General features: G+C 44.6%; 2 protein-coding genes, 2 long non-coding RNA genes and 1 other non-coding gene across 13 annotated transcripts; all 5 read left to right on the forward strand.

Annotated features, from left to right (window-relative positions):
- The first annotated feature begins 32,815 nt into the window (after window positions 1-32,815).
- On the forward strand, window positions 32,816-229,900 carry FOXN3 (forkhead box N3). 8 transcript variants are annotated; one of them, XM_027459039.3, is made up of 8 exons: window positions 32,816-32,983; window positions 101,159-101,715; window positions 125,314-125,450; window positions 153,278-153,342; window positions 200,672-200,737; window positions 211,530-211,638; window positions 219,920-219,943; window positions 222,581-229,900. In XM_027459039.3, the coding sequence occupies exons 2-8, from the start codon at window positions 101,173-101,175 to the stop codon at window positions 223,128-223,130; spliced, it is 1,494 nt and encodes a 497-aa protein (XP_027314840.1). In that variant the 5' UTR covers window positions 32,816-32,983; window positions 101,159-101,172; the 3' UTR covers window positions 223,131-229,900. The 8 variants fall into 8 exon arrangements, with proteins under 8 accessions (XP_027314840.1, XP_038035053.1, XP_038035054.1 ...); XM_038179125.2 differs by lacking the exon at window positions 32,816-32,983 and adding an exon at window positions 99,091-99,314; XM_038179126.2 differs by lacking the exon at window positions 32,816-32,983 and adding an exon at window positions 99,091-99,314 and having other exon boundaries at window positions 200,672-200,734.
- Window positions 68,418-74,268, forward strand: LOC140002583 (uncharacterized). Of its 2 annotated transcripts, none has more exons than XR_011809536.1 (3): window positions 68,418-68,712; window positions 69,330-69,549; window positions 72,585-74,268. It is a non-coding gene; the product is annotated as an uncharacterized lncRNA (long non-coding RNA). The 2 variants fall into 2 exon arrangements; XR_011809537.1 differs by having other exon boundaries at window positions 72,588-74,268.
- On the forward strand, window positions 99,344-100,851 carry LOC140002584 (uncharacterized). The gene has a single exon (XM_072038371.1). It carries the CDS (start codon window positions 99,628-99,630, stop codon window positions 100,600-100,602), a length of 975 nt encoding a protein of 324 aa, XP_071894472.1. The 5' UTR covers window positions 99,344-99,627; the 3' UTR covers window positions 100,603-100,851.
- A 30,262-nt stretch (window positions 229,901-260,162) lies between the features above and the next one.
- LOC140002585 (uncharacterized) lies at window positions 260,163-269,979 on the forward strand. Its single transcript, XR_011809538.1, has 3 exons — window positions 260,163-262,923; window positions 266,239-267,017; window positions 267,183-269,979. It is a non-coding gene; the product is annotated as an uncharacterized lncRNA (long non-coding RNA).
- TRNAT-UGU (transfer RNA threonine (anticodon UGU)) lies at window positions 264,705-264,777 on the forward strand. The gene has a single exon. It is a non-coding gene; the product is annotated as a tRNA-Thr (tRNA).
- Window positions 269,980-288,358: the final 18,379 nt, after the last annotated feature.

Genomic DNA, 288,358 nt, shown 5'->3' on the forward strand with positions numbered 1-288,358 from the left:
CAGGGGGTCTTGTGTCTCACTTGTCATAGGATGAAAACCCATGTTTTTCTCAGTTTCTTTCTCCTAATCATTACTTTAAATAGACCCGACTTTATTTGGGTGTTTATTTGATCTTGTCACCAGAAACAGTAATATAGTAAAAGCAGTTCTGTTTATTAGCTGATGGAACTAAGCCCTAGGCAATACGAGCTCTAACAACAAAAGAGCTCACATACCTATTTAGCTTCATCCAATCCTCTGCTTTACTACAAATTAAAATAGATAGGTTTTCTTTGTGAGTTAAGCAGCAGATGCAATTCACATTCTTCTAGACAGAACAATCATTTTCTTTAGAAAACTTTTTGAAATGTCTTTTAAAAGGTTCTGACATTTTTGTTCTCATCTCTTCTAGGGGCATGTGAAAGAATTACAGAGATTCAGGTACAGGAAGAATAAAAGGATGAAGCTGAGGAGAAACAAATAAATGGGAAATGGAAAAAATCTAACCAACCTTTTCAGAGGAAGCTGAGCAAGTACATATTTTTTACTTCAAACTACCCATAGAAAGAGTAATGTAAATGAAAATACTTGCCTACCAATAAGCCTACCAATAAGCAGTCTTGCTGTAATTACTTTTCTCCATGTATAGTGCTATGGTATCATACATGGGGGTAAGTGCTCTAGAGATGCCAATAGACAGATAGGCTTTTGATAGTCAGTCATGTAGTGTTCAAGGTGAGAAACAGTACAGTGGATAGAGGATTGCCCTTATTTGGGAAATGGATGTACATCTCTATGGCCAAGTGGAGAGTGAAGCAGAGCGTGCTTTGCACAGCACTGTGTGTCCTTGCTCCACGCTATCCATGAGGAAAGTGACAAGCCTGACTGGGTGCTGCTGGCAGGCAGGGTGCTAGCCAGCAGTCATGGTGCCCCCGCCTTTGCAAATGTATTGACAACACATATTCTGTGCAGACAGTGCATTTTTGCTGTCTGATGCTTTCCAGGTATAATTACAATGGGACATCAATATCCAGTTCCAGCCACAGCTATCTTCACTATTTTTTAATTATCTAGTGACCTTGGTGACTCCATTTATTTATTTCATTATTTTACCTATCTATCAGAAAACTAAAATCTGAAAAATACATCTGAAGAGTCAGAAGATGTAGAAAAGAGATGTTTTCACAAAAGCCCAATTTGTAAAATGACTATAGATAATTATCCATCACAGCATTTACAAAACAAAGACTTAAAAGGATGAAAATTAATACTTAAAGAATGTGCAAGCCTCAGAGTGAATCTTGTAGGTTGATATACATAATACAGGTAAAAGCATTGTTGTGTCAGTAACTAATTCATTTTTCCACAGCACATAGAAAGACCTTGGATTTGAGCTGCCCCCTTAATAGTCTGACTTGTTCTTTGCTTGTTGTCCATTTAAAACCTGTACATCTTCACTCCTCTGCATAGTTTTGGCTTTTAGAATTACGGTTTCATATATATTTTTTTTAATTAATGATAGTAAGCAGAAAACATGGAGTTTAAATTAACAGATCTTGTTGTAGCTGACAATGAAGACATACATTTTTGAACACATGCATTTATGTATAAGTGTATTCCAAGATGCAGAATGTTTTTAGATCCAGAAGAATGTTCCCTATCTTAAGGCTAGTACAAGTAGTTGAACAGGCTGATCCCCAAAGAAACCTGAGTCACTTCAATGGTTTTACAGTAAAAATAAGCAATTTACAGTTTCTTCTAATCTGATGCATCCTCTAAAAGGCTGAGGAGATGAAAGACATGATTCACCAGACTATAGTAAGTGCTCCAAGGAATGTGAAACTCGAAAAATAATGTTTCTGTAGCAGAATGCTAAGTGCTTTGTATTTGCTTTATTAGTAATTGTAGCATAATTACTATATGGATTTCATTAGATATAATTATTAGATATAAAACTAGAACAATGAAGACATATCAGCATGCTTAATGTGCTCCATTCACAAAAGTAGGTGTAAGCTGTGCTTATGCATGTTTGATAACTTTCCCTGCCTCCTGTAATTACAGTATGTGGAAGATCCATGGTGCCATCACTAACACACGTGCCACTCCCCTTAAATTGCCTGGTCGTTGCACCATGTAATTGAGGGCAGAAATGGACCAAGATCATTGTCTACTTGGATATGTCAGCAAGGGATTATCTATAATGATTCTTTGCCCATTTATCTTTTGATAGAAGATTTTGTGTTACTTTCTTCAGCTCTCATGCGTGCCCACTCCACAGTCATGTTCACACTGTGTCTCACTGGCATGTGTTGAAAACAGTCATTAGCACACAATGAAGAGTATCAAACAGGATGTTCGCAGCTGTCATTTCGCTGGATTATCTTTTACTGTTCCCTCCCGTTCAGGCTAATTATATCTGTTGTCACCAGGCAGCTGGAGGACCGTGTAACGGGGGCCAAATGAAAGAATCTCCTCATCAGACAGTACTTAGGGGTAGGAAACCCAAGGGAAATTAATACTGAGGACATGAAATGAGCAAATAAGCACAGAGAAGGAATAACAGAACTTTTTTTTCACAGCTGAGTGATATTTGATAACTCTGTTGGAATTTGGCTTTTTGATGAAGCTAGTGCTTCATTCAGTGCAATTTCATTAAAAAAATATCTACAAATTCAAAATGATATTCTGACTGTGTCATCTGGTCTGCCTCTGACATAGCAAATACAGCTATGAGCAACTCCACATGGACATGGCGTTGCAGCCTGCAGGTGGGGAAGCCTGCAGCATTTCCTCAAGTTCCTGCTGAAATGGCCACGAGGTTTTCCTGAATGAGGGAAGTGGGGAGCCTGTGATCAGACTATGTTCCTGACAGCATGGAGACACGCTGGGGGAGATTCGCTGTATCTGAAGGCCTGTCAAAAATACAACCAACGGCACAACAGATTCACAGCTAAGAGCCAGAGGGATACTGAATACTCTTCAGCCAGTCATCTTTCTTCACCTTTGTTTTCTCTCAGCTGTTTAAGACAAAGACAAGAGTTCAATTAAATAACCACACACAGCTTGGGATGTGTATAGGATATTATACTTGGAGAGTAAAGATGCTCACAGACACTTGCTGCCCTGAGAACAGAGAACTAGTACAAGCTGCTGCTCCTAAAGTTCAGCCATATATTTTAGGAAAGCTACTGTGAAGTTTTAGTGTGTCAGTAGATAGTTAAGTGCCTGAGTATTTCATGGGGAAATGGGAGGTAAACATGCAAGAGGTTTTTATTCAAATATGAATTTGCCTTAACTCAGGCATTGAATTCTGTGGATGAAGGGTTCAATATTTGATGCAGAGTGTATGTATCGACATGAATTGATGCTTCTCAGTTAGACAGTGGGTGTTTCTTTATAATAAGTCCTCAATCTAACAAAGCTTAAATGAAGTCAGTGGCACACAGGATGTGCCACGGGTAGGAGAGCAGTAACACAAGTGTGGCTTTGCATAACACATGCATTTTTTATGTTATACTCTTCAGCTCTTCAGATTTTGTCTGCAAGAAGAGTTTGGTGCAATCAGTCACGGTTCTTACAGGAAAACAGGGATTTGTTAATACTAATAATCCCCTTTAAGACAGAGCTCTGTACCTTTCCTCTCTCATCTCCCTCTCCTTGCCTGCCAAAATGTGAGTGAGTGTCAGCGCAGAGACCTGTGGAGAGCCACTTTGGCGTGAGCCCGGCAGGCACAGATGGCCGACAAGCTGCAGCCCCCAGTCCTTGCTGGCTGCACAGCCGTGCTGGTCCTCTAACTGATCCTCAGCAGCCAGCAGGAGTGATGGTTTGCTCCAGACCTTGCCCCCCTCCCGGTTTCCTTGGGCTAAGACCAACAGGCACATTGCAGTCCTTCTCAGACAAATTCTCCGCTGCCCACTTTAGGCCCGCAGCCTCGCAGACACCGTCATGGCTTCCTCCTCTTCCTTTTCCATGAAAAGCCTCTCCCCCTTGTGCCCACTCCCCAGTTTACAGGTGTTTGCCCAATATACAAAACATGGTTTGCTAGGCTGACACTCTGGGACTCTGGCTGGTGACAGTGCGTGCTCCTAAGGAGCCTGTGGTCAAAACCAGCAGGGCAGGCCCGTGGTGTGGGCCATGCGGGTGCCCAGGCAGCGCAGACACCACCAGTCCAATGGTGTTTCCTCTGTAACACACATGGGTAGGTGAGGGAGGCTGGAAAGGAAAAGCAATGAGAGAAGGGACAGTAAAGGGGCTGTAAAATTAGGGGAGATGAGGGGAACGTGCACTGTGGTGAGGCTTTGAATACAGGCAATTGGTTGCTGGGAGGGGACCGGTTGGAGAGAAGGGCAGCAAGGATGGGGCAGCAAGGATAGGTCCATTCAGAGCACAGGGCACCGCTGCCATGGTGCCTGCAGCCACTCCTGGTGCCCCTCTGCTGCTGCCCCCATGGCCACACAGGCACACTGGGGTCCCAGGGCTGAGCCTGGGGCCAGGGGTGACCATAGCTTGGGCCTCCTCTGCATCCTTCCTCCTGGCACTATGTCCTGTCTCTGGCCTTTCCTGCAGACAGCCCCTGAACCCCACTGGGCCAAGCTGTTTTCCTTAATTAATTTCTAAAATCCCATTTGTTGTATGAGTCAAGCCTGGTTTACTCTCTCTTCCCCACAGAATGAGCAATGCTGTGTCCATCTTCCTCCTCACCATCTCTGGTTCCCTCTGGAGTGAGAACTTGTCTTTGGCTTATCCATCTCCCTTCTGTGTTCCCTGAAACTGTGGTGTTAGATCAGTATCTGGGTAGAGTGGCTTCCCATTGCCCTGCCCTGGTGAAAGTTGGTCTGAAGGTGCACCTATTCCAGGTAGGCACTTCAGTGTGCAGTGGGGCTCCTCTAAAATTCATGACAATCCTGAGTACTTGCACCTAGACTGTGGCTAACACTGCAGTTGCTTTGACTATTTCATTGCGTTTCTTTCTTTCCCTATATATATATTTTTTTTATTTTCCCTCTCTGCTTGGTACTTCTCTTCCCACATTATCCAGCCCTATGGTTTCCTTGCCTATCCTAGAGAAAGGAGGAATCCATGACAATTGTACAATAAGAGTGTCTCGTGAATATGACACAGTGGTAGACGGTTCAGACAGTACAATTATGTTGAAGACGGTGGAATTGAGCCTTTTTTATTCCGCAGCTGAGAACCTGACTTCTATTTTCAAAAGATTAATTCTTTTCAGGTTTACAGAAGTCATCCAATGTCTACTCCTTGCTGTTGCTTTTTCTTGTCAAAGCACTTTACATTTCTGTGCTTACAACAATCTTTTTATTGGGAACAGAGAAAGAGTTTTATAAGAATAATGGTCTTGTCTGTGATGCTCAATCAATCTAATTTTCAAATCTCTTCAAAGTTTGCCAAGCAGCATGGCTTAAAAATCCCCACTTCAGCTTCTCACAGCAAGTGCGAGATGTTGCCTGCGTTGCTGGGCAGTTGGAGCATTTGCTGTCCTCAGGCAACATCAATTTGTCTATTACCGCAATGAGCCCATATTGCTTTCTGTGGTTTGATTCAGTTCCAGTGGCAAATTGTAAGATTTAGGCACTACTGAGAAAATATAGGTGGGAATTTCAAAAGTTCCTCCAGCACATACCAGCTCGGCTCTCCTTAAACCTCACGAGCACTTGTGCTCTAGGTCAGTCAGTAACAATGTCTGGCCACATAACACTTTATTATACCTCTGCTAAGGTATGTTAGGAGAGCCCAGAAGGCATACTTCTTATTTCTGAAGTGACTGCAAGCTGGTGAATAGATGTGATTCCCTCTGCCCTACTGAAAAGCCATGTGGGTAATGTCACCTGCAGACATACAGATGAATATTTACTCAATGCTGGCGAACTACTTACATCTGCTGTATAATTTGTCTTGGTTATTTTTCTGACAGTGACAGGAAGGCCTTACAGTTCTTGGCCAAAGCACCTCAAACAATAATTCTGTGAATAAACTGAATATGGACAATGAACTCATCTGAGTGATTTGTGACCATACCTCCAGTCAGACTAATAGAAGTGCACATGCTGCTATGTGCCCATTGCTCATGCACATATGTATCCTTCAGAGGTATTACCTTTTGGTTTTGAATAGAAAAAAAAGAAATAGATATGTTTTTACTTAAAACATACCAAAAGAAGGAATTCATTAAAGTATATGCAATTAACTTTTTTTTTTTTAAGAAAAGATACTGAACAAGAAGTGTATATATTTTAAAAAGACAAAAAATGAGTTGCTACCATGAAGCAGAACTCTAGAGTACTGAATTTCTAACAGATGATTTCCAAAATAAAGATTTCTCTGCGTTTTTATACTATGAAATATATTGGTTACTGTGTTTTAGGAGCTTCTATTCTCTGTTTCTTGTCACACCACAGCAGAAAACTGAGACCGTATCTTAATTCCCTTTTACTTTGCCAGTGTGTTTCCTTTTTAGGTTTTAGCATTTAGTAACATAGCTCTTTGCTTTTTTTATTGGTTTCCTGTCAATGTTGCTTTTAGGCTTTCATGTTTGACTATTTCAGTGTTTAGTTAGTAAATACTGTCAGGACATACTTACTTGTATTTAAACACATTTCAATGGAAAGAATTAAAACAGAAAACACTTAAAAACATGCCTGTTGATTTGTGATTCTGTAAAACATCTTTTACCTCAATTGTGTGCCAGATTTCAAAACACATTAAAGAATAGGGTAAGAGCTGATATATTCACTTATTATTCAAGTGATGTCTTAAGCATAAAACAAAAGGTGAAGTGATTGAATATCTTGAAAAGCACGGAAAGATTTCTCTGTATGTTTTAAATGGTGTTGAGTTGAAGTGAAGTGAAAGTCCCAGATCTTTCCCATTTGTGAATATCAGACCAGAGCAGTTTAGCCTAAAAACCTAGATGTGAATTTGGTGGTTAAATACAGTCAGACACCTTTGGCAGCTCAGCAGTAAAGCAGTGAAGTTCAGCCAATGCACCAGAACCTGCCATGGGGGAGCAGCCCTAATTAATGCCTTGTGCCCTGTGCCTTTTCTTTCCCATGTTTGTGTGCCTGTCTTTTCCTTGGGAACAAGGCTGAGACTTGGTGCACTGGGTTCACTTCACCCTTGGCCAGCAGCACCACGGGTTGTGTGCCAGCAGCTGTGGGTCGCTGCGCCATGGGGTGAAATCAGAGGCCACCATGACCCCCAGAAAAGCTCCCTGACACCTTAGTGCCACAGTGCAGTTGGAGGTTTGTGCCACCCCTTCACATTTCTTCTCCAAGCCCTGGGAAAAAGTCCTCCTCCTTGCCCCAGGAAGGCTGTCCACAAACTCCTCTTTCTAATGCCACCCGTGAATGGGTGCCATAAGAAAAGGTACAGAAGAAAGATGGGGTCAAGGCATGGCCTGACAGCAATGGCACTGATACTGAGCACATGAAATACAAACTGGACACCCTGTAGAAGCTGTGCCCCTACCTTTAGGGCTCAACAGACTGAAATAACTGTGGAGCCTTGCATTGCAGTACCGGTGTGCTAGCCCTCGACAGAAAATGCTAATGCAAATACACTGCTGTCTCTCCATCATTCATCTGTAAAGTAGCCTTCTTCTTTATTTAGTTCCTTGGGCAAAAACATGATTTTATTTGCTCTGATACAGTCCAAAATATTACGTATGGGTAAATACAAGCCTGGAGTCCACACCGTGACAGGATCACTTGCTTTTGTAAGTAGCAGTTTTAGAGTGATCACAGTACACTTCTGTCAAGCATATAAATCAAGTTTTGAATACCAACGTATACAATCATGCATTAGACTGTTTCTGTTCAACTTTTCCTGTTGTTTCCGTAGCTCTGGAAATAGTCTGAGCCAAGATGTCAGCACCTCCTGCATCCCACGCTCCCCAGGCTAGTCCAGTGAGCTGGGAGAACCATGCGAGCCCCACGCCCAGGTACAAGCTGCAGATACACCACCTCCTCCTCCCTCACACAACTCTGTCCATAGAAAGAAAACTAGGCAAGCAGGAGGCCAGACAGGGTTGTGTGGAGTTTCCACCAGGTCCCTGAACCAGTAACCCAGGGACCAGATGGCAGGGCTCACTGTGAATTACCCATGCCCACAACATAAAGGTTACTTAGGCACTGAAGTGGCCTTAGGAGCCAACATTTGGAAACACATTTTTTTGCTTGCATAAATAGTGAGCTTCTCACACCATTACTGTATTTTGTTGAAAGACACATACGCTAAAATAACTTTGCAATAGCCCCCCATTTCTAAGGGAGGAGCTCTGGTCATTCCTCTCCTTGAATACCCTCTAACCCTCTTCTTCGTTCCTCGAACCTTCTACACAGTTTAAATTATTTCTCAAAAAATTGAGGAGTTATTTGCATGCAATATTATCCTGTGCTACTTCTTCATGTAAAGGGCCTAGCTGTGGACTCATGGAGAAGTTCACGTGTGAAGGAGTGTTGGACTAGGCAATGCCCTGGGAACACTACCCAGACTGCTTGTGCACATTGTTATGCCTTGATTTTTTTTTTATGTGGCTAAGATACTCAGGTTTGGAAAATAGCCACTGAGTGTGCAAAGTAGGTCACTTCGTTAATGCAGTGATGTGCACAAGCTGACTGCAATAAAAGGGATCTTCATACCTGGCAGGAATTTATAGGCCAAATGCTTGATCTTCAGAAAACTAAGCAGATGAATGGTCTCTCTGGCTACCTTTAGACTTTCTTATCAGCTTGCAGCTGAGCCCGTGCTTTCCCCACACCCCACTTCGTAATTTCTGCATGTTTGGTTGTTCATTGCAGTGTGTTTGGAAGCAGTTAAACCTGTGGTGCTGTGAAGAATCTGGCCAGCATACAGGTTCCCAGCCCTGAAAGTGATACAGGTGTCAGCAGAACCCAGCAGGCTTGACCCAGCTGATCCACACCTTCCAAATGTGCCTTTAGAGGCAACTAGAAACACCTGCCCTGCTTATGAGATGTTAAAAGTGTAAGGGTTCTCACTAAGGTAGTGCTCTAAGATTTAGGTAAGGTGACTGTGACTGTCTCTGTTATGAGGAGCTAGGCAGGCTGGTGCTCTGGTCTTGCTCGTGATGCTATATGCAGCAGAAATCAGAGCTGTCTTCTGGCAAAAAGGCCCAAAGGTACTGCCAATTAATGTCTTGGTTGTATTAGAATATACGAAATAGCCTGGATGTTCTCTAGACTTCTTGAACTGGGACAAAGCAAGATATTTATTTATTTATTGGGGTTTTCTGCATACATCTATCACTGGATACCTCTAGGACTGGAACAGGTCACTGCTATGTGTGTGCTGCTGCTTGAGTGGCTTGTAAAGCCATGCTAAGTGAAGGCACTATATATTTAGCAATTTGGAAAAGCTGGATGAGATAGTGTAACCAAGGCTTTCAACTATGTCTCTTGCAGGTGTGGTGGGCTGCTTTTCTCCATGCTGAGTTTTGCCAACCTGAGGATAGCTGAGCTGTTCAGGAGAAGGGGGCTAGCCTGCTGAAATACTGCATGCAGCAGCTGCCAGAGTATGCAGTGGGACTGCCATGAGCTTGGACCCTGTGGTCCTCTGAGTCTCAGTCTGAATTCTGATGACTTTTGTAACTAGGAGAGGTGCAACCTGTAGTGTTTCTGGGCAGAGCTGTGTGCAGATTTACCTTTGTAATCCTGGGTTCTAGTAACACCATATATTTAAGGCTAATGTAGTAAGTGTGAGCAGTGAAGATCTTTCAGGTGATGCTTGCATAATGATTCCACTTTAAAAATAATGTATGCATTAGAAAGAACACATTAGTTCAAACACTTTGCAGCTATTTGGGACTTGACATCATAATTTTTCTGGAATAACAAGGGCTGTCTGTAATATTCTGGCAAACCTTTCCTTCCCTGTTCCTTGTTTCTCAGCTCTATTGTACCTTGTCATGCTTTTAGTCTATGCTAAAAAGCTAATCAAAAGCCAGGTAAAATAGACTAAAAGATCTCCACTGATTTCAGAGGTCTCTGGAGCAGACTGTAATACTATTAATCTCTTAGAATAGGGACCCAATTTCAGAGACATGTATGCTGATAGAATAACTGTTTGCTCTGGGAAGCTATTCTGCATTTCCATCATTTAAGCTCTCCTCTTTCCATTCATGGATGCATCACAAGGCAAAGCTACTGTGCCTCATAACGAAGAGTGTGTAACAGGCAGTGACTGTCTCCTTGTGCCTTCTTATGAGGACTTCATTTTCTATTAAATTCTAAGCAGTTCTGGATAGCTAAATGCCTTGAGCTTCAGATTCACTTTTTTTTATACCACTTAAATTTTTCATCTATGTGAAGTCATTGTTCCTCTCTAGTCCTTCCCAGTCATCTCCTGTCCTACGCTGGTCCTTAGCATTTTTGTCAATGGGAGCTTCGTTGGTGCAAGCATGCTAGGAATTGGCCTGAGAGCAAGTATGCTATGAGAGTTTCCTATTATTTCCTGAGGGAAGATAATAGCATCTATCAGAAAATGGAGGGAAGAAGGAAACAGGCATATACTGAGCAAAACAAGGGAAAACAGATGAGTGTGGGAGAAAGGAGGGAGGATTTGTTAAACCTGCATTCAACTCAGTGGAAAGAGAACAGGGCCGAGACATGCAACATGTCTGCAATTAGCATACAGCGCTTTGGGACAGCGGTTGCCAATCTGCTATTTCCCATTTTGTTTAATTTTTAATTCAAATTGTGTACTAAAAATAGGGAGCATTTTAGAACTGAAAAGATGTGAGTGGCATAGGGAGAAAAAACAGAAATTGCGGGAGGAATGCTGCTGTAGCTGAAACAGCCCTGCTGGGATTGCTAGCTTCGGCTCAGTCAGTCACAGTTACAAAATGCACGCTTGCCTTATCTGGGCCATTGTAGCTGAGAGACCCCATGGTAGTCCCACTGCAAAATAAATGATAAGCCTTAGCTAGTGGTGCTCAGTCTAACTCTGGCCCAATGCATATGAAAATTGGATAGTTAAATTGATAGTTATATTTCTCTTTGAACAGTAGAAACATTGCTCAGCTGCGACTTCTATGAGTGCATGAGAACCTGAAAGCATAAGTAAATCACCACAGGTAGCATGGCATGTTTATGTGCTGCAGGAATGTTCCAAACATGCTTCTGCATGTTTATAAGTTGTTTTAACTGGAATCTGTTAACATTTTTTTTTTTAAATTTTTTTTTACAGCAACACTTCTTTTGACTATGGACACATATGAAAGCTTTGATTTATTACCTTGATTTTGGGTCAAATCAGATTTGACAGGTCATAATTAAGAATAAAATGTTGATTTTAAAAATATATATAAAAAAAAAATCAGTGTTGCACACTAAAAATAGGAAGGAGGAACCTGTGTGACAGAACTTTATCACCTTTGCGGTCATTCATGGGTGCTGCAGCAATGACTGCCCTGTCCTGCTGCAAGGTCAAGTTCCATGTGGAGCATTGTGAGGGTGAAAGGTGCCTGGGGCAGGTCTTCTCCTCCCACCCACAGCCAGAACATGGGCACTCTGGCCCCACTGCTTTCAAAATCAAAAACCCAGAGGCTTTTGACTTCTGGTGAAAGGCAAGAAGTTTCCCACCCTGTTCCTGCAAAAGTAATGTTTCTGTAGCCATGTGAAGATACTTGTGCAGCTATTTATTAATAGCAGGAAGGTTTTATTTCCGGGAAAGTTTTTACAAAACTGCAGGAGCCTCTGGTTTTCAGTTAGTATTGCTGCAGCATGCCTTGCTTTTCCAGAATGAGAAAGTCAAGAGACTCTTATCTGGATAAAAATATGAAACCTTATGCGTATGCATTAACCGCCTCTCCAGAGAAGACTGCAGAATATTTTGCCTGAAGTCCCAATTCAGCATCTTTTCTGAAGAGGTCCCTTAGAAAAAACATATCTCCTTTAGGCTAAGCAAGAAAATTGGCTGGAAAAAAGGCAGAAAACAGGCTTGTCTCATTTTTGAACAGATGTGCTTCACAAGTCTCAGAAGTCCTCCAGCATGAGTGTATGCATGTGGTCTAAGGAAATTACTGCTTTCAACAGCTATGTGAGGTGATGCTGCCACCTCTGACTTGGAACAGGCAGCACGTTGAGACCAGCACCTTTGGTTTTGTGTAAAACAGAAAATTCTGGGTGGCAGACACAAACCAGGAAACTTCCAAAAATTCAGGTTTTGTTTCAGGTCCAAGATGCACAGCATTGTGAGGATAAATCATGTGTGCCATCTCAGATCTACACCTAAACTTGTGTGAACCTTTGTCTGAAGGATGGAACACGTTTTCCTACATCACATTAAATTTTATGCTGTATCTTGAACTTTACAGAGCTCCACCCTTTTTTCCAGAGGATGGGAACTGAAAAGCTTCTTCTAAGGTTTTTCAATTATGTCCACCTGGAAGGATTGTAATACCCTAATGAACCGGCTTCTCCCTTAGAAAACACTCGCTCGTTCAACTAGAGCACAGGGTATTTTAGGAAAATGTTCCACGTGTTTCATTTTTCTGCCACTTCTAAATCTACTAATCAATTTGGTTCAGAGTAACCAAGGAAAACAAAAGGGATTTAGGTGCTTAAGTCAGGGCTGGACTATAGCTTTCTGATTTGTGATGACATTGATAGAAACCGAGTACCAGGAGACTTCCCAATACACCACCTGATGTCTGCTTTCAGATCCTGCTTAGCTTCTTAAAGTCTAGCCCCCTAAATGTTAAGACTAAGTGGAGTACTTGAAAGCCCTCCATTGCACTGTCAGTCAAGGAATTGACTTTCTTCTCCCAGAGAGCTTAGGAAAGCTTTTTCTTTCTTCATTTTTCCCTAATGTGCTTTGGAGCTGACAGTTATTTTGGAGTTACAACCAACTGTAAGCATCCAGCCTTGAATAAGGGTTTGCTCTTTCTAGGAGAAAGGGATTTCAGCTAAGAGGTGAGCCAAGTGAGGCTCCAGCAGGCAGTGAATTGTGTCCAGCCCCGGTGTGACAGACCGCTGGTGTCTGAGCTGCAGCTTGTGTTACAAACCTTTGTGATTATATGTGGCTAGGAAGGAGTACTGCAGATAGCTACCCTTATCGTGCTCTGAAATTCATATATGTCTTTATAGGAGAATTGGTTCCCAAACATGACAGTGTCTCTTGTCTTCTGTCACTGCTGGGGAAGAGATACCAGGGACAACTGAAAGCAAATTGCTGGTCTATCATGTGTGGCTGGAACTGAGCAGTCAGCTGTAAGCTGAGCTCCAGAGCTGTTCCAATTGCAACCCGGCTCCCCTGAAGCTGCTCTGTGGAGGTGTGTGTTTGGACCAATACAGCATGTTGGCACTGCGGAAGAGGATGGCAGGGCTAGGTGTGCTGCATCTGCTCTTCTTGGCATCCCAGCAGCAGGATTTCTCCTGCAGGAGAGTGTGTTGGAAAGCTTAAATAAACCTTTGAGGAGCATGGCACAGTCATGTCACAGTCAAGTTGCAGTGGGGACACAGCCCACATAACTGAGGGGAAGTGGAAAGAAGACTCTTGCATCTTTCATCAAAATAATTCCCCCATCAAGTTTTAAGTTTAGTGCAAGCAGTGGGGAAAAAAATAGCTTGCTTGTAGGATCACCTGAAGCAACTGCTCCTTAAAGAGCAAGGAATAATTTTGTGATATCCTCATGACACACTGGGACAGCAATCCTTTAACACTTACAGAGTGTTTTTTATCTTCAAAGCTTCATGAACATTAGCTAATTAATCCCCACAGAGCCTGAGGGAGTATGTATGTATTGTTATAAACCATGGGCCAACAAAGGACTTCAGTTGTCACCTTGCATCCTGCTGTGGCTACTGCTAGCATCAGCCAGGGCAGAGATTAAGGTCTTCTAAAATTAAAAAGCAATCTCCTTTCATCCCCTAGCAGTTGGTGGTTCAGGGAGACTGCACAGTGGTGCAGGACCTGGGATGTAAAGCCAAGCTAGGCTGCTTTTATCCAGCCTGGTGCAGTGCCACCAGCTGCAGCCAGTGTCTTTGAGCCTGGGGAATTGGGGCACCGAGCCTCCAGTGGGGCTCTACAGTCAAATTCCCAGAGACCCAGCTCCTGCACTGCTGGAGCCAGGCTACAGCATGGATGTCTCACCTGCACGTCTCAGTGAAACTCAGAAGTAGGACCATGGCAGTGACACAGACTGAGCAGTGTTGTGGTAGCTCTACAGAAGCTGCAGCCCTCTCCTGCCTCTCTTGCTTCATCTTCCAGAGCCATATTACCAGGGATGAAGCAGCAGCCTCGTGTGTCTTGCTGTTCTGATAGAAAGAAAATATGCTCCTCCTTAGCATAGATAAGGGCCATCTGTGCATGGCTGAAGTGAGATAACATTCAGGAACCTCCCAGGATATTAAGGCCGCACTTTCTTTGGTGTCTCATGCTGTTCAGGCTCATGATAGTGCTCCCTTTGAACTCGCTGTGGTTTGTAGTTCTCCCCACTTGCATGAAATGAAGCCGAATGCAATGGTTCATCTCACGTGGCTCAGGGAGAGCCTGTGTGGCAGTACATGCCCTGATGCGTGGGGTACCTAGAGGTTTGACATGCATTCTGTTAAATCCTTCAGTCAATAAAACCTGTGCTGCTTGCTTCTGGAGGGCAAATTCCATATGGAGATCTGTTTTCTCTGTGGGTGATAAATCCAAGTAAGGCACAGTGCTTTCTGGACTGGTTGCTCAGGCTGAGACAGCACTGGAAACATGGGGGCCTGCATGGGAGTTGTTCCAGGAGATGTGGCTTTGGGAGCAGAGCTAGAAGTGGCTGCAAGGCATCGTTTCTCTGCACCGCTGAAAGTCAGACTATGCATCCTAAAGGCCGTTTGTTTTAGCCTGATGTTAAAGACCTTCTGTAATGGTGGTTCCACTGTCGCCTCGGTGAATCTTCTCGAGTGTCTCTATCCCGTTTATGGTTTTCCTAATATCTGACCTAAATCTCTCAAATTGTCACTGTTGCAATTACATCCTCATCTGTTACTTCTCCGCAATTACTTCCTGCCCAATCCATCACAGACATGGAAATTACTTTTTTTTCCTCTTTGCAGCTGCCTGGTTCCACTTAAAGGATGGTGGTGTGCCCTCACTCAGACTTTCCTTTACTTTATGCAGCCCCAGATTGTTCAGCTATCACTTCTGGGTGCCTGATCTCTTGCTCATCCCATCTGCTATGTCCTGGGCTGTTCCGTGTCTACCTCGGGATGTACTGGAGATGTGACCTCACCATTGCTGAGCCAGCAAGCACAATTACCTCATGTTTTTACAATTACCCGCTGGGAGGTCTCTGCTTTTTGGGTGTGTCGGTACTTACTGGGGGCCTGGGACAGGCACAGACCCATGAGTCAAGGAGGGGGGCAGCATTTCCCAGTCTGCAGCAGGGATCCAGAAAATATTTCAATGGTGCTTTTACCATCCTACTTTGTGTTCTTACCTCTTTCATTATATCAACTGTAGTAGTAAAGGAGACTTACCTCGGTTAAGAAATCACTTCTCACTCATCTGTCTTCCTAGTTTAGTAATGCTAAAATGCAGCAGCACTAGGGATGATATCACAGCTGTATCAGAAAACTCATTCCAAAATTAATATACTCAGGACTCCACCAAGTGAAACAAACACTGTAATGGGTGAGTCATGATAAAATGTAGAAAAAGGGGAGTTCAGGATATTTAAGAGAAAGACCAGAGGTCACATGCAAGTCAGTAGGAGATGGAATTATGTTATCAGACATTAATTTTTGCTCTTTCAAAAAGTAAGTAATGCAATTCTAATTGAAAGCCAAGTAGTCTTTTTCAGAAAGACAAAACAAACTGATTAGTGAGACACAATATGCAGAAGTATGTCGTTTGTTACCAATACCCTGAGCCTAGCCAAGAGGGGTTACGCTGGTGGGCAGCTGGAATTTGACCAATCTTGATTTCCAAGTAAAAGTGAAGTACATTTTGACAAAGAAAATGCGGGGGAAAAGGTGTGGTGGATGGAGGGAAATCACTGTAAGGGAGAGGGCAGGCTGCTTAATTAAAAGTAAAATGATGGCTGTTGACCAGAAAACTTGGTGTTCGGGGAAAAGTAGAGGGAAGCGTGATGAGAGGGGAGTAACCTCAAAGTTTGAGGTGTTTATCCCACTTCCCCAGTGCTTTCCAAAGAGGCTCTGAAGAACACTCCTCCTTACATCATTTGTTGTTGTGTGTCACAGGAAATGAATGTATTCTTAACAGTGTAAGACCTTATGAAAGGATGGTGATTTTATTTTAAGCAAATCTCTTGCCCATCCCTCATGCTCAATCTCTGATTGCTCACGTATGCGTGCACAAACATTTCTCACGTGTGTTCACATCTGCTCAGGATCTTTCTTGTGTCTGCATCTGGGGAGGCAGACAAGAGATGCTGACAACTGAGCCCTCACTGTGGCTCTTGGCAGTGACAAACTCCTTTTGGATGGTCCTGTGTTCTCCAGGAATCAAACAACTATTGTGATATAATGCTTTGGCCCCAAATCTTGCTTGGTCCTTGTTCCAATAATATAAAGCCAAGTTGCTCCCCTTTGTCTTTGGATAAAAAGTTCAAAATGGGGAAACACTTTTGCCATCCTCACCTTCTTGTCCCAACAGGAAAGAGTTGTGGTATCCTATCTTCCTGTTATGAAAGTATCCTTGGTAATCAATGTGGGATATTCTTTTAAACCTTGCGTTCTTGTTTCCTGTGGTGCTGTGACACAGACACTTCCATTTGTATGTCAGCCAGGTTAATCTTAATGTTGCAAATGCCTACAGAGTTGGTGGCTGGCAGTCAGGCCCTTGAAGCTTGAGAGATGTTTCGTCAGACTCCCAGAAGCCCCTAACCCAGCAGAGGCTGCTGGATGGAGAGAGCAGCCTGATCCACCCCAAACACACCTCTCCTCCCAGGGCAGAGGACATCCGTGCTGCCATAGCGCTCGCTGTCAGCCTCGTAGCCAGATAAGGCTGGATAAGAAAGGCATATGTTTATTTTATACAGGCAAGACAAGGGCCAGAAATGTAGGTTGGCAACAATGAAAGCTGTTGCTAAAGAAAAGAGCTGTAAGAGGAAAAATGCCAGTCTGCATTATCAGTTAGGATCTTCCCAATCTGTTTCATCGTTCTCCAGCCTAGGAGACTGGCCTCAGCTCCCCCCGGCACTCAGCCAGAGGATGAGGGCATCCTAGGGCACTCATAAGGCTGCTCCCCCAGGGAGGGAGGTGAAGAGCTCACCCTCGCTGCTCTTCCTGCAAGCAGTGTAACTTTGCATATTTCTTCCTGACTGCCTAGCGTCGTATGTTAAAGATAGGGTGGTAAAACTTTATAAATTGCAACCCTTGGGGGGGGGGAGAAGATGTTTTACAGTCACTTCATTAGAGTTGCACTGTCCTTCCTGTGCTGAGCTTTTCTTAAAGGTCAGAAATGATGTGGCTGTTGGACTCAGCATCCATCTCTGTATACCTGCACAGTTAATTTAAGGGAGGCTCTTAGCCAGGTCCCATCAGGGGGAAAAGGATAATACACTATTAAAGTTGCAATTACTGTATTAGGTTCATAATGTAAATCCATATACCAGCTGTTACAATGCAGCAGAAGAGGAGGGGGAAGTCTGGCAAATAATTTTTGTGGACTTTTATATAGCTACTCATAACAGTGAAATTAAATGAATACATGTGTATGCGTGTACAGCTAGATTTATAGGCTCTCTTTAAAATGTGAGTATTTCAGGTCCCGCTGAAGGAGCAGAAAACAAGCTGGGATTGTTCCACCTGCATAGCTGGCCTTCAGCTTTCATGTAGCCACACACTCTCTGCAATACCAGGGGGACCCACCTGTGCCTCCAGCGCTGCCATGTCTTGGGACAGGTACGGAAATTCACGGGGCTGACCTCTGGAGTGCTGTGAAGCAGGAAGGAAGCTAAAATTGCAAAAAGCATTTCCTCTGGCAAGTGCAACCCCCTTCCCTGCACTGGGACCCCTCAGTGAACCTTCAGGGCACCAGCGCTAGCTATAGCACAAAGCCCCGCTTAAGATCTGTGATTCTTTTTCCCCCGTGTATTTTCTCTCCCTTAGATATTCTTGACTAGATCTCCAGCCAGGGCCAACCTACTGTAGCTCTGCTTGTTTCAGCAGAGCTTTTTAGTTTAGAGCTGAGGACTCTCATTCAACAGAAATGAAGTGCCTTGCTCAGCCACCAGTGTGGTGTTCAAGCTGGAGGACAATGCACGGTAAGAGTTCCTCGTTGTGTGTCCCACTGCCAGAACAGTGCAGAGACCCACAGGGGATGCCCTGAATGCAGCTTAGGAGTACGTATGATCACTTTCTAGAAGTACTCATCCTGCAGTTGAGTACTCATCGTGATTTTTATCTGTAGTCTTCAACTTTCCACCTTACTGCAACAATTCTGTTACCAGCCTTTGCTTTTTTTTTTTTTTTAATATAAATACAGCCTATGTCAGCTTTTCCAAGTTACTGAGGTCTTTCTGCATGATACTCCTACCCTTTGCCATACTAGTAATACTTCCTCAGTCTGTGACATAAGACAAATTTCTTAAATATTTAATATCATATTAATGTAACTTCCTTTTTGAAAATACCTCTAATGAAATTGTTGTACAAGAGCAGTTCACGGACAGTACCTGTGGCTCCTCCCTGCATAGGATACTCTGTTGGCATGGTCCCTCCTTTTCCTGTAAAGCCTCTATCCCATTGCACTGGCCTGATCACTGCCACATGTTTGTGCTGGGAATTGCGCATGCTGACTTAAGCAGTAATTTCCCAATTGACATGATTGTAAATGCTTTACCAAAGTCCAGATAATTATAATTTAGTCTTTTTTTTTCTTCAGAAAAGTGCGTTATCTCAGGCATAAATAGCAGATAAGCTTTGGTTAGCTCAGACTGTTTTTCCCCATTTACTTCCATGTTTTTGATATATATTCAAAAATTGTCCTAACAAATTGTGGAGAACTGGGCTCAGGCAACAGGACATGTAGTTGCCCAGATCACTTTCTGTTTTCCCTGTGCTGTTCTCTGGGGAGCCGGTGCCCCCTGAGAGCATTGCTTGGTGTCCTGGTCACCGGGAGGGAGCTCACCCCATCCTGTTCCTTCAATCCCCATCTGAACACACCACCTTGCATTTCCACTCCCTTCTTTCTCTCCTGTTATCCATCATGATATATATATATATGCTTTCCTCCATTAAATTCAGTGTCACTGTCATTATAGAAAACTGAAGTACTCATTTAGATTTGGAGCCATACTTGAATTATCTCTGATCTTTACATCATTCCCATTTCAGAGTGGTTCCATTTTTTCCTTGTTCTCCTTTTATTTATATAGCTGAGGAACCATTTGTTATTTTAATTTCCTTTGCAATGCTTCACTTTTAGCAGTCTCCACTGTATTTCTGCACGTTCTGACCTCCAAGTCAGTTTTCATTGCTGATCTGTCTCTCTTTCCATGTCTTCTAAGTGCTCTGATTACTCGGACTTAGAGTGATTAACTTTGCTTCATTTTAAAAGAGATGTGGGGTCCTGTGGTGAGAGGCATGTCCCATGTGTTGGGGTGTGTGACCGGGTGTGGAGCTGAAGCTGGCCCTGACCCTCCATCGTGGTGGAACTGGGAGCAGGCTCCTTGCTGCTTGGAGGAGGGACAGAGGGAACCCAGAGCTCAGCACTGCCTCAGAGATTGTTGCCAAGAGGTATGTAGGACAATCTGTATTTCAGGACTGCAGTGGCAACCTGCAATGTCTGATCTCCCTATGAGTAATAGCCATTTTGAAAGGATTATTCATCATGTTAGATCTGAAACATTTCACTAAAATTGTTGTTTTTCCCCCCCTCCCAGCTTATTTGAAGGTTTCTTTGATCTGAATGTCAAGCCCTTTCTGAATTGAAGTCCTTGAATTATTTGGTCAACTTATTTTCACTAGTTGTTTCCTGGTACTTCAATAAATAGTAACAGATCTATTTTTGTTTATTCTTTGATTTAATTTTAACTGAGCCAGCCCATGCCTGCTCACTGCAGGATTCTCGTCTATGATTAGCTCTTGCGTGATGTATTCCCTGCTCACCGAAACCAGGTCTTAACTGCAGCTCTACGTATTGACTCTGATGAAGAAATCTGACTTTCTCAGTGAGTATCTAGACCATAATATTGCTGGCAGTATTTGTTCTTCAATCTAGGCATTGGACATGAGATTTGTGAGAGCATTATGGAGAACTATAGCCTTTCCTGATGCTGTTCCTTAGGCTGTTGGAGATGCAGTAGAACCAACTTTTATTGTCCTTCTGCAGGATTATTCCAGCATGAACAGTCTTCTGCCCATGCTGTCTTGTCTTTCCTTTATAACCTACCACATCACAGCACTACAACATCAATTTGCCAAGATAATCTCGATTTCCATCTTTCCTGAACATCATGTACCTTTCAAGGATTTGTAGAACACAAGGAAATAGATTAGTTTTTATGACCGTGTTTTCCTTGTGACTTTCACATCCTTTATTCTGCCCTAGTAAAGTATAAGTAGCCCTTTTCTCTAACTTCTCTTAACCTTATCTTCTGCCTTAGCCTGACAGAAAACAGAGGCAAATATTTTCACCTGCATGTTAAATAGGGCATGATTGAAATTCCACATGATTTTCTTTTTTTTTTGTGCTGAATTTTACTGTGAGATCCCAACAATAATAACAGTACTATTTCTCTTTTTTAAAGGCTTGCTTTCCAGAGGCGCGTGCACGCACACACACACACACACAAAATACAGTAAAATCTTCCATTGGAAACATGTTTGCCTTGTTTGGGGAACAGGTATTTTGGGGTCTTTATTGGGAATATCTGAACTGTATAAATAATATGCTAAGTTCATAGCCCCTTTAGAGGAAGCCAGTGCTCTTAGCACGTTCCTCACATATCATCCCCGTCGGAGGCGTGACAGAAACATCAGCCTCCCTGATTTTTTTTCCCCATCCTTTATTGTGTATTCCACTATCCATCTGTTATGAATCACTCATAAACCTAGCCTAATCATGACAAATATGTGAAGAACTAATTTGCAGTTCACAAGATGAACTGAATTGGGTTGAATAATGAAGGCACTGATGCCAGACTTGATTTGATTTGTATATGTTTAGACACATTTTGAAGTCAACAGGGAAGTATATGCAACTTGCAGAGCTCAAGTGTTTCCTGGTTATTATCTTCCTTTTCTAATAATCAAATTCATTTCCAAGTAACCACAACCAAGCAACCCAATAACAAAAGATTTATACCATGTTGGCAGTTGAAATGGTCATTTGATTTCTAACGGGAGTCTGTTGTGAGGTGGATCCTCAACAGTGCTTCTCATCTTCAGATCTACCTATTTATGCAATCGTTATGGTTTACAGTGTCATATTACAGTTTCTGCAAGTGAGCGAGATGCTACATCCGATAACCAAGTTTCCTGGAGCTATTAGCCACGTATAGCCCAGATAAATTGTTTTCCTTGTGTTAGGAAGTCAAAGTAAACCTGTTAAAACAATAACAGTATACCAGTATCTTAAATTTCCTATTAAGCTCCATTTCCCTGCAGCTCCTCCAGCTGAGGTGAGAGTGAGTGGAACAGCTAAAGGAAGTACCGTTTTTAACATCTTAATTCAAGAGGGTGTAGGGCCATATTGTGAAAATATGAAGCTCGTGCTGTAAAGAAAGTGATGTTTTTACTGAATTGAGAACTTGATGTCAATAGTGCTTTTCAGTTGTGGAAGCCTGTTTATTGCAGCAGCACGTTTTGTGTGAGTTCCTTCCTGATTTACTATGATTCACATTGATAGACTTCTAGTCTGTGACACTGCCATCACAAATGATAATTTATAACAGCTTTAGCTCTGCTCTTTCAGCACTGGTTTTCAAGGACTAGAGCCAAGAGCTATTCACCAGAAGTAAATCTGGGAGGAAGTTCACTTACTATGAATATTAATTGATGTTTATATACTACTGTTTATTTTGTTATGCAGTGATTTAATTCAGAGTATTCAAAATAGTGTTGTATGGGTGAAGAGATTCAGTGGCCATGTGCTCAATTCATTTCAGAGATAAACCTGCTTCCATTCATTTTCTTTTATGATATAACCTGAAAACAAGCTTTAGTCAGTGCAGCAGAAAGGAGAGTGCACAAGCTGGTGACAAGTGGTGCTTCTCTGTTCTCTGTAATTATGCAATAAAGAGAAGATGTTCAGATTCACCTCCAAGCCCTTCCTCCGTGTTGCTCTTCCTATGTGCTAGAGTTAACCTCTTCACTTTGCTACTTTCTTTTTATTCAGGCTAATCGTCTCCTTGCGGAGGCACTAGTGGAAGTGATTGAGACGAAGGGGTGTCGCATCATCTTGATGCTGAAGAGCATTTGTGGAAGGTGAGTGCATGACTTCCTAGCAGAGTGAAAGAAGAATACACAGTTTAAAAAAAATCATCTGTGAGAAATACAGGAATGGCCAGGTCATTACAGATTGCTGGCATGCCTGAATTTTTCATGTTGTAATATGTAAAAGTATTGTCATTTTATACTTTGTAATCAAAAGCCTGCACTTTTGCTCATGATTCTTGCCAAACTTCAGTTTTATTAGGCTATATGCTCAAAAGGTGCTTCTCATCTCAAATCCACAAAACGAGTAACAACCCCACAGGAAGGCCCAGTAAGTCTCATTTTCTGGCATCAGCTCTTCCCTCCTTTAGGGTATAACCCCAAAGCCCAGAACTGCTCGTTGAAGGGGGCTGAGTATCAGAGCCAGTCAGGAGAGCCTGCTGGGTCCAAGCCCTCTTCGTAAGAGGGTGAGGTGGCCACGGTCCTCAGTCCCTTAGATGCCTCCTTCCCCCAGCCTGCCTGCAGAGCATAGCCCCTCCTCAGCCACCCCTCTGGCTTCTCAAAGGGCTGGTGCTGGTGGCTGTCCTCACCCTGTGGGCACACCAGCCTAGCAAGACCTTTCTGTACAATTTGCATGCATGGTATATGTCAGACAAGCCTTAAATAGTTTGCACCTACTTCAGTAAGTAGCTCAAAAGTGTAGCATACCACAGCAATGAAGAAAAACCCTTATTCCATTAAATTAGATGTTAGGCGTAATGTGAGCTGCATTCCTCCATTGTCTACACCCAAATTTCCTCAGTGAAGTCAGTAGGAGCTGGGCCTTTAGGGTTAAGAAAACAATTTGACCCATTTAGGTGGCACAGAACAGCCGCGGGTGGATTGCACAGACTTAGGAGCGAGCAGAGTGTTGCCCATTGTATTTACTATCATGTTTGTTGGGGGACCTAAATTATTCTTACTAATTCTGCTAGCAGTGTAATACACTGTCTCAGTAATGGAAAGCATATGAAAGCAAGCAGATGGTGAGAGCAGAAAAAAATCCGAGCGTGTCCTGATAATGTAGTAAGCAAGTTCATTTTTTTGGCATTAGGCTTTCATAACCGAGGCATGGTGATAACAAGTACAGACACATTTTTAGAGCACAGTTCATCAAAAATTATAGCCAGTTTCATTGCAGGGCAATGGGAGATTACTTTCTGAGACTTCTATATAGATAAAAACTAGATGTGAATGTTGTTGAATTAGGCCCATCATTTATTACTGCTAGCAGATGAGTGACAGAACAGATACTGGTCAGAGAGATTCCGTCACGGCTCCTGCGATTGCTCATATCGTTACAGAGTCTTTCATCCATTATTTTGCAAATATGTAGCCACCCTGCATTCCAGAGAAACCACAGATACTTCGATACAGGGTGTAATCACAGTGGGCAGTATTGAAAATTCAAAATATTTTACATTGCTTTAGAAGCATTCGGTCTCTGGTTTGGAGTTCAAGGTTATTTCTCCTTGGACACCTGTGTGTGTATCTGCAACACGTGAGGATCCCAGCCCGACTGGCAGCCCCTCGCTTCTCCTCCCCACATCCCTGTCATGTGGAAGGCAGAGCACGGCCCCAGCAGGAGACACCCCGACTCGTTGAGCGCATAAGGGAAAACAGAGCCAACCTTGACTCACTGCCTGAGCAAAGGGCCCTGAAACAGCTTCTGGGGAGGATGCAAACCAGCCAGATTACCACCAAATCACATTTGTTAAGTCTCTCAGGCCAAAACAAGGGCAGAAACAAGGCCAGATTTACCATTTTATCAATCTATCATTTTACAATCCTTCAGAGAAGGGGCACATTCATTTCTGTTATAACTTCCTTTTGAAGCAATGCAGTTGCACCTTTGTGTGACTTCAAACAGCTTCAGCCACTCATCGTGAGATGCGGCAGCAAGCAAGACCCTTCCTCCGGCTTCCAGGAGTTTGTTTCAGATGGAGTAAAGGAGGAGGAGCTGTGAAACGCACTGCTGCAGCGATGAGAGCAAATGCCAGTGTACAATCCAGGGAATAAACAGATCTGAGCAGGCTGATCTCTTCTGCAGGGAAGAGGGGTGAGGAGAGACAGCCCCATCTCTCATTAAAGCATGTAATTGGTTACAATGCTCTTTTTTCATCAGGCAGTAACACAGCATACTAAGTAATGCAAGTTTTTTTCAAATATTTCATATGCATCTGGTTCATTCCTGACTTCAAGAAACAAAGGCAAGAGAGCCTTTTTGATTGCTTGATCCCTCTGAGGACCCTGCTCTTGCTGCTTCCTGAGGAAAGTTGTCTCCCTTTATCTTTTTTTAGTAATGGCTTGCTGATTTAACCTCCCAGGAGATAATGTTTTTTTTTTCTTCCCTATTGCTTTTAGTGTCTCTGGCAAGTGGTAGGTGGTAGCATTCAGGAGATTTCTTTGATGGCCCCGTGTCCTCTTCGTTTCATTACCCAGGCAGGACTTGGAGGAGGGAGGAAAAAGGATCGATGTCGTTTCTTGGCTCCCTGGGCTGTGCCACCAACCTCACCAATGCCACCTGCCCTTGCAGGGGATGGGGGCAGGTGACCTAGGGCCACCCCTGCTGCCAGGGCAAAGCCTGAGCCTTTCTCCCGGCACAGCCTTGGGCACTGCCCCTCTGCAATCCACAGATCTCTCCTGCAGTGACACAAGACCTTTCTCCCAAATCATTTAGGCTAGGGCCAGCGAGCCTGTTTTCAAAGCGAAGTGTTGCTCTGCCTGTGCAAATCTTAGATAATTCCTCCAGCAAGGAGGTTTAAATGCAGTGTCTGCACGCAACTGTTCTTTTCAGTGGTTTTTCTGTAATGAGCCATAACGTGTTGTGTCTTTGCACACCTCTGAACAAGGCTATGAACACATCAGAGGATTTTTCTAACAACTGGTGAGTCTGCCACTCCTCACAGCCAACACAAACCCTCCTGACTGATCAGCCTGGCTGCCCAGGGATGCCATCTCTACTTCTAGGGACAGTGGAAAAACAAAAGGAAGGTGGGAGCTGCATCTGAATATTTTAAACAGCTAATTCTAGTGGCAACCAGTGGCACAACAGATGCTTCATGAACAGGTGAAGCATCTCAGAAGCATCTCAGGTGTGTTGGTGGAGACAGAACGGTGTGGAGAGGAGGGAGTTTGGGCAAGAAGATGGAAACTGGGCTCTCTGCTCCTCTGCATCTCTGGGCCCTGTGACGTGATTTGCTCAGTGTCTCACCATGCCAGCGTATCCATAGCGATGCTGAGAGACTTAATTCACAGTGAGCGAGTTACATCCACAGCAGCGCTGTGTGCCCCCCATACCTGTGTGTAGCTCGGTGCAGGAGCAGCTTTGTCCCCACGCTGTCCTGTACTCGAAAGGGGAGCACAGGGCAGTACCCTGTGGCCAAAGCCACAGCTGTGGCAGCACCTGGGGAAGTGTTGGGAGTGCTGCTGGCTCTTGCCAAGATGTGCTTGGGCAGACCAGGGTGCTCTTCTGGGATCTGACCACCTGTGTGCTCCTGAAACATCCCTGCTGGAAATGACACAGCCCTGCGGTTCAAAAAACCTTTGTGAAGAATAAGTTTTTAGCCTGGGTCTCCCACACCCAACGCTCATAACCTCACTGCTGGTTCACTTTCCAGTAGGGACAGACTATGTTACAGAGCCAGAATTTCATGGGCAAATAAGTCCCAGCACCTGCTGGGTCCACAGGCTGCAACCTCCCACCTCCTCCAGCATTTGTATTTTCTTCTGTGGGAAGTAGCAACATGGTGGAGAATTCCTTTTGCTTCAAATCTTTTATTATAGTGTTATCTTGCCTAGTCTAAATAATGGTCCTGCTTGCTCATCAGAGTTGTACTCTGCAGGTGAAAGTGCTGACAAATTTTGTTGTTCCCAGAGCATCCCCCCAGCACGGGGGGATATCTCTGTAACATGGAGTAGCTGTGTGGCTCTTGGTAGCATCAATCTGGATGGATATTAAATGAAAAGAAGAGGAAAAATTGGCCCTCCATGTCCCAAGCTGGCCCACCACAGAGAAGGATCCAGGCTGTGATGCTCCTGCCCTGGCTGTGCCAGTTCTTGCAGCAGGAAGTAGTTCACATCCCAGGCTCCATTTCAGTCCCAGCTGTGCCCAACTGTCACTGGAAGAACTCCCCATGCCTGCTCCACCATGTGCAGAACGTGGCAAGAATAAGATGAAAAGCAATAAATGTCTTAATAAATGGTCACTTAGTAATGGAAACCATTGGCCACGTCAATTATCACAAAGAGGCTAAATGACAACATGCTCTACGTCCTGTACAAATCAGCCAGGTTGCTTCAGAGCCCATGTCGGCTCCAGGTGGTTGGGCACAGCCAGCGTGGTTAGAGGGGCTGGCACGCAGCGGTTTGTCATCCTGGAACATCCCACCCTGACACCTCAAAGCGTTTCAGTCCTTCTCACTCAGTTACTCATTGCGCTGGGTAAGTCCTTTCCCTAGGAATTTGGTTTTGTTTTCCTTTTCCACCTGCAAATGGGGAAGAAGGCTACTTGGCCACCTCTGAGAAGGGCTTGGGGAGCTCTGCAAGAAGGGTGCTGTTACGGATCAGATGCCTGCAGCTGCAAGTGGCATCAAATTAGCTGGGGAAGGGCTGGCTCTGTCGCTGCAGCACTTGCTTGGGACCAGCTCCCAGGTGAATTGACACTCCACATGCAACTTGGTCCCTCTGTGCCTTCGTGCCTCTCCTGCACAATGGGGATGGTGGCGTTCCTCTGGTTACATGAGTGTTGAGAGGTAGCACGTTAGTGGTACTGAGGCAATCACCATGCAAATACCCTGAAATAGCTGCAGCCACGGTGGTTTTTTCGTTTGTGTTCACTGACCTATTGAAGGAACCGAACTACGAGCACCACGACGGTAGTGAGAAATGCCTGGAGAGCCAGGGCAGCCCCAGATGTCCCCAGGTATCACTGAATGTCACGGGGTGCTGAGCCCAAACCTGGGCTTGAATGCAGACTGCACAGCTAATCCCTGCTTAACTCATGGTAGCCAGAACCTAAACATAAAATCCAGCCACTGAGTAGCCAGAAAACTAAATCTGGATTCAGTTCCTCATTTTGTAACTTGGGCCTAGGTCTTGAAATTACCCAGTTGTCAGCTGCAATCTACTCTGAAGCTGGAGATTTATTTCTACAGGAGGCAGGGAAACATATTATGTTGCCAAACTACTTCCAGTCTTTTCCAGAATTACAAGTCAGGGGATGGTGGGTAAGTCTTGTGATTCCGTGCTACAATCTAAACCAGATGGGCTACTCTCCCAGCATAAATATTTAAGCAAAAAAGCAAAAAAACTGGCAGAAAAAGGTCTGCTTTCTGATTAATCGCATTATTATGGCTTACATTATTTAATGAGATGCACATAAAGCTCGTTCACAAGATAGTTTGATCACCGGCTTTGATTCATCCCAATAAAATTTGGAATTTTTGTTTTCTCGGGGATAATGAGGTAACCATAGAATAATAAAGTGGTCGTGCTTATTAGAAACAGAAAACAGCCTGCAGAAGTAAAGCCCCTCCTGGTAAAGCTCATATTAAATTAATCCAAATATACAAATAATTAAACGTGATCGAGCAAAACCATGTTACTGATGCCAGCCCAGGTGAGATTAACAGAACAGAGCACAGACTCTGGCAAGTGAGAAAGGGGAGGATGAGGAGGAAATCTGTGGCCAGGTTTCTTGGTCCCTATCAAGGCAGAACTGCCAAGAGTCTGATCCTCTCACTGCACAGCACTGAAGTCCTGTTGCTTGTGTCAAGCATTCGGGCTGAGAAATTTGCTGTTTCCTTTTGGGGGAAAAAAACAAGGTAAAGATACAAAACCCTACAGATGTCTTCAAAGAGGCAGGGCAGTGAGGGAGCACATGCGCATGGGTGGGACAGGAGTTGTTAATGGTGATAAGAGGGAGGGTTTACCTGCACCAAGCCTAGAGACAAAAATGATGAACCTGCAAGCCTGGAGACTCCTCAGGCTGAATGTCTGCTGGCTCCTCCTGTGCCTTCATGCATGTGCTGACCTTCCTGGGCTGCAGCAGCCCAGAGCTGCCAGTGTGGATTTGGGGACAGTGTGTTCAGAGGGGGAGGACACAGGCAGATGGATGCCCTAGCAGACTGGGATGCTCCGTACTTTTAATTAATTTCTGTGCTAAATAAACTAGATTTGCTTAAAAAACAAAAACAAAAACAAAAACAAAAAACAAACAAAAAAAAAAAAACACAAAAACAACAACAACAACAACAAACAAACAAACAAACAAAAAAAAACAGCGGGGAGCAAAATTCTTACCCCCAATAGATACAGGAAAGCATATCTGCATGGGGGCAGCCTGAGAAGGACAGGGAGCTGTAGGATTCTGGGGGGAAGAGGGGACAGGCTGAGGAGCAGGTACTGATGTGAATGAGGCAGGAGACTGAGCATCCCTTTGCCTCAGGCTACACCTAGAATAGCTAGAAAAACTGCCTGCATCTTACTGGTTGCACCCAAAATAATGCCTGTAACTATTGTGTACACCTTAGGATGTTAAAAGAACAGAAAGGAAAAAGAGAGCTGGTTTTACAAAACATCACAGACTACCATGCTTCCCAGTGATCCTCTCAGACAGGCACATCGGACTAAGTTTGGCAGTACCAGAATAGCTTTATGAATGTTTTCTTGTAGTTTTATGTTATTCTAAAATCTGCCTCGGTCACCGCTGAGTAGTCATCAGTCTTCTTCCCTCTGGCAGTAAAGCGCATGCTGTCTTGGATCCGAGTTCCATGAGGTTAAGAGAAATCCTTCTGCTTATTTTTTGCTTTCAGTCTTTCAGCATTTCTGCCACTGAAGATCCTCTTCTACAGCCTAAAGTCGAAAAATCTTTGTGGCAGATTTGGCATTGCCTGTAATAATTTATGAACGTGATGTGTTGACATGTTTACTGTGTGCATGCGTTGAGCTACTTCAATAGCTGGATTGTCAAGCAGTGTACCCAGGAGAGAGAAGCTGAATCCAGGCGCGCATTTTTGAGGAAACACTTTGGAAATGAAGCAAGTGCCCTTCACTATGACATTTTGGTTGGGCCCTGCTGGGCTCGCAGGAGATTTCTCTGGGAGGGTGGGGGTGCCTGCAAAGGAAGACACAAAAGGCCCCATAAATTTACAGAGAACTGTTTAAATGGAGGCTTTGGAGAACAAGAACCCAAAAGGGATTGAGAGAGCTCAGATCTGCAGATGGCTAATTCTGTAGATGTTGAAAAGAGTACAAGATAAAGTGGATGTGACTTTTTTTTTTTTTTTTTTTTTTTTTAACCGATATGCTTTATTTCAGTGGTTAAAAGGCTCTTCTGTTTTACCAGTGTTGTTTGGGTCACACAGGAAGGATGAAGGTCTCTGTTCGCATGTACATGCGAGCTTGGAGAATGCACCAGGTACGTGGGCTGGAGCTTGCTGTGAGCGTGCCAGAACCATGTTATCCCATCTGTGGAAAGGTAAAAACTCAAGGCCTGACACAAGCAGAGGGTAAGTCAGAAAGACCACTGACAGCCAGAGATACAGCAGTAACCATAACAACACCATCATCTTTCTTGTAAGTCCTAGCACGTAATTCTGCTAATGACTTTTATTAAACATTTAAGCCTTAGCCTTCAAGTGATTCATATTTGTTACAAAAAACCGTCCCATTAACACAAAGTACAAGCTGAAACAAAGTTAATGAGCCCTAATACTTGCAGGATAATTCAAAGTTTAAGGGTGATATTAACAAAAATAAAATAAGGAAGAGCAGAAGAAATCCAGTTTCATTGTCCACCAGAGAACCTGAGTTTTACCCTTTCGGTTCATAAAACCAAGTCTATTGCTCAAGTGACTCTTATGCTGTTATTAAAGTCGTACGAGAGCACATAGATGTGCATAATTAAGTACCCCTGTGTGGCCATAAACAGTCTGCCTGGCTGTCCATGGGGAATGCGAGTGGGACTTGATTCATAAGCATGAAAGAGGGGATGTCATTACTGTAATCCCTCTGTATTTCACGGCGTTGTCCAGGGCTCGGGCCCATGTGGTGGAGTGGTCAGGCACAAAGCCCTACCAACAGGGGCCAGCTGTGCTCTGTGCATCTGAGAGGCAATAGGGAAATGACCTGGGTCTGCCTATGTGAGTATTTGTCCTATGAAAATCTTCAGTGGAACCCAAGTCAGGCAGCCCAACAACTGAGGCACTACAAAAAGTCATTAAGTGTGTCTGAAAATGCAGTATATTTTTATTTGTCTCCTGGTTTCGCAATCAGATACTAATGGCAAATGGGTAGATGGAATAAAAGTCACTGACATCTCCCTACCCTTGAAAACAAATGGTGTGGCTAAAACACTGCTGTTTTTATCTTTGCTTCCAAGTGAAGAGACTAAACATGCTCCAGAAACAAAAAGGGTAAGCAGCACAGCTATAACATGCCACATAGAAAGTGACGAGTGAGCATTTGTATGGTGACCAATTTCCTCCCGCAGTTACGTTTATTTTAATGTGGCTCCCATGAAGCATGATACCTGGCCTCTTTGCTCCCCAGCCAGCCTGGTCTCAGCAAACAACTTTGGAAGTGCAAAAAGGGAATGGGAAAGCACGTACTGCAATGGAGCCAAGGGCTGGGCAAGCACGGGACCACCGTGTGCATCTCCTGCAACAGCTCCTTGTATTGCTCCTTGGTAAATAACCTCCTGGTGCTACAGCACCATGTAGGAGATGTTCCCAAGAGGGGTCCCTGCGGCAAAGCACCCCGACACCGGAATGTTTTTCTGGGGGTGGGAGAGGAGCCCCCCCCAGTGCTCTGCATGCCAGAGGCCAGGAATAACCCAGCAGCTGCCAGCTGGGGAGCCCGGGTTTGCAGGCTCTCCAGGAGAACAAGGCTTAATGAAAAACACGAAGGAGAATTAGATGAAATGGGCTGACTTGGACATGGGAAAACGTTCTGCAACATAAATCATAAATTCTCCCCCGTTTGGAGAGAGGTAAGAATTTCATCTTCATTAATTTCATCTGGCAGATACAGATAACAAAGCAGCCCTCTGTATGGGAGAGTGAACATCGCTAAGGCTGATGCAAAGAGACAAGATGCACTTGGAGACAGGAAAAATACGTTGCTGAGAAAGTTTCCACTATTAATATTTTTCCCTTGCAAATGTGGGTCTTCTAAACCACTCTTTTTCTTTAGGAAGGATCCAAATGAAGAGGAGGTGGGAAGCAGAGTTACAAAGCACCTAAGAAAGCCTCAAATACACGAGTGGGAGGAAGGAGGAAGAAATGAAGGAATAATGAAGCTTGCATCACTGGGAGCAAACAGAGGAAGGGAAATGCACATACTTGTGGCTAAATTCTGCAGGAACTTAGGCTGAGGTTTAAAGCTGCTGCGGTTAGCACAGATACAGGCGCAGAGCAATTCAGACGACCTGATCAAAGGACAAAGAAACGCTGCTGCTGCTTTCATTAGGAAAATTACCTGGCTTGGAGTTAATGGGTATGTACAGGAAAAAGTGCTTTCTTTATAGCGTTGACACGGAGTAGACCTGTGAAGGGTAATCAGCACCTGCAGTGCCTACAATGACTGTGATTTGGGGATTCCTTGAGTGGGGCCAGGACTTTGCCATTCACGGAGGCTCCCGTTGGCATCCGTGGGATTCCCAGATGTGGCGATACTGCAAACAGATAATTACACTTTCACAAGCAATTCGCAGACGCCTTGTTACTGACGTGGTGCCCAGGGCCCCCTGCATTAGGCGTGCTGACAGCTGAGCCAAAACGCTTCGCTCCCACCTCTCGGGGTGGTTTCATTAGGACTACACCGGGTGTTTCTACACAGTGAGCATCGCCAGCAGCCACCATGCCGACGGCTGCCTACCTGGGCTAGGAGCAAAGCCTGGAAAAACAGAACTGTGAACTTTGCCTGGGGGCCCCCAGGGCTGTGTACACCCCATGGGACAAACACAGTCTGTCTGCAGTGAAGAGTGAGTTTCGGGGAAGCAGCCAAGGTCACGGCCTTCTGCACAGACATAGGCGCACCAGGGACACAGCCGGGACCCCCAGAGGCGGGGGTGCAGAGCATGTTGTGGCTGGGTGGTTTTTGTGATTTTCACGAGCAGAAGGGCTGGGCTGCTCCTTTCGACATCCACCTGGAGAGCCAGAAAAAGGGGCAGCGGAGCCATCCTTCTGTTCCCACCACAACCACACGCACAAAAATCCACTTTTTTTTTTTTTTCCCAAATCTGATCACCGAGGATTCCCGAGTTACAACTCTCTGCATCCTCCTGACCTCCAAAGGTCGCCCTGGGCCTTCTCCACCTCCCTCCAGCCCAGCACCGTCCCCGGGCCCCCCTGGCTGCGCGGCGGGCAGGGAGGCGGTGTCGGGGCGGCGTCGGGGCGGTGCCGGGGCGGTACCGGGGCGGTGCCGGTGCCGGGGCGGGCCCGTGGCCCGGCGGGCGGCCGGAGGGGGCGGCGCGGGCTGCGGCTGCCTCCCGCCGGGGGCGCGGAGCGGGGCGGCCGCGGGGAGCTCCCACCGCACCGCACCGCACCGCACCCAGCGCACCCACCCAGCGCACCCAGCCGCCGAGGGAGCGAGGCGCGGAGGTAACGGCGCTGTCGATCCGCGCGGTCCTCGGGTACTGCGCGGCGCTGCCCCGGCCAAACTTTTGGGGCCGCTCAGCCCCGGCCCGGCCTCGCGGGGTCCCCCCCTCAGCGCCCACCGGGGCTCCCGGCGCGGCCCCCCGGCCAGACAAGGGCACCGCCGGCGGGGCTGCCCCGGCTGCGCTGCCGGGAAGGCGCCCGCAGCCTGCGGCCGCTCCGCTCCGCTCCGCTCGCGTTCCGGGGCCGGCTCCCGGCTCGGCGGCGCTGAGCGGCGGGGGCACGGCGGGGCGAGGGGGCGCTCGGTGCCTTCTGCTCGAGCCGGGGGGGGGGGAGGTCGTGGTGTTCCCCGGGCTGGATGTTGCACAAAACCGTGGAAATGAGTTTGTTTGGTTCCAAAATGTGTATGTGTGTGTGTATCCGTAGTACAAAAACGGGCAAACCGTGGAAATGAGTTTGTCTGGTACCTATATATATATATATATATATGCGTGTATATCCATAACACAAAAATGGGCAAACCGTGGAAATGAGTTTGTCTGGTACCTATATATATGTGTGTGTGTGTGTGTGTGTGTGTGTATATCCATAACACACACAAAAATGAGCAAACCATGGAAATGAGTTTGTTTGATACAAAAAATATAAATATATATCCATAACACGCAAGAATGATCAAACCATGAAAAAGAGTTTGTTTGATACTGTGTATATATATATATATACATATATATATATCCATAACACACAAAACCATGCAAACCACGAAAACGAGTTTGTGCAGTACCAAAATGTATTTATACACGTATACCCATAACACTGCACAGTGGAATGAGTCCGTGCACTATTCAGTTCTGCCCGGCTGTGGGTGCAGTAGTGGGGTGGCAGGAGCCCCGCTGTGCCCGGTGCCCGGCGGAGGCCAGCGCCCAGCGGTCTCGGTGAGTGCGTGAGGCCGCCCGGCTGTGGGGCAGCTCTGGTAGGAGAGGGACTGTCCCAGGAGTGCAACATCTATAAACACTTTTCTGATTGGTTTAAAAATTTAGACACAGGAAGCGGATGGTATCTAATAACAGACAAGTGGAGACACTGTTGTCATGGAAACTGAGAAGACTTCCCCCCCCCCCCTCCGTTTATTTAAAAAAAAAAAAAAAAAAGTCTGCATATCATCAGAAATGCCTGCAGAAAGTGTTGGCTTCTGGTGCCTTTCCCACAGCATCTGTTGAAACCTGAGAACGTGCCTGTCAAACCAAGGTCACTCGCAGTAAAACTGCGCCGCCTCCACGGCTCCTCTCCTGCTCTGCTGTCCTCCCGGCCGGCCTGGGCTCCCACCGGAGGACGAGTGGAGGCTGGGGAGGCAGCGGGTGCTGGCCTCACTCCTCCGTCCTGTGGTGCCTCTCGGGACTCGGGAGGGATGGCTGGGGCTGGTGGTCTGCCTTTGTTCCTCCTCTACACAAAACTATACTCGAGCAAAGTGGTATGAACTTGAGTGTTGAGGCCTCAACCCCAGCCTCACCCGGGGAAAAAATGGGAGTCAAATGGGTGTGGGAAGCGTTGTGTGATGGTTTTTAATAAAAGTCACCGCTTGGTTGTAGAGTGCTGTTTGGAGATGAAACCAGAGAGAGCAGAACACAATGTACTTCATTATTGATGAATGCAACGTGAGAAAACAGGGCTGAAGTTTTACTTTGCCGGACTACTGAAAGTTTGTTGGGTGTGAGAGGAGAGTGGTTTTGCTCTTAGAGCAGCAGAGAAGGGTTTGTCAGGGAACTTGCAAGAAGGGCTTCAATGCTTTTACTTATTTTCTTGGGTAGCAGACATTGATCTCATGTTTTTGATGGAGAGACATGTTTGAGAACTGAGTATCCGCTGTGTTTTCTTGAAGCTTTTCATTTTCTTGCCCTCTAATCATCATTTTGCACTGACCAAGCTGAGAGAAGCACCGAGCATGTCACTGCTGTGCTGGTTGCCACTAGTCCCCTTCAGGGACTGCTGCCACCTTCGGTGTCCCTTGGCTTGCATGTCCCACTCTTTGCATTGCCACTTCTTGAGAGCGCCAGCGGCAGCTGTTCAGGCCAGATGATGTGGGGCTGAGCCCCCAGGTGCAGGCAAGGGGCTCAGCACCCTCCCCTTGCACCATGCACACGGTGCTGGTGGTCGTGTGTTGCCTTTTGTCCTGCTCGCCTCTCATCATCCAGGTGCTGCCTCCAGTTGTTTTGGAGTGCAAGCGGAGAAAGTTTGGCTTCGGAGCGAAAGTGTGCTTGCTTCTAGAAAAGAATTTCCTGTTGTCGGGAGCACCCTTATCTGCAGGAAGGTTTGCCGGCAGGAAGCGTGTCGGTTGCTTGTTTTTACAAAGTGAAGGAAACGGACTGGATTAGGTACTTTCTAGATTTACCCTTCGTGGTCCTTGGGGTCTCGGCTGCCGTGTTTGTCTCTGGTGGTTTTGGTTTGTAAAAGTTTTGTGATGCCAGCTGTTCCCGAGTGAGATGCAAGAAGTAAAATTCTTGTGTTGTCCTGCCTCTTTTTCCTGCTGTTGTTTAACACAAATAAACAGAACAAACCGAGAAGCTCTTTGGGCCGCATTTTCAAATCTATGCAATTTGCACCTTATGCCTTTTGAGCCTAATTAATGATTTGAATATTCAGTGAGGATGCTCAACAGATGTTTGTTTGTTGTTTTTTTTTCCCCTTAAAAAGAAAGATCAGAAGTACACCAGTTATTTTACTGGTAGGAACACTCCTTACGCTTCCAAACTGCTTTTCATCCTGGATCATAAATCACCTCACCGAAGTCCATTTCTTTGACATCCGCAGAAATTCAGTGAGCGTAGGAAACCAAAAGGTAGCGTTTCACATGGGCAGCCCAACGTTACGGGGCAGGGCTGGCAGTCAAATTAATTGCCCCTAGATTAGCTGTTGCTAATGGATTAAAACTATGAAAATCAGCTGCCTTTCACAAGTGTGCTGAGGCTGGTGTGCCCATATGGAACGCGTGGATTTGGGGCTGGGAATTTCGACGGTGGCCCCAGAAATGTCAGTCCATGCTGGTCCTGTCCAACTCGATGTGGCTTGCAGGATGGGACGTGGCTGTGGGTGAAGGTCCAGGCGAGCGGCAGGGGCTGAGGTTTGGTTCATTGTGTTCCTGCAGGCAGGGAGATTCAGAGAAATAAACAGTATTTCTCAGCTGTCAGCTAACAACAGAGTATTTATGGCGTTAGACTGAACTTTCATAGAGGTTTTTGAGGGGGGAAGCATGGAACAGTTGCATAAACTTGTAAGAGACTGCCTGGCTCGCTTGACGTGGTGATTTTTGGCATAGGGAATGTCCTGGAACTAGGAGTCGTTGCTGGCAGAAGAGGCAGCCAGGGCTGAGGGCTCTCCAGAAGCCGAAACTGGGCTGGAATGGGACCGTCCTGGCTGATACTGGAATTTGCCAGTTCGTGACTTGAGACGTAACGCAGCACAGCACGGCTTTGGCCACAGTTCTGAAATATGTCTGATGAAACCGCGCTTGGCTTGTTACCTGCTCTTGTAGCCAAGCCAAAGTCAAACTGCAGCAGAAATCATAATAAAAAAGGAATCCAACAAAACAGCGTTTTGTTTAAATGTAAAAATTATGGCTGTGTTTTTTTCAGAAGTGATCAGCTGATTCTGGGAAACCAGCGTGGAGCTCTGGAAGGAGAGACAGTGTTCAGAGAGTGGCTCTTCTGTGGGCCTTGGAAGTCCTCCTCCACTTGTGGTGCCAGAAGTCCAGCTGTTGGGGGGGCCAGGGCAGCTCAGACCCCTCCTCCCTTCCCTGCCAGCTTCAGGTGCCTTTGTCAGTGTTGAGACTTCTGCTTCGGGCTGAAGTTAGCTGTCTAGCCTGAGGTCGGCACCTTTGGCTTCCTGGGCAGCCCATGAAGGAGCGAGGCTGCCTGTGGGTGGGCATAAAGCAGCAGGATAGCCCCGCTCTGGAGGGGCCTGCTGGTGGGTATGGGCAATGGATAAAGCGCACTGAGGATTTTTAGTGGTTAAAGTTGTGTTGGTCTACCCTGGTGTTAGCTAGCCCAGCTGCTGATGAACACTTTCTTGCTCACGGTCAGGTTTTCTCCACTTCTGTGTCCTGCCGTGATGGAGACACCATAGTGCTCAAGGATGGTCCCTAACAGGGGTTGCTGCTCTCTTGTATTTGTTTTTTTATTTTTTCCTGAGCAAAAGGCTCACTTTTTATGAGTGCTTGTGATCAGGTAGCAGGAACAGTCCTCTGAGCTTCAACCGAGATGCTCGATGAGCAGCAGTAGGCTGGTAAGCCCTGGCAAGCCTGTTAGGGACAGATGATGGCCAGGTCTTTGGGATATATTTGCACCTCATCTGCTTTGTAAATAAGAGGCAACGACAGCTTTTTTTCCTTCACACCATCCCCAAATTACCTCACAAAATGTCTGATGTGTGTTTTGCCGTGTGGGCCCTGGGATTCCCCACGGTGGGAATGCATCTGGTGTGGTATGGCCCCCTGCCTCCTTAACGTGGGTGATGTGTTGTACCACAAAGGGCTAAATGGGTGGAAAGCACACCTGTAGCACTTTGGATTAATTGGTGAAAAGGGATATTAGCAAGCTGCATTTTTCTAGTCCTTTACTGGTATGGTGCTTCAGTTTGTCTCGGGGAGGACCGGAGGTGATGGTGCTTTTGGCCTTCAGCATCTCTCTACAGCAACCTCCTTCAGCCTGACTTTGACAAGTGCAGCTGTGCTTCTCCTGGGCTGCTCTAGAAAAGGTCGCTTTCCTGGCATCTTCCCTGTGCCAGCACCTCTGTCTCTATCACACTGAACAGCCTCTCAAAGCTTGCTCTTGTTTCCTCTCAAATTATACACAGCCACTGCTAATCAAAGGAGGAGGCCGGTCTCCGTAGCCCCCTTGAGATTTTACAACAATCATACTTTGCTTTATTCTGTCTGTCATTCCTGAGAGGAGTTTGGCCCAGATGTGGGCGAAAGCATCGTCCTGTGCTCTTTCAGACCTCTCCCTAAAACTTGCCTATTCCCCGATCTCTGCAGGAACTGGACAGGCTGGGGGTGAAACTTCAGCCCCTTGTCCTGGATGATATTTTGTCGCTTGTTCTTATCTTGCTGCCTGTAGTTGGGTGGCCTCTTTGCTAGAGCTGGGCTTTCTGACCATGGCTCTGCGCTTCTGGTCTGGTTTCTCCCTTGGGCTTGGTAGAGAGGCTGCCATTTCCCAGATGAAGCCAGTGCTCGGCACAGTGGGCACATGCTGGTGCCCAGGCCTGAGCCTTCCTGCAGCTCCTGCATGGCGCCGCTCCCCGTGGTGGGACCCTCAAGGCAGCTGTGTGGTGGCTGCCCAGGCTTGCTCTGAGCAGGAGCAGAGGTGTGAGAGGGGTCACTGAAGATGGGAGAGAGCTGAAGTTTAACCTAGAACTGGGTTAAATCTCACTGTACCCCCAAATCCATCTTTTTTTATCTGGGTCTTACAGTAGATCATTTGCAGCAGCTGCCAATAAATATGCTAATTTTAACAGCAGATTTTCTAAAGCTTTTTGTTGTTGTTGTTGTTGTTGTAGGTAGAGAAAGGGATCCAAATGTTTTGATCCTATTTTTATCATTATCTTCACTGGGTTTTTCTCACTCTGCGCTTTGCTGAGAGGAACAAAATTTTAATAATTCACTAATACACTTTCACTTCATTAACATTTCATCATTCTGGCATTGTGCATGGGGCGAACTCTCTTGTATTCTCATTAAGGCCCTGATCTTGCCTCCGTAGTCTCACATCCCTCCAGGTGTATAAAAGCCCAAACACAGGTACTATTCTGACTTTTGGAAAGTTTGCTTGTTTGTTTTCTTAATAGATTTTAAACTAAACAAAGTATGCAAGTTGTTTATTTGTTTGTTTTGTTCCCCACAAAATGGAGGCCTACATACAAAGATAATGATGTTTAGGTGGAGCTGCTGGGTGCCAAGCCTCCAGCCATTGCAGAACTCACTGGTGTGGCCTGGGGAATGTAAAAACATTGGGCCTTGCTGTGGTATCATCTGCATCATACACAGTGTTGTGTATGGTTTAAGTGAGATTTATACTGATATTAAAATGCTTATGAAAATTCTGGGTACCTTCACTGGGATAGCGCAGTGTTTGATAAGGAAAGGACACAAATAACTCTTTACACATCTCATAATCACAAATGGGTGTTGAAGCATGTCAGTTTGCAGGTGCATGCCTGTGTTGTGTTAGACAGTTGCTTTTTAATTGTGCCCAAATCTGAAATTGGCTGTTGAGCTCTCTGGCAACGTTCCCCCCACCCTCCCCCTTTTTTTTTCTTTAGCATAAAATAAATCTCTGAATCAGTGCCTCATTTATTACTGATGATTAAATACTGTTAGCAAACCAATGTGCCAGGGGAGGTTTGGATTGGAAATCAGGAGGAATTTCTTCATGGAGAGGCTGGTCAAGCATTGGAATGGGCTGCCCAGGGAGGTGGTGGGGTCCCCATCTCTGGAGGTATTCAAGAGATGTGTGGACATGGCACTAAGGGACATGGTTTAGTGATGGGGTTTGGTAGGTCAGGTGAGTGATTGGACGATGATCTGGATGGTGTTTTTTGACCTGGGTGATTCTGTGATTCTGCATTATGGCAGGCATATTCAGAAGCTCAGCATAGCTGGAGGGTGGGCAGTGCATAGGTATGGGAGGCTCAAGAGTGGCAAGAAAACTTCTGAGTTGTGGGTGGTGGAGGGCGAAGGGCCGGTTAGGAGCTTCAGGAGTGCGTGTGTCAGAGTGCAGCTGTTGGGGACCAGGGGACGAGAGAGCACAGTTATAAACACAGGAGGCGCTGAGGGGCCTAGCTGAGGGTTTTCATTTGTCCAACAGTGTATTTACTTACAGAAGCAGCAGGGCAGAAACTCATCTCTTATAAATTGGTACGATGCTGTTGAGGTGAGTGGGATTACTTGGGTTTACAGCCACTGAAGGTCTGTGCAGAGGTGTCACAAGAAGAGGGAGGACGTGAAGCAGGGGGAGCTGGAATGCCTTGTAGGCCTGAGCAACAGCAAGGGGGGAGTTGGTTCAGGCCATGAAGGGAGGCGGGCTGGCGGCAGGTCCAGTGCTGCTATATCGGGTCTGATCTGACGGCGAGACGCCCAGCCAAGAGCTGTCAGCAGGGCAGGCTGAGAGATGGGCTTGGCTGGAGCCGAGTCAGCAGCAGAAAGCACCTTTCTCATTGGCACAGCAGTGGCTGGTGTGGGAGTGAGGGTGAGGAGAGGGGAAAAGTACAGCCAAGGCTGCAGCATGAGCCAGGGGAGAGGATGCAGAGGAGCAGCAAGATCAGGACGAGGAGGGCCAGAAAATGGCATCTCGCAGAGCCAAGGCAGGGCAAAACACCAGCCTGGGTGGAAGAGCAGAACAAACTTACCAAACTGCATGTGGAGTTGAGAAGAGAAAGGGAATGACCCTGACTTCTTTAGAGGCATGAGCTGTGAACTATCTCCACTACATTTAGTAAACTTTGAAAAGCTGAGCTGTAAAGAAACTGTGTTGTAACTGCTGTGTTATACACTGGAAGTGTTGCTGTTGCAGTGTAGTGTGCCATGTGCCAAGGAGGGTAGCAGTGGCTGTGAGGCATGCTTGAGGTCTTGTAGGCCTTGGGACTCCTCCGTGTTGCCTTCTTGAGGGAACCACAATCTGCTTTTGGCGGTTTTGTGACTGAAAATGGTTTCACCGCATCTTTGTTTTGTCTACCTTCAGCTTGCTTTCACGTCTGAGCTTTCCTTCATCTAATTCACTGCTCCTGAAGTCAGCTCGTTCTTTGCAGAGAGCTTTCTGGCTCCCTGTGCTGGGCCACCCCATCTTTTGTGTAATTTCAGTGTGTGAACTGTGAAATGGCTTTTGGGGGCCTAACTCCGCTTACACTTTCCCAGATGAGATTGTGTTAATATATTTTGCCATGGAGTAACTGTCCTCAAGGAGGAGGAAAATGCAGAGTGAAAAAATGAGATTTGTAGGAATTAGGCATGTGTGCTACGTTGGTCACCATTCTTCACAAACAGGTCTTTGCTGGTGTGAGAGCAGCCTGTTTGTACCCAGTCCTAGAGCACATTGCAGGGACCTGAAATAGCAGGAAAGAAAAGAAAAGAAAAATAAAAGAACAAAATGCAGTGCATTTGAATGTCCTTTCACTTTTCGCAGTGTAGGTTGCCATTACTGATGGGTGGCGACATACCTGTTTTCCCTCCATTACTTTTGTGGCACCCCTTTTTGGTACCTCAGAAACAGCCTGGGTTGGAAAGTCAGTCTCTTTACCAAAATACATGGATTTATTTATTTCCTAGTTACATCTAAAGCATGCCTCGCTGTAGTCATGTTTCCTGACTCCCAAATGTTGTCTTGGTCCCCCGGGCTGAGGCTGCCTGCTAAAATGAGAAAGATAACGTTGCTTACTGGTGGGGTGGTTTCCTGGGGTTTCTCCTTGTTGCCCCAGCACCACGGTCGCAGGATTTGAGGTATGGAGTTGGTTGTGGTGGTGTACGTGTGGCTGCAGAGCCAGTGTGGAGCCAAGGGGCTCCTGCCTGCCCTGGTCCCGTGCAGCTTCCCTGATGAATGAGAAAAGGGCCAAATACAGTCATATAGGCCTTGAACCCCTCACCAGGGGTTTCAGTGTAGTACTTTCAATGTAGGCTTTTTTACTTTTTTCACAGAAAGATGGTATTATCTTCCATCAAGGGGCTCCACGACAAGGCCATTACTATACTGGTGATAATAGTATCGCTGTTTCCCAGTTGCCCAGTTCCACGGGAGCGTTATGTCCCAGGCCGGTAGACTCTGCCTGCTCCCTGTGCTGGTTGTGCTCAGCGTGTGCCAGCCAGCCTGCCTTCTTCTTGCTTTTTCAGCATAAATTCCCTTCCGCCCAAATGGGGATGCCTGTTCACGGTGTGATGTGGGCAGTGCAGGACTTATTTTGAAATCCAGAGCTTTTTTCCACCCCCACCCCTCATAGTAGTTTTCATTCTGAATTTGTTTGTGGTCATGCTTTCTGCTGTTAGTCTGGGGGTAAGAGCTGGGACCACAGGATGGCAGAGATCCCAATCCTGGGCATAGCGGGGAAAAAAGGTGCTCTTCCTTATCCTAAAAACCAGAAGCCTGAGTAACATATTTGGAGCAAAAATTCCTTCAGTATAGAAGTCCCCACACCAATATAATTATTTGCCTTGCTTTAATGTTTCACTCACTTTAAGTTCCCATTGCCTGCCAGTAACATATGAACATGAGGGAACTTTGGAGGGTACGCACAGGATTATTGGCATTTCTTCGGCAGCTGCTACTAGCCTGCCTACGTTCAGCAGATTTTGTGCTGTCAAAAACAGTTACAGCACATGAATGAATGGCCAGGAAACCACATGAATATTGATTAATATAGACAGAAACTGGCCTCCCACCTCTTGCTCAGACAAAGCAGCAATGACAAGAACGGCAGCAGGAGTCAGCCCATGGCATGTTTTATTTCAAAAGTAGAATTTTGTTTTGTGGAGACTCCCTGGGAATCAAGCTTTTCTGTCCAAACCTGAGGAAAAGGAGTTTCATCCGGGTGCCAAAAGGCGGTCTGCCACATCTGTGAGCAAGGAAGTGGCTTGACTTCTACAGGTGTTGAAGCCAACAGCATGGCACTTTGAAAAACCTAGCCAGCCTTTCCTCTGGTGCCAGCATGGGCACAACTGCTGGCAAAAAATGAAGCTGGTCCCTTTCCATGCCAAAATGTACTCTCTCTGCTTGTCTTAGATGATTTCAGTGAAAATTTTGCCTGAACAAATAGCTCGGCATCTGATCAAGGTAGATGGTTCGTGTTTAAAGTCCACTTTTGGGTGTTTGTGGGAAGATCCTGTGGGATGCAGCAGCAGTTGCATCTAATTTTGTGAATGCAGAATTTGGTGCTCTGTTACTGATACAGTGATAATGGTTATTATTATACATTTTTTATTCCAGTGGTAGATAAACAGTATTAATATTGTGCTCTTCCCCAGAGATTCTCTCAGAATCCTCTGAAGCGTGTTCTCTGTTGATACATAAGGTGGTTTATGCGAGCATCCTTGTGGCCAGTGCAAGTGGTGCACATGTGGCTTTTTTGGAGCTCCTAAGCCCCTGGACTCATCTCCACATCTGATGGCTACTGGAGTGAATGAAGATGGGTTGTCAACACACCTCTTTCTTGTGGTGATTAACTCTGATGTCTAATGACTGACCCCAGGTAGCAGCCTTTCACCCATGGCAGCATATTCACCGGTCTCTTGGCCACCTCGCTCTGTGGAATTGCAGGAAGGTTGTTGTCCTTATGTTCAAATTTAACAGTTAAGGAGTAGACAGACACACAGCAGGACAGCAGGATGATTGAAGGCCTTTGTAATAGATAATAAAGCTAACCCTCTTCCCCGAAAATGCTTTAGTAGTAGCCTGAAGAACTGCTTCACCTGTGAGCTGCAGAAGGAAACATGGTTGGATTACAGAAGTGCATGCAATGAGTTTATTACGATGCATTCATTATCACTGCCGATAGACACTCTTTATTGCTAAAGCAACTTTCTTCAAGACAGAAGCCCAAAAAAAGGTTCCTGTCCCTTTTCTATCTTGTTTAAAGTGATGCTGCTCTACTGAAGCCGGGGCCTAGAGAGCTGGGAAGAAGACCACTTATTTTTTTCCTAGAAAGCTTGAATGCAACGTTATTTTATTTCTCCACGTTAAAGTTAATAACACAGCAAGTGTATTTTGAAGTTAAGTATTTCTAGGATCTCTATATGTTAAATAACTGCAGGCAGACTTTATAGTCACTCTGTAGGGCCTCATGATATATCATTTTGAGCTACCTTCTATCTATTACGTTTTATCTGCCTGCAAAATCCATTTCTAATTCTGGCCATATCTCCTTTGCGATCACTTGCCAGAAATCTATTCCCAGGTTTCTCCTTATTTTAGTGAAATATCTCTGCTTCAGCACCTTTCCCAAGGTGGCTGATCTAATCATGGCACTATCAGTTATCGCTTCTCATTTCCTTTGCTAGCTCTGTCAAATGCAATGCACAGCCTAACAAAGTGACATTCAAATACTCCCAGTGACCAAAGCCATTTCCCTCTCTTTCACTCTGCACAATTGGAATTATGTGTGGCTTCTTCAGCACACGCTCTTCGCTCCAGGAATGTGGCTTGTGAGGAACTGTGCAAAGTACAATGGGAGAAGACACAGAGCAGACAGAATAGCTCCCTGTGTCTGCCACAGGTTGTATTGACTGTCTGGGTAGTGAATCCCATGCCCATGACTGCTTTTGCCAAGCAGAGGAGAGCAGTGCTTCATTCCTGGTGAGCGAGCATCAGAGGAACAAAATTTTGTCACTTTGCTGTTCCTATCTGCATTTTTTGTGCCTCTATACATTTGTTTCTCTTTTAAATGTGATTATTGCTGTATGCAGAGGGCAGTGTATACTGAGCAGGGTGCTTGTGTTTCTCTGGGAGAGAGCCACCTGGACAGTGGAATCCTCTGTTAGGGTTAAAAGCAATTTCTGTGGACACAGCTCCAGCAATAGCATCTTTTTTTCTGTCTCTCTTAGTTTGGGTGACAAACCTCTTAGCTTTATCTTAGATTGCTATCACAAACTAGTACGTGGTTTTAATAAGTGTGTGGCTGACTACTCTTCTGCTCTGGAAGATGAAGTTACCCGCCTGCACCCTCAGAACACCTCCCCTCTGTGCCATCGTGAGCTGGGCTTGCTGCAGCTCCATTCCTCTCTGGGTTTCAGCCAGGGCTGAACCCAAAATCTTGCTTTTTGTAAGGAAGTGGGGTCCAGCTCTGGCCAAACTGCCTGTAGTCCCATCCAGGCTCTGGCAAGGCGTGCCTGGGCTGGGAGCTGACCGCGAGCAGCACGGCAGGACCTGGATTTCTTCAAAAGCACACAGGCTGTTTATTTTTTTTTTTTGTTTCTTCCCACTGTGTGGATCAAATAAACCTGTCTTACAGTCTGTAGCACATCAACGCACATATTTCCCCTGTAGCTTGTTATAGGTTGCAGAATTGAGTTCATGCAAAAGGTGAGGGGGAAAATTACAAAAACGGGTTTTAAGCTGACAAAAAGAACCAGTCCAATTTGTTGCTGCTGGCCCCAGGTACAACAAAACCCAGGTGCTCTTTGTTTGGGTCCTTTGGCAGGTGTTTTGATATTTCAGCCCCCGTCCCTCCTACCACCCAGCTGGAGGCTGCAGGATGCACTGGGGGGCTCTGCCCCAGGGGGACTGCAGAGCCAGCTTCTGGGTGTCCTAAAGTGGTTGCTTCCAGTACAGCCACGTGGCGAGGACAGGGTCTAATGGTTAAAAAGCTGTTCGTTGCTGCGGTTTCTTTATTTTTTTTTCCTAGCTATTTCTTCACTGTAGGAAGGTAGAGAAATCTGCGATAAAATAATAATTAAATGCTGACAGTACTAAATTTCCACCCAGCGTGAGTTGGCAGCAGTTGCAAACCAAAACATTAGGTCATTAAAGAAAAAAAAAACTGATTAAATACCTCTGTATGCTTTTCTGATTAGCTATTCTTAAAAAGAACATGTGGCTATAATAGAAGGGTGTACTTGACAGCAGCAATTGCTTTTTTAGGGAAAGGTAAAATTCTCCAGTTTTAATGCATATATATATGTGTTTTCTTGCTGATCTCAATGGGCATTTACATCTCCCTAATAATCCATTTTTAAAAAGCACCATGTAATCACCCACCAACAAATAACGTGAAATACTCTCAATATTATGTTTCTGGAGAGAAGAGTTATCAGTGACTACCATGCTCAGGGGTGGTTGTGGTCTCTTTTTCCTGTTCTCTGGCTGGGCAGAGCTGACTTCTAGCTTCAGAGCCCCACAGCCTTGGTGAACCTTGTTCTGGCACTGGTGGTGTTGAAGCACTGCAAGGCTCAGGGCTGGGCTGCACTGCATATAAATGGTATAAAATGGTAAAAATGGTCAGAAGGTGCATTTGTAGGTTAGTCTTTTCACAATCCTCTAGTGTATTTTGGCTCCAGTGTGTTCCATAATAGTGTTTCAGGGGCTGATACCTGTAGATCATGTATATCCTCTGTTCCCTCTGGATCCTCTATAAGGGATGCTGCAGGACCCAGCAAGGAGGGAGGATCTAGGGACAGTGGCATTGCAGGAGAGCTGTGGTCACTGCTGGTCCTGCAGGAAACTCCTGAGCAGGGCGAGGAGCTGGCCAGGGGCATTTTGAGTTGCAGTTTGGGGAGAGGAAGCCCCAAGGCAGTGGATAACCGCACCAGCAGCCTGGCTGGTGTCAGCTGGGATGCCGGGTGCCCCCTCTGCAAGTGCCAGGAGTGCCTCTGAAGCCTGCCTGAGCTCTGTGGCCCAAACACACTTCCCAAGCAAGCCCCCAGCATGGGAGATGTCCCTATCACTGTGTCTCCTGCTGCCATCGTATCAGAGCAGCTTGTGGGCCGTCACGTGCTTATCTTCTGTCATGCCTGCGGCACCACAGTGTCATCCTCCCTCCCTCCACCAGCTCCTTCCTTCCACCTGCATGTGAGAAACTGAGGAACAGAGAGAGGGGTTTTCTCGGCTACTGCCACTGTTGTGTCTGAAGGTGTACCATAGAGTAATACAGCCTTATGTGGTAGTAATGTGTCCTTGTATGCACCCCAAAGTTGTGCTTGAACAGTGGTCTTGTGAGCATTACTTCTGTCCCCTGGAAGGTTCATCTGAAGGTGTTTGAAGGAGGATCAGCATCATGTGGTTACAAATTTACTCAGCACTTCTATTAGACTCTTCTAAGGGCAGCTGGAATATTTGTCTTTCCCTTGGGAGCTGTGTAAGGTACATATTTTTTTTCTTCACAGAAAGCAATTTCTCAGGAAGTCATTCCAGTTTAATCTCCAGATTATCTGTTTGTTTGTTGTTTGTTTTTCCCCCAGGATAAAGCAGCTGAATAATCAGCTAACCCTAATTCAGGCAGGGCTGAGGACTACGTATGGGCACATGCGTAGGGATCCAGACTGGAGGAGTGCTGTTGCTTTAGGCTGCAGTTTTGTCCATATAGCCTGAGTGTGGTGGTTTCTTTGGAGGTGAGTGCAGGTGCTTGAGGTGACCTGAGCCCCCTGGAGACACCTCTGATTTGGAAAGCTAAGCGAAAGGTGTGCTTCCACAGGTGGCATAACAGTCAGCTTTTTGCAACTTAAATGCAGCATCCAAGAGTGAGAGGAGGGCCCCTATGTCTTTCTCTCCTGTACGGGGATATTCCCAGCAAGGAAGGGTCTGGTGGAGGCCAGAGGCTGCCTATGTCCCAGTACAACCTGGAGGCAGAGGGACCCATGCTCACTCAGGCCTGGTGCCTTGGTCACGGTCCTGTGGGGCAGCCTGTGGGCAGTGACTGGCCAAGGTGCCCCTCGGTGGGGAGCCACCAGTGCCTCATGCGGGGACCCTTCCCCAGGGGCTGGTTGGGGCTGAGGTGGGCCGCCGCTGAACATGGCGATGTGAGGTGGGCCCGAGCGCCCGGCCCACGTGGCCCCAAAGGTTCATGGGGTCCTTGTAGTGCCAGCAGCGGGCTGAGAGAAACTGTTTCCATCCCGATGTTTATGTGCTTGACCCTATAGAGTGTGAGGTGGCCGAGCAGTTACAGGCCATTAATCCTCAATTGCTCTTGTCAGGTACTGTATTCATTAATCCAGGGCCAAGCAGAGGTTTAGCTGTCAGCGCAGACGTGACACCTGTTAGCAGTGTTTGCAGCCGCGTAGACAGATTCGAGTTTCGTCAGGCACCACGCCAGAGCTGGGGCTCAGCTTCGGTTCATCCCCTAAGGGCTCCTTTGCCCATGTGCTGGTGGCTGGCCGGGAGCCGGAGCCCTGCTGAGTCCCCTGCCCGGCACCCCAAGGAGCCTGGTGGTGGTAGGTGGCACGGCTTCTGTGCGCATCCCCGCACTGATTTTATTGCCTTCTTTTGTGGAGGCGGAGTGCTCCAGGCATCCTGTGGCAGAAATTCCCCTTATTCTTGGACATTGCCCAAGGGTTCCTCAGCAGAACAAAAATTGCTACAGAAAAAAAGAACACACCACGATGCTGAGCACCAAGACTTAGGGAGTGCTTTGATATGCCAGGCTGTGATGATTGTGTATAGAGGGACATCCTTTTGTAGCTTGAATTGCTATAAAAGGCTTCAATAGCCTTTCTCTGGCAAACTGCTGGTACCCGGAGTCGGGAGTTTGTCTGAGCGAGTTTTGCAGGCTCAGTTCCACAGTACACATATTGATCTGCTGCTGCTCCCGAGGTGAAAACTGTTTATGCTTTAATACATTAAGTTCTGCTCCCACCGATCTGTGTGGAAGTCTTGTTTTGAAAGTAAAAGAAAAACAGGAAGGGAGAATGTTGAGATGTTTTAACACAGTAAAAAGCATTTTCTTCCTACACAGTGCCATTTCAGAGAGAGAACAGCTTCTCCTCCAGGTCTGTTTTCGTCTAGGTCTCTCTCTTCTGAGATTTAAACATATGCTTATATCAGTTCCTCAGCTGGTGTGTATCTGTTGACGTACTGCACCCCCTGACATAGTGTGCTTTCCTCATTTACACCTTGTGTCTTTGCTGTGGGTCTTTGAAGTTAGTGGAGTCCTCAGGTTTTAAACATGGTCCTTCAACAGTGCTGCACCGTGGGGGCTTCAGGGGTTTTGTTTTTGTGAGCAAAACAATGACATAATTACCAGTAGGAAAATAGAAAAATCAGGAAGTTATTTATTGTCCTGATGTCTATCAGATTTGTTGCTTACTGTGAGGCAATTGCCCTAGTTCAGCAGATGGGTACTGCGAAGGTCCAGGTGGCTGAATAACACCTCGCAGCCCATGGCATACATACCTGGGGGCAAAATCCAGATGTGTGAGGTGTTGCCCCTGCAAAGCTCATCCTTCGTCAGGGAGCTGCCCACAGCTGGAGGCATGTCCTGCTCTGGCTTTATGGTTGGTGTGTAGGTAGTACCAGAGCACAAACCCACTGACAGGCCGTGTGTGTCCAGGTGAGAGGCTGAGATCACTCAAACCAACACTCCCCTGAGCAGAAGCAGGAGAGAGCGTATCTGGGAGCTCTTGGGGTTGCTGTGCCTGGCTGCAGGAGCCTTTGCTTTCAGATTTGTCCTGTTTATTTTATTAGTTTGTGTGATTTTATCTAGCTGAAATAGCATTTGAGGAGGTAGAGTAGCAACTTTAGCCTCAGGTCAGGCCATCTGCAGAAAAAAATGTTAATTATCAGGGACTGGGATAAAATTCTGGTCCCAACGTGGGATTTCAATGACTTTTGACGGTAGTGAGATCATCTACAGTAGGTTGTCCTCATCATCTCTGTTAGAGAAACTGGATGAAACTCTGGCAGGCCACAGGTATGGAGATATCTAACTTTTGTTTTTCTTTATTGCTCTTGTTGTCCTGGTTTTGTTTTTTGCTTTCCTTCCATCTAGGCATCGTTGTGTTCTCATCCTATGTCCCACGCATGCATTCTTCTGCTAATGAAGGAAAGGAAACGGTCACACTCAGATTTCAGCCTTTAGGAAAACAAGAGCATCTTGATTTTATTATGTTTTTGGACAGGCTACAAGGGATAAAGTTGAACTTGTCTGAGAATAAAGGGATGTTACATACTCAGAGTTTACTAAGTGTAAAATGATTTGGAAATGTTTGTTTTTCTTCCTATGAAAATTAAAGGCACCAAATAAGGAAAAGTGGTTTTTAGTGTGGTGCTTGGGATTTTTTTCTAGCTCTTCAGTTCTGTGCTACAGAAGAATCAGTTTTTGAACCAATATTGAATGGGAGTAACAAGTACCTAAGTCATGTAGTCTGGGTGTAAGAATCCAAGCTAGTTCAGCTGTTATTTGGACCACTCTATAATAAAGCCCTGTAGGCTGATATCAGTAGCTTTGTGTCATGAATACCATGCCGTTTCTATTTTATGTGGACTAATTTCATTGCAAAATCTCCACTAGTATCTACCTCCCCTTCTTTGATTTCATTGCGTGTTGTGTGAAGGAGCATCCTTTACCTTGCTTTGCAGGGTGGTACGATACCAACCTGGTGCTCAAGACCTGCCCTCATGCCACAGCCATTCCTGTTGTTAGGGCAAGACCACGGACTCCCAGGGATGTGTCCCCAACGCCTGTAACTTGGGGACCGTAATCAAGGAGGGTGATTTCACCCAGCTGGGTCTGTGGTTGTGCATTGACTTAGGTTAAAATCCAACTGGCAGTCACGGTGATAGGAGTAAGAGCTTTAGGTGTATTGTCAGCCCTGGTGGTGAGTTGCTTGCTGCTTGCTTTTTGTTTGGTGACTCATTGTGAAGTTTCACCTTCCACAGGAACACTTTTTTGCTTCTCCTAGGCAAGCTAAGTAGAAATTGTTGGAGCCGGCTCCTATTCATGGCTCATAACTATCATCACACTGTAGGCAGACATCTTCTCCTCTTCCAAAAAATGGAAGACTTCCAGTTAACTGTCTGGAAATAGGAAGGAGTGGATTTTTTTCCTCATCTTATGTTGTTACTCTGTTGTGTACAGCGGCTTATTCTTTTGCATTGGCTGTTCATACTTGAAGATTTCTGAGAAGGGGATTGATAACGTGAACCCTTAAAGAACAAGATTAGATGAGGTGGAACTGGCTTTGTTCGTCGCTTTGGTCTGTGATGCTGTACTCCTTTCACTGCAGTCTGATGAAAGAGTATGTGTATTCCTAAAATAAATAATCTGGTGCTCACCTGAGTTCAGCTGTTTACCCGGGGGAAGAAAAAAGTTTCCTTAGAAATGAGAAGGCTGTTCAAAATCTGTTTGGGGCATTTTAATTGCAGTATGCGATGAGTCTTTTGAAGTTTTATTACCTATTATATACATAATTCCAAATTTGCCTTTTGCAATAGCTTAAGGTTTTTTATTTGCTTCAGAATATTAACATTTCTGTTTCAAGCTTTGAAAGAGCAAACTTTCTGAGCATGATTATGAACATTAGGTTAATGCATAATCCCCACTCAGAGGTTCTCCTAGATTTCCATGTGCTTGTTTAGAGGCTGTTCAAAGGTGCTTAGCTTTAATTGCCATTATGTGAGCACACAGAAATAAGGACCCAGGAGTCTTATCAATTATTCTATTCGCAAATTCATTTTTAGGTCGTCTCAGAGCTGTCCTAAGTTGAATTTACATTGAGGAAGTGTAAAGGTTTTCATCTAAATGGGGAGGAGGTTGTATTGCCTCCTGTAAATGCTCAATGGCCGCACATTTTTGGTCTGAATGTAGTTGCTGGGGATCTGTTTTGTCTTCTGTGGCTTTTGTTTTCTTGCAAGTACTTTATGTACCTTGCATATGCAAACTTTTAGCTGCCCACACAGAAATAACATTACAGGTCTGTGTAAAAATGGCATGGATGCCTGGATTTCTGTGTTTTCCAGTGAGCTACAAGACCTGAAGTTCTTGAGTCGCAGTGGAGAAAGGACCTTGCCTTTCCACAGCTTTAGAAAATTTTACTTGGTGAGGTAGAACTGGAGCAAGAGGTGGGGTAGGGCGTTCTGATTTTAGCATGTGGGCCCGTAACTGAAAGCTAGCTAGACCTGCATGCTCCACCACCCACAAGAAGCCTCTGCGTAGTCAATTCCCACTTCAGGGTCTTATCTAAAAATCTGTGGAGTCCATAAGGAAATACAGAGTGAGTCACTGTAGAGTAAGAAACTGGAAATGTGCTTCTAAATGCAGCAAGGGCTTGGTGTTTGGGGAAGAGCTGTCTGGTGTGTCCCGGACAATTGACAGAGAAGGGCATAATAGGACTAACAGGAAAAGTTCAACCATTTTGTGCATTACACTGCAAAGCTGAGTGGAAGGTATATTTTTAAATATTCTGTATTTCAGAATTAAGAACTGACTTCTATAGTTCCTGTAATAATACCCTGCACTGTTACCCAAATTGTGAGCAGCTTTCCAGCACTGAAGGTCTCAGTGGCATTAAAGTGCAGTGGGCTGAAATCTGTTGAACTAGAATTCAGATCGTCTTCGACCTTGCTTGTCCCAGCCAAGTGCATCAGCTGTGCGTGGTGTACCCCAGAAGTTGGGCTCTGTGGGTTTGTGGTCTCATAGCTGTGAGAGCCGATAGTCCTCTTACGTTATTGAAACCAAGAATGCGTTCTCCCCGTCTGACAAAACACTGTGTGTGTGTGCTTGGTGGAAGATGGAAGGTCAGTTTTTCAGTAAAAAATCCAGTTAGGAAACAGCTTTTAGTCTGAAAAAAAATAATGAGGTTGTGTTTTTTAGCTCACAAGCCCAATAGAAATTTTCAGGTTATCAAGAAAAGCAGCCATGGCCAGATTTTCAAAGTTCTCCAGGAAAGGCAAGTGCAGTTTATAATGAACCCAGTTAATTTGTTCGACATTCCTTAAATGTCATCCCCTACCAGTACCAGCGCTGTTACTGCTCTGGTGTCGTTAACCATCTGCTTAGCATGTAAAACTCCTCGGGGCAGGGATCGGATCTTTGCTTTGTGCTGGATGCAGGGCAGTCTGTAGCTGACACTTGAGAAACAATTAATGGTAATGCGGCTCAGCAGGGTGCTGGGTACCCAGCTAATAAGAGTGGTATAAATGCCTGGCTGGATTGGATTAGAGGGAACTTGTGTGTCCCAGCGGTGTGTCTCCAGCAGGTGAAGGGAAATAGTCTTAAGCATCATCTGATGAGGAGCAGTGAAAGAATAAATGGCGTTTCTGAAGGACGCACAGGAGTTAAGGAGGCAAGAGAGTGGCGATTTGGGTGTGTATCTCTGTTCTGCTTATTGTGAGGCTTTATTAACTGAATATTTTTTTTTCTATCGTGAAATAAGGGATCGCTTCAGAGCAGTAATCTCATTAGTGCCTGCCTTTTCCTTCTCTCAGTCTTCTGCACGTGTGGTAAGTCGGCGCTTTATCGTATTTTCCTTTGTATCCTAATGATCCCCGTGTGTTGGGGGGAGAGCCGCGCAGCGGATTGCACCCTGTGCTAATCCATCAAAATCAAGTTAGTTGCGCGGCGGCGGACGTCAGCGGCCAGTCGAAAGCTTGCTGGTTGCCCAGCAACCTCCGTGGAGGAAGATGGAGGGACGGAGGGACAGACGGACAGACGGACAGATGTCCTGCCACCGCTCGGCTTCTAGCCCAGGTGCCACAGACACCCCTGCCACTCCCCCGCCATGCTGCTGCCATTCTCAGGGGCTCTGGGGCTGGGTGGAAATGCACCCCACGCCATCCTCATTAAAGTCACTAATTGGGTTGGCTTCATCTCATCGAGGCAGGACTCTTAAAGGCACGCTCCCCTTATGAAAGGCCCCAGCCCGTAACGCCATGTCCTGCCACAGGTCAGAGGAGCTTGGTGAATGGCGCTCACCACTGATCTCTCGCCTTTTGGTGGTTTCTCTGGTTCACGGCTCGGGCTGAGACATCTGACCCCTGCTCTGCTGCACTTCCCTTTGGTTTCCCAGCCCTAGGAATCCGTGCCAGGGGGCAGGGGTGGTCAGGATGCAGTTCGAGAAGTCTCTGGGGAAATAAAAGGGCAGTTGCTGTTGGACCAGGCTGTGTAGTGGCCAGGTCTTGGAGCCAAATAGGACTTGACGGTGTCACTTTAATTTTATAGAATATTTAATTACTATGCAACACATTTTTTTCCACTCTTTGGATGTCTTTAGAAGATGTGCCCTTCTTGTGCTCCAGGGTGAACTTAAAATTCATGTACATTTACAATGGCTAAAGCTAAACTGTGCTGAAAAGCTCACACAAAACCCTACCTGTGCGATCGCAGACATCTTTCATGTCCTGCCCCCGGTGCCTTTGTTAATGACAAGCTCTTTACTTGGGGCTTGATTCAGGAAAGCACTTGGGAATGTGCTTAACTTTGAGTTTTTAACAGTGCCATTGAAGCTAATGAACCTCCTGTCGAGTTTAAGCTTGAACACAGGCTGTGCTGGACCTGGGGCTGTGTGAGTGTTCAGCCCACGATCCTTCTCTGCAAGCTGGAGTACAGACACACAGACGGTACCGGGGAAAGCAGGGGCTGTCCTAAGCAGGAACAACGCTGCAGCCTCGTGGTGCAGCCCCTTAGGGTGAGACAAACCCTCCCCAGCCCAAGGAGCACGACTCCGGTTCCATCTGCGAGCCTCCCTCCGCTGGCATGCTCGGAGCTGCTCGGGGACTGTGGGATGGTTCGGCTCCACTCTTGCTTGCTCTGCGCTTACGTGTGCAGCAGTTGGGTGCCTTTTGGAATGTGTTTTCTGGTGGCAAGCTATTCATCAACTGACTGTTGAACTTGTTATTTCCTAAAGCATATGGCATGTTGCTCGTGATTGAAAAGCTGCAGTTCTGCCTCCTTGTTCTTCAGCCGTACAGGTTCCTCTCTGCTTGTTTTGCTGAAGTCCTTCAGCTCTAGAATGATAGCCTCCATCAGCTAGATGGTGGAGCTGTGCTCGGAGACAGTGCTATTGTTTTTGTCCGTGTTATTTCTAAAATGGCTGTGCAGAGAGAGTGTGGCAGAGAGGAGTACCTGGAAGCAAAGCATCAGGTGCCTGAAATTCAAAAGGAAGGATGTCTTCAGAGAGCCTGTCTGCTTGTTCAGTGGGAAATGAGTAAGGACTGTGGAAAGCTAACACATTTACCAGGTGGGAGACCGGGTGACAGCAAAAGGCTACGTATTAAGGTTTTAATGGAATGAATTTCAGGTTGTTAGTCAGAAACATTTCTTAGAATAGGAAGTAGGATCAGAGAACAAGTAGTCCTGCTCCTGTCCCAGTCCCAAGCAAACCTTTGTCCCTAATACATTTTTATGATGACAGATTGGTGTCTGAGCCAAGTCCAGTGGGGTGGGTCCTCCTCCCATTGACAGAGACAGTAGGTTACTGTTTGTGGGTTCCCATCTCAGTGAGAGGTCAAAGAAAGATATTCCTTCCCACGGTTAGGCCAACTGTGTTTTCCTCCACTGGGGAGTCAGATACGGATGTGCTTTAAGCCACATCCTGACAGGAGTGTCTGCCAGGGTCTGTAAAAGGGAGCCCGCTCACCGCTCAGACTGATGTACCTGCTGTTACTTGGTGCTGCATAAACAAACCAGGAAGAGACATTTCCCACCCTCGAGGGTTTATATTACAAGAAAATACCCCACAGTATAATACAGGCAGCTTAACTGTTAGAGTTCATCCTTTACTGCAGACCGAGGAGATGCATTTGTCCTGGGTGGTGGGACTCACTTGGCCGGCATGGTGTGGATACAGTACGTGGCCCAGGATGCCAGCACCCCTCTGTTGTCAGCCTCACAGCATAGTTGCACTTACCTGGGATATATCCAGAGCGTGGTTCTGCTTGATGCAAGGTGCTCCTACTTTTCCTTAGGGTGAGGAGGAATCGAGGTGACCCAGTACCTTCTAGGATGGAGAAGCATTGGAGGTTGGGTGAGAAGCCAGGTAGCAGATCACAAAGAGCTACTAAGGCAGCCACAAGAATATCTTCTCTTACTAAAGATATTTAATCTTTTTGAATGAGTAATATAATATTTATAATATTATAGTAGCTGTGATAACTTGCTTAAAAATTAAAAATAGTTAATGGCTGAAGTGGAGTAAGCGTATTTAATGCTTCCCACTGAACTGCCACTGTACCTCCTGCTAGAAGAGTTTTATTTAAATGTATAATTTTCTCCTATTTTAACAGTACTGGCTGGAGTGAACACACTGGTTCTGTGTTCCCTCCTGTATGCACATCACGCTGATGGTGTTTATAAAGTTCCCTGCCAGGTGTGTGTCCTGGCTCCCTGGAGCAGCACTTCCTACTGTTAGACAAATTACCCCGAGGCAGAGAAGGGCGTTTCAGTGCAATTCATTGATCTGGCTGCCCTAGGTCCACTTTTGGGTTGCCATGCTGTATCTTTTGTGGTAGGTGGATGTTGTGTATTGCTTTGTGTGTTATTAGATAAAATTCCCTTAATTCCTGGGAGGTTTGCTCCAGACTCACCCCAGCTCTGAGGCAAATGCTGTTTCCTGCAGTGCTTTCCCCATGCAGTGGAAAGCTCTGCTGTGTCTGAAGACCTAAGCTGCTGGTCGCATTCCTCAGCTGGGTACTGTTGGAGATATTCTAGACAGCTTGGACCCGTTCCACGGGGAACTTGGGTGAACAGGACAAGACGCCGGTCTTGATTTGATGTAGGTCAGTGGTACAAAGCACACACAGAATTATGTCCTCTACAGAGATGCTCCAAGGCATTTTGTACAAGTAGCAGCAGTATCCATAGCACTGAAAGCTTCATGATGGTGTAGTTTGCATGGCTATTGCTGACTGAGGGATGATAAAACATGAATAGCTATAGCAGGGTCATCATCTACTAGAATACAGTGGAGATTCCTACCCAAAGTTGATAGATTTTGCTGCTCATACACTAGGATGGCTTGGTCTCCGTGTGAAATGTAAGCCTGACTACAGGCTGAATTGACTGACAAGGATGGGGTAGGGACCAAGGGAGGGCATACCTTAAAGTGAAGGGACCTGCTCAACATCAGCAGCCTCCTCCGAGCACTTTCCTTTTCCCACCAAACCCATCTTTTCCTTCTCAGATCCTTGGCTGGTTGGTTTTTGTCTCTGGACTGATCCCACTGCCCGTAGCGAAGGCTAGATAGGGCTATGTGTCATGTTCATCATCAGCATCATCAGTTTAGTCCCTACAAGCCCGGCACTTCATTCCCTGGTAGCGTGTGGCCATTCAAGAGGAGAAGGAGCGTGGGGCTGTGCAGTTGCGGGATGAAGGGAAATTGCCAGGAGCGCCTCCCCGCTGCAAGTGCCTGGCCAGAGTGAAAGGAGCAGCCATGGTGTCTTACTGTATTTAAGGTAGATAAAATGAAGGCTTTTCCAGTGTAATTAAAGTATGTAAAGGATTTGGTCTTTCACAGTGCTCTTAGAAATTTACAATGAATGATAACATTTTGCGTACATTGAACATGCGCGAGAGGAAGATCCAGGGTAACTGCAGGCAGCTTAGCCTGACATCAATCCTGGGCAAAAGAATAGAAGAACTGATAGAGGATTTAGAGAATTAAAGGTAGGGAATATAATTAATGCCATTCAACATTCTTTTTTGGAGAATATGTCTTGTCAAACAAACCTGATTTATCTGATGAGATTGCAAGTTTGGGGGATAAGATAACTGTGTAGATATAATATACTTAAACTTGTGTAAGGCGTTTGATTTTATTCCACATGACATTATGATTAAAATATTAGCACTATATACTTTCACTGAAGTACATGTTAAATGTATTAAGAACTGGGTAACTGACAGATCTCAAAAAGTAGTTGTCAATAGGGAATCGTCACTGAATGGGAACATTTTTAATGTCGCTCTGCAGGGATCAGTCGGAGCCCCCATGCTATTCATCATTTTTGGCAGTGATCTGGAAGTAAATATAAAATTATTTCTGATAAAATTTGTGGGTGGCACAAAGATTGATGAAGTGGGAACAAGGGCAGGAGGATGCAGTGCTCTTGGTCACTTGGTTAATTGTCCCTGTGGAAACAAAATCATAAAAGTTCCTTAAATGCAATTAACTGAGGAACATTTTATGCATCTGGAGAAGAGGAATGCAGTGCAGAGTTTTGCCCAGCCTGGAAAACAGAAGGTTTGAGTTCCCCTTCCATTCCTTCAGCCTGCTGGCCTCTCTGGAGAAATGGGGTGCACCCCATGGGCAATGAGGGCATAAGGCACCAAATCCTGGACAGGGTTTGGCACTAGTCTAGTGCCAAGGGCCTTCAGCAGTGACCAGCAATAAATGCAGAAGAATAGGATTCTGGAAACACCTTCAGGTTTGTTATGTTAAGAAGTTTTGAAATGGCAGAGGAGGTAACAACTCTCCTGCTACTGCTTTTGTCTTTGACTGAGACAGGTCTGCTTGTGCTTGTAGTGCCAGGACACTTCTTAGTTTAAAACGTGAGCATCTCAGATCATCACAGAATTACAGGCTCAGAATTTAGACTGGGAGGGACTTGTGGTGGTCAGCTGCTCCAACAACCTGCCCTAGGCCAACAGGACACACTTGCTCTGAGGTGGAGATGTTGCAGCCTCTCAGGGCAGTTTGCTCAACTACTTGACTGTCCTCGTTATATAAATAAATAAATAAATGAACATGATCCAGATTGAACTTTTTATGTTAAACTTGCCTGTTGCTTCTTGCCCTGTTCCTGTACACCTCCGTCGGGCTCCGTCTTCTGTTACCCCCTCCCATTAGGCAGTTACAGACCGTGATAAAGCTTCCCTGGAGCCTTCTTTTGTGTAGGCTGAAGAAGGCTCTCGTGTCCCCCCTCGCACCAGGGACCCCACAGCTGCACACAGGGCTCAGGGTTGTGGCGCAGGTGCTGGGCAGAAGGGAAGGGCCATTTCTGTCAACCTGCTTTTATGCTCTGGGAGGGCAGAAGTCAAAGCAAAAGTGTGTCTTAGCATTTGCTAGGAGGATCCCAGCATCTGGCTGTTGTTTTAAACCCACAGATGGAAAGAGGGGCTCAGTCAGACCAGAACAAGGTGGGCCGTGGAGGGGACAAGCCAGCACAGTGTCCCCTGGACAGGTCTGCCTCAGCCAGGCCTCCACAGTCCTCAGCTGGGCACCACCTCACCCCAGAGGCACAGCGAAGACAGAGATGCCCGTGATGAGACTGGAGGGTACTTCAGGTCCAAATAAAATGCACGAGGCCGTGGCCCTCCATTCCCTGTACTGCACCAAGGCGCCCTAACATTTTCACCATCAGTGTTTTGAAGGAGTTCATAGACAGACTTTTTGTGAAGCTTTCCAGGCACAAGTTGCTCAGCTAAAAGAAAACAGTGTATCTTAGTAAATAAATGATTAGACATCAATGATTTTCTGCCTCCTAGAGTTATTTGGAAGCATGGAAGGAAATGGCTGCATCAGTACAAAACCGCTGCCCTTTGCACTTGCATCTTTCCCACAGAGTAATTTTTCATTCATTGTTTACTTAATGAGAAAAGAAGGAGGTTAATTTATAAACCAAATAAAAAACAGACAGAAGACTTTATTTGTGGAACAAAAAGCTGAATTAAATGAATGCTCTATCCATTAATGCTGCTAATTGTGCCGTGCTCCACTGAGGAAAATGGACAGGTCTGATAGGTTTTGTTCTTGCTGATGGAAGCCACATCCCCTCTCCAGTGAGAGCCCAAGCCAGCAATCTGTGGCAAGTTTCTTAAAAACTTCCCTTGCTTGGTGAATTAATTTCGGCTCCCAGTCTGTGACAGGCTCAGCCTCTCAGGGGTTTCTTAAATTTAATAGATAGGTCCAGGAATAATTGGCAGAGCTGATCTTGCCAGTGAATGCAGTCTGAATCATTTGCAAATTCTCATGAACATCCACAGAGAGCTGCTGCAAGGAGAAGGAGGGACTCCTTAATTCGTTTTCCCTGCTCCAGAAAAGTCTATCATATCCCTGTTATAATTTAGCTGCTTCTGGGCTATTTCTGTTGACTGAAGGGCGTTGCAGATGTTGGAATGAAATCAAGGCAGGGGTAAGTCGTGCATTTCTCCTGAGTCTTCTGTGGTAGCCTCTGAGCTCTGCTAGTCAGCATAAGTCTGAAATCTCCACCATCCTGGTAGGGGAGAGAAAATTAATGGGGAGGGGAGCAGGGGAGCTCTGCCGTGATGTAGACGAGAATTTATGATGGATGCTTGATGCTGAGGCTCTTGTATCTCCCTCTTTCTTGAGTAAATCTGGACAGGAGCGAGGTGGTAGGAAAGACCTTGACAAGCATGGGGGTGTTGTGCAGCGGGGATGTGTGCTCCAGGGAACAGTTTGATTTTGCAGAAAGGCAGAAGTTAGTCCTTTTAAAATTACTCTGGGCTGCATGAAGTGGAAATGTTAATACAGCTGTCTTCAACAGGAGGTGTTATTTTTGTCTAAATATACCTATTTCCACAGCTCCTTCCAAGTAGTAAAATGTCACCTGTCTCTTGATACCAAAAGGCAGTGTGGGATGAGAGTGGCCAAGAAGTACATCCCTGATGGCTTGGAAACGGCAGCCAGTTCATGAATACACCTAGGGGTAATAGAGAACATGAGAACACCTGGGGGTAATATTTGATTCCCTTTGGGAGGCTGAAGATGACAGTGAAGTGTAGATGAGGAAAAGCATGTCTGAGGGAAAAAAGTTGTTTTGTTGGAATTCCCTGTAATGTTCTAGAAGATTTTGTGTTAGCAGAAGCACTTCCTTCTGAACTGTGACTGAATCTAGAGGAAGTACACGTAAAGGTTAATCTCTTTACTGAACTTTATCAGCTACTCTGTGCATATTGAGGCTTCACAGTCTGTCATTACCTGATGGGGAGTGAGGGCTTGTAAGGCCCAGCCACCGACCTGCTGAGGGGAGCTTGGGAGATTTTGTTCCTCACTGACTTCCCACTGCTGGCCATAAACCTTGCTTTTCAAATTATGATAGCGAGAGTGAAATACTAATTGTGAAAACAATTAACAGAAATTCGAACAGGGCCCTGCACCACTGAGCATGTGCAGGCTGTGAAAAAGAAAAATCTGGAACAGTAATACTTGGGGCTGCTTTTCTCATCCGTAGGTCATTACAGTCACTGTTCTGGAATTTAATCTGTTATTTGTTCTGTTTCTCATGGGATATAATTCTACTTCTTAACTCTACACTAGACTTGTTTCTATATATATGCCTTATATGTGTATGTATATAGAGGATTATAAACAAATACATACGTTGTTGTATGTATTTCTAGTTATATGGAAACGTGTGCAGTTGTTGCACTGAGGTAGCCTCCTGGTACACAGAATTACACACGATCTTATGGAAAACTGATTTTTTTGAAATGCGGCCATCTCTTTGTTAAGTATTCAAATAATGTCGTAGGTATTACTGTGACTGTCTTTTCACTGTCGAGTGGAAAAAGTTACAAACATTTCTGTTAGAACATGTATTTGTTTGTAACCTGTTCAATACATCGCCTATTTATTTGCCAGCTGGCTTCCTTTCGAAAATGTACTATGGAGCGGATATTTTTTAATGTGGTGGTGTGTTTTAATGTTGTTGTCATGCTTTAAGGGAGATCCTACCCTTCCATAATATCTTCTGGAAATATTTGTGAAACATAAGAGACTGTGATTTTTCTGAATGTATTGGCAAAATTATTCTTGGCTTCGGTTTGGGCATGCAAATGATTTTTTCCTCCCAATTCAAAGTAACATAGTTTTGCTTGCCAATGGTTACATCAACACAGCATTGTTCATTTTGCCTAGGACATACGTAAGCTGTAATATGTTCACGTCTGGAATCGGGGCTTTGAACGGGCCGTGGATCCCGGGGTGCGACTGTAGGGCGGGTGGAGTTTGAGGCCAAAACCGGCTCGTTTTGGGGCCGAGCAGGCGCCCCGTGGCCTTGCTGGCTCCTTTCTCTTTACCACGCTGCGACCTCTGGGTCTGGCTTTTCCCCCAGGGATGCAGCAAACTGCGTGCGCCATGCTTGAGGCTTTGAGCATCGGAGGAGATGTGATGCCTTTGACGTTGGTGTTTAAACGCAGGACTGGGAGTGGGGAAGGAAGGGTGACTCTGGGGGTGTAACTCGGTCTGTGTGTAATCATCCTCGTGAAGGAAGCCCAGGGCTGTGAGGCAAAGCTGAGCTCCTCTCCCCTCCTTTCCTGGTCAGCTCCTGCAGGTTGTCCTCCTGCAGGCAAAGCCTGTTCCTGGTGGGCCACGGCCTGCTTCACGAGAGCTCCTGCTGCGCGAGAGCTGCTTCTGGTGAGGTCCTCACCAAAGCTGTCAGCTGTAAGAAATCGTCACCGGTTCCCCAGCCTCTGGGCACTGGCAGTCAGTCACTTTGTCCACTTGGATGCTCAGTTTGGGATGTTAGCTTTTGCAATTTCTTCCTGAGAGTAGTGGTGATATGTTTTTCTGTGGCAGCTGGGAGCTTCCTTTGTACCATCCGTCCTGAAGGAGCACCTCAGGACTAGGAGCTTTGTGGAGCCAGAGGGGTTTTTACCCCTTTTCATGGTCTTCTGCTCTTAAGAAGTGAAGCTGGCACCTCTTGGAAAACATATTTTCCATGTTAGAGAGACATAGCTGTGCTTTCATAGTGTGTCCATCATGATCCTTCAGAGCTGTGTCAGAGCCACCTCTGAGCGGGGCTGAGGGACCCGCCTAGGTGGTGGGCTCCTCTGGAGCTCTCCCCCGTTCCCTGACCAGATTGTGGCCATGAGGAGGAGACCGTGGTGTTTTATGGATGCATTTAAAATGTTTCATTTTTTTGTGTATTATTTCGGTTAAAGCTGAGAGGAGAGCATAGTGGGTTGAGGCAGTTAAAGCTGTCTTTGTGCAGTTACCCTCGTGGGGGCCGTGGACAGGATATCCTCGGTCCCTGCTGGGCTGGGCTGCGTCACTCCTCCACAGCAAGCAGTGCGAGCAAGGAGAGACATCCGAGATGCACAACATGTAAATATTCCATAAATACCGGGAATTTGGCAGGGAGGCAGCCGCGGCTTCCTCTCTCCCTGAAGATGCAGCCATATGCCCAGAGATGATTCCAGTTATTTCAGCAGCTTTGGCAAAACTGGATTTCGACTCCCTGTGGCTGCCGGGCTGGCACCAGCACTGGCCCCTTCCCCTTGGGACTAGGGGACGAGAGATGCCAGCAGCCCCCCTTACAAAGTGGGTCCCTCAGGTGGCATGTCCTTGCTCTGTCTGTCCCCAGCCCCAGTTTTGGGGTGCAGGCTGGGGTCTGAAGTAGGGTGCCTGCTGCTATCACCCTCTGCCTCTGGTAGATTTTCCTATCTTTTGGGATTGTGGCGTGAGGTGGAATAGCCGCAGGCAAATCACTGTTACGACAGACACATTGCTGCAATAAAATCAGAAATTTATGGCATTCGAAGATCCAGGCACGTGCCTCTAACTTTTATGTGCTCCTGTGTGTTGTCCGGGTTAGGCGGCACATAAGCCAAAACGAGCTGCAGGGGACGTGGGTTGTGCTGCACTTACTGCTCCCTCCTGCTGGAAGGGCTCTCTCCTGGCTCTGGGGGCGTTACAGGGATGCCAAAATACAAAGGAGGCTTTGTGTGTGTTTTGACAGCGGGAACGAAGCTGCACCTCCTCTGAAAGGCGATGTTCAGCTGCCCCATGGCACGCCTCGGTGCGTGCTTCCCAGCAGCAGCGCTTCTTCCAGCCCCATGTTGCTGCCACAGAGTCAGTGGCATATGGGATTTTGGTCTGCGGCTTTTTGTATTCTTTTTTTTTTTTTCTCCACGAGGGGAGAGGGAGGTATTTGAGAGGGTGGAAATGTCAGGGGCAAAAACTCATGTCCACCTCTTTGCTCCAGTCTTTACAGCACAACCCTTCTCTCCCCGTACCGTCTGCCTGCTGAAATTAACACTTACTAAACTCTGCATGACAGTGCTGTGATGTATTTATTTAAAGTTCCGTGGCAACTTCGGGGATTCAGCTGGAGCATCCTGTCTGGCCACTGAAATCCCCAAGCAGGTCTGTCACAGGCTCTGAAGGAGGAGGATGCTAAGGGGGATGCTGGTTACTCCTGCATTTTCTTGGGCTCATTTTCCCAGCTGCAGCTCCCAGGGTGGAAAGTGGAGCGAGGTGTAACACAGGGGCTGTATCTGCTCTGGTCTTCATAGCCACGGAACTGTGATTATTTTAAAAGCTGCCCTCAGCATCTTGGGGCACTGATAGCAAGGTGCCCTCCTGTGTGGTTGTCCCCGAGCTAGCGTGCTTCAGAGCAGCACATCCCAGGGGCTCGGGCCTGGCCTGCGGCTGGGCATCACCGTGGGTTTTGTTCTGCTGGTTGGACTTGATATCTTGAAGGTCTTCTCCAATCCATATGATTCTCTGAATCCTGTGATTCCCTGATGGTAATCGCACCTCTGGAACATCCCAGCACTTCCAGCTGTTGTTACCAAGGTGCCTCACCCTATATACGTGACTGGGATCTTCCTATGAGACACCATGGTCCTTGGCTTGGCAAGGTGTTGCCTTGGCCATGCCAGCCCTTGGTGGATACCATGTTTATCTAGAGACAGTGCAGTTGTTAGCCAGAGATTGTCACGCCGATCATTTTGTGATATCTTCCCAGGATCAAGCAGGGTTCTCACAGAGGGATCACCCAGTTGTCCCACCAGTGCCTGCCCTGGCACCCCGCGGATGCCCGCTCAAGCTGCTGGTCAGGAGCTGATCTCCTGCCGTCAATTCCCATAGCTGGAGATGGTGCTTTCGCTCCCATGTGCCCGGATGGGTATGTCCTTTGTGTTGCGTTCTGGAGCCTTTAATTACTCTCAACAAGTGCCTTTCACACTTTGAAAATCCTGTGGTGATTTCAATTTGAATTGCTTTCTCTGAGGCTGCTGTTTGGAGGAGTGCACCTGCTCTAGAGACCCTGCGGTAATTGGGCTTTAATAGTTACAGTCCTTTAAATGCACTTAAGGTACCACGGGCTTGAAGAATTGATAACGATGCAATCTGGCACCTCAGTGCAAGGTTTGTGTTGTCTACGAGCTGGCTTTGATAGTGTAGTTTTGCCATTTATGGAGATTACAAACGTTAGCACGCCGGAGAACTTGGACGTAGGTAATTATTCTCTGCCCTGTGACCACGTAACATCCTGCGGGTTTGGGTCCTGCCCTGCCCGCCTGGTTCTGCTCTGCCAAGCCCCTGCTGGGTTTGGTGGGAGATTTGCCAGATCAGGGCCCTAAAAAAGGAGTGTGGCTCACTCGGGCAGTATTGCTCATTTGTGCACCAGCCTGGGCTCGTGTTAAGAGGCTATTAAAAAAAAATAAAGAACCTTCTTGTCTTGTCCTTGCCCAGAGCAAACCTTCATCCTGGGACTGATCCAGCAGGTCAAACATGAAGTTCCCTCTGGTTCGGCTGTTACCTAGAATTTTGTATCATTGATACAATGAATAGATGCAGGCTTTTAAAGTTCTCTGCTGCCTTAATTCCCCTCCAAGGAGAGGGGGGAAAAAAAAGGAAAGGCGTCTCTCTTATGTATGTCTCTTAATGAGCAGCAAGAGGTGCTCAGCCCGCAGCCTGCTGCTGCACTCGGAATATAAAATTCCCCCAAATTACAAGTTGGGAGTGTGATAATGAACCGAAAGTAAATATGGTTCAGTTTGATATGAATCATTCTTTGGGGGTTTAATTGGGCTCAGATGAGCTGGCATCCTCGCTGTGAGAGCATCGAGTGGTTACACAACGAGGCAGGTGACGCTGCTCGGCCCAGCAGAGCTGGAGGAGCCACGTGGCACCAGGGAAACCTGGCCATCAGAGAGGTTTCCCAGCATGGCTCAGGGAAGGTCCTGCTCTTCTTTGTGGCAGAAATTTGTGATCTCAAAGTAGAACCACTGATGGCTTAGACGACTCACTGTGTCCAGGCAAGGACAGCCCTTCCCAGAGGAAAGGGCACGTGGGTTTGGCTCTGTGTGGGATGGGGAGCTGGAAGGTGCCTTGACTAGGAGATGGAACAGCACAGCGCTGGGGGGTACAGAGGACTTCAAAATATGAGCTGTGCTGTAATGGGGAGAGAAAGAAATTGAGTATCGTCTGCTCTAAAGCCACGGTCATGGTTATGGGATGAGGTTCTTAACCTGGTACATGGAGATTTATATAAGCGATTCTCATTAATGCCACTGGGAATTACTCAGAGAAATACAAGTGCATCTCAATAAGAAATGTGCCTTGGCAGTTCACTATTAATATTTGAAGGCAATACAAGCAAAGTCTCCTCCTCTGAGTCAAGTAGGCAAAAACTAGTGGTATTCTGGGAAAAATAATCTGTTATTTTAGTCTTCTGAGGGGTTATAGGAAGGTGAGCCATTCATGCATACAAGTCCTCAAAATAAGGCATTTCTTCTATGTGTGGCATGTTAACTGTTCCTGTGGTTTTAGTGCTCAGCTCCTTCCTGCTGGTTGCTGACAGGCAGCAGCCCAGCCCTGGGTTTAAGCACCACTGACCATCTTTGTTGACCTGCTCCATCCCAGGGCTTCAGTCCCGTCTTGTCATTTACCAGAGAAGTGTTGGTCCCACTGTGCTCGCAGTAACATCCTTTAATACAACAGGATCAGTGAGCTGCAGGTTAGAAAAAAAAACAGAGGCATAAGCAAAATCAGAATTTGATTTTAGTCTAGTGAAATATCTCAAAGAGCTTCCTGCTTCTGAAGTGGCCACTGAAGTGGGTAGAAAGGGCCATGCATTTATGTGAGGTACAGAGGCAGGCAGACATTGCCCTCCACTTGACGTTTCTTGGTTAGTTGTTGTTCCTCTGTTCAGTTTGTGTCAGCAGCAAGCTTTCAAGTTGGCGTCTTCAGTATTTTCCCCTTCAAGTTTGCATGAAGTTTGAATGCTAAAACCTGCGTTCTGGCAGGGAGGGTTATTTTAGGCGCCGGTCCCATCCTGCGGTGTGCTGAGCGCTGCCATGCAGCAGGCTTGGGCTGCGTCTGTGCTCAGCGTGTTGCTGCAGCGCTTGCCCGGTCCCCGTAGGACCTGTGACTAATTGCTGCCGTGCTGTTTCAACTAATTTTCTCTATTATTCTTAGCAGTATTTACATAATTTTTAATGGAAGCCTGTTTCGCTTAAAAGAGAGAGAGTAAAATTTACTGTTCCTAGCAGATGTCAGAGCTCTGGAACAGCGCAGGACCTGGGGATGTGGCACCCCAGCGATGCCTCTGGCTTAGCAGAAGGGGCACCAAAACAGATGAGCCTTGCCTCCTGCCCTGCGGATGACAAATGCCAAAGCTGACCTTTATAACGGCACACTGCAGGTGACAGTCCACCCTGAAGCCAAGGGTTTCCCGCTGAGAGGGTCCTTGCTCATGGCTGTGCAAGTTGAATTTTCTCGGTTTTCACATTCCCAGCAAATAAATTGGTGAGATTAAAGTCAGTGCTCTGGATTGCGTGGTGCAAATCTTCATTTTGCTCTCAGATGAGGGTACATTACACTGATAATGTGCTCTTTTAATACATCAACAGAGATAACAATGCCTAAATAAATATCCTGCTTGATGCTTAGGTAAGGATTTCATCCTGCTTGCCTGTAGGCAGATACCAGAGAGAGTTTATGATTTGCTGCTCAAGGATTCAAGCCTTTCTTTCACTTTGTTTTGCATTCCAACTTGTGGCATATAGCTGCATAGAAATGACCAGGAGGAAATAAAGCACTCAGTCACACAGTAGTTGCACAGAATAAAGTCAGCAGATAATAAGGGGTTAGAAACCACGGACCTCGCAAGGTCCAGTGACTTGCCTAACGCAGATGTTTTGTTGGACATTAAAAGGCAGAACTCCTGAGTGGTCACTGCTCTCCCCAGAAGTCAGACAGCCACGAGACCGTGTGAGGGTGCCCCTCTCCCCTCCTCTGCTGCCTGGACACAGTTATTTTACAGGAACTTCCAAAAACTTCCAACCACCGCTGTCATCCCTGTGACAAGTGATAGTACTTGCTGGGTTCAGCTGGCTCCTGAGGCCAGGCTGGTTTTTGAGTACCCTGCTGGTGAAACAGGAGCCCAGTTTGGCTGTGAGATGGACACGGCCACAGAGCACAGGTGAGGGTCCGTGGTGGTGGCGCTGGGGGACACCAGAGAGGAACGTAGGCTGTGGGAGATGAGTTGCTCAGGAGGGAAGAAGATATTTTTTTCCAGCAGCTAAAACCCTTTTGTATTTTGGTTTCTGGTTAAGTTATTTATCCCAAACATTTGGGAGAAAAGCTGTCTCTCTATGAAATATTTAACACCCTTGCCTTCAGCTGTGGGCTGAGAAAGCTCCCAATCCATGTGTGAGTCACCAAGAGCTCCTCTGACAAAAATAGAGGAAGTCGATGCTTGCGATCGCTACAGGAAAATAAAAAACAAAACAAACAACACAAATGTTTGCTGATTTGGAAAAAGCCGAGAATGGTTCGTGTTTCTTGTACATCCATCGTTCTGTCATATACATAGACCAGGACTCGTCGAGTCCCAGTTTTTAAGCGCAGATGATCTCAGTATTCTGGGTAGTGTCACGTCCTATATAACACAGGTGAGTCGTCCCCCAGTCACTGGGCTTTTGTTAAACGCTGTTTGGGTTCATATCCTGCCATGATGAAGCCTGCGGGATGTAGATCATTGCTTCCCTTCGTAGCTTATTCTTTTGGTAAATTGTTCCGAGTTTCATCAGCTTCGTTCTCACTTCCAGCCATCAGTTCAAGCTCTGTGCAGCCACAAGACCCAAGCTTCGCAGTGTCCCCTTCTCTCAGGATGACAGCCGGGGGACGGGTCTGCAGAGGGCAGGAGAGCGGTCCTGTCCTTCCTGGCATCGGAGGTGGTTCCTGGAGAGCCTGCAGTGATGCGAGGCTAAGACCCCACTGTGGACAAGCAAGAGCGTGTCCATCTGCCTGGCTGTCAGCCTGATTCTTTAATCACAAAGCCTGACACAGAGCTGGGGCTTTGGTTACTGAGCTCCTCTGGTTAATCTGATGCAAGTCGAAGCACGGTCAGCTCTGTGACTGCAGTACGTTTTGTATCCTTCTTGATTGACTCCGTTAGGCAAATAGTGCCTGTTGGATCCTTCAGCTGCCGATCGTTTCGTGTGTCCGCTTGATTATAAAGGAGCCTGAGGTGCTGAGTGGGGTAGAAAGAGAGCACCTGATAACAAAACCTGTAACAAGAAAGGTTTGGGATAGAGCAGATCACGTTACAGCTGAGGTGTGAGCTGTTCCAGCAGTGCTGTTGGTGAGTGCTGTTATGCACTGTGCTTACGTGTGCCGTGTATTCATGGCTGTAACTGAACTTGCTGCTTGTTCCTATTCAAGGATCAGGAACCAAATGAGTAAAATTAAGATGAAAAGTTTTTTTGGCATCTTTCTCCCTTTGGCCAAATTATTTTTTCACCGTGCAGATGAAGTTACCAGCTGCAGAGAGAGATGGCAATCTGTGTCCTGTAGCTAACTACAGAGACACCTCCAGCAGGGGTTGTACACCTCCTTCCACTGTGGACCACTTAACATTTTTTTACTGGCAATGTAGATTTCTTGTATAGGGAACGCAAACCTACTGATGAGAGGTCTACTCCTCATTACCACTTGCAGATGTCATTCACAGAAGATACCTGTTTTCGCTGGCTGAAAACCAAGGCAGTTTTTGTGCTCTCCGAGGTCACTTCTCTAGGGAAGACACAGACGTAGAACGCATTTTCTAGCCTATGTGCTCTGAGTACTTTTAAACAATTTATTGTGGCTTATGGACTTGATTCTGATTTCAAAGCAGTGTTTATATATTGTCTTGTGAAAAGGTTATTTCCAATTTAAGGCTATGAAAGTAAGATGTTGTTTTTTTTTGCATTTGTTGAGATGAGAAATATGAATGTTGTCCCCTGCTCCACCGCATGGTGCTTATTTGAAGATGCAGGGGTAGCTCCAGTAACCTCTGTTAGTAACAAGTCACCAGCTGAGCTGCACTGATGGACCAGTACGTCCTGGCGATCGTCCCTTGGACCGTTTGCTCCTTCGCATTGTGCGGGTGGGACCTGGACGTGTACCTGTGCTACGTGCCTGCCCTTGGGTAGCCGAGGTTAGTGGATGTGACTCTTTGTAGGTGGCTCGCCTGGTGCCCCCCTTTCTGGGAGGAGTGAATGAGATTGCTGAAAGTCAGTGAGGTTTTGAACATAAAAGCATTAAAGACTGAAAGTGTCAGATACCACCTCGATGGGCAGTCTGCGAGTACTTAGAGAAGAGTCAAGATGGTTAGGAGAGCATTTGTACCAGCAGTATGGAAAACATTAGACCCTCTTTAAACCTGTAGCTGGGTAAACACATGTGTAAGGACTCCTCATCGGGAGGAGCTGGTGTGACCATTCACCTGTGCCTGAGCCGGCTGATAAAGCTGACAGCCTCATTCCCTGCCCATTGCTCGAGTTGCCTAATGCCGCAATTGCCGGCCTCTTTGATGAAAGGCAAGTTCATGTATCAGATTGTTGAGCATTAGGGATAGGGGATTAGATTTGCAGTGTAATCTTCCAGTAACATTCCTCTTGATCCAGAGACCACAGTGTATAAAAAGGGCTCTTTTCTCCCTGACATGGTGGTGGCCGGCTAAGGGACGCTATCTTCCACCTTCCTTTGGAGATAGTGAGGCTGCCGCCGACCTGATGCTCGCGAAGGTCACAGCTGCACCGGGCAAAATTAGTTCTGTGCAGGACAGTTAAGTAGATTGGATTTTCTCAGTTGTAGCTGATTTGCTTTCATCTAGGCTCCTCTTGCAAAGCCATTTAAAGTCCATTCCCCTCTGCCCCCCGCCGCTCTTCTGTGGGAAAGGACAGAAAGGGAGATATTTCTGCCTGGGCTCCGACCCTGCTCTGTGCCCCCTTCTCACATCTCTCCCAGCAAAGAGCCTGGGCAGGGGCTGGGGCAGGCTTAGTAGCTGCTCTGCAGCCTCAGGCTGGATTTCATCCCACCACAAACATCCTAGCTCCAGCAGGGAAGGTCCCATCAGCTCTTCCCACCTGCCCCTTTGCCCTCGCTTTGGGTCCAGGACCCTGGGGACCCTTCTGCTGCAGGCTCCTCGGGTGTTGCTGCAGGCGTGGCAGAGCCCCTTCTCGGTCCAGCTCCTTCCTGCTGTGGCTGGGTGCCCCTGCAGGTTTTGGAGAGCTGATGGAGACAGTTAATCCTGATGGAGACAGTTAATTTGGGTCAGAAGGCAGCACAGCCTTTGACTTCTAATCAGGAGAAAGCTTCTGCTGATGTCCGTGGCAGCTTCCCGTGAGTAAGAGGTTTGATGAGGTGAGTCTGGCCGCTGGAAGATGTGCCGGGTACCTGTCTGTACTGGCAAGGCATGGGATGTGGTCCTGGCTGCGGAGCACGTTCCCTGTGTGCGTGACAAGACACGAGAGGGAGGGCGCCTTCCTCCCAGGCACGTTTTCCTTAAAAATGCTTTTGCCTGCGGGGGTAACTACGGTGGGTTTCTGCCTGCTGGGGCACGCGTCCCATGTCGGAAAGCAGCCACTGATGGGAAAAGCCTCCTGATTTCCAGGCATCCTCCTTGTCCGCTCCCCTTTCTTGTGGTGAAACCTGTGGCAATGGCCACCTGGTGAATTTGGGGAGCGGCGCTGGAGTTTGTGGCAGAGAGCTGATGGAGGGGTGCTGTGTGATGCTGGTAACAGGCCATGCGGTACCAGTTCAGCTCCGCAGCACCCATGGGGAGGATTCACAGGGAGGTTTGCTGGAGGGCAGGGATACCTCCTGCTTTGCAAAGGCACCTTCAGCCTTCGCCAAAAATCCCCTCCATCTGGGCCTATATGGAAAAAGGGGTATGGCAATAACTGAGGGGAGAGGGAGTTACTGGTCAGTGTTGTGTGTGCCCCAAACCTGCTGCTGATGCAGAGCTGGCAGGCTGTGCAGGCAGGGGCACCTGCTGCAACCCCCGCTGTAGGCTCTTTATGCTAGGACGAGGGCAGAGGGTCGTGCTGCTGCAGGTGCTATGGCTGCAGTTTGTGGGCAACCCAACAAGGTGTAGGTGAGCTCAGCGGCTGCCCAGGGTGGGCAGAGAGGTCCCTGCAGGGCCAGCCTCGCTGCTTGGGGCTGTTTCACCGCGGGGAGGAAGCACTGGGCTGCTGCAGGCCTCGAGCAGGTCACCTAACAGTGCTGGGGACAGGAGCGTGCCACGTGAGGCAGAGGGGTGCTGTGGCACTGCTGCCGTCCCCCCAGGAGCTGTGTTTGTGGACACCAGCACCTGCAGGAGGTGGGCAGCCTGCAGGGGAGCACAGGGCTTGGGTGCAGGACGTGCTGTGCCAGGCAGGTTCCCTCAGCGTGGTCAAATGCGCTAAAATGTGAAGGAGTAAAGAGGGTGGAAGAAACTTTCCGGTAATATCTTAAGGATGTGTTCAGCCACCCGTAGGGCCAGGCTCTTTATTACACGGAGACTGCAAATAGCTGTTTTAACGCAGTCTTACAGGCTGCTGGATCTTAGCACGCTACAGACCGTGCAGTCACTGGCGCTTTGATGTCTTAATGCAGAAATGGTTGCAAAAGAGAAACACCAGGTCAGCTGATTATACATGCAGCCAGATTGAGATTTCAGATTCCATTTTCTTTCCTAAAAGCTTTTGTAACTATCGTTTTCCCGAGCTGCGCTGAAAACATGTGGTGACCCTGGTTTGTCTTTGACTTTTTCTATTACTTTTTATTGGCATCTACCTTTATGTTATGACGGTACATTCTATACTGAATTACAGGCATAAATATTGCTCCAGCGCTTGGGCTTTGTAGATGATACACATTTGGGAAAGGCACTGGTGACTGAAGAAGAGTCAGTGCTCAGCATGCGGATGTGTAGTGATAGGAAACATCAGCATCCTTTGTGTCTGCATGTCAGTGTAGGTCTGAGGTGCGAGGATTTCAGCTTGCTCATTCAGACAATGCATTAGGGATATGAAGTATTTGACAGTTCCTTTATATTTACTATTTTAATGTCAAAAATGTGTCACATCTGGTATTAATTGGTGGAAAATTATGCCTGTAATTTACCAATTTGATTGTCTGGGAAAATGGGAGAGAGTGTAACAAAACAAACGAGTGCCTATTAATCTTTTCAATTTGTCTGTTTACCAGCAGCTAAGGCAGCTCGGTACGTGGCATGCCGTAAGCAGCTCCCCAGCAGTGCTGTCACTTGCAGAGAGGACCAGAGCTGGTGCACTGGGAACTCGCTGAGGGGAGGATGGGGCCCTCAGGAAACCTCCCAGGACCATCACCAAGGGCGATGTCCTCCAGGATGCCCTCTCCTATGGTGGGTGGAGGGTGCTGGTGGGTAATAACCCTGCGGGGTGACCGCACAGCATCCCCCTTCCCGCTGTCCTGGGTGTGGGGATGAACGAGCAGCTGCCAGGGACATTGCTTTTGGTACCGCTTCACTGACGCCTGACACAAATCGGTGCATTTTTCCACTGTAATTGATGTAATCATTATTAATTAACAAACATAATTTTCAATGGTGTGGGTAAGAGATGGGTGGTTGCCGTCAGTGTAAACAGAACCAGTGTCTCACCTGTGAGACAAGGGTCGTGTCTCCTGTCTCATGGCCGTGCTCACTTGGGTGCCTTCCAGCAAGCTCAGAAATCCCCTGCCTGTCCCGAGGAAGGCTGTATCATAATGGTGTTTCTGCTGACAGTTTTTCTTCCAGCCCACGTGAGCTTACAGCACGTGTTGTTTTGGCACTGGCTTTGAAGTAAAATGGACCAGTGTTCTCTTCAGCCCTGATTTTTTTCACACTTGTTGAAGGAGGAACAGAGGTAAAAGAAGCTAGCTTGTTCCTTCTGATTTTGCAAACACAGAAGTTGGTATCGCAGGTAACTTGTGGATCAAATCCAAACTACAGATACGCTTCAGCAAGAGGCTGTCACTGAGACTGAAAAGCTGAGTTTAATGAGGAGCGTGGCTGCCGTGTTTGGGCCCAACTGGCAGGCACAGCAAAGGAAGCTGGGTGCGTCACACAGCTCTTTGGGTATGGCATGTGCATGGTGACAAAGCAGTAGCTTTTCTATCAAAAGACACCAGTGTATTTGTGAAAGTATGTTTTTGGAGAGTCAAATACAAGGTGCTTATTTTAGTAGCAGAAAGCCCCTGAAACATGCCAGCTCTGGAGTAAGCACGTTCTGAAAAGTGACATATTCTGTATGATTATTCCGGTATGCACCATCTGTCGGTGGCGTATCCAAATATTTATGTATTTGGATTCTTGTAACTGTTATGAGGATACTGAAGTTCATAAATCATTTCGAATTCAGCAATCATTTTGTTACCTCTCTGTGTTTCAATAGTGACGTCTTGCGTGTCCCCGCTAAGGCTTTGTCACGGGAGCGGAGTCACGGCGTGATTATGCAAGGGACACGCTTCACACAAAAAGTCTGCGGCCAGGAGGTGCCCGAGGCCGTGTCCCCTCCAGGGGCTGCACTGACTCCAGCTACTTCTTCCCGTTCAGTTTCAGACCGTGCCGCGCTCATTCAGCTCCACCCAGCCTTGTGCAGTGACTACACTTAGACTGGCAAATGCTATAATATGGCTAATTATGTTTAATGCAGATAATGTCGTATAATCAAAATAAAGAGTGGATTGCAAACAGATCCTTAAAGGGCACCAGGCACAGAAGTGACGCTGTTTTTATTACCACTGGCACCACTGAAGTGGTAGCAGCTGCTCGGCTCCGGCTGGTGCGGCCCCTTCCCAGGGATACGCGGAGTTTTCCAGAAGAAGGGCTAAGTGCATCGGAAGCACATTACTGCTGATAATAGTAATTAGCTCAGATGATCAGTAGAGCTCAAAATGTTTTGTAAAATATTATTATCTCAGCATTGCAAGTCTGCAAACTACAGCACAGAGGAACAACCAGAGGAGCTGTGGTTGGACTCGGGGATGGCCCCTGGCCGCTGCCCCTTCCCTTACAGCACCTCGTGCTCCCTGGCTGACCCCAGAAGTAGTAGGGGCATCCCCTCCCTCCCTCTGCCTTCCTTCTCACGAGCATTAGACACTTCCAAAAGGTGGAGAAATGCACTGGTGTGAAAGCAAATGTGGGTGGGACGCTCTTGAAAAGCCATTGTTAAGCCAAAAAAGAAAACCGCAAGCCATAAAGGTTGACAGAGATCCCCTGCAAGGGGCTCTTGTTTTGCTGCATACATTTGTTTTCTCTTGCTTACTAAAGGGATAAAGTGCAATCTAGGTTTCAGAGAGAGATGGCTGATTAATCTGTCTGCCAGGTACATATGGAAATAAATTAGCAAATGGTGCATCTGGGATTAAACTACCGCAGAGATGATAAATTATGGCCATCTTCTATGGCTGTGTTACTGAAGCTTCGCTGGGCTGCTAGCACTCAGTTACTTGCTATTCACGTGGTATCGCCGTGGCTGTGGGGTGGAAAGTCTCTGCAGCTGAAGCAATTTTCAATGACATGCTGGTTTCGGAAGAGGTCTGGCCAGGCCTATGCAGTTATGCAGTACCCTTAAATTAGGCATAGACGAAGAGATTTGATTTGGGCCATCTTCTGTGAATGAAGTGCTGGGGGCTGGGAATGCTCAGGAATGGGGAAGGCAGGGGCCTGCAGGAGCTTTTCTGTGCTGTCACCACCCAGCCCTCACACCAAGCAGCACTGGCACGGAGCTAGGAGAGCCTGCAAGTGAGCATCCTCGGGTACTGTGTGCAGTTCTGGGCACCACTGTACAAAAAGGATGTGAAACTGTTGGAGAGTGTCCAGAGAAGGACTACAAAGATGGCCTGTTCACTAGGCCTGTTCAGCCTGGAAAAGGGGAGGCTGAGAGGAGACCTCATCGCTGCCTACAGCTTCCTCACGAGGGGCAGTGGAGGGGCAGGCACCGATCTGTTCTCTTTAGTGACCAGTGACGGGACCCGAGGGAATGGTGTCAAGCTGTGACAGGGGAAGTTCAAGCTGGATATCAGGAAGAGGTTCTTCACTGAGAGGGTTGTCACACATTGGAACAGGCTCCCCAGGGATGCAGTCACTGCACCAAGCCTGTCAGAGTTTAAGAAGTGTTTGGACTGTGCTCTTAGTCATATGGTCTGAATTTCTGGGTAGACCTGTGCGGAGCCAGGAGCTGGACTCGATGATCCTTGTGGGTCCCTTCCAACCCGGGATATCCTGTGGTTCTGCGACTCTGATCCTCTGGCCTGCTCCTCTCCCCCACCCTTGGCCTGACCCAGCTGTCGCTGCCGGTTGCACAACTCCCGGTTATCTTTGAGATCAAGACGGAGGTGAAGCACCGTGCTGCAGCTGGTGTTTGCATTGAACCTTACTCCAGCCTTCTCAGCTTGGTCCCTGCTTCTGCTGCGTTTAAACCGATCTGTAAGTGGCCAGCCAGCAGCTGAGGTGCACCAGAGGTGCCTGCAATGGGACATCAGTTGTGGTGCTGGGAGCTGCCGGGCGCATGCTGTGCTCCAGGCCCCATGGATGACACTGGTGAGCCCATCACAAGGCACGGGTAGCCGTGGGCCATGGTACCTTCAGGCCTGGCCAGGTGCCGGAGCATGGCTGGGGCAATAGTAATTGGGTAACCAGCCCCTGGTTTTATCCCCGGTGTCACTCGTTGCGGTGCGTGAGCCAAGCACAATTAGGATGTACGCGTTTGTAATTGAATAATGCAAGAACAACGTGTCTCGTTCCAAGATGTATCGGCGGGTGCAGGTCTGTAAATCTGAGCTAGCGAGGACTAGCTCTGCTCAATTAATCTAAGCAGGGAAATATTTACTAGAAATAGATTTATCTTCCAGTGACTATTTGCAAATTTTGGTTAACAACAACAGTTTGCTTGTGGTATAATCATGTCAAGCAGCGAGTGGGTCTCACTGTCGTTCCTGGCCTTTCCCAAGAAGTGTTCAGAGCAGAATGCGGAGTGAGTCAAGGGAAGCTCGGGCTGATGCACGAACAGATTGTGGCACAGTCATCTATTCTGCTGCGCACTTCAAGGAAAACCCCTGCAAATTAGACGTGTGGTTTCTAAATGTACAGAGAAAGCTACAGAAATTACATTTAGAATGAAAAAAATAGATGGAAGCGTCTAATCCTGTCTCATAAACAGCTCACGAATAGCTGCTGCTAAAATACTCTGCTTTAAGCATGCATTTAATTTGTGCTCTGGGAACAAAATAAAGTTGCTAAGATAAAACATTCTAATACTGATTTATGTAAATGTATTTGAACAAAGTAATGGTGTAGTTGCCTATAGCGAATTGTTTGGAATATGAAATGGTATTTATGAGCTGCTTCTCTCTATATGAATACAATAGGCGGTAGGAGATGCTACATAAAGGAAACATAATTGTACATTCAAAATGGAGTCTGATGCCATGGTTAGTAAGCAGGAAGGCCAGCTGAACAGATTGCTGTGTGTCTGATAGAGTCAAGCTGGAGATTATTCTACAGGCTATTTAGAGCATGCGTTTAATTTAAAATTCAGATATGTGCCACAGATGACCACAACAGTCATAGCAGGGCCATGTATGATAATTCTGATTGTTTACTTACATCTCGTATAGGGAAAAACTTCAAGTTGCTTTGCGAGCAGGAAACCAGGCTGTGTATCCTCAAAACATGGATGAAAAGAGAAAAACAATTGCAGTCCCCAGCTGCTACAGGCATATGGGGCCAAATACATCCCGTCTGTTGAAGGTTATGGAGTTATGCCAGCGATGACTTTGATCCCTTATGTCTAGCAAAGTGAAACCAATATGTCAATTTGAGACGTCCCGCTACCTCTGATGTCCTACCAATGAAACACCACCCCGCACATGGTCTGAGCTGGCTGATGCTGATGACCATCATTCAGAGCGGCTTGAATTTCCCAAGTGGCCGGGTCACAAATGTGACCAACAGGGATATTTCAGAAATGTTCTGGTTCTTGCTATGCTCATGCATGTGAAAGCAATGAACGAGAAATTGACTTTTGCATCAATGAGGGCTTAAGTCTGCCACTTGCTCCTAAAAGTGTGCACGCATCAGCCTGAAGCAGAGAAGACTAAGGCCCATCTGAAGCACTTCAACAAGGTGCTGCAGGACAAGGAACTGTTTCTGCATTCGGCATAATGCAAAGCATCTTTCACTGAAAAGCTCTTTCAAATCAGGACGGAGAATGGCGTGTAGAAATAATAGGGTTATTTGCTGTATTTGCTTTAGCATGCCAAAGTGTCTGTAGATACCTGGTGATGGGCTGAGCCACAAAGTTTGCATCCAGTCCTTTACAAGTTTAAGAGACGTTTGAATCCCTTGCTTTGAACAGGGCAGGTTTCCCAGTCCCCAGCAGCTGCTCTCCTGGGGAAATCAGGCACTCCAAAAGTCAATTCAGGTGAGCACCCTGTGAAGATAAGTAAAAACTGAAAAATCTGTGTGTGCAAAATTGTGCCTGTTGGGATCCTACGGGGATTAAAGTAAAATAGCACTCTGTCATCTGATCGGGGTTGAGGCAGCATCTTTGCAGAGCCCAGTTCCTCCCAGTTTGTTGCAGACCAGAGCTAACCTCCCAGTGTAAGAAAGCTGCAGCTGCTGCTGGGCGCTCGGTGGTGGTGACAGGATGGTTTGTGGAGACCAGAGTGATGTTTTAAAGGCAGTAATGAAAAGTAACTCTCTGGTCTCATGCTTACAAACCGTTCTCATGGGCTGTTCATGAAAATCAGAATGAGGTTAGAAAAATTATATAAATGCCAGTGGGATGTATCTGCAGGTGAGAGTCTGGCCAAGATGATGTTCTTCTGATGACATTGCATTAGACTGTATGAAAGGCAGACCCTGGTAAACACCCTCCTGTAGTGTGGCTGGCAATACTTTACCCAAAATGATCCTGGGAGATGGTGGTAGTGTTTAAAATTGAATGGTGGACATTCATAATCAAATCACTTTGCGCTCATTCGTTGTGTAGTGCTTCAAACTGTCGTGGACGGAGCTGCTCTGTGGTCCCTGCTTGCTTAAATGGGCCCTGTTATCTCAGAGCGAGGAGGTGGAAGGGGACAGCAGACCTGCTCCGCAAGCTGCAGCTGGAAGATGGTTTGTTTTGCTCTATTTGTTCCTTTGTGACCACTCTCTTTTTGCCTGGGGCTTTCTGATCTGCACACTGTGTTACTTATGGACTGCCAGGCCAAATCTCTGAAGGCATCAGAGAAAGTACAGCAGGCTCGTGTTCAAATGTTGATTCCTGTAGTTCTGCCTTTCAGATCAGTTGGAATTAACTGCATAAACAAGAGGCCCTGGAAATTGGGTCGAAGCCACATGTACTGTTCCCTTTGCTCCCTAGTGTCTTTGGGAAGCCCTCCCTTTGCCAGGGGGATCACTGTGTCATTTACTGAGGTTGCACATCTTCCTTCAGAAACATCCAGCGCTCAGCTGTGTGAGTAGCTCACCTATTTAATGTGCAGGGTATGGCTGATGTTGTCTGTGAGGTGTCATGAACTGAACCAGTACACATGTGCCACCCGAGGGTGCTGCAGCTGCTGGCAGGGTTTCAGAAGAAGCTCTCGGTTGGTCAGCAGTGACCGTAGCTTGGCCATCTTTAGCCAAGATAAAAGCTTTGTTTGCTTAACGGGATCAAATTTTCCTCAAAGAAATAATTGAAACAATAGGAGAATCGCCCAAACCTGTGTTGAGCATTAGCAGATGAGCCGTTTTGAAATCGATCCATTTGGAAAGGAAATAATGTGCAGATTGGTCAAGGTAATGATGGCATTGGATGATAAAGTAGAAGCAAGGATGGAGAAAGCTTGCGAGGGATATAGTGTCACCTAAAAGCTTTACAGAAGTGCTTTTATTACCCTGAATCAGCTCGGCTTTGCACTGACACTTAGCTGTTTGCAAAAGAATTATACTTGCTTTTGAGATAAATACATTTGGCAGTGAACTCTTAACCCCTCTTTCGCGGGCCTCCTCTGAGCAGTGGCAGGGGAGATGTAGATGCCCTCGGTTGTTCTGAAGGCAGCATTAGACAAAGTGGGGAGCAAAACTCTGGGAGATAATTTTCTAGTGAGCAACACGCTTCAGGAAAATTCCAGTCATTATCGAATGTAATGAAACCTGACAAATGAGAGTTTCATAGGCCCTCCTTGAGATCAGCATGATGCATCAAGCATGCTCCCAGCCTGCTCAGTGGCGTTGTCCCGTTTCACCATGGGAACCTCAGAAATCCTGAGGTAACTCTGGCCAACAGCTGATTGAAAGCACCCAATCAAGAGCTCCTTAAAGGAAGAGGAGAAATTATGCTGATTAACATTATTTTCAAGGAGGCGCTCTCTGAGTAGGCTGCAAATTACGTGAGGAGCATTGGCGTATTGCAGGGACGAGCAGGTTTGACACTGAAGTGGCCACAAAGCAATGAGAGGAGTGGGGAGATGAAGGGAAGAAGGCTTTGTTGATTGTGGTGGGAAAATCGAGTTACTCTCAGCTGCGTAGCTACTCAGAGCACGTGAGGTAAAGTGAATGATACTCAGTTTAAATGAAGAGCAAGCAAAGATGAAGAGCAGAAAAAGGCCTTTTCCAAATCCTCCTATCCTCATGATTTACATCTTCACAGTGTTTTACAGGGCCAGTGTAGCACGCTGGCCGTGAACACCTCATCCCTTATGGTGCAGCGTTTCAGCGATGCAAACGGAATCAATACAGCAGCATCCTGTCAAATGATTGCTTCTCCCTTGACTGATTGTGCATTAAGAGCAGCCTTTCGGTGGTGGCCATTAGCACCTGAGACCTGGTCACTGGAGCTGACTGAGCTGGTGTGAGATCAATGGCGAGGGGTCCGTGTAATTGTCAGAGCTGGTGTAATCCTGCTGGGTTTCATCACGGAGCCTACAAGGAGGTGTGACTGCCAGGGAGGGACAGAGGGTACTGCAGCCCCGATGCTGGGACGTGGATGTACTGTGGTGCCTGATCCTCTGGGCACATAGAGCACCTCAAGCAGTGCCTGGCTTTATTGCAGCCGTGTTTGAACAAGAGTGCTGTGGCTGTAGGTGAGCATGGTCGCATTCCAGCAACAGGTGAGCCCTTCTGTCAGTAAATAGTAAAAGAGCCACATGACTGCAGTTCTGGGAGCTGGCTGGTCTGGTAGCATCATCTCATTTCATGACAGACATCCTCAGTGACTAAAGCTGATCCAGAAGATTGATCTGCAGTATTCTTCTGAGATCACTTGTTAAGTATTGCTCAGTTAGTGGTGCTTTGGGGTGGTGTTTCAGCCAGAGAAATGGACACTGGTGTGGTGGCAGGGTGCCTTGATGGCAGACAGAGAAGATCTGAAGCAAGAAGCGTTACAAGGTCAGAAAAGAAAATAAGCACTTGAAATACCAGTAAGATTGCCACAATCTTGCCTCTGCCTTGGAGAAGGGGTCCGTTGGCATGGCTGCTGTGGTGCAGAGCAGAACATGATGAACATGACTGCAATCCCAGAGAAGTTTGTTTTCCCCAACCTACTCCATTTTAGGTGTTTGCAGCGTCCGTTCCTGTAATACCTGAGCTATATTTGCCATTGTTGCTCAGGAATGGCAGCTCATGTCTCCTATCAAGACCAGATCTGTAAGAAAGATCTCTGTTTGCTATGATGTAGCTTATACAGAAAAATATTTACGGTAGCTTCTTACAGCTGTCCGCTTTCAAAAGATAAAGCACTTCAGTGCTCACTGAATGTCTGCTGCCTTCTCATCTCCCTGACATTCATTATAAACTGAGAAGCCAAGGGTTTTTTTAAAAGCTATTTAGATGTTTTCTGCTGTAACTTTCTCTAATAGATATATTCCTATTGATTGCAACGAGACATACAGAGTAGAACAGAACAGATCAATTGAAAAGTAAAGTTAAGACAGCAAGTACACTTCTTTTCCACTTACCTTAATGGAAGCAGTTATGGCTGAATCTATCCCAGGTGTAATGCTGCTGAAGTCAATGGAGTTGTACCAGCGATGAATTTGGCTCCTAGTGTTTTGTTTTGACCTTTTCAGAAGGTTGCTCTGCAGGAGCGAAACTATTAAACACAGCCAGTGATATCTTAAGTCGAAACACAGAAAAGGCAAAGCCGGAGTGAATATCACCTTTTTCATTAGGGAAGAGGCCTGACTTTTATAGAGTGAGGGCAAAAGAATTGATTCCAGATAAGAGCTAAACTTAGTTTCAGGTTTCCCTGGTGAATAACAATCCCAAATTGGCATGAGACTCGGACATCACTGCGCTCGCACGTGGCCATCGGTGAGGGGTTTGCACGGTCCCTCTGTCTGTCTGTGGGGCAGGGCAGTTTGCAGGAAGGGGGCAGCTCCTGCCCACAGGCGGTTCTTCTGCTCACAGAAGATTCGTGCACGGTAGCTTAGCACACATACGGGACGAGTGTCCTGAAACTGCCTGGCAGTGCTCGGGGTGGCGATCTTTATTAGCAGATATTTTTGGATTTCGGTAGACAACACAGATTATTTACACACTGCCGTTGTCTCAAGAAGGTACAGATCGGAGCTTTGGAATATCACCAGCCCCAAACCATTCTGTTTCCCCCCCTTGGATGCACTAACCCAGACTAAGAGATTGCAGCATACCCGATGGACGTTAACAGACGGCTGGGCAATGGGAATTGGCCCTCAGCATTGGCACAGCCCTTCTGCTGGAGTGGTCGGCATTTTCCACTGAAATTTCAAGTGATCAGTGAACGCAGTGACTGTGAGCCACACGTGCTGGGAAAAGGGCTTTGGTAACCAGGAGGGGGATAGCCAGGAAAGCTCTGTTTCCTTTCCAGAGAGCTGCATTTGGGAGGATGGTGAAAGCCCGGAGACGTGCATCACGTTGCAGCAGCAGCTGTAGCCCCCTGCCCTCCTCTGCCAGTGCCTCCTGGCCAGACTGCAGCTGCAGAAGGGCTGTCGGCATTGCCAGCCCCCCGTAGCCAAGTGAAGAAGCACAAGTGCTGCAGCCATAGGTTAATGGAAAGAACCCATTAATAGCAAGAGGTGTGCTGGAGTGGTGGCCTTATTGAAAAGAAGTGCTGAGATTATTATTAGCTTAGTGGCATGACTCAGATCTCTCCTGTGGTACGAACTAACTTGTGTTCTCTTCTAATGAAGGTCTTGTTTTTTTTGCTGGATAACCGAAGTTCAGAGCAGCAGAAGCAAGTGCTTGGTGCTGCTGCAGCCAGCGGGCTGTAGGGACGGTGGCAGAGATGCAACAACACCCTGTTTGTGCTCCTGTCCCTCTTCCCATGACTTCTCTCTCTCTTTTTTCTTTTATGGGTCCCTTTCCTTCTTCTGTGCTCCCCAGCAGCTCCTCCCAGCCATGGTAAGGAATTGCTGCCTCTGGCGGGACCTCAGGAGGCTGTTGGTCTGCTCCTGCACGGTGCTGCAGGGCTTTTGGGGGACAGTGTGATCCCACACCATCTGCCTCAGGTGGACCATGGCCTCTGTTCATCTGTTCCTCCTCAGCTCCTTTTCAGGTAGCTGAGGTGAGAGGATTTTCAGTCAATTACAACCTTCATTTCCTAATTTGACGAAGCATTTACGAAGCCACCGAGCAGTCTCCCACAGCAAAGGCTTTACTGCTTTTGTAGAATATACTGCGCTGTGTTTACTAGTTTCTTCTGAAGTGTTATCATAAATAATTAAAGCTAAACTGTGCTTGTTAAATACATGAACAATGCATATGTTCAGAGGCATTATCCGTGCTTTAATGGCGCTCGTTTGTTTAGAGCCTTGTCCTGTAAGGAGACAGCAGCCCTCGGCCTGAACCAAGGGCTGTGGGAGCTGCAGGGTGTCAGGTGAAGGACTGTGGCCTTGCTCATTTGCCCGGCTCAGGAGTTTACAATTGCTCTTCCAAATTCTTACAACCTGTTTCTAGCATTGTGGTGAACGTTGTCTGTTGTGGTGCAATGAAATTCCTGGAGGAAGGTACTGGCCTTCCGCTGCGCACTTCCAAGATGTGCAGAAGTCATTTCATGGGGTGACACCGCTACGGAGGGAGCTCCTCACACCCAGGCTGTCATTCTGCACGTACAGGAGAACCAGGTGAAGGCCAGCAACTCTCATATTTACAGCCACAAAGATTTTTTTGGTGCAGAACACATTTTTTTCCCATATATCTCACTGCCCGTGCATGCCCCCACTTGTTCCTTGTGGCGTTTCTTGCAGTATGCCAGTGCACGTGGGGCTCCGGCTGTCTGAATTTCTCCGACAAGGTTTTAAATGTGTTGTTAGTCCTTTTGTGCCTACATGACACACGCATGTCAATGCACGCACTGCATGTGACTTAATGAGGACCAAGGAAATGAGGGCTGCACGGATGTAGGCACACAATCACCGTGCGGTAGCATCCCTTTCGTAAAGCGATCCAACTTCATCTGAGCTGGTTTTAGAACTAATTGCTGCATGGAGTCTCACAGCCATCCTGATTAGTGATTTAAAACTTCTGGACTCGGTAACTCTATCTTCATTAGGAAGATCTGTTTTTATAATAATTGTCTCTAAAGAGGAGCTGGGGGATTATTAAGAGATGGCATTCATTATCAGTAAAAATACCACGAAGAAATTTCCTAGACAAATGTTGATGTCCTGCATGATGTTAATTTTTTCCACAAGGAAACAGAATTTTATTTAAAAAGCTCAACTATCTTAATAGTTATCTTGAAAGCCAAATTGGATTTTAATCCTTAGGAAGGTCTGTGATTTCTAGGTAGCTGGCACCTGCAGTGCTTAGCAGCTGGAAAATTCTAAGGCTGGTTGTTTTGGGGGAGAGAACCAAAAAGAAAAGTCAGAAAAAAAGGATGAGGAGGAAGAGGAAGCTTTGAGAAGAGGAGGCAAGGCAAGGTTTTGGTAGGATGTGACATCCAGGAAGCAGGCTAAGTTGGAGGGAAGTGAAATCAGGCTGCAGAAACCAGCTTGGGAGCTTGAGGGGTGAATGCTGGGAGATGGGGAACAAAGGTTTATTTTGCATTTTGCTTTTCTTTCTTTTTTTTTTTTTTTTTTTTTTTTTTTTAAGTGGGTAGGTTACAAGAGGGCTTGCTAGCTAGAAGGTTTTCTAGAAGGTTTTGTGATGGCTCAATAGATGGCTTGCTGGTGGCAGAAGAGAAGCTGGGAGATGCCTCAGCATAGGAAGAGATGGGCAGTGCAAAAGGGTGAGCAACGGGAATGGATGGCTGCTGAATTTCTACAGAAACTCGATTTAGTGCAGATCAAAAGCAAGAACAATACACGGGTACATGGAAGCTGTAAGATCAGAGTCCGATGTCCATCTCTACAGTCACCAAAGGACTACAGGTATCCCTAGATACTTCTTAAAGCATCTGAAATGCTTTTACCGACAGACTTTTGTCTTTGTAGAGGATGTGGCTGTAGAGCGAGAGAGAATGAATAGATTCACTTTTTTTTTCTTTCTTTCCCTGTAGCTCAACTTTGCCTTTGTGATGTTTATTTTGGTTATTGTGGTTTGTGAGGCTTTTTTAATTAGTGTTTATTTCTTAGGCAGAGTGCTTGTGAGTGGTGCAGAATGTCATGTCCGAAGCTGTGGAAAATAATATTTCAGTGAAAGGGAATGAGACAGGGAATTTACTCCAGGGAGATAAGTTTCTGAATGATTGTTTGTATCTGCATCTAGAAGAAAGGAAATTAATATTTCTTATGGAAGCTGTGAGGTGGTCATGAGAACAAGGAAGCCATTATTAATTAATCATCAATTATTATTTTAATATTTATGTAGCACCGTGTGGCTGGTGCCCCACAGGGAGAGAGGATCATCTCTCTGCTTGAGGAGCCTACATTCTAAATTTAACCGTGGCAAAGACTGCTCATGGCAGATGATGTGTTTTCATCATTCTCTGCTCTGCCTCAGCTTTTCGGTTGAATCCCAATTTAATTCCCCGTCCCGTAATTCTTCTTTTGCCCGCTGACGGAGGGGAGCCCGCACTGCGCAGGAGTGGTGAGATCAGAGTCTACGAGAGCACAATCAATGCAGTAAACAGAGAGGCAGGATTAGAGGTCTGATCTCAGAGCTGTATCTTGCAATCCTTACCCAGAACTGCAATAATGTAAATAAAACTGTTCCAAGAATAACCAGTGTAGGATTTGATGCCAATTCGGAAAGGCCTTGCTGGGCCCTCAGGCTGGAATCCACATAAGATCATTCTTTTTTTATTTTTTCTTCTAAAACCTTTAAATTGACACACTTAATGGTGAGACCTGGTGGTAGCAATACTGGGATGTTTGGTGTGGATGTTTGCCCTGGACTTACGTCTCTCTGAAGCCCTGTTCCTATTTCTATGCTCTGATGCAATTGTTTCTGGATTTGCCGAGTCTATACCTGGTGCTATGCTCAGCAGGCAGCAGGCAGCAGGGGAGTGAACTCCGATGGATGTATTCTGATAAAAGATATATATGTAATTCCTAGTAATTAGCTGGTGTATCACAAGGGCTGTAGTGTGAATAGTTCTGCTGAGCGTCAAACCGAACTCTTTGATTCAGGGAATACGCGTACGTGACAGCCCACTTGAAGTGGAGTGCATTTGAAAGGGCAACAGAAAATATGTAATACCAAGAGAAACCAACATTTATGTAAAGTACCCATCATTGTCAAAGCACCGTGTAGTGGCTAGAACAGAAACTGGGAGTCAAACAGTCAAGGATCTATTTTTGGCTCCGGCATATCTGCACTGAAGTCAAGTTAATTGGAGCTAAATACAGAAATCTCTCCATATGTAGGATTTCTGATCCACTTTCAGAACTCAGTAACAGGGATATGCTACTTTGCTTTTTTAGAGAGTGCTGTGCCCCTGGCTGCTCTGTGCCACCGCTGCAATGTCCGGGGCCTTTCGGTGGCTTTCATTCCTCTGTAAGTGAAATGGTGCATGGAGAGGGCTGGGGGAGTGTGCTGGGGGAAAGCAGACCTGTCCCTTCCCTCTGCTGCTAACGTGCTGAAAGAAGGTAACCAGGGAAGAGATGCAATGGAGCAAGAGTAGCCTTCAGTCAGGACCCCGGTGAGACGAATCCCCTGCTGTAGCTGCCCTCCCTGCTCACAGGCACGCAGTGTCGTCTTTGAGATGATGCTTCTGAAAGTACCTGGAGGCTTTGTCAATACTAACTTCACTGAAAGTCAATTAAAAGTCACTGAGGCTTGGGCTCTTAAATCTTTCCAATGCTTTTCTTACAAGTTACCATCAGTACTTGAAATCTAATCTGTTGGCTGTGCCTCCATTGCACCATCCATCTAAGGATCTCTAATCAAAGCTGTAAATATCTATAAATCTGCAATACCTTATGAATTCTCTATATTGACCTGAGTTTTGGGATGTTTACTGGATGAGTATATTGATTTAGGTTAATAGGAAAAATAACCAAGTCAGTAATAAAAGCTCAGGGTAAATCACTTTTCCATGAAAACGGTTGAGGGGGATGAGAGGCAGCACCAGGACAGACGGCTCCTGTACATGAAAGGTCTGCAAGTCAGCGTGAGCAGCTTATGTAGGAAGTCCTTCCCCATCGTGGCAGGGGAGAGTCCAATGGGAGTTCGATTGGGGTGACCGGGGTCTCCGTGGGAGCTTCTGAACGGCCCGCCTGTGGCCACAGTGCCCATTAGTGTATCTGTTAAGTAACGCCTTGGTGTAAGGGGACTGTAAGGGGACATCTTCCATCGCTGCGACTAGCTGCTGACAGCAGTCCTTGCAGCCTGTTGGGTAAGCAGGGTCCGTGCCCACAATGTTCCCTGGGGCTACCTGTCGCTGTGGGGCTGCCCCCAGGCTGGATAACAGCACGGTGCCTCACACCTGAGGAAGGTGGGATCTGGATAGGCTGCACCGATGGGCTGAGGTCAACTGCATGAAGTTCAACAAGGCCAAGTGCCGGGTCCTGCACCTGTGGTGCAATAACCCCAAGCAGAGCTACAGGCTGGGAGATGAGTGGTTGGAGAGCTGCCAGGCAGAGAAGGACCTGGGAGTGATGGTGGACAGTCGGCTGAATATGAGCCAGCAGTGTGCTCAGGTGGCCAAGAAGGCCAACGGCATCCTGGCTTGTATCAGAAACACTGTGACCAGCAGGGCTAGGGAGGTGATCGTCCCCCTGTACTCGGCTCTGGTGAGGCCGCACCTCGAGTACTGTGTTCATTGTTGGGCCCCTCGCTACAAGAAGGACATCGAGGTGCTTGAGCGGGTCTAGAGAAGGGCTACAAAGCTGGTGAGGGGTCTGGAGAACAAGTCCTATGAGGAGCGGCTGAGGGAGCTGGGCTTGTTCAGCCTGGAGAAGAGGAGGCTCAGGGGTGACCTTATTGCTCTCTACAGATACCTTAAAGGGGGCTGTAGTGAGGTGGGGGTTGGCCTGTTCTCCCACGTGCCTGGTGACAGGACGAGGGGGAATGGGCTTAAGTTGCGCCAGGGGAGTTCTAGGTTGGATGTTAGGAAGAACTTCTTTACTGAAAGGGTTGTTAGGCACTGGAACGGGCTGCCCAGGGAGGTGGTGGAGTCACCATCCCTGGAAGTCTTTAAAAGACGTTTAGATGTAGAGCTTAGGGATATGGTTTAGTGGGGACTGTTAGTGTTAGGTTAGAGGTTGGACTCGATGATCTTGAGGTCTCTTCCAACCTAGAAATTCTGTGAAATTCTGTGATTCTGTGAACACCAGAGGTGTAGCTGACTGCAGCGTGCTTCGCCAGTCCTGTGCACGTGCAGGAACATGTCCATAGGTTACCCATCTCACAGCTGATACGGATCTACACCATTTTGCCTGAAGCCATTCTGGGGACTACAGCGCAAAGGATCAGTGATCTGCAGGGAAAGCCAGGCTGCCTCACACGGTAACGTTAGGCTTAGCCACAACACTGGGAGCAACAGAATTTGCAATCAGAGTGTGTTTTTTTTTTTTTTTGTCAAACTTCTTGGGATATTAACTTACATTGTTCTAACTCAAGCTCTTTTCCATGTGGTTTATAAAGCAAAAGAGCTATTTTTTTGCGCTATTAATTTCCTGGAGCACAGTGTATTGCTTTCTTGTTTTAAATAAAGCTCCTGCTCTATTTTGGAATAACATAATGAGTGAAAAATGAATTTATCCATCCTGATGGCAGGACAGCAATTTGTTACACTGCCAGCTGGACAACCTGGATCAGAAACAAATTTGGGTTCCCAGGCTCTGTGCCAGAAGAGCTGAGACATATTTTTGAGGTGATGTACTTGGACTCCAGGGGGAGATTGTTGACTGAACTGAGCTGCTTTCAGAAACATCCTGCCAGCTGATCCACAAAACACCTCTGGTTTTTGCCTCAAAATGGAGAGCTCTCCTGGCCCGCACCGGCTGTGGCTGTTAGGAAGTGCTCCAGAGGAGCTGGACGTGCAGGTGAAGAATTTGGGACACTGAGTGGAAATGAAGGACTTTCTGGATGTATGTTCACTGTTATTTATCACTTATTATTGAAGTATCGACCCAAATACAAGTTGTCACGTGTAAGGTTGTTGAAGGCGGGATTGTCCTTTTCACGTGGAGCCAGAGCTGAAACATGAGCATAAGATGTCCCAAAGACATCCCTTCCTGCTTTCACCACCCCAGACTTGACCTAACTCATGCCACTCTGTGAAACCACGTCTCTGTCCCTTCCCCATAGCCTTCCCTACAGGCTCTGTGACCCTTCCTTATCCCCCAGAACATTTTCACTTGCAGACTCCAGGTGTAAGCTGGGAGGCTGCAACCTGCACTGGAGCACCCCACTGAGGAACTCGGTAACTCTGAAGCTGCAGCTTTTTTAAAGGTCTGCACCTGCATGGGGCCTGATCCGGTACAGCCTGAGCCTGGATGAGTCTCCCAGCTGCTGTTCTCTCCGTGGATAAAGATATTGTCAGCTGGAACGATCTGCTTCCACATTTTGTATGGACATATTAAGTGCTTGGAAAAGCTCCAAGTGCTTCAAGTGAGAGTCTGAAGCAAGATGTGACTACAAGGGAAAGCATGTTGTTAGGGCTGTTTCATAGAAACAGGGCACCCTTTTCTCACATCTAGGTAGACACAATATTGGTAATTATGGTGGTATGTTTAGATGGTCAGTGATGGGTATGTTTATATGTTGTGTTTTATTGTTTACGTGTAACTTCAGTTACTTCGAAAAATGTAGGAGTAAGTGTATTAGTAGCAGTCTGAGCAGTAAGAAGCATCTATAAAATCAAGGGGAGTCTCTATAGACACGAGCCGTGTGTTCTAGCTGCATGGTAATTCCTTACTGTTCACTTACCACAAGGAATAGGGGCCTTCAACTAAAGCTGTCAGATGGCAGGTTTAAAGCAAAGGAAGAACTTTCTCCACAGTCAATAATTAAAACATAGAACTCCTTGTTACAAGATTTTGTTGATGCTGAAGCTCACATGAACCTGTTTTAGACAAATTGATAGACAAAAAAAATACCTTTGGGTTTATAGCATAACACAGCATCTGCTAACATCTGTAGTTGCAGAAGCTCCTAAGCAACAGGTTCCTGGATGTACGGGAGTACACTGCAGTGTGTCGCTGTGCATTGCCCTGCTCTTCCTCAGGATGGGACGGGAACCAGGACGTGGGTGAAAGGAACTTTGGGCTGAGCAGCCTCTAAACGCTGGTGCTAAAGGCTCGGTGGAGTTATGTGACAGGGATGGAAAGGGAGAAATAAAGGTAGAGGGTTGGATGCTGATCTAGTTAGGGCTGGCATAAATCCAAGGATGCAGTGAAGCAGAGCACAAGAACCACAGATCACTGGGTACCTGAAAGGGGCTTCAGCCCACCTATGTGGCTATGTACAGGGAGCGTGCAAGTCCTGGTGTGGTGGCAGAAGAGCAAGCAGTGTGTCACTGATGTCAGTGCTTGTTCCAGAGCATTTGTTTTGCATTCTCCACTATTGCAGTAGTGATGACGATAACCAGAAATAAGTGAAAGTAAGGATAATACAGGTAATTGCCAGCCTCATCTGGACAATGGTTAAGGACTTTCTCACTGTGCAAAGTTGTGCTTTCCCTCTAATTATCCTGTAGCTTGGGGAGTGTATAAATGCTGTCTTTGGGTTGGAACTGGCATGTGGTAATGGATGAGTAGAGGCCAATTTCTTATACAAGGAGGTGAGCATTATGCAATTCAAATGGGACATAGCTTTTCCTTTGAGTTTAATATGTGAGTTTTTTGCTTTGTGAGCGTCTGAACTTACCGATTTCTGATAAGGGTATATACTTTGTTTTAACAATACAACCAAAGCACAGAGGAACCCAACCTTCCTGACAGATAAGCACACACTAGGGTCTTGAGAGCCATGAGATTATGTGCTTTGGAGAGCTGAGGAGCTGCAGGAGCAGTTTTCCAGTAGAGATAACAGCTGCACATGTTGGGTTGGGCTGGGCTTGCCCACAGGGTGCAGCGTGATCCAGCCGCCTTCACCTCAGCGACACCAGCTGGCTCCCGGTGGTGGTGTGGATTACCTCGCTGGTTGGTGCTCACTGTCTGATGTACCCATGGCATGGCAGTCTCACGTGAATTTACTGAGAAGAGCGTCACAAGGCCCGCAGGTGACTTCTCAGGCCAAAGCCGTCCACAGCACCCTCAAGCAGATGAGTGGCGTTGACCACTGAAGAGGCACCCTCAACCAGATGAGTGGCATCAGCCAGTCGAGAGATTAATTTTCAGTCATAGCTAAGTGTTGGCTTTGTTCCACGAAGTTAAAAGTTGTACTGTCAGTTTGTTTGCTGTTCCTCCCCCGGATTCGGTATTCCTCTGATTTTGCAGCCAGCTGTGGGTTGTTTTTATTTGGACCGGATCATGTCTTGGGGCAAAACTGACATCACTGCTGGGTGTTGTTAGGGAAATGAGGAGCAAGGAGGCGGGTGCAGGAGGTGGCTCCATTTCCCACCACTGAACTGGGAGGTGAACTCCACTTGCCAGACAGGTTGGTGGGGTCCGGCATGTGACAGGGTTTCAAAGCAGCCCTTTGCCAACACCCTTCAGCTATGAGAGGCTCAGGAATCTTGTCAGGTGGAGAGCTGCTGATAAGTTAAGACTTGCATGCTATGTGGTGTAGGCTGCTCCAGTGTTCTCTTAGTGTTTGTTGGGGGGTTTAGGTTGTTGGGTTGTTTTCTTTTAATCATCATTTTAAAGAGCAGTACTAGCAGGGCAGCAGGGATTCAGCACATCTCTTCTAAATTCAGAATCATGGATGTAAATAAATGAAGACTAACAATGCAGTTGTCGGTAGGTTGTAAAGCCCTTTGCTTTAAGCAGTACACAAGTTCTCACTCTGCTGAGTTGTAACATTTCCAGTTTGAAAGAGTGATCATTAAAATTGCAATGGTTATTTCATTTGTGAACTTTCCTTGCCAGCTCCCTTTTTTTCACATTTAGTATTGCCATGATATTGCTTCGCGTCTCCCACCCTTTACAGATTACCTTGCCGTATACCTTACACAGCTATGTGACTCCCGGCTTTCCCTTTTATCTAGTCGTTTTTGACCTTTGGAATTGGGTTGTGTAACCAGAGGTGCGAGTAACGTTTTTTTGCACTGAAGATGAGACACGTGTTGTGTATAAAGACAGTGCCTTTAGTGTCACTTTGTAGTTGCTAGTTGAACACGTCGCAAGATACTAAGCTGGTACTCGTAGATACTGTGAGCAATTTATCTCGCAGAGAAGAGCACCACGTGAAGAGAGCCAGTGCCTGTTGCAGCGCTGCGAGCAGCAGCAAACACACCGCTCGCACCGGGGACGTTGAACTGTGGCCCGTCTCCTGCTTCATGCTAAACAGGATAACAGAAGTATTCTTAGAAATGCAATGTTTCTAAACATATCAGAGGCATGTCCAGCACCTAAAAGAAAAAAAAGAAAACGTGTTTTTGAAGTTTTTATTTTAGCACAAATCCTGAATGTTCACAGAAGTATCAACAGGCTCTGGAGATGGCTTGCTGTCGTGCTCTTATTTCGTTAGACCTGGCCTTCCTTTTGAGGCCAGACTTTAATTTCTGAAGAGTATAATTTAAAGCTATTTATAGCACTTCATGATCACCTGTAACTACTAATGAAGAAGATCGGGCAGCAGAGAAATAAACACGTATCTGCTGCAGCTGCTGCCTCTTTCCTGAGGGCAGGGAGAGAGAGGAGAGGCCCGGGCGCTGTAGCGAGGCACCAGTGTGAGGCTGCGCAGGCCGAAGCCGGCGGCACAGCAGGCTCCGCATCCCAGTGTTTAAAGTTTACTTTGCTGTTTGTCTTAAGCGGGGTCAGTGTTGTAGTGAATAATTTATAAGCAGCATGAATGAGCTCATTAGTCACCTTTTCAGAGCTTAAATGAGTTTTGCGGTTATCATTACACAGGCCTTCTGCTCAGCGGCACAGCGAGATGGCAGCGTGGTGGTTGGCTGCCCGGTCACAGGACAGCCCGTCCCCTGTCACGGCCGGGCTGGCTTTTGAGCTCTGCCCAAACCGCTGTCTGCTGCACAGTACTGGCCCTGTAGCCTTCAGGGCCTTCCTCAGCGACAGCCTCTGCTTTGGGGGTTATATGTGATGTTTGGTTTGACACTGTTCTGTTTTCCTGTTGTATTTCTTTTTCCTTTATGGAAAAAATCACTGAAATTATTGGACTGATGATAAGTGGAATAAGTGAAACCCTACACAAGCGCACAAACAATAAAAACTACTTTTCTCCTCTAACATGCTTCAAAACGTTGTTATGGCCATTGCATTCTTTGTCTCTGGTCCTTGAAATGCTTGTGGAAGTGCTACACTGCGCTGGGACCACCTGAACCTTAGAAGTAACCATAACTATCCGTGTCTACAGGGCTGGGGATTTAAAGAAACAGAATCCCCAGCATTACTTGCTACTGCTTTGGCTATCCAGGCCCGTTTTATCCTCATGGCTGTGCAAAATCTGTGGAATGAGAAATTTGTCTGCAAAAAATCTGAGGCATCAGACTTGCCGTATCTAGTGGCTAACTACCACTGCTAGCTGACGTTACTTGTTGCCAAAAAGACTGGAGCAGTGCTGAGGGACCTGGTAAGTTGAGGACCCAGTGCTACATCAGCCCACACTGTAATGATCCCTCAGCACTGGGGAGCAGCCAAAAGCTGCTTGCAGGGAAGCCCACCTAACCGAACACCAGTGCTGTGGCCAGCGGGTGGTTCGCTTGCCATTGCTGGAAACAGAAATTTCTGTTCAGATGTGGGTGATTTAGGTTGGTTTCAGGTGTTTTTGTTTGTTTGTTTGTCTGCTTGTTTATTTTTTGTTTCTTTTAATTTGTTTGTTTGTTCATTTGTTTTTTTTTTTCATTTGTTTCTTTTTTCATTCCTTCAACTGCAGTCTCATTGCTTTCTGTTCTGCTTCCTGATGTGTTTGGTGCACCGGTATGTAGTGTTGAAAACACATCAAGGATAGAGGTCTGCTTAATCATTTTATGTCACTTTGCTTGTTTACCCAACCTGCATCCTCGCAGCAGCGCTTGGCAGGCACAACTGTAGGTCATCCTTGCTTGTACTTCAGCAGTGCATCACCTCATAGAGGCTATCTCTGTGTTGATGCAGTCTGGGAATCTGGACCCGCATCTCACAGGATTTCCTCTGGGAACGGTGTTCAAGAAATGTACAGGAAGAGTAGTGCTGAGTGGTGAGGAGAGGAAAGCACTCTGGAATATCCTGTTGTACAATGCGCTGGAAATCAAGCTGGGAATCAATACAATCGTGGCTAGGAAATCCACCCAGTGCAAGCAGATGGTCAGGGGAGGGTAATCAGCTCTTAGCTTACAACACCAGCGATAGCAAACTGTTATATGTCAGTTCCTGTGGTCCTCAAAACTATGAGTTGTGAACACAAACCTTACAATCAGTGAAGTCTTCATGGAACTAAATTTTGCATGTATAGGTACACAAATAAAGGACAAAATCCTGAAGTCTTTGATGAAATTAACAGCTTGTATTCAGAAAAACTGAGGCAGGACTCAAGATATCCAGAAATAATTCTGTCTCAGTTTTAGAAATTCTGTTGGCAATACAATTTAGAAACTTCATAAAATAACTTAGTCCTCCACTATAGTTTCCCCCCCAGATTGTGATCTTTACTTCTATGCAATGTTGGCTGCTGCTTTTCTTCCACCTTGCTTTTAAGAACAAAAATTCAGTTGATTTCTGGCTTTGCTGATTACTTGTATGTTTGACTTCAGCTGCCAAGTGGTAAATACCGATTTTGAGATAACTTCAGATGAAATTTTGCTGCATTACACCTGTGCAGCAGATAGCAGAGTCTGTGCAATGAATCCCAGAAAATAGTTCCTTATTTTAGTTCTTTCTTTTTTTTTCCAGCCTCCACAAACACCACAACAGTAGTAGAAGTACTGTCTTATATTGCAGTTAATTTACCAGCTATGTTAGATGTGATTTCAGAGCAATATAGCCATTGCAGCTGACGACTCCAGTTAGTGATGTTTATCCCAGCAACATTTTAGTTCCTGCTGGCTGGGCTACTAAAATAAGCTGCACTGGCAGGAGCTTGCCTTTACCAGCAAAAGCTAGGTTTATGCTTGGGACCCTTGTGTGTTGGTGTTATTACCCTGGTAAAGCATCTCTCATATGGACATACTTTAATAAAGGTACGTAGGACAAACTAGCATGCGAGATATTCTCCTCCCACTGCACTCATGTACAGAAACACACTTGCTGGTAGCTTGTCAGCTGTATATAATTTTAGTGCTAAGCATACTCATTTTCTCAGAAGCTGCGAGCAAGTGTTACTACAATAACATCGTAAATGTGCATACATTATTTTATAAAGGAACTATTTCATAAAAGCTCTGCATTTGATAATAAAGTCAGTGTATTTCAGACTGTGAAGCAGAGATGCTGTAGATATTTTTGTTTCGCCTCACTTCTGACAAGCTCCATTTCAGTGCGCCTTTTCTCACTGATTCACTTCTGTTTCTGTTGGATTTCTCCAGCTGGGGCAAATGAGAACTAGAGGGATAATTAAATGAAAGGTTGGGAAATGCCTTCTAAATCTGATTTCCATGTGTCTCAAATGAATAAGCAAAAGATAGATCTCCTCTCAGGAAGCTGAAGTAAGCTTGGTCTCCATTGTGTATGCAGCTTGCATCCTTAGCTAGTGCTTGAAGTGGGAGAAGCCAGGGGACACGGGGCACGGAGGCAGGGTGAAGCAGGCAGACGGTTAGCTCTCCTACCTCTGCAGGGGGCAGTGACTTCGTGTGGAATTCGGATACAGCTGTTTTTCTGCCCCAGAACTGGGTATGGTGCAAACAACAAAACCAGGTTGGTCTGTTGCGGTCAGAAATACCGAAGTGTTGATCCTGCAGGATCAGGGTCTGTATCAGACTACTCATTGGTATGCCATTGGTGAGGGTTTCGAGTGTCTGCTCCTGGAATGAGGGGACCCAGTTACAGCTGGGGCAGATGGAGGCATTAATGTGTATTTGAATGTCGTGCGGCGAACAACAAAAGGCAGTGCTGGGCAGTGCTGGTGGCGTGAAGGAAGGGTCCAAGGCTGCAGAATGGTAACTGGAGAAGGGCACTGGTAATGGGAATTGTGAAAGAGGAAACAACAAACACATATTGTATTCATGATTTAGTTTTTAATGGTGCCTGAAGGTGTTCAGCAGCTCCATGCAAGATTAAATCCATTGCCTCAGAGATAAAAGCAACTTAGAAGTGGCAACACTGATAGGGGAAGCCAGCACAGAGGAAGAATGGGAACAAATGAGATGGTCAGAGGATGATGTTACGACTCTGAGATGTCCCAGTACAAGAGGCTGATCGCAGCGGTCACAGGGAACACAGGGCAGCAGCCCTGTCTGCTTGTCTTTGTACACGTGCATCAGGGGCCTTTTGGGATTGGGTGGGTTTTGGGCACAGCTGCACGTCCAATTATAAATCCAAATGAACAATTAACAAACTGGAGCAGAACTTAGGTAAGAAACTTGCCTGTGATGTAGGGAGAATAAACACTGACAGGGATGCCAGTCAGTGAGGACGTAACAGTTGGAGATCGGGTTAGGAACAGGGCTTAAGGATGAGCGTAAGAAGTGCAGGTCTATCGAATGGTGAGATTGGTGGGGTCAGATGGCAACAGCCTATAGCGAGGTCATGTGGCATGGTTGGAATACTAGCAGAGGAAGGTGTTTGCAGCTGAGATGGAGAACGGAGGCGGGTAGCTGAGCTTCGGAGGGTTGGTAAAGAGCCTGTGACCCTTGCTGTGCTCATTTTGCAACGTTTGCTTGTAGGGGGTTATCAGGGATTCCAATCTAGAGGAGGATAAGAGATGAAGGAGTGCAGGGAGATGGGTGGAAATCCTCATTAAATAAGATACCGAAACATCTGCGGTTGGTATTCTGAAATCTGAGTGGAAAGATTAGGCTGTTGTATATTAGCCCACAGGGCTAAAGTGCAGCTCTGCACTGTTGGTACTTCTCATCAGCCTTTAGTGCTGCATATGCTTTGGTCTTGATGTACAAACAGTTTTCATCTTTCAGTGTTGCCAGTCTTTTGCAGAACGAGTTCGTGTTATACCTAGCTCACAAATGGAAGCATCAACACCCAAGTAAATTTGGTGGCATGCTTAAGACTCCAGGGAGTTACTCGATGGATGTGCTGATGCTGCTGGTTTCTAAGCCAGCCGTGTGGCTTGGAGAGGGCGGCAGGCCCTCTGGAGTTAGTTAACCATTCCATGAACAAGTCAGGGAAGCTGGGGGACACCCTCACCCCAAGAGGCAAGATACCGGAGTTGTCACTGGAGGAGCCAGCCAGCAGCTCCTTGCTGCTGAGCGCAGGGTGAGGAGGAGGCAGCAGGAGGCACCCATGCCGTGCCTCTGCCCGTAGCCCCGTGCCAGCCCCCCAGCCTGGGGTGCAGGATTCGTCCCCCTGCTGCCCGAGGCCTCTCGGTCCCCAGCTGCGGACCCCTGCGCTGGCTTTGCTGTGTGCTCGTCAAATGCCTCACGTTGGTGCTTCGCTGCAATCCCGACTGTGTGTGCTGGGGAAGTTCCTCCCTGCCATGGGGAGGGGGTAAAACTGGCCTTGTTCTCCCAGTACTAACGGGGAATCTCTCCCCTAATTCTGAGCAGATCTGTGTACCTGAACAGGATACACACAGAGTAAGGCCCTACTCAAGGTGCAATATGCTCTATATACCACCCTGTGTCTCGCCAGGCTTCCCCCTTCTCACTTTGGGAGTACTTCTCATTAGCTGAATTCTCCAAATGCTAAGACACTTGACTTTTACAAGTGAAGATAAATGTGATAAATCTCCTCTCCGGCTGGCAAAGAGACGTGTTGATTCACAAAGAGAAACGTCTGAAGCGTTTGGAGTAAATTCAGGTGGGTGGAGTTATGACTTGCTAATTTAGTTTGGGTTTGGAACAAAATGGCCATGAGATAAGAACTGTGTAAACTCCAGGTCTGCTGACTGCTTGGTGCTGGAAGCAGCACGGTCACAGGGCAGGGCTGCCAGCGGTAACAGCGCAGATGCTGCCTGGCAGGTACTGCCTGCGCCCTGAGATCCAGCTGCCGGCTGTGTCTTCTTGGAAAATGCAAGAATGTGAAACAGCAGCTCACTGGGTAGGGGAGGGAGAGCTATCGGCAAAAGGAGGTCTTAGCGAGTTATGACAGGAATTTCGTGTTTGAGAGAATAAGCGAAGCACTTCTCGGCCCTGCACTTTGAGAACCAAGTTGTCACTACTCTCCTGTCTAAAAATGAGAGTTTGGCAGATGTTGTAGAGATTAGAAAAGGTAACTGATGCTGCAGAAAATGGCTAAATACAGGCACAGAAACGTGGTACAATGTAGTGGTTATCCTGCTTAAGCAGGATAATATTGACTGTGTGGGCCAGGAGAGAATTCCTGCAAGGTCTTGAGACAGCTGTCCTAACTTTTCTAAATAAAATTGCTAAAATACTTTGCTTCTTGGCTTAGGGATAACTTCTGTGTCCAGGGCTCTACCAACATTCCTGTATTTCTAACACGTATTACGTTGCTTATAGATTCCTGCAGCAGACCTTTCCTATACTGAAGGCAAAGTGATTTTGGAAGTACGCGAACGGTGCGAGCCTCGCTTACTCAGAGTAGGAAGTCCTTGACTGAGCCCCAGAACAACGTCTGGTGCTCGCTCTGAAGGCGGGCAGCTGTGCCGTAAGGCTGTGCATCGCAGAGGCTGCCCGAGATCAAACACTGCACAGAGGAGACCACATTTACCCGGAGCTGTCTAGACTGGGCAACTTCTTCCTGGTGTTTAAGTCAAGTTAGCTCGCTCCGATCCATCTAACTCAGCCGATGCTGAGGGGTTGATTTTTTTTAACCAAGCCAGTACCAGCTGTGTCCAGGGGCAAGCTGTGTCCCGTGCAGGGGCAGAGGAGGCACCGTTCCTCCTGACCGAAGGGCCCGATTCGGAAGGACCCTTCCTGAGGCGAGGGCTGCCGCTGCTGTCGGACCCGCGCAGCCCCGCGGGGTCCCGCGGCTCTCACAGCCCCGCGGCGCCGCCCCGGGGGTCCCTCCCCGCTGCCGGGGGTGCCGCCGCCCTCCCCCCCCGTCCCCCCCCGGCCCTGCCTCCCTCCCTCCCTCCTCCCTTCCGCGGCTCTCCCGCCCGGGCAGGCCCAGCCCACGTTTTCGCTCTCTCCCCTCCCTCCCCTGGTCATGTGTCGCCTTTTTTTGTTTGCGCTGGAAACAATTTCTCGCTCTCCGGCTCGCGCCCAGGCGGACCCGCTGCGGGGCGGCCCCGCGCCCGGGCCCCGATGCTGCCGGCGGCGCCCCCTGCGCCGGGACCCCCGCGGCACCCCCGGGGCTCGGGCTGAGGCTGGGGGGGGGGGGGGGGGGGCGGTGTGGGGGGCGCGGGGCCGCTGCCAGCCGCCGAGGGGCCGCGCCGAGGCCGCCCCCCGCCAGGTGAGTCCCGGACCCCGCCGCCAGCGGGGGTCGCGCACGGCACCGGCGGGGCCGGGAGGGAAGCGGGAGGGGAGCGGGGAGGGTCCGGGGCCGGAGGGTCCGTGCCCGGCCGCAACTTGCCCGGGAGTTGCCGGGAGGGGGGGGGGGGACAGGGGGGGTGAGGCCGGAGCCCGGCCGGGAGCGGCGCCTCGGGCCCTGCCCGGCCGCTGACATCTGGGCGGCAGCAGCGGGGTGCGCGCCGCCGGCCGCCCCCGCCCGCCCCGGGCCCCGCCGGTCTCCTGGCAACCGCGCTGATCGGCAGCGCCGCTGCCCAATGGCCGCGCGGCCCCCCCCCCCCCCCCGCCGGCCCGGCCGTGCGCCGAGTGCGGAGGGAGCGGGGCGGGGGGGCCGGCACCGCCCCCTTACCCCCCCCCCCCCGCCTCCCGGCTGCGGCTGCCCCGCGCCCCCTGCCCGCTCCTCGCCCGGCCGCGGGTCCCCGGCCCCGTGTGGCCGCCGCGCCTTTGTCTGGCGGCGGGCAGCGGCCGAACCCCTCCCCGTGGCCGTGGCGCCCCCCTCACACTCTCTCCCCCCACCCCTCCCCGAGCCGGCCGCGCCGAGCCCCGGGAGCGCCCGGTGCGGTGAGGGCCCGGCGGGGCGGGCTGCGGAGCGCCCGGTGCCCGGGGAGCAGCCGCGGCGTCGCCATGGCAACAGCGCCACCAGCGCAGCGCCGCTCCCGGGGCGCCACTGGCGGAGGCGAAGTTGTGCCGGCGGCAGCGCCCCGCGCCCACGGGAGCTGGGAGCGCGTCCCCGGCGGTCCCGGCACGGGCACCCTGCGCCCTGCGGTCATGCGGGCGCTGCCCGTGCCTCACGTGCGCTGCGAGCCCGCCCCGCTTTTATTTGGCTTCTGCTCGCGGCTCCAGACCTGAGCGCTGGCGGCTGTGCTGTGCGGGAAGCCGGGGCAGTGTGTGGCGGCTCGCACAGAGCTGCTCCGCTGCTGCCCTCACCCCCACCCACCGCTGCCCTCACCCCCCGGCCGAATCACCCGGCCCCCCGAGCCCCCCGGCTCTCCCCATCCCCAGGGCCCGCTGAGGCTGGCAGCGTGCCGCCCCCCCGGCTCTATTTTCTGCCATGTTTGAGGGACGGCCCGGCCCGGCTCGTGTTGGAGCTGTCTCTGTTTACATACATTTTTAAAGTGCTCTATTCCTCTGGCGCTTGTTTCCCCGTGTCTTGGCCCCGCTCCCAAAGCTACTGTGCGTTGCTTGCCTCCTTCCCTGCTCTCGCCCGTTCCGTTTTGGGAGCTCTGCTGTAATTTTGGAGTTTGGTTGCAATGGGGACTGCAGTTGGGTTGGATGCTCGTCTGCCTGAGCCTTCAGCCAGAGCGCCTTTAATCACAACGCTGCTGTATTGTCCTCAAAAGTGAAACAGCTGAACTTAATCTGAAGCAACTGCTGTAATAAGCCCCCCTTCTTTTTATTTTTTTATTTTTTTATTTTATTTTTTTAAGTTTACATGCCTATTAAAGTGATACATTCAGAGCACTCACTGATCTGATACACGTATTCGTCATTAAAGGAATGTGCCTTTAGGATTTCCTGCACAGGGCTTCAAGTACACGCAGCACTGAGGCATATCAAGATTATCATCTTACTCCATTCACTGAAATTTCTTTCCTTTTCCTGACTTTGGATTATTTTACTCAGCGTTTGGGGATGCCTGTTTATGTGAGTCTGTCATTTTTAATACAGATCGCAAAAGGCCAAGTGACTGGTTGGGGAAAAGCTGTCAAAATGTTCTGCAGTATCTTTTCATGAGCTAACTTTTTTCTCTGTTTCTTTTTTCCCCTCGCTTTGGATTCGCTCTCCTAGGAGTCTCAGCCTAAATGGGTCCAGTCATGCCGCCCAGTAAGAAGCCAGAGGGCTCAGGAATTAGTGTGCCCAGCGGACTGAGCCAACGTTACCAAGATAGTGATTTATCAAAGGCACTTCACGATGACGAGGACCTAGATTTCTCTTTGCCTGCCATCAGATTAGATAAAGGGGCCATGGAAGATGAAGAACTAACAAATTTGAACTGGTTACACGAGAGCAAGAACTTGCTGAAAAGCTTTGGGGACTCGGTCTTAAGAAGCGTTAGCCCCGTTCAGGACATCGGTGACGACACGCCTCCGTCTCCTGCCCACTCTGACATGCCCTACGATGCCAAGCAGAACCCCAACTGCAAACCTCCGTACTCCTTTAGCTGCCTCATATTTATGGCCATCGAGGACTCGCCAACCAAAAGACTGCCTGTAAAGGATATATACAACTGGATCTTAGAACACTTTCCATATTTTGCAAACGCGCCCACTGGATGGAAAAATTCTGTGAGACATAATCTATCCTTGAATAAGTGTTTTAAGAAGGTGGACAAAGACAGAAGTCAGGTAAGTTTGGAACTGTGGAAACCTGTCTGGCTCTGATAAAATTCACCTGCTAGTCCTAAAATAAATTCATAATAGTAAAAAGCAGAATACGCAATGCTGTCCCTGGTAATGTAGTTCATTAAATTCAGAGAGCCAACATTTCTTTAGCATGGCTCATTCTGATTTTATTAAATTCATTGTCTAGACATCTGTAAGAAAGTACTCGGTGTGTGTGTTTTTTCTTTTTCCCCCCAGCTGGTGTCTTCATGCATAGTGGTTAAATATTGTTTTTAGTTACCATGCTGTGGTAATGGTTTCCAGCTATACTAGATGAATGTAATCATGTTATAAATAGGCTGCTTGCTGTTCTTGGCTTATACAAATGTATAGTGAAAGGGTATGCCTTATGTAAGAGTTCATCTCTTTTTTTACTGCTGGGTGTTGTAAGCAGAAAAAAACTTTTTTTTTTTTTTTTTTAAACCAAGCAGAAGTAGTTCAGAATTTTGGTGAGGAAGCTTTATTCTGTTTCAGGCAGGTTGTAGAGAAACTCTTCAGACAGAGGAGATGGGTCTGGCATCGCAGGGGAAAGTTACCAAAAACGCGGTTGTTCTCTCTCTGGACGTTTGCAGCTTCTGGGAACAGTGCAGTGGCGGAATCTGGGGAACAGATTTTTAGCTTTCAGATCTCTGTAGCTGCTGTCTGGTTTCATTGCTGGATCCTCAACTGCATCTGCAGGAAGAGGCTGTGTGTGAGGGAATGGGGAAATGAGCCGAGCGGCGGAGGCAGTGCTTTGCATAACCTTCTATTGCATAAATCAGACTGGGAGCAGATCTCCTTTTCGGAAGGGGATGGCCTCCAGAAGCAGTGGTCTGGGTGAACCTTTGGCCAAATATGAGTATTCTGATAAAAACCCCAGCTTGCAGGTTAATTTCACAGTCCCTCTCACGGGTTGGTGGAATAAGTAGCAGGTACAATCACACTGCTGACTGTCTGTCTCTGCAGTTGGCTGACGATCAGAAAGTGAACGCTTTCTTCTGGCAGAAATAATAGATGCACTCTGCTTTTGTATGCCGGTTAAGTAAATGCTGTGATTGTCTCGTCACTGGTTACCCTGAAGCTAGACTTCTGTTGGTGGTGCTGTTCTCCCTATTTTGGGTGCGATTTAACTTTAAATGCTGTGGAATAGAAGCTTTCTTCTTCTAGAGGGAGAATCTTACATTACCCTAAGCTAACAGCTTTCCATTTTAGATTAATTAACTTATTTTCTCAGTAGTTTTGCCTTTTTAAATGATTGACTTTATTTATTTTTAATGTCGTTCCCTGGAATCCACTGTCCACATACTGAAGATGACACACTGTACACTGGTATTTTTACAAATTAGTTGCTGTGGACGATTGTGTGTGAGATTAAAAAACTTGTGCCTGAACTGGATCTTGTTTCATGCAAACCAGCCTTAAATTCTTGTGTGGAAGTGAGACTGTAATAGTAAGTGCCACACCAGGCTTTTATGACCCTGCCCCAGACCATAAGAAGCCTTAACACAATAGTCTTAAAAAACCCCAAATGCTGTAACTGGCCAGGCGAATGTTTGGCATTGCCGTTTGTTCTATCCCTCTTCCTCTGTTTACAAGCTGACTGTTTAGATTACAGCTTCCTTCCTATGAGGAACTCGTCTTCATGTATATCTGTCAAATATCCGGCAGCCTTCCGAGATGATACGAACAATACCACGAAGCCCTTCTCCACAGGGAAGTGGAGGAGCACAGTGCATGACTCGTCACCTACATCGCGAATCCACGATTAGATCCGTGGTTACCTAGCGAGACGATGAGGTGTGGTGGCAGTCCTTGCCTATAGCGGTAATTAGGTGGGGTTTGTGCTTCCCTGGGAAAGCCCAGGTTATGAGAGAGAATTTCTTCCATCTTTTTGTGCTCCTGAGCCCTTAATAACTAGCCGGTCACCCTGCTGGTTGCCAGCATTAAGGTAATTGAGACGAAAATCTGAAAGTTTAAAAGCACAGACTCGGGCTGTTGAAACACCCTGCTGCTTTTATCTCGTGTCCTGGCTGAGGGACGGCCGGCTGAGACCCGGGTGCAGAGCTGGCGCTCGGTCAGGATTGCTGAATCAGGTGCCTGACAGCTAATTGTGGACTTGGAAAGCAGCAAACTTCAACTGCTGGCGTTGAAATATGTTCATGTGCGTGCCTGCAGCCTCAGGGTTGATTTGGGTGCTTCACAGCAAGCGTATCCCGTGCTCAGAAGGCGGCCTGTGAATCAGAGTGGGGTCCCTGGGACCTGGGGGGAAGGGGTCTCTGTTACAAGGAACCATTTCGTGCCGCTTCTCCCAGTTTGCAGCCAGGTTCTGCAGGCTGCAGGCTCGGAGTCTGTCTGTCCTTCTGCTTTTATGTGGGGGTAAAGAGCATTTAGCACACGGCGTGCTCTGAAACGCCAACAAGCGAGGCTCTGAAACGTGCAGGATGGGGGGAAGGAGTTAATCGGTGCTGGGAATTGCAGGCATTTGCTAGTTGATGTGCGTTGACACATTGTGAAAAGCTAGAAGCTTTTCCTCTCAGAGTTGTGCTTTCCAGTGTTTGTTTGTAGAGCCTTTCAGTAATCGTTTTTCTAAAAAAAGTTCTGCTGAACACTTAATTCTTTCTCGATTTCCCTCCGCCTGGTAGTTTCCTCAGCATTGGGCTCCCCTAATTTATATTCATGGGGCTAAATATGTAATTAATACGCGCAGCTCTTCCTGCGTGCCTACAAATTCTTGCGTTTCCTGGCCTGAGATCCCTGTCAGGGAAAGAAAGGCTCGCAGGCCGCATCGCTCCGCCTGCCTCTTCTGGTGCTCTTGGGCCCGATGCTGGGAAACGAGGTCCCCCAGGTTGATGGGGACACCACCACCACCGTCCCCTTCAGCTGTGGAGCCGTGGGGCTCCCCTGGCAGGGCGGCTGCATGCAGAGCTCGGACACGAGGCCGACCTGGGGATGAAGAAGGGCTGGAGAGGGGAGAATGCTGAGCCTGGCCTGTGCACACCTCTTTGCCTTGAGCTCGGAGTCTAGTAGCAGCCGGCCAGAGAGTAAAGCATCACGCGGCGGGGAGCAGAAGCGGGGTTCCCCTTTGTGTGTCCTGCCGGACCCGCGAGCCCCGCCATTCAGAGTAATCCCTTTGTGAGCGCAGGGATCTGAATGTCCTCTAGCGTACGTCCCATTTAGCACAGCCCGCTAGCCCATGACTTCCCCGACTTCCCTACCATCTGGTCCTTGGCTATGGAGAGGAATTTTTCTTGTATATGTGTCTCCACAGCAACGAGTTTGCAGTTGATATGGAAAGTAAGCAGTTGCCCTAGCAACAGAGTTACTGATGTGGCAGCTCCTCTGCTCGCAGGGAAAGGGCTCCGCTAGTTCAGACGCATTATGTAGGTTTGCTGTAATTATAGCTGCGCCCACTAGTGCTGCAGGAGCTGAGGGTCTGCTGAAACATTTTGTTAAAGCCCCATTTTTATTTATTTTCCCCCTTGAAGGTTTGTGTTACCCGCGTAGGGATTCCAGCTTTGAACAAAGGGTGTGTTTTCAGGGCATGGATCCGTCTGTGCCTTCCGTGAACGCAACTTTCTCAATCGTTACTGTGAAAGGAGGGGAAAGGAGATTGTTGGCTTCTCTGCGATCTGTTTTGGCACAGCAGCGCCCAGTTGCAGCAGCTGAGGCTCTCGCCCTGTGCTCCTTGCACCCCTCCTTGCAGCGGGCTCCTCGCTGTGTGCGCCCGGTGCTGCCTGGGGCAGGGAAACATGCGTGTGCCCCCAGCCACGTGCACACCGAAGAAATTCAAGACTCTTAAAGGTTTGTTTGGCACTCGTGCTGAGGGACGTCTCAATAAAAATGTAACGAGGGTAAGGGATATGTTTATGGGGACGGGAGAAGAAAATTCTCCTCGCTTGATGTAGGAGTTATTCTTAGAAGTCCGTGGACCATAACTGGGTCATGGAGATCCAGCCAGGCTCCTCCTCCGTCTGGAGCGGGCTCTGAGGTCTGAGGGCTCCCGGGTGGTTGTAGGGCTCCGAGGGAGCCGGCCTCCAAGTTGTCCTCAGCTCACACACACCTTTTCTGCACGCCGTGCCGCACCATGGTGGGGGACTTCCCAGTAAGGAGTCCCTCCTGTGTGCATCTCTCCTCCGAGGTGGTAACACCGGGCTTTTGTCAGGTAAAGCCCTGCAGAAAGATAAGAGCCAGCTGGAGCCAGAGCAGAGGGAGCCTGGTTGTTCTTCATTGAGATTTCCTAATCCAATCTGCATAGACACAATGGTGATGGTCGCCTCCCTCCTCTTATCCTCCTCTTCTAACCATATTCAGGAAGATGTGCTGGAGAGCTGCGTGGCACGCTGGGGATAGAGTCAACCTCCTCCACTTCTGATATTGTTGTCACCTGCACTGTCCCAAATTGCACAAATGGCAGGATTTCACTGGGTTTGTAACATCTGGTGGAGCTAAAGTGTTAAAGAAAATGCTCAGACTCATGTCAAGGACTTCAGATGATGTTGGCTCCGTTAGTAAAATAATGTCCTAAATAAACTGATCCAGCTGTTAATTTCCCAAATTGTTAAAAGGAAATGTGTTTTTCTAAGCTGGAATCTGTCTTGTTGAACTTGAAATCCATTTTCTTTTGCTTTGGTCTGTCATATTAAAAAGCTATCTAGCTTCTCAGAAATTCTCTCCTCAAATCGTTTTTAAAGAAATGAGGGTCATTTCCTTCTGGAGAAGTCACAGCGGTCCCCAGAACTTTCCCCTAATACGGGATTTCCAGATATCAGACAATTTGTGGAGAGCTTTCTTAACTCCTTCAGTTTTGGTTTTGAAGTGCAAAACCAAGAAATCATACAGGACATACTAATACTAGATTTCCTAAGCTCTGTGTGGAAATAATACTCTTCCATTTGACTGGCTTCCAGCTGGTTGACTTGACACCGTAGCTCACTCTTCGCAGCAGTGCCGGGGTGTCTGGGCCGGTTTGGGGCTGTGCAGTGCGCCATCAGCTCTCCTCCCAGTGATGTGAAGAGCTGGCAGGACCGGGGAGTCCTCTGAGCCTGGGTCTCGGCCGGTTGCCATACCCTGCTGGCAGGGAAGAGCTCTGTGATGGCTGACCACGTCGGTGGACTCTGACCTCCCAGAGCAGACTGGTTGCCTCGGATAAATGAACTGGAGTGACAGGCCACGTGTGTGCTGCTCACCCTACGCTAACACGACACGAAGCGTGGTCAGCAGCGCTGCCTCTGCTCACCACGGCCACTCCTGCCCTGCTGGTGGCTGCTCACTCCAGCACCTTGCTGACACGCACACTTTGCGTTCCAGTGGCAAACCGTGGATCTGCTCTCAGATTTGATCCAGCTGGATTTTTTTCCCCACTCTCTTTCAATTCTTGAGTTGCTTTTCAGCCCGATTCCCTGGCTCAGGCCACAGCACAGGCTAGCAGACAGCCCACAGGTGACAGGATGGATGGGGAGTGCCCTCAGCTGGGTTGCCCAAGAGGCAGTGCCAGAGGGGAGAGACTGCTGGAGGCTGGAGCACCAGACACAACCCCCAGGTACAGGCGAGAAGTTCAGGAGAGAAGTTCAAATGCAGTTGGACGCTTTCTTCTGCTGAAGAAGTTGGCTTCTGGTTTTCTCCCGGAGCAGGACTGGGCTCTTTGTTGCTCAAGTGGCCCGTGTTCAGCAGCTCCTCGGGGTGCTTTGTGGCTGGTTAACCTGATCAACGCCTGGGCTGCCAGCACCAGGCACAGCCCCTCCCTGGCCTGGCCACCCTTCCTTTGCTTGATTTAATTCCCTTTGGGGGATTAAATGGCCCCAGGGCTGCCTTGCAAGCCCCTCTCCAGCTCTTAGCAGCACGTGTCCCTGCACGGCGAGCTGGCTGAAAACTTTATTTTCAGTTGGGTTATTTTCAGTGGGCTAATTCAGTTGGGTTCATTTTCAGCTCCCTGCTTAGCTCATGGCCATCGTGGTCAGGCGGGTGCCAGCGGCAGCATGGCTCTTGGGCTGAAAATGGTCCTAAGAAAACTGCAGAGGGGAGTGTGGGCACACACATGTGTGTTTCCTCACCTGTGTAAGGTTTGCTCGTTTATAGAAACAGCAGAGGTGGCTCTGAGGGGAGCTGTGCTAGGGATGCTCTGAGGAGCAGCTAGGGAAGGGGATGGCTAAGGAGAGGCACTGTACATGTCGCTAATGAAGGCTGCACCACAGGGAATTAGAGGGGACCTGCGGATCTGGGGGCTGTGCTTGTCCTGCCCAGCATTTGCTGCTTTTGTCTCGTGCTTCAGTTCTTCACCAACACATCAAAGCATCCATTTTAATTACAAAACTCGTGTCCTTTAGACTTCCTCCTTCCTTTCCTCAGGGGGAAGCAAAGCCTTTCACGTTGGCTGGAGCAGAGCAGCGAGTCGTGCTGTGTGCCATGGCTTCCTGGGCAAGGACCTCTTGGCAAAGCGCTCAGAGGCCCGGGCGTGATGGAGCGGCAGTTGCAGAGACTCCTCTGGCAGCCTGGGGTAGGCTTTGAGCTGCCGAAGGACCTGCCTCCCCTCCCAGGATGGTGGCAAGTTGCTGCGGCAGCTTCCCGTTCCTCCTCATGGTGCTCAGACATCCAGCGTGCCGGGATGTGCGAGGCGGCCTCTGGCTGCTTGTACCTGCGCCTCCTGAATCATTTTCTGCCTTCTTGTTGCTGTGTCTTCCTGATAAATTCAGTTAAACAAATGGGCCAGGGTAACACAGGCTGAAATCCTTATGAAGAAGAAGCCCAGCGTGACTATTTTTAAGTTTTTTGGTATTTGTGTGTTGATGGGTGGTGGCTTTGTGTTTAGCAGTAAGTGACTTGTGTCATTCTGAGACTGGGCAGAGCACTGCTAGATAAGGCTGTCATGTTTTTTAAGCTCAGGAAGACTTCCCTCTACAAGTATTTTCTTTTATTTGATTCATCATACGGTATTTTGAACCAGTGAAAGTCTCCTGTTTTCTGTGTAAAGAAGGTAGTGTGGAAAGTTTGTTTTAATGAAGCATGAATAGATCTTGCTTATTGGTACGTGGAGTTTAAGCCAGTTTGTTATAAAGAAGAAATTTGCTAAGAACTATGAGACTTTGCTTTTCTTCGTCAATGGCAACTGGTTTGCCGTGACTCAGCCCTTCACTTTTAGTTCTCAAGTAAAAAACAATGGTTAATTTTGCCTTGCTAACACCTGCCACTCGATTTAATTCCCAGTAAGTTTCAGCCCCTCGCCCAGCTGTTCCTGATTCCTCTCGTGCCTCAGAGCTCACCAAACATGGGCTGGATACCTGCTCAGTTTCAGGGACTGGAAATTATTACAGGTAGGAGAGGGGGTGCCAGAATCGATCACCTGTCAGTGCTTAATTGACAAGCAGCAAAAAAAAAAACACAAAACAGGCAGTCTGTCCAGGCGCACTTAGGAGTCCCTGTCCTTGAAGCTTGCATTATGGAATCTTTGAAGGTTAAATAGATCCTGTGCCTGCTTCAATGTTTGTAACAGTTTATGCCTTAGTTTTTCTGATTTAACTTCTGTATATTTTCTCTGCACTGGAGGAATTTGAGCATGGAGGGAATAGTGTGCATCTTAAATCATGGAGAGAGAGGCTGTGCTGCCCTAGCAGTGCTCTTGGTGCTGGAGAGGGGTCTGCAACCTGCTGCTGGGGCGCTCTGAGGCTGCCTGGCCTCGGGGCCGAGGCCAAGGAGCACCTTCCTCGGCTGTGCCGCTGGGAGCGAGAGGCTCCTGAGACGTTTTCCCTTGGAGCAAAACCAGTGTCTGTGCTCCTCGCTGCAGTATCGGGACATTTAGTAGAGATCATTGCAATGGCAATAGAAATGTGGCCGTCTTTGCTGGAGAATAAACATTTTGTAAGAGTCTGGACATGGGCAGGATCTATATGTACTCATAGGCAGCTCAGCTTGCTTCCCCAAGCCCTAAATTTCCTGTGGCTCAAGTGGTCTCAGGCTCAGCAGTGACCGAGGTCACGTAAGGTGCAGACCGGCAGGGAGGAAGAAGCGGGGTGACTACTTTAGCATTAGGGTTTTTTCCTCCTGAATTTTTGGTAGGTCACTCATTGGCCCCTTTTGCCCTGGAAAATTACTTGTTTTCCTTCTGCTCTCACACTAGACTGGACTCGTGACTTCAGAGGAGCTGCTTTGGATTTACTCTTGGGTACAGCAGAATGGGGACGGGGGGCTGTGGAAAGTAGCAGCTGTAACCGTAAATGATGTCTGTGGCTCTTACTCAGTTATCCATAAGTCATTTTGGAGATGGTACATTTGAATTTGTTAGTTATGTTCTTCAAACTCCATGCTGGGTGCTATGGAAAGTTTGCCCTGGGAACTGCTGTAGGAATTTGTGAGAGGATTCATTCTGAGGATCTTAAATGCGAGCGGGTTTTTCCTTCCTACAGTAGGAAAGAGCCCAAATTGCTGTCCTCCACCAGTGACTTAAGGTACCAAAACACTACCTCCAGCACGCTGAATTGCTGTGTTCTGTTGCAGCAGTGAACGGTAGCAATTTGCCACTAGCTGAGTACTGCCAGGGTGCTGAAACACCAGTGTAACTTGCAGAGAGATGCCTGTTGGTAAGCGGAGGTGTGAACGGGCACCTGGACAGGGAAGTCTGAGTAGCGGGGAGCACTGTCTGTGGCAGTGCCCGGGGCAGGAACTTGTTTGTGGGACTTTGCATAAGAGCACCGAGTCGATGCTACCAGTAGAATTCACACTCATTCAAGCTATCAGCAGAAAATTAGGCTCTGCTCCAGAGCTGTATTTATGAGATCCCAAGGCTGCCTACTGTGGGAGGGTACTCACTGGGATGAGGCAGCTATTGTAAATGGATCTCTGATTTTATAGTGGGAAGAAAATGCCTACAGGGTAACACCCAGGGGATGAGGGGTTAATGCAGGACTGGGGTTAGTACTGACACACCTTATCTCAAGCTTTCATTTCCATATTTCCTACTCTTTTCCTCACCCTTTTATTTGAAGGGTGGAGAGTGGGAACACACCTATCAGAAGGTTATGTGGTTCTGTGTAAATTGGGGGGAAAAAAAAGAGTTTTTGAAATGCTTTTAGGTTAGGAGGAAGGGGATGAACATCTCTGACTAGATTATTACTAGACCATATCCCTCTAGATTATTACTAGACTATAGTCACATATAAGCTTAAGGGAAGATGGTGATAGGAGCCTGAGGTGGTTCCACCCTTCTTGAGGTACTTAGCAGAGGAGGACTGTAAATGATTCATTGCTTTCCCGCACAGCCTGGGCGGGTACCGGGAGCTGCAGGTTTGGGGCATTTTGTAGAGAAGGAGGGAAGTTAGGGGGTCGCCACGGGGCTGAGCTGGTCGGGCACCAGACAAATGCTGGCAACTCCAGCATTGAGTTTCTTCGAAGTAGTCAAACACACTTGTCCAAAATGTTTTTCCTGTTTCAGCAACTGATATAATGTATTTATTGTTACCTGATTACCTCGTTGCACTAATTAATTTGGCTTGTCTCTCTCTTACCCCCATCTCTAAAGATCAGTGTTTTCCCCCAGTGCTAAATATGCAAAACTTGCTGTTGTAAAAGGGTAGGTGTTTGGTTTTTTTTGTTTTGTTTTTCAATTATATATCAAGTTCTAGTGCTTTTTAGATGTTTGGCTGCATGGCAGAGAAAGAGGAAAGAAGCTGTCATAAAGAGACAAATTGCACTGAAGACTCAGTACAGTGCTAGCTCCCAGCTATTGAGACAAATGGGATTTTATTGTTCAGGCTGTACTTCCTCTTCTGCTTAAATTAATTTATTTTTGTATCTCTCTATCCCTTTGTGTGCGTGTGTGTGTATGTATATAAACACTACATAGCCACTTTGGCTTTCAGGTCATCAAAACGCTTTTAAGATAAAATGGGAGCAAAAAGCAGTATGGATTTGGGTTGTCACACAAAGCTTTCCACCTCCTTGTATCTCTGCATCAGGAACCAATATGCTGCTCGTAGTGGCATGGCTGGGCAAAATTTCCTTAGGACAGAAGTGTTCTGTTGCCACAAATGGTTACCAGTCAGACTGAACAGATCACTCGAAATCACAATAGGAACCTGAACTGTCTCTCTCATTTGTTAGTGTTTTTTTTTCGCTTTTTTTTTTTTCTTTTCCCCAAACAAACTGGCCCTTAAAATTTAGTAAAAAGCCTCCAGTTCTGTTAATTGTTCTGTCAGGTCTTGCTAAAACACCTGTAAGACTTGGGTGCCTTTTTAGGCAGTGCGGCTTTTGTTAGGAGGGATAAAGTTCCTTGTTCTTGGCTTAACAAGCCCGCTTTGATGTGTCATTTGCTGTTGGCTTTCAGAGCTGAGTAATTTTGAATTTGGAAAAACAGAAATGTAATTATGACCATTTCCACGAAGAGACAAGCTTTTCTGTCACTCCTCTTGTTTGAGATGAAATATAAAATTTTCATTTAGAAAGCTTTGATTTTAATTGGCAGTATTGAAATCGAAGGAAAGATTTTTGCTTTCTCATCCTGTTTTTCTGCTGACTTGGGGAAAAAAATAGGAAAATGTGGTCCCCTTCCCCCAGCTAAAATATTTGCATTATTTTAGTTTCAAAGTAAACACGCTTATGATCTACCCACTTTTGCTAATTAACATCTGCTCCTTCACCACCACTCAAGTCCCTCTCACCCTTCAGTGTTGAGTATGCCAAAAATCTGCTTGGCTGGGCTTGAGCTGAGGGGACAGGCGTCCACGTCTCAGTTGCGGTGGATTTACCCATTCATGCGTCACGTCAACCTCAACGTATTTCCCCCACAATTTGTAAAGCAGGGGTCACCGTCTTGATTTTGGATTCGCACTCTGAATCTCTAATTCAGGCATGCGTTAAAAAGGGAAAGAGTCTGCTCCATCAGGCAGCTCTGTTTTTTCCTGTTTTGACAGTGGATTCCTGTTGTTTGGCATCAGTTTAAACAATAGGATGGTGCCGCAGCTTGTTCAAACGGCGTTTCAATTCCAGCCGTGTGTAACTTGAGCTCTGTTAATGGGGTGGGATTCCTTCTCACCCTGTATACAGACACTTCTTTCGGTAAAGGAAGGGATTTCTGTAATTACCCAAATGAGTATTGGGTGGCTTTTCAGTTAGACGAAGTAGTGCTGGTGGCCAGGTGCGGGTGTGTAAAGGTCTGGATGCCTGTGATGGGTTTGGGGGGGATTATTTAGGCAGAGATTTAGGCCCTGACATTTATGACATTGGCTTAAAAATCATGATGTTATTTCAAGTAATGGGGGGATGTCTTATTTTAGAACCTCTTAGATCCCTTTCCAGACTCTTTACAGACATGAAGACAGCTGGAAACACTTTGTTTTTTTTCAGTTTGTTTTCAGGATTTTGCACCATCTCACGACTTTGCTAATGAAAACACCTAAAACCCCAGTATGGTAAAAAGGCCATGAATGAGCAGTATTAAAGCCACATTCTGGAGGTTATGATAAAGCTGTAATACGTCAAGTTTCTTTCAAAATTTTGTTGGTGGTATGTTTGGCATTTCCCTGGGGACCCTTTTGCAGAAAAAACACCGCAATTGGCGAAATCCTCTGCTGTACAGCAGTTGTGGGAGCTGTGGGTAGATTTTCACACCGCCACCGTGCTGGAGGGCCAGCCATTGCTTTTTCAGCAGGGCTTGGGGTGCTACACAGATCTGAAATGTGAGATGGGTGCTCTCAGAAGTTTTTAGTTGTCCTTCGGATCGACGCAGTTAATTTTTAGGTGCCCCTTCCTTTTTGCTCAGCCTTTGCATAGGCCCTTCAGCGGTCTGGACCTCATTCTCTAGCTGCACATCTTTCTCTGCAAGGGAGTTTGTGTGTTATTTTCAGTTGCATTTCACATTTAGGTATTCATTTCCTAATGATATCTTTGCTTCTTTTTCTTTTGGTCATCTCTAACTTGCACGATCTAGCAGTGGAGCTGTTTGTGTACGTCTGGCTGAGGACAGCGTGGCCGGGTGAAGGGCTTCAATTCATCGTCGCACTGTGCTGAGAGTGCATTTGCATTTTAGAAAAGAGAAAAAAAAGTTGCAAGCTTTTTTGAACCAAGATTTTAGTTTGTGAAACGTCTGCTATTTTTGGTGCCTCAAACGTGAAGGCTTCCTGTGTGAAACCGATAGAGAAAAAGATCACAGGGTGCCTGGAGCAGTGACTCAGGTCACAGCAGGCCGGTTTGTGTGACACCTGTGTCATCAAAATAGCCTCACTTTGGCATCCTTAAATGAGATTTTCTTTTCCTTTAGAGTGTACATTTGTTCAAAGGCACATTTGATCTTGAATAATTTGGAGGAAAATAATTTTCTGTCCTTCTGAGAATATCATAAATCTTCTCCGCCTTGCTACTTCTGAACTCCTCAGAGCACTAACATCTGATGGTGGATGAATTGTCAATTTTCATTACTGAAGTCCGCTCAGAAGTTGTTTCTCCGTGTTTCCTTCCACTTCAGGCATGTTGAGTCAGATAAATTCATACACTGATGTTTAATCACTGAGCACTAATCACCCTTGTGCAATATTGATCAGCAGCCTTTTTGTATACTATGATTAGAATGAATAACAGCTCGCTAGTAAACACCACGGGGCGGGAGGGGGGAAGGCAGTGGGCTAGCCCTGTCTAGCAGTTGATGCTGCTTTTCTGATTTCCAGAGGTTTCCAGGCTCCATTGGTTTCTGTATTTCCCCTCCTCTGCCTCAGACTCTACTTTTCTTCTTGTTCTGCTGCTCCAGCCCTTCCTTCCTGCACACGGTGCCTGTCCTGTTGGCAGCTGCAGCAGTCCCTCTGCTGGGGCTGCGGGCACTCCTGTGTCTGCCTGCGGATCCTCTTCCCAAGGAAGGTGTCCTTTCTCCTCCTCCTCTTGGCACGCTCAAAGCACGAGCGGGCTTCCCACACGGCCCTGTTTCATGGGTGGCTGTGTGTGAGCATCGTGCTTTAAAACGCCTGCTTGTGAGTTAGTTATGTTAAAAAAAGACCGGGGAAAACCCAAGTAGGCAGGGCTGTGGTGCGTGGGTTGAAAGCTTTTTTCCCCCTTCCTCCCACTCTTTCCTTACAGGGTAAAAGACCCAGGCTGTGCGTGAACTTGCTATTCTGAATAACCTCTCTTCTGCACACAGCAACTGATGCTCACATCCTGTTTTCTACCAGCTTAGCCAAAAGAGCGCCCTGAAAAGTGACGTTTCTATTTCTGTTGGGTTTTGTTTCACACAGCTCGCAGGCTGGCTTGCTGCTGCTGCCTGCGTTGCATGTCTTTCGATTCTCTTTTGTGAATTAGAGGAAACCTGCTTTTCCTTTACTTTCTGTGTGACATAGTAAAACCGCTGTGGGATTTGGAATAAAATGAAGTGGACTCTAAATGGAGAAGGAACATATATTCAGTCAGGATCCTTAATTGTTCGGACTTTGATGAATGTTGTGCTAATGCAGAACTAGTCTGCCTGGGAAATACCATGAATAAGCCTGCAAGCCCTGCTCTTGCCAAGCTGTAGGTTTTGATCAAGGACTTGCCACCTTCCTTGGAAAAAATCTGGATTTAAATATTCATCTTTTTGCTTTAAATCCACACGCACCGGCGAGTCTGTCTTATTTGTCTAATGTAATCACTTTGCCATGTTTAATAAACTATCTGCACACTTTTCAAATCTGTTTTCCTGGTGGAGGTGCTCAGGGATGCTGAAATGCAGTATTAATTATCCACTCTAAAACACGCTTGATTGAGTGGCTCATGCTGCAAAGTCCCTCATGCCAAGCGTTGCCGCATCTGCTGCTTTTAGTGTTGTTCCGTTTGCAACCCATGTAGCCCTGCTCATAAAAATACAGGCACCTGAAAACCCAAGGCAACTGAAAACCTAAATGATAACTGTCTTCTCGCAGTTCTCATTAATCTCACTGTCAACAAAACTTTGAAGACTAAGCCTCTCTTGTCTCCTCTCGGTGTTTTTACAAGCCTGGTGCTGGTGAGCTGGGGATAGATGGTGAGAGTACTGCTGCCCAGGCACTGTGAGGAGGTGTGGAGCAGCCCCGGGACCCAGGAGGGAGCCGTCCTTTCTGCCAGGGAGCGTGCCTGCAGGGCACGGTGGCTTTCCACCTCCTGGATGGACACAGAAGGTTCCCAGCAGCGGCCTGGCTGCTCCTTGAGGTCGAGTGGTCCTGCTGAGGGCACAGCACCCGGTTTCTGTGAACAGCCCCCCTCCAGCTGGCGATGCCCACCGCTGCGGTGACCCTGTCCTGCTCCCACCCTCGCTGGCTCATGGATGAGGTGCTTCTCCAGAGCCTTGCGGCTGGTGGCTGGGAGGAGCGAGGGTTTGTAAAGGCTGTCACCAAGCTCCTAAGTCGCAGTGAAATCCCCCATCTTCAGCAGGTGGCACGGTGTGGGCTTACAGCATGGGCACTGCTGATGCTCCTGAGCTGGGGAAGCGAGGTGAAGGCTTCAGGGGCAGCTGAGAAGCGGCCCTGTTGTGGAAGACGTTTGCAGTGCCGGGGGAGTGCTTTGGTTTGCTTTCTGGGGTTCATCTTCTAGACGTGAGAAAGAGGAGTGAGAAAGATAAATGGTGGCAAAATATCAGTGTCTTTGAACTTGGTGTAGCAGTGGGACAAAGGAAAGATCAGGGTATGTGTGAGCAGCAGAAGCAACGTGCGTGTTGGTGCCTGTACCACAACAGCGCGGGCTCTGTCAGCGGAGGAGGGCCCGCTGCAGGTGCTGGGGATGAGCCGTGGCTGCTGAGCGGGGCGCAGGGAGGAGCACAGCTGCGGTCCTTCACAGAGCACGGGGACACTTCAGAACACCACATCGAGGCAGCCTCTCAAAACATTTGTCAAAGTGCCTGGTTTTTCCCCTCAATTCATCGTGTGAAGCAGTATTAAGTACTAAGCAAGGAAAAACCCTACATTAAACAAACAGTTATATGGGAAAATGGTGCCAATCCATTAGCTTTTGTCAGGTCTTCCTTATTTCTATTTTTATTTGTCGCTGCTAATGGATTTAGTTCAACCTACTCCCTCCCACCCGTCTCTGCTGGCTGTTAACCCCTTCCCCTGGAAATCCTCTCCCCGGCTTATTTCATCATGAATGCGCTGGCAGACGTGAAATGACCCCCAAACCTTTCGCACGGATATAAGCGTTGGATAATTTTTTGAGTATCTGTCGGGTGAAGGGTTGTGTTTTAAAATTGTCCTAGGTTTTCACGTACTGTGTAACTATCTATTTGTAAGAAAAGCCAAATTGCGTTGTCTCCAGCTGTACCAGCCATGAGGAGTATCGGATGGCTGGTGGGTGTTTAAAACCAGTGCCCCTCTGACATGAAAGCATCATGTCCCGCTAAAACTGCTACTGCAGTCTCAGGGTGGGTTTTTTTTTTCTTCTCTTCTGCCATTGACTTTATAGGTGACCTTGAACGCTTAACTTCTTTTTTATTCTTTTGTTTCTGTGTCTCTTCAATTTTCCTTTCAACAGAGTAGGACTAATTACACTTTCCATGTATACATGGAAATCCTAGAGGCTGAAACAGCATTATTAATGCTACCTGCTACCTAATCCCCTGCAAGTGTGCCGTGTGACGGCCCTTCATGCTGACAGGCCTGTCTGCTGGGCTCTCCCGACTTCCCAGCCCGGTCTTCCCGCGCCTGTTTGATCTCAGGCTTTGTTCCTCCCTAGCGGTGTCACAGGCTTTCTTCTCCGGTGCCCGCGCTTTGCCGGGCTGGGGGAGGCTTTGGGAAGGCCTGTGCTTGCTAGGCGCTGCCTTGGGGCAGCACAGACTGCATGTGAGGCAGGCGTTGTTCAGGGGCGGCTAATGATGGCGCTTCTTCCTTGGCTTGCAAGATTTCCACGTGACTGTGTGGTAGCTTTATAGCGTGGTTTGCGTATAAACCCAGCGCGGAGATGGTGAGGTGAAGTATGATTCCCAGAGATGGGTGGCACCACACAACACCAGTCAGGTTGTTGGGAGAGCAGCGGGAAGGTGCTGTGGTGTAACAGATTTGCTGCGGCTGTGCTTGGTGACAGTGTGGCTGTACCAGCAGGGACACCGGTGCCAGCAGGCTGGAGGAGCCGTGGAGGGCCTTCAGGAGCACTGGCTCTGCTGTGCCCGTGGTGTTGTCTAGCTGGAGGGGCGTTGTTTTATTTTATTTCAAGGCTAGGTGGCCCTTTCTCACTGTGGTCATGCTTCTCATCGAAGGGAAGCCGCTGGCTTGTGGAGCTATACCCACACACCTCTCCCATCTGAGAGAGATCGCCCATGTTGTGAACGGGACTCCAGAGATGGAGATGTTTTTCTACCTGGGGTAGAAGCAGGCTGCTTCCCTAAAGGCAGGCCGGGGATTTAACAACTGGTTGCCACGCTGGTGTCTCTGGTAGTTCACTGAGCACATAAGCTAAAATACCATGAGATGAGCATGCAAGCAGAGACCTGGACTGCAGCAATTTGAACTAATGGATGTTTTTACTCGGAGCAAAATAAGATCTGAAAAGCCCCGACCTTTTGTTTTCTTGAGAACAGCCAGTGATTTCTCCATGTAACTGGCTTCCTCAGAGTTGAACACTGAGCTTCAGCAAACCTTCCCATCAAACATTTAGTTTCACACATTAAATGAGCACGTATTCATGGTCGTGTAACTAGTCAAAGCTCTTTTTCAGCTTTGTGTTTGATCCAAGCTGTGGTGGTGTGCTTAATGGAAAAGAGTTGAAAACATGCAGGAGAAATGGGTGCGAGGGTTTTGTCATGTTGCATGCAAATATGGCTACAGTTTTCTCTGTGTTGTGTCAAACTGTCTTACAAAAATGCCAAATGTTCCTCTGCAGGGCAAAGGAAGTTTCTAACTCCTCTGAGTTTGTAGGTTTGGGGGATTTTGTGTGAGGTTTTATGAAAATTAAATGCTTACCATGCAGTTGTTACTGTCATTAAAATTGCTGTTAAGGTCTGTAGTGCGGTTTTCTAAAGCTGGCCATATAGAGTTTCACTAGTCTGTGCTAGAAATGCTTGAAAAGAATGATGAAAATTTACCCTTGGACTGCATGAATAGTTATTTGTAATTTTTATGTGAGATTACAGTAGATCTAAGGAATGTGTTTTATAATAATAGCAATCATTGGCAGTGGCTTTGTTTTTCTTTCTTTAAGAATTCCTTAGCAGTTGTGTTTCTTTCTTTATTTATTCTTCCTTTTTTTTTTTTTTTTTCTTAAACTAGCTGACCTCAGATGATTCTAATGCTCTGTCTGTGTCTTTCTGCGAATTACTTCATTTGTTTAACAGTGAAGTAACTGGAGAACTCACCGACCTCATCTGCAGGGTACAGAGCTGATAAAGAGCATAAAGGTTTACTATTATTTGTGACCACTCACAAGAACTATTTCAAACTAGAAAACTATGGTAGGTGACAGGTGACCAGAGCAAGCAATATCAAGTCTGTCCTGATAACTTTAAACACTGATGAGTAAAGAATAACCAACAGAGTTTTAAAAAGGCCAGCGGACCAACTTCGGCATCTTAAAGCTAAATCTTCCTGAGTATTTTCCGGGTCAGCGGTTTAGAATTTTTTTAATGTAGTATTTTTTCCCCAATCTTGGCATTAGTTTGCTGCTTCTACCTCATGTAAATGAAAGAACTACAATCCCGAGCAGGTCTCATGCCAGCAGGGCTGCCTGTGGTGCAGAGGGTGGGATGAGGTGAGGGACAGGCAGCTGGCAGAGGCAAGGCAAGGTGCTGCTTGGCAGCGCTCTGTCCAGGTGGGTAACACAGAGCTGGGCTGTGGGTAGCATTGGAGGCTGCAAAAGTTTTCTGGGAGTGCTGAGAAGCCTGAGGTACGCCGATGGTCTCTGTAGGCTTCAGTTCCCTAGTTGGGCTGAATTTTGTAGCGCGAGCTGCTTATTTCCCATTGTGTCTGCAGCTACGTTTGCAAAGCTTCAAGAGCAGCGGCGCATTTCGTGAAGGATCTGTGATTACATTGTACTGCAGGATGGTTTTTAACTCACTTGGCAGGCGTTTCTGCTTAGTGCAAAAAAAGTTATTTAAACAAGTCATTCTTTGCTGAGGTGCCTTTTAGAGTGATGATTTGGTTTCTCTTTGTGCCCTTTGGAGCTAAAGGTGTCACGAGGAGCCATTCCCAAAGTACTTTACTTCCCTTCCTCCTGTCATTACATCTCCTCACAAAAATCCCTCACTTTCCTTATGAAATAGATTTTTTTCATAAGGTGAGAAGAGGGGCGCATTTGTGTTTCCTGGTGTTAGTTTGCTCTCCCCAGGATCTCAGCAGAAAGCTGATTTAGGTGAGGTTTCCAGAATATCTGTGCGTTTTGGGTGATGAGTACACCTGCCTGCTCTTTCCAGGGGCCCTAGAGTCCTCAAAGTCTCCATCATTCTGTGATTCGGGGAGCTCATACAGGCCCTTGCAGCCTGACCACCGCTCAGGACGTGCTCTATGCAGACCTGCACGGCCAGGCTCCTCATACCCCTGTGCGTGGTCAGCGGTGGCTCCTGGGATGTGGCCTCTGTGAGGAGCAGGCTGAGATGTTAGGTGTAAAAGCTGAGGAACACATTTCCCTCTCACGCCTTCGGCACAGAGATCTGTTTCTGGTCTGAAAAAAAACAGTTACTTTTTCAGATTCTGGTCACGACTGTGGCTACTCAAGTGGTTGCATTAAATTCTGTGGTGGCATCGTGTGTCATTTCTATCTTCCAGTTCTTTAACTGAAACTTTAATTGAAGCTTTATGAAAACGGGTTAACTAAAGCTTGATCGTGTAGAAACGCCTCTGAGTTGGCATGGCACACTCGGACACCTATAGAAAAGCTGTACAGTATTCCTGTGGGTGAATGTGTTGGCAAGTCTGTGTGAAGATTTGCTTCCAGTTGGCTGTTGCAAGGTAACTGGGCATGATGAGAATGGGCTAAATATTTCTGTAGAATGAGAACCTTTGATAGCCAATAATCTCTCTACGATTACTTGCAGAGAGGTCATTTGCTGTAACAATAGTAGGTTTCATCCCTGCTGAGAACAAACCATTACATGGGTAATGGGGAATGCTGACACCAAAAGGTTCCTCCTCATCGCTGGAAAGAGTCATTAGTGCTATTCACAGGTCCTGTGTTAATGACTGCACCGACTTAAGCTGACCTGGTCGGGGAGTGATGTGTCACAGTGCTGTGATTTCAAGATGTGAGAACTTGGGACTGCAGTTGCTAGTTGGACATTTCCTTTATTGAGTAGCAGGAATTCTCTGTTTTCTTTGCTTTTAATAGTTCCTGAAGTGCCCCAGTAATCAGTGCAGAATAATTCTCAAGGATGGTGTATGTGCACGCTGCTTCAGTTTGGGTAACAGCCACATTCCTAATTCATGTTGTTGATAATTTTAGTTTAGGAGAGTCTAACTCTGGGCATTCATCCCTTTCTGTTTTGGCAGGTCTACTCAGCGGGGAGTTGTTGGCTTAGCTTTATTTATTTGTTTGAAGCAGCAGGCTCCTCAGCTCGAAGGAGTCAACTGCCCAGCTCACCCCCTTTCTCCCCCATATGCCTACTCACTGTCATGCCTGGTTTCCCATTCCCAGCCTGATTTCTGCTTTCATAGGCTTGTGGAAGAAGCGCCGGGCACACACAGGAGGTGAGGGAAGACAGTGCAGCAAGGCAGGTCTGCCCCTGGGGTACCCGGGCATGGGGGCCCCTCACAGGGTGTTGCTCGACAAAATGGGTGACCTAGAGTTGCTGCTCCCTGCTTTCAGCACAGTCCTGTGCTGGCTCTGAGCAGCCGTGTGGCTGGATCTGTGGAAGTTGCAGCAGCAATTTGCCCAAGTCTCTCTGAGCCCGTGTGTTTTGTGGCTCCCGCGTCTACTCTCTTCCCAAAGCTGTATTTTGGGCAGACTGTGTGGTGGTGAAAAGAACCACCCTGGAAACAAGCTGCGTTCCTAACAAATTTCAAGTCAGTGCTAAAATAACCAGGGAACGAAATTCCTCAAATAAGCATTTGCCAGAATTTTTATATAGACTGGGTATGTATTTTTCCCAGCCGTCGGTCTTGGAAGGAGCTCAACACACAATTTTTTTATTGAGCTTTGGGCAGACGGTAAGTAACGTGTAGGGCCAGACAGTCAGTGGTGAGGTATATGGAAGCAGAACCTTTATAATGAGGAGTTTTAATGTGGATAATGCTATTATTCCTAACTATAACAATTGTAAGCATCATTTTTTGTTTGTTTGTTTTTTATATTTCAGGCATCTTTTTCCACCCTACTAAAAGATGTCCGAACATTTTTTTTCGTTTGGATCCTACTAGGTTGTGTAAATAGGATTTTAAAAACTTCTGTGTGCAATCCATTCTGGAAATGGGAATTGGGGGAACAGAAATTGGACAGTGAATATCTTAAACCTTTTTCATGGTAGTGCACCAGCGTTAATTGCTGGGGGAAATCAGCTTTGTGTACTTGAGATATCAGAAAGAATGAACGAATTGAAAGGTTGGAATGTAGCACACAATGTCCAGATACAGCCTGTGTGTGTATTAGATGACAGAAAAAAGGCTTAACAATATCTTAATGATAGCAGAAAGCATAATCAGGAAGCTTTTTAAAGAAAAAGTACTCAGTTGTAAGTTTTTATGGGGTAACTTTCACACGTTGGTTTCTTCCCCTGTTAGTACTTTTGAAATAGCTTGCCTAGGGTTATAGTCTGCCCTTGGAGAAGGTGAAGGGGACTCGTTGTAATACTCCGTCTTTTTTTTAATAATGTCAAACACCAATACAGAAGTAGCACGGACTGAACGGCAGGACCGAGGGAGATCAGTGCTCAGGCCAGGGAGGAGGAGGAGGCATTGTCGGGAAGTCTGAAAGCTCTCCAGTGCCGAGATCATCAGGGGCTGTTATCCACTCCTCAGTCACTTGTTGCCTGGGAGACAAATGTAATCCAAGGATTTTTTTTTTCCTTTCTTGCTGGTTTTTGATTGGAGACACTATTGACTTTTGGCTTGGAGGAGGTAGTGAAGCAGCACGCCAAGTGTCATAAGATGGAAATTAATCACTAACCGATTGGTCTGAGTTCCAAAGATTTCCTTTCCTGTGATTGCTCTGTATATGGGAAGACTAATGACACATCTAAACAGTTAACGAAGCTCGTCACACCTCTGGCTGTCAGAAAGGATTCTGAGAGGATGACACTTCAGTTTTCTTTTTCTTCTGCTCTGTTGTGTGATTGTGGGAAAACAAAGGTAAATAGCTTAAAAAAAAAAAAAAAAAAAGGAACTTTGCGTGGTTGGAGAGCTTTGCCTTACAGTGTGTTCGTTATTGCTGCTAAATTATAAGTCAGTGCACTTGCAGTGAAAATACAGCAAATCTGCCTTCCCAGCCTTTATTTTAACAAGGAGTGTAACTCCTTTCAGTACCTTCTGTGTGAGAGTTTCTGTTTTCCAGTGAGATTCTTTCTGGCGTTTACAAGAGCAAGTGAAACAAATGTAGCTTAACAACTATGCAAAGTTTTAAGTTAGTCTTGAGTAGTGACTTCCTCTTGTAAGCCCCTCAACTTGTACTAGCTCTAAAGGGTTTTAGGGGCTGATCTCTTCCAGGTTAGATGAAAACTCTGTATTGCATGTAAAGGAAAAAACCCTGAAGTTTGGAAGCAGTATGTTGTGTTCCAGCAAGAACAAGTAAGATGCATAGTGTTTAAGTGCAGCATTTTTAAACCTTGTCCCATGTTGTCAAGAGTAAGGAATCCAGCAAAGGTTTTCTCCCGAAGAATGTTCCTAGCTTTGCATGTTGCTCGCTTAAAAGGAAATTTGTGGTGTTCTTGCTCTGGCTCTTGGATGGAGTGTGGAAGTGGAATTTGAGAGGTTTGGATTCTATTTTTGACTCTGTCCTTTGCCTAAAAAGTCACTTACCAAGCCTATCATGTGAAGGCTCTGGCTTATTGTCCCGGATTTGAAAGCTAAAATCCCTGGTTTGAGATGTATGGCACACGGCTTCCCCCGGTGACACCAGCAGCGGGCGTCGGGTCAGCTGCTCTCGCGCCATGCCTGGAGGAGAGCCAGGGGCCTGGCTGCCTCCCTCGAGCCCCTTGGGCCTTGTGGCCCTGCAGGGGCCCAGTCTCAGCCCAGGAGCTGGCGGCTGTCTCCCCCGAGGCTGCTTGGCAGCCTTCTGGTTCACAAGTGGCTGTGTGGGCTGGGAGGGACAGCGTGGTCCCACAGGAGCGCTGTGCAGGAGATGGGTTTGTGTCTGAAGAGAAGCAGTCCTGGCTGCTGCGCGTCCTGCCAGCTCCTCTCCTTTTTTTTCCACCACATCTCAGGCGGTGCTGCCAGCTTGCTGGGTGCTCCCACGCTGCAATCCAGTGACGTTAGGGAAGCCTTTTTCCTATTTTTCTGTTTTCTTGGAGGAGGCTTCAGCGCAGGTTAGAGAAGGAGCTCTGCAAGCACTTAGTGTCTTACACACACATCCTAAAGCTGCCGTAAGGCAGAGGAGCACTTAGGAGCTGAGCTGGTGGGGCTCCACGGAGAAGTTTCCGAAAGGAACCAAGTGGCTGGCTTTGGTCTTCCGTGTGGTGTTAGGAAGCAGTCTCCCCCTCAGCATGACTCTGCGCGTGTGCGTTTGCTGCATGACCCTGAGAGCCCTGCTCCGCTGCTGAGGATGGGAGTTCGGAGAAGGGGCGGCCAGAGGTGGTAGCACCGCCTCCCCGCTGCTTCCAGAAAGCCTCAGCACTTACCAAAACGCTCGTCCTAATGCCTTGAAAGCCTGCCAGTGCAACTCAGTCAATAACGAGGACTGGTGCAAACTGAGGCCGTTCTTGGGTCGCTCCGTGTGCTTTCTTAGTGGGGCCGAGGGAGGGCTGTGCTGCTGCTTGCTCATGCAGAACAGTTCCAGGTGTCTGCATCCTGAGACAAGAACCGAAATCATGCTGCTCATCACCACAGAATAATGCTGAATTTCAGTGTAGTTTTCCCATTACAGATCAACTGCTTGAGCTGCTCTGTGTGTCCACAAAGGGTAACTGTTGTTTTAACCGATCACAATTTCACAACACCCTGAAATGGTTTAAACTCTGATTTTACTGTGTTTTTTTGGTTCGTGTTGTTGTTTTTCTTTTTTCCCCTTAGGGGAGAAAAGATGATTAATTTTCTCTTGTAGTATAATGGCACTGATGTCATGTGGTTGAGGGACTAAATCCTTTTATTTTTAAAACAGTTGCTAGGGTGTTTAAACCCCTCCTTTTTAGCCCTGTTTCTTGTTAGTGTAACAGCAAAAGGAAAAGAAAAGCACTTTCAAAAAGAACCTAGCTTTCTTCAGAGTTTCCATTGAACAGTAACTGAAGCTTCTTATTTTTCCAGTGCGGGGTGATGGGGACGTTGCCAGATATTAAATGATATTAACTAGTATCAAGGGGGGGGGAGAAGAGCAACTGAACATGCATTCTTACTTTTTTTTCCCCAGAAGTGTGATTTAAATCATATAGTCGCAGTACGTTATTAATGGAGTAATAATCTCTGGCAAGCAAGCTGTGTTCACTTCTGTCAGACAAAAAACCCAAACCCACTGCTTTTCCTGACAAATACTGCTAAATAAATAAGGCTATGCCATTAGATCAAATATTTGATTTTTTTTTTAATTCTTTTTTCTTTGCAGAGTATTGGAAAGGGGTCCTTGTGGTGTATAGACCCAGAATATAGACAAAATCTTATTCAGGCTTTGAAAAAGACACCCTATCACCCATATTCGCATGTGTTCAATACACCTCCCACATCTCCTCAGGCATATCAAAGGTAAGCACTAGACGCATTTTACAACTCTAAATGTTTTCATCCAGCGTTGCATATGAACCTTGGCTGAGCTGTGAAGCGTGGTGAGGCCGGGCAGCCTGCAGCCAGCCGTGCATGGGGCCGGGACGTCGGGGCACCGAGCCTTGGTGGCGGCCCTGCTCCACCTGAGCCATGTGCTCCATTCGCACCATACCTGGAGCAGAAATGGCGAACGGAGGGCTCGCCCCGTTATCGCTAGGGGACAGCAGGGTACCCATGCTCAGAGGGCATGGGTTTGTTTTCCTGGGGCGTGCTGTGTTGTGCCCACGCAGCCCCCGGGTGGGTGAGCAGCGGCCCCTGCCTTCCTTGCTTTGCCAACATCAGCGTGGGGTGGAGGCTGTCCATGTGCTCTGCGTGTGTTTTCACGTGGGCTGGTGCTTACGCCTAACCTTAGCGAAAGAAGAGGGAAACCTGTGACCGCCAAGCGGAGATGCAGGCACTGGGTTTGGACACAGCTGCTCTCTGCTCGCTGCTGACGTGGAGCTTGCTCGCTTCGCTTTGCCCAAAGGCTGCGTTGGAAACGCCGGCCGCCTGCAGCCAACCCTACAAAACCACCCAGCCGGCAGCATCACTGTGACCGAGCCATGGCAGTGGCGGCTCTCAACACCCTATGGACTCCGGCGCTTTTTGGGGCGGGGGGCGGATTTTTCCGGAATGGATCCTGCGCTTAGCGCTGTGCCTGGGGATGCTGGCGCGGGAGCAGCGGCCGCCTGCCCCGGGTGCCGGATTGGCCTGGCGGCCTCCATGGCAACGGGCGTCGCCATGGCACCGCGTAGCCTGGCAGGTGCAGCGGCACGGCGGCATGGCAGCACGGCATTATGGCGGCACAGGGCCTGCGCTGCCTGGCGCGGGGACAGCCCGCTGGGGCGCAGCCGCGCCGTTGCCGTGGCGACAGGGAATCCTGCATAGCAACAGCAGGCGGCCCGCAACTTTTGGGGGAATCAGCATCCTGCACCCGGCTTTGTCTGCCATCTGGGGCAGAAGGATTGTGGCGTTTGTGTATTTATTTAGTTTTATTTTCGTATTTTTTTCCCCCTCCCCTGTTACAAAATGAGCTGCTGACTTATAGCGAGCCAGCGCCGGGAGGTGACAGGAGCACAGGGCATCCGCGGTATGGCCTCGCTGCATCCTATCTTTCCTGTGGGGCTTTAGAGAAATATTTTCCACAGTGTCACCATTGCGTGGGATTTTTTCGCTTTTACGTTCCCCCTGCTCCCAGCGATCCCCCCGCTACTGCACTTTGCAGAAGGACAGATGAATAATTGGAGTGATGGCATTACAATGGTAATTTGTGTATTTGAATGAGGTTTGCTTCCAGAGCCTCATTTTATTGTCTCTGTTGCATTTTTAAGAGTATTTTAATTATGCCCATATAGATTTATGCAGAGACTCTTGTATCAAGTGAAAGTGTAAAGCACATCTGACACACAACTGGAGGGATTTTGATCCCTTCTAATCCCCACAAGCAAAACATTCCGGCAAACACATGCAGCTGCAAGCAGTAGCCCCGGTGTTTGATGCCTGAAGCAGGTATTCACTCAGTGGGGTGGCTTGGCCAGAACCGGTGATGTTGCTGGCAGCTGTCACCTGCAGGGGCTTGCAGTGGCTTTTCCAGGTCATCCTTCACCGATGTCCAGATGTAGCTGGGCAAATGGCAGAGCCATCCTCTGAGCAACGAGTGGGAGGGTGCCACCAAAACACCCTCAAGCAAGTCCCCAGACTGAAAGGGAAACTTGCCTTCCCTGGAAAGAGGGAGATGGAAGAGCTGCTGCTACTCAGCTCGTGCTGCCAGGCGCTCGCACAGTAGCTATGAGTCTTCTGATAATGGCTGCATCATAAAACAAAGAGCTTGCAGGGCTGCAGGAGTAAACTGCTCACAAATAGACGCCCGAAGGAGGTTGAGCTTTGCATTAAAATATTGTGGTCTTGCTCTTATTTTTAGCTGGGTGTCTTTCAGCACTTCCACTGTCAAATAAAACTTAATCTTCCTGTGGTCTTCTAAAATATTTAGTTAGTCACCTGCTACAGACTGACAGAATATCAGCATAAGGCTTCTCTAGGCCATCAGTGACTGTTGAGTTAATTTCATTATGCATTGGTAGTTACATGGCAAAGTCATTTTTTGGATAGATTTCTGATACATTCGCAAGTAGTTGAACATTCCCTGTGCGTTTGGAAAAACATTAATCCCATATGTATGTGATTGCTTTCTCATGTGTACAAAGACTTCGGTAGCGGGTAGAAAAATGTAAATCCGCTCTGCCATCGTCATATCTCCCGAGCAATACATTGTCATAGTAACAAATTCCAAGGGAAATTCTTCTGATGGTGGAGGTGATATGTTTAGAAAAAATCCTTGGATGGCAGAGTTTTGTCGCTGTCCGTCAGCCTTACATAACTGAAGCCCACAACTAAGAGAAACCATGTCACCTGATGTTAATGAAATACGCCTGAAACAAGATAATTCACCAATATTAGAACGCCTGTAGGAAACTGGGTTAATCGGAGGAATTGTAAGGTTTATAAGGATCAGTTGCGGCTATTCCACAGAGGCAAATTGACCTATTGCTTGTCTTTATCAGATGTTTTGGAAGAATAAGGATACACAAATGAATCACATGGTCAGTTTAGTATCTGCGTAAGCAGCTTAGGGGTGAATTGAGCATGGGGCAGAGGAATGTATTGTAAAAATATCCCAAGCAAGATGATCACTGAACGTACAAATGCTCCTTTTCTGAGCAGAGTTAATTCCAGCAGATAATTTAGCTTTACAACTCCAACAGAACATGCTGCATAAACATAACAGGGAAGACTTTTTATGAAGGAGTTTTATAATGTGAACCCACACATTTAGATGACTGACTCAGTATTATACTGGTATCATTTTAGATTAGACATCTGACTCAAACCAGGAAGTTTGGATTACACTGGGATCCATGTATACAAGAACGTAGTTTTGGGGGAAAAACAAGTCGCAGTGTTTGTACACAAGACAGAACTTCAGACTACTGTTGTCTGAATTGCTACTGCTTCTTTGAACGTGAAGAAGATTATCTGTAAGCTTAAGAGGAAGTATATAGTAATGCAAATTACTTAATTTTAATTGGGTTGGGTACGTGTTCTTAAAAGCAACGCTCATGCCAAACAGAGAAACCTTTATTTTCTAATTCTTCTGATGGAGGCGTATATCATGTCATTTATGATGAATTTCAAGGGTTAACTAACACTGATACACAGTGTGATAAAGAAAAAACTCTCCTGGGTGTGGAAAAATGAGTGCTTTAGTCCAAGGGCTATGGTGTGTTTCTTTTTAAATATTTACAGTTGTGTTGGCAATAGCAACCTTGAAACGTATTTATAGACACAAACTTTGTTAAGTAACTATGTAAGTCAGTGCCCTGATATTTTATCTGCATGCTTTACCTTCAGCTTTCTGACTCTAACTGAACTATAGGTGTGATTTTTCTCTTCTGGTAGTGCCTTGAGGAGATCTTGAAATGGATTTTTCTTTCCTCTAAGTATGTCATATCAGTATAGTTCTCAGTTATTTTCATTAGCAGAAGGAGAAATACTATCAAGAAATGTAATGTAAAATAACAGAAATTATTAGCATCACAGATGGCTAGGAATTTTTTGGAGATCTGGGTGACCTCGGAATCCTGGCTAGACCACTTTATAGACTATACGATGTGTAGAGTGTTGCTTTTTTCTGCTTTTCATTTTTCCAATGTATTTTGCTAAACCAGCGGTGAGCATTGGCACATCTGGGCTAAGCTGCCATGTAACTGATGAAATTGAAAATTGACCTGAAAAAGGAACTGAAGAGAGGTTTCTTTCTTGCGTTGCCCCAGCCCACCTGTTCAGAAAGGCTGCATCTGGTCCCTGGTTTGTTTGCATCTCTCTTGTAGGAGCAGCCTGGGTGAGCTTGCTTGATGTGTTGTGTGTTAGTGGGGCTCTTGGGTTCCCGGCTCAGCAGCCAGGGAAGTCCAGGCTCAGCAAGTCACAGAGCCACCTCTGCAGCGACTGCCTTCTGTGTAAAGACCCTTTTCAGAGCATATTTAATTTAAATGGCACTGCTGCTTGGCCTGGTTCTTCCTTTTCCCTTCCTTTCTTGGAAGTGCATGATGTAGGAGTGGGTATGTTAGTGACCAAATGTTTTATGAAACTTTACTACTGGAGAATTTGAAAAATGAGGAGTGGCTTGTGTTTTATTGAATTTAGTGTCTCTTATCACTATTGCCTTCCGTGCAGCTGCTGGCTTTCTAGAAGTGCTATGAGCTCCTTAAATTTTAATCACTTCTTTCTCCTGTGTCATGTCCTTCAATATCTGTTTCTACTAAAAATGTTTTTCTTTCTGCCCTTAATTCATACCATTTCAGACAGTGACCTGTCCCAAGCATAGGCGTTTTGTGAAGACTAAATTATGAAGAAGCCCACTGCAAAGCAGCACTTTTCGCACGTTTTAGCCAAAGGTCTGGAGCGGGCTCAGGAGGACGGCCCTCCTGAGGGGCCTCCCGCGGCCTCCATTTTGGTGCTGGCCCATCTCCGTAGGAACGTGTGTTTCTGACAAGCCACATTTCTTTGTGCTGCTGTAAAAGGAACGGTGCGTGTGACAGGTTTCCTTGTGAGGTAATCAGGTTAAGATAACCACACTCCCATACATACGTCTCATCCTGGGCTGAACGAGGAGCCGACTGCGGCACACCAAGTTGGTGGATACATGGGTTTGCTTCACACGCGGCTTCCCTGGTAGCACTGGGTGCACGCAGTGGCCCCTGCTCCCTGTTCAGATGGGTAGCACAGGAGTGGGGTCTTTGTGATCATGAGTCCCTGTTTGACTTTTGAAATTTATTAGTGAGATTCAAGTCTTGGTGTATATTGGATATCAAGCTTCTGTGATTTCTATCACTGCAAGCCATGTAGTGAACAGGGAGCATGGTGGCTGGGGGATGCTGATGTTGCTTGTTCATTTTGAATTTGAACTAAAGGAAATCACATTTTCCTGTTTTGAGACTGAAAGCATGCAGTCCTGCTACTCTTAATCCCAGCTTTCTGCTTCAATTTCCCTGGTTTAAAGCCTCCTGCCACATCTGGAGGAGGCAGAGTGGTGGCCCTGATTGGTGCCCAGGCAGCTCCCCAGGCAGCAGCGTGTGTGCAGTGCTGGAGGCCCCAGCTCTCATGGGGCACCCAGGACACTGCTACGGGGGGGGGGCGGGAAGACTTGAGCAATGCATAGTCTGCATACAGCCTGCTAAGGATGGGAAACTTTGAAGCTGTTGCACAAATGCTAAATGAACAACTGTTCTATTTTCCTTGTGATACCCACCTCCCAGCTTCTATTTGTTGGCTGCTTTTAGCAAGCTTTGTGTTCAGTATTTGTTAAACACCCACCATGTGGTGGGTTGGTTTCAGTGCTACTCTGTTACAGTGTGCACCCATATTTATGTCTCATTTAGGGGGGGGCGGCCTTAAAAGTCCCTCTGTTTTTCCTCCGGTTGCTCTCTGAGGGAGAAGGTTCTTCAGACATTTCCACCTCAGGTTTAGGCCTGTCCTGCAGTGCAAACAGCAGGTCTGAAGCCATGCTGGTACAGTCAGGGGACAGTTCAATCATTAACTCTGCACAGGGTAGTTTGTCACCTTGCTGTGGAAACAGTTTCCCCTCACCACAAGGACTGCTTTTGTAGATTGGCCACTTACAAAGCTACTGGATTTGGAAAAACTTGTTCAATTTTTTTGCTGGTTTTGGCTTCACTGCTCCCTCCCTAAAACTGTCACAAACTTCAGAAACCCTGTTGCCTATTGAAATTAAGCCTGCATCAAAGTGACCGTGTTGAAGGTTATTGTTCTGGACAGTGTATAAGCACTCTTTTTATCTGTAATGCTTTATGTATTGAGATCAGAAATGATCTTTTCTGGCCATTTGGTGAAGCTGGTGAAATAAACGTTTTCTATTCACTGAGTACTTTGAAACACTGAAAGACACTGTGGGGTATCTCCCTGCAAAAAGGGACTTAGAGAAGAAATTAATTGGTTGTCTTCTGCAGTCTAGAAGCACAGCTTTAATTCTGTGTCACTTTTTCTGGTTTGGGTAGGATATGAAACTGACCATAGGGCAATCTACTATTTCTGTGCATGCTACAACCCCTTTATCAAGATTGATCTCAATATTTTACTTCCTGGGTTGAGTCAGAATGAGTTTTCTTCCCTTGGTATGGTGTCAAGGCGGAGTCTTTGGGGAATTTTGGTCTGCTGTTTCTGTAGTTCAGGAACACGAGGAAAACAAGTTCTTCCAAGCTGTGCCCTCTGACACAGTAATTCGTCTTGATTTGAACATCATCTGTATTTTGAGACTATGCTGCTTTATTTCAGTTTTCTGGCAAATGAAAGAACATTGGTTCTGTCTGATGCCAGGTAGGAATAGCAAGGAAAATAACTTTTGCTTGAGTGAATGCCTCTAACACTATCAATGCATAAATATTTGAGGATTTGCCAGTCCAGGACCCATTCTTTATTATATTCTTATCAGTTCTTTAGCCAGTAGACTTCTGTGGTATGGGAAGTATCCTATTGGCTATGGCTTTATAAAACAAATAAGATCAGCTCTTACCTTTTAAATGGAATTTTCTTGTATTGTGCAGTATAAGGGATGTCGAGGGGAGGGAGATGAATGGGGAAGCAGGCAGCAGATCATGGACAGAAAAAGAAGAACAGAAAATCAAGTGTGTCCCCTTTCATACAACAGAGTTTCCTGAATTCTTGCTGTGACACCCTGTGCTCAGCAAGGACGACTGGTGGAAATACAAATAACTCTGATTGTGTCTTTGTTCCTCTCAAAATCAGACGAATGCTTCTGAGCTTTCTCAGCTGAGGTGTATTCAATTCTTTCTCACCTGTCCAACCCAAAATGGTGCAAATGTCATGTTTCCCACTTGCTACATACATGCAGATTTGGTTCTTCACATCTTTGTTTTGGCTGCGTGTTTGAAGGCCTTTGGTGAAGAACTGTAAAGCAGCATCCTTGGCCTGTCATTCTTCTCCAGTAGATGTTGGGCAAATACCAACTCCTTGCATTAAGTTGTTGTTATTCACAGTCTCATTTGCTGAGCAGTCTTCTTGGCTTTTTAGGCTTTTTCTCCTTCCTCTGTGTTCTGTAGACAAATATAGTCGTATTCCAAAGATAGCTTGAAATGATACTATAGATATTTCCACTTAAGTTCATGGGAAAAGGAAAGTCTGGGGATGTGTTTTGACTTTTTTTTTTTTTTTTTTTTAGTTTGTTTGTAAATCCCTCTCTAGCTCTAGCTACGTGGCTATGAATAATGGTTACAGTAGCCTCATTGACAGAGCCATGAATTGGTGACTGCAGGAACTGGGACGCACATGGATGCTGTGCTTTGAGGTGGTCATCTGCGACTCCCCATCCCTCCCTGTGCTGTCCCCGTTGTGCTGTTGGGCACTGAGGGCACGCCTGGTGCGGTGCAGGGCTGCGCGGTGGTGCAGAAAGCAGAGTGCGTGGGGCTCCCCTCTCCCTTGGTCACTCGGTGGTGTTGGGTTCATCTCTCGCCCGTCACCCCAGTAGCAGCCATTGCATCGCTGCTACAGCTGCGGCGCTGGCGGGGTGGGGAAGCCTGGGCCACGCAATTCAATAACAGTTCCCTGAATTGTTAGGAGCTGAAAATGAGGACTTGGGAGCGAGTGTCTGTGTGATGAACAGTGGATGACACGAGTATCATGTTTGTTAGTCATACAATGTTACAGCAGTGGAAATTATTTGATTTCTGCATATGAAAACAGATTCACAAAGTTCGGGAAGCTGCAAATAGTATCATGGTATCTTGTATATTATTGATGCTAAATTCAGAAAAGGTTTCTAATTTCCATATATTAATAAAGGTTTTCCATAAATCAAGTTAAAATTTAAACTTTATTTTTAATTATTCATTTTTCTTTAGATTTTCTTTACTTCACTCTCCATTAGCTATTGGCTTTCTTTTATTTGGTTCTTTTAGTAAGAATGATTTGCAGGGAAAGTCACTTTATTTGCGGCTCTGTTGTTAGCCCAACATTCTTAGGACAGTTTCTAATGTCATATTAATAGTAACAGACCTTCTATGAGGAAAAAAAGCAACGAAGATCTTTTCAGAGCCTTTCAAACAGTAGGGAAGGGATGGCTGTTCTGTAATGGTTGCTCCTGTGATTCTAAGGAATTCTGTAGTTTAAGTCTTCAGTACTTGTTTAATAGTTGTGTTAGACTCCAAGTAAGGTGCACTGAATGTTTCCAAGAATTGCAGTATTTGCTGTCGTAAAACTGTGCACCTTTTATCCTTTTGCCTAATTTTTGAATGAATGTTGAGGAATAAAGATCCCATTTAAAGTATGAGAGGTGCAGTTGCATTTTGTACCTGTGTCAGGTATCCACGTAATCCTTGCCTGTGTATCTGAGCCAGGATTTCTCGAGGTATCAATCAGTCTTTCTACAAATGTTTTTCTAAAAAACATCCTGAACGTTCAGAGCATTTCCAGTATCACGTTGCAGTACCCATGGCTGTAAATTTTAAAACGAAAGGCAAATTTTCCCTTCAAAGCTATTTCTTCAGTAAATATTTATTTTCAGATAAAAAGCTCAAAACAAGTTTCAGAGGGTTAGGCTTTTTGCATCTTTATTGGCTGGCAGACTTTTTCAGGGACAGCATATGGATACGTGTACGTGCCATTTATAGTCTGTGTGTATATTTTGGAGAAGAAAGTTTGTTTATTCGCAAGAAAGGAAGTTTGGGGATTGTCTGTTAATCGGTGAAAGCTTGAACCATGATTTTTATCATCACCTTTGCCAGCTGTGACTTGATTTCTGGTGTTACACAACTCAGCTCGGGGCTTGCTGGTGGTGATCCGTGACCACGTTCCCCACGGCTCTTGTGGCTCATCACCATAATGCCTGATCTTTGGATCCTACTATGTAAGAGTGGATCCTCTTCCTCTGATTTTCATAGGACTGCTTTTTGTTCAAATAAAGCTATTTTGCTAGTGGCTCAGAGAAATAAAAACTAAAAGAGCTTGAAGTGTATTAAAATGTCTCATTTTGAAGTTTTGCAACAAAAAGTATGGAGTCCTTTTTCTAAACAGAATTTTTTAGCACTTCTGTGTTTTGAATTTTGACGTGAAAATCAAGCTGCTAGCTTCATCGGAACTAAGTTTACTTATCTAAAAACCTTTTTTGGAGGAGGCCGTGGGGGGTCCTTAGTTGAGGAATTTCCAACTTCAGCAGAGCTATGTACGGCTGAAAAGAGAGGCCTCCTTCCCCACGTGTTCACCTGAGCCGAGAGTTGCTGCTTTTTGCATGGCTAATGTGTTTTATGCTGTGGAGGCCGGGTGAAACATTCTTTTCCCTTTCCATTCATGAAATAAGAAGGGCTCTTTTTTTTTTTTTTTTTTTTTTTTCTTTGTAAAGCTGTGATGAAGCTCTGAAGGTGATAGTTTGGTTATCTGTACCACATTTCTTCACAGATTCTTGAGCTTAATTTTGGGAACCCCCACAGCCATTTAAAGAAAGTGTGTCAAGCAATTTTGGTACCTCTAAACATAAATGAGAATTAAGGGGTTGTTTTAGGTATGTTTTGAAAAATGATGTTGTTGAGTTTCCTTAAATTTTGTGTGGCCCTGAATGCAGTGTGCATGCATGGGGTGTATGCACACGCTTGGTTGTTGGGGGGATTCGCTCCATTTCTAAATCATAAAACTGCTTTGTAAAATACCTAATTTGTAAGTTGGTTTTGGCTTGGTTGATTCGTTAGTTTGTTTTTGCTATGAGTTAAAGGTTGGTGGGGAAAGGGGGATGTTAAGCAGTAGGCCTCAGAAAGTGGGCTTCCCTTCAGCTGCGATTTCCAGAGCTCCTTCAGATGCAGCCTGGACGAGAATGCTGGACTCCATGGCTTTCTAGGTTGGAATCCATCTTGCCAATATTTCAAGCCAGCCCATGCTGTGTTAACAAGCACAGATGAACCTTGCTGTGCCATTCTTAGGTGTTCTGCAAAACTTTCCTCTCCGGCATCTGTTGGTGGGGGCTCTGGCCCCATCAGGCTGCTGGTTTTATCCACTTTAGTGGGGTTGATGCTGTCAGGCTTTTGGGGAGATTCCATGTGCTCAGTCTGAGGCTTTTTTTCCCCGTGACCATATTTTAGTGATAAATGTGAAATCCTCTGGGGGTTTGAGTGCACGGGTGTGTGTGTGTGTGTACCGGGTGCCTTTTATGTCCAAAGGCATCGTGGCTGCCAGGCTGCTGCTCTCTTCTGCGCCTGGAAACAAAATGTGCTGGTTTACCAAAGGTGAACTATTTCCATTACAGAAACTCAGCGCAACAGTGATAGGCGGGTGGCCTGAGCAAACCGGCCTGCAGTGGGTTTGTCCCGTCAGCTCGTCCCGGCAAACACACCGGGGGACTTGGTTGTGCTGTGCAGTGACTTGCAGGGGGCAGGAGAGGAAAATGGGCTCAGTTCGCTTGGCTGTTGGGGGCACAAAGGCGCAGGACTTAACCCTCCGTGCCTCAGGATCGTTTCTTCCTCATGAAAAAGGAATGAGTGAGCGATGGGCCAGCCCAGTACCAGCGTGGATCGGAGCTGTCTCATTCCTTTCCTTCCACTCAGACTCACTTCTGCCCTGTTGGCACTCTCCTCCCGCTACCTGCCCGAGCGCACTCTGTAGGCTTGTGTCGTGCCTTGGTCACATACCGTCGTTCTTCATTGCTCCCCTCCTGAGGCATCCAGGATTGCACAGCCAAAGGGTCTTGCAAATACAAATGTAAATGTATTTCATTCTTGGCTTGCTGTGGCATGCGTGCAGTTGTTAAATTTTCTTTTCATTAGCTTGTATGAGATATTTTTGGTATTGGAATTGGTGCTTACATGGACTTTATCTGTGAACGTGGAATAACTGTAGTTTATGATTCAGCCCTTTTCGAAGGTAATAGCCAGCGTCCAGCTCCCTACAGCTGCTGGTTGATGTCTGTATTTGTTGCCTGTGGCCCCTTTCCCCTGACTGCTCTTGTCCGTGTTTGTCCATGCTGCAGTTTTTGACTTAGCTGACGGCTGGCTGTGTTGTCTGCCTACACGTTTTGCAGAGCTCTACACCTCTCACTATTTTTTTCTGTGGCTATTTTTACCAGGATTTTATTAAGTACCCTTCTAATAGAAATCCTGTTCAAACAGTTGCTATAGACTGCTTGGGAAACGTCCTAAGATTAGTTTGAAAAACTCAGATCAGACTAGACTCTTTTGTCACTTTAACTTCAGTGTCTAAAAGTGTATATAATTCTCTGATTTAGTGTGTGTGGTTGTTGTTGTTTCTTAAACCAGAGTATGTGAAATTTGCAAAAGTAATTGCATAATAATGCAGATTGTGAAGATTGAGCTAATAAAAATGCAGTGGTTCTTTAAAATGTCCAAGCAGCACTGGGAAATTGTATTAGATGGTTCTGCTGGATGCAGGTCCCAGTATATAAAAAAGAGATATAAACTTAGCAAATTGGCGTTTCTTTGGGTTTCATTTGTTTCAGTGTTTAATCGGGATTAGCAGATGGAGGAAAAAAAAGGTAAAAAATAGAAGTAAAATACAATAATAATAATAATAAATTAGGTTAGTTTTAATTATGTAATTTTCCTGAAAAGACTTTTTTTCCAGCCAGCTGTCTGATCAGTGGCAAAATTCATAGCAGCTCCCCAAGTATTTAAGATCTCTATTAATTGGAGTTCCTTCGCTGGATGAAAAAATGTTCTTTGGTTAGCTGTTTTGCATATGAAAGATGAAGACAACCATTTTTCTCATGAGATTAAAAAAATAAATAAAACAATTAATTAAAATGAAATCATTTTCTATACTTAAGGGAATGAATAACAAACAAAGCTTCTGGAGCAGCCAGCTTTTATTTTCCTACTTGCAAGTATAACATAATGCAAAAGGAAGACTTTAGACAAACACATTCTTTCCATGGAAGTTGAAGAGCCATAATCAGATGTATTGCTAAAGTGATGTAGATCTTTCTTTTGCTGCTTTTTTTTTTTTCTTTTCTGCTGCTTTTGGCTTCAGATGTAGAAATAGAATTGCTGAGATTTGGGGAAAAAGAGAATGGAAAATTCTGCTGGAAATGCTAGAACTGGTCTTTTTCCGTCTCCCTGGGGATATTACCATCCAAACCCTGCTTTGAAGAGGCACGGCAGCAAGCTGTATCGATGAGCTCTGGAGCAAGAGGTTTGGGAGCTGAATTTGTTAAGTGGCACTGCCAAAAAAAACCACAACCAAACGACAACAACCAGAACCATTTTGCTTATTTCCATGTTCATTGCTATTCTCTGTTCTGTGGGGGTTGGGATGCCCTGAGTTTTGCCTGATCGTTAAAGCCCCCCAGACTAACAGGACACTTCTGATGAGCTGTTTGGTTTGCCTTCTGGCTAACCTAACACAACAAAAACATGCTTAGGCTTTGGCCGCATGGTCCTGGGAGCAGCATCTCCTGATTGCTCAGCAGAGGGTTGGTTTTTGTGGTGTTTTTTCTTCTTTTTGTGTTTCCTTTCTGTCCTTTGCCACGTCCGTTTAAGATGCTCTCATTGCCCTTGCACGGTAGCAAGCTGTCCTCTCAGCTGTGCTGATGAAGCTCGTGGCGCTGCACCATAAACTGGGTCCTGGTTGTTTGTTTATTTTTAAGGGATTGGGGCTTGTCAAGGAGGGATGTGGGCTTTCTTAAAACATTCCTACCAGAGAGAACGTGCCACTGAACCACAATATCCCTGAGGCTGGGTGGATGGCACAGTGCTGTGATAACAAAATAATGCTCAAATCTAGCTCCCAAAGCACAGAAGAGCGCAGAGCATCATTGTACTTTGGTGTATTTTGGCAGGTTAGTGCTCTAAAACTGCCCTAAAGGTTACTTGACCTGCAAACCTGTATTCTCAAGTCACTTCCATGCCACAGGGAAGTTTCCCAGTGCTGGGTAAAGCAGCAGCTGGGGAAAGAGGAGCCTTATCCCAACATTGAGGTTCCCCAGTCTTGGTAAGCCTGAGGAGGTGAGCCTAATTCGCATGGCACAGTTTAGCAGCCTGCTGCATCTCTGTCTGTACTCAGGCACGGTATCAGTAGGGCTATTCCTAATCTAATTAATCTGTAACTTAATTCCTCGCTAATCCTCGGCTGGCATGGGAGTTTGAACCGCACCAAAGCAGGCAAATGCTACCTGGGGACTCTGACCCAGGGAGAGGCAGCACGGGCTGCTCCTCGCTGCCTGCCTTCTGATCTCCAGTCCTCAAACTGCAGGGTAGAAAGGGGAGGTGATTTGGAGGGAACAAACAAGCTAACAGTAATCCCTCTGTGAAGCAGGAGCTTGGTTTTCACAGGGATGTCTCTCTGGGCCTGCTGCATTGCTGTTGTGCACAGACTTTGACACCTGGATGGAAAACTTGTCTCTTTAATAGCTTGTGGGGAAGAAACAAGCACACGGGCTCTGGCCTGTCTTGGTCACTGACCAGGCGCAAATAATGAACTTATTAGACTGAATTAATCTCTTAAAGGAAATGGTTTGAAATCCATCTGGTAGAGAGCTGAAAAGCAGACTCAATAAAATCCTAGGAAATTGAGTGTAGGAAGCAGTTTTCTGTTGGCAGAAAGCAGAATTGGATGACCCGAGGAGAGTCTTTCTGTCTTGAATTTCTGACACAGAGGCAAACAGAGCTCAGCAGCAGACCCTGCGCACAGGGCTGCAAATGGCATTTCCAGGAGATGAGACTTAAATGTGCTTGTTCCAGCCGAGGTGGAGCACGATCCCCTCAGCGAGGTGTCGCGCTGAGGGTTGCTTTTTTGGTGGGGCATCCTAATGTTCAGAAGGCGGTAGTATGCACGCAGCTGAGCATACTGCTTAAATCACAGGCCACTGAGACACCGGCTGATCTCAAGCTACGGTGCCAAGGAAGGAAAATCATCAGTAACTTCAGCTTTGTGTGCAAGCCTGCTATCGATTTCCGTGGCTGGAAATAAATCACAAGTTCTTTTTGTGTAGTTGTTGTGTACCCACACCGTCCCCAGGGGATACTTGAAGTGACAACTCGTGCTTTTTCCCCCAGTGCCAATCCGATGCTGGCTGGATGTGAGGAGGGTGCTGGAGTGTAAGCCTTTCTGCACAGAAACCGCCAGGCTTGCCTTTCTGTGCTGGCAGATTCCCAAAGTGCAGTGAGGTGATGTGGCCCTGCGCTGGCTTCTGCAGGAGGCTCGGCACCTGGCAGTCCACCTCTTGTTGGTGCTCCATGCAAAGGGCTCATCCTTTAGGAGAGTGTTGGGCTGTGTCCTCTGGATTTTGATGTTAATGGGTTCTTCACAGCGTAGCTCTTTGCCTAAGGACGTGTATTAGTGAGCTGGGTATGGATGTAGCCTGGCAATTGCATTCGTACTTAGGAGCACTCCTTGGGGGTGTGATGGAGGCAATGCACGTCCCATCAGACGACGAGTTTCTTGCTGTCCCCCAGCTTGCAGACAGTACACAGCACTGTATTAAAATCAGTGCCAAAACTAGGTGCAGACTCTCAGCGATGTAATCCTGCCAGCTTTAAGAACTTTTGAAGCCTTTGGTTTATTTTTCCTGAATCAAAGCTTAAGGTTAGCCCTAGGTTTGCTGGAAATGAATATCCATTGGAGCCAGCTTTTTTGTGTGTTTGTTTTTAATGCCCTTGCTAGGCTGAAGTTTCCAATTACAGAAAAACGAATTTTGCTCCCAAATCTGGCTGGGAAACGGTCAACACTGATAGTACCTCGGTAAGAGAAGTCTTTGTTCCTTTCTGGCACTACCTGCAAAGACAGTCATTAGCTGAAAAGTAGCAGGCTTGCTTAAATCTCTTCTTTGCTTATTACTATTCAGGGACCCGTGCTCTCGAACCTTTCTCAAACAAAGGCTGCCTTTGCACCACCCCAGCTAAATCCCGTCCCGTCAACGCGACACGCGGCTTGCGGGGCCGCTGCTGCTCCCGGCTGAGCCCCGAAGCCCCCGGCGTGCCCAGCGTGCAGATGGTCTGCAAGCTCTGGAGCTCCTCGAGCAACACCGGGGTGGCTCCTTGGCTCTGCGAGACCCTGCCGCGCACGCTGTGCGGTTTAAAGGCAAAATGCTTCCTGCTAATTATGAGCAGTTACTCTGTAGGGACAGACTCATTATAGGGACGCTGAGCCCTGGCCCGCCGTCCTTTTCAGCACCTGAATAGTCCGGGAGGGAGGGGGAAGAAAATGGCAAGAGGAACTGGAGTGCTGGCACCAATTAGTCCTCAGATTACTGAAAGAGGATTGCAATTTCAAGGCCAAAAAGAGTAGGGAGTGGGTAAAAGGATTTGAAATGAGATTATGGGACCTAAAAGCGCCTTTCTTTTGTTACGGAAATAATTCAGCAGTTTTGCTCGAGCCAGTGAGACAATCCCGTTTGTGGCTGGAGTCGGGGAGCTGTGTCCCGTTGCTTTTTCAGGTTCTTTAGCTAAGTTGATCCCCACTCGCATTTGTTAGCGCTTCCTGCAAAATCAAAGTGTTTTCAGCAAACAAACAAAAACGGAGGAAAACTACTGGCTCATCAAAAGGCCTGTTGTTTTTCAGGAAGCTTATTTGTATTCTTTGAAAGGAGAGCCAAGGGAAGGAGGCAGATTGAACTCCTTTTTTCTTTGGGAAAACTTTTCCTGGTGGTTACCACGAGACCGGCACCGGTCGCCCTCTCGCCACCCGTAGCGGAGATGAGCGGCAGTGCCGCTGTCGGCCTGCTCAGAGGTGCAGGTCCTGTAGCTCCTGCTCCCCTTCCAAGCAGCCTCCTGTCGGCACGGTAGCAGTGTGCGTAGTCACAGAATCATCTAGGTTGGAAGAGCCCTCCAAGATCACCGAGTCCAACCCCTGACCTAACACTAAGTCCTCCACTAAACCATATCACTGAGCTCTACAGCTAAACGTCTTGTAAAGACCTCCAGGGATGGTGACTCAACCACAGTCCTCCTCATCCAGGAGGAAGGGGCGTGAAGCCTTCCCGCCCTGCTCAGGCTAGCCTTCAAAACCTGTTGTAGGGTCCCTCCAAGAAAAGAGGGGAGGGGACCGAGGGGTGAGCCCACCACCAGAACGGCGATTGGTGAAGGAGCACAGGCTCTCGTACTGCCCTTGGGATTTGTTTAACTGGCTTAATAAGGCTGCAGCGGTAAAGTTCATGATGCTATAGGCATCTTGTGGCACACACTAGCCACAAACTTTCTGAAATAAGATTAAGATGTAAAAAAGCAGTTCAGGAGAGGAGATAATACGGAGGAGGAGAAGACCATTGAGGCAGGGGTTAGCAATGACAAGAGAATGGCAAGGCCTCTTACAGGTAGGAGAGCAAAATGCTTTGAAAAGGGCAACAGGTGCTGTGAGATGACAACAATTTCTGCTAAAACCCCACATCCCTTCATGTTTCTCTGTGGTGCCAACTGTAGGTGCGGGGATTTCTGAACAGGAGCTGGTATTTCAGTGGGTTGTGGCTGATGGAGAGCACAGGCAGTAGCTGAGGGGTCGGTGCTACGAAGCGCTGGATGTGCTGCTCTCCGACGTGTGTGTGTTTGCTTTCAGTCATCTATGTGTTCGCTGGAAAATGCAGTGATGTGCTATAAATGAGACTGAAAAAAGGGACTTGGCTGTCAGTGAGGTCACTAACACGAGAGTCAGCTGGCAAAGTGTGGCGGAGCGGCTTGTTGAGTGCCCCCCGTGACTTGTCAGAAGTTACTTTAGCACGTGAAGACAAGATTTCTGCCTAATCAGTTGTAGTAAACGGATGCTCTGTAAATTAATCGTGCCTGTAATGTTTAGGAGGTTATGTGCCGTTCGTTTTATGACTGATTAGGATCATTTCACTAGAATGAGCAAGCTTGAGGTCATCTGGTGTTTGAACAGCACAGTTTGTTACTTTCTGTGATTTGCTGCTTTAGAGGGCACGGATGCTATCAGGAGGTGTCAGGGTGTCAGTGGCACTTTCTAAACACCAGTGAACCATAATTAATTGTTTCCTGTAATCTAACTCATTGATTTTCTATATTTGAGGTGATCCGAGGAACAGCTTTACTCCAGGGATTAATTACAGAGAGAGAGAGAGAGTGCACATACACTTATGAACATATTTTTGCTAGTTAATTCTAATGAGGATTTTTTCTGCAACCGCATGGCAGGTCCTGAGTCAACTGGAAGGGGAATTGCTCAGTATCTGACAGAGAGCCATGCCCGTCCTAACAGCTGCTTCTGGTGCTCGTCGTCAGCAAAAGCCTCTGGTTTGGGGTTGCCCACAAGCAGGTGGAGCTTCCAGGGCCTCCTGGCTCATTGAGGAGAGAGCTCGCGGTCTCCTCTCCTGGCTGTTAAACCAGAGCTGTTCAGCAAGGGGCACAGTGGGTTGCTGACCTGTCATGTTGGTTTTCTTGTTTTGCTTTCTTAAGCTTTATCAAGAGAGAATTAAGTGATCTAGACTCTCTCTCTAAGCTTCTGTGTTTTCACGCAAGGTTATTACCAAACTGCTGTCTAAATATACCACACAGAAATAGTAAATTCAGATATTTGCAGCTTTGTGGCTTTTTTTCACGTTTGCAACAATTTTTTTCAACTTTCCCTACGTGAAGTTGCAGCTGGTAAAGTGGAGATGTAGAAACCAGTACCTCACAGAAACCTGCATCTGAGAGCACAAAAATTGCCTGCCCACCTTCACCTTTCCTCATACAGCCTTCATTTCTATACCTCTGCTTTGTCTGCTGCAAGTCCCGGAGTTAAGAACAGGGAGCTTAAGCCATTTCTTACCGGGTCACATTCAATTTCTGTACAAACACCTGAGAAGCAGCCAAAGAAGGGAAGCATAGACCAGATCACAGGTTCCACTGTGGAAGCTGAGATTTGTTGAAGAAACAATGCTACAAGACACTTTCTGGAAAGGTAGTCTCCTTTTTGGTAAGGATGCAATTTCATCAGTCACATGAAAAATTACTGGCTTAAAAGTAGAAGGGTGACTTCTTGTTAGAAATTACGGGAAGGTCAGTGTTTCTTTCCCTTCGCAAGTTCTTCATTCATGCAGGTAATACTATAACCTGAGAAAATTATTATAAAGCTATCAAGTACAATGTTGGTGTTCTTAACAGGCAGAACAGCTGTTCTCAGAGCTAAGAATTAGGGATAAAGGCACACCCTGAATGGTATTTCCCATTACAGGTGGGAGGTTTATTTTTCTCCTAAGATGAAAGTGGCTAAAGATAATATAAAAATGAGTAAAAATGAAGTCCTCTGAGTATTTGTTTACAGTTAGATGTACAGAATGTGTGAAATTCATTATTTCTTAGCTCTGCTTTGAAAATCTCCTATAGAAGATACTGGGAGCTGGGTGCTGTGGCTATTGCTGGTGTAGAAATAACTGAGTGCTGGTCTGGTGGAGGATGGAGAGCGGGATAGTGAGTGGAGACCTGAGAAGCACAGATCACCTACAGCTCCTCACCAGAGATCAGTTCTGGTTCTTCATCTTGAAAGAGGCTGCAAAGAGGGAGTAAAACTACATGTGAGGTCTCACCTCCCCCAGCCCTTAAATTTGAGGCTTTTCTGGAATAAAAGGATAATTCCCATCTTCTCCCGATCGGGTTGGACTGATAGGACTGAATTCGGTCAGACTGGTGCCACTTGGTTTAAATTTACTGCATGGTGGTGAGCATGTCATAATTTTAATTAATGTTTTAATTTCTTCTGTGTCCGACCTGGAGCATGTGGGATCCATTTATGGGAAGCGTTGAGCTCTCATGGGTGCAAACATCACCAGCTGGTGATAAGGAGCCCTCGTAGGGCAGCACAGAGCGGCCTGAAGCCAGAGGTGGGGTGTCCACGGACTGGTCCTGGGCTGCCTCAGGCTTGCTGGTACTTTTGGGCGTACCTTATCACCTCTGAGGGTATGTTTTCCTTTCTGTGCATGGAAATGGTAACTCTGTAGTTCTGTGGGTGGGAGGATCAGTTTAGTTGAGGTTTTGAGAATCCCTCTGCAAAAAGTACAGTCTTCTCTTTCCTTTTCTGGTAGATTGTAGACCTCTTTCCTCTTCAGATGGATCTGTAGACCCAGTCTGTGGGGTGGAACAGCCCACCGTCAGGTGCTGTAGCCTCATGGTGTGTGTGTTGGTCTGTCCCTTCCCCGGCCCAAGGATAAAGCTCTGGATTCTTCAAACTGAACATTGTGAATGAGTGAAACCAGACAGATTTTGATACTTCTTGTTTGGTTTTTGTTTTTTTAATGCCTTAGAGTTACAGTTTTAGAAATGAACTGCTAACAATAACTAGATCTTTATATATTACACTTCTGTGCTGATGATAGATGCACACACAAAGTGTGTATCCTTCACCTTTCAAGCACCTTTCACACCATGCAGTACAAACCTCAGGCACTGATCCCTTTGTGGGTAGCAAGATTCTGGGACCATTGAATGCAGGGCTCTTGTTGCCGATGTGTGTGAAGTGATAGAATCAAAAAATGTAATTGGGACTCTCCAAATATGTGAGTATCTGGCTTCTGTTTTATTATCATCATCACATTTTTGTGTTTGCCTTAACTTAGTGATGTGTGCATCAGTGTGTTGTACCCAGTGCCTGCAAGTCCCCTCTGCAGAGGGGCGTGCAGTGCTGCTGAGCCTGTGAGCACATTAAGCTTCCCAGGGAAAAATACCCTCAGCATCTGGGAGAGGTTAAACGTTCCAGGGGAGAGGTTAAACATTCGTTTTGTCCTCTGCTTCTGTAATTCCAGAAGCCAGATTAGTTCTGAATCATCTGAACCACATTCATTCAAGATTAATGAGAAAAACCAAGTATGGAAAATTTTAGCTGGTAAGCGCCTTGGCTTTAAGCAAGCAATAGAGAGGGGGAGTGCATATTGGCAGCAGCCTGCGGGTCACGCTTGGCTTTGAGTGTTGCTGGTACTGAGATTCATGAAATGAGGAGTCGCACCACACCAGATAAATAAGAATTTCAGCAAGTGACATGAAACATTTTAGGGAGGGAGGCAACTTGAAGACCTTGTCTTCCTTTTTGCCATTTCTGTTTTGTCAGAGATCAGATTTGCTCTGTTGTGTACGTGTATGTTTATAACTTCGTGCATGTTCACGGTACATCAGTGTCTTTAACCAGCAATGTGTTCTCCCTAATGGATTTCCAGCAGAGACGTGCATATCGTTTATCTGAAGGCTGATGGGCCATGGTTAGAAATGTAGCGGGAGCATTGTGCAGAAAGTGTTTGTGAGACCCAGCCAAGTGTACCAGCAGAGCTTCCTGGACTGCTGCGAAGGAATAAATGGAGAATTCAGCACTGGAGTAGCAGAAGTAAATTGGGTCACCTTGAGCTTTTTAAATTGTTGATGGGTTTCAGTTTGGGAGAAACCCTGGTTTTGGTACAACTTTACAGCACTATGCCTAGCTGGTGGCTCTGCTGTTCTGTGGTGGCTTATGGTGAACCAGGTACTCAGCATCAAAGTTCTCCAAAGCTTTGTTTTTTTAGCATTAACTATCAGAGTAGACTCTTTGTTTACATCAAGTTGAAAATTAAAGTGTGCCTAGGTATAGGCGATTGTTAGGACTTGCTTTATTCTCTTGAATCTGAGATTAAAGACTTCCTTCTTCCAATTCTACTCAAGTAAAAACAAAACTGAAATGAAGCTCTTCTTCCTCCTCACTTGTTTTGCAGCAGAGGCTATCATCAGCAAACTGGAGTGCTCCACTTCTAATTTTGTAGAACAGAAGAGCCAAACTTCTCCCAGCTCGCCAGGTCAGCATTTGATGCTGCTACAGTCCAAAAGAGGCCACTGCCCTCTGGTCTTCAAGGCTGCTGGCCAGCCCTAGATGGGATCGTCTGCTCATCTGGGCACCACAGGACTGGCCTGTGGTGCCTGCAGGAGCTGGCACAGATGTGCCTTGTAGCACACGAGCAAGTTCAGACAACTCTGAAGTGTCCCCAGCCTGACTAGCACCAGTTTTTCATCCAGTGATATATAGCCTAGGAGCCAGGTAATAACAGCTGTGGATTAAGGAGAGACAGCGCTACAGCGTGTGAAGTGACCTGCGATGTTTTTCCTTCCTTCAAAATCAGGAAAAATAACAACCCGTCCTCTAGTAGAAGTGTACTGTGGTGTTCCTACTCTAACTGTATGTGCTTCAAAACACTTTTTCCTCATCTGATGTGTTGTTACTTAACGATTCTTTATTCCTCCCAGAGATATGTAGACTATGTCAGTAAGAGCGTATTCCTGTTCTTACCACAAAAGAACAAAAATGAAGCTGAGGAAGGGAGAAGTTACTTGCCTGCAGTCACAGTGTGATTCACTGGTAGAGGCAGAATGAGAATTTGAGGCTGATAGCCAACATCTCCTGATTCCCACTGGAGACAAATCTTTTTTAATTAAAAGTAATGTGGGACAGTTGTCTCACCATAAACTTCCAGCTATATATGGACTTTTTCCTATTTCAGTGTTCAGCCTAGAATTATAATGTGCTCACAATAAATGTTAAAACATTTAAAAGCAGATTAGTGGCAAGTTTGCATTTTCTCCATGTGTCATACTTCAAATAGCCATTTCTTTTGAAACAACTCCATAGAAAAAAGGATTTGTAAAATTTATTTAAAGAACAATTCCTTCATTGTTGTCCGCAAATATATATTCAGCGCTTGGCAAAGACTGAAATTCTTGCTGAAGGCTACAGTGTCTCACCAGGGGACAAGAAGGCTTCATATATCACTTCGGCAGTGAGAACGGTCTTTTAAACACCACAGCCGAGTCATTGATGGGCTCTGAAGGACACATGGCCATGTTTTTCTTGAGAATAGGAATCACCATTTTTATCCCAAATTCTGGAAATGAGTGTTGTTTTTTTTATTGTTTTTGTTTTTAAATCCCAATCTCTTTCCCCTTCTATTTATTTACTTGTATAATTTCTTCTTCTAAGTGGAGACAGAGAATGGCTTTGGCTATTTGGAGAATACAAAGATCTGGCCAACTTTCCACTTTTTTTTTCCACAGTTTTTTTCTGGTGTTCTGTTCATGAATAGCTTTCGTGTGCAACTTTCCTTTTGTCTTTAATAAAAATTTAGATGTAATCCCTCTGGCGGTCATGACATATAGAAAACTCATTTCGAGTGTGCAGGAGATCAGAATGATATTACTTGCCCGAAAATGTGTTAGGCACCCTAGAGAAACCAGGAAAGACTCCATCCAGGAGCTTAAAGTCTCCATCCCCCATGTCGCAGTAAGTGAGAGATACTGAGACAATAAAAGCCCGAACTGCAGAGGAAAGAGAAGCATTACCAGAATATTAGATCAGTCTTCATAAATTAGAAACTAGTATTGTGAATTCATAAATCTCTTTAAGAATAATGTTGTGTCAGTTATGGAAAATCTGAGAAGATAGAGTAATGGTTTTGTATTTTTAAAATCTCTGAAGTAATCAGATTTCATTAAAATCAGGAAATACCTTAACACGTACCTTCCAGATATTTTTTATGTATTGTCATTAGCCAATTTAGTAGAGCTTTTTTTTTTTTTAATCCTTTGATTTGAGAGGAAGCTTGCTTGACTGTTGCTAGGTGATAGCTAATTGTGATATTAACTGCCAGCAAGCTGCTGGCAGGGATTGTGTGTGGTTTTTGTTTTTTTTTTCTCCTTGTTAACAAAACGCATGTGCTAGAGGTGCAGCAGTATATAAATGCCTCCATATCGCTCCAGATCTGTAGTGCAAGTGACTGATTTCATTAGTGTGGCTGTGGTACCGTGGGCAGGTGCCTGGTGGTGCAGCCGCCATGTTACGCTAGGCTGGGAAGCCTGGCGGTGGTGCTCGGGTCAAGGCCAGAGCCGAGCACGGTCGGTGGCAGAGGGATCTGAGCAGTGTTGGGCTCAGCAGCGCTGGAGGAGCCCTCGGCCAGTGTGTGGTGGCAGCTGCCCCGAGTTAAGGCTGCACGCTCGCTCCAGGCCTCCCACCATGCTCCAGCTGTTTCTCGCTTGAGGACCTGGGGTGGCTGGCCTAAAGATGTACTGTTCATCTTCCAGCATCGAAGGATACCACATTCCCAGCAAATACACTACCAAAGTTTTTTCTTAGTTACCACCCCATTCCAAATTATTTCTCAAGGAGCAGCAAAAATTGCAGTCTTCCAGCTTAGTTGGGCATCCATTAGTACCTTCTGGCAGCAGGCTGCGTCCCGCTTACCTCAGGAGCTGAGTGTACTTTTCAGGAGCACCGTTCCCTGCTGCCACTCAATGCAGGGTTTCATGGACTGCAGCCAAATAAAAGCACCTATTGTTATCGTCACCTTCACACCTTTGAATGTAAAAATGGTGGTGTTGCTGTTGATTTCCAGAAACTTCTGGAGGTGGGTTTCTCTACCCACAAGATGCTCCGCTGGTTGCTCTTTGACAAGGTGGTTTACGGTTTCCAGGTTTGATGTCCTTCTGGATGTTTCCTTCAGTTATTTACTGTTTGTCAGAAGTGTGGGTGAGGAATTTTTCGCTGTGAAATGGGCTGGTGAGAGTGGTCCTACAGCATGGGGCAGCGATGCCTCTGGTCCCTTCACCCAACAGCTGCAGCTCCTGGAGTTTGTTACATCACTGTCCTGAAAAACGCTACCGGCCCCAGGGCAAGGGCAGCAGTCACCAGGAGTTGGTGCTTTCCTATCCACTCCTCCTATGACTGGGAGCTGTCCATGCTGGTCCTGAGGTGAAGAGCTGCGTTTCTTTCTGCCCCAGCTCTTCACAAAACCAGGGCCTTTGCCTGGAGGAGTTGAGGTGCTTCGCTCAGTTGTCACCACTGCCCTTGCCCATCGTGTTGGCCACTGGTAGTGGCTGGATGCAGCACCCCGTGTCACTGCAGCCCATCTGCAGTCCCGCATCTGTTTGCTGCTGCGTGCCTGGTGCAGGTGCCCTGCATACAGCAGCTCTCGGCTCACAGCTGGCACCATTCATCCTTCATCCCCCTCCCAAGTGTCCAGCCCTGGTGGCCTGGGAACTCCCCTTTGGGGGATCTGCTGGGCAGGTTGGTTGTTTCCCCTCTGCCTGCATCCTACTGCCTGCCCTCAGCCCCTGGGCATGTTGGTAACACAGTCATTGGCCTCTGTTTGCTGCCTTTCCTCTCTGTTTTCATCAGCCCTTAATTGTGGTGTGCCGGCCCACACAATTGAGTTTGTTTTGAATTTTCAGTTGTTTGGGTTTTCTAAATCTATTAATCAGGCCTTTCTGACAAAGAGGCCTGTGAGAGTTTTTGGCATAGTTGCGAAATACTGCAACTGCGAAAGCCCCTGGCTTTTTTTTTGTTTGTTTTAGCGCTTGGCTTTAGGAACTGCAGTCTTCTTGCTCTGATGTGAATTCCAGAAGACAAAGGCTTTACATTTCCTTTTTTTTTTTTTTAAGTCTCTTGAAGCCTGTGCACCTTTTAAAGACCTTGTAAAATGCGTGGCATGAGTTTTGGTAGCAGTAATTGAAGGGGGCTCAGCCATGGGTTGGCCACTGGGGCTGGCCGGCTACCAGGATGCCGTGGTGGCTGTCCTACAGCTCTGGCTTCCAGCACTGTGGTGTCCAAATCCACACATTCCCATGGAATGTTTTAGATTTCAGCAAAGCAGCGTTTTCCTGGGGAAAAGCCTTCCCTCCAAAAGATCCCTGCTACCCCTCCTTGGTCAGGCAGTTTCCCATGCCCAGGGCCCTGCATGGTGAAGTTTCCTGCCAGCCGTGTCAGAAAAGCTGGCTCCCGGGTAAATCCAGTCCCACTTGTCACTTGGTGCATGTGCCACAAATTTGATGAGTTTGCGACAAATACTGTTGCACTCTGGATATCCCTTTGGCTAAGGGTGTGCTTGAAATGACCATGCTTTCTGCAAATCAAACCAGTGGTCCTTGACAGGTAACTGTTGAGGTTTTCAGATCTTCTTATCCATAAACTGTGCTTGTCAGTGTTCTTTTAAGACGTTCATTTTCAATTTCAGCTCTTTACTGGTGATCCAAGCCCAGAAAAAGTACTCTGTGCTTGTCTGCTGCTGGGAGGTTAAGTCAAACCAGACCTGTGCGTGACAGCGATATAGCAGGTCATAAGCATTCTCACAGTGAGTGATACAAGAGCTCAAACTAGCTTCTACTTCTCTTCAGTAGTTGTGTGGGGATTTATTGGAAACGAAATTTGACCTTAGTCAGTGTGTTTAATTCATAAGTGTAGGGAAAAACTCTGCTGTTAATAATTCTAATTGCATAAACATTAATCTTACAACATGTATTGATTACAAATGCTAGTTCATAAAACAGATTTCCTATTTTTGTTTTATAGGAGAACCAGTCACTGTTCTCCAGTCTGTTACAGACTAAACTGAAGAAACTATTCCTTTGAGAAAATGCCTGAGAATGGGCCAAATGTTTTTTTTATTATAGATGGTCTTTAGAAGAATGAACTTTTAAAAATGGTTTCCTAATCTGGAGCTGGGAGAAGCAGCTTCTGAACACTTTAAAGTGAGAGATAGTTTAACTCTCTCATTTCTTAACTTGAAACATGTTTTAATAATTAATACCATCTGAGACTTCACAGGGAAAAGTTTGGGAACAGAAAGACAATTTCTCCAATACTGATCAGGCTTAACTAAGCTCCAGCAAAGCCCCGCAAGCACAGAAGTTTGTTGTTTGAAAGGCTTGACCGGGCGCTGTGGTACATTATTTACATGCTTGAATTCTTTAGCTTCCTTCCCTGGGAAGGCACAGTTAATTTTCTCAGTTCTTGTGGGTTTGTGCTGAATCAGATGGAGTTTTTTATGAGAGCCTTGGGCTTTTATTCAAGTTGGAAAATAAGATAAATCACTATTGCTTTGTTTCTTTAGTGGAGACACTTTGTCTATTCAAATATATAAGTTTTTCCCTCTCTTCCCTGTATAAAAGCCCTCTCTCACCCAGACAGAAGCATACAGCAGCCCGGCAGTGCCATTTTGCTACAGCTCCATCTCTCAGCTCAACCTTTTTCATTGGGTTTTTGGGATGCCTGGAGTTGCCACGGCACAGATCCTGATTCCTGTGGCAGCAATGCAGTGCAGTGTGAGGGCTGCACCGCGGCTTTCCCCTCGCAGCCTCATGGCTCCTGTCCTACAGGTTGGCCTGGGCTGTGCTGCCATACAAAGCGGCGAGCCGGTCTGACAGGAGTGTGAATGCCCTCAACAGCCCTTGACCTTCATGTGAGCTGAGGAGCTGCACTCAAGGAGCTGACGCTTGCTATAGGAAATGCAAACAATTGGTTATATTAAGCCGTATGAAGTGAGCGTGTGTATTCAGACAAGTGCATGCCCCAGTGCACTCGAGCACTTATGAATGTAGACCTACTTAACTTCTTTTTGGTCATTTTGGTCTCTGTGTCTCTCAACTCCCCTTTTTGTTCAGGAGTATTGAAGGCTTTTATTACTTGTGTAATTGCCTTGAATCCTTTTATGGTCTGTATTTTAACACTTTATTTAAATAAGGCACACAGTGAAGTTTTTATATGTTAGCACAAGAGTCTCTGCAGAATAATTGTAAAAGTAGGTGTTCGTTTTTTTCTTTTATATGTGGCATTTTATCAAAACTTTGCTCACACTGTAAATGTAACAGCATCTGTTTTCCATTTCATTGCATCGTAGCGGCAGTCAACTCAAACAGGACAAAGGTAATGTTGAACAAGGATGGCGTGTGGGGCTTGGTTCACATCTTGTATCCAAAGAGGAAGGTGGATTACCTACAAAGGCAGAGTTGCCTTACATTAATTTTACCAAAGGTTATTTAGTCTCACTTTTAATTTGTGCTAGAATTTGGACATACAGCTATTACTGATGTAGTATTTTTTCGGGATAGTAATTTCAATAAAATCCTTGTGTAGTAGAAGCGCGTATGATTGTCTTAGGGCTTTAGAGGGCTTATGGTGGAGCCTGTTTCATCAAGGAGCAGCCTGTTGTTAAGGAACAACCACCCATCCTTCTGACAAACACGTGGTACCTGGTGTAGGGAGAGCGGCCTTTCTGGAGCAGCGGGGCTGCTACGGGAGAGGTGCTGGCCGTGCATCTCCGCAGGCAGCACTGCTGGGAGCTGGAGGCGAGCTGGGAGCTCAGAGAAGGACCCATTGGGTACCCGAGGGTCTGCCATGGGCGGCACAACTGCTGAAAAGGTGAGAGCAGGCAGCCCTGGCCACCAGCCTGTGCATATAGCGAAACCAAGCTTGGTTCCTTCTGGCGCTCATGGGACAACTCATTTACCACAATGGTTCCTGGTGCAGTGAGTGAATCTCTTCACATAGGGCGCACTGGTGGATGTAGTCTTGTGTAGGTACAGGAGCTGGGTGGTGCTTGGCCAAGGTTTCTTCATGTTAGTACTTTAGCTGGAATGGTGGGTTGTTATGACTGAGTAAAAGCCATTAAGTGTTTGGGTTTTTAGCAGATGGCTTTGAAAAAAAGGCATATATTCTGCTGTACTGAGAATTCAGTAAATATTTTTGACGTTGATTTGCATTTTTTATATTATTATTTATGCCAAATTGCTTTTTTCTCTCTCCCTCTAAATGAGAGTGTGGGTGTGTGCTGTGCTGAGGAGTTGTTCTTCTTGTGAAGAGAATGCATCTTGAATCAAATTAACCTATTTTTAAAGTGAGATTTGAGACTCTTGCTTGAAGGCAAAAATGCCATGAAGTAGCATTAGCTTTAAAAACAAAATAGCATTCATATAAATAGTAATTTACGATTATTTAATGTAAATGAGATTTTCTTTACACTTATTTCTTATTACCTTTAGCACATCAGGTCCACCCATTTGGCCAGGAAGCACCTTTTTCAAGAGAAATGGAGCCCTTCTACAAGGTAGGTGATGGATGCTACATCTTGGAGTAACTGTTCTACTTAACAAATACCCTGTCTTGCAAATTGCACAGCTTTTGTAATATTCACTGGGCAAGAAGTAACCAAGTGTTTTTGTTTCCTTTAATCTGTTTCCTTTATTGCGCATCTGGTGCCTTGAAAATGACGATGTACTGCATAAAGTGAGTGTAGTCTATAAAAGTTGCTGCTTTTTTCTTTTCTCAGATTATTAATTTGCTTACAGTAAATTAAGAAAAAGTGTTTTTTTCCCTATGTGTGGAATAAAGTGTGCCTAGAACAAAACGTTCCAGTAACACTGCTTTTAGCTGTGCAGATGAAGCGGGGTTGTTCTTTGTGAGATGTCCTTTATTTTGCTCCCTAATTGTGCTGATACCTAAGTGTACCCAAAGGTAGGTAGCAGAGCTGTAGCGGGTAAACAGTGTTTAAGGGTGCTTGTCTTCATAGAGGAACTTGAAATATCTTATTTACTTGAGATGGACAATATGAACAGGTTTGCAGTTTTGATATGTGAAGATTTTCAGTCTGTCTACGCAGACTTTTTGCAATCATTGTTGACTGCTAAATGTATTTACGTTTCTGCTGTTGTGCACAACGAACTGCTGTCATTCTTAAGGGAAGCACAGAAAGATGTATCCCCAGACTATACGTTTGTGTATGGTGCAGGAGTAACTTACATAATTTAAGATGATTTTATGGTCTTTGCAAGCAGTTGTCCATGAAGAGTCTTAGTTTTGTGTTCATTCACATAGTACCAAGAGTTTTATGACTTTTTGTTTTGGCTGAAAGTGCTGTGTAACATCCTCCAGAACATTTACCCAAATTACCTTGCTGGAAGCCTTACTCACAACTAGGTCCACAAGTGAATAATTGGCAGGCAGTAGTGCTCACCTACAACCCACCAACATAATCCAACATCTGTAGTTTACCTGACAATATTTTTCAACTCATTCCTTGCATATACGATGGTTTGCATCCTTCTTTTATCTAATACCTTTGCTGAGATTTGTTCATACACATTTTAAATGCATTAAGGCATTTAGATTATTTCTTAACAGTCAGAGACAATATAAATTGTAGAGCTTGGCAGTGATTGAATTTGGTCTCAGTAGGGTAGGTCTGCTGTCTTTGCAGTCTTGGAATGTTGTTGTTGTTTTTGTCACTGTTGTGAATAGATAGGCTTGATTCATTTTCATTTGTTCAACAGTTCAGTTTTTAAGCGTTTACCTGCACATATAAAGCTTTTGTAATTTAGTTTATGGAATGTAAAATATTCTGTCAAGTCTGTATGGTGTAAATGTTTTATGTCTTCCTTTCATGCAAGGTATCCAGAAACTAAGAACAGCTATTTTGTAGTCCTCCCTGCCTTGGCTGTTGCTTAAAACTGTCTGCCAATAAAGAAAAGTGCACTGTTCTCCACTCTCTTCTCCTCTGCCCTCCTCTGGCTTCCAGTTAAGGGGGGGGAGGGTCAGGGGGCTAAAAAAATTAAACAAACAAAACACAAAAAAAAGTCTTCATATTAAAGAAATAGAGAAAAAGAGAGAGATGACTGCCTTTTCAAGGAGCTAACAAAGCCCAACAGACCTTTAACTCAGTTGGCACTCTGTGTTGCTATTACAAGAGGAAAAGCCAGCCAAATTGAACTGTAATATACACGATCCAGCAATGAGGTTTGAAGGATGAGAGTGTGAAGAAAAACTTTTTAAGGCTATCTTCTAACACTTACTGGTTTTGATTTTAAGTCAACAGAATAACAAAGCCTTTCTTTCTTCCTTTCTTTCTTTTGTTTTTCCCGACAATGAGCTCTTTCATGCACAGGCTTCAGCAGGTTGCATGGAAATAGTGCATCCACCTCTTTGCTGCTTCTGTCTTTTCCACAAGACCTGTGTGGAGGAATGCTAGCAGCTGCAGGGAGGTTGGAGGTGAGGGGGTGGAGAGGTTTATCGAGTCCTACCTTACATGACCATCTTAAGTGCTGTCTGCCAGTACCTATATCCAGCTTAATTCAAATGAGGGAATGAAAAATTGATTCAAATATCTGTTGCTAGTTGTAACACTGCCATGTAATTGGCAAAAGTTTAGGTAACAAAGAGATTTTAAAGTGTCTTTACTTGATGAATATTTTGCTATATGTGAAAAGAATGTGCAGTGTGTGTTTCAGACAATAATACTGAATGGTTCTGAAATTTTAGTAAATGTAATATTTGTGTGCACTTGTCACACCTCATTTCTCCTGAGTTGTTAAAGATAATGTTCTTTTTTGGTTTGGGGAATGAAGAAGAAAAAATTTTGCAATGTAAGTAGTACTTCTCTGAGCCAAGAAAGACTAGCAAGAGCTCCTGGTTTCCATTCATTTTATACCTGAACTGTTTGGCAAAGTAATCTTAACCATTGTAAAGCATTTAACTTACCTCTCCAGAGAAAGAGCAACTGAGAAACCAGTTATCTGTGTACCTCAAAATAGCAGAGGAAGAGAAAGGGAAGTTAAAATTCATTGTAGTTATTCTATGTCCTTAATGTCTTTGTCATGAGTGGGATTAATTCTCTGTTCCTTTCTGTCTTTGCTTGTACTTTGTTGAAGAATTTTGAACTTATCTCCTAAAATATATATGCTGTATTCCTTTTGCCTATCATTTTATTAGAGACAAGATGGCTACCTAAGTTTCTTTTTTGGGGGATCATGGAGCATTAACTTTGTGATTAAAACAAATGATAAATTTAATTTTCAGGTTGAGTAAGTCACTTACACAGGTGCTTTTTAAAATGTTGAGCTCCTTCTACTAGGTGAGGATTGCACCTTATATCCTTGTACTCTTCGGTCTTATAATGAAATCCCATTCAGAATGTGAATGGGTAGGACCTTCAGCCTTACCAAGTTTGGATACCTTCTCTCAAAATTAATTTTTATATTCAAGGAGGTTGCTGTGTTCTAGCCTTCAGGATTCCCAGGACAGAAATACAGTGTTCTGCTCTTACTGCATTGCCTTTGCTACGTAGGTGTCTGTAACTCAGTATTGTACATATTGTATTGTTTGTTTCAAAATCGTTACTTAATACACCTTCTGTATTGAGAGCCTTTGTTCCCACTGTGTTTGTTTTTTTTTTTTTTCTCTTTCTTTCTGTTTTCAGCTGTCTTCTCACATGCATTTTCATTTAATAAAATGCATGGCAGGAAAAAGTCTTTAAAGTGGACATATAGAAAACTCTTCAGGACCTTGTGCTGGGTGAGATAGGTGGGGACACATTAACTTCAAGGCTTTGAAACAAGTGTGTCATGTCCAAAGAAAGTCTGTGCTGTTTCTTCTGCACAGGTCTCAAGTATTAAGCTTATGATAATGTCTTGAGGATGCAGTTGCTCACAAATCAGTTGCAATAATACAAATTTCATTCACGATATTTCTATCATTCTCCCTGAATAAATTAGAAATACATCTTCCAATTAACTTTTAGCAGCAGTCATACATAAATTTCAGCTGCCATGTACCACCTGTAAGATATAACTGGACTGTGGAAGTGTTCTGTTTTGCTTCTTCAAGATAAAACTTTAAAACAAAACCAAAACAACAAAAAAATGGAAGTTCTACACTTCTTTGTGTTTTATTTGCCCTCACACTTCAATAAAACTAAATGCAACATATTACTATGTTTTCTTGTACCGAATTTATTCGGTCTTGAGTTTCAAGGAAGTGTACGTAGATGGTGCTTGTGGGTATAATTACAGCTGGCAAGAAAACAGAGCACTGTACTGTGAGAACAGAGATTTGTGTATGCTGTTCCTGCCCCGGTGGGTACTGAAGCAGGAGTGTAGGAACTGTGGAAGCTGCCCCAGAAGATGCAGGAGCCCCACGACTGACAGGACAGCGCTGGCAAAACACAGTGTCTTCCCCTTGTTTTAAGGCAAGTGCATGTCTGCCAGGCATAATGGGGTTCTTAGGTCAGCATTCTGAGCTTGTTGTCCAAGCCCAGCAGAAGAAGGCCCTTGTGATAGCACGGTGAGTGATTCTTTGTCATCCAGGAAAGGAAAATGAGCCTGGGTCATCTGGCTGCTATTGTGGTTGTAGCTCAAGATGGAGATGGTCCTCCTCGGTGTGACTGGATAGTCCAGCTGAGATTACTGCTTCCAGCAGTTCCTGGTCAGCCAGAGGTACAGCCGTGATCTCTGCTGTACAGTCTGCTTTCTTCTCTGGGCAAACTCCTCTGCTTGCTTTGCTGATGATCAGTGCAGTTTAAATGTGCTGCCTGCAGATGTTAAAGGTATGAACTCTTACCCCAGAGATGTGAAAAATGTTTCTTGCAGACCTTGACTCGTTTTTGGGCTGCATTTAGCAAACTGACTTTAGACTGCCCAGCTTTCTTTTAAAGTCACAATTCCCTTGATAAAAGGGGAAAATAAGATTGGCAAAAATCCCCTCCCACTTGCAGAGCATGGGAGAGGAGGAGTGAGGAGTCTTGCACAGCCTCTGGTCCCAGCTGGCTGGGGAAGCCTTAGAAATGAGCAATTGTCTTTCATGGAGCTCACACATTGCTTTGTTTCCTCTGTACCATCAGCCCTGGGGAACAGGCATCCTCATTCTCTAGAACAGAGGAAGAGATAGGATGCTCACATGGGGATGGCTCAGCCTCTTCTCTGAGGAGGCATTTTATAAGGCACATCCATCTCTCATGGGTGCTTCTGACCACGTGGGCATAATCTACCCTGGTTCAGCTGCCACTGCTGTAGCTGGAGGTGGCAGGCACTGCCTGTGAGAGCTCTTGCAGGAAGGAGGTGGAATACTGCCTTCACAGGGTCAGGAATCAGTCACCAAGACTGGTAGGAGACACTGACTGGAATTTGTTGCAGAGTGGATGTGGAGACTCCGGACACTACTTCTGCAGGCAAGGTACCGGCCCGTGATGCCCTCAGGCCGAGATGGTGGATTTCACATTTTAATGTACTGCCATCTGGCACCTGACCATAACATGAGATTTTCTGGAGATTGGCAAAGCCCACAGCTCTCTTTATTCTTGGATAAGAAATAAAATTCATTTGAGAGAGCAAAAAGAGCTGTATCTCTTATTTAGAAAGTTTATTTTGTGCAGTAAGTGTACAAACGAGGCCTGGGAAGCCCTGTGTTAAAGATGGGAGCCAGCTCATTTATGAACAGGCACACATTCATACAGAGATGTTTTCCTTTAATAAGCATGAGAATCCTTGACATGAGCAACCAGTCCACTTAATCCATTGTCTGCTGAGTGATTGATTGTAAGAAATGAGAGAGCAGATTTGGGACTTCACATTTCCAAGTATTGGCTATTAATAGAAGGACTTGCGGAGGTGGAAATAAGCCAGCAGGGAGGAGGGAGAAGGGGTGCAACTGTTACTGGTTTCCCTTATACAGGCTAAATTAGAATTGTCCACTCTTATAAATCAAGATGTTCAGCCTGCTTTTGGTGTTTGTAGTGACACTGAAGTACAAATACAGCAGAAGTAGGGACCAGTTGGAGATGTATTGCCAACACGCTCTGCTTGGTCTTTCCTCCAGAGTGGTGTGGGGGGAGTTGTTCTCTGTGCCTTCAGGATGGGAGCTGGCAACAGGCTCGCAGAGGAGGTGCCAGTGTGCATGCGTGTGCCCACGTTCTCCCTCTGATGCTGTGAAAAACTGGGACGCGTGGGTCAGCATCCACCAGCAAATACCAGAGGGCCACTGCAGGCACAGTGGGCTTCTTGTGGAGGTGGAAATTCATTTCATCTGCTCCTTCCACTGCACAAACAGTCAGTAAGAGAAGTCAGTAAGTGTCTGATCTATAGTACAACCTTGGGTGAGACTCTTATGCCCCAGTCTAACCAAACAGTCATTTCCTAACACAGATTTGGGAATCTCCTGTGGTTTTTTTTTTGTTTGTTTGTTTTGGTTTGTTTTTTTGTTTTTTGCTTCAGGGTTATAATTCCTTGATTTTCTGCTCTGTGAAACGTGGATGATGGTAGTAATGCTTCTCACTGCCCAGAGCTGTCAGTCTACAAAATACTGCCTCTGTATCATATTTTGATGCTCCACTAATGGGATAGCCTTAAACAGGGAGGAACATAACTGTGAAAAGCAACAGCGCTGTTTGTTAGCTTTTGCTAGCAAAAACTGTGTTTTAGACTTTTCTCTTGAAGTTTCAGTCAGTCTCCTTACTTGTAAAGGTACATGTGGAAATCGATTTTTAACTCCATAAATGACTGTTTTGTAAAGATCTGGGGGTTTTGAGTGTCCAGCTGAGTTCACCAGCTTACTGCTTTCATCAGAAGAGCACCAAACGTTTTGACCTCACCTTGTTGTCTTTACAAATTTTGCTTCTCCAAGGACCTGTCCCACCCTTATTGAAGCAGTGCTAACAGCCATGCTCTGCATTTGCTAATGACTTGACTTCAGTCAACCCATTGAATTAAAAGCAAAGCTGCTATCTTGTTACGATAAATCACTTTTCATTCAGATTGCATTATTATTTAAATTGGCTCCCCCCCACACGTGAAGGGTACCTGACAGTCTCTTCAGGAGTTTCCTTTCAGGAAGATGATTCACGTGCTGCCTCTGTGGAGACAGAATATTTGAATAATTTATTTATTATTAGCATTCAGTGTGTTTGCAGTGGTATTACTGAAGAAGTAAAATGAAGTCGGAGGGGTTGTACAATGTGTCCCTGAGGGAGTAATTTGAACAGCAGAGCTCGCCTTTGTTTGGGAAAGTGGGTAAAGCCCTAGCTGGGCTCCAGAGTCCTGAGGGTGCTGGTGGGGGCTCATGTTTATGAGAGGGTTTTGAAACAGTGTGTGCATTCAATAAAAGATACCAGCCACAGACAGTGTTTTGAAGAAATTCTTACTGAAATGGCCACTTTGGCATGACATTTTTAGCTGTGTTTTGTGTAGTGTGGTTGTACACAGGGTGCTATGTGTTAGCTGTACAGTATGGATCTTTTATCTACACTATAGGTACAGTCTTTTTATTCCTATTTTTCTAGTTCAGTATGTAAGATGGTGGCAAAAAACGTAATTTATTAAGTGCCTGAAGTGTGGTTGTGTTAACATTGATGTTGGAGCCTTTAGGAGGGAAGTGTGACCGCTGGCTGCTCGTGCTCCCGGTGACCAAAATGCCTGGGCTGCCTTTGGCTCCTGGCGTTGAGGAGGAGGAAGGCTGAAGTGCAGCAGGCAGGTCATATTCATGTTGGCTCAAGTTGTAGAGCATACCGAGATAAGTTTAATTCACACCCAGTTTAAACTCAGTGACTTTAGACCTGCATAGACATTTATGCTATCTTTGCAGATAAGCCTTGTAACCGTCCCTTGGACTGATTTCCTTGGAAGCTACAGCTCCTGGGGCCTCGAGACAGAGCGTACCGCTGCTGTTTGCTCTCCGTGGCAAACAGAGGGTGTGGGTGCCCACTGTGAGGTGAGCCTTGGGCACTGGAAAGGGCCTGGCTGCCCATGATTGCCCACAGCGTGCCCGGTGGCAGTGAGAAGGCACTTTGCAGTGCATGCTGAGGGGACAGGTAACTCTGCTGCAAGTCCCCGCAGCACTGGCCTGACAGCCCTGTGTAGGAAGGGACATGGGGAGGCTGCCCAAAGCCTGGAGGAGGCGAGGAGGGGCTGGTCCTTGCCCCAGTCAGTGCTGAGGTGACCCGCAGGTAGCTCTGCTCCAGGGATACCCCAAAATGGCTCAATGTGTTCTTAGCAAGCTCCTGCTCGGAGGCCTTCTCCTGTGCCAGCACTGCCATACACCCAGGGCTCATCCTGTGTTTCCCATTCCCTGATAGGAGCTGCTGGCTACTAAGAGCACAGGGGTTGTGTGCCCATGCCCAGCCTCTCCATGTGCCTGGTGGGGCTCCCGAGGGGCTGTCGGGTGGCTGGACACGAGCACAGCGAGACACCTGGCAGCAGTGCGTGTCCATCTTGTGGCACCTGGGCCCAGTCCCCCTCTGGCTGGTCTGGGCATGGAGCAGGAGAGCTCGGCGGCCTACACCAGGGACATAACAGCCCACCTGTTTTACGGCAGTCCTCTGACAGGTCCTGGTTAGAAACTGGCAGTAAGATGAGTGCAGTAATGTGGAAAACGGTAGAGTATGCAAAGATTTCTTTTCCGTAACTGTAAAATTACTGTGATTGTTGCCATCAGGATCTCTGGGCTGATGAGCTGGAGCATATGCTCCATGCTGAGAGCCTGCGACTGTTTGGCGTTCCTAAAATCTGAAGGTGGTTCATGTTGGAAGTAATCTTGGCTTTCATAATTGTAGAGTCTGTTCAAGAGTACAGTCACGAGAGAGGCGTACGTCTGTGCCTTACGTGGAGGTTACTAAATCAGAACAATTTCGCAGTTGTTTTGCTCTGAGCAGTTGTGGTGGTGTATAGATTGCCACGAACAAGGGAAGCTGTTGTCACGTTGGGCTGATCCTCGAGGACGTGTCAGGCTTGTTGAAACAGAACTACGTTGGCAGAATTAAAGCAGAAGCTCTGGGATTTTTTAAGAAGCTCTCTCGCTTTGACCCTGCTTGTGTGATGGGCAGCAACACATTTTTGGATCCCTGGGCAGACCAAAGCTTCCAAACTAGCAAACAGAGGAAAATTATGGGAAAAACAGCAATGGTGATCAAGTCTGAGAGATGTTCACGTCTGGCGTTTTTTTTATGCTGTGCTAGTGGTGTCTGTGGTTAACATTGGCAATAATTGTTCCTCTCTAACACGCAAAGAATTTCTCCCTGCTGGTCAGAGCAGATCTCTGTGTTGCTGGTTAAAGAGTGGTAACTTTTTGGTTCCATAAAAGGCATTTCTTAAACATCTACAAGAAATGGCAAATTAACAGTAAGGGCATATTACGAAGTGAGCCTAACGTTGTTTGAGTGCTTGAGAAAACTAGAGGGTATCTTAGATTGGAAGGGAGGTTAGCGGTATGCACGTTTCATGCTGTGTGTTATTTAAGCTAAATGTTGAAAAAAACATTTGGTTTCAGACATCGGAATAAAACGTAACCACTGGGAATTCTTCAGCTGTACTCTTCAGAGCGTGCAGAGCTCTGGGATAGCTGAAGTTCCTTCTTACAGCTATGAACGCATTGCCTTATTGTGTTGCAATTTATAACAGACTTCAAACTGAATTAGGACTTTAAGAAGGAAAGAGGCAGGATTTTTTCCTGTATCAGTAGAAGTACAGTGTGTTCACAACCCCCTAGAAACAAAACTGGGACTCTTTTTGGGGTGAGCAGGCCTTCATGCTATCCATTTCAGTCTACCTGAAGTTGCACCTGCCAGGGTAGAAGACTGTGAACATGAGCCTGCTGTAGATACAGCACCTTCCCGTTCCCCTCTCTTTTAAAGGAAACATAAGTAGCATTTGGATCCTGGACAAGAACTTTTTTGAACAATCCTCTCAGATCAGCAGAATGAGATGAACTCACATTTTCTTACAAAAGTGATCTTTGGCAGAAGTCCTTAAGACTTTGAACCTGGTGAAAGAATTGATCCTGTTGTTAATAGATTTAATACTGACGACATATTAGCAAAGAAAACAGGAATTTATATTTGAACTATTTTGGGACAGCTTCCATCAATGTGGAAGTACCATTATTAAGATCCTTGGCTTCATCTTGTGTGCTTTTTTTCTCTTAAGTTTTTGTTCTCTTTAAAGGTCAAAGTCTTATGCTGGTTGCAGTTGCATAAAATAAAGGTAACACGTTCACTTTCTATCTGACAACATTTATTTCTTTGTCTGGCCCATCATACTGCTCTCTAGCGCACGAGAAGGATAAGGTGAAATAAAATTAAAATTTCTCACAGAACAATGGGAAACTCCAGTCCAGAATTTTACACACATGCACAGTTTGAATGTAGATGCTAAGAACACTTGCTGCATGTCTTTTATTTTCACATATATACAGTACGTCCTTGCACTGCAGCTTTTTAACAGAGGTTCTTTATTTCATGTGAATGAATACCTTGTTTTTCTTTATAATAGGACGTGTTGCTTTGTGAAACACATGTTGAGTTTCATCATTCAGTTTCTGGTACTAACGTATAAGTTGTTCCTCCTGAAATAAGAACAATGAAACGTTTCTCCTGGGATGAAAAGATAAAATAGCTAAGGCCAAGCAGCCTGATAACTGTGTGCACAAATACATGTGTGTCTTTATTTCTAAACGATTACCTTTAATATAAATGTGCATTATCAAAGATACTGAACATGTACAGATAAATACGCAGTTACATAGAGAACTACCTCTTTTTGTGCTGAAGATTTGGTCATCTGCCCTGTTCATGTAAACTGTGAAACCCATGCACAGAGGAAAAATTACCTTTGTAATCTAATGTTGTTCTGGAAACCCAGCTATTTCCACTCTTGATAGGCAATGGTTTCTTTGTCAGCCAGATGCTAGACTTGAGGTATGAATATGGCAAAATCATACATTTCACAAGTTTTTGTGACAAGCACTGCCTTTCCCAACACTGTATGTCATGGCTCTCCTTTTTTCCCTATTTTCTCTCTATATATTTTCTTCTTTATCGTATCTCATGTTTCCGACAGCCATCCCTTTTGGTCCTTTGGAGCAGATCTAATTGTCCCCTTAGTAGTGTTTCCCTGTTTGTTTGTTTGCTTTTTTTTTTTTTCCCCCTCTTCTCCTTCAAGCAGTTCCAGTTTCGATCACTGATTCTGACATTGTTAATGCTGAACACACTTTGGGTTAAAAAAAACTTAGGTGTGGGATAAAGTTGTTCAGGTTTTGTTTTCATTTTGTTTGTTTATTTGCTTTTGTTGTCTTACCCTACCATCAGTTTGTGTTGTTTCCCCCCCCTAATTTCTCTCAATGCCATTATGTCAGTAACAACTTACTCTACTACCAAACCAGGGTGTATTTCTCTGTGTGTCCTAAGGGAGAAGACTGCGTGATCCTTAGTGAGGTGAAGGTGTACTTCTGGATCTGTCTGTTGAGGTTTTGCTACAGTGGCTAGTGAGAGATGAGGTAGTTTTTGTTTTTAGTAGTATCACAACTTGTCTTGGTCTCACTGATGGACCAGAAGCATTACTAGGTCTGTATTTTCAAATTCTTTGTAGTAGAATTGAATTAGTGTCTTAAAGTTGGAAAATAGCAAATGCTGGCCAAGATGCATGATCATTTAAGAAACAGGAGTACATTTCTTATTATTTTTGTTTTGGTTTGCTTTAATTTGGCATCCAGTCATATCTCTGAGGTGATCTATTTGTTCTAGCTTTTTGGCTTTTTGATACAGTTCCTCACTGTGTCAGTAACTTTGCTGCTTCTTTTATTAGGTTACAGCATCTTGCTATTTCTGCTCAGTACTTGCACAGGAAGCCTACCTAGTAGCTGTAAGAAAACGAGGCCTGAAGGATGTGACCTGACGTCTGAGGAAGGGTTTAATGTGGCCAGGTCTGGTGAACAACAGTGATGTTTGTTCTTAATGCTTTGAGCAGAATTAATCCCTGCAAAGGCAACCTGAGTACAAGTGAGTGCTCCGAGTGCAGTTTCATACCAGAAGACAAGAGAAGCAGCTCGGTACTGTCTGCTCAAATTAATGCTTTAGACACCCAGCAGACGCTTGACTTCCCAGTACCATCTGAACAGCTTAATGCTTGAAGGCAGAAATGACAAGGGGCAGAAGTCGGTGGCAACAAAATCTAGTGAACAGGCAGTACTCCAAGGTCATGACTCCGTGGCTTTTCTGTTCAGTCACCATGGACTAGCAGAGCTCCAATTACTTCTAAAGAACAGGGTCCAAAGTTGCTAGCAGATTCTGAAATGAATCCTTCTGAAATTGTGTTGCCAGGATCAACAGCTACTCTCTTACTGGAGTTGCAAATGCAAATAGGTCAGTGGCTTGGTAATTTATGTTGTAACATTTGGTGATTTGCCAGCTGTCAGTAGAGATGCCCCTTCTGCCTGTGTGCAGATACTTTCATGAACTCCAACATACATTAAACTCCTCCAGGTAGCCCTTACTTTCCACTCTTGGGAGGACAGTGAGCAAAAATTATACAACAAACAGTGATGAGTTTTTGACTGATATTTTACTTTCTCCATGATTAACTGCAACAAGAGATCTTAAGTATTTATTGTGCAAGAGGAGGAAAATGAAATGTAAGGGGCCCAAATGAAATGTACTAGTATACAAGGCCGTTAAGCAGCTCTTTAGCAATCCACAGATGGAGTATAATGGCTTAAGGTGATGATAGTGAACTATCAGCCTAACTAAAGGCATCTCTCACTTTTTATTTGAGTTTATTTGAACAAATGGAGATGTTGTGGCAGTACTTAGAGCACTTCAAAAATAATCTTTTCCACAGAAGATTGGTTTAAAATAATAATAAGGGAAAAAAATGTACCTTAGAGCAGATCTGTTATGTGAAAACAAATCCTAAAGTATACAGTTCCTCTAGATGTATTATTCAGCTGGTTAACCTGCTTTATAAGCTGAAATTCTTTTCCGGATAATATCCTAGGGGAGAGCACTCTGTAAGCCTGACAGGAGGAGGTGCAGCTTTACACACTCGAGACAATACGTAAGAATCCTAAAGCTGCTTCTCGGAGCAGTCTGCAACCTGCAATTTGGGGCACACCCAAGTGCTGCGGAGGCTGGCCAAGGACCCAAGAGGAAAGAGGAGCTGTGAGCCTCAGCAGTTTATTCTGCTTCTGTGACTTTAAACGCTCTGATTTGAAAATGGCTAGCTGTGGGGTTGTGTTAAATGCTAACTCACATGAGCAACCATATCTGTAAATGTTTAATAATCCCTCAACCTCTCTCATCACACACTGCAGGTTATTCAAGTTATATCAAAAATAATTTGATGAAAATCTGAATTTTTCTTTTCAAAGTACCTGCATTGTGTGAATCTCTGTGTGGCAGCTGTAACTAGCATCATGAGTCTCCACTGGAATGTGCTGGTTAAAGTAATACCCCATACTGCTCTGTGGGGCTGCTTGTTGTGGGAGCGTGCAGCACGCAACGCTCTTTGGGCATTGTCTTATTACAGGTGTCTTTTTCAACACCTCAGCTTCCTTGGTGTCTTCATGTAGGTGTTTCCTCAGTATATATTAACTAAAAATCAGGAAGTGAAGTGTGGTTGGATTTACATAGGAAACCAACAGGCCGACACCTGCAGAACTTCTTCCCTGTGGGCGCTTGGTCCTCCAAAAAAGCCCCTGCAATAAGTTTGCTCCAGGTATGCAAACTGTTTGCAAAATAATGATGTAGAGTTTCCAGTGTCCTCTCACTGATTCCAAAGCAGAGGCTGCCCTGGGCAGGAGGCTGGCTCCCTCAGCTGGGAGCTGCGGTCAGCCCTGCTCAGGGACAGTGGGGACCCCGGGGCTAGGAGGCCCCTGCGAAGGGCAGAGCGAGGTGGCCTCTTCAAAAGGAAACAGCCTTCCCCTTTCAGGCAGTTTGAAAAACAACATCCAGACACGTGAAAGGAGAAACCCAGTTGGGGTCAATTATGGATGGTATTAAAGACATCTTTAGAAATGCCCCATTGCATCCAGCTCACCTGGCTGAGAATCTGAATGTACGTTTTCCTCTGCTTGGGTTCTGTGAGATGGAAGGGAGCAGTTTTACACAGTACTAAGTCTCCAAAATGATTCACAGTCTAGCTGATTCTAATGAACTCAGGACAAATGCTGAAGCTGGGGAAGATTTCAACATGCTGTTCTTGTTATACCAACACAAAGAGTCAACATGGCTTTCTCTGGCCTGCTGTGAAGTGGTGGTTTCACAAGTCGTATTTCTTCTGCACTTGCTGAACCACGTCACACTGCTCTTCTGCCATAATATATTCTCCTTACAAAGCTGACTGTCAGTTACATTAATTAGCTATTGGTAGTGATGTGTCTATTATAAATAGAGGACATTTTTTTTAAACAAACAAACAAACAAAACTTACATCTTTATGTCTTCCCATATAATTTTAATTCATCTCTCCTGTTTACTTTAGGATGCAGTTCCCCTTACTATGTAATCACTTTATATGTATGTTTGCATTGTTCTCCTCCTCTATTCAATGCATTAATTGTGGAAACTGCGATTTGGTGGGTTACTATAAATCTAGCTAAATGTAGCATTTCCTAGCTATCAAGTGCTTACCTTTTCATAGTGGGATTTTTTTTTTTTTGGGTGGGGAGAGGGGATTCTGCCACCTCCGTGACTTCTGTTTAGGTTATTTATTTGTGTATATACGCAAATCTAGACTGCTGGTTATGCCATGTTTTTTGCATGCTGCATGCCAGTTCTCCAGGGGATGGAATTAGTTTGTTTATTTTATTATCGGGGTGTTCAAAAAAAAAAAAAAAAAGAAACATTTGAGCAGCCATTGTAAAAGTTTGAATTTGCTCAGTTAGAGACTAAGGTTTCCAATTAACACAAGTTTATTCTTTTACTTAGTTGTTTAGTCAAGAGTTTATTCCCCTTGCCTCTGCCCATTGTGCATGCTGGCTTCATAATTTATTATTTCTTTTGATGAAACTGAAATTCTGGGTACATTTCTGCTGTCAGTGAAAACTTGCGTTTTTTAGGAATTCACAACCCGGTCACTATAATAGAAATATGTTATATGATAACTAAGTTTATAACTAAGCCCATACTTCAGGGGTGCATGGCACTTTGCAGAAAACCAAAAGACCAAAAAGAAAATCAGAAGACCTATGATAGGCAATGTCTAACGTGACGTGTATACATGTAGCATGTTTAGCTTTCAAAAACCACCAAATATTTTCTATGCAACTATGGAATTACTTGGATTGTGCTAATAACTTGGCAGTTACCACATACAGCACTTCTCATCTTCAAAGTACTTTGAAGCATTATCTAATTAATTTGCCCAGCATCCTTTTCAGCAGGTTTGGGTGAGTACCAGCACCCCAAGCTTAAGTGGAGAGTTTGAGCCCAACAAGTTTGGCAAGAGCCACAGAATCCCTGATCCCACTGTGATTCCTTGGTCCTTTTTTAGAATCCATCTCCTAAGAGTTTCCCAACAGTCAAGAGACATGCTGCAGAATTGTTACATATCTTCCTCTTTGTTTCGGACATTGAGGTTTGGAGACCTGAATTAATAATTGCATGGTAAGAAAATTGCCACAGGCTTTTGTTGTCTGTGGTGGACATTTACGCACCGGGGTTACTTCATAAGAGGCTAGACAGAGGAGGTGATAAGGGGATGCAAAGGCATTCAGCACTTGGCCACCATCCCAAACAAGGAGTGGGGAAAGGAACTGGGGAAAAGATTGTCCAGGTTAGGTGGTTATAAATCCCATTAGTACTTCCATGGCCAGACAGCATCTTTCTATCTCTGATTATCTGTGTGACTCTTCGCTGCAGGCATCATTGCTGTGTAGGATTTGGGCCTGCTGTCAAGTAACAGCCCCCCTGACCCTGTCCATTTGGGGTTCCACAACCCACACCCATGAACTCCAAAATTTCAGTCAGGAGACTAAAGATTTACTGGGTATCTTTGCATTCCTTACTGCTGGCTGGAGCTGCACATAGGCATGTAGCTCACTTCATCTGCACAGCTATTGGAGCAGTCACATAAGTCAGTCAGTAATTTCCTGCAGTATTTTTTTCTATTTAAAGTACTGGAATCACAGAGCACTCAAATTAAGCAGTTCATGCACTTTGGAATTGAAGAGAGTGCCTTGGAGAAACTCTCAAACTGCAGCTGAATTAATGCTAACTGGGGCCTGAGGATTGCTAGCAAATACGGGCAGATGAGGGGCTGATAAACCTGGCAGAGTTTCAGAAAGCAAGGGTGGGGTGGCTGGGGAGCATTATCTTATCTAAATGGTAATTTCTATTCTGTACGTTAATTAAAACACAGAGTGTACAAACGAGCATTTAGGAAATCTTTTGGAGGATCTTTTCCTAAGGGGGTGTTTTGGAAGTAAATTGCGAGTTGTACATGTCTGCTCAGTGCAGCCTCCAAGAACGGCGCAGAAGGAGGGGATCCAAATTCTGTGCCCCGTTCAAGGAAGAGGTTTGTATGTACGCGGATAGCTTTGGAGGAGTCTTTTTTTGTTTTGTACTTACTAATGCATTTTGGGGATCCTGATTCTCCCAGCAGTAAAGGGAAGAGATTTTACTTGTTTCTTAATGATAACTTCTTCATGAAGACTACTTGAACATATCCAGGAACCAGTTTGGATGAGTTCAACCAGTTATAGGTGGGGCTGGCTTTTTATTTATTTTAAGCGTGGAAGCAAGGTTCCCATTTTGTAATCAGAAAGTGTTTACATGGGAGGCATGCTTTTCGTTACCATGTCAGCTTTGCTTTCTTTGCTGTCTTATTGTGCATTCATGACTCTGATTTGTTTGCATCCCTGCTTCTGTGAAACATCCCATATTTTGCATCTCGGGTGGAATGATCTCATGCACTGGCAGATGTGGGTAGTGTTGGTATTTTATTTGCTACTTCGCCTTTTTCTGGAACATAAGCACATACCACCTCAAAAACCAACAACAAGCCAATCCCTCTGTAAAACACTTCTCACTTGAAAAACTGTCGAATTTATTGGATTCGTAGTAATAGCAATGACCTCAGGTGTAGCAAATGAATAGCAATGAAAGCCAAATAACAGTCTTCTGCAGGGTTTAGAGACAGGGATTTTGGTTTTTAAACTTTTGCAGAAGAACAAATATTTCCTGTTTGGAAATGGAGAAATAGAAGTTACAGATGCCTGTGTGGAATTAAAAGGGATTTGAAAATGAAATGTAACCCTCTGCCCCAAATATGAAATTGCATGTGGTTTGCCTGGGCATTTCAGGAAAATCCACTCTCCTAATCTAATCCAAATAATTAGATTTTGGATTAAGGTAGGCTATAGCCATTGGAACCAAAACAGGTAGAGAGAATTTGTATCCAGTCTGGACCCTCTCTTATGACACCTAGGTTATTTTTCCTATTTGTAAAACTCTGTAACTTTTCCTTCAATGATTAATCTGTAAGCAGAGTGCAAAAGGTATTAAGGCTAGAAACAGAAAAAGATGAATGCTGACCTTTCTAATTGGCTCTCGAAACCTGAAATATTTACTGCTCTGAGGATTAATAATGTTTGTGGAATGATTTGTCATCCAAACCAAGTATTTCTTGCTTCTTCGTGAAGCCAGCCCTTCGATAAATAAGCATCCGCTGGTGCCTCCACATAGTGGAGTTTTATACATCAGTGTAGAAAGAAATCTTACTTCCAAGTGATTCAGAATACACTTCAGTAGCTGAGCAGACTTCACTGTTGGTTCCTTTGCTTTCTCTGCTAAGTGTGATCATGGTTGGAAATGGATGGCTCACTTCTGTATCTGAAGTCCGTGGCACCAGGAATCAAGACTTAATCACGCCCCGCATTGATGGGTGGCGGAGCAGAACAGCTCTCTCCACGCTGACAGCATGGTATTTTGTTCTTTGCTCGTGTTCTCTGGAGGTAGTGGAGAGGGCTATAAAACCTGTGATTCTGTGCTCCACGATGGATTAGGGGTTTTCAAGCATAACTTGGAGATTTTTTCTCTCCAGTAGTCTTGAGGCTGAGATGTCTGGTAGCACCCTAGAAAGCATAATGATGTTGCCTCTAGGAACCTTGATATTTTTACTGTTTTCTGTGAAGTAGCTTCTAGGATTAACTGTTTGCATTGCAGCATATTACAGCAAGTTTTATTAGCAGAGGATAACGACTTCGGCATTGCCCTGACAAATCTGTAGTCTCTTCACAATATGGACTCAGTAAATCTGATGAAACAGATTGCCTTTGTTGGCAGTGCTGGCCTGTTAAAAGTGCCTGTGAAAAGAAAAGGATGCCAGAAAGTACTGTACTTTTACAAAGGAAAACAAAGCAAACATTAAAAAAAAAAAAAAACAAAAAACAAAGAGACCTTTCCTGTGGCTTTGTTGCTGTGATAAATACAGTGGGTTCCAGGAACTTCTGAAAGGGAGTCTTTAAAACTGATTTGACACACAAAAGTGCAAACACTGAGCTAATCTTGAAGAGCAAGTAAAATCACATTGTGTTTGACTTTAAAAGGGATGGTAAACTCTGTCCTGCTGGGCCTCTGCAGGATGAATGAACACTGATGTTTCAGAATCAAAGTAGCCCATGTCAATTCAGCCTTACGTGTTATGCAACGGCTGAGGATTTTAGGAGAATTATGACGTAAAAGCCCGGTGTTTATTTAATAAACCGATCATTAATTACAGTTCGGTAATTTGCTTCTGGGGCAGAATGAGGAGTAGCTGTGCAGCCCTTTTCATTTTAATCACAACATCTGTTGCAAGCATAAGTTTCTCTTCCCTAATGGAGTATTTTGCTGCACTAATGCTATGTGCATATTCTTGGCAATGCTTTAGCCCAGCTTTGCTGTTTGTTTGTTGGGGGGATTGATGTGTGCCCACTCCACGAGACACTGACCCGTTTGCTCAGGACAAGCTGCAGGAGCTGAGCCACCATCGCTGGTCTTGATCATGGCTTCCTAGCCATGCGTTTCCCTTTTTTCTCTCTCTCCTATCCCTACCAATTAAATCAAGCAATTGTAGAAAAGGCACTTGTAACTGTACCAGCATTATAAAAAGATGATTTTGTAGGTCATTTATACTGAAATGTGCTCAGAAGCTCTACTGTAGCTGTCAGAGCTACAGTGGAAGCTATTTCTCCAAAGCAAGAAGCAGGCTTATACTTCCAAAAAGCACAAACTTTTGAATTGCCTCCATGGCTGCAGCAACCACTGCCTGTGACTCCAGACAGGAGAATGGGCTTTTTGTATTTACACTTTCCATGCCCTGTCCTGGAAAAGAGGTTGTGGAAACAGATGCAAGTTGTTGTAGAGAAGGAAGAGTTAGTAACTGAGCTGCGAGGCAAAAAACAAAAACCAGCAATGACCCAAAAACACTACACTGCATGGGAGAGAAGTAAAAAGGAAATAAATTTGCTGTTGTCCTGTAGGACCCAAACCAGCTTAGAACCTCAGTTCTTCCTGAAAATCTTCATTTTCCAAGAATAATTAATCCCAAATTGGCAGTGAACACTGGAGTTTCTTGTTGGTCAGAGGTATGAACGAAAGCTTACGTTTCATGAGAGGTTCAGTGAGCTTGGGGGTAAGGGTGCTTCAGGGTCAATGCTAATTCCTGCAGTCATTTTCTCCTGTGTCCATTAGCAGATAAAACCAAACAGGTTCCTCTTACCTGAGCCTGTGGCAAGAGGCAGCATTCGTGGCAAGCAGTATTGGGTGTTGATATCAGTAGTCTTGGGGCAAATGTTTAGCATTTCCTTTTAGGAGGAAAATCTGATGTTTTCCCACCTAGCCTTTTGACAGTGTTAGTTTGCTTAGTTCGGTAGTCCTGATTTCACACCAGAATAAAGAAAAAACAAAACAAAACAAAAAGCATAGCGTATATTTACTAGCACTGATGCAGAGAACAGGGTTACTGTGTTGCCTTGCCCAAATCTAGGCTTTAATTATTTTCCTTCTTTCCGAGTGGAGCTTAAGGGAGCAGCATATAGCTGATACAGCCTCATAAAGGCTCCCACGTGTGCTGGCCATGAGTGCTCGTGCTAACACCACTTCTTTTCCAGCCCTAATGATTTCTATGATCCTTTGTCACCCGAGTGTGGTGGCCTGGCCCCAAACCACACGTGTGGTGCTGCGGACGGGCTGGTGGCAGGGAGCTGAGCTGGTGCGGGCAGACCCCAGTGGGGGCTCCCGATTCCACCACGTGCAGCTCTGCAAGTCCGTGGAGTCAGGGCGGCCTTCACCGAGGGGTTCGGACTGCACGTGGTCCTACCAAAACACCCGCATGAATTGGGAGCTTTAGTCTCAATTAGGGGATGGATGTTGTAAAGTGAGTTGCAGGGGGAAAAAGTTGCCACCTTATTTTTAATTATATTTGTACAACTTTGTATGCAGTAATTATGTGTTTTACTCTGAACATCATGTTACATTGGGAAATAAATGGTATAGGCTGAGTCTGAATTTTAAGTGTGAGCACTGTTTAAAAAGCAATTAACACCGAGAGGTGTGCGGAGTGATAAACGGGGGAGGAGGCGAGCAATTGGAAGTGAAATGATCTTGCTCTAACAGCTTAATGTTCAGGGGATGCGGTAGGGAAGCAACTTGTGCATCACCTGAATTTCTGTGGGGCTTTTTGGGCCAGGCAAATGCTGTGGCAGCGTGGCGTTCGTGTGTGGGGCTTGGGCTGGGGGCTCTGCCTTCCCCGCTGGCTTTGCTTTGCCCACGGTATTGACGAGAGCTTAATTACATACACAGTGCTTACCGAATGTAACGTAACTTCACTTACAAAAAGTTTAGCTTTTATTGTGGTTTTGGAAGACATCAAAGAAGTGAGATTCCTATCAGTCTAGCTTTTCTGCTCGGTGACTCATGGACCTTCATGTGGCTCAGATAGACACAGGTACGTTTTACAGCTTGGGCATGGCTTTGACAGGTTTGAAAGTAAATAGGCTGAAACTCTGAAAAGCTGGCAGTAGTGCCACCATACTATCCAAGGGGCATTTTGACTACCAATCAACTTAAAATATTTTCAGTTTTCTCATCCTGGTTCATGTGTCTGACAGACAGTCACGTTAATGAGAGCAACACGTGCGCAGTAACAGGACAGACTCCTGTGGCTCTTAGATGAAGTTCTCAATTAAGCACTTCCCTTCCTTCCAGAAATGACAGGCAAAAGCTGAAGTAATAAAATTTGGGAAGTAAATTTAAGGAGATACAATGGGTGTTGAGTCATTGCTTCAGCTCAGTTTCTGTATTGTGAAATGTTTATTTTGTCTGTAACCTAAAACTCCTCCCAAATGTTGGGCCAGTTATGTTCTTTTGTTCAGGGAAACGAGTAATTTACCAAAGCTACAGAGAGTGTATTACAGTTCTGATTCAATTTGCCAAAAGAAATAAAGAAAATTAAGTTTCTGTAGTGTTTTGAAAGCTCATTTCTTTAAAGACCTTCCAGACATTTAAGTGTCTAACTCTTAGAAGTGCAGTGAAAATGACTTTATATGCAAAACAGCAAGATTTTGAAATATGAGTTAATTTTTAAAACTTCGCTGCAAGTACTGTATTTAAAAGTGGTATTTATTTAGAAACAATGGAGAGAACTTTTCCTTGCCTGACGGGCTGTGGTATGTTTCATTCTACCAGAAATGCAGAGCTAAGGCTGTACCTCCTGAGCATTAAATGTGGGTGAACTTCTTGTTGAGGAGGGTTTGTTAATGTGGCTTTACAGGTAAGCTCTCTTCCTAATAACATGGCGGGCCACTCAAAAGCATTTTTGTTGGCATAGTGGCTTCTATTAACTAGAGTATTTCTTTCGAGACATCACCAATTCCAGCTCTCTGTCAACATCGCTGTGTCAGTGAGTTCCTTGTGCAGACCTGGCTCAAATGTTACCGAGCTCTGGTTTACACCAGCAAGTTTTGCCAGTTCCTCCTCCTCATCCTCTCACAAAGAGAAACCAGTGCTCCCAGATAAATTCCTCGCTGCAGGTTTGGGAACTCAGAAGAGCAATCACTTATTGTCAGGGAGAAGAGTTGTACAGCCGTGTCCATGAAAAGCTCTCCCCCTGTTGGCTCTCTCAGTGTTGTACCTGGGCTTCGCATGTCTCTGGTACCTGCTCGGGCTGTGATCTGCTTCCCTGGAAGTAGGAGGCTGTGCACACCAGCATGATCCCAGCTGTGCTCTGCCAGCCACTGGTTTCTTGAGAAGGAAACGTGGACCTGACAGCCTGGATGGTGGAGGAGCAGAATGCTGCTGCAATGGGACGTGGAGGGTGGGTGAGCATCACCCTAGGGGACGCCTCCAGCACCGCTGCTGAGTGCTCCCCGTGCCCCAGAGGCCCTGGGTGTAGAAGAGACCTCCAAGCTCCACTGCCAGTTAGCCTCCTCAGGTACAAGAAAGGCCCTGGCGGTTGTTTAGAGATGGCTTTCGTGCACCCCAAGGCATGTGTTAACTCTGCCACCACAATGGTTTGTTGCTCTTTCAAGTCACTGCAAACCAAGGCAGCTTTCCTCCTGGTTCTACGTGGACACAGGGGTATGGGCAAGTGTGGGCTGTGGCTACAAAAATGAACTCTGCCGTATTCAGAGCAGTCTTCACCCTCCAACCCCCTAACCTCTCTCATGTGTTTCAAATCATGTTCTGTCAGTATTTGGGCAAGAAGTTGAAACTGGAGAGTGTTTCAGCGTGTTAGTTATCCTTATCAAAACTGGAAAATTTCTTAGCGTTGTTACTGCTAAACAGCTTCACGGTTGTGCAGATAAGAGTGCCTTTTGGGGACGAATTGCCACTAATAAAGCATTTCAGAGCACAGTGACAGCATCAATGCTGAGCAAAACCGTGTAGCTAAAGATTGGAGCACACCCCTGTGATGGAAAGGTTTTGCTGGGAAGGACTGTTTGTTCTGGCACCGTGCTGCACACCTTGCCCACATTCGTGTGGTTTGTTGTCTCTTTGCTGTCTCCCAACAAAAACTATTCCAGACCACTATCACTGGAAATGGAGCACAAGTTTGAAACCAGAAGTCTTCCTGGTTTTCAAGTTGTAGCAGTCACAGAGGAAGGCAGGAAATCAGTGCTGCCAGTGGGAAAGAACAAAATGGGGAATAACGCTGGCTCGAAGACTCAGAAGAGGAGATTGCTTGGATTGTGAAATTAGTTAGGGTTATTTTCATGTAGGAACAAAGACTCCATATACATTTGTTACCAATTGCTTATAATGCAGGTCTCTCCTATTATGTGTAATACTCAGAAATGCATGGGAAGTAGGAAGTTCTTTCCTATGTGCAGCACACATTAGTTTAAAAATTGGCGTAAAGGAATAGGAGTTTTGTTTTTCGGGTCTTTCTTTCTTTAAAAAGTGCTTATACCGAATGTTTTGTTTTATATTGCCAGTTTGAAGTGGAGATCAAGTCAGCAGTGCAGCAGCCACCACGTATAGCTGTGTGAAGAACATCTCTTGTAAATATCAGTCGATACATCTCTGAGTGTTTTATGGAACGTAACATAAAAGGCATATTCCTTGCCAAAACTTCCTTTGTGCTGGGCTTCTCTCTAATGTAATTTCCATCAGTTAAAGAATAAAGAGAGCATGTTTTTGGGCCCGTTTTGCTTGGCAGTGCACAAAGGAAAAGAAGGTTTGGGGGGGTGGGGAGTATGATTTCTCAGCTCCTTCACACAAAGAAATACTGTACTGCTTTCAGAGATCTCTTAGTACAAATGCCTCCTGTCACAGGCGATCAGTGTTACGCCATTTTGACACAGCTGTACAGGATACTGCAGTGCTTTATGAAATCGTTGCCCTGGACTCAGTACAGGAGGACTGGAACTGGGCTAAAGCCATAGGTCTGATTTTCTGTACTCATGCTGGTGCTAATTGTGAAGCTAAAATTGCTTCAGTGGGTAGTTCTCAAATGGCACCATTTAACGTTAACGTGCACGTAGAAGATGAGGCTAACCTAGCACAGAGCTGCTTGGAAGGACGGGGGCTGTCTGTCTGTCTGGGGCTGTGCAGCTGTGTGCTGTCTCAGAGGAAGGAGTAAGAGAAATCCAAACTTGCATGGCACCCCTGTTGACTTTATCTCGTGATTTTGTCAGCATGTCTGTATCGAAACCCTGGTAGTTTAAAATGCGGTTGGTTGTTCTTTCCTTGAACTTAAACCCAGTAACCTAGTTGAATGCGCCAAAGGAATCCAAACAGTGTGGTAGGGCTGGATGTTTCAGGGACATCTTATTTCAACCGTTTCATCCATAGCAGATGTCCCACCAGAACATTGTCCCATCCCAAAAAGTCCGACTGCAAGCCACCAAATGCTTGGCTCTGTCTCCTCCTGCTAGAAGTGGCATCTGCCAGATCTCTGCACCAGGAGACAAGGCTTGACTGGGAAAAAGAGTTGGACTCACCTCAGCGGGGTGTGGAGGGAGGCAGCTGGAGAGCTCTATACCCCACCTAGAGCAGGCAGTGCTGCTGCCAAGAAGGGAACGGCCTGGCTGGCAGTGGGTCACCTGGCTCAGCAGCTACCTGAAGACACTGGTACGAGGGACGATGCTGTGTGCCACATGCTTTATGTGCCTTGAAGTAGTTCTGCTGCTGTAGCCCTACACAGGGAAAAGCAGAAGGTAAAGAGCTGATGTTCCTTGTGGTGGTTAGCACAAGCACATGCACAAGAATGTGGTTCGTGCTTGTTAAACTCGCATCCTGGTTGCCCTCTCCCAGATGAGCTGTGTAATACTGAAAATGAGATAACAGTAAATAAAACGTTCAACCTAGTTTGAAACTGTCAATAAACAAATGTCTCTGTTTTATGTTGTGTGCACACATTTGGTTATCAGATGTTTCCAACAGTCCTGCTGCTTGATGCTCTTTGTATGCATCTCCTTTTGGGACTCGCGTATGAATTTTCTCCTAATTACAATCTTGCACTGCTAAAACTAGTTTATTAATGATGAGTGACCATGACTCCATTAATGTGTAAGAAGAAAGTAAGATCCAACTCCCTTGCCTTCTGCTGGTCACAAGTACTTTGAAGGTAGGTGGCTTTATTCCCATGCTTACCATTTGAATATGTTATCTTTTTATGCTCAAAGTATCAAACTTCCTCATTAGTGGGCTTGCTGTGAGAACATCTTCTAGAGCTGGTTTTTTGACTTAAAACAGAAACTGAAAATTTTATCAGACTTACTTATGTTGCACTGAATTCCATCAGATTTCTTGGTGTCCCTCTATTTTACAATTTTCACGAAAGTACTTCCTTTAAAATCTAGTTTAAGAGCTCGTGTCTTGCTGCTGGTTCAGTAATGCAGCCTGCTCTGTTTGCAGTGTGTCGCTGGTACGTTGCCCAGTGCTGTGTGCTCGTGTACTAGTGGAGGGGGGTGTTTGGAGATTTGAGGAGACAAAGGTCTCTGTACTCTTTCATGTTTGCATGGGATTTTTTGTTCAGTTCCAATTCATTGCTTTTTAGCAAGTGTGGACCATTCAACTTCGACTGCTTGTTTATTTTTTTTGTTTGTTTGTTTTCCTTTTCTTGAAGTCAAAGAAACACATCAATATTTGTGATTCTGGTGGATTTTGAAACAATTGGTCTGTTTGTTTGCTAGTATATTCTAGCAAAAATGTGTAGGCATTGCATAATGAAGGTAATTAATGTTGCCTCTGAGTTTCCATTTGATTCACACTGAGACAGGGAATCCTGATGTGCAAATGACGGTCCCTCTGTATTTGTGTGAACATTTTGGGTCTTTCAGCCTTGTGTTTCACACAGCCCACCTCTGTTATTTTACCACAGGCATTGATACGTGCTCAGTTTAACGGTTTCCTTTTGTACTTTCTGAGGTTTTCCTGCTTCTTTTTGGTTCTTATTCTTGTATTTCCCTTTAAAAGAATCTTCTGGCCCTCCACAGGTAATTTTGCAGCTTTGCTCAAACTCAGATGTAACAAATTCTGCACCTTAAAGCGAACTGTGTGAATTTGTGTTCAGCATGTACCAGATTTTTATTTAGTATGCCTTTAAATGTGGTTCATGCTTGACTTTCACAGTGAAGGCGTGCTGGATATTTCAGTGCAAGTACACCTTGTTTCTTTATGTTTGCTGTTGGTGTGGGTATGGGCTACTAGTAACACAGTAAGAATAAAGGTTTCTATCGATATTTATATAAGGTGTGTGGTTTATTTTTCCCCATTGGATGTGTTGTTAAATAATAACTGCTGTGCTCCAGTGTTATTTTTTAGGTAACTTTATAAAAGAACACACATCACTTGAAGGATTAGTTTTTTTTTTCCCCTAAACTGTTGCATGGAGAATAGTGTTCAGTATATAATGTGTTAGACCGTGAAGAGTAGAAATGCGGTCTTTAGGTGGAAAGAGGGAGATGTATGACATTCTGGTGACACGTGTATAATTAGTTTTGGGGAAGTGAGGCAGAGTTATGATTTGTGGTCAGCTGTGTATTAGAATAGGGTTTTGTTGTTTCCTTAAGCAGACCTAGAAGGCTGCAGAATGGCAGCAGCCCTTGTGCTGTGTTTTTCCTTCGCCTGGGGAGAGCAGACTGCGCGCTGAAGGCAGATGAGAAGGGGTGCAAGTTACCCTGTCAGGGCACAAGAAGCACTTTCTCACATCAGCATGTTGTGTAGCCTTAATTTTGGTCGTCCTAATACTTAGCTCACTCAGGTGAGGCAGGCTAGAGAAGAGGACACTTGGTGGGCCTTGGAGAGCTGGGGCCAGCTTCTCAGTTCAGGCTCAGTCTGGTTTTGCCAGGAGCTAGAAGACCTGTAAGAAGAAGAGATATGTTGTCGGAATTGGTTGGTTACTGCTTAAAATCACAGGTAAATGCTGAAGAATAAAGACTTCCTCCTTCCTGACCGGACGAAACACAGGAAATGTGGCCAGTGGTGTGCAAACGAAACACCTCTGAAGTGATGCGAAGCCAAGGATGTGCGGCAAGGGCAAGGCTTGCACTGAACAGATGGTTTCAACCAGCATCTGCAGGAGTGAGGCTCGCCTTGCTGTCTCCTCCTTTCGTTCTGCCTCCAAGGAAGGTGGCTTTTAAGCGTTGCACAGCGTTCCCTCTTGTGCATGACAGGGGCTGCGGGTGCTGCCGGCTGCCATGGCAGTGGACGGGACGTGCGCCTCAGGGCGGCCTCGCCCTGGCCAGGAGACCCTGTGGCAGCAGCAGAGACCTTGTCCTGCTCGGGAGCGGAGCTGCCCCTGGCAGTCTTGTCAGGGATTGAAATGTCCTGACCGTGCCCCGTGCCGTGGTGGGTCAGGTGATAAGGGTGGTTATTCTTAGGGCATGACAGCATACTGAAATACATCTGTGCCCCGGTGTAGGGAACCAGACGTTTCTGAGGTGCTGTGCTCCATGTGCCTCTCAGGGCTGTGTTCCCTCCCCTGCTGCCACACCACAGCACGAGTACCACGCTGGGCTTTCTTAGGTCTATCAAACCCTGTATTTAGTCTTTTTCCTCTTGATTGCTAAGTTATTTTTCAGTAAGCCATGAGCAAATATACAGACAATTCTTACATAAGCCACTTTAATTATGTTTGTCAATTTAATATCCTATTCTGATCTCATTTGCTGCCCTTCACTGACTTCAGCAGGACTATTTCTGATGCCTGGCATGATAAAGGAGGGTTGCACCTGGTCACTGAAATGCCCAAGTGCTGCATGATTTTAGGATAGGGCCTTTCTGTCCAAGCAGCAGCCAGGCCCTCACGGGGTGCAGACACCCATGGGTAGCAGGGAAGCTGCCAGCCATTTCTGCCCACAGACAAAACGTGTCCCACGTTTCAACGCTGTTGTCTTCCCCCGCTGTCTCTGCACACCCAGAGTCTCAGATAATTAATTTGGCAGACCTTGGCCTGTATTTTTATAACTTTATTTTTTTAACCTGTTCTAGCCTGCTGTGGGTGCTGCCAAAATACAAAAAGCAAGCGATGAAGGGGATCTTCAGAAGGGTGTGTTTGAAAAGCTTTTATAATAGTTTATTTTAAATTCTTGCCTCTGTGTGGGTGAAAAGTAATTAAAGCAAGAACTACATTGCAAATGATGTTAATTCTGAAAATACATTAAGTACATATCATCAAAGTTTTTATTTCTGAAAGCTCTAATTTTGTTAAAAATACTGAAAAGCAACTCCAGTAGAAGCCTGGTTGCACTGTAAACGGTGCAAAAGTATTTTAGTAACTGTAGTACTAATGAGCAGAACATTTTTTTTCCCTTTAATTTTTTTAAATGGCATTAGTATTCCAAACAGCAAAATCCCTGGCTGGAGAATTGTAGAAATGATGATTGCTCATTAGCAAATAGAATACAGATGTTCTGTTCATTTTGCCTGAGTGCTTCACATAAACACCTTGGGGAGTGACTGGCACGGAGTACAGAACTTGATAGCATAACAGTGTGCTCGGCACTTCGGGGCTGGCAGCAGAAGCAGAAGCATACCATGTAATTTTATAAAATTTTGTGTAATTTTTAATCATTTGTAGAGTTTGTGTAAAGCGAAGACCTTCATATGGGAGAGGGAGGGGGGATGTGGATGTCTATGGGGCTGTAAATGCCACCAGAAACTACAGCCGGGTCAACAACGAGTCCAGGAGCTGGACCCATTGGTCCATGTGGGTCCCTTCCAACTCAGGGTATTCTGTGCTTCTGTGAGCTTCGTGGAGGGCTGTTCACATCTTTCTGGTTGACTTTCAACCTTCAGTTGACAAAGGAGCAGATTTCCATCCTTCTGTGATTATAGGTCATCATAGGTCTGTGAGTCTTGTATCGGTCACATGTTTTTGAATTTCTTGGGCCTCTGAGGTGACATGTTTTTGGTTCCTTTCTCATGTTTGTCTCCAGGAGGGGTAACCAGGTGAGGAATTTGCTGTTCTGCCTCTCCCCTTTCATTCCTCCATCTTGCCCCCACCCAACAACAATTCCACTTCTAGAGCGAAGTTATTCTTCTGCACTCAGGAGATCACCCTGCGTGAGAGCAGCTTTGCTTTTAATCATATATGTGACTTCTGTTGAGCACACAGTAAATAGGGACTGGAATAGTAAAGCACCACTGGGAACTTTCTGAAAGTTGTGTGTTGGGAGCATTGGGGATTTACTTCCCAGCATGATGTTGCTGAATAAACAGTTTTCTGTGGCTGCCCGTGGTGCTTAAGGAGAAACTGGAAGCTGAGATGCCCCTGCTCTGCTGGCAGAGCTCAGTGGGTTATGCTCTTCGTGTCCCTTGTCTTTGTTCTCTGCTCCTTGCAGAATAGCATGAGAGGGCTCCCTTTCAGTGAAGATGCAGGAATTGTTTGTTTTTTTAAAATCCGTGTAAAAAAATGCCAAATCTCATTCATGACATTTTGTGGACTTTTAAAGAAGGGAGATTCCTAGCTGTGATATTACTCTGGCCTCTTGCCATGGTGTGTGTTGTACTTGTTTAGTTGCCAGGCCAGGCTGGGAAGAAGCTGAATGAACTTTGAAAATCTTAAATTGCCTTAATTTTATTAAAGAATATGTTGACTCCAGTGTTTTTTTTTTTCTCTTTTTATTTTTTTTTTTAAGTTGGATAAGAAGTCTTCGAATTACTGCCATAAAGTCAAAGAGCAGTAAAGTTGTGCTTCAAAGCAAAACAACCGTACCTGTTTCAAACTGCAGCTCAAATAGCATGTGCCAGACCTGACTCCTGCTGCAGCTACTCTGCAAAAGTATTACGCAGCATTACATCCTTGGCAAGCAGTTATTCAAAAATGCTTGTATATATTTTTTTGGTTTTGGTTTTAGTGTTTTGCTTTGTTTTTAACCTTATAAAGTAGTTTTTTCTTTTCCACCTCAGAGGGAAAAATATTAAACAATGTCAGCCCTGGGAAATGGTAAGATGAAACAAATCAGAAAATAGGATCGTGCACCCTGAAAGCAGGTTATGGCCTTGGAGTTTGTTGCTTGTGAGCCTCCACCCTCTTTTTAAGCAAATACTCAAAACTAAATGAAACTTATTAACATTATTTTGTCCTGCTGTGTTGAAAACAATCTGTCTAAATGCAAAAATCCATGGTAGGTATCACAGTTAAACTACCTCTAGAGGCAGAATCAAATTAAAGTGAATTGAAACAAGTTGGATCAGCATGAACCGACTCTGTTTGTAAAGAGTACTTTGCATTTCTATATCTTTTCAGAGCCATAATTGAGAGAAGAATATCAGCAACTTCACTTACAAAGCTGCTGTTTGCTTCCTCCTTTTGCCCTAAAGCAAACAAAATAGGCAGGCTCCCAATTTGGAATCTATTGAATGAACCCAAATCACTTATTTGCTGTTTAGTTGTCGTGGCAGCAAGGCAAATAGATGTGTGAAAAGATTAGCCAAACAAAAAGGCAAAAACCTTGGCCCTGTTGTAAGGATTTGGAAACACAGCTAGTAGTTCATCAATTGCTGAAGCTTCAGAATAAAGGCATTTAAGAAAAAGCAAGCTGAAAATAAAGTACCTCATCTGTGCTGTCTCTAGGAATCAGGGAATTCTTGGAATAAAGTTTTGAGTTTTATTGTCTTCTCTTCCTTACCCTTCTTGTTTCTGTTTCATTGTAGCTTCAATATATATTGAAAATCCCATGCAACGAATAGTGAGCGTGTAGAAAAGTATGTTAAAGAAGGAAATTAATGGTCAGCTTAGCTCAGTGACTGAGACGTTGTCCTGTGTGGCTGAGATGTATCAGAAAGTTGTTAGTGAGGACATTAGGTTTCTTGTTCAATCGCATTAGAACTCTGAAAAACTGTGCACTTCAGGACAAATGCAGCAATTACTGCCATCAAAGATGCATGTAGTTAGAGAGTCTTTGCCTCAAAAAGCTTGCTGAGTAACTAAAGAAGACAGGCAGCCCATGCAACATTGAGGAATTAAACTTCATCCATTTCGAAGGGAGAATGCAACGCCTCACCTGAAACCACAGTGGCTGCATGGAAATGAACTGAGATATGAATTTGAGGCTTTGCCACTCTCCAGGTTCTGTTGACACAACTTTGCTGGACATAGGAAGAAGGACTGATCCCAAAAGTCTTCCTCTGGAGCCCAACCTTGATTGTGGGCCCAGGGCTTGGCAGAGGGAGTGCGGCTGAGCTGAGTCTCTGGGTCTCCTGTCCCTGCCTGGCGGTCTGATGTGCTTTACTTTGAAGTTGATAAATGGAGTCACAGAGAATTGTTGCTGTGATATGAATTATTCCCACTGTTATTAAATAATAAACATGACCACAGCGACCTACTCGCTCTCTAGACTGCATTCCTTCTGTGCCTTAATCTCAGTAATGGCTTAGTATTTGAACTAAATAATGTCATGGGTGAGCTGCGAGCTGCTGAAGAAAGGGGCAGCAGAAGGAAGTTGGTAGATTGATACCATATCATGTGTATCATAAAGCAAGGTAGTAAAAAGCCTCAGGAAATTATATTTCTTAAGTAATGCAGTCAGAATTGCACTTAGACAGAGAAGATTGCTTTGTATTTACTAGCTGTGTTTACTGCTTTTTCTGATGTGCCTAAATAGGAAAAGCAGGTATTCAGAAACTTCAGGGAATGGAAAATGGAGTTCTAGACCTGAATCTGTACAGCTACTTTTGGGAATAACATCGCAAAATGAGTGAGCTTGATTTGCTGCACAGCAGATGCCAGGATTATATGATGTGGAAGGAATTTTTTACTTTTAAACCCTTTCAGTGTGATGAAATGCAGGGGAGAGGAAGGAGGGGCTGACATAAGTGCCCTCATTTTTTTAACCTCTTCTGTGCTTTGCATGCAGACACACCGGTTGACTCACACAGGCACAGCTCATCTGTGTAGGTGGACTCGACCAAAACAGTAATTAAATGTAGTGTACGTTTCTGGAATAGAGCTAAAATGGAGTGGAAAGTAATTTTATTTATTCTGTGGTTTTAAGCCATGCTGCTATAAACAGAAAATGCAACAAACAGGGAACTGAGTTCACGTGAAAATGGATGAAGAGTACAGTGTGTCTTTTTTGGTATTTATGCATTATTTAAAACAAGTTTAGCAGGCTATAAAGCTTTTGATTACAGCCAGCTTGTGTGTTCTGCTACATTGTGCAGCATCACAAAATAAAATGGACTGGTGGTTATTGACAAAAGCTGAACGCTTTCCAGGGCAGCTCGTGGGAGGAGTAGGTGGTGGTTGGCATCGTGTCGTGCTCTCCCAGCCCATGCAGTGCCATGCCGGCCTGATTCATAGAAACACTTCCAGAGGCACTGTCGTGGTCTTTTTCATTGAGAGAAAAAGAAATGTTTGAATGAACTTTCTTTTTGTGCTATATTTAGTAAACACCATTGACTGCTGTTCTATTTAAAAAAAAAAAAAAAAAAAGGCAAAGAGTAGATCAGAGGCTTTATTGGAATAACCTGGTGTCCCTAGCAAGCGATATCCCTGCACCGAGACGAGCTTTCTCTGTCAGTTGTGGGGATGTGAAGGAGGTGTGTGGGTGTGATCCTGCCGCGTGTTTATGGAGCTCTCTCCCCTGAGGCTGCAGCGGTCTCCTCAGAAGGGCCAGCAGCAGCGCTCACCAGAGACAGTTCAGTTTCAGTCCTGCCATGTGAAGTTTGAGTTTGCTGTCCCAGCACTGCTTCCTTACACAACTGGAAACTTGTGCAAGGAAATGGGAAGAGTGTTGGGGTTTTGCGCTGGGAAGGGTGTTGGGGTTTTGTGCTGCGGGAGGCAGGGAGGAGGACAGGCAGCAGGAGCTGAGGGGCCAGGGCTGGGCCTGCAGTGGGGACAGAGCAGCGGAGCTGCAAAGCACTGAGGCACTGAAGTGTGTGCCCAGCAAGGACAAGGACAGAGGTGAAACCCCAGATAACGAGATCTTTGTGGCGTTTCCCTTCTAGGCACTAATAAAGCTCGTTGTGACTTCATGCTTAAAACCTGTTGAACCTGTTGGCAAAAACAGAGCCCTGGATCCTCATCGCAGCGGGTTTTGTTTGTTGCTACCAACCCCTTCAATTGCCTAGCGATGGTGTTTGTTTTCTTGGAATTTGCTGCCAGGTTTCAGGGGTGGCTCCGGCCGCAGCCCTGCGCAGGAGGAGTTGCTCGGCCAAGGTTCGCCAGGCCCAGCACCTGCACGCTGCGGCCCAAGAGGAGCAGGAGGAAGAGCAGGAGGAGGAAGAGAAGGAGGAGAGCCATGGAAAGGAAGGGGCTGAACATGGGCAGTGGGAAGCTGCAGTCATTTCCTGCTCCCGCTGGCAGGCACGGTCAGCGTTAAACCCTTTGCTTTTATAGGAACAAGCTGACCTACTTATTACAGCATTGGATTTCAGTGTTCAGCTATCGCTGTCTGCTGAGTGTGGAGCTCGTTTCTGACCCCACCTAAACTCCAGCCCCGGCTTGCTGGGAGCAGTCGTTGTGCAGGCCTGGCCTTGAGTCCTGCTTTTGGGAAGCACAGGTGATGGCTGTGACTGGGCAGGCCTGGGGCTGGAGCTGGAAGCAGTGCTGTGGCGACAGGCACCACTTAGAAAAAGGACAAAAAAAGCATTGGGAGGACTAATGTGTGACAAAGAGGAATGGGAAGATGGAAAGGAAAATTGGAAGGGAATCATATTTTAAGAATTAGGAAAGCTTTTGACTAGTAACTTGTTTTCAGTTGTGTTCTGCAGGGTGCAGAGGGGAAAGTCACTAATGACAACAGCTGTCAATACATTTAGGGCATCTGAAAGGAAAACCGTGTGGCCAGCTTGTGAAATGCAGAGGTGATTACAGTCAACTGCTCTTCCCTAGCCAGATTTGTAAAGCAAGATGAGGTTTAGCATGTTAAAAACGTGTAAAAATAGGCAAAATTAGGGAAGACCAAATAACCATGCAGGGTCAGCGAGGAGCTTCCTCTGGATTTGGTCAGCTGGTGGCACTGTGGAGATGTAAGATTTGTGTGTCTTCTCATGGAGGTGATGGCATCAACCAACATGGCATGTAAGCCTCCAGCTCTTTTAGTTCTGTGTTTTGGTCTGTGTTAGGAAATCCAGGTTTCTGTGAGCAAGTGACAAAAGTGGGTGGTGGAGAAGATGGGACAGATGCAAGGCAGTGTCCTTCCTGCAGCAGACCAGTTGTTTCTGCCTCTGCTCTGGGTGCCTGTCAGTTTTTCAGAGATCCCGAAACCCCATTTTACTACACCAGCAAGAAGCATCTGCTGTCACCCATCTGGACCAGTGGACTTTCAACCTCTCCTTTGGTCTGAAATGTAAGCTCTCACATAGCTTGTTAGTACATCTGAAAATTTGCTACTCAGAGAGAACCTTTCTGCTGATTTTAAAAGAAAATTTCCTTCAATGATGTATAGAGCTTCTTGTGACTGTATCTGCTTAACTTTCCAGCCTAGAAAGTCTAGTTGGAGCTTTCCAAGAGATTTCCTACAGGTTTGTCCCTGAAAAGCTGTGACCTCCATCAGCAATTACATCCAATTGCTGCCTTGACTGTGAGGGCCATAAAAGGCAGATTTTACATTGGATATGTGCTCAGCCAGAGTTTTACCTGAGGTTTTGCTACAAAATTCATTTTTCTACCTCTTTTCTCCATTACTTTGTACAAACACATCTGTCCATCTTTCTTTCTCTGTACACATATACCCCTAATCAAACTACTTAATCGGAAAGTTTGGAATGAGAAGGGAGAATTTCTGTGTTTAAATTCTTGAGAGGCCCTCTGCTATTACAATGCTAGAACTGAAGGATTACCCAGAGATATAAAATGACAGACATCATAGTTAATACTCATCAGCGTCCTTTCTAGAAATCTCAAAACAGTCCCATCAGTAAAAATCCTAAGCAAGCTGTGTTACATTATCATGATCGAGGACCAGATCAGATTTCATGTTTCTGAGATGGAAGGAGTAGAAAAGGAAGTTTTCCCACTTCTAAAACTAACATTATGAATAAACTGCAAAGACATTCCCACACTTCTAAAATGTCCAATAATGATGTGGAAATAAACGTCAAATATTTTTGCCGGTATTTTGCCTTGAAACTGAAATGAAGGTAGGTGCCTAGATGCATCCCTGAGAAAGGAGGCCCTTCCCAGCCAGCATCAAGTCCAGCAATGTTAATTGTTAATCTGACAACAGCTGCCACTGGTTGGTCTCCTCTGAAACAAGGGAGAGAGACAACTTATTTTTGGCCATTTTAAGGCTTTATTCTGTTTTCTGTTACTGTGTTATTGTGAAATCTAGCACTTGGTTACCTCTAACTCCTGTCTCTCTGATTTTACTGGAATTTCACTGACAATTTTGCATGAAATAGAAGTATTTTCACTGGTATATACCAATGCAAGGATATCAGTGGCTTCTATAACTAAGGTTCTACAATGACTGTAATGAATCCCATTAGCATGTTTCTTGTAGCAGATGAAATGTTGCGCTAGATTTATGAAAAATGATTTTCAAACCAGGGCATTGGGAATGTGCTATGGGAAGGAAGAGAAAAGAATCCCCATAAGGTTTTCAGTTCTATTCTTGACTGCTTGCAAGACAGATGTTTGCTTATAAATGATGAACTTAAAATGAAAAATAAATAGAAGCTTTTTTCGTTCTGAATTTGCTTTTTTTGAGGTCTGCCACCCATATACTTTGAGATTTTTCTACCCCCTGCTGGACACAGAAAGAAGAGAAGCAGGAAGATGAAGAGTGGGGAGGGTGACCTCCTATGAGGTGCTGGTGTGTAGACACTCTGTATCTTGTGGTTGTGGAAGGGTGGGGAGATGAGCCCAGAGGGCCTCTTACAGTGGTCATTAGTGAGCCCATGTGGCTTTCCCTTGAGAGGGCAGGTGATCAGTGAAGGTCAGTGTTCAGAGAGGCAGAAATGGGGAGCAGGGCAAGATGAATATGTTCTCTCTGTTCTATTTGGATGTAATCAGTATGACTGCCAAACTTTATTCAGATTTGTTTCCTCAGACAGATGGTGCTTTGCTCTCACAAACACACACATCTGACACACACCGATCATGCTAGTAAATTTAAGTTGAAGTTGCTGTGAACTGTTTACTTGTATGTATGTGAAGAACTCTCTAAAAGGCCAGAAATACCTGTATGCTATACTACTGACAGGCATTACAGAGACCTGTGGATGAATCAATAAACCATGGCCTCGCTGAAATTCACTGAAATTATGGAGTACAAAAAGGAGAGTGGGGCATTTTCTTATTTAGTTGTAAAAATATTATCAATGACAAGACTTTATATTTGCTGAAACCAAGTTGCCTCTTTCTTCACAGCAGCTTTTATCACCCACCCGCTGTGCTGGAGCAGTTGCCTTACCTCCAGCCCAGGTTGGTAGAGCTGCAGTGGTAATGAGACCTAGTACAATTTAAGCCGTTGTTTCCTTCCCAGCCTTGCTGTATTCTCATGAGAACGGTGCAAAAACACACTTGTGACTCTTGTTAATGAAGCACTAATATTTTACAAAACTGTCCTGAGCTGTAGCTAAGCTGTACAGCTGTTCCAGTCCCAGGTTCAGCCCTGCAGGATGCTGGCACTGCGATCCTTTTCCACAGGGACTGCTACTTCCCCGGCTTATATACACATCTGAGTGTGTTCCTCGATTACGGGCACAGCTCTTGCTACTATTTGGATAAAGCTTCACTTCGTGTTTTGTTTTTTTTTTTTTTAGACATCCAGCAGCTTTTTTTGGTTCTCCATTCATTATGCAAAGAGAACGGGAAAAGAACCCCCTTAGCTTACCCACTCCATTTTGTGAAGTATACAAGTCGTACAAGGAGCGGCTGAGGGAGCTGGGCTTGTTCAGCCTGGAGAAAAGGAGGCTCAGGGGAGACCTTATCGCTCTCTACAGGTACCTCAAAGGAGGCTGTAGCGAGGTGGGGGTTGGTCTGTTCTCCCACGTGCCTGGTGATAGGACGAGGGGGAATGGGCTTAAGTTGCGCCAGGGGAGTTTTAGGTTAGATGTTAGGAAGAACTTCTTTACTGAAAGGGTTGTTAGGCACTGGAACAGGCTGCCCAGGGAAGTGGTGGAATCACCATCCCTGGAAGTCTTTAAAAGATGTTTAGATGTAGAGCTTAGGGATATGGTTTAGTGGGGACTGTTAGTGTTAGGTCAAAGGTTGGACTCGATGATCTTGAGGTCTCTTCCAACCTAGAAATTCTGTGATATGTCTTCCCATTGAAGATCTGAAAGCTTGCAAAGGACTTTGTGTTGTTTTCTGCCCGTTACTTAGACCATTCACAGCAAACCAAAGGCTGGCAGAAGTGGACTCCTGTGCCTCCCCTTCTCAATGATAAGTAGAAAGGTGTTTCAACCCCTTTGGTTAGAAAGGAGCTCCTTGGTAGCAGTTTGGCCTGCTGGAACCATCCCAGGGCCTGTAAATGCAACTTATGTGCAAAGCCAAGCCTTGGGTCCCTCTCTAGTGGCTCAAGTGAATTCTTCTCTCACCACAGTTTGGTTCATAGCATTTCTTATTTCCTCTGGTTTTGAAATGTTTAAATAAAGTATTCCAGCAAAGCCAATTTTAACTTACGTGTTTGATATTGTATAGCACAGGTGGTACTAGATCTTTGCATTAGCAAAGTGTTTACTGGAAGATACAAGATGCACATGCAACTGAATTAAAAGTATAAGCGAAAGCGAGTTTTATAGTTTGTTCAGGTTTGCAGTGCATCTTCTACAAAATCTCATCTACCAAGTACTGAAAGTAAGAAACACAAAAAACTAATAACTACTCTGTAATGTTTAGTCTGAACAAAATGTGTTGCAGTTGTTTTAAATAAATACTATTATTATGTATGCTATTTAAGATAAGCTAAAGCCCTGCGTAAGGCTGACTAATTACACTCTTAAAGTCTCTTCAGTGTTCAGCCAGCCTGTGTTCAGTGCGTTGCTTTCAATAGGAGCTTTCATTAAAAAAGGCTAATGTGGTGTCAGAATATTTTCACTGTTGGAATTAGAAAATAATTCTGCTGCTAATTCATTGGTTATGTTACATCATACTGCAACAACTGAAGTGTTGATGTCTTCAAAGGCTGTCTTGTTTTCATGTTTCATGATAATAATTCTTCAAAATTATTGTCATGAAACACATTTGTCTTCCCACTGACCTGCATTTCTTCCCTTAGCTCCCCTGGGTATGCAGCAAAAATGTCAAGAGGTCCTGAACACCAGGTTCCCGCTCTTCTCTTGTTCCCTTTGTTTCAAAACGGATGACTTGTAGAAGAACAAGTATTGCAGGAAGAGTGGAAGCGGCTTTGTCACAGGATGGCATTGCTGCTGGGACTGCCTTCCCTCGTCCATCGATTTGCCTCTGAGGGGCAGACGAGCGGCTTGTAGGAGCGGTGTCGGACACGGCTCCCTGCGGGGAGCGCTCGGTCGTCACCAGGGACCTGCGTGTCTGCAGTGCCTGCACACGCGGGCTGGGGCTGGCTTGCAGCAGTGCAAGGTATCGATTGTCGAGTGCTCTAATGGAAAATAGGTTTTAATCTGCTCCGGTGTGGCTGGGTGTCTCGTCCTGTTGGTCTTTAATGGGGATACACTTAAAAACACTCACAAGGGAGAAAGAGTTACCCAAGCAGGGTTTCCAATGTGTTTAGTAATCATTTTTCAAAACTAGTAACTTGATGTATTTATTTATTGATTGAGTCACAGTAATGGCTGCTCATTGATCATAATCTGAGGAAGAAGGGAAGTAAATGGTACTGACTAGGATTTGATTTACTTATGCTATGCCTGTCTTGGACATAATTCTGCAAACAGAAAATGATCAGCTCTCTAAGGTGTGACACTTCTCAAGAACTAGCACTAACTAACCTCCATTTATCCTCTCTTAACCCTCCCTGGGGAACAAAAAAATAAGAAAAGACATCTAATCTAGAGCTAGAAGGCAAACCTGGGTTGGATTCATGATTCTGTGATATGGAGTTCAGCCCGGGCAGCCTGCATGCCCACCCCTCTGTGTACCTGCTTGTCGGTTCTGCTTATCGTTGTGTGCTATTTTAAACATACTTCTGGTGGCAATTCTGGCTGTCTGCATCCACACCTCGTAACCCAGGCCTGCACAATGTATACCAGCGAGGGAACTCGGGCTTGCAGCCAATTTTCCCAGCCTTTCCTAGATTCATGAAGAAGCCACTCTGCGCAGACTTCCCTAAGTTGCAGGTCACCGAGCCAAACCTTCAATTCTCCACGTCCCCTGCATACAAAGCTGTGGCTGCTGGCACCTCCCAGCACCTCCTGCCTGGACCTGCTCCACTGCCCTGCTGAGGAAAGCAGAAAAGTGAAGTTGAGAGTATGCACAGGCAGTTATCTGCAGGCATGGGTGCACAGAGGGAGAGGTGAGACCTCTTGGAAGCCAGATCTCACACAGCTTGCTCACCCGCTTTCCTTCATGGTGTCACGGCTGAAGTGCTGTAGAGCAGCACTGTTTGAAAGGCAGCTTCTGGTGAGTCCCGTTCCCTGGGTCACAATCCAAGCTCTGTCACTGCATAAATACTTGTGAAAGCTCACATTCAGTCTTTTTCCTTTGTTCAAGCTCAAGCTCTTTGTTCAAGAGTTTTCCAGAATGTCATTGCTCGAATGTCTAGAACTGTTCTAATTATCAGTCTCTTCAGCACTGAGGTTGCTTCACTGATGTTATCTTTAAACTTAATGGTTCTTCTTCTTAGCTTCCTCCCCCTCCTGTGCTGCTTGGTCACCTCGTTGTATTGACAGAGCCTTACTTTTTTTCTGCTTGTTTTGCTTCGATGAGGAAGCCAAGCTCTGTTTTCTCTCCTAAAGTAGGTTTCCAAGTCACTTCAGTTGTCCAGCATTTTTTATTTATTTTTTTTTTAACGAATGAATGAATCTTGCCAGCTTTTCTCAGGATACAAGTTTGAAGGAGGTCTTTGCACGTTGACTTACGGAAATTGACGATCTCCTCCATGCTGAGGGCTCTTCAGCTGGTGTCTTCCAGCAGTTCCAGAGGAACCATTTTTAGTTCGGCAAAACTTTCTCCTGAAATCATAGCTGTGCAGCAAAATTAGGCTCGCTGTTATTCTTCCCACTTCATATAAGCTGAATCAATTTGTGGTCCCTTGTTCCAAAGTTGTCCTTATTACCTAAGAAAAAGAGCAGAAAAGAATCTATTCTTGTTCATTCAGCAACGTGGATAAAGAAACTTGTCAGCTGTCACATTCAGGAATAACTGGCCTTACCATTGCTAATAGCATTTGTTCTCTACTCTGTACTGCAGAGTTAGTCTCCTGTGCTGACATAATTCCCATTTCGTTAATGATGCAGAGCTCTATCCACATCTAGAGCTGGTGCAAAAAGTCAAGAGCAGGCCCAGCATCACTCTCTTAGAAAACTTCTTTGACCATCTTGCAACAGCCTGATTTTCATCTCAACGTTTCCCATTTTCTATTTTTTTTTCAGAAGCCTGCAGTTTCATTACTGCGTGACAGTATCCTACTGTATAAAACCTGCATTTCTTTTCCCTGAAAAGCGCAGACCTTTTGACACCTGTTTCAATAGTAATTGCTATTCCACCCTGTTTGTGAATTTTCCTGTAATAACACTAGTACCTTGAGTTCCTTTTTTATTGTCAGTCTGCCTGCTTTATTAGCACACAGCTATTTTAGCTGTTGGGTTTTTGTTCATCATTTTGCTGTTGTTTTTGCTGCATTTGGCTCCCTAGTTACAATATATTCAGTCCTTTCGCTAACAGTGTCACATGCCTGACCCCTTTCCTCATCATTAGTAGCTTTTTTTTTTCCTTCAAATCACTGAAAAACCTTTCTCGTTGTTGTTTTCATGTTTACTTGACATTTTTCTGTTTGTTCACTGGATCCTGAATCCCATGTGGAATTTCTATCTGCCTCTTCTGTGTTCATGGGTTGCGCCCTCACGATTCTAGCAGGTGGGATGCATGGGTGAAGCCCTCCCGAAGACATGCCTTGCTGAAAAGTACCCAAAAGCCACCTTTTCCTGCACAACTCTTGGCTGAGAGAGGGGAGGAATTTGTAAGCATTTCCCCGAGGGTCCCTCCAGCTGTGCAAGAAGTGGCGGTTCTTGCACAGCCAGCACTTGTAGGGCTGGAAGGCATGAGAGGTTCTCAAGGGCAGTGGCTGGCTTGGGACGGACGTGATTTTGAAATAGCACAAGAGGGAAATGAGTGCTTACAAAAAACACTTGTCTGTGACAATAAGGTATGGTTTATTTGGCTTTAAATGGTCTGAGTTCTGTAGAGGGCTTCTTCCTGCCATCTGCCTTCCAGTTTTTCTGGAAGAAAAAAACATTGTTAGCAGCAGGGGCATTATGAAAGCTCAAGCACTGATCACTTTGATGTCCCAGTTAGAGATAACACATCTGTATAACTGGGGACAAAGAGGGAATGTGTGTATGTGTATGCTTTGATGAAGATGTGTGTGCAACCTGTAAGGCTGCAAGGAGTTGAAGCCCTCACAATCCCCTATTCTACTGTAGAAGCTGAGGCTGCAGCAATCAGTTAAGAAGATGGTTGAAATTCCTGATCACGAATTAGGTAAGTACATGATGGAACAGCAAATTGTTTCTCTTCTGTGCTAGGCTCATAGCTAGTGCTTTCTCCAGCTGATGTTTTCTCTTCAGTCCCACCAGCTGCACATGCTGCATGGATTCAACGAAGTCTTTTCTGTTGCCTTTGCAATGGATAGATTTTACTTTCACATCCTTCAATGTAGACAAAGAAGCTTGCAGTAATGCACGGCAAAAGGAAAAGTGCTTTTAAAATTAAAGAAACAAAAACAAATCAAACATCTCCCCTGTTTTTAAGCAGAGCATGTATTGTAATGTGCCGTTTTTATATAAAACTTGTATTTCTCATATCTCCATAGTCAGCTGTCTCTTAGAAGATGTTTATCTTGTGCTGGTAAAATACATAGCAGTGTTGTTAGTCTTTCTTTTAACAGTTAATTGATCTTAATCTTTACTGCAGAGATGAAAAGTTATGATGATATGTTTTGGTTTCATACAGCTTTCAAAGCGATAGATGATCCTTTTGATGAATTTGGGCATTTGTAATACCTTCTTTAACTCTTTCTCTTACCCTTCTTTATACAGAAACTAGTGTTTTTAACAAGAATACGTGTGGTAACTGTAAAGATTTTCAGCCGATAAAATGGTGGTCAGAAAATGGTAATTGCTTCAGTAGATCTGTGATGATGTAAATTCAACAAAATAGAGGAGCAGGAAGAAGGTTTCTGTTTCAAATGCTCTGTATTGTTTAAACTTGGACTTTGTCTTCTTGGGTTTCTTTGTGCAGTAGCTTACTTGGCAGTGCCACAAATAAACTTAAAACACAGGAAAAATTAATGGTTCATTTAGACCCATACCTTTTGTCTCCTGTGCCTCATACTAGATCCTTTCAAAGGAGAAGGGAGAACCACTGTAACTGCCAGACCAGTTTTGCATTACTTGTGAAATAACTTCCTCCTAGCCTCTACTGTAAGCTTTCACAATTCCTATTCTTGGTCTTTTCGTGCACTGTTGTTGAGGTATGAATATAATTTCATGTTTCTTCCCAAGCTCTTGGTTCTGAATCCTATTGTTTTACAGTATGCTGCCACAAGTACTCTTGTTTGTTTTAAGAGCGCTTCTCAACCTCATTTAAATATTGCAGAAGTGGACTCAGTAGCATCCTACACCAAAGAGTTTTACAGTTACTGTATTTACAGTTCTCTTCAGGTATTTCTTTCTATCTATCTTGTACTTTGCTGTTCTATTTTAATAACTAAGTTCTTATTCTGTCATTAAGCAAAATAAATAAAAAATCAGAAATATATATATATATTTATAAAAGCCTTCACTCTATTAATTATCTCCGTATCTTTGACCTAACCTGACTCATACCAAGGTTAACCATCATGATGTGGGAAGGGAATAGGCACATCTATTAACAGACAAGTTTAATAGAGCCAAGCTGCTTTTCACTGTGCTGCAATTTAATAAGCCCGAAGGTAAAAGGTGGGAGACAGTGTTGCTATTGCAGCATTTTCCTGCTGGTGAAAACTGAAAATATCAAAGAATCGGACCACAAAAAAGGGTATAGGAGTGGGCTGTACTAGGAATTGAGGTAGGGAATAAAGAGACTGATCTTGCAGAAAAGGAATAAACTGGACTTTTATATTCTGAATGGAGTGGCTGTAAGTATTATGCATGCCAGCTAGAGTAGAGGATTTGAATTGAAAAAAGCAGTGGAGGATGCTGTTGCAGAAACAGAAGGGGTTGAAAGCTACAATACTGAATGGTGAAGTGAAATTCTTTACAAAAATAGCTCTATTTTAGATATAGTAATTTTAAATTAAAAGGAGATCTTATAAATTCCTTCCTGATGAGATAACATGGCAATGGTTGCGGTGTACAGATGGTGCAGTTTGTTTACTAACTGTATTTTTTACATCAGTTGGCAGTAACATTTTAGTATTACCTAAATATGCATCTTAAGTGTCTCTCAGTAGGCATCTGTGCTTGAAAATTCAGGTCATGGTTGCTTTGAATTGCCTTAACTGCTATTTTCTTTAAAACCATATAGTATAGCTGTAAAAATAAATACCTTCTAGCAAAATCAAGAGGGACCCTGTTACTCTAATTTTTATTGTGGCTTAGCTGGACGGGGCTGGATTTGAAGCATTCAGTGAGATCAGATAAAAGCTTGAAATAATAAAATACCAAATAATGAACATAATATTAATTCTTATAAAACACTTCCTCTCTCTATGAAATGAACTCAAATCAGAGATCACAAATATAATAGATGGACAGCTGTCCAACTTTCTCAGGTACCCTATTTGGTTTTAATTTTTTTTTGTCAATTCCAGAATAACAGTCTGTTACCCAAAGGTTACCCTCTGTGTTGCTGAATGTTTTTAAATTACCTCATGCCATAATATTTCAGGCCTACTATTTTGCCACTCAATGTCAGTGCAGGACAGATTCTAATCTTTACAGGTAATATGTAGACCTGGCTCAAAACACATCTTGACAACATGCACTGGATTGTAATTCCACAAAGGGATGCATTTTAGGTTAGTTCCACAGTAAAAAAACCTGCATGCTCCTTACAGGTTTGGTGTTCGCTTTTCAGCACTTTGCTGAATAGGGCCTTGAATCTAAAATGCAAGAAACACACTTGCTATGAGGTTTGTGTCTTACCTGTTTTTGATGTTGTCTTCATCAAAGGAAGCTTTGTCTTTGAAAGCAATGCTAGCAAAAATGATGCTAGGCTTCCATTGCTAGTGGGGATATTACGTCTATATCGGAGTTCCTGCACCACGTTGGCTTTGAACCGCCTTGGGATGTATGCTTTTGTGCGTTACGAGTTCATGTAAGTGCTTGAGGTTCCTTCCAGGTTCTTTCTGATAGCCTGTAAAGGGCACACTGGGGATGGGGCACCGAGCTCTGAAACTTCAGGGTGTAGCGTGAAGCACCGGGTAGATGAGGCAGCAGTTGTCTGTTAGGGAGAATGTTGCTGCTGGCAATTTTTTGTCACTATCTTTTTGTCAGTATCTGATGTTGCCTGTTTGAGACTTTGACTCTTACTTCTTCATAAAATATCCCCAATCCTCGTCCTCCTTTGTTTTTTACTTTACTTTTTCACTGGGAAAGTTGGGCCTCTTCTGTTTTCCACTAGCAAAAAATGAAAACGCAGTTTGTGTACTGAGTCGACTCTCCACTTACCTTAATTAGCAAAAAGGAACTCAAATGCATTCATTTAAATATTTATTTAATTTTCTGAACTCCAAAACTTTGGATGTAGTTATTTTTAACCTGGTTTCCTAGGGAAAGCTGTTCCTGCAATCATTTTTCACTCACCACCCACTGTTAATAACTTCAAAAGCCTTTGTGCTGATCACAGACACTTCAGGTGGGGTAGGGAAGTCAGCTAGGAAATCCAGGGCTTCAGCGATGCACAGAGGGACCCTTGTCGCTGTGCTGCTCGGGGTGCCCCCCGAGGTCAGCCCGTGCTGCTCAAAGCGGGAGGGTCGGCCTGGAAGGGGCTTCGTGGAGACCCCACCTGTGGGAAGGGGCTGGGGGCACTGCGGGGGGTCAGGGAGCTGAGCGGGAAGCAGCAGTTTGAGGAGGGGCACCCTGCCCTCGCCTGCCTTTAGTGCTGCTCCTCATGACCGCATCTTCACTGGTCTTCTTGGCATCCCTCTCAGAAGGGCGCCCCCAGACTGCGAGCGGAACCGCTGTGTGAGAATGATCCGGCCCTTCAGTTTGCCCTTGGGCTTTACTGCTGCACCTCTTGGTATGGTCTGTGGCTGCTGAGAGCTGTGGCTGACTTCAGCCCCTCTCTTTGTCCTTGGCCCTTGTCTTCGGCCTCACCTACTGCCCGGGTTTCTTCCCTGAGCAAGTCTGATGCATTCGTTCTCTGGCCTGGCTGAGGCCTCCTCCTGTGCAGCCAGGCCCTCCTCTCTCCTCCATCTGCGGGAGGACGACCCAAAGCACCTCGTCCTCGGTCCTGCTGACACCACCACAGGTGCCTGTCTCTGCTGGGGCTTCACGGAGCTGCCTGGTGTCCTCCGGAGCATACCGATATAAACATGCCAGGCACCACAGCACGTGCGGATGGGCTTGAATCACGGGTGTGCTTTGGAAAGCAGCTGCCGTGGATTCAATAGTGTGTTGTAAACAGCTCATATTAGTGTCATGAAGTCATTACAGAAACATGGTGGTGCCGTTACTGGTCTGAAGGCTAAGAATACACATTTCAAGATAGACTGGTTGCATCAATTTTATCTGAAAACACAGAAGCTTGTTGCACAAACAAAACCCAAAGTCAATAGGAAATGTGTTTGGTTTTTTGTTTTGTTGTGGGTTTTTTTGTATGTTTGTTTTTTGTTTTTTTTCACTCTGCTGTGCCCTTTTATTCTTTCAGCAGCAAAATTAACTTTATGCTACGGTGTTAGCAAGTAGTGGGACTTTATTTAAAGTAAAACAAGAAAATAAAATCCAGGAACAGTCTATAAACAAATGCTGAAGTTGGCTGTACAAGTTAGGACAGTAAATTCAACTTCTAGCAGTCCTTTATGTTGTGAAAGAGATGGAAGAATTCTGGTTTAGTTTGGATTTACTGTCTTGGGCTTCTTTGCTTTTTTTCCCCCCTTTTATTTTGAATTTAGGCAGATTATCCCTCTTCAGTTTGACTAAAGGGAAACTTCTGCTGTGTGGTCTGTGTGGTGTCTGGACCCAGTGCTGCAAAATGGCACGCATTCAGGGCTTAAACTGTTCGGGGGTGGCACTTGCAGCACAGATGCTTGCAGCAGGAATATTGCTTTTGATGTACCTTCAGAGTTGAAAACTAACATAAGTTGGTACAGCTGCTTTTTTGAGGAGTCTGCTGGTGACTTTTGGAAAAGAATATGCTCATCTGTCCAGGACACAGACAGGCATCTGCTCCTCAGTATGTTTGCACCTTTTATTCTGGTAGTCTGCTGCTACTCCGACTTTAGTTTTCCGCTTACTACAGTGTTGCTGTTTACTGTTTCAGCAATTAAATAATAGAGTAGCCATATTAGGATTGTATTTCCAGCTGTGTTATCACAGCAAAATAGTACATGCTTAAACTAGTAAAAAAATATATATTCTTAATGGGTGAAATGCTCTCTACACCATTTGCATTGTTAATAACTTGCAGGATTTTTACTTCACATCACATTACTCTCCAGGAAACAGATATGAAATATATAGATGTACAAAATATTTATTTTTTTTTTTTAACAGTGAAAAGTAATTTTCTGACATAATAGCCAAAATAAAGAGCCATGAAGCTATTACCAGTAAATTGAATTTTTTGGTATGCAATTTAGCATAAATACTAACAAGCTGCAAAAATAAAAATAAAAATAAAATAAAAACAAGAAACCCGTACTCATTAGTCATTCAGTTTAGCAGCACGGAGGCAGCAGTCGACAAGGGTGTGCGTTTTTATGTCTGCTTCAATTGCACACTTCATTTATTCGGACACGGCATAGGCGGCTTTCTCTGTCACACGGCACGATTAGCGAGTTGCGCCCCAGGGCAGCTGGGACGCTTGGCTGGGGCAGATGTTCTTTTCAGCTTATTCAGTGGCCGTTCTTGGGTTGTTTACTGTTGTCATAGCTACCCACATTTCCATGGCAGCCGTGCTGCTGTGTGTGAAGCAAGTGAATATAGTTATAAAAGGATCATATTTTGTTCTGTCTCTATAACTTACCATCTGTCAACTGACTGTTGGTGATGGATTCAGAAACCAATTTAAGAGTAACAGCAGCAGGCTGATGATTTTTGCTTATATTAAAGTGACAATGGATAAGGATGCAAGTAAGTTGGTGCTTCAATGAAATGCTAGCTTCTTTTTTTTTCTCTTCTCTCTAAATCGTAGCAGTTTTGCTCCCAACACTTTCTCAGACATGACTGAAATCCTTACTGACAAATGAAAAAGACCAAGCGTCGTCTTCTGTACTTGCTCAGGTGAAGGTGTGTCCTTATGCTTTCCCTCTCTTCTGTTGGCTTGTCCCGTTGTGCTGATACCAAATTGCGATGTTGCACCTGCTTTCACCACAGATCCTGTGTAATGAAATCTAAATACCCGTCACAAAATTAAACAGCGAATTTGTGAGGCTAACAGAGGCTAATGTGCTACCGTGCACACACGAGGACGGTGTGGTGACATTCATCACTGCGCTCTGCTCAGCAGCAGTATTGGGATCACATGCAAGTTTGGGGGTGAATACAATGTGGGATCAAAGAGCCATCTGAGTAATGAACTCTTACACCTTTTCACTGCAGAGATTCAATTGAACCTATAGTTTAGCAGCGGGGGCAAAAAGATTAGCCCAGTTGTAAATAATGTATTTATTGGTTGATTTTCCAGATCCTGACATTGATGCTGCCACTGCCATGATGCTTTTGAATACTCCCCCTGAGATACAAGCAGGTTGTGAGTAGATATTTCTATAGCATATAGCAACATAGACATGTAAAGTTAATATTCTCTTTTGTAAGTATACAGCATACCAGATAAAAAGAAGGATTTAATGAAGAAATACAACTTCCCTTTTAGACCCTTACACTTCCTTGACCCTTACATGAGTGTAATTTTGTGGTTCATGTTACAGTCATTGTTACATGAATAATAGTAATCCATAATCTCTAATGTAAAAGAGGGGTTATTGTTATTCATGACATACACGTAATTGAGTAACGTACTATTATCCGTACTGATGGAAAGACCTGGGGCAACAGCCAGGAGAAAGGCAGGGAGAGAAAGAGAGCAAGAGAGCGGAGGGTACACGGCATATGGTTTTGTTTTCATTTTGTTTTGATTTGACTCCCATCGTGTGAGTTACCACAGCCATCTGGATACTTTCCATTCACTTGGGCACCGTTTCAACTCCTTCCTTGCACGCATCCTGCCCACTTCCCTTTTTTGCACTGTCTGATTCAAGGCAGTAGGCAGGCAACAGGGAGTAAGGAAAAGTCTGATTTCCTGCCAATACAACCCTTCTTGTTCTGTGACCAGACCTGAGGGTTTGATGCCGTGTATTAGCAGAGCTCTGAAGAGGCTCCGGTCCCCACTGTACTGGGCTGCGCACATGGTGGGAGAATCATCCTGCCCCAGAGAGCTTACAGCGGAGGTATTAGAGGAATCCATGGAGGAATACAGCTGCACAAAAGCAGGGAGTGCAAGAAAACAAACATATCACTGGTCAGCAAGCACGGCAGTAATGCCAAGTGACAGGCAGCTCTAAAAAATCAAGGCAGAAGTTAAAGAAGAAGCCATTATGAAGCCTGTCTAGCCTCACCGCTATTGTTCTAGCTCAGGCAACCAAATCCAAATTCCAGGGGAAGCCTTGATTCGCGCTTTGATACTCTGCCTGGGGAAGAGTCAATTACCATCAAAGCATCTCCTGCGCAACCGAGGGAAGCTATTGTCAGCCTGCTTTGTGACCCTGCCAGAGAAATATCTGTTGAGAAGCTCCTGTGGGGGGAGAGCGTGATGTACCAAGAAACAGTCCGTACCAGAGAGGCTGGTCCTTGCCCTCATTTCCTACACAGCCTTCAGGAGCTGTGGGCAGTAAAAGTGAGCAATTCCAGCTATGTATGGGTAGGAAAAAGGAAAGATTTTATCGGGGAGAGGAGGTTATTGGTGGGGTTGCAGGAAGAATGAAATGAGAGGTCTTTAGAGGATGAGAAATTGCATTATGTCAGAGTTGTGGGGGGGAGGGGAAAAAAAAGAGGAAGAGAGTGGCATAGAATAAGAGTGCAAGACAGGTTGTGAGTGAGAGACCAAAGAAGAAATGTAGTGGTATGTGCACAGAAAAGCATGGCGAGAAATCACAATAATCCAGACTTCCGGAAGAGCCATGGAAGGGAGGAAATGCGTAGTATGCTGCACATACTAAACACACACGGCAGATTTTTGTGTCATGTACATGTTTCCCAGTGCTGTAGCTGTTTGCATGGAAGTGATGTGGACACTTTCATGTCATAGAGATCTTAGAGTGTGGATTGGAAAATGGCTCATTGCCATTTCAGTTTGTAGAGGTCATTCTGAGGAAGGAAACTGTAACCTTTTGTGAGTTTGGCATGTCTCTCCTCCATGTCACCTTCCCTGTGGGCTGTTGTGTCAGGGCCTCAGAAGTGAGAGGGAGATGAGAGCAGGAAGGTGGCTCCTTCACTCATGTTGCTCCCTCCTCGATGCCAGCAAGTAGTAACGATGTCTTCTTCTGTGCCTTTACAATGACATGCTGAGTCTACTCAGTTCATGAATCCTTCCAAATGTTGGGTAGGATTGACTGGAGCCAGGAGAAAAGGCAGGAGTGTTGATTATAACCTCAGAGGTCCTCTAAATTATGAAGGAGAAATATTTGTGTGTGTGTGAGAATGGACCCTTGAGGAAATAAATCAGCATATTGTACAAATTGCAGTAGAGTCTAGCTTATCTACCACGTTAGGAAAATCTTAGACAACTTAAAGCAAATTAATTACTAGTGCACATTAAGAAACAATTGCATGAAAAATCGCATTTTAAATTCATTTTCAAATAAAAGGCAAGTGGGCTATAAAAGTTTCACAGCAATCCTGAGCATCGTATGGAAGCTCACAATTCATTCTGTGCTCTGTTAGTGACTGCAGTGCTCTGTAAATCAACCTGTAAATTATCAGTGCAGTAAGCATGCTGATATTCTTTGGCGCCTTGAAGATTTAGGATTCTGTTCGTCATATCACACTGTGGTATCAAGCATGCGCTCAAGCCATCAGGGTTGCAAAATGTCCTGAAAATATGTAAACGTCACTGTGAACCATGGATATATCCAAAGGAGGTTATGGCACAGTCCAAACTCATGCCTGTGTGGATGGTTGCACATGCTGGCTTTTTACTTTGAAGGCATCTTGTTGAACTAACAGCTGCCTTTCCAACAGGGTGAAAATCTGTGCTTGTCTGGGCAATGTGGATGCTAAAAACATCTTCAGGAGAAAAGTTAGCTACAGCCATCATTCAAAGTCCTACTAAAATTTGTTTTGTTTTGTTTTTAATATTGTCTGTCAGAAAGGAATCCCATCTCAGTGGCATCAGCAAATCTAGAGTAAACGAGTCCTTCCTTGTCATAGACTGATTAATTAGCTTTACATTTCTAAATGGCCATTTAAAATTCCATACGAACATCTTCAACGCTGCTGACAGCCGCACATGAATTTTAAAATCAGCCTTTGCTTTTATATGAAATCATGAAATGGCATCTGAGCTGGCACGAGCATTGCTTACCATTTGCTCCAATGACACCGTGCTTTAATTTTCATGCAAAAAATCACAAAATAAAAGAGTAAAATATCATGATTTGGACATTGGGGGGGTTACTTTATAGACTTACGAAATTGATTGTTCATTTTGTCAATAAAGGTTGGAAATAGTGCAATTATAGTTGGGTTGTTGACATCAGAAATTTCTAAACAATTTCCAAATATTAACACTTTGCACTGTTTTCACAGACTAAATATTTTGAGAGTATAACTAAAGGCAGAAGTTAAGGAGTTTTGCACTATTTTCACAGACTAAATATTTCGAGAGTATAACTAAAGGCAGAAGTTAAGGAGTTTTGCACTATTTTCACAGACTAAATATTTCGAGAGTATAACTAAAGGCAGAAGTTAAGGAGTTGCCAGGTCTGTGCAGGACTCTGTTGAAACACACCATCCAGCTGGCACCGAGAATGAAGCATTAAAATACTGTGATATGCTAAGGGCAGGCAGAAACATATTTTTAACGGTTTATTTATTTGAGTTTGTTGAGGTCCTTCCATTTCATCAAGTGTTGTATTGTTTGATTATGTAAAAAAAAAAAAAAAAAAAAAAAAAAAAAAAAAAACACAAAACACAAAAAACACAACCTGGAACACCTGCTTTCTGTAGTCAGAACTATCAGAGCTTGTGAATACTTCAGATTTCAATAGTAGCAGTACATGAATATTCATACCAAAATACGTGACTTTCATTGAAAGCTGCATTTTTACCTGTAGGGGACTGCATGGTGGCTGGGCCATCACAGGCAGGTTGTGTCCAGTGGCTGGGCTTGTTTGCTCTGGTGGAACCTAGCTCACAGAAAGGACAAAGGAAAAGGTGCCAAATACGTGGCAAAACTCTGCTTTGAGGTCATGGCTACTCACTCAGTCAAGCCCATGAGTTATTTCGTACGATTGTTAAGATTTTCAGTACTTTGCTTCTTACCAGTGATAATGTGAATGTTGCTAGCTGGCACTTACACCAGCAGAGCGTTCCTGACTCCAGAGCGGTACTGTCCTGGGCATGTCATTTAGCCATTGCTTTGCCATGAGCAAACTGGAGACTGCATTTGGTGCTTCTGCAGTGTTTGGACTTCCAGAGGTTCAAGTCGCTGTTGGCATTTTAAGTAGCAATACCTTTCTGTTTAGTGAGATCATAGTGAACTCGAAGCTATGTGCAAGAACCAGTGTGAAGGGAGCTCGTACAGCCTGTTGTTGATGCAAATGCTGGTGAAACGTGCTGTGGTCAAAGCAGTGTGCTGGAAACCTTATTTAATGTGAGAAGCTCCTGACTCAGCGATCTTAAACATAGCTTCACATTCAAGAGGAGGCCTGTGCCCGTTGCTATATAATTTGGGAATTGCACACCACCATGTGTATGCTGCTCAAGCTAAAGTTTAAGACTACCATTGGCTGTAAACAATGCTTGCAGAAGGGATTTGGGTGGAAACCAGGAAATTCCAGGAGAGGCTCCTCAGCTCCCAGAATTTATCTCCCATTTTTGTTACTACTCCTCCAGATGAGCTGTGAAGTGGTGGCCTTCAGGATACTTTACAATGCTGTTTTTGGGGATGGTTCCTTATAGGTGCACTGTGGCAAGGATGTTTGGGAAGACAGGAGAATGGAGTTTTTCTGGGTGCTTCTTAAAGAGCAGGCTCTCCAAGGGTGCGATCAGCATCTCTCCGTTTCGGAAGTCTTTCATCAAGTTATGTATAATGCAGGATATATACCTTTAGTATATTTTAAATTTGGTGGGATAAGAAGAAATTCCTGAAAGAGATCTACTATTACTTCTGTGCTTCTAAAACTACCCCAATGAAATTTACATTTTAAGTGAATGCAGGTGGATTGTATACATCAGAGGTACATTTAGAGAAACGAAGGCAAAAAGCTGATATAAAATTGCCTTAAAAACAGACCAAATAGAAAATGCTGCCTTCCTGGTGTATTTTTATTGTAAGTGAAATTTGTTAAGTGCAGTGTTCTGTTTGTACTGCTTGTGCACAAATTATTTACTGTAGCTGATGAGGCGGCTTCCAGCCTAACTTTTTATATCAGAAAATGACAAATCATTGACAGTGAAATGTTTCATAAAGCTATTTTTGCTGACAATTCTGTAGCAAAGTGAAAATTGGAAAAACATTTTCATTGGGTTGAAACTTTCCATTCCATTTGTTGGCGACTTGCGGGGAATGGCATCCTCAACTTTTATTTAAGTGGATTTTTTTTTTAACTTCAGTTTTTCAGTATTATGTCATTAAAGTGAAAAAAACTAAATTGGAGAGAAAACTTACTGTTCTGAAATACTTTCTACTTCTTTCTCCCTGTTCCTTGTATTCTGATTTAGCAGTATGGTTTGGTTTGTTTGTTTGGGGGAAGTTTGGGTTTGGGGGTTGTTAATTTTTGTCCTGTTTCTGAACACAAGATATTTTACTACCGGGTTCTCCAAAATAGGCAGCACTGGTTTTTTTACTTAATGCAGAAAAATAACTCTGAAGATTACATTGTTTTTATAAAATGTCCATACTGAAGGTATGAGTGGGATGGGATTATCAGGATATACTTTTTCCACCCCTCTCAAATTTTGCTTAGGGTAAATAGCTTGTCGGATGCATTCTTGATTTGCAGCTCGTTAGGACTGCAGACTCTGGAATTTAAGAATTGTGAAATTACTCTTGAACAGTAAAACTGAAGAAGTTGGGCAGATGGTATCAAATTTATGGCTGAGATAAGAGAGTTGAAGTGAATAAAGTTACACATTTGGCAGAAAACATTTGCTTTTGGCAACTTCTTCTGTCCCATCAATTACACATCATCAGCAATTTCCTATTTTCAGTCCTTGTAGCCTGAGATAAAGTATTCTGCTAAACACTGTCCTGGAAGAGGAATTGGCAGAAAGAAGCTAAAGCTGACAGATATTAGCAGAAACTCAATTTTCTCTTGCCTACAGTGATTTGTTCTGTGCTACACGTGATGGGTCACAGAAGAGAGCCCTGGCATAAATGCATGTGCCACATGGTGACAGAGAGGCAGAGAACCAGTCTGTCCCCACAGGATACCTTTGTGCTCTTAATATTTCACTTTTGAGAAGTTCATTTTCAGTAAATATTCATTCTACCTCACTGGTCTAAATCTTGGTTACCTTGAGCTAGACAGTTTAATAGAGTATGCTTCTTTCCCAGATGACATAAGCTACTCGTTTGTTACATCTTTTCTTTTTAATTTCCTTGATTTACAAAAAATCTTGGACAAGGTTGTTAGCTCAGCTGGTTAGGTGAAGTTTGCTTCACCGCCACACGCAAACTTGAGAGGAAGAGGTTATGGATGCCATGTTCCAAGGGCTGTGATGAAAGAAGCCCTAAAGTTTGGGATACTCTGCTCAAGAATATGCTCTGAATTCAAACAGGTCCTGCATTAGACGTAGGATGGTCATATGGCCTTCTAGTTATCTTTCACCTCCAGCTGCTGCGTGCAGGCTGCAGAACAGCGCTGGATCTTTGTAGACTTCTCTTGGATCTTTCTAACGTTATCTGAACACAATGCTTTGATGGATTCAGATTATGGTATGTTCTACAACGTGGCATTCGCTTTATTGTCTGTTAAACTGTAATGTAAAAGCTCACTATAGAGTATAAAAGATGGATTATTCTTCCCCTTGGAGAATTTCAGAGATGTAGTTTTGATTTTTTGATGTTACTTGTATTGCTTCTCTCCACAGTTAATCACTAGAGGCTTGAAATTCCATCAAATCCTATTCCAGTTGTGGAATTTCACCAGAGCAGTGTAAGATCACCAAATCATTTCCTTCTTAATGCAAAAGATTAAAGGCAGATTCTCTCTAGATTTTTTTTACCTCTGTTTACTGCAGTTGAAGTATTGCTTGGGTTTTAAGCTTTCTGAGAGAGAAATGAGATCCATTGCCTCTTTCAAAACATAGCAATGATAGAAGCTGAAAGGTGAGTAATGATTTTGTTGTTTCAGACTCTTCAAGTTTCACTAAGAACATTTTATGAAAGAGGAAACCTTTATCAAAGAGGTGCACTGATCTTTTTGCATTGTACTCCAGAGCTGAGTTTCTCAGACATAAATGTCTCTAGGCACTTGCACAGAAAAGGTGTAAATTGCATTTCACACTTCTGCCTAGGAATGAGGAACTGTGTAACCTGCCTGTGCTACTGGTTAAAGAAGCCTTAGAAAAGAGTCGGGGCTGTAAGGTGTTAGCCCAGACTGGCACTGATTTTTGATATGGTTCAGGTTAAATTATTTTACCTCCACACCTTGAATCTTCAATCTAAAGTATAAACACCTAACCTCAAAGTATGGCTTCCAAACTTAATTAAAGCTGGAAAGGCACAACTGTATCTTTGGAATAAAAGTACCACATCTTTTCCAGTAAATAATCCACAAACCTTCAAAGGTACCAACGCTGGAAAACAGTTCATTGGATAATCAGTAACCACCTTCATACAGCCTGCACAAAGGCAGGGATAGGATCTAGGTACCGCGGATAACATGCACATTAGCAGTTTATAGATCAAAAATTGTAATATAAATCAGTTACTGTCATCTGGGGAGGGATGGGTATCAATGCTGCTTGAGATGCTAGTTTGTAAGTAGAGATGCGTGATGAATAGGTGTCAGTCTTACAGTGGCACACTGGCTGTGTGCATGATGTAGAAATTAATGACGTTTACCACTGAGTTATTTTGATCACCACTGCTTTTCATGTGAGGTTATGATGCTACAGGAGCTCATTTACCAGTAAGCTGTGTTTTTCTCATGCTGGTTCCAGATGTTTACAGAAAGGATACACTGCCACATCCAGTGTCCTTCAGCTGATCCCTTGTGTACAACCTTCCTGTATTTCTGTCTGCATGGCTTAACTACCCATGTAGTGGTACTGTTGCGTTGGCAAACAAAAAGAGAAATGAGTTCCAAAACCACTGCTGTTGCAAGCTGAAATAGTTACTGGATTCTGAGTGTTGATTTCAATATACAGAGCTGTGGCGTATTTCAGAGAAAAATGAAGGCTTCTTTTGGCACTAATTGAAGTCTTTGAATGAGTGGTGGCAAGCTGAACAGACCAGGCACAATTGAAGTGAATTTCATAGGTGGAATACAGGTACTGGGCAGTCAAGGTGTCTCTTTGGGGTTAATTTCATAGGATAGCAAACTTCTACGTCTCGTCTCTTCTCTTCCTTCTTCCTTCTTCTCTTCCTTCTTCTCTATGAGATCTGTACATTCCTGAAGGGCAGAGGTTGTGTGTTGGGGTGAGGATGTTTCTAAACATGAAGCTTTTGAAGAGAATGCTTCTGAGTAGAGCACCATGACTTAAAAACCTGCAAAGAGCAAAGGGTGGTGGAAGATGGAGGAATGGTTGGAGTGGGGATGTTGATATATAGAAAGTCCAAGCTATGAAACGTTACGGTGTATTTTGTATACATAGCAGTGCAGAAGAATGAAACTCAGAGAAAGTCAAGATGGAAGGAAATGAGCCAAGATTTTGGGAGAATTGATTCAGAAGAGTGAACAGGCTTTTTTTTAAAGAAGCAACAGAGTTGTCAGTAAGGCAGAAAGAGAGAGCAGGAGAGAAGCCAGGGTAAGATAAGCATCAGCTAACTTTGCCAACAGACCAGATAATTGGGTAACTATGGAGAGAAGACTTTGGGCATCAAGGAGCCTGTTGCTCTTTTTTTAGAGTAGAATTGTCAGCGTGTTTACTTTGAAGTTGTGTATGTGTATTTATTTAAGCAACACACATAACTAATTGACAAGTGACTGTGTGTGTTTATGCATAAATGTTTTATTTCAGTATAAAACTCTATGGTTTGTATCTGAGTAAAGATGAAATTACCATATCTCTCTAGGTCAAATTTCTTGGTTCATTTCTTCTAAGGGAGCTTTGTAAATACAGAGAAACTCTACTACATAGTGAAAAATGATATCTATCCCTCTTGTAAGCCTGATGGAAAAGCCATGCCATTGGAAATTATGTCTTTTTATTGATCTTTCGATATTTAGCAGGTTTATCTGTCTGTAGCTTTGAGTTTGCCTGTTATCTATGCATTTGGTTAGCCATATCCTTGAGCAGAGTGCTTTGCTTTTATGACAGTGTTATTTTGGCCTTCTTAAGGCCATGGTGTTGAAACAAATATAATAAAAACTCCAAAGTCTGAATTTTTTAGCAATTTTTTAGCATTCCTCTGTACTACCTATGAACCCAAACATTGGAGCACTGAAAGTCTTGTAGTGTCCCCTGAGTGAAATGGCCACGATCGATTTCTCATAATCTAGTGCTGGAAGAAAATGCACACAGCAGTGAAGTATAAATAGTAAAAAGCAATTTTTAAATTATTTTGGTCATTGAAAGCTGACCCTAGTTGTTATAAAGTAGATTCTGTAATTTTAGCCATTTTAGGCTGTACTTAAGCACCTAAATATAAATGACCTGTTCTTAAGAGGTGCTCAAATGCAAGGGTGGGTATCAGGCAGTGGCAGGATTTGATTAGGGGTGATGTGCTCTCACCAGCAGCAGAAAGAAGATTATTTTCCCAGAACTAATCTTTGTGGTCTTGAGTGAAGCAAGGTGAGCATCAGGATGGCAGGAAGGGGAGCTTGGATCTGGCTTGGTGTTGATAGCAATGTACCTCAGCAGCTTAAAAATAATGTACTTCTAAGCCTGTATTTCTCTGCCTAGGAATACACTAACAGTTTTAGGGGTCAGCATTTGAAGCTGGATATGCTTTGGTTCTTAGGCTGAATGAGTTTCCCGGTCTCTGTAATTTGCTTAAGTACAACCTTTAAAAGTAAAATTCTGTAGCTGTGTGTGAGGTGATGCGGTTTGTATTTATCTCATACGTATTTTTATAATACCTGGATGTTTTAAAATGACACACAGAGTGATGGTAACCACTGTCTTTTTGGATGCTCCCCACCAGGGGAGGGTATGGTAGAAATGTTGACTTATTATGAGGGTAAAGAAAAAATGAGCAAACTGTCTATCTGTGGACATTAAAGAAGCAAGTTCAGGTGGAGGCTGTTGGAGGTTGTCACTGCAGCCTGCGGGGACGTAACAGCAGTGCAAACCAAGGGTGTTGTGCCTAAATCACAGGTGAATGCTGTGTTCAGTAGTCCTGCAGCCCAGGGTGGAGGAAGAAAATGCTGAGGACACAGAAAAGTGCCTGGATGCAAACAAAGCACTCAGTCCTTGGTTCAAATCTTATTGGGCAGAGCTGCTGTTTTTGATATGCAGCCAAGGTAAAAGTCCCCATGAACCCTCTCTCTGGGTTCTGGGGGCATTTTGCTGCTGTCAAGTGGGGTGACAGAGGTTGTTGGGTGCAGAAGAGAGGAGCTGAAAAGTGGTATGGAGCGAATGCCTTTTCAGCCTCTTCTCTTTGCCTTGTAAATCTGCATTTGTAGTTAATATTTTATTTTGCAGGAGACAGAGGCCAAGAGATTGTTGCTCAGAAAGTGAGCCAGGATGATAACAAGCTGTGACTTATGTCCTTGCGAGTAAATTGTTTTTATTCTGTTTGTCTGTGAGGGGTCATTCTTTCTTATTGTAGATGAAACAGTTGCATCCATGCTCATAGCTGGTTTTGACTCCAAGCACATACCTTCCCAGCAGAACTGTGATTATAAATCCAGTGATTCAGTTGTACAAGGAATGGTCAGCAGCAGCTAGGTCAGGCAGTGGCTTCTACAAGCCACGTTACCACTGGTTGCTGTTAAACTTGTTGCCATGAAAATAGCATTGAAAATAGAATGGCATTCATGAGAGTTGAGACTGAGAAGGTAAAAGGTAAGCAGAGTACTACACAAGGTGTATTACTTCTGTAATGTTTTCTCAATTATTTGAAAAGCTTAACTTCCACATTTTGCACACATGCTTTTCTGACATTTCCTTTAAAAGGAAAAATGTTCTTTTTTTTTTTTTTTTTTTCTTCTTAGTTCCTCCAGGAGTGATACAAAATGGAGCTCGAGTTCTGAGTAGAGGAATATTTCCTGGAGCCAGGCCATTGCCAATCAACCCTATAGGAAGCATGGCTGTTGCAGTAAGGTAAGAGTCGTTCATTGTGATATCCTTGTGAAATATATTAGTATTTTGCAGAAAACGTAAAAGTATATGTAAGCTCACATCAGTAGAAACTTTACTGCTTGCTAATGCTTTGGAGATTATAAATGAAAAAAACCTTTGCCATCTAAAATGTGTGGTTTATCATTCTTTGCAGGATAGTCATAGCGTATCTGTCTGTTGCGTAGTGGCTTATAAAAAGCATAGTTTTGTTTTCACTAGCAAATTGCAAGCAGTTTATGGTGAGAAGCTCCTTGGGTGACCTGTTTTTCTAAGTGCAGATGTGTTTTCCTGCTCCCCCCACCTCTGCCACTTTTTTAAAGACAATTTCCTGAACCTTTTCCAAGGATTAAATATGAGAGAGAAGCATATCAGTAATATTAAAGCAATTTCTGAAAGATATCTAAACATATAGCTGTCATTTTGTTATTAATGTAGGTCTTCGTGAGGTGGTTTCTTTCATTACAGATTCTATTTCAAGGTTATACTGCAACATTCAAGGGTAAAATGTTGTCTGAAGATCCTCAACTTTTTTCAGAAAGCAGGGCAGTAAGGGACATCTAGTGATGGTAATAAGAACTGTGCATCAGTGCTTTGCTTTACTTAAAGCCGTGATGGTTTCTTGTTGCAAGAACAATTTGCCTTCGGTGTAGCTCCATTTGCAGTCAGTCACAACAGAGATAAATTTGATCAAGTGTGCTGCCAGTGCTCTTCTCTTTCACAGCCCTCAGAATCAGTAAAAGCCATTTCAGCTCAAGCAGTTGGGTGTTCTGGGTGGGGTTTCTAAATCAGCGCTGCCCCTGCTTTGCTGGGCTGTTCCAGTTGCAGCCTCTGATCTCAGCAAGTGGCTGCAGAGCAGTGAAATAAAGTAGCTTGATAGCTACTTACTCCATCATTATTTGCTTGGGATTTTTTCCCATTTGCACTTTAGTTTTTATCCCTTTTTAGAATTAGCGTCTAGCCCTTTGGATAGTTTTTACATGCAATAAATTGAGAGAGAGAGAGAACCTATGACATTCATGTAATCTTGATGCTTAAAAATGCATAGAGGGGAAGACACTAATTGGAATAAAATCCAGATTTTTGGTGGCAGCTGTTTCAAATGTTTTTAACATTTGCTGCGCTGTAGGGACGCAGCCCCGAGGGTCATCCTCCAGAAGTCTGCAGTTTGTTTCCGTCTCGCTTTTCCACAGTCTGGCCTTGCTAGCAGTGGAGGTCAACCCCCTTCACCAGCTTTGCCGCTGGCTTTGGCCAGGACTTGCATTCTGCTCCAGTGGGGATTGCACTGCTCTGGGACTATTGGATCATTAATTCTCTCTCTATATATATGTATTTATATATTTATATTTATGAAGTGTCCAAGCTAAATGGAGGACATAGTGGTCTGAATATTCTCTCTTGAGCTTATCTGCATTTCCAGCTTAGGGCTGTTGCTTAAGCAGAGGAGACTGTTTTGTAAGCAGGGTTGACTTAGGATGGAGATAGGTCTGCTCTTCCTTCCAGGCCACTCAGAAGCTTCCTTCTATGTAGACATCCCGAAACTGCTGTGCTGCTGTGAGGCTGTATATAACTTTTATGTTAATTTTTATGCATTTTCAGAGGACTCGTTATTTTTTTTCCAGCAGGTAGGACAGGATCTTTGCCAGCTACTTCCTAATGTAAATTCAGGAAATAAGGGATTTTACACCTCCCTTGCTTATGTGCTTCTTGCCCTGTTTCAGAGAAAAGCATTTATAATTTGTTAATGCAGACATATTTCTAATTCTTTTTATTCTCTTCTTCAGCCTTAGGCAGTATTAGAAATAGCTTGCTATGAATATATTGCTAGTCTGCATGATGTCTGCTCATATTTAAGGGCTCCTGCAATATCCCCTCTCCTAATTCTTGGAAAAAAACATGCACTTTGAGAAATTAGGGGGCTCTCTGCAGTAGAGCAAGTTCAGAAGGCAGTTTTATATTGTGCCTGCTGGGGATATCAAAATTCAGAATTTCTCTAGGAAGGTCAGCCTGGATGCACAGTACCTTTTAGACCATCATTCTGGCTTCTCAAAACTGAATACTTCTGTTACCTGTTGTTGTAAAAATGAGATCCTGTTTATTTGTGCTTGCTCCTCTCCTCAAATACACAGAGCTAAATGGGCCCTGTCCTGTTGAGCTTTCATGGCATCTCATGAAAATCCATACAACTTCTGCTTATCATGTATGGCAGAGGGAGTTTATCGCAGTGTCCATGCAGCCTTCCTCTGTTGCAGTAGGAGTAGGAGTTCTGCTCACACAGAGCTGTCATCCCTGCACAGAGGGAGATGCTCCAGTCAGGCTGGCAGGGGGCATTTTCAGGCATGTTCAGGTCAGTTTCCCCTTCCAGCTTTCACCAGGGGTGGTGCAGGCTCTTGTTCCAGTTATCTGCAGAAATTATGTCCCTCAGCCTGTATACTCAGGAAGAGCCAGACAGCTTCTTTACAAGATTTTATTCAAATGGGTATTGGAGAGTTCCTCTGGTGTCCTAAGTGAAAGGCCTAAAATGATGTGGTTTTCGTTTTGACTTAGGGGGCCTCTAGCATTCCCTTGGTAGCGGATCCTTGCATATCAAATTAAACCTCTTACTGGTTTTCTTTATTACTGTACGTATTGTAGAAGTTGCTGTTTCTTCTCGAAGGTGCTGGTGTTCTGTTGGCCCTTCCTTGCTGTCTAAGGGGTTTATTTCATTTTGTGTTTATTTCCTCAATGTCTTAATGGTCTTTGGGCTTGCTGTTCCCCAGACTGGGGAAATACTGTTTGCTTGCGAGAGCCTGTCTGCAAACTGCAGTCCATGCTTTTGAAGTCTCTTGCTGTATAGGATTGCCTGGACCATTCACAGATACAGCATTTATTTTCCCCTTTTTCACCTAATGCATTCAGTGCTTTGGGAAATGTTTAGGATCCTAGAGTTATTTAGTACCCAGCCTCTTCCGTGGTTGTCAGGCAAACCACTAGTTTCTGTCAAAAACCAGGCCAGACCACAGACCACCACTTTCCTGTTAATTTTCATATAAGCTGTGAAACAGAAATGCCTGAGAACATTTTCAGACACTCGTTGCACAGTGTCTGTATCTACGTGTGCTGTCTGGTCATGTGTTTTTTCTTTCCTTGCTGGCAGTTAGGTAACTAAAGCAAGTAGTGTGGTGCATGTGGAGTCTGCCAGCTCCCTCCCTGAAGGAGATGCTGTTTTCTGTACCATCACTGGAGTTCCTCACATTTTGGGGACTGTATAAACTTTTTTTTTTTGTGCTACTTTTTTCCCTTTAGTGCCCTAGGACATACTCTGATACTGCTGCTGCTGAGTCTCTGCAGACATAAAAGTTTCTGTATTTCTCTGTACTGATGAACCCTCTCAATTCCCCTCTGCAGGCCTAGCATGTTAGTTCTGTTACACTGCCCACTGCTTGCACTTACAGTTCAGGTCCATGTCACATGCTGAAGAATGCAGCAAAGTGAAACATAAATGTCTGTGCAGCCAGCTGAAAGATTTGTTATCAACAGACTGTGCAAATAACTTGCAGTACGTTATCCTGTTGCACAGACTGCTCGTACTGTCAAAATAAAGTAACAAAAAGGTTGGTCTTAGGTTAGACTTGCAGCTATAATTAGGTGGTATTCTGTTATTCAGAAGGGAAGCCACAACACAGAACTAAGTTGTTGAAATCAGTGATTTCTGTTATGTTAGCTCGCATTAGGTGGAAGGTTTACTGTGCTATTCTTTTCAACAGTGTGACAATGTATTAGCACACCTTGTTCCTGCACGATGTATTGATGTGTTGTTGTTCCTATGTAATTACGTGCAATTATGTTATCTTCTATATATAAAATAAAATACAGTGAATATAAGTAGGATGAATTTAAAAAAACTACTGAAAAGTATTTAAAAACAACAAATCCACCCATTTCCACGAAGAAAGAACAGCAATTGAGGAGAGCATCATTATGTTGTAGTGCATTTGGCTTAAATTGCACAAATAGACCTTCCGTTCCAAACTAATCTACAAATGGAAAAGGCATCCCACACTGTTTTTTACTTTGAAATCATCCTCTGGTGTTAAATCTCCACAGCAGAGCATAATTGGATGTGTTTTGACAGTAGCTTTTTATTTACTTTATTCCCACCACTTTTAGCTTGTTTATCATCCATACTTTCCATGTTGTGGCTGACAAGTCTAAGACCCACCCGAAGACAGCAGGGGAAAATAACGCTTCAAAGCTGCACAGCGTGTAGCATGTCTCTTACATGAGATCCATCATAGATATTTTTGGCAGACCATATCCCTATCCAGTTCCCTGAGTGAATCTAAAAGCAAATGCAGTGATAGTCTGAATATGTAGAAAATAAAATACTGAGTTAAAAAGGTATCCAGTGAAAGTCAGCAAAACCAGCAGTGCCTTCCGTGCAACAAGGAGTTGGCTGTGCTTCAAAGGTGAGCTTTTGCTCTTCAATGTAAAATCAGAAAATACCCTTTAGATGTTTACTTAGGAGGACTTCTGTAGACACTTCAGTAGGTGTAGTCTCTATCAAAATGGCCAATGCATCTGCAGTGTGCATTGTGGCAAGATGCAAGAAGCTTTATCTATATAATTCCAAATTAGTCGGGCGTTACCAGTTACACCGACCCTGTGGAAGAGCACGAGCTTGGAAGAGCTCTTTGCTCTGTGATTTCAGAGCAGTCAGCAGGAAGCCTCTCACCATGACGTTTACAGTGTTCTTTGGTTTTCCCCAGTGCACGAGTGGTTCATGCCTGTGTCTGCCTGAAGCGGGCAGACCCACCGAGGTGCAGTTGGTGGAGTTTCTCTCCACAGAGAACCTCACCAGCTGTGTGGCATAGGCCTTGTTATTCGGTCCAGGGTAGTCTGCAAAAGATGTTTTACAAAATATCCTTGGTAATATTTCTGTAATAGGCCTTTTTTTCTTTTCCTCTGCCCTGAATGTTCGCTGTGCTACAGAGGCTGTTGAACATTGTTCAGATGGACTCCCAGGGTGTCCGGGTTGGGTCTGAATTCTTAATTCCTAACCTGTTGGCAGTGTTCTGCCCTAATTATGCTTTTCCCACTGAATTATATAGCTGAGGAAAGCGGATGCTTTTAGCTCCCACGGATTTCTTTTTACTTTTGGAGCTGCAGTACTGTATGGACAGCTTGTCGCTCGTCCTGGTGCACAGGGCTTCATGGTCTGTTCAACAGCCTGTTCTGATGGGAAGGCCGAATGACAACCCCATCCCACAGCACTAGCCAGCAAATTCACGTGAGATGCAGGTAGGAAAGAGGCAAGCAGAGTTCACAGCTACCTTGGTGGGAAATCTTAAGGAGCAGGTAAAACCATTAGGTTTTGGGACAGTCCTAGTAAAGATGCTGTGGCTGAACTTGGCATTGTCTTTGTTGATACAGTCAGAAAATTCAGGTTGGAGAATAGTATTGACCATCTTTGCTTAACTATTTGGGTTTTTTTTAGGTAATAATTCACCAGGATGAATGCAAGGTATGTTTCAGGCTAGTTGAAAACTTAGACAAAACTTTTTTACGTGCCACTTATGCCTAGGTAACAGGTTAAATTGCTTTCACTAGTGTTTGTTAGGAAAACTCAATTATTTAAATTAATACAGGTTAAAAATAAAAATTAGTGGGAAATTATTGGGATTTTTTTGTTTTTAAATTCTCTTTCCTCACAAAATATTTCTAGCTTCTGAAGGAATTGCACAGTTACCTTCAAATTGCAAGCACAATTTCCCAGGGAATTTCCCTAAGTGAAAAAAAACTCCTGTTTAAGTTTCCAAGACTATATGTTCCCTCTTCCTAGGGAAAGCAAGTGCATCCACACAGGTAGAGCTACTGCACTTGCTTTAGTTTGGAGAAGGAAAAAAACAAACAACCCACAACACGCAAAAATACAACACTAACAAGCCTCATCTCCTTCAGCATAACTGGGTTTTAAAATATCTGTTCTTTTTTTACCATTAATGCTGCAGTTCCTCTGTAGCTCCTCATCATTGGTGTGTGACAAGAATGGGTTTTGTGCCCAACTTTATTTGATGAGGCAAGATTGTTAGTTATGATTATTTTAACTTCAAATTTATAGGGCAATTAGCTCAGGCCTGGCATCCATTATGGTGACTTTGTTCCTCCTGCTGGCTTTATTTTTGATTATTTTTTTTCTCCCTCAAGTCAGCCATTCAAACAGTGATTAAATAAACCAAACATAAGTAACATGTGCAGCATAGATGCTAAAGCGTAAGTAGAATTACATACTGTCATTATTTATGAATGTTTACTTTAGCTTAGGTAAAAGAACTGGTAGATGCTTTCTTTCATAAATTCTTACCTGTATAGTCTTCATGTTCTTGTTTATTACTGGTGTGATCAGCTTAACAAGCCCCAAGTCACCCTTGTTGCGTTGCATTCCCCTTTTCACCTGTAATAAGTAGGATCCTTGGCAGCTGAAGAGTTTTTTTTAGTAAGTAAAGGACAAAAGTACTGTCTGACAATTATTTTTCCTGCAAGAGAAGAGCACTGCATTTGTCTGAACTTCAGATTTGCTGTTGATATTGACAAAGTGTTCTTTCTGCTAACAGCTCATGACTCATATTTGTTGCGGTCCTTTGCATAGGATTATGCTGTAAAGTATCTCTCTAAGAGCTTCTATCAGTAGTGTAACCAGCTTGTTGACTTTTGACTCAATAACCAGAATCTCATCATGCAGCAAGTGAGCATCAATTATCTTCCATGTGCTAGCTCATCAGCCTATCTGCTCCTGTGTAGTATTTTTAAATAAGAGTTCAACTACCTATATCTAAAACTTCTCACTTTCCTGAATTTTCCTTTGGAATTACATTACCTATACAGTAAAAGAGTGCTTTACAGTTTTAGCAAACCTGGAACCTATCAAAATGTGTAAACCACACTTACAGTACCACACGGTATTGCTTTCTTCGTATCTTTTAACTGATTGTTTCCAAAACTGTCACCTACGTGTATACAATATTTGTCATCCAGAAGGACTGGAGGTAGTTAAGCTGGTACTTAAACTCTACATAGGTTTGTTTTGCTCATCAAGGGGAAGGTACCTGTCTCTGGTGTGGAATACAGTAAGTATTTTCCAGCAAAACTTCTTGCCATTTTGCAAGCAGAACGTGGTTACATATCTTCTTTTAAAGACAGTAGAGAAATTTAAGGAATATATGTCTGCCCTTGGCAGAAGGATGGAGACTTATTCCTGTCTAATCCTGAGGAAAACCCCTTCAAAAGGCAAAGGAAACTGCTTCATTGCTAACTTGAGATCCAGCTCCTGTGGGCTCTGTCTGGCTCCTGATGAAATTAGTAACAGAACTCTTATCAATTAACAGTGGGAATGGAGTCAGGCTTTCCAAAGGCCAAACTTATCCCTGAAGTGCTTGAGGGTTGTGTAATTTTGCTACAGCCAAATTGAAATATTTTTAAAAGAAGCTGTGCTTGGTACTTTTGGTTGTATAACTGTGGTTGAGGTCCGTCAAGCAAATAAAATAGTCCATGTGTATAGGATGAAAAGCTCTAGTGACTGTCCCATGGCCTTTCCTGACAGAGGAAGCCACTGCTTTAAAATATTTGAAAATGTCAGTTTCTGAGAATTTTGAAATGAAGTGCTGAACTAGAAAATGGGAAGTAAGGTATTTAAATATTTTTTCCCTCTCTGTTATACTAAGCACAGAACTTTAAATGCTTTATCTTCCCCTGTGTAATTTAAAGATAATCCAAGCATCAGAGCAGTTGCCGGTTTTAAAAATCTATTATTGCTAGATAGTTAATCTATTGTTTATCACTATTACTGTAGTGATAAAGTTAGAATTACAACCAGAATTATGAGCAATAGTAGATTTAGCTGGCCAAAATATATTCCCCGAAACACAGGGGAGTTCTGTCCACTGATGTTGTACGTTGAACTTTGTAGATCACAAGATTAATTTGTTAGTGAGTGTGTAACTGTGTAAGAGTGATATAAAGCTTTAGAATGTCTCAGAAAGCATATGTGCAACATGAATGGTTTAGGTATTATTTTATTCAACTCTTATTTATGTAGTAATATCAATTACAACTAATTCTTCATATCTTATGCTTGAGCTATTGCCTATCAGATTAATTCCAGGCTACATGAATTTTGACCTGATGTATATCCTAAAACCCTGTATAACTCATTTTCATTTCTGTGGATATCCTTTGCTAATTCTCTCCTTGACCTGCTTTCTCTTCCTTTTTTTATTTCCCCAAGCAGAACTGGTTGGAAATCTTTCAAAATGTAAGTGAAAAACAAAGAATTTTCTGAGATGCGAATGCTGTCCATTTCCTGACCAGTTCCACCATAGTTCCCTTTCCTTTGAAGTGTATTGGTATTTCCTATTTCCTCCCATTTTTTAAGTGATTACATTTGTGTTTTTTGTTGTTTTTTTTTTTCACCTTTCTGTCTTTCTTTGCCATCATACCTCTTTGCAGTCACTCTCTGTGGGATCCTAACCCCATAGTACTACACCTTCCCCCAGGACATTGCTTCTGTAATCCCCAGGCCTTTTCATTCTGTTTTTGTGCTTTTCTGAAAGGATTGGGATCTGGAGTAAGTCCCTTGGGCAGAGCTTTTGAATCCAAATTATAGCCCCTTTATGGAAAAGCAAACACTGAAGACTCAAGAGGGGACAAACCAGAGAGGCCTTTTGGCACGTGGTTTCTCTGCTTCATGGAACTGTTGCTTTCCTTTTATTGATCCTCTCTGGGAACAAACAGGGGTAGATTCAATCACATGAAAATGGGCATCTTGATTTAAATCCCATCTTTCAGAAGTCTCATTCACTCATAACCGAGTCAGTAAGAATCCCATTTGAGTTCCTACCTGTTCTGTCCTGTGTTTGTTCCCTTGGAGCAGGAATTTATTGGTGGTTTTGTATGGAAAATCAGTGGCATGTGATTTTTATTGAGCCGCATTGCTCTGACTATTAGATGCCTAGTAAAATCAAGTCACTTTAATTTTATGCTAATTTATGATAATTTTGAACATCTTTAAATGTAAATTTACCCTAAAAATGAAGAATCTGTCACTTAAAATGCATCACATGCTTTTTCGTAATGACTGATCTTAAGGAGCTGGTTATAAATTCACCTTACAACTAGTTTAGTACGGATGATTTCTTCTTTTAAGCATTTGGCATCCTCTAATGACAACCCCTGCAGTGGCAAACCATCACAGAGTAAATGCAGCTGGCTTGCTGCACAATCATGAATGACATTGCATTTAGTTATTAATAATTGAAGGAGCTTTGTGTATTCCTTCTGGGTTCTGTATATAATTTATGGATCATAAAGCTACTTGAAAATCTAGGGGAAAATAATTTTATTGAGCAGAAGAGGTTGGCAAGAGGCTTTCTTTGCTAATAACCAGCCCTTGCATTATATACATTTATTTGAAAATACTGTAAATAAGAACATTTGGAGTGACTGATTAATGCACTGCCTTTTAGCATTGTCCTGTCACTGCTTCTCAAAAGCCTCTTTCTTATTTCAGTAAGCTCCACAGACAAGAGCACTGAACTGACTGGGAGCTGTGGATTACCTACCATTCTTATATTTCCCACCTTTCAGCCTTACCTTTCTGAAATGGATAATACTCTGCTGTTTCTTCTGTAAAGAAACCAGACCCGAGGTCCACCCCCTGAACCCTAAAGCACTTGCTCATGTTTTAAGTAGAGGCACAGTAATACTCTGGGCTTGCCACTGTGCCATTCCTCCAAATAAATACCTGTGTTCAGCGTGCATTTAAGAAAAGGTTCTTATCCAACACAGCTGTAAATGTGTGAAGGCACTGTGGTGATAGCATGGAGGCGGTAGGACCAGATTTTGAAGCAGTTTATCATGTGATAGTTTAACAGGCAACAGTCTTTCTTGGTTTTTGGTATTTTTCTTTTTATTGAATGAGGGGTTCAAGGCTAGTGAGCTGTCAGGGGCAGTGAGGATGCCTTTACTCAGTGATGAGCATCCTCCTCTCATTTTTTGGTAGGAGTTAAGCACTGTACAGGGTCAGTCCCTTCTGCAACAGCCTTTCAGCCATTGAGTTCTGTACTGTGAAGTCAGTGGCAATGCTCTAATATTTTCAGTGCAGAAGGGGACACTATTAGTTTTAAAATATATTGTGCTGCGGTAGTTCCTGCAGCGCTGAGTGCCATAAAACCCAAGTGGAAAACGACAACTTCTAGAGAAAACCCAGATTTTTTTCTACTATCTGTTTTAAGCACATCATAATATTTTGTTGACAGCTAGTATCTTAATATTATATCGTTTTTAAGATCATCAGTAAAGTGATCTCAGTCAGAAACATGTCTGTGTTACTACCTGAGTGCTGTACTTGGGTGCACACTGTCAGGAAAAGTCTGTCTGGGAGCCGCGCTAATTCTAGCTGAAACATTTGCTGTGCTGGAGAGCTGAGGAAGTCTCTGAGAGGAGGCAAAAGCAGTACACCAGAAAGGTGGTGTCTCTTCCACATTATTGGTAGCTTAATTTTACATGAAAAGGGTAGAGGGAAGAAGATGCAACTCATCAGAGCTTGTTTAATAACTAGTAGATAAAACAATGTTTTTGGTTTGGTGTTTTTTTTTTTCAATATTTTTTTTTTTTTTAACTCAGCAGGACTGTTTAGTCATTGCTTATTGTGGCCATCCTCCTTGCTCCTACCTCTTGTACTGCTGCTGCCTTTCTCTTGCCTTGTTACATGTGTAGAGTCCAATCCTCAAGCAACTGGAGTATGTAAAAAGTCAGGCTCTGAAAGTGGCCTGCATGGACGCTACTTTGATGGTCATAATTCTCTGTCAGTTGGTTTTACCCCAGTATCTTTTGCTCTGAAGCAGGATTACTTCCGTGTGGTTTTTAAGACCGCTTCCATTTGTTGTTACAGGAATGGGATAACAAACTGCCGGATGCGGACAGAAAGCGAACAGTCGTGTGGCTCTCCAGTTGTTAGCGGTGACCCGAAGGAGGATCACAACTACAGCAGTGCCAAATCTTCCAACCACAGGAGCACATCACCTGCTAGTGACTCCGTTTCCTCTTCCTCTGCTGATGACCAGTATGAATTTGCAACTAAAGGTAGCCAAGACAGCAGTGAAGGAAGTGAAGTTAGCTTCCAGAGCCACGAGAGCCATAGTGAAACAGAAGAGGAGGACAAAAAGCAAAATCGGAAGGAGACCAAGGATTCTTTAGCTGACAGTGGGTATGCATCCCAGCACAAGAAAAGGCAACATTTAATGAAGGCGAAAAAAGTACCAAGTGACACACTGCCTCTTAAAAAGAGACGTACGGAAAAGCCCCCTGAGAGTGACGATGAGGAGATGAAAGAAGCGGCAGGATCCCTCCTGCATTTAGCAGGAATTCGATCCTGTTTGAACAACATCACCAATCGGACGGCAAAGGGGCAGAAAGAGCAAAAGGAAACCACAAAAAATTAGAACAAATCAATGATTTGTTTGAACTTACAAAGTTTTGTTTCAGCACGTCAGGTGAATTCTAATGATTTGTGGCAATATCAGCAATTTTTTCCTTTTTTTTCTTTCTATTTGTTTTTGGTTTTGTTTTTTTTTCTTTCTTTCCTTTGGTTTTGTTTATTATTTTTTTTTTGGACCCTTAAGATTTTTACTTTTAAAGGAGATTGAAGCCATAGAACTCATACTGACACTCAGCTAATTTACAAAAGCTTTTCATTACCTGAAGACAAAAAGTTAACAACAACAAAAAGCCAAAATTGCCATTGCTTTCTCCGGCTTGTCAAAAAAATGCATGGTTGAATACGCAGTGACATCAACATTATTGTGATGGGAGTAAAATTGGGCACTTGGAAATCCCTTTTACACTAGAAGAGATGTGCATAATTTAGTAGTCATTCAGGCCTGGCCCTTAAGAATTTTTTTTTAATGGCCTTACAATTGGGTTATAAGTGAATGTGAATAAAGAGATCTGGGGGAAAGAGGAGGCACGTACTTCTCAACACCAAACCAAGAACCATCTAGAGGCACTCGGATACTGTGCCATAGAAGTCTTTGGACAGCCACTGGTGGCAGCTGCACATACCGTAATGCACTTGTAGTGCTTCATGTACTATACGTGGCTCAGAATGGGAAGACTGGTAACCTTAGTTTGGGGAAAGTGAAACAATGTATGCAATGGGTTTCAGTGAAACGATGAGAAGAAATGGAGGGGCACTGTCAATAGCATCACTAAGCATTGAATTATGTCTTCTATATGAAATTAAATACTCAAAAAGCCATAAGCCTGAAAATCGGCACTGCGTGCAAAAAATAATAGTGATAGAGAAAAACAAGCTAAGTCTTCTAAACTGCCTGAGTGAAAAGCAATCAAGTCTAAGAAATCACAGCTATATTAAGGAAGGAAATAAATCCAAATCTTTTTCTGTGGATCAAATACTTGATCTAACTGGGGGAAAAAAGCTACAAAACCTGCCATTAGTATTATTCTGTAATTCACAAAACAAGACAGCATATTGGTGAGCAGTGAAATTGAGTTCAACAAAACAGCTCCAACACTGCCCTCAGAAGTGAGTGTGCAGTTAATGTTAGTCAGGAGTCGTCTGTGCAAAAATAACAGCAGTTTTCCAGATTCAACCAGCGTAGCCAGCAGAAAAAAATTGATCCACATTGCATGGATTCCTTTTGGGAGGGGGGGAACACAAAAAGCAAACAATGTTTTTTTATTCAAAGATGACAAAGTTCTTGTAAGGTAAATAATGTATTTAGCATGAAGCATGAATTATTTTCATATAAATATAGAAAATAGAGAAAAAGGCTATGCCTCTAATTTTTAAGCCCTTAGGCTTAGAGTTTGATTTTTTTTCATTTTTTTTTTCTTTTTTTTCATTTTGTTTTCTGTTTTGTTTTGTTTTTGTTTTGGTTCTTTTTTGTTGTTGGGGTTTTTTTGAAGCAGGTGTTTAAGGTTTAACCTTCTTCAGGGACAAACACTGACTGTTGGGGAACTTACTCTGCAATATTAAAAAATAAAATCTTCATGCTCTGGTAGGGCTTGGATGGTTGAATTATACTGCCTTGTCTGCACATTCAGCCCCCCTCTCCCTACTTCTGTTTAAAAAAAAAAAAAAGAAAAAAAAGAAAAAAAAAGTTAAAAGTGTGTCCTTTCTTCGTCTGTACATGTGTAACATGACGCAATAATCTGAGGGCAAGTTTAGTAGTGAGTGTGTATGACAGAATCAAGAGAATAATGGGAGATTAATTGAGGAAAACTCGCTGATTTGATTCAGGAATAAGTAGATAAGAAAATAGCTTTGCTAATTTGCCATGAGAAAATGATGTTAGTCAAGAGCCTTACTGAGGTGTCCCGAGAAAAACCAGTGCTACAGAGGGTGTGATTCAGGTATAGTGCTCCTCTCCTGACATGACGACTGTTAGATTGGAGACCCCCTACAGCCGAGGGAAGCTGTGAAATAAATAATGCAGTCTCTCACCTGGATTCGTCAGTTTGGCATGAAAAATTCCTCATGTAGAATATCCTAGAGGCAAAAAGAAAATCCCAGGGACTGAAAAACCCTACCACTTAACAGAACGAAATGGTCTGCTCCTGTAAGAGAACACAGATTTACAGCCCTGACGGCTGTTCCAGGCAGCAGCATCACCAAGGTGGAGCTGGTTTATGGAGAGTGAGCTAGAGAAGGGTCTGACTTCCCACTCCGTGGGCTGAAATAAAAACTGCACTTGCTGTATGTGCAGTTAGAAGTGGGAGGACTGAAGGCAGGCTGGGCTGGGCCTGCCAGCCTTCCTGTGCTCCACGAACATTTTGTAATGTGAAGAACAGGACCGTGCTGGGGGCAGCACACAATGTTGTGCCTCTCCTACCATCTCACCCCTGTGTCCCCGGATCCAGGAGCTGCCTGACAGCTGCTGGAGCCCAGCACAACTGCCAGCTATGCAGATCAGGAAGGAGAGAGCCAAGGACGGTGGAAGGAGCAGCTGTGTGCTCCCCTTTGCTGGTCCCAGGGCTGATGGCCAGCATAAGCTAAAGCTGGAGTACGTAGATACTAAATCCATTGACTGCCAACAGCCCTTGAGATAAAGTTGGGGAAAACGGGAAGCTTTCTGTCGGCCAGGTAGCACAGAGATGAATGAGCCATATCCTTCCCTCTGGCCAGAGCCCTCCCAGTGTGATTGCACTGGGTCAGTCAGCTCGGTTCTTTCTGTTACGGACTTTGGGAGAGTCACTGGAAATACAGACAGCACAGTTCCAGCTTGCCACCACCTTCACTCAGTGCGTAAGTTGTTCCATCGAGGAGCTCCTCTAGTATTTATCAAAAAGCCACATTTAAAACTCAAATTCAGTGGCAGAAAATACATTCAAAACGGAGCTCACCCATTTCTTTCCTCCAGAGAAAGCGATGTGGTGGTGTGCTGGTGGCCAGCTCCTGCCCAGTCACACACAACACTAATTCAGAGAAACCTCACTGATTGCAGTGCAGGTGAGATCAGTATCTGCTGTACACCTACCATACATTAATGTGGACTCTTGGTGGCTAGATATATAATTACCTCTAGTATTATCTTAGAAAATGGTCATTTTGCATAAATACCTAATTAGGCAGGTTATTTTTATATATATACACATATATAGTCTATCTACAACTTCAACACCTCCTTTATATACTTGCTGGTAAACTTAAAACGTTGGCAAACATCTATTTTCATGTAAAATGTGTTGTTCCTAGTCTGATCTGCTGAGGAGGTGGTGTTCAGTAGGAATTTACACAGTTTTGTTCAGGAACCAGCAGTTTGGCTGAGCGCTGATGCCATCAACAGATGATTTCTGGAGTTTGAAACAACTCATCCCTACCGACCCTTCCTCTAACTATTGATGAGAAGTACATAATTTGGAGTTGTATAAAATATTTGAGTCGCCTTTTAAAATGTTTTTGTGCCTGGCTGACAATGGCAGCTTTGTCAGAATTGGTAATAATGCTCCATCAGAAAAGTTCTCTTATTTAAGAGGAATTGAAACTTTTTTTCCCCCAAAAGAAGTGCGTGGTCAGCCTCTCAATCCAGTTGTCTCTCCTTTCACCAAGTCATGCCAAAAACTGAGTGGTAATTGCACTGTATTACGAACTCTCTCCCTTGCCAGACATGAGGTGGTTTGGTTTTGCTTGTTTGCTTTCCTTACTAAGCCATTTTTAGGTGAGAAGTCATAGAATCTCGAACTTTCGATTTTCCTCATCCTATCAGTATTGCCAAATTCATGGTTCTCCAAAACAGGTGGGGGCTCGGGGAATCCCAGTAGGTCAGCAAGTGTTTAGTGGCAGGTTTCACACAGGCATGCGTTTTAAGGGTCGCTCAGACTTCACCACGCGTTCCTTGGGAATATGCCTTCTGCAGCAAGGGGCTCTTGCAGGCCAGAGCTAATGCCACGAGCAGATTTCACTGGAGTCTGCAGGGAGGTGAAATCTGCCATTCGTGCTTGCATGCTGCAAGCAGGTGGATGTTCTACTGAGAAGTCATTTTGATGCAGATTTTGCCTGCATTTAGAAACTCAAGCACAGGTCTTCAACAGCTTTAATGCATCATCTGTAGCTGTTTCTGAAAGCAATCTGATGCTGATCTTTTCCTGGCAAAACCAGCAGTAGTTTTGTCGAGGTCACCAGAGTTTTGCAGAGTGATGAGACGTGCTGTTTAGGACTACAGAACTAGCCTGTGACTGTATTCTCACTGGTAATTCAGTTGATGTCCATAGGCCGACTCCTGTCTTACCTTAAAATGGGAAAAAGGAGTCCCAAAGGAGGTGCATCAGCTCCCAGTGTTCAACTGAATTGCTGTCTACCTTTGCAAAAGATACAAGGAAACCCTGTGGGCTGCATTCTTCACTGGAGTGAGGTAGTGGGATGTCAACGAACTTGAGCAAAGAACGAAATCCCAAATTGTATGCCAAACAGCACCGTGGATAAAATGACCAAAACAATACTTTGTCCTATTTTCTTGGCAGCCACAATTGATATTGGCTCCCAGATCATTGAGGCCCTGAATTTTCTTGACGTATTTCTGTATCTAAAGGTGTAGATAGATGTGGTCTGAGATTTTCTAGAACCTCCAGGTGTCTCATCTCCATTGCAGTCAGTGGAGCTATGGACACCCAAGTGCTCTTGAAAATCTACTATTTTAGTATTATTGCCATTTTTCCTTTGATCTGGCCCTAGGCATTTTCTGAAACATTCCTCTCCCATACTCCAGGATTAGAAGAAAACTACAGAGAGCGCGCATTTACAATTTCAGAGGCAATGCGACTTACTTCACTTCATGGAGAATGCAGACAGGTTCCTTCAGGCATGCCGCTGCTGCCTCAAGAGCTCATTGGCATGCCTTGTAGGAAACGTTTTAAAACTTTTTCTTGACTTTGCCACCAAAAGAGCATTTGAACCATACATCCTCTTGATTGTAACAGAGTATCAGTGTTGACTGTCTGACCAGTTAAGTTTTAGTGTTCTTCACAGCCCTCCAGTAATATATCAAACACTGTTATGCACATAATGCAGCACTGTGATCTAATTTAAATAATACTTTTTTATTATTTATACTACTCTATGTAATATACATCAACACTTTGCTATATAACCTAAGTGATAACCCTCTTCTTAGTTATCTGCCAAACTCTGACTTTCTGTTTGGTTTATATTGCAGTTAGCACAGTTACCGAGTTGTAATGATGTCTCTTTTCCTTTGAAATGGAATGTGTAAGTCGAACTATACATTTGTGTGTTTCTGTTTTAAGCTGGAGTTTATAAGGATTTACACACAACATTCGGTGTTCTGTATAAATCTGCATACATTTGTGAATTCATCTGTTAACCCCCTTTTATTTAGAAAGTATTAATTGATGGTGGTTTATTAGGGTTTTTTATTTTTGCATTTTTATTTTTAGTACTGGTTATTCTTGAATTAAGCAGAGACTTGTCAGCTGGGTTGCTTTATCATGTATATGACCTTACGATTCTTCCACAGTTCAGCCAACAAGTACTAGCTTCACTGACCAAAAAGAAGTCTCAACCTAATGTGTCTATGGTGCTGTATTTTGCTGGTGTACATTTAAAACCAGAAATGATCTAAAGGTCACTTTGAGTTGTTCTAATAAGTAGCCTTTCCTGGTTTTGGGAGCTTGGGTTTTGTTTTCGTTTTAACATTGAAACAAGGAATATTTATCTGAAGCTATGTAATGGTTTTTCTACTGTATCACATTTCCTTTTTGCAAAGAGGGGGAAAATGACCTGATGTAACAGCCTCTCACAGTCAATGGAAGGCTTTTTTTTGTTTCACTTTTCATTTTCAGTTAATTTCATTGAGCTTTGGATCAGGCCAGCAGTTACAGGAGCTCATTGTCTGAGGGTTTAAGGGATAAATGACAACTTGTGCTAAAATGACGCGTTGTGCTCTATGATGGCCATCATCTAGAAGTGGGATTCTTTCTCTTTTGTTTACTGTGGCCTAAAATCCCAAGACTTTCTTTTTTCATTCAGATGACATTAAACTTCAGTACATTTTTAAGTTAAGAGAGCATTGTACATTTCTTGAGTATGTGTGTGGGATTTTTCAACAACTGAAAGTAATACCTGTATCTGATAACCAGTTCCATGCCTGCATCATTCACACTCACTACTTAAAACTGCCATGATGTAAAATGTTGGGGGGAATGACTTGTGTGTGTATGAAAAGCATTATGGACTTGTACATTTTTTTATACTCTGATCTGTAATTTCTGAAATATTTTGTTTTACAGAAAAAGTGATAAAGCAATCAAAAGACCGAGAGATTTAATATCGATGCTTAAGGGTCACAGGACCTTAACTGGCCAATAAGTTAATTTAGTACAGTGATAAGCCAATTTTTTTTCCTGTACTTGGCGTCTGAAACTGCCAATTTCATCAATATTAAAATACGAACTGTGATGGGGAATGAACAGTGATGTTAAGTTGTATTTGTGTTTACCTAAATGAGCAGTCCGAAGGCAAGTGCAATCAGCTGATCTTTAGGAAATATGAAAATGTTGATTTAGAGGCATACTTGCATTTTACATTTTCTTGATGTGTAATCATATTGCCAAAGACAAACTATTTCATCAATTATTATTGTAAATAACACTTTCCCAAAACCTACCATAAAGTTTCTGTGATGTATTGTCTTCCAGTTGCAATAAAAATTACTGAGTTGCATCAATTGAACAATTGTAGTTTTGTGAATATTGGCTTCAAAATATACTCAGATATTAAGGAGAAACAACAGTGATTTTCTTTTGCAAATTAATTGTTTCATTTTTAAATAGTTCTAGCCCTAGTGGAACGTTACCTGTATCTTCACTGCAGTAGGTATCAACTCATGTTAATTTCCTGTCATATGCAAATGAGTAGGCAATATTAAATTGCTGTTAAAGTTAGGGTTTGATCTTCCTTTGTCATCAGTTTCAGAGTCTGGAAACAAAGCTGATTTCACTGGGAATTGTATCTTTTATTATTATTATTATTATTATATATTATCAACTATCAGAAGAGATTCAGTAATTGTACGTGTATAACGGGATGTATATAAGAGTCCAAAAAACCTTGCTTTCTAATCTTTGCATCAGCCGTCCTCAGGCTTGATTCTTATTTCTGCAGCACCAGGACTCCCAGTTCTTCTGCCAAGTTACTCCTGTGCACTGCTGTATGAAGACTCTTTGTAGGAGGAAAAACTGTAAAGCTGAGAACTTGAAAGCCAGTTGCCTAAAGCGAATCAGTCCTTCACCATTTAGTAGATGTCCTACTCTTCAAGTCTTTGGAGCCGCCCCAGGCTGCCACAGGGACCAGTTTTGCTAAAGCCCAGCCTGGTCGATGCCTTTCTGTATAGTCCAAGCAATAAAACATAAGGCTAGAGCAGGGGAAACAGTGCAAAAGTCATCTCTTCAGAGGGTGAATAATAAAGGGTACATAAAACAATGTAGTTGCCTCATAGCTTTCTCCACTTGAAACTAATCTGAGGAGTGAAATCTTATAAATTATTCCCCAAGTACTGTGGTTTGAACATGGGCTCTGTGACGAGCCCTTGTATTTATAGATTTAACTTGTAACAGGGCTGAGCAGAAAGAGAAGAAAAGCTCCACTGTTCTTCTGTCGAACAGAAATCTTTTCTGTGGCCGGGTGGAGCTGGTGCTGGCAGCGGAGGGTGGTTCCCGGCAGCTCCATGCGCTGGTGGCTGAGGCGGTGCCACAGAAATACCCCTCAGTCCTCGCTGCCCTGCAGTTGGTGCTGGGTACCCCACTGCAGCCACCTCAAGGACCAGGTAGATGTGGACACCTCCTGAGGGCACGGGACAGAAGAAACAAGTTTCCAAGATAGGTATAGAAGAGCATGACAATGCCCAGACCTATGTCTGACCAGGCAATTAGTGCTTTAATGTATTTAATGTATTGCCCATCAAAGTTTTGTTCTGAAACCTGCTCTCAGCGTTCGCTGCCACTGTGACAGAATGAAGGTGAGGACAAAACAGCTCAGACAAGGAGATGAGAGGAGACTGGTGGGAATGAAAATACACGTAACTGCTCTGGGCCATCCTCTGGTGGCTCCCTGCACAGCCACCACCGTGCCATGCTCTGCAGATGACTGGCAGTGCTGTGTGTACTGGGGGCGGGAGGCCCACAGCTCCCTGTCCTGCTCCCCCTCACATCGTACCCTGCAACACTGAGGGCATTTGGAGAGCTGCCAGACAAGAGAAACCCGGCCCACCCAGCCACGGCACAGGAGATTTTAGCCTTTAGATGCAGGCTTGCCAAATGCGTGGTCTTGGGCTTCCCTTGCAGGGGAATTGCAGGAAGGCCTTAACTGGTTCACCTCAGGCACTCTGAAGCAGGCTGAATCCCAGCTGTGCTGTAGCTTTTTGTGCAACCTTGAAATTTGCCTGTCATGGGCAAAATGGTCTCCAGTTGCAAATTTTACTTTATTGCCAATTAACACAAGCTGCTGATTGCTCATTTGGGTATTTAGAAAGGACACAAACAATCAACCACTTGCATAAACACCTGTCCTACCTCCTCTCCAGCCTCAACGTCCCTGTTTTCACCACAGGTTACAATCGGTTTGTCGAAATGCCTCCAGCAAGCCACTGAGCAGCATGAGCAGTCCAAGTGACTTGTGTGGGGGCTCTTTTGCTGCTCTTTGATGCTTACTGCTTGTCCTGCTGCTTTGGGCTTACCCAGTTCCTCTGCTGCCCTTTCTTCAGGGCTGTCCCTGCTCCAGCATGGGCTGCTATGGGATGCAGACCCTGAGAGGTGCCCATGCTCCGTCATGGGTGGCCCACAGGCTGCAGTCCCTCCCTCAGAAGTTCACATGCCCCTTTTGACACAAAGTGGGTCTCCAGTCCCCATTTGCTGGATCCTTCATTATATACCCTCAAGCAGGAAAGCCCTGTCCTCTGCCACCCCACCGTGGTGGTGCCCAGCAGGTTCCTCCCTGTTGTTGACCTCAGCCTTGGGCTGACCAGATCTGGCTGTGACCAGCTCAGCGGACGCTGGTGCCACCACCCCCATGCTGAAACATGGTACCTCCTGGCCACCACAGCACCTCAGAGGCCACCTGAGGGTGCTGGGCCTGGCCATGTCTGCAGTCTGCAGTGCTATCGGTGCCTTCTGGGCCTTGCTCCACACAGGGGCCCACCAAAAGCCACCATGCTGTCAGGGGCCCTTGCTGCCCACTGCTCCCTACATGGTGGTGGGGTGCTTCAGGGGCCTCATGGAGAAATAGCAGGAGTGAGGCATGTAGAGGACTTTGAGCTTTTACAATTGCAAATTTTAGCTAAAAACATCCAAACAACCCAGGTAGCACAAGCAGGGCACTTCCCACTTCTCCCACTGAGACTGCAGAGCTGCAACATGTCCTCATCCAAACCCTCTGGCCCTCACTGGAGCTGAGCTCCTGCACGAGGGTGAGGGGGCCCTCATAAGAACAACACAGGCCTCAGTGGTCAGGTGATGGTGGGAGATCGTGGGAGCCCAGACTGACCTGAGCTGTTTGCAGGAGGAGGGTGTCTTTCACAAAATGGATAAGCACAAAATGCCAAAGTCTATATGGTCTCCTTGTTAAATTTCTTTCTCTCTACAACAGTACCTGCTACTATCGACACCCTGGCAAAGAAGGCTGCGTTTGACCCTTGTGGCTTGCCTGGGTGTGTTGTCTGGTGGAGGTGACTGGAAGGAAAGAAGAGAATGTAAGTAATGGCAAACAGCTTCAAGGTATGAACTGGAGATCCTTCATTATGCCAGGAAATCAAATAATGATGTTTTCTGTGACATCTGCTTCTTTAAAGAACTACTATAAATGACTAAATATTCATCTTTAATACAATGCAATGCCGATGCCGGGCATGTTTTCCACACAAGATAATTAAAGCATTTTAAAATTTCATCTAAAAATACAGCTGATGATTGATTAACAATGGCGAGAAACTCTGTGGAAAACATTGTAAGGCAAACATTTGTCAGAATTAACAACAAACATATACTGTGCTTTTTATCTTATGCTTCTTGACATAGTTCTGATTGCTTGTAAATCTGCAGGCTTTGTTATATTTCTATTTGTGTTAGGATTGGCTGCCTCTTTATATTTGATCAGCAGTGCTGCTCTCCACTGTGGTGTAAGAAATCAAATAATTATTGTATATATAACAATCTAAGCATTACAGTGCAGGAGGCTGTAAACACAAAATTTTGAAATCTCTGCTTATCATCATAAGCAATGTTCTCGCCAAGTCCTTAATGACAATCAATTTCTAGAGGCTTTTCCCAAGTAACCGTGATTGAAAATAAGAGCATCTTTTCTTGGTCCTGAAGTGCAGTATCTTCCTACTGCTGAGATGCTTCTCTTTTTCTGTCTATTTTCAATGAGTTATAAAATACACAAAGATAGTGCATACATTTTTTCTTCTCCTGCTTTTTTTTTTTTTTTTAATTAATGTTAGTACATCAACAGAGTGATGCGTGAACATGAGAAATATTTCTGCTGGATGCACTGCACAAGTCAGGCGCTGTGCACTGGGGACGCCCGGTAACTCCGCTGCGTGCTTGTGGGTGACACAGCAGTTTTCTCCCGCGCCGACATTCCCATATGTACACACCCACTCTTAAAAAATAAATGGCTTGTTGGCAAAATATTGCTTATTAAAAGTGGGATAAGTTAGAATGACGACTCCGAGGTTGATGACATGACTGCTTTGCCCTTTATTAGGAGATACAAACAGAGAGAGACATAAAAAAATGTGTTCTCCTCATTCCTCTGCAGCTTTGTTTTTGCATCTCTAAAGCAAGGATCAGTCTGCGATGCAGGGACCTGATTTTAATCATCATCTTATATAATCTTCGCAATCATAGTAAAGAGCAGTGCTGTTCAGTGATTTTAAAAATAGCTTTATTCTGCTATCGGCATACTAATTAATACACTTGCTTATTCCAACCTAGTTCATTCACCATCTCAGTTACAGAAGCCACGCTACCTGGGGTGTAATCAAATACAAGGGGGTTTGTGTAATGTAGTACTGTAATCCTTCTCAACTGGAGGAAGAGACCTCCAGCCTCCAGGAGGAGACCTGACCTCTTCCTGGTGGGCACTGCCTTCTGTCCCCTCCTTCACAGTGGTGGGGAGGAGCCGTGCCTGCAGTGAGACAGAGCTGGTGATCCACCTTGCATAAAATGGATTTGAGGAATATTACCTATAAGACTGCAAACAGCAGCCAGTCAGCTGCTTTGAATTGCTGAGTTTTGTGAGCAAAGTGGAGAAGAGGAGGGAAAGGAAAGTGCTTGCCGGCTGCTGAGGAGGAAGAGGAGACAACAAGAGAGGTTCCTGGTGCTGAGACATCCAGGAGCTCTGGGGAAAGGAAGCCCTGTCAGAAGTGAGTGCTCAGGATCTCATGCAGGAAACCAACATGGCTTTGTCTCTGCTAGACCTTTTGATTTTGAGGGACTTCTCCCTAATGGCAGGGATGGTGATGTGAAGCACATTTCAGGCTGCCTGAAGCCATGCAAATGTACCCTGAGGAGGTTTGCATGGCCAGTGTTCGCTACAAACCCTTCTCTGTGCTGGGGCTGCATTGATGTCACTCCTCATCAAGCTTGGGATTTCTAAGGAAAAAGGTGAATACAGACAGAGCTCAGGCACCCCAGGCAAGACAGACAATCCTGTTTGATTTCACCACTTCTCACAGCATTTTGTCTCCTCTAAAGCATTGTGGCTGCCTGTTCTGTGCCACCATAGCCACTGTTCCAGCACTGCAGCTGCTCCTGGTGATCCAGGCCCCTGCTGCCTTGTCTTTGTCCCACATAATGAAGTGTCACCGTCTGAACAGTAACATGCAATTACAGTGACAGGGCATCCTTTAACATTTCTGCTAGACTATTCCCCAAATGACAACACGCAGGACCAGTTTTAGTATTAACTTTCTACAGGGAGAAGTGAGAACCATTTTAACATCTCCTAACTTTAAACATCTGAAATAGGTGCTAGAACGAGGAGGCAAGGCTCCCTGGATGGTGGAGGAGCCTCCATGGGGGTGAACTGTCTCTTTTCCATCAACATCTGGATGCTCTGGGGATGCTCTGGGAGGCTGAGTTCCTCACCCAGGTACCAAAGTTAAATAATATTAAAATAATGCCTAGAGGGCTTTTCCTGAACCAGTTAGCCTAAACGTCACTTCCTCTAGTGGACTGGAGGCTGATGAATGCTGATGTGAGTGAGAACAAAATCACCGCCTTGAAATTATTCCACTTGTTAAATGACTTGGAAGAGAATTACCAACCGATTCCTGGGTTCCATGTCAGGATGCATCTCTGCTTCTGCAAAGCCACATCTCCATCCTCCTTTCTTCTTCCTCACTGCCCTGTTTTTCTTCATTTCAGGCAACTGAACCATACTCTGTGTGATGGCAAGCTGACAGCCTCCAATACAGAGCTTGAGTACAAAGTACCTTTCACAGCTTTTTCTTATCTCCCTTTTCATAACACCAGGTATTTACACAGAGAGCCATCTGACTTAACCCAGTCTGACCTCTTAGAAACGTCTAGCCTTGCATAGGCATCGTGTTTGCTTTAGTAAGCTGGAGCATAAACAAATGTGGAAACAGGGGACTGCTGAAATCCGACACACAGGAGGCCCAATTGCCTGGGCAGCCAGTGCTCCACACAGGCAGGAGCTGTTTGCTTGCCATGCTGCTTCGCCACTCCCTTCAAATGAGCCTGCAGAATTAACAGCCTGTGACAATGGATCTAACTGGAAGCAAATCACTCATCTCCATCAGGCGGGTAATGTCATCCCAGTCACCGGTGGTGTTCACAGCAACTGGGAGGATCAGAGGGGACCCCGGTGTGTGGAGCAAAGCGCTGGCCCTGAAGCAAGGCCTTGCCATGGCCTCACCTCTACATGGAGTACCTGGACTCTGAAGGCTGCACTGAGTGATCTCTTTTCAGGGTTTAGTGGCAATGGAAGAAAAAAAAATGGATTAATTGTTTCCTAGACTTGGAGAATTTTATTATTATTATTTTTAAAGCAATTCATCTTGAAACAAGTAATCACTTGTGCCTAGCTGTATTCATAAGGAAAAATTACAATCATTTCTGGTTCCGGGTTCAGGGGCAAAAGAAAAGATGTGCTCACAGGCAGGGAAAGCTTGTATCCCTCACAGTGCCTCCAGTTGTTTATTCATGCAGAGTGCAAATGCCACTGAAATACACAAGAGCTCACTATCAGGATAACTGTCTGATGTACAATGAAGTAACAAGACAAATGCATATTTAATTTTAAGGCACTGACGATAAAATATAGATTTTGAGACAAATGAGAAACTCGGAAGTGGCTGCCAAAGGAAGGGGCAGGCTGCATAAGGTTCACTGCCTTAGAAGTTTTTCATAGCTGCATTTTAGTCACCTCTGGCAAAAGAAACTTGTGATTTCTCTTGTGCTGTGGCTCACTCTTACCCAAAGTCTGAATGCAGAGTTAGCTGCACAGCCAGGGAGGCATGTGGGGATGCAGGACAACACGCAAACCATTTTCTGCTCTTCACTGACGGGAATAGGTAAGGACCTTCAGCCTGCTGGAGCTAACCCTGCTGGAGCTGTGGGGAGAACAGGAGACTGTGAAACCTGGGTGCGAGCATGCGTGGTGCTGAACAAGCTACCTGTGGAAATACTTCAGCACGTCACGGAGCTCCTTAAAGACCTATTCAATAGGCTGGAAAATACAACCAATTCATTTAAATTGCTGCTGCAAATAAGTTGTCCAAATGTCTAATCAGGTCCTATTAGAAATCTAAATGGATCATGTGTTCCACCGGGGTACAAAAGGCAGCTTTGTTTCCAATCACCAGTGCTGGCACTGAAGCCATTGCCTGGCGTTCCCCGCAGCCAGGACTGAGCACCTCGTGCACTCACGGCCTCCTTCTGAGAGCAGCTCAGTGCTGGGGGCCACCTCCTGCTGGCTCCATGCAGGGCTGCCCAGAGCCAGGGTGAGCTCAGATTTCTGCTACGTGGCCCTAGGACCTCAAGCACTTTTGCCAAACGATTCCCCACATAACCAGGACTTCAGCAACCCTTAAACAGAGAGCTGTGCTGAATTCTGCCAACTGCAACATTATTATTCCCTTCTCTGAAGAAAGCAAAGCATTTTTGTAGGTATTCTTTGGTTTATCTTGACCTCCTCCTTTGTCCTTCCCTGATCCTCACTTGAATTTACATCAGACAGGTGTAAATAACTTGGGAGGTAACCCAAGAGGAGCAAAAGCAAGCGTGTTCTCCCCCTTTACTGTAAGTCTGAATAGGCAGTACCTGTTGCATATTCATATTTTCAGGTGACAAAAAAAAATAAATCGTTACTTTAGCTTTTCTCAAACATGATCTAATGTTCAGACTAAGGGCTTTTCCAGATGATCTGTTCACAGATAATAAGGTTAAAGGACAGACCTTGAACTGCTGAGAAGTCTTATTACAATGGACACAAGGTTTTAGATTTTGGTGTTAAAATTCAGTGTCTGTACCCTCTTGTTGTCTGTATCCTCTTCTCTCAGTTGTGAAAAACCCAGCAGAGTTCACTGGTCTGTTAAAACTGTAATATTTTAAACAGGCAACATAAATACTATAATTTTATGGGACCCGTAAAACCCCAGAAATACCACTTAGCATTTGTAGCCATTTTCTTAATTTTAGCACAAAGAATTGCCTTTTGGTCCATGTTGGCCATTGGGTGTGGTGTTGGTAATGGTGTCAGAGACGCTGCCAGCCAGGTAACCAAACCCCCTGCCCTGCTTCCTCTGAAGGTGGTGGTAAACCGTGGCTGAAGAGCAGGACTGTGCCTTTAATAACGCGTGGATGTAGGTGCATCTGTCTACATTAGGTCACTTGTTAGCATTTTAGGCTAGTAGAAGGTTCAGTTACTTTTCCAAGCTTGTAATTTCCTAGTTGTTCCCTGCTCCCTTTTCCCTTACCCAGGCTGTTCCCTACCACTTCTGCGAGTGAGCTGTGTGGGCTTGCGCAGCACATGGGGAGGATTTTGCCCCTCTCCTCCCCAGCACGTTATCTTGCTCTCAAGGACTATCTTCTGGGCGGGGTGCTGCAGATCCAATTAAATATGCTTCTGTATCAACACTGCTCCTAAGCAAAATGTATTGATTGGTGAAGCTTTGGACCTACTTTAATCAAGTAATCTAAACAGGGCTTAAGCTTCAAAAGCCTAGTGATGCTCCCAGCTTCAAAGCTTTTACTTATACTGAATTAATTTATCCTGGATGTTTTAATGCTCCCAGCAACCCTATGGATTATAATGTTAGAGGCTGCAATCATGGCTCCGATAATATTCCCTAAGCTTAGACCGTATTGATTATGATGTAAAGGCAGAAAGGAGAGCGGGAAACACAAGAGGAAAACAAAAGGCTTTGATTTGAAGGAAGAGTGAATCTGTTCCCCCCTGCAGCAGGCTGCTGGGAAGGAATATCAGAAGGTTTTAGCAGTTGCTTTTTTTCCTTGACTGAAGGTTTTTCTGGTTTGGACTGAGTGTCAAATGCTCGTTTCCAGACTCCTTCTTGTGTAATACTGTAGGTGTATTATGTTATAAATGTAATTATTTGGCTGAAGGAAGGTTGGTTTGGGTTTCATATGCATTGGCTAGCACAGCATTGTTTAGCATCAGTACAAGTTACAATCTTTGTCTCAGCGCCACCCTGGGAAAAGGGAATAGCATTTTTCCCTGTCCAAGCAAGAGAGAGAAGCCACTGTGTGTAGCCACCTGATGCTAAATTATGTGCACTACTCACAAAGCTGATGCATGCTTGAGAAACAGAAGAAACTGTGAAGAACAGCCTCACCTCTACAAACCACGTGTGCATGTAAGAACCAATACACCCTAGGGGATGTACTGAACACCCGAGGAAACACAGGGAAATGCCCAACCCAAATCACTCTGTGTTCTAAAAATGCCATTAAATGTGGTGTGGTTTGACCCTCATTAGTGAGAAGAGTGGCTAAACAAACATAACTGCACCTGCTTCTGTGCTGACTGGGATTTCCTCAGGGCTGCAAGCTGATGGCATCTGGCAGCTTTGTGGGAGACACATGGCTGGCGTCCCCTGCTCCTCTCGTCCCAGCAGAGATGCTGGGTGCTCAGCATGGGCTGCTCCATCCTGGACTGGGGAATTGTGCGCAGGGGCTGGGCAGGAGGATGGGGTGATCCCAGTCATGGGAGGGTGGCAGAGGGGTGGATGAACAACCAGAGGATGTCAGACGGCTCCCAGCATGCTGTCAGATTGGCAAGGGACTGATTGTGTCTGAAAGAGAAGAAGGTACGAGCACCCAGGCGGAGGCTACCCGCAGGCAGGACGGTGCGGTCCTGTTACCTCACCTGCATCTTCCTGTGCAGACGATGCCATCGGAGTGAATTTAAAACTGGGCAAGACGCAGACCTAAGAAATACTCCCAGATAACAATTCTGCACCCAGGCACAGTGCTGGTTGCATTGGGTCCTCTCCAGATAGCTCCCAAAATTTATTCAGCAGCCTTGCCCTGAACTCAAAGCCCGTGAAGCGATTTCACACAGAGAGCTCTGATTGCTACAGTAATAATTTCTTCTAACATCCTTTCAAACACTTATTAATAGGAATAATATCAGTTCAAACTGTCTTCCCATTTCACAGCAAATATCAATGTTCACAGTGTGAACTTTAAAACCCCATCAGATTAGTTAATGTCCACAGTTATTAGGGTACTGCCAATTGAGATTTTTGCTGTCCTCCACTGCTCTTCGTCTCCCTTTACTGTGCAGTGCACATCACTTAAAACATAATTCAGCTGTGCTGGTGGGCTGGGGGTGATTTTTGGTCATGCTGCCAACTGGCAGTGAGCAAAATGAGGAACTTGGGCACACCTTCCTGCCTGGATCCCCCCAAAACCACCTGCTTACCACCCACGGCCACATCAGGAGGGCAGCAACTTTACAGGTGCAGATATGGAGGAAGTAAGGTGACAGCAAGAACAGAGGTTTGGGCTTTATACTCTTCTCTATTTCATAAACACTTGGTTGCGTGCAGCTTCTCTATTTTCACCGTGGCAGGGATAACTGTTACCTCCCATAACTAGCGAGAAAAGGCACGAAAAAGAGCAAAAAGGCCAATTGTGTGGTGTAGGTGAGATACTGGTGGTGCTGCCCCTGGTGTTTGGAAAACATCATATTTCTAAGTTATTGCTTTCTTCGGCTATCCTGGTGCCAGAAATCATGTTTCTCATGAAGGGGCAGGCATCCTCTGGCATTTTGACATCCCTTCCCTCGGTCCTAATTAAGCTTCAATACTATTTACAGTACAATTTATGTTCTGATTGACTATATTGTGGCAAACCATTTTTTTTTTTTTAGCCTTATGTGCCACTATGGGTTGACTTATTCATGTCCACTGATTTCTGAAGCAGGGTTAATGCTCTCTGTAGCTGCCAAAAATGTGAATGAGGGGATCACAGCAGCCCTAGCTGTCCATGCAGTCCTCCCACCAGGTACTGTAGGATCTCTTAAGAAGGACCAGGACATTTGCATCGCAGTGGAAGGGAGGGCCTGGCTGGAAGCTGGCTCTGTGAGATCTGCCCTTCAGGTTCACTGGGGCTGGAGAAGACTGAGGAGATGCAGTCCAGCTGACCCGATCTGCTTAAGGTCATGTAACACAACCTCAGTGCTGAGTACACGGGGACTCCCTCCATACATTGCTGACTTTGTGGCACAGCATTTTTTTAATTATTTTATTTCCAAAGCTCTTGAAATCTCTATATATAGACAAACATCTGGACTCCTAATTTCGCTCTCCCTGTTTCCCCTGCCCCCACCAAAGAGTAATCCCTTCCTGTGCTGCCTGCAGGACAAAATGAGCCCACTTCTACCTCTGGTGCACGGCTGCCAGGCCATTTTACATAAGCATCCTTTTCTGCTCCCCATCTCAGGACAGAGAGTGCTGCTGGAGCTGGCTGGTGTCTTTAATCCCCGAGCAGAGCTGTGCAGATTACATTCCTCGCTGTCACCAGTGCCCAGCGGATAACGGGCGTGCTGTGCTGCTTTCCCTCTGCTGTGCCGATCGCTCTCCTGCCGAGCACGTGGCACTGGCTCATTTGCCATCAGTGATATAAAGGCCAGGAAAAGCCTCCCCTGCCCCCTTCCCATGGCTGTGATAACTCAGGCTGCTTAGCCAGCCCTCTAGGGGAAGCTTTATCATCGGGCTCGTTCAGGGAGAGGAGACTGTTGCACTGGGCAGGCTGACTTCTCTGTGCCTCTGTTGATGACTTGCCTTGGACCAGTCCCCATCCCCAGCTTTGTTTCCTTCCATAGGTGGAGCTGCTTCTAGGACAGGAAAATGAATGTTACAGTTTGAGGTTATTGGGCTCTGGGTGGTGTTTCACTGCTAGGGGTAAGTGGGGAGGAGGTGTGTATCCACAGGGACACAGAGGGGGGATGTGAGCTGCGATTTGCTGTGATGCTGAAGGTTCACTTTCCTGTAGATCCCATGGCTTGGAGGCAAACTGAGAGATGGGGTTTCTGGCAAGAGCTTGGTGTGGGGTGAGTTGGGAGGGTATTAACAGCAGAGGGGACAGATAGGATGCATGACCATGGCAGATGTGTGCGACTTCTTGCTGATGGAAAGCTGCAGGGAGCACAGCTTCAAGTGCAGGTTGTCCCCTTCCTCCCAAGCTGGAGGCTTTCCAAACCTCACTGTTTGGGCTGCAGAATGGCTGAAAAAGGCTCAAACCTTGCACAGTAACTGAAACCCATGCTCCAGTTTTATGGAGCATGGCACTCCTCCTGAGTGCTTGCACCTGGCCTTCTAGCAGAGGGTGGGGAACCCCCGGGTTAGTTCAGCCACTACTTTAATAAATACAGGGAAAGAGAAGGCAAAATTGGCTGTTTCCTGTCTTAATATTTTATCATTTGACCATGTGAGGAAATGGAGAAAAGTGATACTGTGCCTCAGCTGTGCTGGTGGCTCTGGACAAGCTTCCCATGCCAGTTCCCCGTGGGAATTTAGGGGGTTCGTATTTGGGTATTTGGGCCTCTTTTCAAGCTCAGCCTGGGGGAGTGTGGAGGAGCAGCAGACATCTGGCTGCCTGGACTTGGGCATTAGCCCAGACGGAAGGTACTTCTAACCCCAGACCATAACCACCAGCTGCACGGGGCTCCATGGGTTGTGTCAGGGGCACAGCAAGTGTCCCCAACTGCTTTCCGAGCCCTGCCTGCACTCGCTGTGCCTTGGTCGGTGAGAGAGGCACGGGTATCCCAAATGGCACTGCAGGCTGCACTGCCACAGACGTGACGGGGTGCCCAGTTGGTGCTTCCTGCACTGATGGGATCCAACAGACTGCTTTACCTACTGCCAATACAAATCTCTAAAATGGGTTTGCTTCCACTGCTTTAAACACACTTGCCAAAGCACAGAAGGTCAAAATCAAGGAAGGTTTAAAACCAGTCAACTACGTTTATTGTACAGGTTTCTACTGGGTCACCAACCTACATCAGTCACACCAGAGAAAATTTCCTAATATAAACAAATTCTGAGCGACAGAGCAGGCTGCATCGCCAGCTCTGTACTAAATTGCTGTTCACTTTCTTTCCAAGCCCTTTTCTTCCTCTCATATCCTCTCTCGCTCTCATTTCGCTTTTCCTTTCTTCGTGCAGAGAGGAGAAATGATTGCTAATGAATTGCAAGCATGGGGTATGGGAAGATCAGTTAATATGGCCCAAGTATTCAGTAATACAAATACATTAAAGTGATCAAGCAATGAATGAAAATTGACCCAAAGAGCAGGTTCCACTGAGAAAACATGTGAGAATGTAAATTAATGTGACTTGATGAAACTTGAAATGTCATAACACAGCAGGGCACACAACACATCAGAGGAAATGTGAAAATTATACTTTTTTCTGAAATCATAGTTTTCAAAAATAAGTGGCTTTTAAATTCTTCTAAAAATATAATAAAGGAATTAGTGTCAAGAAAAAGGTTATTGTTGTTTATCAGACTGCAGGCTCAGTCCATGGTGACTTTTCACAAATAACCTCTTTTATTTCTCTGACTATGCAGAAGGAAAAGGAAAAAGAAAAATACTGAAGTCTTTCTACATGTCTGGATCCCTCTTCTTTTTAACTTTGCACAAGGGAACGTTTTATGTTCTTTGGAGGGTAAATGGCATGATAATCTATAGCTTTATGATTATGATGATGATGATTATTATTATTATTAATATTAATATTATTATTATTATTCCTTCTGGCCATCTGCTTTCATACAAAAGTTCTAATGCTTATAAACAAGAAAAGAAACAAACAAACAAAAAACACAAGAGGAAAGGTCATTTGAAATTTGCCTGTCTTCTAATAAAATTTACTTAGAAAGTATGTATAGAAGTGTTGTGAGACATAATTAAATACTTAGGCTGACAAGTTTCCAAACCCAAACAGAAAATATAACATACTCTTCCCTGTACCCCATGTCCATGTTGGTTTGATGGTGATGTGACTGGTCCATGTGTTCTCTTGCTATCATGAGAGATGAAGGATTTTCCTCCTGGTCTCCATGCTGGAACTTGGTGCTCACAGGGGTCTAAAACACGAGTAGGTGTCAAATGATTCCTTCCCTGCTCAACAGAAGCCAGCAGGTGAGATGTGAACGGATCCCTCCTTTCTTCTGCACAAAGCGCATTTCCTTAGATGCTGAGAGTGGAGGTACGTAGACCCAAAGATGAAACGGCTGCACTCCACAAAATTGTTATTTTGATCTTCAGCCTTCATTGGCCACAGGTGGAAAAGGGAATCTCACCCTCTTTCTCTAGCACTGAATTGCAGAATCACAGGATGGCCGAGGTTGGAAAGGACCTCTGAATATCATCTAGTCCAACCCCCTGCCCAGCAGGAGCACCTAGAGCACGTTGTGCAGGATGGCATCCAGACAGGATGACTGTGGCATCCACTGGAAGACCATGTGCTGGATTCTGGCTGAAGATAAGCATCATCTATAGATGTCAGAGGTTTCCTAACAACCCCTCTGCCCCGAGCACATCTCTGCATTGTTCCATCTCAGATGCTTTCCTCAGCCTGTTTCTCAAAACTTTATTTCCCCAGTCATCCTAACCTGTTTTCTCCTAATGGAGTTAATATGCATATAGGAAGAATTAACCGAAGTCTACATCCTGATAAGGAAATTAAAAGACTTTTATTCCACAGAAGAGGGTGTCCAGTAAGAAAGACAGACAGAGTTACTAGTTGATACCTGATCACAAATGATGAAATGCAGCCTCGCCCCATCTCTTTTCCTGTAGGCCTGCACAAAGGTCAGGTGGTACTATCCACAGGGGAAGGTGGTAGGCCTCAGTGTAATGAGGCCTATTTGTACACAAAAGAAATAGAAAGCAAAAACAGAGAAAAAAAAATCATGCAAGTGTAATACAGAAAAAGCAGAATAGAAAGGAAAAATACAACAGGTCAGTAATGCTATTGGATGACTAATTTATATAGCATGGTGCATAGCATAGTCTTCCTGTTCTTATACAACAGAAAATATTAATTGCATGAAATGTCCAGAATATGAATTCAGAAATGTCCATGAAATAACCAGAAACACCTACATATATTTCTAACTCATTAAGCTGGTTGTCAAAGACCAGGGGCAAAAACAGGCTAGAGGATATTTTACCGTTTGCAGCCTGCACAGAAAATTTGTGAATTCAACTTGGGTAGTTTTCCTTCTGTGCAAATAAGCAGAGCACAAAGCTGGTTTGTCCATTTTCATCATTCATCCAAGAGAAGGAGAAATAGTAGGTGAGAACAGGTTCCAAATCTGCTGCATCTTAGCCCAGGTCATTGTTTTTTTTCCCTGTTTGAACTTATATCCTGAAACATGAGACCACTGTAAAGCAACTGGCTAACAATACAATGGCTTTGCCCTCCTGAACAAGCAAGGAGCCTTTTAGAAAAATGTGGCACTTCAACTAAAGCAAAAGATATTACAGATTTCATTTTTTTAATGTGCCTAAGTAAATGATAAATGGGAAATTATTGAGTAGCTATTTTTTTCTGAACATTTTCTTGGCATGGCTTATTTGTAGCTTCTCCAGTTGGGTTACAGTGGAAATTAAAGTTATTTTTCTTGGTAAGGTTTGCTTGTTACGTGTTTATAATACGTCTACAATTCACACAGAAAGGGGAGTCTGAGAAATGAGGCTACAAATAGGCCTATGCCTTCTATTAATTGTTGGCTAAAACATACAGAAGAGCCTTCCACTCATATTAGAAACAAGCATCAAGTATCAACGAAAAATATGTTTGTTTAATGTTGTCTGGTCAGGATCCAATTACACATGGTGTATTTATTTTAAACTTATAAGACGCACACTAGAGATCTCCAGGAACAAAAGTGAGCTGGAATTGGCTGAGCACTGAGTGGAAAAAATAATGATCTGTGTTACATATCTTGTGTACTGGAGACTCTAGAGGAGGGATTAAAAAACTAAGGCCATGCCTGTTTGCACTGCACAGCACAGACTGCTTTGAGTGGTATTTGAATATTGCCCCCCAGCAGAGAGATAACATGCTTTATCAGTGCTTTAGGTATATATTCTGCAACAGAAAAAGATGGCATCAGTTAGTAGATATCACATTAAACACATGTCAGCTATGTCCCTCATAGTAAGCTCTTGTGTTTGCCAAGGTGCTCACGGAGGGGATGCTGTGCTGGAGGGGAGCCCTGGGCAGGTGAGGGAAGTGTGGCAGGGGCGCGATGGGAACAATGAGCAGCTGTGGAGGGACTGCAAACTGACATTTGGATGTTTCTTCCCTGTGTTGGAAGAAACTGCTTTGGGGAGGAAAGGAAACTCTTCTTCAAAAGAGGCAGCTGCTGAAGAGGGTTCCTAATTCTAGAATATGGAGTAAAAACACAGAGCTGGAGCACCATCCGCATATTTGGCAAAGACATGCTAAAGAAGCCAGCTTGGTTTTGCAGTTCTTAAAATGTGTGAGATACCTCTAAGATCCATTTTGTATATATATTTATCTATTTTATTGCTGAGGAAGGTGATAAGGTTTTCCTGTTACAACCCATCTTTGACTCAATACATTGTTGTGTTATGTCCTACATCCTTCACTGAAGGTGTTTAGACAGGACTTCTGAAATATCTCGTCTGTGTTTCCCAAAGAAGGAATCCATGGCCTGTGGAAAGCCTCTTCTGTCTCAGAATGCCAAAGGACTTTGCATAATGTTTAGTCTTGCATTGCTCTAAACAAATCTTATAAATGACCCTTCCCTGCTGGTAGAGGTTTGCTGTTGGAGGCTATTTCAAAAATAGTTTTCTGTCTTGTCAGTTTGTCTGTATTTACATTTGTCTGTTTGCATTTGAGCTGCAAGAGTGCTTTGCTGCCAACTTCAGGAGGAAAGTCTTCACTCAGAGGGTGGTGAGGCACTGGGAGAGGCTGCCCAGAGAGGTTGTGGATGCCCTGGAGGTGTTCAAGACGAAGTTGAGCAAGAGGCCCTGAGCAACCTGATCTGGTGGGTGATGTCCCTGCCTATGGCAAGGGGGTTGGAACTGGGTGATCATTAAGGCCCCTTCCAACCCAAGCCATTCTATGGCTCTATGATTCACTTCGGTCTTTTTTTTTTTTTTTTTTTTTTTTTCCTGGTGAGATGAGATATGTCTGTGTGTGGGGAGTATTGCTATTAGGAATTTTCCAGATACATTGATATTGATTCTGGCTAGTTTCTACTGAGTATCTCAGCAAGCCCTTCGGCTTGCTGAGCCACTGGGGAAGACGAAGATGAGCCTCTGGGGAAAACCTGGGCCAGGAGTACAAATACTAGGCTGTGTCATGCCAGACTGCAGAATTTCAACAGCGATGCCCATACTGCTGAGGTCAGTGACAGGGCCCAGCTCTCTGAAACCTTCTCACCAGATTGAATAAGATCCAGCCACAACAACTAACTATACATTGTTGAAATCCTGAGACTGGTTTCAAAGCAGTTTTAGAAACCAAATGAATTGGAAAACAAGCATATAAGGAGGGAAAAAATATGGTTGCTTAATAGGAAGTGGGATGTTAAAACAGGTTTATTGTTGCAGAAGAGTTGTGTGTGTTGTTTGTAACATCTACTATTGACACTTTCAATGGTGATTTGTATAAACAAACACTTTTTTTTTTTTCCAGTAGAACAATACAGTTATATGATTAATGCAATCATACTGGAAATTATTTATCGAAATGATGCAGAATGTAGAACATCAAAAGCCAACCCCTTTAGCCCCTGAGAAACCCCTCCTGGTTTCAGTAGGATCAGGATTTCACTCCTATTTATTAGTCTTTGACATGCTCTGGTAAAAATGTTAATTATTGTATATAATCACCCTGTGCTAAAATGACCTACAGTTTTCTAGTTCATAGGCAAATGTTGCAGCAGTACAAAAAATTCAATATTTTTATTAAAACCATGTCAGAAGATTTTTATATCATCTTGGATCTTGCAGTAGCTTTTACAGAGCTCAGTGGTAATACAGTTGGAAGTGAGGTACGAGTCTCAGGTAGTGTTTTGTGGTGCTGGATACTTGCTGTTATTAGCATGTTCAGTTTTATCAGCATGCTTCACAGGGAGTCTGTGATTCACAGGCATGAATAGTCCTACATAGTAGAGAGCATCTCTGTCTAAAGCAATATGCACATGCACTCCCTGAAATTAAAAGAAGAGATCTCAGTTTAAAAGCTTCTAAAAAGTGATGGTCACCTTCATGTTGCTATCTCCTGCCTGGAAAGTAATGAAGAGAACTGATACAAGTGACCAGGAATCATAGGAGTAAGCACAGACAGAAGGTCACTCTGTGATTTTTGTTTGTTTGTTTGTTAGTTTTCCCTCAGCAACTGTGGGCTGGTGTCCATCAGGCAAGACTGTTGGGTACTGGCTCATATCATCAGAAAACACCATGCTCCCACTGCAATCTGTATAAAATGAGATGGACTTAAACCTCTTATGTCTCATTCTCCAACCGTATCTCATTCCTTGCCGCTTCTTCATTTCCTTGTGCTCTGCCCCCTCAACACACTTTATTTGCTAGCCACTGCTATCAGCAGCAGCAACAGCAGCAGCTCCCTGTCAGTGCCAGGCCATGGCCCTCTCTGAAACAGATTTTTAGTGGTGGTATTACACACACCACAAAGGAAACATTTGCTCCACAATATTCCCTCCTCCCCCAAACCGCCTCTCTAATTTCCTCCTGCTCTCAGTCTTTGTTCTTTCAACTTAAATATTCCTCCTATATATCATTTCTTGCTGCTCGTGTTTGCATGCTTTTGCTGAGCTCCTGCTTAACCCTTAGAAACCATTTTCTTTCTTCTCCATGAGAGGTGAGCAGTAGGTTTTTGCTTCCTAGTGGCAGCTATTGAGTGTTAACACAGATGAGCCTGTCCTCCCTTTACATCCCTTCTAAACATATACAGATCACTTACGTCATATTGCCCATCATCTTGTGAAACATCTCAGATTCCTGAAGTATTCTGAAGTGGCACCAGACATCCAGATTTAGACATTTAAATGGCTCCTGTTATCAGCTTCTTTCTCCAAAATTCCATGTTTTTTTTTTTTTCTGCCAGATCTCCTAACTTTACTGTATCCAGTATTGTTCACAAAAAAAGGAACGAGCAACAAATGGTTTGGTGGTAGGAATTCTTATTGCTCAAATGAAGCCATGGAAGCTAGAAGCATCTGAAGCTGAAGTACACATGACATTTATGCCAGCTCAAGACATGACCTGCTACTGTTATATGTGCATCTTCTTGTGCCTTGTGCCTTGTGCATGAGCAAAATCCTCTGAGTAAGGGTGGTTTTCTCATTACAGAGCAGTACTTCAAGGTGTAAAAAAAGAAAATCTGAAGCATATCCCCAGAAGAACTGTCCAATGATTAATTTTCAGCCCACCTATTTGTATCTGTCACTTGCTTAACCATTCAGTAATGCTCTGTTTGGAGGTTATATTATCCATTTTGAAATCAATGACAGCGTCCACATTGCCTTGAATGGAAAGCGCCCTGGATTTCAATTAGATGTATAAATTACATGTTTCAACTAGATGTATAAATTACATGTAACAAGAACCTTCTGACAGTCTTCCAAAATTTTCCATTCATTCCAGAGGAGGATATGATGTACTTTAATCAAGAGGAAAGTACCAAATTGCATCAGATTTGGTCAAACTTTTCAAAGACAGTGTTGGAGCTGAGTTCAAGTGTTATATTCTAACATTAATTAGTCATTGCACACACTACACAGCTATGTATTTTCATCCATTCTGCATAAATTACCATATCATAGTAACTATTTATATTAAAAGAATGTGTAGTGCTCAAACAGCTGTTCATATGTTGTATATTCGATCCTGTACCTCTTGACATATATCATATATTTATCAGCTGGAACTTTCAGGACAAAATTATTTATGAGCATTAAACGCAGGCAAGAGGCAAGTAAGTTATCCCAAGTGAAGGCCAGTAAAATCCTACTGCAGCACTATGGAAGTTTGTGTGCTACATACATCCCAGGAAGGTTGCTTTTGAATATTTCCAGATTCTTCTAAATTACATCTGTGAGTGAAAGAATACATTTTTCTTTAGGTGCTACATACGGCATCATAAGAATTGCCCTGCTTTCCACCTTCCCAGCCAATCTGTGGCTACAGAGGTCACAGAAACAAAATGTGCTGTTTGTCCATCTGGAAGCAGGAGACGTTGTTGGTCAGCAGGAATCTCTCTCGTGTCTCTAGCTCGTAAGGTCTTTGAAGAATGGCCTGCCACTCACTGTATGTGTACAGCACTTAGCGCAGGGGCTGGGCCCGCCGGAGGCCCAGAGGTGTGCTGCAGTACAAACGATAGCTGTGCAGGTTTGTGGTAAAATGATAAACTGCACGGCCATGTGGTATCATTCATCACACAGCTTTCGTTTCAAAATACAATATAATGGTGTATAAAGATGTATATTGCTTTTTCTTCCTTTCTTTTAGTCTTCTTTAGGGGGAAAATTTATACACCACCACAGTAAATCATGACTAAGAGAGGTGGTACAGTTAGGAAACAAGAGCTGCAGAAAGAGAATTGTTTCAAGGTATCAAAATGGTTAAGAGAGCTTCACTAGAAGAGGCAGGAAAATACCTGATGGTAATCTGCCCTGAGTCTATAAAGAGTAAGATGATGCTGATAAAGTAACATTCGAAACTAGAGCATTTGTCTGATTTTTTTTTTTAATTAACCACCTTTCCAAGTGCTCTACAATTTATATCCACATTTGGCATTTAGTCACTGCAGATAGTAAACTGTATTTAGTAGTCTTGCCTATTCCTCATGCATCTTCTTGACAGACAGAGAGGGGCTGTGCATCTGTCGGCAGCCAAAGAGGTCCTCTTGCACGGGACAAAACCTGTCATCAAAACCAGAACAACAAAAATGATCCCCCAAAGCCAGTGGTACAGTGGCAGTGGTGCAAATGTGAGCAGGGCAGGATCACGGCAGCTCAGGAATGCCAAAGTAAGGTCTGAGATGGGAAAGGGAGTGGAAGAGCTGGGTGGGAAACCGTTCGAAGTGTGGATCAGGACCTGCAAAAGATGGAGAAGGTGTATCTGAGACCTACAGGAAGGAAAAGGGATAAATGGGGCCTTGCCACTGTGCGTGTGGCTGGGAGCTCCAGCTCCCCCTTGCACCACTCTGCTACTGAATTTGCTGTGCTTTGTCATTACCTTGCTGTAATTTGTTAAATCGTTGTACAGAACCTTATAACTGGGAAGAAAAAACTTTAGCTGCAGAGTTGAAAGACTTATTCCAAATGTGAATATTCCACATGAAAGAACTTCTCGTTTCAAACTCTTTGCATTTTCCTTACATGTTATTGATCTGATTGAACAGTTCTCAGATCAAAGGCACATTGGTAAGTGAGCAGCCAGGGTGGCAATATGCAAAGTGGGCAGCTGTTAAGAGAGCAGCTTAAATAATTGCTCAAGGATTTATTGGGTAACATGATTAATGATTATGGAAATATGATGACATGATACCAGAGAGTAGTGTGCAGTGATTGATGGGGAAGTTGGATAAGGCCAAGCTTAGGCACCAGCATATGGGAAACAGTCATATAGCTTCTCCTGATGGTATATGTGCTCTAAATTCATTAGGAAATCTTTATGATCATACGTGTCTTCTGTTAGGAACTTGAACTGCAAAGTATGTTGTGTGTAATATTTCTCTCATAATATGGGTAAGGAAAAAAACCTCTTGCTAATGGTGTATTGTAGTAGCAGGGCTGAATCTCAGAGACACCCTCAGCTGTTCTAAAAGAAAAAAAAATCTTTTAAATCCCTACAGAACTCATTGGAAGCTCATGCTGCTGTTTTAATTAACACCTGAGAGAATGATAAGTAACACATTAAAGGAGAAAAAGATCTGTTTGTGGAATTGATGGTAGTTTGCAGACAGATCATTTTTTCCTGTTGTTTTGTTGTTTCATTTTGTTTTGCCTTTTTTTTTTTTTTTTTAACCTCAAATTCCAGCAGACAGCAGTAGCACAATGCAGGAGATTGGAAAAGTGGAGGACTGGATTGCGGGTGAGATCTACTCCATGGCACAAATATTGAAGACTCCTGGACTTGATTCTCTGTTGAGAGCTGCATGAGATTCCTGTTCACTTCACACCAGTGGGTGACTCAAGCCCTCCACCTCCTCCTGAAAATGTTATTTAAGAACTCATGAAACAGAAGCTAATATTTGAAAAAAAAAAAAATATATATATATATATATAAAAAAAATATGAAACATTAGCACACATATTTAGAGGTGAAACTAGGCAGTGAAATCCTCATTGTGAAACCCCAATACAGATAAATTGAGTGCAAAATTGTTAGACTTCTGTGTAAGCAGAAGTCTGTAACATTTTTTTTTTTTTTTTAATAGGACCCTGTACTGGATTTGAGAAAGCAAATTTCTGTGTGCCAGAGACTTAACTGACAGACATGAGGGGACACCATCCATGAAATATTATCTGGGTTTCAGTAAGCAACAGATATTGGGCCCAGAGCTAGAGATATTGCCATTAGATGGTTGTGATACGACAATTGTCATAGTTTTATAACAGAGTGATGTGGGTAGTGCTATTTAAATGAAAACAGCCCTGCTTATGCTGGGCAAAGCAAACAGCTCTGGGAGAAATATTTATATGTGAAACCTTGGAAATGTTGTTAATCTCTTCATGCATGTGAGACAACAACAGTGATGGTGGAGGGTTTGAGAGAGATACCAGAAAGCCTTGTATTTCAAAGCCATGATCTAGCCTGCGAGCATCAAGTGTGAGTATTAATGAGATTGCAGTTCTGGTGAAGAGTTCGCACAACAGAAGGCAAGAGGTGGCTTGGAGCATCTGCTGGCCTCTGGGGAGGCTCACATAGAGTGTGAGGGGACTCAGCACTGTCAGGCACAGGATTTTGCGATGGGTCAACACCACAATATTTACTTACAGTCATGCTCAAACACCCTGAAATATTGTGTCTTTTTTCTAATTATATTTATCACCAGCACCAAACCTGGGCTAGCCCCATCTGGCTTTGTGGTGCACCATGATAAATTCTGTGGCACATTGAAATTTCTGCAGTGACATCTCATTAAAAAACAACAACCAACAAACTATGAGTTTTTGTTGATTTAAATGTGGTCAGGACAATTTTGTTTACCCACTTTGCTACAGCATTTATTTTAAGATATGTTGTTGACTGTTCTTTTGATCATTTGATTTCTCATTATTTTTCTGACTGCAGCTTGCATAAGCATGCACCGTAGAAGTTGGGAAAGAATGTCAATGGCACTGAAACTGCTTACAAGTGGTTGGAAGCTTTGTGCATCAAGCTGGGATGGAAATGCTCATGATATTCTCCTTTCAAGAGGTATTTGAAATATCTGCCTGGTAGGTGCTCTGCCCTTTCTTGCTTCCTACCAAGACCATAGTTTATTTCTGGCTTTCTCACTGGTATGTCCTCAGTGGTGCTGGAGGTTCCTGGGACCCCAACGTGTACCCCTAAATTCCCCTCAACACCCGGAGATCTGGGGAGATGGCTCTGCCGTTGGCCATCTCCTGGCCTGCTCCCTCGGTTAGTGCCCGAACGCCTGGTGACTGGGAGACAAAGCAGTTCTCCGCTGGCTGCAGTTCCCCCATATGGAGTGCTTTATACCTTTAATGTGAAAATTTGTAGTTCCACTCCATTTTGCACTTCTACTTGAGAATTGATTTTTTTTTTTCATTTAGTTATCTGAAAATAGCTATTTAGCTGCAGGACAGGAATTCAGGTAAGAATGAGTGATCAAACCTTTCATCTCTGACTCCGGCTTTAAGCTCAGGTTATACTGCTCTTGCTGAGTCTCGTTACTGCAATCAAATTATTAGTAGAAATATTAACTGGGGTAATTTGCATCAGTGTAAATGACTGATTAATACTGAAGGCATTTTAAGGACCCAGTAGCACAAGCTAAAAATGAGTATATCTTTTCTATGAGGTAACTGGAAAGCTAGATGGGTTATTCATGGAACAAGGAGCACTTGGCACGTTTTGGCAGGCAGTGAGTTTGGTAATGAAGGTCTGATCCTCCCTCCACAGAGCATGAGGGAGTTTTGTCACCCAGGAAGCCCTAAATCATTCCAAGACTGTGGGTGTTTGTTGGCATAATAAATCTGGTAGCTTCAAGCCTATTTCTGAAGGAAAAATGCACAGTCCATAAAATATCACTGCTATATTCTGCACACTTTTTGGAAGCTTTACTAAAGGGCTGAGGACCGAAGAAGCAAATAAATGTGAAGACAAAGGTGCAGATCCGAGAGGAACTAGAGCTGCCCACATGCCCAGTTCTGGACTCTCCAGTACAAGTAGGACACAGACCCTCTGGAGGGAGTCCAGCCAAGGGCCATGAAGGTGATAAAGGGACTGGAGCACCCTTCTTATCAAGAGAGGCTGGGACAGCTGGGGCTGTTCAGCCTGGAGAACAGAAGGCTCCAAGGGGACCTCATCAATGAATGCAAATATCTGAGGGGAAGGAATGCAGATGGGGGAACCAGGCTGTTCTCAGCAGTGCCCACTGACAGGACAAGAGGCAATGGGTACAAATTAAAACACATGAAATTCAACATGAACACAAGAAGACTTTATTATTCATTATTTATTTATGTATTCTTACTCTGAGGATCGACAAGCTGGCACAGGTTGCCCAGAGAGGTTGTGGCGTCTCCAGCCATGGAGATGTTCAATGTTCAAAACCTGTCTGGGCATGGTCTTGGGCAAGGGGCCCTAGCTAACCCAGCTTGAGGATGGGGGGTTGGACAAGATCATCTCAAGAACCGCAAGAACTCCCTTCATACCTCAACCATTGTGTGTGTGTCATCTACAGGGTTACCATCAGGTTTCAGAAATAGGTATTCCTTTCTTAGTCTGTCCTGGTTTAACCTGGCAAGTAAGCTGAGAGCCAGCTATATGGATCAGCCTTATGGATCCAGCAGCAGCTGCTGCTGTTTTCTTTAAAATGTGGCTGGAGAAAGGGGAAGCAGTGGCATGTTATCACTGCAGTAGCTTAGTGGTTAGACAATCCACAGAGATGCAAGTTAAACTATTTCTCTACCCTGAGGTATTCAAACCCACACTGCCCCAACATACTGGTGACTAAAGCTGTGTATCGCAAAGTTGGAGCATTCTTTGTTGTTGTTATTATTGAAATTACTCAACTATACTTAAAATAATTCACGTCATCAGACCAGAATTAAAGGAAAACAAAAAATGAAAATAAAAACAAACAAACAAACAAAAAAACCTAATGTTTTGGCATTGGTGTACAGCCCTTACCTAAGCTCAGTTTGCCTTGCAATGCATCTACCTCAAAGTAGCCTACAGTCACGTTGTTGGGGTATTCCTGTGGGAGGCAGGAGCTATAAGTCCTAACTAGAAAGATATAATGAAGACCTCACAGAACCAGGAATGAAAACAAACCACTCTTCTAAGCATTCACTGTTGTGACAACTACACACCCTGCAAACTAGGGGTTGTGAATATGTGTAGATGTTGAATTCTGTCCCCACTGTTGTGTGGGCTCTGTTTTGGAAGGTGCACGCTTATGGGAGTTGCAACAGTGAGTGTTAAGTGTCTAGGTATCCTTCTGGCTTTTGGCTCTGGTGGCTTAATCTCTAGTGTGTTCTCCCAGAGCAGACCTGAGGTACTTTATCAGAGGTGCCCATGGGGATAGGAGGGAGGAGGAGGCATTGCAGTGTAGTATTGCTGTATTTGCTTTTTGAATAGGCTGTAGTCATTAATGCTGTCACATCCCTGGAAATTCACTTAAGGAAGACATTTGAAGGAGAACCTCTTTCTTCCTGCACACAGAGTCAGACACAAGCAAAGTCTTCTTTTTTGATGATGCTTTCAGATAAACAGCCACAGCAAAGCCTTAGTTTCATTTTATCTCCTAGATAGCTCCAGGAAAAAAAATCACTGCTTCTGCCCGCAGCCTAAACAACTCACTTTGCTGCCAAGTGCCATCTCAAGAAGAGGAACAATATAAACTAATTTCATACCTATTCAGTTCAATAATAGGTATTGTTCTAACTATACCTCTAGTGATAAGAGACAGAACAGCTTATTTTCCATTGCTAAGCAACTGTTAAAACAGTTGCAGAATTCAGCCAGCTCTAATGGGCTGATAGGAATCAGTGTCTGAAGTTCTTGTTTGCATTCTGAAGTCAACAATAATTGTAGTTCTCTATTAACATTCATTTAAGATAGTTTATGGCTGCACCAGATTCAATCAGGAATCTGCCTTAATGGTGTTCTGAATGGTCTGCTCTCCCTTAGAAAGAAATATTTAACCATAATGCACTACCCTGCTTTAATCCACTTGCTTTGTTTTGATGTAATGATGAAGAGTCATAGAAGGTACCACAGGAAAAATAAGGTAATATGAAGCACTCTGCAGAAAGAGAAGCTGATAGTATGAATGGTACCAAGATGCAGGCAGAGAGTTTGAAGTATTTAGGTAGGGTACAATCAATCAGAAGGTGGCAGTTGTCTGTGATGCAAAGACATCTGTAAAACCCTCATACATTTGGAAAAACAGAATCTAGGCAAGACCGACATAAAAGCCTAAGTGCATTAAAACATGGGCATTTTTCCAGCAGTAATTTATGAGTTCGGATTTTAGTCATTTGTGTACATGATTTAGGAGAAGGGACTTTCTGGCCTGGCTCATGCCTTGCAGAGATAAGGAATGGGCAAATGCATAAATGCAAAAAAAAAAAAAAAAAAAAAGTGCCACACAAGTGGAATGATTTCAGTGACCTGAGAGTATTGTCATGACAGGATGATAGCTCTTCAGATGCTGGGTTCCTGATCTGTGAGTAAGGACACATAAGCAGGGGCACAAAAGGCATACTGCTGCTGCAGCTGGAATTCGGTGCTCACATCCAGTGTTTCTCCATTCCTTTTACAGGTGTGAAAATATGTGATTAATGCTTATGCATGTGAGCAATTCCATCACATTCAGCAGCACCATGACTGCTCCTTGTCAAGTAAATGCTTACATGCCCTGTTGGCGCAAGGTGAGAAAATCAGCACTGTCAGATGGAGCCCATGCAGTTGAGTCAACACGGCCTTATTAGCTCAGCGTGCCTCACTCCATGACTTGCAAGAGCCAAGTCTTAATGCAACGGGAGAAGGATAAGTGCTTTGAAGTAAGGACTTCAGCCAGCTGCCTGAGTCAGAAGAGTATATCGTCACACAAGGATACGAAAATGTGGGGGTGAAAAGTTGAGACTGTCCCTCCATGGAGCTTGCAGCAGTGTCTGAGTCACCACAGGACCGAGAACGCTGCCGGCAATAGTGGGCTTGGTCTGACTCGTCCTCTTATGCAACTCCTATGTTACCACCTTCTGTGCTCCGTCTATAAACCCAGACAACATCAAGAAGCTGTTACTGAAAGCAGTACTCTTATTTATTCCTTTGTATGAGACAAAGATGACAAAAATTAGATTGCTTCCACACAAGGTTTAGTACAGAACCAGCCTCTTTCCTTGCTGGTACCGGTAAGACCTTCTACCTCTGGAATCATTAAAAGGATGTGTGCACCCCCTAGTGTATAAGGATTTCCAAGAATTCAGGTTCTTGCAACAGCCTGAGATGAATGAGGATGTTTAATATTAAACCATAATAAAACCTTCCTGTCACAGCCTTAACCTCTTCAAGGGAAAGAATTGTAAACTTGAAGTTCATTCTGGGTGTGATCCCTCAATGTCCCTGCACTCAACAGCTGTAGGACCTGAAAGCTTGTTCTGCTGGCTTGGATGGTTGTTGCACTGGAAGATAGCAGGGATTCACAGTAAAAAATGATACTGTACTGAAAACGAGCAATTCAAATCCAGACCTCTCTGAAACTCAGCCACGTAGGAACTGGGTTCAGCCTAAACTTTGAGGTAACTTTTGTAACCGTTTCACTGAAGGTCAGGGATGTGGGGATGTAGGACTTTACCCCAGTTAACAGACCCTGCAAAAAACATGATGCATGCACCTAAATGCTTAAATGCAAGAACTATGGCCCAGATTGTCAAAGGTAGCTGGACTTCTGACTGGGCCTGCATCCCATTGCTTGGAGTTAGGTCCTGAAAAACCTTTGAAAATATTCTCCTAATAGCCACGGTTCAAGTTCTCATTCTTCAGCTTTACCTTTACTTACTTGCCAAGTTCTGCCCATCACATTAAGGCAGAAGCTTTCACCTTGATGAATGAATTGAGCTTGCTTATTGGACCCAAAATGGCAGTTCAGCTCCCAGCAATCAATATAAGTCCCCAAAACACAACCAGGGTGCTGGCTCTTGGCTGTGAGCATGGGATGGGAATAACTTTTAGGTACAGTGTATGAATGAATGTGAGGCCCTAACCTTTGGAGCATTGTCTGGTATGTGCTACTTGGCTGACTGGCATCAAAGTTGGCCATGGGCAGGCTCTGATCTGACTGAATTACACCTGTGTTTTCCAGATTTCCCCTGCTCACGCCTCCAAGGAAGACAGGATGTAGCCATTTCCCCTGGGGTGCCTGTGAGCCCATCACCGCAGCCTTGGCAAGTGCCTGACAGCCAGAAAAATTATACTGCCACAGGAAAAAAAAAAAAAAAAAAAAAAAAAAAAAAAGCGTTCCGTTTTCATTATCCAAGCAGAATTAAATGAAAAAAAAGCAAACAAACTGCATAAATGATGGAAATTAAATTAGATTTTCTTTACTTTCATTATCTAAGTACTTTCTGATAATGAATGTATTCTAAAATATGACATTCAGCCAATGGTATTTACTGTATTAAAAACAGACTGATTTTATTTACTGCATAGTGCTTAATAGCTCCTCCAAGCCACTTTATGCCATAATTTTAAATGGGTTCTTTGGGCTTTTTTTTTTTCAAAACAAGAAACATGGCTTTTTGACAGGACAGCCCCTGGTAACTCACAGTGCAATACTGCCAGGAGACGTGATGGGTTGTGTCAGGTGTTTGTTTCTTCCAGAAGGATGGAGGCATTACGATATCAATGCTGAGTTCCTTTTGTCACCTGGGTAAATAGCACGACATAATATTTGAAAAGCATCAGCACATTGCTGGTGAGTGCCACCAAAGGGTTACACTTCATGATGCAGCAGTACCACTATGATATGATCTGTGTGAACCAACAAGAATTATATAATGAGAACATGTTAAAAAAAAAAAAAAAAAAGTATTTTTAACAAGAAAATTATACTGACATGTATCGGTGCTGATTTTAAAGCAACTTTCTATCCATATTTAGAAAATTTAATCTAACTACTTTAGAAGCTGGACTAATTATTGTGAGACCCTTTTTTAATTAAAATTAAAGATTTAATTTTAATTTAGAGATTTCCAGATCTTTCCATAGCAATTAATTTCTGGTTTAGAACTTTTTTTTTCCACTTTCATAACTAGATACCCAGGGCTGTGATTTTGTTAGATGAAACTCCAGTTGGAAAATTACTGAAGTTCAAAAACTCTTCATCACAATTAAGAAAGTGCCGGGACCCTGTTTCTCATTGCCAAGGACAGGCAGAAGAACATTCCTAATTCCTTCTGCAGATTTCATACTAGTGTTAGCACAAGAAAACTGAGGCTGGGGTGTGAGAGTACTGCCTAACCCTGTCCTCTAAATCTCTCTCTGTTGTAATATACAAGTGAGGTGTATTTAATAACTCATTCTTGTCCCTTTTGAATGTATCATATGGTATTCTGTGTGAGTATGATGGTATTTGTTCAGTGGGAGATTTTTTTCCTTCTTCAAGAAAGCTGAGAGATTCTAGCCTCTGCAAAGATGTTAATACCCAGTCAGATTTCCCAGCAGCCTTGTGTGGCTTTTATTCCAAGAGGCATCCCCTTAAAGGCTCAAAGAGAAAGCATTACAGTTAATGCAGTTTGGCAAGTCAGTGTAATATTCACTGCATTACCCTGACATGGTTTAATGGCATGAGCATCATGCTCTCTGTGTCAGAGAAAATTACCTGTTGACCCCTGCTGTGGCTTGATGCCTGTTCTTAAATGGACAGTTACACAATGCTATGGAAAATCGTATATGAAGTCCACTCCCCCAACTCTGGCCCGTACGGAACTCATTTCCTATCAGCTCATCTATTAAAAAAGAAAAAAGACAAAACAAAAACAAACAAACAAAAAAGTGCAACAAACAAACAAACAAACAAACAAACAAAAAAACAGATGACTTTGGTGTTTTCATTCAATACGGTATTATTTCATACACATACTGTAGATGCCCAGCAAGCCTTTCTCCTGGCCTACTGTTCTGGTGAAAAGATAAACCAAAAATGGAAGTGAATACAGAAACAAATAGAGGGAAATGCAAATGGAATTTTATTTATTTATTATTATGATGAAAAACAAAGAGACTGTGGTAATTCCTTTGCAAGAAGCAGTCTTGTTCCACTCAGGGGAAGTTCTCTCTTAGCTCAGGAAACAGACTGGCACAGGAAGCACATAGGTGGTCTTTACAGCTGTGTAATGCAAGAGAACTGAATTTTACCCCTCCAAATGATTAAAGAGATTAATCGTGAGTGATAAATGGCAAATGAACTTCATGTCCTTGAGAGCGGCTGGATGATGTCAAAATCTCTGCTGGTTCAGAGAAGCATGTTTTCTTCCAAGGACCTCACTCCAGCCATGGGACCAAACCTTTAAGTGACACAAGCATGCAGGGCAAATCCATTTATTACTTGCCTTGTCTGCTCAGACTACCAGGAAGATTCCCAGGCATTGTGTGTCATGAGCCCTATCCCATGATAGGAGCCAGCAAAGACCAGTTCATGGTCCAAGGCATGGGCATTCCCATCACGTGGCTAGATATGACTAGTGTTGGGCTCAGAGCTTCAAAGAGCTTGAAGCTGTAATCTGAAGCCTCAGACACAATGAAGGCTAGCATGAGACTTGTACAGGGATGCTATCTTTGCAGTATGTTGCACGCATTAGGCGTGAGTGTCAGTGCTGGAAAAAGGTGGAAAACAGTGAAGAGTCAGGTCCTCGGTATCTCCCTTTGATGTCTTAGGTAACATGAAAGGCAGCCTGTGCCACCGCTCTGGTACTGTGACATTAAAAAAAAAAAAATCAATATAGAGAGAAAAATCATCAGCGGTAGAGGAGATCCCTGCAATTTGGCAGTGCTCCTGATCCACAAAGCTACTTTTCTGGTTTCTCCCATTAGCCCTACTGCAATATGCACAGAACCAGATTACTTATCAGGGCAGAATATTAACGTTCACAGCATTAATGTTTTGGGGCCCTTAGAATGGAGAGCACTAATAGAAAAATTTCTTCAGTCCTTTCATATGAAATCCCCCGATTCTGAACTGACAAAAATAAATGCAGTGAACTTTCAGTGATATTGCACCGTATAAAAAGGTTATTAAAAATGTATTTGAAGAACTAGCTTTGTCAATACTAATGCACTGAAGGAACTGAGGGTTTCCCAGCTCAAGCACTGATGTACTGACTTAGCGAGGGAGTGATTACTGCAATAATAGATTTTGGTTGCTTAAGGTAGACAAGCATTTTCTGACTTCATATGCAAAAAAATTGTTCTCTGTTTTAAAAAGATGGGATACTCAGTTATATTGAAGTGAATATGAATTATAGATTTTAAAAGGAAAATTGCCAACTAGCTATTGGCTCAGCTCTAACACTGTGTTTGGAAGAAGGTGGTGGGGATAAAATAGAGGAGTGTAGAAGAATAAGAGATTACTGGAAGGAATGTAAATGATTTATTGGTTTATTTGTTGATTTTTATTTCCATACTAATCTGAGAGTTTTTAGAGATGATCTGTACATTCCCCAAAGTGATGTGAACATAGCAACAAAGTGCAAGCACATGAAAATTTTAAAGCACAATTAGCTCTGCATGAGAAATGGGTCCATTCTCCTATTTTGAATTCATACATCTCTGACCTGGCTGCTTGCTGTTGGACTATGCAATGGCTAGATCAAGATTCTTACCGCGGTGTTTCTGTGCATGTCTTCCAGGACCAAACAACAATCTTGTTTTATTGCTTTAAATGCACCTAGCTTAAAGAGACTGCAAGGAGAGGAAAAGCAAGTCTTTTAAAACCCCACTTTCAGTCACTTAAGATGTTGATAAGAGGTAAGCATTTATTTTTTAATTTTCACTGTGTTTTTTCTCAATCATGCTCCCTTTGAAGAATGCAGGAAACACGCTATTCCTCTCACTGACAGATGCTGCCACGTAGCTTTGTCCTGCTCAAGCACCACAGCCAATGTGTTCCTTTTGGCATCTGAGGGAAGGTGTCAGGACTTCAAAACCTTACTGAGCAATTTTTGTCTGTCTGCCTCCACAGTGACGTATAGTAGCAGCAGGACACAACAGAGGTGTAAGAGAACAATATGGTAACATGCAACAAGTTTCCATATAGTTTTGTTGCTGTTGTTGGGCCTTTCAGGTATTTTTCCTGTTTTTCTTTTTTCTTTTTTTTTTTTTAACCAATGCTTAAATATTTCATGGACTTCTTATGCATCAATGCACTTGCACGATACCCTGCAGCAGGGATTTCAGTGGTTCCCCAGGTTCACAGATGGGCACATGGCAACTCAGGCTGGGCCTGACTGGCACAGGGACTAGAAGAGAGGTCCTTCACAAGGTAAAGGGATTTTTTTTTTTTTTTTTCAGTTTTCCAGAGTGTAACAATTTATCTTGTCAATATAATCATGATAATGAATAATCTGTACTGTTCTTATGTTCTCCGGTGTTGGTTGCACTTGCCGAGGCGATCAGCTCCGGGGCAGACGCGTTCCGCAGCGGAGCGGGGGATCGGACAGGCAGGGCTAACTTTTCCGGCACAGAGCCCACGCGAGGGAGACGCCAGGGCCCTGCGAGGGAGGTGAACGAGGCAAGAACGAGGCGTAGGCAGAGCCAGCAGCGCCCTCCCCGGCCGTTCAACAGCTGCCCCTAGGGAGCGCGGCGACCAGGACGGGCAAGCAGGGCGTGGCGCGGCAGTTGGCGCGGCAGTTGGCGCAGGCAGGGCAGAGCGCTCCCCCCCACCCATATGAACACCTCCTCTAACGGCAGTCTACCACTAGCTCAGCTGCAATGGTGTACACCAGGCACAGCGCTCTCCAGTAGGTCTGTACACACCCAGACTGACTGCCCGCTCAAAACTGGGGCAGTTCAGGTCTCCGGGTACAGGCAGTGCCTGAGCCTGTTGCTAGCACCTGCGGGGGGCAGAGAGACTGTGTGCGTGAGGTGCCAGCAGGTGGATGACCTGGTCCGCCTCGTGGCAGAACTCGAGGAGGAGGTCGAGAGGTCGAGGGATATCAGGGAGTGTGAGCGGGAGATAGACTTGTGGAGCGACTCCCTGCGTGGCCTGAAGGACAGGCACTGGGGTGAGACACCCCAAATGGGGGTGGACCTCCTGCCCTGTTGCTGTCGGGCAGAGGCAGGGGACCTAGGAGTTGAGGAGGAATGGAGACAGGTCCCTGCTTGACATTGCAGGCGATGCCCCCCACCACCAGCCCCACCTTCCCAGCTGCCCTTACGCAACAGGTCCTGGAGCTTGAGAGACCGGTGGGCGAGGAAGAGGTAGAAAGTGTACCCAGGAGGATGCCTAGGGCGAGGAAGTCGACTCCACTCCTCAGGACTGCCTCCACCAGGACAGAAAGAAGGGTGATTGTTGTGGGCTACTCCCTTCTCAGGGGAACAGAGGGACCTATTTGTCAGCCTGACCCTACCCATAGGGAAGTCTGCTGCCTCCCTGGGGCCAGGGTCAGGGACATTGCCAGAAAGCTTCCCAACATGGTTCATCCCTCTGACTATTATCCTCTTTTAATAGTCCGGGCTGGCAGTGATGACATTGAAAAGAGAAGCCTGAAGACCATCAAACAGGACTTTAGTTGGTCTGGGACGGTTAGTGGATGGAGCGGGAGTACAGGTGGTGTTTTCGTCCATCCCTACGGTGGCAGGGAGGGGTACAGAGAGGACACGGAAAGCCCACCTGATAAACACGTGGCTCAGAGGCTGGTGCCAACACAGAAATTTTGTGGTTTTTTTTTGACCATGGGGCGCTTTACTCGTCACCCAGCCTGATGGCTGCAGACAGGTCCCTATCTCTAAGGGGAAAATGGATCCTGGGCCAGGAGCTGGCGGGGCTCATTGAGAGAGCTTTAAACTAGGTGAGAAGGGGGACAGGGCTGAAATAAGGCTTGTTAGAGCTGTGCCAGGGATAACAATGGCAAGGCTGGGAGAGAAGGCAATGGCCCAGCTGAAGTGCATCTACACTAATGGACGCAGCATTCTATCTTATTTCCAAACCCAATACAGAATTAAGAAGAAACTCTTAGTGGATTTAAACACTTATTGTCCCTAAAGCTGCTCTAAAGGTGACTGGAATTAATACCCAGGCAGTGAGTACCACTCTGTGGAGAAAATGTGCCTGCCCCCCTTGTGCTGTATCTACCGTCCTGCTGCCCCACGGGGCTTAGTTTTCGCAGAGTCAACAACAACTGTTCAGGGTTTAATTCCCAATTTTATTGCTGTCATTTAGTACAAAATACACGGGGGTTAACGCCAGTAAAGCCTTGGAGAGACGAGGACGCTTCGGGTCTTCCTCCGCCCCGCCTCACGACCCGCGCCCCCCACACGCGGCCGGGCGAGGGGCGGCGCTGCGGGGCCGCGCGGGCCGCTGGCTGCCGGCGGGCCGCGGGCTCCTCCCGGCGGCGGCCGCCCCGCAGGGCCTTAGGGTCCCGAGCCCCGTTCCCCGCCCCGCCGGGGCCAGAGGGAGGCGGCCAGGCCCGGCGGCTGGCACGGGGGTAACGCGGCCGCTGCCGGGGCTCGGCGGAGAGCGCTGAGGGGGCGGGTGGGGGGGCGGTGAGGGCTGTTAGGCGGAGCGGGGGCAGTTGTTGAGCGGCGGCTCCATAGCTCAGTGGTTAGAGCACTGGTCTTGTAAACCAGGGGTCGCGAGTTCGATCCTCGCTGGGGCCTGATTGAATTTTTAAGTGTTCCTGCGCTGAGTCCGCTGCCAGTTGCCCTTATTTTAGAGTATTTGCGTGGGTGGTCACGAACCGCGCGTGTGCACGCGGTGGGTTTTGTTACGAGGGGTATAAACGGTGTGGATAAACCATGAGTGAGCAATGACACGGGTTGCCTGGTTAACCACTGCCTGTGCTGCGTGCCAGCGGGGAGCGGGGCAACACCAAGTGCTTTGGAAAGTGGCATGGGAATGGCACAGGTCGCACCGCAATTTCCCTGATGGGAGCTTCGGCAAAATGCTGTTAAGGGTTTTAAAAGGAACAAATTGCCTCTGAGTGGAGAATAAGCAGGGCAGGAGTATCTGACTCTTCACAGCTTGCCGGGGAGGCCGAGCTGTTAGTTTTATTTCTGCGCTGGAGGCTGGGCAGAGGAGGTGCAATAATTCTTTGGCTCTTTTTTTTTTTTTTTTTTTTTTCTTTCTTTTAGGTTATAGAAAGAGCTAGAAACCTCAGCACAAATAATCCTCTTGAGCACCACACTTTAAAAATATGCATTATATTTTTTTTCCAGAAATCTAGTGAATGGCACATTTAGTTTCCAGTATTGCAAACAACACAGCAGTTACCGACATCCAGCAGGGAAATGAATGTGTACATTTAGGCCGGGGAAAGGCCCACAGCTGCAGTGCTCACCCTGCCAAGGGCTCTGCGTGTGGTGTTGCTGTTGAAGATGCTCACAGCTGCAGGGGGCTGCAGCTCTTGTGCCCACGGCTGTGGCTCGACATGTCAGCACAGCGGTGTAGGCTGTGGTGCTGCTTGAAGTGACTTCTAGTTTGAGTACTGCCTCCTCATCCCTTCTGGGAAAACGGTGATTTGTCCTAACCTCAGAGCCCCCAGCTGACCAACATCAAAACCAGTCCCCTGGTTCAGTAATCCTCCCAAAGTGTGGAGGCAGGGACACCAGCCCAGCAACGGGAGGGCCTGCTCTCTCTGGGCTGCTGGTCAGAGGCCTGCTACTGTCAGTTTCAGCAGTGAGGGGGAGCTGGGTTTTGCCGTGGCTCACCAGAGCGATACCAGATCTCTGGGGTGCAGATTGTCTTAAGAAATCATTTGTGTGCTTATAAAGCATCATTCAGAAAACGTTACTGACATGCAGGAGCAGCCTCTGCACTTAGGCCTCGTAGAGCCCAGCGTGATCGATGTCTGAGCGCAGGTGATGGGACTGTGAGGTTTTTGCCGTGGAAAGACAGATCATACAAATGATGCATGACTGATCTGTTCCTTACATACAGCAAATGTAGCAGGAACAGGGTTCATCTCTTCCTGCTTGTCATAGCTATATACAAGAACTACCATGGAAGGCTTTTCTAAAACGCTGACAGGTTGATGCGTGTGCCTTTATAGCAGTTGGGAAGCTGCATGAGTGGGAGCTAAGCCACCTAATGTCAGCATTTAAATTGTGCTTCCATTTTAGGAATCTACTAACTGAATCCTCCGAATTAACTGCACGTTGTTATATAAGAGGAGAGAGGCAGATGCTCTTGGAGGCCTCCAGAGGGAGAGCCTGCTCGTCAAAACTGGGTCTCTACACTTGTGCAAAGTGCTTCTGGACATACTCGGGCAACCACTATGGCCAGGAACTACCTAGGGGATTGGGTGTTTTGGGGACACTGGGTCACAGAGCACCTGAAAATTGGGTCCAGAGTGTGTGACTGCGTTTTCTGCTGATGAGATTGAATTTTCATTTTTCAGAGGCATATCTTTATAATTAAACAGGGCCTATTTTAGAACAGCAGATTTTTAAAAATATTTTTTTTACAATCATACTGCTGTTGTACTATACATAGCAGAGGGCAACCTCTTAGAGCTGACCCCACGGAAACCTGCAGACGACTGCAGCTGGGGGCAAGGACTCAGCAGCGCATTCTGGCCCCCAGGTGAAGGTGGCTGTGGTGGGCCCGGGGTTGGGCCCTGCTGCTCCATGCCCCAACCTGGCTGTTAACCCTGCATGAGGAGAGACCAACCTGTGTCACTTCTTGGGCCCCTACCTCATTCATACACATGCAAGAGTGGAAAGCAGGAGATGCACCTAGGCCTCCCTGGAGCCTACTCCATCCCCATGAGACACTAAAGTACCATTCCCAAATCCCAGCCAAAGAATGACCCCAAAATTCCCACCATCCTCTACAAGCAATGTCTTCAAAGGCCTCCATTTCCTGCTGAAGGAAGCTTTAGCAGCTGTTGTTGCTGAAGGTGAGATATGTGTCGAAGCTTTGCTCTGAAAAGTGGAAGTGACCTTCACTAGGTCCAGTGATAAAGTTGTTGTTGATGTCATTAGAAAATGTCTGTATGGTTTGTTTCTCTGAACTGTGATGAAGGGCCTGACCGTACTAATTGTGTTTTCAATTTGATTACTAGGAGAGACCCTGGGAATTACCACTGTATCTGCAAAGGCAAATCTGCCATCACCGCAAGATATTCTGACTTCATCCTGGAGATCTATCTCCCTGTTGATTTCTCCTTGTTGTGTTCTTCTGGTTATCCCCCCACCAAGGAAATTTATAGCCAGTTGCTCAGTTCAGCAGCAGGCGGCATAACACAAGGAGGGATTGTTTTCTTCATGATTGTACTATTTTTCTTTCCAGATATGTAGCAAAACTGACATAGCAAAATTAAGCCTAGATTACCTCATTGTGATATCATTTTGATAATGGGAACAGAGAATCGAAGTCAATGACTTGAAAACTGGTTTCTCCTTCAGAGGAAAAATGAAATATAAACTCTTTCAATATTCCACATGCTTTAGTATTGCACATGTATTGCCAAAACGTCATAAACTCAAAGAACTTCTAATCTAAGAAGGTAAGTTTCCATTGGCTTAGTCAGGAATGAACTAAGGAAATTCTGACTTGTGTTTCTGGATTTGTCCCTAAATACTCAAAGCTTGATGACTTCAGGTTTGTGCCAGTGAGGTAAAGACAAGAAGTAAAAGTTGAGACATTTTGTTTCCTCACCTGATGTGAATGCAGCCATCAAGAACGTCTCAAATGAATAGTAAAAATGTTTACTTGCAATAATCAAAGGTGTTATTAGTAGTACCAAAAATAAAAAAAAACGTTTGTCTGCTAAAGATACTTTTAGTCATATACTGTCCTTTAATTCTGTTCTTCTGGTTGCTGAAACAATACAAAATTCTTCATGCATGTCAAAGCCATCGTCTGCCTAGTCAGGTTCTTCCAGGATGTTCCACACCTTAAAGCCTAACCACGTATTTTTACAAGTTCAGTGGTCCTGTTACTCCGTCAGAGGGTGGCATTAACAAATTCACAAGCATTGTTTGAAACTGCGTAGAAAGGAACATGATCTAGATGTCTGAACACAACTACCAGCTGTAATACTGACTCAGTCCAGTGTATTCTGACCTCTAGAGCTAGCTGTCTCCTTGCTCCCTTTCCTCTGTCAAGAAATCTCTCCCTTTTAAAACAAAGTAATTAAAACATTGCTGTTCAAGGCCAGACGCAAGCCAAATGCATCCCCAGACACAGTGAGAACTCAATACATTAGGACTTTGAATGATGATGCAAGGCAATCTTCACAGAGGAGTAACAGTAGAAAAATCTGTGCTTACTGGTATTCTTGGCAAAAGATCATATTTCTGAGCCAGTTAGCTATGGATGGAGGGACAACTAATGAACCCATTCGGCTTCTGGTATGGATGTTATTTACTGTAATGTTAGCATGGGAATAAAGATGTTTAAAAAGAGCAGGGGCTTCTTTGATAATGAGAAAGTATAGATGAATTAAATCCTTCAGTGTTTGCCAGGAGAGTTACTGCTGTGTTTTAAAGAAAACTAATGTTTTCTATATTGTTAAGGAATCTTGTCCTTACACACATTGGTACATATTACTGTTAGTAAAGCAGATACATGTATATACTTATAACTATTTACTTACAGGCACATAAGCACATATATTTTTGAGGTGTTACTGGTACAGCACCTCAAAGAACAGAAGAAAAGCAAACAGAAATATTTTACTGCAGTTCCCCAAGATATTTAGCTAGCTGTGCAATATATGATCCTCACCTTGCTTGCATTTCAGTATATGTGTCTGTCTATAGGTTTTGTAGAGTGATGTTGCTAAAGATAAAACATGGCCTTTTCCCATACAGTTTGTAATTTAATGGTGGGACAGTACAGGATCCAGGCACAATTACAGTAGGTCTGAATATAGTGAAATGCATAGGGCAGTAGGGAGGAGAGTCCTTCAAAAATCTTGTGTGTGTGTGTGATTTATTGGGGCTTGAGAATAGGTGAAAAAAGTTGACTTTAGAAAGGATGAAACACCGTTCATTTAGAAGCTATGTATCTTATGTATACATGTATACAACAATTTCCTGCTGTCATCACTAAACTCAGTGGTCTCTTCAGATTGTTACTATATTTCTGGCTTTCAGATGACCAAAATTAGTTTGCAAATAGAACTAGTCTTAAGGTCAAGGTAAAGCTTAAATGAAATTTAGAAATGTGAACCTGAAGTATTAGAGAAAATAAGAAGATAATTTAACTCCCTTGCCTGCTTCTCTAGGACTGGTTTTCTAGATTCATCCAGTTCAGCTTATCTTAATATGAACATAACTGAATCAGGAGTCTGTAAATGAAGGACCATAAAATAAGGCTGGTAGCAACTGTGCTAATCTCTATTCAGATCAGAGAGGCTGCTTTGCTGACATCAGAGCAGGCAGTCTGCGAACTAATGCTGCATGTGTCTGTCTGCCTGTATCTGATTATCCCTCAGACAGACCCTATGTGCTGGCTGCTCACAAGGAAAGCACTTTCATTCCTTTTGGAGATAAACAGAGGAGCTGTTCCTTCTGGTCACCAAGTTACAGATGATTTTTGGACAAGAATGCTGTTGCTTGCAATCCCCCTGCTGTATACGTGAGATTTGCTAATGACCGTGGCGCCTGTGTGTGTAAACAGCCTCAAATCACGATACAGTCCAGACAAGAGGTATGAGTATGTCTGCTTGTTCCCTTCAGAGCACTGCTACTGCTGATTGCTTTGCCACTGCAAGAATTGTAATCCACACCAAAAACCATTTGTAATGGAAATTAATAAAGAGCAAAACCACACGGACGAGTATTTCTCACTGCGTGTAGCAGCTGTATAGAGACAGCTGTCACTACCAATGTGCTAATATTTTTTAAAATTGATAAAATACAGCATTGAAGAGCCATACAGTTGAGCTATGCAATAAAGAGACTTTATTTTGAATAGGATTCACAAATTTAATTTTAAATATTTCCACTGTCCCACCAGAACAGTGGAAGCAGAACTGGAAAGCACTGTCATCACTATTTTACAGTCACCTCCTCACCCCTTGAAAACATTGCTGCTGGCCCGACCGGTGTATCTGCTGCCTGCACAATTAGGTAGCAACATCTGGGAGAATGCAGCCAGCAGGAGTTCAGGAGTTCAACACCTAACTGCCCAGCACTATGGGCTGGCTTTTCCAGTCTGTAATGAGCCATTTGTGCTCTGCCTCTAACCCTAACTTCAGGCCGGGCTTTCGAGGCTTGAGCTCACCAAGTCCATCAAGCAGCATGTGAGCCTGAGCTGGTCCTTCTGGGCTTGTGTTCCCACTTGGTGAAGCAGATTGCTTGCTCTAGATTTGAGTTAGGGAGATGCCCCAAATGTGGGTGGTAAAGGAGGTTATGGATAACGAAGGAGACTGTGTTAGTGGAGAGCTCGAATCCTGAACAAGCACAGCAACAGAGATGTAGCTTGAGAGAAAGCACTAACTGGGATGTGCTACAACACCACGGCTGCTTGTTTAGCTTATAAATGTCAGTCAGCCAATTAGTTCAGTGAAGCTTTTCAAAACATTGCCTGTGAGGTTATTATAATTAAAGTGCCAACACAAATAGTCTACATTCCAAGGCCTGAGCAGCAGAGAAGTAATTTCAACACAGGACCAAGCCTGAATCTGATAGAAATGATGCAGCTAAACCTGGATGTTATGATCAGGATTCCTTACTGCTTTGTCTTCACCTTGATTTTCACCTCTCTGCCCCACTCTGCATAGTTTGCTCAGCACGGCAGCCTATCTGCTGAGTTCTCTAGCCGGCTGATGAAAAATCAGATGAGTAAAGCATTGGAGGTGTCCACCACAGATGGGGCTGTTACAGCACACCCAGTCCTGGCAGGCTGTGTTCTAGCTGTGCTCAGGGGATGAGGGGAACCTGCTGTGCAGCTGGGCAGGGTAATTAGGGGCTGCATTCAAGCACAGCACCATCAATCATGAAGAATCAATTCTTGCTCCTCCCCTAAGAGCTGCAAAGTGCCAGGGGCCAGCTGCCCTCAAACAAAGCTGATAAACACATCTGAGGAAATGTCAGACTGGTTAGGCAAACCTGATACCCCTAAACCACAGCTGACAGGAGCCCGGATCTCACCCAGCCCTCGGTGATGCTGCAGTCACAGCTCAAGCCTCTGATCCAGTATGTCTTTTCTCCATTCCTCCATCCTCCCCTGGGCTTTCCACACATCCTTGCTTTCCTGGCTTCATGCTGCTTCGCCCCTTCATTTGCATTTAGCTCTGACTGTTCTAATCTGCTTTTTAAAAGCTGGTCTTTAATTTATATCTCTTTGTTCCTTTATGCCATCACAAAAGCCCTGAGATACGCTTTTTCAATGCATGCTCACAGACAAGTTCATTTTTTTTTTTAATGCTCCCCTAAAAATAGATACGTTTCCTGTGATTTATTTATTTATTTATTTATTTCCCACAAGACATTTTTATCCCACTATTCCAGTATTTCTGCTTCCTCGGGGGTTCATTTTCCTTTTGGCTAAGAAAGAGAAGCTGGGTGAAGATGTAATGCAGGTCTGGGCAGTACAGAGACCACTATAAATAACAAAATTGCAGATGATGTGGGCTCCCTCTGTGTCATTTGCTTAATACTCAGTTCTGTGGTAAATGATTTACCAAGGCTGTTGTGTGTTTTTTTGTTTTTGTTTTTGTTTTTTAATAAATCCTCCTGAACCAAGTTTATTTCCCCTGCTATCAACAATCATCAAACTTCTATTTGCCCACCAAGATCTACAGAGTTTAAGTTGAAAATAAAATCCTAAAATAAGTGGATGGTGACATCTATATTGTTTTGCCTCATAAAACTTGTGACGTTAGCTTAAGTCAAAAATGACATCAGCATCAGTTACTTAATGGTGCAATTGAAATAAAATCATGTAACCAAGTAGGTAAAATTAAAGTCCAGGGGGACCGAGTTGTTAGACTTTAAGACCTTCTTCATTCAGCTGTGCCTCTTGCTTGAGTGTAATTGGTTACAATGAAAGCAATCTCAATCCACTTATACTCAGTGCCCTGTGGCAGCATCCTTAATATTTTACTCACACCTGCCTCAAAACTCCCAGTGATTCATCCCAAGGAAGTGTGGGCTGGATGCAAAGTAAGGACTTTGGCATTTGGCTGTCAGCGTTAGAGTTTGTCTGTCCCTTTGTAAAAAGCGTATGTATAGAAGGAACTGTACTGACACTGAACATTGGTGAAGTGCAAGGCTAAGGCCAGCAGTTACACCTGCACACACTTGGCTTTTAAGGGTAAGTTAAAAGTCACCATTTTGTAGCCTGGAACACCAGAGTGGAAAGTTACTGAGTTCTGCTGTAGCCAGAGTGCTCCTCTTTGGTTCTCACATGCCTTAAATTTCTAAGGTGGTTTTGTCAAAGATGCAGGCAACTTCTAAATTTTTTGGACTGCTAACAATATATAATAGAATTTATTTGATCATTTAAACTGATGACTTCTGAGGAAATTCAGATTATGGTATGGTTCTTAATTAATATGTTCATTATCTTCCCGGTCACAGCCATTCCTACTTCACTTGCTACTGCCTCTCCACTTTGTCTAATTTTGGGGTGTGTCCAAAACAAACAAACAAGAGAACAATCCCTCAAAGCCTTTCAATACATCCCTTTTCTGACCCTACAACGTGAAGTTCAGCCAATTTTATTATATATCCTAACAGGATGTTTTCTAATACTAGTTAGTGGTTTTTGTCCTGAAAGAAGTACTAGTTTTTGATGTGTTGGAGTTAGCACAAAAGAGTTTTGTGACAGCAGAGAGTGGTGGTGAGAAAACAGGGCAAAGGAAACCTTACAGACACTAGGAGATATTTGCCCAAACAAGGTTTTGCTTTTTCTGGAGGCTTCCAAAGCACAATAACAATGCATTGTGCCAGCTAATGCAAAGGATGACCAGAGCTATTATCTTTATAAAGCTCAGCTATTGAAAAATGAGTGAAGGATGTAATTACACTGATTGTTAGCTGCTCTCTAAATTATTATCTGTGACAATAAAATTATTAACAATTAAACTTTAAAAAGCCAGTTGACTAATTAGTTCAGGAGAACTATTCAAAACACTGTCCTTGAGGTCATTATAATTAAATTCCTAATAGCCTATATTTCAAACTCAAATTCTCGCTTAGCTTGCTCCACAGAAACTGGCAAATGTCAGGACCATCAATATTGTAGAGTAGACCAGAGTCCTCTTGTCCAAAAGCTGATGAAAGTATGTATTCATCTGAATATAGGCAGCTGAGGACAAAGAAAAATGAGTGCTTCGGAGGAACTACTGATGAGTTTGTTGGATCCAGAGATTAGGCACACATTCACACTAGCAAATTTCTGAGCCACAAGTCATCCCTAATGAGGTGTCAGTGATAGCAAACTGCGTAGTGCTTCAGGGGCTGCATCTCTTTACCACCTTGACATTCATTAAGTACACAGCACAGCAGGAAAGCAGCTACTCACTCCCTTTACCAACTTATCCCATAGTACAAACACATGCAAACTCACTTTACATTAGCTTTTCCATCACTGCTACCAATGGTTGGGGCAGGAGACAAAAGAGAAGATTTCTTCAAAATTCTGTCAGTGGACAAAACCAGAGGCTTCTCATTCCCTTTCTCCTTGACCTCTTGACTGCTTTCTGATCTTCTGAGCTCTGCTGAGCTACAGTCTCTTCTACCACTGTTCCTTTCTTGCTAGGAATGGTTTTGGCTGGATGGTAACTTGGCACAGCAGTTTAAGACTCCTGTTATTACTCTTCTTCCCTCCGACCACCACAGGAAAAAAAAAAAAAAAAGTTATTTTATGTAAGGTTATTTTGCTAATGAAGGTTGGTAAAGCTTTGATGGGGCTGGCCAAGCACAATTGGTAAGATGCCTTGCCGTCAGTTCAGGGATACAAGTATGAGTGGTTGTTTGGCCTGGTGATGAGACTTCTCCCTTTTCTCCTCTCCACCCTCATCAAGCTGAGAGCAGGAACATAAGAAGCCAAAGATGTCATGACACTTGTTTTTTGACATGGGGCAATGACCTGCCATTACACCGCTGTCTTAATTGCTTGTTAGTTACAGGCATTCTGCCTTTGTACTGTTTGCCTTTGGATTAAATCTTGCCCCTTTTTTTGAGCATCCCCTGTAGAAAAGCCCTTAGGTGACTTTTGCTAATAACCTTATTTCTGTGCACCTCAAAGGCCAGAAGCTGAAACTGTAGATCAGTTTCTACTTGAACTTAAATCAGATAAAGTAAGTTATAATTTAACACTTTTCTGGGGGAGAGATTAGTCTTGCATGGTCTAGTAGTTGTCCCTGACCTTGCTTATTGAAATAAAATGACCCTAAGAAAAGCTGATAGAAACAGAAGCATTTTACTCACATAATATTTATTATTAAACATTTATTTTACTTCATGGTAAGAATAGAAACTATTACTTGATCTTCTGTTTTTAAATACAAGAAAAGAAACAGTCTTACCTGCTTCTATTAGTGAGGGACAATATTATCTATTATTAAAGAAGCCAAGAAAACTTTAGTAATGTTGTAAAAAAACGTAGTGGACCACATCCAGACATAAAGTTTAGACACATGTAATCCAATCCAATATGATCCAATTAACTATGGCAGCCTGTCAGCTGAAGTTACTATAGGGGACTGGATGTATGCCTCAATTGCTCATTTAATTGCTCAGTTAATGTATCACAGTTGATCAAGATCAGTAACTTAGGAATACAGTATTTACTGGTACTCTTTATAACAAATGTACATGTGCAAAATAGTGCATTTTTGTATTGAAAAAATCCATTGATTCTTCCTACATTATCTATTTTATAAAAATTTCATATATATCAGATTTTATGACTCAGTTATCAATGTGGTCACGTGAATTAGTATTGACCTATATATTGAATCAGTGAATATTTTGATAAAGCTGTAGGTGCTTTAAATTATAAACAGTAAAGACCGGCATGTGCCTTTCCCATCTGGGGCTAAGTGTTAGCAAGAATTTCATCAAGTGGTAGTACAACCAAGTTGAATTTGTCTGCTTTACCTTAAGAACATAAGACCAGTATTTGTCTCCCTGCTTCCTCCTGACACGCTGAACAAGGTGCTTGTTGAGGTGCCCTCTGAGAGACACATATTTTCTGTCTGCCAAAGTCAGAGGATCTTTGGGGCAAAGGGTGCCAGGGAAGAGAAACTGGAGCACAGGCAGATGTCACAGTGCTGCAGTGCAATACTAACCATCATTTCCTAGGAATACTTTGGCTGGAGATAAAACACTTCATCACTGTGACAGTCACTGACAACCAAGGTGTTAGGGCTGCTGGAAATCAGTCGTGACAGACCCTGTGGCCACTTGCCCCTGTCCTGACACTGCCAGTCACGCTGCACGGGCAGAGCACTGGCTAGGTGGCTGCTCCCTGCAGATGTGTTTTAGTGCTTCCAGACTAGCCATCTGCCTCAGTCTCCATCAGTTCGTTGTGTGTTTTGACGGTAAGTGCAGGATGGGCTGGCACACTTCCCCTTCTGTAAGGTGCTCTCTCTGCTGACCAGGAATTGCTCCTTTTAATTACAGGGGCACTGAGAATAGGAACTCCATGCTGTGAAGGATTTGGGTATTTCAGAGGTTGGCACAATTTCAAACAGGAATGAGAAAATTATTGACTATTCTTTAAGCATGTCTTTTCCACAGCTGACAGGCTTATTGTATGGTGGGTGACATAGCTGAGGCTGCATTCCCTGAGTCTGCTTGTGGAGAAGATTGTCTGATACCACAACAGCCTCAATAAACTGAACATCCACTTCTCCTACCTCCCTTCACCCAAAAAGCTGAGCTATTCTGAAACACCAAGTTACTCACTTGGAAAGAAACTAGCCTGGTTTAACACTCTTTATTTTGATAAATACAGCCTGGCTGTTTCTTATCATCTTTATGTCTCTGGATGCCTAGCCGCAGATTGTTTCACGTTTTGTTACAGGTATTAAACTCGAGCTGACTAGCCTACAATTTTCCAGCTCCTCCTTTTCCCTTTCTGTAGCACAGCACTATAGTTGTCCTTGTCACTTCTCTTTGTGTCTTAAAGTAGTTCAGTTTGTTTCAATTACTCCTAAATCTTCTAAGGTGAATTTCAGCAGGCTCCCCTGCCGTGCACGTCTCATCTAAGTATTTACTATCTGTTCTCTCCTAATTCTAGCACTGCTCCAAACCACTTAAATTTGCTAAGAATATGGTTACAGCTGCTCTTTTTTTTTTTTTTTTATTTTTTTAATGAAGGCTCAGGCAGTGAACATTCTACTTTTTTTTTTATATATATTCTTTCTACCATTTTTCATCGTTCCTGCTTAAGACCAAAGCAATACTCTCTTTTATCCCAAATATATTTCTGAAAGCTTTTCTTACTGTCTTTTATGTCCTTTGCCGGTTGCAGCTCATTTTATGTCTCAGATTTTCTGATGTTATCTGTAAACCACTTTAACTTATGTTCAGTCAGTGTCCATGTTTCCATTTTTAAACTATTCATTTTTGATTTTTAGGTCATTAGCAAGCTCTTGATGTTCTTGATATTGATCATTTGCAATACTTATCTTTCCTCTGCAGAGGGATAACCTGCTATTGTTTCAAAATACACCACCACAGTATTCTACTCCAAAAATGTCAAAAGGATGTTTCAACAGCCTCAACTTTTTTCCATTTTTATTCCCTTAAAAATAAATAAAGCATAGAAAAACAATCCCATTTCAGAAGAACGTTGATTTTGACAGACTAAAATATGATTTCATGTAACTTTTTTCAGCAAACTACTTTAATAATAGTATTTCAGAAGTGGACAACAACCACAGGAACAGGAGAAAAGAGAAAATAAAACTGGTCTGACTGTATCTAACATGGCAAGAACATCAGATAATACTCTATTACGGCAATGCTTTTACAGACTTACTGGCAGTAGAGGTCTGGCAAAGAAAGCCCTTCTTGCCTTCTGCAGGATAAAAGTGCATGTGGAAGATCTGTATCAAGGAACGAGCATTCTGCCCTACGGCCATTTCCATGGGCAATGCAGACCACTAGGGCTGTGGAACCAGATGGCAGAACTGTAAAAACCTTTTCTATATGCCCTAGTTATCTCTGATAATCTGCCAGGTCCGTTTTATAGAAGAACTGCCTACCCTTTTCTGGGACAACTGTTTTTTGTTTGTTTGTTTCTAGCTAAGTGGTGAATTTTCTCAGGTGAAGAAAGTCCAACTGGGAACATATCAGTCAATGAAAACCATCAAAATAGTGAAAAACTTTTCTGGAAACAGGAAAGCTTAGACCCACTAGGTGCGTGGGAACCCCACAGTCCAGCTGCCCCCAGCCCCAAGAGCAGAGCTGACTGCCCAGGTAGCTTAAGGAGATCCATCCTCCTGCAGACCACCTCCATCCCCACAGACACTCGTAATTAATAACTGCATCTTTCAAAGACTTAGAAAAGCTTCATGTTTTGCACATCTTTGTGAAAGCTCATTTAAATTCAAACCACTTTGTTAGTAGATATAGTGCTTGAGATGCACAGCTCTAAAGGCAGCCCTTTAAAGAACAACAAAAACTGCAACAATCGCCTCTAATTTTAGGCGTCTTTTATTTGAGAGGGCTTTTGATTGTAATAGGGGTCTTTCACAGAGTCTTCCCACTCTCTGAGCAACTCCAGAAGTTTATTTCACACTGATTTCCCTAAGGATTTTCTTCTCTCTCCTCTGCCACTTCCAATTCTCTGTGATTGCTAGAGCAGATAAGCATCATTAGCAAACCAGCAGTGTTTGCCAGGCTGTCTTCGTTCTCCTGCTCTGGCAAAGTTATGCTGTCGTCAACAGTCCTTAAGTCTCCTTAGACTTCACAGCAGACACTGAGGCACAGCATTCAGCTCTTCTAATTGAATGATGTGATACAGCTGGATCCAGCCCTCCTGGAAGAGCAGCCCCCGTGGCTCAGTCTGGTGGCTGGGGAGAGGTGAATGCCATGGCTCACTCTGCTGGCACTGCCACAGTTCTGGAGGTGACAGAAGAAAACAGTTACAAACGTGCACTTGTCCTGGGTGGGATGGTGTCAAGTGCCCAGGGCAGGAGTGAGCAGACCATGCCGTGCAGGCTCAGTTGGGTTAGTTTTCCTTATAGGCTGTACTCAGCCCATGAACCAAAGGCTCAGCTCTTCTGATGTAATTGGAATTATAGAGTATCAGACACAACTAAGGTTATAGCTGTATGGAGAGTCATCAAGTCAGACTGAGGATATTGGTTTATGCAGATAGCCCAGACTGTCATCAGTCATGGAGTCAGTTGTTTGATTAAAAAAAAATAAATACTTCCAAACTGTGCAACACACCTCACAAGGAAAATATTATGTTGTTAGCATTTGTTAGAATGAACCTTCCTTAACAAGTGAAAGTTCTTGTACAGCTGAGGTGTGAGCCGCAACTCCGCTAATTTTATACAATGGAGTTTATACAATGTGGCTTGTACCTCTGAAAACACAAAATTAGGAGGGAAAAGACCTTCTCAGCTAGCTTGTTGAGGAGGTCAGTACATAGCAAACTTCTTGCAATTAGAAGGCATCCCAGGACTCACCTTATGATAGATGTTGTCACTTCTGAAGGCATTTTTTTATTCAGACACTCAGCTTTGCCTTGTGCTTTGCAAATGCACTTGAGGCAGGCTGACACTCGACACAGCACATGGTCTGGTGTGTCTTAGCCCTGAATTTCAAACCAGCTGTGACTTAGCTCACAGCTCAAAGCAGCTGAGAATATCAGACTGTTTTATATTTTAGGCCAGATGGGACACAGATGAGTTTCTTAAAACAGCTGGCATCTCAATTGAAATAATTCTTGCTGCTAATCAAAAAAAAGCTTGAATGATCAAGTTAAAAAATAAATACAGCAAGAAATCTGAATTCTCTCGCATTTATCTGACTGGAATATTTGCTTTTCTGAGCTACCTCTAATCGCTTCTTTTTTTCTCACACTGCACTCCAACCCTACCGTGTGTTAAAATATTTGTCTTGTGTAGAAGATATAAAAGTTATTATACTGTAAGGGGCTAAGACAAATGCTAAGGCTTCATGCTGAAACATTCTGTCTGCTTGCCAGGATTACACATTGTGAAAGCAAAGCCAAATTGGGGGTTCATGTGCAAGAAGTTTGCGAATAAAAAGTAAGGCACCAAGGGAAAGAAAAAGGATGTCGACATGAACTTTGAAAATAGCACATCAGTGGAAACAATCACTGTGCCTAAACTTTGTCTTAGCTCACTGTCTAGAACTTATGCTGAAGGTGGTCAGAGTCATCTGGTTCTGCTGGTAATGCTCAGCCTTGGTTTCAGTAACAGAAGATCTCACCACTCTTGAGCAATCTTTGCTTTTGTAGGTTGCTGACTTTGCTTGTATTTATGCTCGTTCATTTTTGAGGAGAGTTTAGCTATGGCAGCAAATACTGTTTAGTGAAATGCTGTCAAATTGTTAGCATGCCTCTGTCAAAAACTGCCTTGTGCTGACACTGAAATGCTCTTGCCAAGCTCCAAACAGCCTCCACTCCCTGGTGGCTCAGCAGTTTCAGCTATTTGTGATGGCACTGTGATTTCCCTAGGTTGGCAAAGTGAACACAAGGGCCTTGGATATGGTTTGATTAAATGCAATGGGCAGAATATGCCACCTAATAATACTTCTAATAAAAACATTGGAGTATCAGTGTCTACTGGCCATTGAAAATCAGCTGTAAGAAACATGAGCAATGTGGGTTCTGTCTCTGCCTTACTGGAGCCCATTAGGTCTCCATAAATCTATATTGCTCATCACAGCTGTAGCTCTTCAGGATAATGTCCCCCATGCTGTGCCCCCCTGTATGCAATGAAACCATGAACTATTAACCATTCATTTTGTGAGTGTAATGTACTACTTTGTATCTCAGAAACTTCAAAATCTGCTTCCACTTAAAAAGGTACACATAATGAATTGTAAATTTGCTGCTGTTCCTGCTGCACAGCTTGGTGACAGATTCCCTTTCCACCTGTGCTAAGAGAAGGTAACAAGAAATAGTTACTGACCTCCAAAATAACCTTCATGATTTGTATGCCTACCCTATCCCCCCTTTCATCACTAAATTTCCCAGGCAGAGAAAATAAAAAAAACTTGAAATGTATTTTGTTACTTGAAAAGAACTGGACCTCTTCTAAGGGTTGTCTGACTTGGTTGCTTCTCCCTCAGTTCAGAATGTCTAGAGCTGATGTTTTATTTTGTAGCTGTTATTAGCTGATGTGCTTTGATCATGTTGGAAGGCACTGTGAGATTTTTCACCACAGAGCACGTCTTCAAGTTTTTGTTTCTTTTTAACGTATAACAGAAGCTGATAAGAATGCTAGTTGAAAGGGAGGAAAATGATGAGTGCAGTACAAAAATTTGTTCTTCAGGTTCTCTTTGCAGCACAAGCAGCAATAACTTTGGCAGATATTTAAAGAGACATGAAATAGTAATATGGAAAGGTTTCTTTCCTTAAGTTCTTTTTGACACAAAAGAAAAGGAAAAAAACAAACAAAAAACCACACTTGTTTATAGCTTAGAAATTTGTGGGTTTTTTTTGTGTGTGTGTGTGGTTTTTTTTTTTTCTGCTATGCTTTTTCTGTTTTTTAATCAAAAGTATCAAGGAAATAAATCTGAAAAACTGAAAGAGGAGGACTTACTTGCCCTGTTTAAAAAAAAAAAAAAAAAAAAAGTAGCTGAGAAATAGAGGTCTAATGTCCTCATTATTAAAGGCCAAATGTTCCTTCGTATGAAGGGAGTGCTGAAAAAACTTCCCCCAGTGGGGACAGATAGTACTTGTCATTTTGATATGTTCAAGGTGGTAATAATATCTAATACCTCATTTTTGTGGTGGGAAAATATTATTCCATGATATTCTGTCCTTCATGCTTAACTTACATATTTGAAAAAAGAATCAAATATTATTTATTTTTTTTCCTCTTTGTAAATCAATATAAAGAGTTTGCAGTATCCTTATCGAAATAACAAGTGTTTACCTGGCTTTTCCAACTTTCTTTCAGCAGGCTTGAAGTGGACTAGGCCTGGGTTCCTGTTAGCTATCCTTAAGCAAATAGGGGCTGTTGAGAGCTAATCGCCCAGAGCAGGCTATTAAACTGGCTGTTGCCTTCCATCTTTCTGGGAATAACTTGCTAGATAGGTGAAGCTACACCTGAATTTATACAGTGCTCCAGAATCCTTTGGGAATGTAAAGTTCTCAAACACTATCAATATTTTTGCAACTTACTGAAGTCGTAGAATCATTCAGGTTGGAAAAGACCTTCAGCCGCTCAGTCAGTGAAAGCACTACACAGCCTTCCAAATAGCCTGCACAATGTGCTGGCCCATCAAGCTTAGGGAAAGCTGGCACTTTCAGTATTGCCAGCAAATGCCATCCGTGCAGTACTTCCTAACTGGGAAAGAGAGTGTTAAGTTGCTCCCCAGCTCTACAGGCTGTTGTAAATACAGTTTCTGACCTGCTGTGTCTCTGAATGGGGAAGTCTTAGCAATGCCAATAAAGGTTTAAGTATATGAGCCTAAGAAAAAGTATTAAGCCTCATAGGGGATCTTATGTATCTCTAAAATAAACAAAAGTAGCCTACAACATTTTCTGAGGACATATCTTTAACCTAAGGTCTTATCTATATTAATATTCCTCAGGAGCTGAAGCTATATTCCTCTAGACTTTGTGCAGCCTGTTAGGGAGGCTTAGCCTGTGCAAGCAGCTAGGCTGTAGTGAACTACTGGCCATCAAAAAGATTTAAGTTGCTTTAAATAGACTTGTAGGAATCTGAAATACTTTAATCGCCTAGCTTGCAGCAAAGCATTTGCGGTGTCTGGATTTATTTATATTCTCCTCACATCCTCTGGAGCAAGAGATAATGGCTGATAACATTTCCTTCTACCCCACTAACTTTCCATAATTACTGTGCAAAGGTTTCTGCACGTCCCCAGACTTAAGGCACGGTGACAGGGCTGCCTGTGCAGAACAGAGGATCTATTTGCTAGATTAAATAGGAAGTGAAGAGTCGGGATTAGATACATATTTTATTAATAAATAATATGTGGAAAACAATTGTTGTGGTGAAAAAGTATGTGGTTGACCAAATTTTAAAGTCATGAAATTTTAAATTATCCACTAGCTACAGAGCACTAGGTCTATCCTGGCCTTGGACAAGGGTAATGGTGAGATGGAAAGCTCCTTGCCACGAGGAAGGAAGCAATCAGTATGATAGACATTACATAATAACTACGTATTTAGTAGTTGTCTCCTTAAATCTCATTTTGGCTACTGCGGTGAACTTTTGGCATCCCCATTCAGTTGCTTTCATCATTGTTATGATTTTAACTTAAACTGCATGTTTGCCTAATACAGGAGCTGTTTGGATAAAGCTCTCAATGACCCAGATTCAGGCTTCTGAATCCTCAATCCTCAGTTAAACACAAACTGCCCCATGCTGCTGGTTTTAGCAACAGATAGACATGGATGAGCAGTTCTTGCTGAGGCCCTGAGGATGCTGTCAGCCCTTACAGGCCCCAAACCACCCCCTTGGGGCCTCCTTCATCCTGCCCAGGCTCCCAGGTCACAGTGGGGCTGTAAACCCCTTCCCCAGCGAGGCTGCATTAGGGCTGGGCTCCATCTCCCCACAGCCCAGCACAGCCCTGCCATGGGCCCTGCCAAGCCAGGCCCACCCGCAGGCCCACATCCAGTAATGAAATGTGAAACACAACCTGTTGTTTGTTTGTTTTACCAGCAAGGGCAATGGAAAGCTTATTTGGGAATGATCATTCATGTCTTATATGCAGACAGACCTCTGTGTAGGACAAAACACAACAAAACTTTACAGATACCTTAAAGGAGGCTGTAGTGAGGTGGGGGTTGGTCTATTCTCCCACGTGCCTGGTGACAGGACGAGGGGGAATGGGCTAAAGTTGCGCCAGGGGAGTTTTAGGTTAGATGTTAGGAAGAGCTTCTTTACCGAAAGGGTTGTTAGACACTGGAACAGGCTGCCCAGGGAAGTGGTGGAGTCACCATCCCTGGAAGTCTTTAAAAGACTTTTAGATGTAGAGCTTAGGGATATGGTTTAGTGGGGACTGTTAGCGTTAGGTCAGAGGTTGGACTTGATGATCTTGAGGTCTCTTCCAACCTAGAAATTCTGTGATTCTGTGAAAACAAAAAACAGCTTGTCCTTTAGGGCTGAGACCAGTCTTAGCTCGCATTTCTGCATAAAATAAATGAATGGCTCATGTCAGGTTCTCACTCTGAGTTCATCCACATGGTGACACCCACAGCCCAGCTGGCTCCTCCACATAGTTTTCACTCTAGCACTCTTTAATTTATACTAAGTTTTCCCTTAATTTATGCCATCTGTGAAAGTCTGAGCTTTTAATGACCAAGGACACCCTTCAGTGAGACACAACGGGCTGTTGCTGACAGCCAGGAAACAGCTGGAGTTATTGCCTATCCTGATCTTCGGCTGGCCATTTGGGAGGCCATCCATGCCTGCTAGATAGCTGACAAGTTGATAGATGAGAGCTGATTTTGCTGCCCGGAAATTTTCTGATGAGACTTTTCTGCTTCTCTGAAGTTAGAAAGCCATGCATGTGATGTTAGACCCTGCTAGCTCAGCTCTTGCTGGGCATGTTGAGTCTCTGGTGAATCTGCATTCCCAATATCTGAGTCCTGGTCTTGAGCACCCCAAAATTTTGTGGGCATCTGGAACTGAAGTTCAGCAATGGCTTTTTGGTTTAGACTCCTTATTTTGATGGTATTCAACTCTAAGTGTAAAAAACAAGTAGTCAGAAGATATCTCCTACTCAGTCATAGTCTACAAGGACACAGAGAAAATGATATCACCTGACTTGGCAGAATTTTCTTTGCTAATTTTCAGTGAAGCTTATACACAAACAATCATGCTATTTTTATATACATGCATAATCTAAGATCCTACAATCTCTGTTAAAATACTTTAAAGTACTTCTTTTTTATTTGTTTTAATTTGTGTCAATCTAGTACAATTTTGTACACAGACACAGCTAGAAATTGCACTAAACTTAAACTAAAGAAAAAGCAGCTTAAACACAGGATCATGTGCTGTTTGTAGATCAGCTATGGCTTTTCTTCCTTCTGCCTTTCTGCGAGAAATAACAGTTTCAACCCAGAGCTTTGGCAATGTCAAAAATTACTCAGAGCTAGCAGGAAAGTATTTTTTTTTTCCATTATAGACAGTGGAGAAAAGGCTGAATTTGGCTGACAGACATTTAAAATAGCATATCATAAGTCTGGTCCATGCGGAGTTTTAGATGAAAGAGGCGTGTGGATTTTTTAGGTCCTTTCACTCTTACCAAGATGGCTTGCACCGTTCATGCAGCTAAGTTTTACTCCAGATGTCTGGCTCACTTTCTGCAGTAGGGCTGTCACTGTCTCCTCTACCCCAAGTCATGCTATGGACACTATTTGTAGTGTCTGTGATTCATATCTCTCAGTATTGACTTGTATATTATGTTGTTTCCCAAGATGGCAGATGTTCACAGAATTAATGAAAGCGGTCAACAAGCAAGTATTCATCAGTCTGATACAAACTGGGACCAACAAGGCCATCACACAAGGAAGCAGGCATCCATGTTTCTCCCAGTCCTTGCACAAAGCTCAGACAGCTGGGTCTTTCATTGGCAAGTGAAGGCAGAGTCAGCAGCAGTCACTTGTCTAAACCGTTTGTTCTGTTCTCCACATTCAGTGGGAAAATAAAAATAAAATGTCATTGTGAAAGACCCGGTTAATATATTTATTGAGCCCAGGTATTTGGAAGCATCAAAGGCACGTGCAGCTTTTGTATTAGTGTGAGTCTTCACTGAACTGATAATTCTTCATCTGGGTTTTGCATGTGTGTGCGTGTGTGTGTTGAATCTTCAATATCTTATACATGCAGATGATTAAACATTTGCCAACATCTCTCAATACTGGGAATATTAATTTGGGACTGTGAAGAAGAAAGGTAAATCACAGTTTAAAAGCTTCACAGCATAGAGTGCACTACTTAAAATGTTCCTCTTACTGTTTGTTCATCTGACATAGCACTCATAGAAATTCTCAAATGTAATCTGTAATAGAGAGCAGCATTAGCTGTATCATTATAAAGGGCAGCTTTTTATACACTACTTGTTTATTCAAATTTATTTAAAAGGCCCTTAAAATTTCAAATGCTTCTGCATATGCATAAGCATGTAAGAGCCAGATCAGAATTCAGTCTGGCTGTTCTGATTTAGTGTACTGAATGAGTAATGGGATGAAAATCAGGAAATTTGGACTGTTTTCCACATATTGCTGCTTGCTCATCTCATTTTTAAATCTGTTTTTACCTCAGTTTCCCCATCTCTAAAATAGGAACATTTAATGTGTCCATATTTGTAAAGTGCTTTAAGATTTCAACTAAATTTGGTCTATCAGTGGAAAGGTTTATTGTCACTTGTTTAATGCCTGCTGCTCACGGACATTTTGGAAAGGGATTAATCATATGTAGGGGCATTGTTGCATTTGTGAGATTATTTCAGTTCAAGAAAGAATTTAAAACCTTGGAATATTTTTGAGGGTTTTGGAAAAAAAAAAAAAAGAAAAAGAAACAAGATTTAACAAAGGGATAAAGTCTCAAGAATGTAATGAATGAACAAATCTTGTCAAATTTAACAAAGCATGAGAAAGTTGGTCAGTTTTGTCCCTCAGTTTCTTTGTTTACAAAATGCGATTAAGGAAAGGAACAGCTTCCCAACAAAGCAGTGAGAACTCAGTTTGGTCCATACCTACCCAGTGTAACAAAGATGCAAATCAGTAATCATTGCTCTGTTTTTGTTTTAAAGCCACACTAAAGTAAAACTAAGGAACTGAGACATCCTTTGGAGAAAACAAACAAACATCAACCACCAGCAAAAGCCAGAGCTTCAAATGCATGTTTACAGGAAGATTGCTGGCTTCTCGATATGATCTGTTCCCTTTGATACCCATGGCAAAAATCAGGTAGATGTTTCTGGAAATAGGATGAGATTCTTGTTCTGATACATCTAAATCTAATGATGTTGTGTTTTGGAATTTGTATGGGTAACAGTTGGCAGCACTCAGACAGATTTATGGACCCTGACAACACCCAGACATATAACAGGAGCAGCAGACAAGCAGCAAAGGCTGTTAGTGAATATATAATGAAAGTCAGAGGGTACAGTTCATGAAGGCAATTTCATTAAGAAATATGGATGAAAATCCAGTGATCTTCCTGCTATTGGTTCCTGTAGTCGAGTGGCAGACATCTGTCTTACCCCTCCGGCTGTCTTGCTGGGTGTCTCACAATCACACATGTTGAGCTGTGGGAATGGAGGAGTCAGTGAAATTGAGCCCAATCTACTTAGGAGTGAACTCATAGGCCATGTGCTTTTTCTGCAGTTAGTTTCATGCAGTGATAATGAGCAGCCATGTGGCATTGCAACCTACTCCTTATTTACAGCATAAAACAGCTTTATTCCTGTAAGGGCAGAGCCAAATGTTTTACAAGCAAGCAGTCTGCACATTTCAAATGAGCTGTTTCTATAATTCTAGCACTTGGTAGTAAGAACTGAATAACATAATTATAGGTAAGGAAGTGGTGGTGTAAGGAGATGATGGAAGGTTTTTTTAGCAAACAAGCAGAGCTGGGAGAATGCATCCTGCTGCTGTTGAAACACTGCAGTGTCCCAAGAAGTCACTGAAGGAACTCTTCAAAATGTAAGAATATACAATGAGCATATCATAAACAAGAGGATGTAGCCTAAAATGGAGTTCAAGTGTGTCTGGCCCACAATTAGCTTGGATGATATGGACAGAAGTCCTCTGATCACAGCTCAAGGCTGGCAGATGGATGCAGCCATATAAGTAGATCTGAATAGATTACTTTGGAAATGAAATATAAATCAATAAGAAGGAAGCAACATTTATATAATTGTTATTATTTTTTCTGCAGTGGCTCTGAATTAGATTAATAAACTAGTTGTACTGGTCTATTTTTGTCTTCTCACACTGCACAAAATTTGAGGAGGTCTGGTCTATGGGCCTGCCAATGTAGTAGGTGCTTAGGGGGTCTAGTCCTGTATCCAATAAGAAACATTTTAAGAGTCACAAACTTCTACACAATAGATAGAACGGAATTTTGTTTATTTCATAATATCCATTTATATGGAAAGCACATGATTAGAAACTGTTAAGATTTGGACAATTCTTGGACATTGCATAAAACATTGCTGTGCCTTTGTAATTGTACTGCCTGACTTCATTCCTTTCTAAAATTACTTTGCGTTGTCACTATCTTCTATCTCATAACTAAGGAGTTGATATGAATATGTTTATAATGTGCAGAAGGGGCTTTTCACTGGTGTGAAGCAATTACACATTGCACTGGGCATTTAGCCAGCCAGGGTTGTAGGCAAGTGCCATATGTCACTTCTCAAGTACATGATACATCTTTGCTTGAGACCCAAGCATATTTTGCCACACACATTGCCCATCCGCTTCTTGTTTTTATATGTGGATTCTACACGTTTCTCATTGCAAGCTCGCTGCCTTCTGTTCTCTTTGGAAATCATTTTGTTGGTTATGGATGCTATCAGCACAACCAGAGCAGAAATAATGCCATATCTTCGTGTTGTGTAAGACAGGAGGTCATATTTGTAAGATTGATCTGTAAATAAGACACCCAGAGGAACCCTGCAAAACCAAGGAACAGTACATCTCTTCCATTATTAGATTAAAAAAAAATAAAAAAATTACTGAAAATAGTCATTTTTCTCTGCTCTCCACTTGCAGGTGTCTGGTGTCTTCTGTATGTTATATGGAGATAACAGTTCTGGTGTGTTTTTGTTGTTGTTGTTGTTTTTTATCTTCTATTTATTCCTCTTGCAGAATTCCTCTTTAAGAAACATTTTTGGTTTAATTGTAGGCTTATTACATTATGAAAAACAAAGTGATTATTTACTTCTTGATCACCAAAGAAATTCTTGAAAATGGACCTGTGTCAAACAAACAGGACAGTGACAAGGACAAAGATATTTTTTAAAGGAAGTTTCACAGGGAAATCAAAGTCATATTCCTGCATAGGGTTTCCATTGCCTCTGCAATGAGATATACTTTGTTGGTATGTGACAGTGAAAAAGGGGGTGAGCTAGAGTGGAA

This window comes from Anas platyrhynchos, chromosome 5, assembly GCF_047663525.1.
Source record: "Anas platyrhynchos isolate ZD024472 breed Pekin duck chromosome 5, IASCAAS_PekinDuck_T2T, whole genome shotgun sequence".
NCBI classification, from domain to species: domain Eukaryota; kingdom Metazoa; phylum Chordata; class Aves; order Anseriformes; family Anatidae; genus Anas; species Anas platyrhynchos.

Coding starts and splice junctions, on each gene's coding strand:
- LOC140002584 (XM_072038371.1), top strand. CDS start 99,628: ATGGCCGCGCGGCCCCCCCCCCCCCCCCGCCGGCCCGGCCGTGCGCCG.
- FOXN3 (XM_027459039.3), top strand. CDS start 101,173: ATGGGTCCAGTCATGCCGCCCAGTAAGAAGCCAGAGGGCTCAGGAATT. Junction 125,451..153,277: donor TCTCCTCAGGCATATCAAAG/GTAAGCACTAGA, acceptor TATTACCTTTAG/CACATCAGGTCCACCCATTT. Junction 219,944..222,580: donor GGTTGGAAATCTTTCAAAAT/GTAAGTGAAAAA, acceptor TTGTTGTTACAG/GAATGGGATAACAAACTGCC.